At 42.8% G+C, this 240996-nt stretch overlaps 1 protein-coding gene across 2 annotated transcripts; it reads left to right on the top strand.

The window, feature by feature from the left end:
* Window positions 1–106203: 106203 nt before the first annotated feature.
* Window positions 106204–238079, top strand: sema6cb (semaphorin 6Cb). Of its 2 annotated transcripts, XM_064948306.1 has the most exons (21): window positions 106204–106399; window positions 130817–130921; window positions 172829–173030; window positions 196820–197028; window positions 199960–200074; window positions 200453–200510; window positions 202107–202163; window positions 202570–202671; window positions 204768–204858; window positions 205118–205240; window positions 205537–205625; window positions 206365–206582; window positions 209128–209259; window positions 209454–209609; window positions 210437–210610; window positions 210949–211086; window positions 213343–213420; window positions 216107–216165; window positions 216549–216599; window positions 219353–219517; window positions 234297–238079. In XM_064948306.1, exons 4-21 carry the CDS (start codon window positions 196881–196883, stop codon window positions 235661–235663), a joined length of 3321 nt encoding a protein of 1106 aa, XP_064804378.1. In that variant the 5' UTR covers window positions 106204–106399; window positions 130817–130921; window positions 172829–173030; window positions 196820–196880; the 3' UTR covers window positions 235664–238079. The 2 variants fall into 2 exon arrangements, with proteins under 2 accessions (XP_064804378.1, XP_064804379.1); XM_064948307.1 differs by lacking the exon at window positions 219353–219517.
* Window positions 238080–240996: the final 2917 nt, after the last annotated feature.

The raw sequence follows: 240996 nt of genomic DNA, 5'->3' as shown, positions 1-240996 counted from the left end.
TATTCACAAAATTTGTCCAAGGCCGACTGATCTCCCCACCACCCTTCCTTGCATCCCGCGCGCAGAAGCTAACTATTTATACAAATACTGTATAAACACTTAATTTACGAAGCTTTAGTTCTGTTGCAAAGCAGTGTGACGGTGCCCCTTTGCGAATATTTAGAGAAAAGTAGATGAGCGCACTAACTCACTCACTTGTCGGTCGAGCCTATTCTGTCTGTGTAACACGTATTCTGTGTGTTGTGTTGTACAGACAGAATGTGCTTGACCGACAACTGATTATGTTTTCATGCGCTCATCTACTTTTCTCTAAATATTCGCTAGGGGGCACGGTTACAACGCTCTCCATTCAAATGAAAACATCAATGGACATCAACAGAGAGAGAAACTACACTACCACTAGTGATGGGCATTCCGAGTATTTTCGGTGAGCAGGCTCATTGGCTCCGTTCACGTAAAAGAGCCGGCTCATTTGGTTCCCAAACGCCTCTTCGTTTAAAATGCTTAACATTACGTAGAACCATGAAACAAATAGCAAATATCCAATACAAAGCACAAAAGGTAGGCTACCATTATGTCAGATCGTGAAATGCGCGTTCAAATACATTTTTACTTGGCCAAATTATTATGTAGCCTGCAAAAAAATGAAGCGTGGACCAGATTGACGCACTCTCCCCACTATGTGTTTCTGCCGTCTGGAGTCACCCTCGTTAGAGAATCAAAAAGCAGTGCGGTATGCAAATCAGGGAGCCAAACGAAAGGCTCTTTCTCCGAAGCGATTCGAGTCGGCTCCCGACGTTCACAAAAAAAATCTGTTCAAAAAGAGCCGTTCGCGAAAGACCCATCAGTAACTACCACCGCTGTAAGTGAAGCTCCAGTCGGCATTGCTTGCACACTTTTTCATAGTAGCTGCACCTAATTACTTCAAACCCTTAATGCACCTGTGACTGCCTATAATAATCTTAGAACAACTTGTTTGACCACAGAAGTTATGTCTGCTCTGTCAACCATTCTCATAATAAACTACAGCTCTTCAAGGCCTACCTGTTGTTACAAAGAGGAAACTCAAAGACAAACGCGTTTTAATTAGGGATCTTGTGTATTATTCATGCACTGTAACCAAGTGTAGGCTAACATTGTTTACTGAATCGATGACTGAAATTAGCCGTTAGCCAGCCAGGTCCTCCAGTACATGGTGAAACTTCTTCTTCAACAAGGTTACTTCACCTATTCCAACCACAAATGGCCCCTCCTCCCCCACTCTCTACAACAATATGACAGGTGTGTGGTGAACCAGAGGTAGTTATTTTATTTTGTGTGATATTAAGCATCCTCTACCACATTTCCTGCCAGTGCTGGATTTCCTCCCTTTCTCTCTCGCCGCCTCTCCCTTTATTTCAGGTGTTACTGTCTTATTTAATGGCCTCTCTACAACTGTGCAGGAGCGACCCAGGATGTCTGTTGCTTCTTCTAACCTGGGAAATGGAGGAAGATAACAATGTGCTGTTGGTGCCAAGAAGTATCTCTCCACACAGATGTCTAAGGCAATTATTTTAAAGGGGAAATGACTCGTGATTTTGCTTTGATTTCAGCTATATTACATCATGTAGTACCTGTGTAAAGGGACTGTCGTTTCTGAAAGCAGCCAAGTCCATTCAAATGATATCTGAAATGGTAGTGTGCAGCACCACACGTTGATCCTGTCATCTGCACTCAGTGCTACTTTTCACAGCGCCCCCCATTCCTTGCTTGTTATCTTAGGAGTTATCAGCCTCAACCAGCTTAACTGGTGGATGATTTGATCACAAGGGTGCCAGGTGGAAGAGACCATGCATAGTGCATACCTGATTCAGCACACCCAAGTTGGCTGCATAAATGGTCTGCTCCATTGAAATAGTGACCGTATAAATAGTGACCGTATATCAACATTCGATGCCATTATTGTAATTTCATGCAGATGGAAACACAAATGCTATAGGTGGGGGTCTTATTGAAACATTTCCACTGTGTTAAACCTGAACTTATCAGATGCCGTATCATGACAGTAACAGTACAGCCTAACATTCTGTTCCATACGGCCACTGCCTCTGGCCCCTGATAAAATTGCAAATCCTGTAGTATAACTGGGCCGTGACTGCGCAAAAGCTGTATGGATGATTCACAGGGTGGGGTAAATGGAAATCTCAGCTACGGTGCTGTATGTGCTGTAACTTTTGTGCCCTGTAGTTGAATACTTAATAGGATTCTATCCGGCTCCTATCTCTCAATCTCCTCCCTCATCGCTTTCCCAGCACAACAATGTGCCATATTTCTCTCCCTCAATCCCATGATACCAGCCTCTTATTGGTTTTACTGTATACACAGCGGCAGAGGTAGCAGCTACTCTAACTGAATGTTAACAACAATGTCGATGGGGTGACTTGTGTGGCTTTATCCTCCTAGGGCCTCCCATTCTCCCTTCCTCTCACTCTATCACTCTCTCCCCTTCCCTCCACCCTCCTTTAAGTTCTGAGTTTTCGCTATCTTCTTTCTTACTGTCTGTCTGTCTGTCTGTCTGTCTGTCTGTCTGTCTGTCTGTCTGTCTGTCTCTCCCTCTTTCGCTCTTCTCTCTCCTTGTCCCCACTTTCTACACTCTTTTTTTCACTCACTCATCTGTCATACATTCACCTCTCTCTATCTCTCTCTCTCTCGCTCTCTATCGCTCTTGCTCGCTCTCTCTCTCTTTCTCTCACTCTCTCGCTCTCTTTTTCTCTCGCTTAATCGCTCCCCCTCTCTCGCTCGCACTCTCGCTCTCTCTCTCTCTCTCTCTCCCTCTCCTCCCCCATCCCTGCAGAGATGCTGTACTGTAGCTAGCTATATTGTTATGGGTCGCACTAATACCTAATACTCTTATCTTCCCTCCTTCTCTGCATTAGTTTATTGAATCTTCCAGGGCAGTTTAGAAAGCATGGTGTGGGGCGGTCCGTTATTCCTTTGCATTGATTTCTATGTGAGTCGGTGTGGTGAGAAGCTAATAGTCCCTGACAAATCACAGCTCCCATTCCCTCGCTCTCTACAAGGCCTTTTCAACAGCCGCCAATGGAACCACAGTCCTCTTGGAGGTGCAGAATTGGTGTCAAAGCCTAACAAAGGCAGTTGTAAAACGAAGGAGAAAACTGACTGCTGAGAAAAAGAAAGAAATATTCTGGAGTCTGCATATAAATATTCCATTAACTTTACCCGGCTCTATAACAGTGTGTTTATGCGTTCAGTGCCCTGAATTTGAAATTAAATTATTGCAAGGGGGAGAAAAAAAGTAGCCGTTTCCTTCTTCCAATTTTTCCCTCTTCCTTTTTTTGCCCTTCTCCTTATCAAGGGTGACACTAATCCAATTTCGACTTGGCTTGTGACAGCTCTACCATGGTTTTGTATACTGATTCCTCCTCCCTGTTCATTCTGTTCATTCACACACACACACAGGCACACAGGCACACACACACACACACACACACACACACACACACACACACACACACACACACACACACACACACACACACACACACACACACACACACACACACACACACACACACACACAGCATTGTTAGCATTACGATTTCCCCATCGCCCTATCTGAATGCCTGAATTAATAAATTACATTTTATTTTCATTTATATATAGTATACAGTTTTGACATATCTACTCAATCCAGGTTTTTTTCATTTTCTATTTTCTACATTGTAGCTATGTAGCTATGAAATAACACATATGGAATCATATAACCATGAAAAGTGTTTGAGATTTGAGATTCAATGAAATACCACATGGAGACATGTAGTAAGCAAAAAAGTGTTCAACAAATTAAAATATATTTTATATTTGAGATTCTTCAAAGTAGTCACCCTTTGCCTTGATGACAGCTTTGCACACTCTTGGCATTCTCTCAACCAGCTTCATGAGTTAGTCACCTGGAATGCATTTCAATTAACAGGTATGCCTTGTTAAAAGTTAATTTGTGGAATTTATTTCCTTCTTAACGCATTTGAGCCAATCAGTTGTGTTGTGTTATGGTATACAGAAGATAGCCCTATTTGGTAAAAGACCAAGTCCATATTATAGCAAGAACAGTTCAAATAAGACAGTTCATCATTACTTTAAGACATGAATGTCAGTCAATTTGGAAAATTTCAAGAACTTTGAAAATTACTTCAAGTGCAGTCGCAAAAACCACCAAGTGCTGTGATGAAACTGGCTCTCATGAGGACCGCCACAGAAAACGAAGACCCAGAGTTACCTCTGCTGCAGAGGATAAGTTCAGTTAAGTAACCAACCTCAGAAATTGAAGCCCAAATAAATGCAGACACATCTCAACATCAACTGTTCAGAGGAGACTGCGTGAATCAGGCCTTCATGGTTGAATTGCTGCATAGAATCCACTACTAAAGTACACCAATAAGAAGAAGGGATTTGCTGGGGCCAAGAAACACGATCAATGGACATTAGACTGGTGGAAATCTGTCTTTTGGTCTGATGAGTACAAATTTGAGACTTTTGGTTCCAACCGTCGTGTCTTTGTGAGATGCGGAGTAGGTGAATGGATGATCTCCGCATGTGTGGTTCCCATCCATGGAGGATGAGGTGTGGGGGTGCTTTACTGGTGACACTGTCAATGATTTATTTAGAATTCAAGGCACACTTAACCAGCTTGGCTACCACAGCATTCTACAGTGATACGCCATCCCATCTGGTTTGCACTTAGTGGGACTATCATTTGTTTTTCAACAGGACAATGACCCAACACACCTCCATGCTGTGTAAGGGCTATTTGACCAAGAAGGAGATATATGGAGTGCTGCATCAGATTACCTGGCCTCCACAATCACCCGACCTCAACCAAATTGAGATGGTTTGGGATGAGTTGTGGACTGCAGAGTGAAGGAAACACAGCCAACAAGTGCTCAGCATTCCAGGTGAAGCTGGTTGAAAGAATGCCAAGAGTGCGAAGCTGTCATCAAGGCGAAGGGTGGTTACTTTGAAGAAACTAAAATATAAAATATATTTTGATTTGTTTAACACTTTTTTGGTTACTACATGATTCCATATGTGTTATTTCATAGTGTTGATGTCTTCACTATTTTCTACAATGTAGAAAAAATTACAAATAAAGAAAAACCCTGGAATGATGTGTCAACCCTGTGTCAACTTTGGACTGGTACTGTATATACAGTCATAAAAATATAGAACAATGTAATGGAAGGCATTTGAACCCAGTCTGGCACAAATAAAATATTCTATCAATATAATTTCATAAAAAGACCTGAAGATAGGCGACTTTCAAAGTGTTGTGGAATCATTTTCAAAAGACAACATTTCTTGCACAAGTAGTAATCTTTTTGCCAGTCTTACTTCAGCAAATGCTGAACTGGGCAGTTTTTATGCTATCACATCTAGAACTTTTAATGATTTATCCATAATACAAAGACTGGAAAACAGTCCAAACTGTGCAAAGCTAATAATGCCTCTTCCTCACTCACACCACTTTCCACAGCAGTGAACCATAATCTCCAATTTGTATTCCTTTACATCCGATGGGAATAAATTCCCCATGTTCCAATCCATTCCCTGTCGGGGAACGCCTGTGGGTTAGTATCAAAGAGTGGAAGCAGCTAAATAGAGACAAGGTCAGCTAGTATTTGTTAGGATTCTCCTGAGAATAGGGTGCACAGAGAGGACACATTAGAATGATGGCAGACACAGATCACTGGGAAACAAAAGTGAACACATAATCCCCTCTGTACGGGAGATAATTGCATCAGAAAGCAGTCATCTGAGAGTAGGTCTGGGCAAAGCGACAGGCAGGGTGTGTGTGTGAGTTGGTGAGGTGTTTGATCAGCTCAGTCTTTCTCACTTGAGAGGCTTATCTCTGTGTGAAGGCATGCAAAGGAATGGTGTCGCTGTGTGTGTGTGTTTGATTGAGTATGTGAGGTAAAAGCCCACTACTGCTGAATCTGCTTTATCAGCATTGAGTGTGTGTAAAAGAGAATGTGTCTGCTGCATGCCTGTCGCTTTGCATGCAGCATGTGTGTTGTGTCTGTCATAAATCATTCACACAACAACACCATTGCCATGTCTTTAAGATAAAGTGTGACACGTGATTTGTGCACTGTGTGTGGTTGTTTTCAGTTTATAGTGACTCAATCGTATGACACCACCTTTTTGCTCCTACTCATGTTCAACACGCCGCCCCTTGTAAAACAGTCCCAGAATTCATTGTTCACCATGTTTCATTGAATCCAAAGGAAGCTATTATGTCATTACCATTTTCACATTTGATCTAATATAGATAGTATAGATTTCTTATAGCTATAGATTTTTTTTTCTCAGTGATCGACAGTAGTATTGAACTTTGGCACCAGTTAATCCACTGCAACTCTTCTACTCCCTCTCAGCTGTCAGCCTCAGCCCAGCAGCACTTCTGTCTGTGGTGAGTTAATGATGCCCCTCTGCTGGAGACTACTGCACCATTCTGTCCTTCTGGTGGGTCTGGAACAGCCCAATGTCCCTCTAATCCCACTCAAAGTCCTTCCTCTCGGTTGGAGCCTCAGCCTTGCACTTGACAGAGCTTCAAAATTCTTATACTGTCTTGACTCTGGCAGTCATTTTGAAAATAATTAATTAATCAGCTTAGAAGTATTTATAAAAGGTTCTGTTATGTTGTCTATGAGCTTGCAGGAGACTCGTAGAGGGTTTATTTCATGGCTGTAAATATCTATTGTTCCTGCGTACACTAGCCTTATGTCTGTGTCGCAATATAAGTAATAGTTTGAATCAGTGGAATAAAAATGTATTCTGTATCACCTCTTTTTAGATGACTTTGTCTGGCTGTGTGTGTGCCACTGCTTGCATGTGTGTATGTTTTAATTGTGGATCCTGAGACATGTCTCAATGTGGTTAAGCTTTGGCTGCTTTTTTGGAAAATCTGTGCAAAATTTTGGGACTTTGCAGGATCTCCACACAATATGGGGAAACGGAAACCAGACTGTTGGCCCCTTATGTAGAACCGACCAATGAGGGGTCTGCCAAAATGGCTGCCTATATGATTGATTGGTCCAGCACTAATCCTCTCCCTTCTGTTTGGCCTGCCGGAATCTTTATGGGCTCAATACTAAAGCACTCTTGTAATGAAGCCACCAAATCCTCTTTTCATTCAATTGTTCACACTTTAAAAATTAAAAAAATTAAAAAGAAGAACTTCAGGGTAGTTATAGTATACACGAAAACGTCACGAGAAAAGTAAACATTAACATTGCAGAATAGTTTAATACACACACTATTTGGTAATTGTTGGTAGGTGGGATACATTGTGAGTGGTACACAGTGGTGTGTAGACAGTGAGCCCCAGTAATGAGCTGTGTTGCGGTAGGAACAACACAGACCCAGGGGAGGATGAGGGGGCTCTGTGTGTGGAACAGGAACACACACAGGCTGCAGGACATTTACAAGAGAATCTAGAGCTGTGACTCACACTGATACCATCCTATTCTCTGTTGCTTTTCTATTCTGGTAGATATGTTGTGCTATAAAATCTGTGGTTGTTCTAAAGATTTAGCATGGCCCAGTTAAGGATAGCTGTCAATTGTCTGGGAACAGTGGTTATCTCTTCATTCTGGATTGGATTTGGTTGTCTATTTCTACATTCAGCCTTTTTGCTTAAAAGAAAATAAACAGTCATTAACTTTATGGTTTATAAACATCTTGCCGATACCGACAACTACTCAAAAGGAAAGAGAGCGATAGAAAAGCTCAATAAGTTGAATATCACATAACATGGTTTATTTTCCATCATTTCCATCATGTAATCTAAAACCTATTCTTGAGTTTGCTATTATCCTTGGTTCTGGGCTTCAGGCTGCATCCAGGCTTCTCTCCTCCATCATCCTCTAGGCAGCCATGTTATTTGTCTGTTACATAATCACCATTATTATTCCTGAGATGAACACTAAGCTTAAGACCAATTGCATAATCACACAGAGATTGCAGTCTTCCAACTATATTTGGGAAGGGATTGTTAGCCAGAGAAGGTGGGAACTCAATCGATTCATTCAAGTGTGTTTAGTTTAGTGAGAGCTGTGCTGCCACAGGAAATGGCCTCTCATTTAGTCAGTAAAACCTCTCATTTGTTTAGTGAAAGACGCTCTCTTCTCTTCCCAGCGACCACCCAGCCCAGAGCAATTCTGTCACCCACAGAATGAGATTACCATAAAACCCTGACCCTCCCTCCCAATGCACGGCCCAAACCAACACCCCAGCAGGGGAGGGCGGGGAGGCGGAAACTGCATTTCCACAGCTATTGTCTTCCTGAATGCTGGGTGGTGAGATAAACCAACTCTGGCGGGGTGTGCTTTCCTCCGTGCCACCCTGCCAGATGCTGCTGGTCTGCCAAGGCATCCACGTGCCACCCGTGCCAGATGCTGCTGCGTGCCAAGGCATCCACGTGCCACCCTGCCAGTGCCAGCTTGACACAACCATCTGTGTGTGGACTCAGCAGTCTCTTTTTCCAGTCCATTTACATTCATACCTACCCCTATTCCACCCTCAGGGAGAGAGTCAATGTGTTTAGGGTCCAAGAGCCTGCCTAAGGAATGCTGTAAAGGAGATTGCTGCTCAGCATTTTGTAATTCCCACTCTTCTCCACCCATCGCTCTGTATTCTGTTGACATTGCTTAAGCATCTCATCAGCCTGGGAGGAAATTGCCAGAAAGGAGGTGGGCAAATCTCCCTGGCTGCATTGTATTCGCCACACAGAGACAGCAGAAAGGACAGAGTTGGGAGGGAACACTGTTCAGGATGCTCAGCAGAACGTCTAGGGCTGTACCTGTTATCAGTCTGCTATCAGAATCATCTGAAGCCAAGGCAGGCTACATTTATCCACCGCCAAGCTAGATTACTTTTTTTTAAACACTATAAATGAACCTATTGCATTCTGACCATAGAGAAAATGTATCCGTATAACAGCAGGCTTTTCTTATTTTCTCTCTCTTTCTGTCTCATTCTCTAGAGAGAGGTACATTTGAACAAGCCTGGTGACAAAAGACGATAAAAAATTGAACGAGTTTGGGTCAGAAGACTGTCTCTGAGATAGATGGCTGCATCGGTAAAGGATAGTCTAGACTGGGGATTCTTCAGAACCTGGACAGTCTGGAAGTAAACCCCAATACTCATAAATGGTAGGCCTACATAACAGAAAGTTCGATGTCTTTCATTTCAGATGAGGGTCAAATTAAGAATCGATGAAGGGTTTATGAACGGTTTATGTAGCCTTTATAAAATATACTATGCTTAAAGTGTGATGGAAATAGGCAGTCCACTCTGTTTTAAAGGTCGTAGGTGTCTATATTAGCCATTGTCTTTTGAATGTATCTATGGTTAGGCCCATTCAAAATAGCTAATGCAACACTTGCGTTCATTCCAATGCATCAGGAATACAGTCCAATACACATAATGCAAACCTATGCACCAAATTGCAATCCAATTATTTCCCTCTCTCCCGCTTTCTTAAAGCAATTAACTCAACTTAAAATGTTTATATATTTATTATTGAGAATCACATGGCTAGTGTGCCCCAGAGGCCTCTGTTTAATATTTCATTCACAGCTGGGAAAGTCATTAGATGAGATTTCTCTCATATTATTTCAAGCTTTTATCTGACCCTGAATGGAATAACTTATCGAAAATTAATCTTTATGGTGACATTTCTATACCATATTGATATTTCAGATACATTCAAAGTTATTTCCCCTCGACTCTCACACAAAAACTGACAAGTGAAATTATGAACTAAGATGGTTTGCTGTATCAACTGTGCAGATATTTGAATAACCCAGGAGTAATACACTGTGATTGATATATAATGCAATAGAAATACGGTATGGTGAATAAATCCTTTATTTCATTCTCCTTCTTTCTCCTTTGTCTTGTTTTCCACCTCTTGTATGTTATAAGTGATCCTAAATCAAATCACAGAGAGTTTAAGCGGTAACCTTGTGAAATGTTCCAACATCCCCCCCCATCTCGCTCTCTCTCTTTCTCTCTCTCATGTTTCTCACCATTCAGAGTTGTATTATCGATTCCCATATAAACAGAACGAGGCCCTTTTTCCCATGGTGCAGTTTCAACTTAACTCATAAATCAATAAATCAATACACTCCGATGAGGCTGTTCGTAGAAACACCCCCCAAATTGATATCCAATGTAGGCTAAATGAATAGGCATTAACCCTACATTTCTCTCTCTCTCTCACTCTCCTGAGATGAATCTCTTATACTAAGAAACAGACTTCAGTGAATGCATGGGTATCCTCCTTTTTCTTTAAATTCTTGTTCTTTATAAACTTTCAGTTCAAAGTCTTCCTTTAAGCTTTCAGTATATTGTCACTATTTGTCCTGGAGATATTTTCAGCCCAGATATACCATAGAAGTCATCTGGTGCATATTTGACGCAAGTGAATCACATTATATAACCAGTGAGCTTCGGGCTATTGCTCTGCAATTCTGATGCTTATCTAGATTAGGTTTTAGGCCCAGTCTCATTCTGCATTAAATAGATGGATTGTATGCATTATTCAAAGTCTGATATCTATTGTCTCCTTACTTATGGAGTTCTCTTCCCTGAAAATATGTGCATAATGTATTGTTTTGAACAATGGCAATACAAGCTTTATACAGACAAGCTAAGAAGAAAGTGTACAATACATCCTCACTGACCTTTGTCAGTTTTGGAAAAATATTATTTCATTTACTTAGGGCTCCCGAGTGGCGCAGCGGTCTAAGGCACTGCATCTCAGTGCTTGAGGCGTCACTACAGACACCCTGGTTTGAATCCAGGCTGTATCACAATCAGCCGGGATTGGGAGTCCCATAGGGCGGTGCACAATTGTCCCAGCATCGTCCGGGTTTGACCGGTGTACGCTGTCATTGTAAATAAGAATTTGTTCTTAACTGACTTGCCTAGTTAAAGGTTAAATAAATCAATACTTTGAAAGGATATCTAGTGCAGAAAGTTACCATCAAAGCTCTGTTTTACCACCATGGAGCACAGTGCCGCAGTAAAGAAAAGGGAAGTTGCTGCTGACGACCTCTTTGAGGTATCCAGGTCCAGTGGCCTTGTTGCTCCGTAAAGGGAGAGGAAACTCGCTGGCCTGACCACCATCTATTGTTAACCACAAGATTAAGGCTGAGGAGGGTAGGGGTCTGAGGGGGGTAGCAGTCTGAGGGGCTTTGCAGAGCCTTAGGGGGATGCACAGTTCACTGAACTGTGTTGGAGGTATACCATATAGTGGGAAGGAAGGAATAATTGTACTTTCGTATCCTACAAGGTTGTGTGACTCACATGATCTTTGGAATGTGTGGAAGTTTGTAGCAGCGAGACTACTTTCTACTTTGTGACCTCTTAGCTAGGTCAAAGAGCAGCAGACAGAGGCCGTTTTTTAAGCCGTGGAGGTGTGTTGGCAGCAACAATATACCTTTATTCTCTGTGCCTTAAGCTAAGAGGAAGATAACATTCTCTTATTTTGTGCATTGATTTGTTTGCTCCTTAAAAGAGGACCTGAACATTTAAGCAGGAGATTTGTGCTTCACAATAGTTGAAATTCAGATTTTAGTAAAGCCCTTACACCCACCTTAAGAAGCCAGGGCTATGTGCTATATAGAAGGCCGGGGTCTTGAACTGTATAGTATTAAGTTGTTGCATAAATGCAACAACAAAGAAAGACAACCACTCTTCTCTTGAGGGTAAAGCATTGGCTGAGAGAGCACTGCAAACTACCCTATTTAAAAAGCCACAGGCAACAGCTTGAGGTTTGGCTTATTTGCATTCCATTTTGAATACCAGATTTGTGGTCTAATCCACACTTGTGGCACGGAAACAGCAGGTCATTGTATGGAAATAATTCCAGGGATGAGACTTAACAGTAAGTCTAGAGCAGTAGCAACCAAAATGTTTATGTTGAAAATGAATAATTATCACTTTCTCTAACAGTTCATTATGTAAACGCTTGGCAATGCGTAATGTGGCAACGTTTTACATGCAAATGAACATCTGGCCGACATCTGTCATTGCCTTTGTCTTAAACAAATGCCTGTTGTCTGTGACTCGCCAGCAAAAAGATGAATTCACATTTTGATATTTTATTCGCAATTGTTTATACCACCCTTTTAACAGGCAATATTTCCATTTTAGGAGGAGTTTGAGCAATGCACCTTTTAAAAATATTACCCCTAGGAAGACTACCAAATCCTGATATAGGACACGGCCTTGTGTTAAGCAGCATTTTCAACAGCAAAATATTTGTTTTGGCTGCCAAGAAAACCAGTCATTATATTATCCTTGACCTAGACATACAGCTATTGAGGTAACCAAAAGATGGCCTGCTTGACTATAACCTTTAAGCTCTACTTGATGTCGTCACTGGATCGATAAAGTAATGGAAACCACTAGAAACACAAGGGAGTCATCGACTACCTGACTGTGTGCCCTTTCGAAGAAATCCTGAAGAATGTCTGGGTTTGAAAAGACGACATATTCACGTATGTACAATGGTATACTTTAGCATTCACTTTTTCCTACACTAAACAGAGAACACTATAAAGACATTTGGCTTGAAGTACATTGACACAAACTACTCTATAATAGTCCTCTATGGCATCTTATGACACCTCCTTTTCTAAATGGTCTTGTTTACCTGCAGGGGGTCTTGCTAGGTAGTCTGGTGTTATTAATATTGGATGGAGCATGATGGCAGTAACCTTTAAGACATCCCACAGCTATAATACCCCTTGGTGACCTTTCTACAGACACCTGGACACACTCACCGCTTCACTGGCTTATCTTACCTCCTGCTCAACAAAGTAGTAGCCTGTAGAAACAGATTCGTAAGAAGGAAATACATATGCAGTCATTCCCTCCCTTGATCAAACTTTCTTCCACAAGCATGATATTTCTCATTTCTCAGTACATTTATGAACGAAAAACATGATTTGTAATTGGGATCGTCCTCTGCCAAACCCTTGCATTTCCTACATCTATGCAGTATTGGGAGAAAAACAAGAATACAGGCCCCGGATAGCCATGGAGGAGGGTGGTTAATGATTTTATATCATTGTTCACCCTTGCTGCCGATATCCTGGGGATTGGCGGGATTGTTCATTGGGGGGTTAGAGAACGGATGTGTTTGTGGTCACTGGCTACTCTGCCATCGATCTTGGGCATCAGATAAGGAAGCCCAATGACAAGCTGTTAACCTCAAACTGTTGGAGAATGAATCCCTTTCATCTCATCCCATTCCCTCCGCTGCTCTGCTCCCTCCCAGGCAGCCTAACCAACCCCTACAAGGACGAGGGAGGTTTGATACAGCTAGATGCACATTCATCCTTCCTACCCTGTGCCCCATCTCATGATTTGTAACAGCGAGAGGTGTGTGGTAGCTTAAGTTGATGCCGATACCCATCATGCTGTTTCAAATTTTCCCTGTTGTGATGATAAACTATATCTCTATAGTCGGATAATGCATTCGAGGTTGGGGGAGTGCACCCAAGGTGTCAAACGATAATGGAGAGTACGCTTCTGGATACTGATGTATTTTTGTTGTTGGGCTGAATTGTTATGGAAATACTTTAAATAACGATTTCTTTGTAACTTTTTAATGAAATTGTAATTATTTGAAATGATAAATCCTCCAAGGAGACTAACAACTGTATTGCAGCTTGATTGGCTACATCATGGGATCTCAATGTCTATTCTGCTACTGCCGCTGTCTATTCTGCTCTCAGATGGCTTTGCAAGACTTCCAAGACCGATAACTAACCACCGCAGTAAGCAAAACCTGCTCAAATTGAAGTCGCCCAAGAATATGGATTTTGATTTGCATTCAACTTTTAAACATTGTTGTATGTGAAAGGAAATGCATAACTTATAGATTCCAAAACTGCATAACTTATAGATTCAGTAATTGTACCATTATCTCTGCAAGGTTTAATGGGTAGGATTGGAAAATGCTTTCCCACCCTTGGAGAAATTATTGAATTATGGGTAAAAACTGTGCATCAATAAAGTCTGGGAAATTACATTTTCAATTGTGCATGCACACTGTGACAAATAATGCATTGTATTTATCATATTTTCCTGCACTGCATGGAATTATGTTGTCCTTTGTATTTTTCAGTAAGACGTATGACAGCGCGAGGAACCAATCAGAACATTCAAATGAGAAGGTTTACTGTTCATGGTTAATGGCTTAAGACAGCTTACAAAAAGGCTGTTTTTAACTCCGTACTCTATGCTCTTAGTCAGAAGTGAAGTCTTGACAGCCACACTACAATTATCTACACTAAAGCATAAATGTAGCTACATTCTCCATAATCATCTTGGATCAAAGGATATTTTTGACCTGAATAAACCAGTCTTTGCAAAACATATAGAGTATATACAGTATTGTGTAAACAGTTGGAAACTCCCCATAGTTAGGCTATAGAAGCAACAGTCTTTTCATCTGATGGAGGCTGGGCACGCGGCCAAACATGATATTTAATTCAACCAAGCATCATGTTTTCATTTTCATTATGAGCTCGTATTGCTCTTCCTCGCCTTCAAACCTGATTCAAGGAAGAAAGTTTACAGTGTTACTTATTATTTTCTGGGCAGAAAGGCTGGGATAGCGTGGCTGGGATAACATAGCTGGGATAGCATGGCTGTTTGAGTTGTATCCATTTTGACCTGCTCTGACATGTAGCTGCACCAGTGTGCTCACCAACACAGCAAAATGACCAGTGTTGATTTTTCAGTGTAACATTTCTCATCTTGATTCAGGAGTTAAATACGCACTGTAAGAGTGAAATTAACAGTTAGTGTTGTAAAAGAACTGCCCGTGTTGGTGTTAATAACCAGAGTTATTGTTTTACGCTGTGGAGAGTGAAACAGTCCCATTAAAATCACTTCTACTCATATTTCCCAGCATGCTCTAATGCAGGTAGATTTTTTTAGGATTGTTCTTAATATCTGTGTATTTGCATTTACATTGATTTGTTGATTAATGTTATGCTATATAAAGATAAAGTACATATATAAATACAAAAAAATTGAATTGGTTAGTTTGATTTTTTGCATCTATTGAGATGGTTTTTAGGTAGTCTTTGTTATCACGTTTCCTAACCCTGGATATAATTTTGAATGCGGGTGCATACACATTTCAACTGTTGAAACTCTCGGTCTAACTCTGGCTATATTCCAATATGAGTGACACATCACTTTGCAAACCATCATAATGTGACTTGCGGGCCTGATGTGGCCTGTAAATCAGGAGTTTCCTAACATCACTGTGGGTAAAACTAAGCCCTCAAAGTAAGGCCTCATGATATACACTGAGTGTACAAAACATTAGGAACACTTTCTCTTTCTGTGACAGACAAACCAGGTGACTCCAGGGGGAAGCTATGATTCCTTATTGATGTCACTTGTTAAATCCACTTCAATCGGTGTAGATGAAGGGGAGGAGACAGGTTAAAGAAGAATTGTTATGCCTTGAGACAATTGAGACATGGATTGTATATGTGTACCATTCAGAGGGTGAATGGGCAAGACAAAATATTTAAGTGCCTTTGAACGGGGTATGGTAGTAGGTGCCAGGCATGCGCACCAGTTTGACTGTGTCATGAATTGTAACGCTGCAGAGTTTTTCACGCTCAACAGTTTCCCGTGTGGGAAGCATTGGAGTCAACAAGGCCAGCATCCGTGTGGGACGTTTTTGACACCTTGTAGAGTCCATGCCCCGACGTTTGAGACTGTTCTGACGACAAATGGGGTGCAACTCAATATTTTTGTTCCTAATGTTTTGTACACTCAGTGTATGTAATGTGTTGTCATTAGTGACGGGTCGTTCTGAAACAAACCCGCTCTTTTGAACAGATCTTTTTGGTGAACTCCGGGAGCCGAATCGCAAGATCCGTACATTAGGCTCCCTGATTTGCATACTGCTACTACTGCATTTTGAGCAGATAAGTTACAAAATAATTCTGTAACGAGGGTGAATCTTCACTGCAGAAACAATAAATAGTGAGGCGAGTGCATCAGTCTGGTCCACACAGATATTTTCAGGCCATCTAATAATTGGCCAAGTAAAAATGTATTTGAACGTGCACTTCACGATCTGACACAATGCTATCCTTTCTTTTGGGCTTTACATTGGAGATGAGCACTTTTGTCATGGTACTAGGTTGGAAGAGCCGTTTGGGAGCTTGCTCTTTTACGTGAACGGAGCCAAATGAGTCGGCTCACTAAAAAGACTCGAACTGCCCATCACTAATTGTCATAAAGTTACATTGAATGATAACACACACCGAGCTACTCATTTGGTGAAATCCACAGTTCTTTAAAAGCAAATAATTCAATAACCATGTCACTGTTACTAAGAAATACGATCATAGGTGGTAACTCTACAATTCACTTAAAGAAAAGGCACCAAGGGAAATATGCAAATTAGGCTTTACACCATACAGTCCTAAAAGGTAGACTCAGCAATATGGCCTAGATGCCATATCGCACAGCACACTAGGTCGATTTCAATTTCTGCAACTAAGATCGTTGAAGCAAGAGGCTCATCTTCTCTGCTGTTTTGGTGCCCTGGTGAAGTCCTGCATCTCGTTCGTCTCAATATCTGCGGTGCCGCTCGTGGCAACGTCATTTTGTTGAGTCTACCTTTAAAGCAACACCCAAAACACCCTTATTGTAACAGTGTTTTTGTTTAAAACTAATATGAGTTAACTCTATCAACACTAGTGTTGAATAAAAATATCACTGTGAGTGTAATTCAATAGTAATTTTTTACCGTATGGAGTGTTACATTAACACTCAAATGTAACTCTATAATCAGAGTATTTTTTTGCACTCTGTAGAGTGGGACCATATGTACTCTGATATAGTGTTAAAATTTACTATTTATGTGTTGATTAACAGTGCAAAATGTACTGTGCACCGAGCCATGACGGTATGGGTGTTGGAGCCTAATGCAGTTTGACCCATGGCTAATGATGCCCTGACTCTTGTTGTGCTTAGTTCAGTCTGGTAGCTCCGTGGCTGGATGGCTGGGCATTTAATTGAGAGTGACGGCCATCTACAGGTGTTGTCCTGGGGTTGTTATGGGCCCAGGGTTTAATAGGGGATTAAATGAAATGAAACCTCCATCCCACTGTCATTAACCTGGCTGCTACAGGTCATATTGGGAGGTTGCAGAGTGTGAATGTCTGATTTAAATAATGTTATTTTTGCTACACCATCTGGAAATATGATTTGGTTTGCTTAATTTTGTGTTTTTGTTTTCCCTGTGACAAGTGGTCAGGTAGTCACATCTGTCTAACCCCAGGGAGCAGAGAATGTGGAACAAAATATTCCCTTCCTCACCCCGTCAGCTAGCTGACAAAATAAACCGTGTTATCTTTAAACATCATATCTCTTCATAATAAAAACATATTGATGCTCTGTTTGAAGCTTAATTGCAGGATCGCATCCAAAGCACAAGCTCTAAAAAATATAATATTATGCTGAAGAAATGTATCAAGATTTCGGAATTAGATTTTGAGGCAAATCATTTTTATTTTTATTTTGAAACATGTAAACATTTTATGATAGAGGATGCCCCCTGTCCAATGTCAGTTTTAATTTGCATGGGAAGTGTGGTGATTTAGCACAGGGGAGTTGGGGAAAGGGGGCCATGGAGTTGAGAACAAAAGTGGATGAAGACAGAGTGGACAGAGAGAGGAGAGGTTGATGAAAGACCAAATCTGTATGAGGAAATTAAGTAGCTAGCTAGATTAAGTAGCTAGCTAGACACGTAAAATTGGAAATGGGCGAGAAAGAAAGTTTCCTCAGTCAGATAAGAGGAATGAAACGACAGAGGGCTGAAACACATTTGTCGTTAGAGGATGATGTTAGCACATCTATTCCTCTCTATTTCTGGAGTCTTCCCTCATCTCTCCGGAGCTTGAGCTAGTGCCACTTCCATAAAGAATTCAATTTCTTCCCCTTTATCGTGCCTGGCCAGGCTTCTCAGGAGCTGAAGGGGGGGGGGGAGTCCCATCTTTTTTCTTAGCCTCATTAAGAGCGAGCAAAGATCCTCTTTCTTGGCCCTCCTGCCTCCCTTTGTCTATGAAATATGTGCCTTACCGAGCAGCGAGCACACAGGGCCGTGATGGAGCTCCTGCCATGTGCTATGTGGTCTTCACCAGAGATATTGATGCTCTGCAAAAGGTGCTATAGCAGGAGCAGTGAGGTGGGAAATGACATATTTTCTTGCTCGCGGGTATATTGTATGATTTCTTGATATTTATAGTAGAAGCCATCTTGGTTGGGTCTGAACTGCCATTGTGCATCTAAAGCGTACAGTAGGAAGTATCTTTAGGACATGATGCTTACCGCTTTGAATTCATCCCAACATTTGTCGTTTTTTTTTTGGTATAAGAAGTGTGGATGATTATGAAATTAATCTCATGAGACATTTCATTGAATGGTTGCTATTCAGCTTGGGGACATGTGATTGGCTCGATGCACCACAACTGATATGCCCCAAGGCAGAGCGTTAGTTATAATTTGCCTGCAAGGACAGAAGCATAACATGAACTGTCGAAGTCAATGTTGTAGATTAGTCTATGGAGATAATTGTATTTAACAATGCAGACAGGGTGTGTCTGTGTGTATGCTTGTGCGTGTGTGGTGTGGTGTGTGTGTGTGTGTGTTTTTTACGTGCATGCAAGTGTATCCTTCATTGCAGACCATGGTGTGTATATGGTGCCCATCCATCCTTTCAAGAAAGCAGAATAACTAAGAGTGACATTCAATTACTGTATGCAAATTTTTTTATTTTTTGGGGGGGGGTTTCACCATTCATTTAGTTAATTAACTGTTTGGACGCACACTATCATAAGCAGATTGCAATTCTATTTAATAATGGGCATAATGAAATATATTATTGGTAATAAAGTTAATGGAATAAGTGAAGCGAGACTCCTCATCAAAATGTGATGGACGGTAGATTAAGGAGAAAATACAACAATAAGGGACATGAGCTCAACAAAATGGCGGCTGTAAATGATTGTTTAGAGGTTTCTTTATGATGGACCTTTTCATTGTTGATCTTAATTCATTATCGACCTTATGTCATCCGCCTGTCATTGGCTGAGCCTTTTGCCCTTGCTGTTGTTGCAAATGGCACCTTGTTCCCAATTAAAATGCAATTAAGGGTTTAATTAACGCTGGCTAGACGTTAGCGAGAACAAAAGAACACACCACCAATAAAGGTAATTGAAAATATTTTGGCTGGACTGTAGAGTACCATGTCATTGGCAGTCGTTGTGGTAGGACTTCCGGACCCCTTAAGTTCAGGTCTGTGATTGTACTCTCGTACAGCAACAACACAAGCTCCAGTATCTCTCTGATTAGAGTGTGCTGTTCTGGAGTGTTTCACAAGTTGCAATGCCATCGTGATCAGTAGAAGGCTGAGTAGCCTACCGGCAGTACACTCTGTCCTCCGCTGGCTTCGCAAGGTTGTAAAACTCCTCTCCTGTTCTACCAATTGGATTGAAAAATACCGTACAGCAGGGATGACAGGGCTTGTGACCTCTGTTGCTAAATTGATCAGAAAGAGAAAAGTTCCTTGATGCCAAGTTCCTGCATAGCCGTGTATACCACACAGCCATGTCAACCTGGTAGCATTGTTACAAAAACGGAGCGAGTTAGAAGTAACACCTGGGTCCAGTTTTTTTCTATCTATCTGGTCCAGTTTTTTTTAAATCTACCTGGATTTCTGGAACAAGAGTCCCCAGACAAGTCAAAGATTTGTCTGTTCTATCATTCTATTTCTGTGCATTTAATCCTATCCAGATAGGTAACTTTTGAAAAACTGACCCTGAGCTCCAAGCCTAAGGTCACAGCCCATTATTGAATTGGTGTGTTATTAAGACCAAGATGGAGTAACAATATGCTCTTCTGCAAGGTGGATGTTTTAATTTATTTGTGTTGCTAAATTGTAAATGACTGTTTTATATCTTTACTGTTTTATATCATTATATCCTCTAAATATGAATATATTGTTTTTATATCCTTAAAGATTGAATGTAGTGTTAGGTTCAAGCTCTTTCTGTATGAGAAGAGTGTAATTATATAGTGGACTGTAATTATCTGTAGAAATGTATACTTCCAATAACTCAATGATGTGACTATAGGTTGCATGATGTGACTATAGGCTGCATGTTGTGACTATAGGCTGCATGATGTGACTATAGGCTGCATGTTGTGACTATAGGCTGCATGATGTGACTATAGGCTGCATGATGTGACTATAGGCTGCATGATGTGACTATAGGCTGCATGATGTGACTATAGGCTGCATGTTGTGACTATAGGCTGCATGATGTGACTATAGGCTGCATGATGTGACTATAGGCTGCATGATGTGACTATAGGCTGCATGTTGTGACTATAGGCTGCATGATGTGACTATAGGCTATTGGTGATTTGAGAAAGTCACAAAAAAAGCTTGCCCTCTGTTCTTTGCATCAGGCTGCACATGCTTTTCTCTCATCAAGTGATCATATTTTCACTATTCAGAATATTCTCAATTTAATCTGGTCTTTACTAATATGTCAAAATAGTTTAGATTTAGAATGGTCCATTATCAAATGGGTAGTTATAGGGGCAGGGGAAAAATACAGCACCAGTCAAAAGTTTGGACACATAATCAAGGATTTTTCTTTATTTTTTTACTATTTTCTACATTGTAGAATGAATGAATTAACACATGGAATCAAGTAGTAACCGAAGAAGTGTTAAACAAGTCAAAGTAGCCTCCATTTGCCTTGATGACAGCATTGCACACTCTTGGCATGCTCTCAACCAGCTTCATGAGGTAGTCACCTGGAATGCATTTCAATTAACAGGTGTGCCTTGTTGAAAGTTCATTTGTGGAATTTTCTTCCTTAATTCATATGAGCCAATCAGTTATGTTGTGACAAGGTAGGGGTGGTATACAGAAGATAGCCCTATTTGGTAAAATACCAAGTCTATATTATGGCAAGAACAGTTCAAATAGCAAAGAGAAACGGCAGTCCATCATTACTGTAAGACATGAAGGTCAGTCAATACGGAACATTTCAAGAACTTTGAAAGTTACTTAAAGTGCAGTCTCAAAAACCATAAAGCGCTATGATGAACCTGGCTCTCATGAGGACCATCAACAGGAATGCAAGTTACTTCTGCTGCAGAGTTCATTATAGTTAACTGCACGTCATATATTGAAGCCCAAATAAATGCTTCACAGAGTTCAAGTAACAGACACATCTCAACATCAACGGTTCAGAAGATACTGCGTGAATCAGGCCTTCATGGTCGAATTTCTGAAAAGAAACCACTACTAAAGGACATTGATAATAAGAAGAGACTTGCTTTGGCCAAGAAACACAAGCAATGGACATTAGACCGGTGGAAATCAGTCCTTTGGTCTGATGAGTCCAATTTTTAGATTTTTGGTTCCAACCGTTGTGTCTTTGAGAGAAGCAGAGTAGGTTAACGAATGATCTCCGCATGTGTAGTTCCCACCGTGAGGCATGGAGGAGGAGGTGTGATGGTGAGGGGATGCTTTGCTGGTGACTCTGTCTGTAATTTATTTAGAATCCAAGGCACACTTAACCAGCATGGCTACCACAGCATTCTGCAACGATACACCTTCCCATCTGGGTTGTGCTTAGTGGGACTATAATTTGTTTTTCAACAAGACAAATTAGCTAAAACCCACCTCCAGGCTGGGTAAGGGCTAGTTAACCAACAAGGAGAGTGATGGAGTGCTGCATCAAATGATCTGGCCTCCACAATCTCCCGACCACAAACACCCAATTGGGATGGTTTGGGATGAGTTGGCTGCAGAGTGATCAAGGCAAAGGGTGTCATCAAGGCAAAGGGTGGCTACTTTGAAGATCTAAAATATAAAATAGATTTAGATTCGTTTAACACTTTTTTGGCTACTACATGATTCCATATGTGTTATTTCATAGTTTTGATGTCTTCACTATTATTCTACAATGTAGAAAATAGTTTTAAAAAAATAAAGAAAAACCCTTGAAGGTGTAGGCGTTTGACTGTTAGTGTACATGTCATCCGTATGCACTCAAATAGCGAGACCACTTTCCTGCCATTTGTTATTAACTCATGCAGGTAGGCTTCTCCGGTTATTTCACACCACACATCAATCACTGTTTGAAGAGCATGCAGCCTCTTGCAGCACATCGGGTGATATTCCACCCAAATTCAGAGTGCCATGGGCTCTCCAACCCAGTTTCTGCAGTTTTCCAGTGCTTAATTTGGGAAACCAAGTTAAATATGTTTAGGGGGGGGGGGGGGGGTATACAGTTGAAGTGGTAAGTTTACATACACCTTAGCCAATTACATTTAAACTCAGTTTTTCACAATTGCTGACATTTAATCCAAAACAAATTCCCTGTCTTAGGTCAGTTAGGATCACCACTTTATTTTAAGAATGTGAAATGCCAGAATAATAGTAGAGAGAAAGATTTATTTAAACTTTTATTTCTTTCATCACATTCCCAGTGGGTCAGAATTTTACGTACACTCAATTAGTATTTGGTAGCATTGCCTTTAAATGGTTTAACTTGGGTCAAATGTTTTGGGTAGCCTCTCACAAGCTTCCCACAATAAGTTTGGTGATTTTTGGCCCATTCCTCCTGAGCTGGTGTAACTGAGTCAGGTTTGTAGGCCTCCTTATTCGCACACAATTTTTCAGTTTTGCCCACAAACTTTGTATGGGATTGAGGTCAAGGCTTTGTGATGGCCACTCCAAAACCTTTACTTTTTTGTACTTAAGCCATTTAGCCAAAGCTTTGGAAGTATGCTTGGGGTCATTGTCCATTTGGAAGACCCATTTGCGACCAAGCTTTAACTTCCTGACTGATGTCTTGAGATGTTGCTTCAACATTTTCCTGCCTCATGAAGCCATCTATTTTGTGAAGTGCACCAGTCCCTCCTGCAGCAAAGCACCCCCATAACAATTAGCCTATCAGAAGCTTCTCAAGCCATGAAACCATGAAATTTTCCAAGCTGTTTAAAGGCACAGTCAACTTAGTGTACGTTAACTTCTGACCCACTGGAATTGTGATACAGTAAATTATAAGTGAAATCATCTGCCAGTAAACAATTGATGGAAAAAATGACTTGTGTCATGCACAAAGTAGATGTCCTATCCGACTTGCCAAAAGTGTAGTTTGTTAACAAGAAATGTGTGGAGTGGTTGAAAAATTATTTTTAATTACTCCAACCTAAGTGTATGTAAACATCCGACAACTGTATATATTGTTTTATCTCGTCAGATAAACACTCCAAACAGCCTACTTGACCGCTCTGAGGCATCTGCATGGTCCTAAAGCTCGTGTTGTATCACATTCCAATGATAAAACTGGAGGGGACAAAAATGCTATTTCAGAATGTGTGTGTGCGGGGGGGGGGCATGTCCTCCCCATCCCCAGTGAAAGTTGTGCCCCTGCAATAAACAGCCGGAGATGGAGATGCATGGTGGTGAGATATTCTGTAGCTAAAATTAAAAGTGTCAGTCTATTAGTTCTGAAAATATAAAACAATTCCCTATCACTAGGCTATTCAAAATCAAATACAATTCACGATAACTGTAGGCTAACTCTGAATTTGTTATTTTTTTTGAATAGGCAAGACCAATTATGTACCAAAAACATCCTAAATTGTTTGTTTTTTTCCCACACATAATATTCGGTAGGCTATGTATTGTATAATGGCACAATCATTATTTGAATTCAGTTTTTTGGGGGGGTGGGGCGTGGGGCTTAGGCTCATAATAGGCCTATGCATATGCATAAGCTCTAATATGAATATGGGTATTTTGAATGAATCATCATCTTAGAAAGCGCTGTCCATTTCATTGTGTTTGGCTTTGAAACAACATCCACAGCGACCATGTTTTCCATTCAACCTGTTGTTGAACTTCTTACTTTAAATAGATCAATCACAGTAAGGCGAGTTTTGAAAGCACCATACTGTTTTGATGAAAAGTGTTTGATGTGATTTTAGATTGCATTTATGTCAGCGGTTAGAGGGACAACAGAGCCCTGAGTACCAGACCATTAGAACCTGATGATCGTTTGCAAGTTGGGTACTACCAAAGCATGTCCAGAGTGCATAACCGGAGATTACCTTAACTCAACGTCACATGGAAATTTACAGTGGTCATGACTCAAGACTGCCGGTGTGGCGGTAATACTGCAACAGCCCTCACTGCAACAGCCCTCACTGCAACAGCCCTCACTGCAACAGCCCTACTCCTGACAATAAGAAGTCCTGTGACATGTAAGGAGCAGCATGGAGATATCCTGGGTGATGGAAAAGTCCTGAAGGACATATTTGTGAAAGGGAGGGGTCGAGAGCTAAGGGTATAAGTGGACACGGCACTGTATTGAATGGATATATTCAGATGGACATCTTCGCTGAGTGAACATTTGAAACTTCACTCGGAGTTTGGGCTCTTTTGTATGATAAACATGTTTATTGTATATTGAGATATTGGTCTTCTTATCAATGTAATACATGGGCTTATTATATGCAGATACTGTTTTACTGAGTGCTGCTTGGTTTGACGTGATGAGCACACTAGCCACTTTGCAGTTGTCTGTGGGCTGTGCCTCTACATTTGAGAGATGATCTAAAAAGAAAAGTCCTCCCTGACTTTGGACCACCTGGCTCCCAGCACATGGAGAACTGCATTAGAGCCTGAGAGGGAGGCTTCTTCTGTTAAAAATCCCATTAAACGACAGGAGAAGGTGACTTTCCCTTTCAGCCTGGTGACACATGCAGACACACGAAGAGCCTCCCCTGTCAGGTCAGGAGAGACGGGGGGGGGGGGGGGGGGGGGGGGGGTTAGTTGGAGAGAAAAGAAGCTATTGATTGACTGATCCAGCACCGCACCGCCCTCTCTCCTCCCTCCATCGGTCAATCACCTCCATTCCTTCCCCTCCACATTCTTTTCTTCTGCCCAGCGGTGATCCCCCCTCTCTACGGAGCTGCTGCCCTCATTTAACTTCATTACCGCCGGCTGACAGCCAGCAAGGGAACAAACAACGCCCCGACCTCGGACCATCTCCTGCAGATACCTCCTCCCCTCCATCCATCCTTACCTTCAGCCCTCCCTCCCTTTCCCTCTGATTCCAGTTACTCTGTCAATGTCTTTCCTTTCCCTGCTCACCCCCCTCCTACCGTCAGAGCTCAATCGTATTGATAACAGTCTGACAGACCACAGCGGGCCAAGACCTGGCATCAATCCCCCCATGCACCCCCAAACTCCCTGTTCCCTTCTCATCAAGGTCACCTCTTCACCACTGACACACAGCTTCTCCCTCCCACTGGCACAGGAGAGACACAAAACGTTGGGATGCAACAGGGTTTCTTCACACTGTTTGCTTGTCCCTTTTCTTTTCAGACGTTTGTTCGTCTGACCAAGAGGGTGGTTCTGGATGTACGGTTCAAAGGTTAGGGAGCAAGAATGTATGCTTCCCAGCCCCTAAACACCCAACATAGAACATCAGATGTCACAACCAAAATGTCACAACCTATTCTAGCATAATAAAGGCTTGATTACAATTGCTGTTCTCCACAGGGATATCCAATCATCATGACCAAAATTGACGTCGTTTTTAGAATGTTGTGATTTGATTTGGGGTTTGATTGATTTGGGTACATTCAGTTAGGTTTTGTTGTGCATACACAGAGATAATGTGTAAAGTGAGGGTTTGATATTACCCCTGCCCCCATGAACTTTGACATGTCTGTTGTTGTTAATGTTGTTTTCTTATTTTCGTCTTGCAGCTCTCTTGTAGAGTATCAGCACTATCGACATAGTTAGCAGCAAACCACACCGTCTGGCACCTTAGCTGTAAATGGAATGCCAACGCAGCACTTTGCAAACGTGCAAATGTCGTCTTCACCACATCTGTGCACGGCACTGATCAATGAGCAACTCCACACAACGTCCTCTCTGAAGTAACTCTGGCTGCCAGGAGAATATAGTCAATTAGTGACAAATCAGCACACATACTGTAACAGTAGCACAAACACTTGTTTTAGAAAACTGAAATTGAGGTAAATCACAAATTCAAGGTAATGATTATAATTGGCATTGCTAAAATGTATATGCTTTCTACTAATAGCCGTTGATTGACTGCATATGACCAGTGCTAATGGGCTGAAATTATACTGGAATGGGTGACAGTGACTGAGGTGAAAATTAAATATTTTTTGGGATGACCTCAATATCATGTTGAGGGATTCTCCTCTCACCCTCATTTTTTGATCTCCTAGTCATTACTCTTTTTTCTTTCTCTCATAACCACCCCTCCCCCTCTGTCTCCCTCCCTCTGACTCGTTAGCATGTGATAGTTACAGTTTTCATAACAGCACCTTTGTTGAGACATGGTGTCGAGTAGGGATGTCAAACATATGCTAAGGGGTCCGATCACTCCCAGGGGTGATTTGAGTAAAATAAATTATACAAATAAAAAGAAATTGGGGGGGAGGAATGAACTCAGTATACTTTAAAAATGACTAAAACCAAATTGAAACTGTGTAAAAATTATAATGGGTGGGGGATCACGTGACCCTTGAACGAGATGGCCGCTTGAACTAAGAGCTCCGCACAAGTAGTTTCTAATTCCTAAACTTACCTCCACTTCAAGTTTAAACTCCTTCAGCTTTAGTAAAAAAGTAATGGTGGCTACAGGTGACATTTTTACCCGGACTCGAGCATTAACGACGGAGAAAGCCTCCAAGAAGAAGCTCGCTTCAGAAAAAGCTAGCACCATTAGCCAGGAGCAAGAGGACCCGTTCCCCCCCGAGGCCCAACCTCGCACTCTGTCAAAGACATCCTTTCTGAGTTGAGATCCCAACATACAGAACTCAACATTAAACTAGATGCCATTAACTCTCAGCTCAGTGCGATAGGGGGCAAAGTGACAATCCTGGAAAACGCTTTGCCTGACATCAACAACAAGATAACCATAAACGCGGGGCGCCTGGACGAGGCAGAGGGGCGAATCCTGTCCATGGAATCTTATTGACAGATGCCATGGAAACAATAGCATATGCTAAAAAGAAAATAGGACATCTGGATGAGAAAACAGAGGACCTGGAAAACAGGGGGCGAAGGAATAATTCTGTTCTATTCAATCTGGGCGAAAAAGAAGAGGGTAACATGCCACTGATCTGCTACCTGCAAGACAAACTTCCCGAGTGGCTCCACCTGTCCACCGACAGGCCCACAGAGAGAGCTCACCGAGCACTGAGGCCCCCACCAGCAGCCAGACAACCACCGTGCCCAATCACCATACGTTTCCTGAGATTAACCGACAAGGAACGAGTCCTACAGGCGGCGAAAATCAACACCATCACAGTGGGAAACGCCAAACTCACTTTACACCAGGACCTGTCAGCTGGAATACGCGGGAAAGCGCCGAGAGTTTGACGAGGTGAAGAAATACTCCATTGTCCGAGGCATCTTCAGGGGATTCAAATACCCAAACGAGCTCAGGATTCTTCACCAAGGAGCCCTGCGACACTTCAAAACTCCTGAAGAGGCAAAAAAAAATGAGAAATGAGAAATGGGTGATGGAAATGAGAAATGGACCAATGACTAAATGCGATTAATGCTATTACTAAAGGAGGTAAGACAACATATAGCCGATATCCAAAGACCCACCCGCCCTGCTAAATGTCATTATAGCTGTCCAATCTATATTTATTTTCCTTTAGCCTAACCTCGGCCTACTAATGTTTCAGCCTACTTTTATTTCCATCTCTTTGTTGCTATTATTACTCGTGATTCCCTATGTCCCTTGGGGGAGGTATATGTATGCTGGGCTATTGATTTTTTTTTCTCACACTTTTAATGTGGTCTGGATGGGGGCTACGTTGTCATTTACTCAATGCGGAGCAGGAGAGGATGAGGCATTTCTTTGGTGGGGAGACGCTGTGCATAACTGTTCCCGTTTGTTTTGTTTTTTCGGAACACAGAATTGAGACTGAGCGGGGGGGGGTGAACGCAAATCATCACAAGTCCCCACCACAAATCCTAGATCTGCAAAGGTGTTGAACTCTCTTACTAAAGAGACTAAAGAGGACTGATAGATATCTGGAGAGAGACTAATAGCTCATCTATGGACTATACATACTACTCTAATGTCCATAACACCTACTCCCGTATAGATTACATTTTTATCCCAAAGAGTTTCATAAATTTAGCCAGGTGTACAATCAGACCCATAGCACTTTCAGATCACGCCTTTGTCCACCTCCGCTTTGACCTCTTCAAAATCATGCCAAGGTCAAAGAGCTGGAAATTCAACACCTCCATGTTATCAAACGAAGTGTTCCATACATTGCTAACTACATGGATAGACAACGACACACAAGACTACAAAGATTCTCCTGCTTCTCCGGCCACAATGTGTGACGCTGCTAAAGCCACACTAAGAGGTCATCTAATTGCATATGCTTCCTCTAAGAAAAAAGCAATGGAAGCACACAGGCTAGTTCTTGAGAGGGAGCTGGAATGCTGTGAAAAGTACATAAACAATCCCCAGACAGCACCTCCTGGAGTCAACTTAAACCAGCCAAAGCCAAACTGAATTTGGACTACACCCGGGAGATAAAAAACAGTTTTCTTTACTAAAAAGAAATACCATGAGTATAGCAATAGGCCGAGTAGATTGCTTACCAATTTAAAAACGAGCAGTCAGAGCGTACAATCATGGCTATCCGAACAGCAGAGGACGAGGTCACATATGACCCAAAAAAGATCAATTGAACTTTTCATGATTTTTACTGCAAACTATATACCTCTGAGAGAAAACACACAGAGGCAGAACTCCACTCTTTCCTAGAGGGAATCTCGCTACCTAAACTATCAGAGACCGACCAAGAAGATCTCAACTCCCCCTTCACTCCTGATGAGATCCTGGAGGCAATTGCCTCCATGCCACCTAATAAGTCCCCAGGCCCAGATGGATTCCCCAGAGAGTTCTACAAAGCTTTTGGGCCCCAGCTCAGCCCTATCTTCATGCCAATGCTGGATGATTTTTGCAAAACGGAGTTCTCCCAGACTCAATGGACACAGCTCGCATTACAGTGTTGCTCAAAAAAGACAAGGACCCTCTATCCTGCTCGTCCCTCCGGCCCATAAGCTTGTTGGATTTCGACTACAAAATAATTACCAAATTGCTCGCCAAAAGACTAAGCACTCTTCTTCCCAAAATAATAAAAGCGGACCAAACTGGATTCATTAGAGACAGATACTCTTCTGATAACTTTCGCCAACTTTTTGATACTATTGATCAAGTAAACGCACAGAAGACCCCTGTCCGGCTGTCTTCACTGGATGCTGAGAAGGCATTTGACAGAATGGAGTGGAGCTTTCTGTTTTCAGTCTTAGAAAAGTTCAATATGGGCCCAAATTTTATTAAATGGATCAAATCACTATACTCTCATCCAAATGCCATGGTGACTACTAATGGACTGAACTCTGACAGATTTCCTCTGGAACAGGGCACAAGACAAGGGTGCTTGCTGTCCCCCCTGCTTTACTTGTTGGGGGCGGAGCTTCTGGCAGAGTTGATAAGGAGCAATCCAAGTACTATTGGTGTTTCTGCAGGTGGCCTGCAGCACAAGATTTTGCTTTACGCTGATAATGTCTTGCTCTACATATCCAACCCTGAGAAATCCCTCCCATTTTAGACACAATTGCTCAGTATGGCAAGTTTTCAGGTTATAAGATCAAGTTGAACAAATCCACTGTCTGCCCTCTCAATATTACGCTCACCAACTCTGTGAAGACACTATGCCCATTCCAATGGAAAACACAGGGGTTTCTGGATGATCCAGAAGAGGAATGGAAGAAGGTTATGTGGTCTGATGAGGCAAAAATAGAGCTTTTTGGTCTAAACTCCACTCGCCGTGTTTGGAGGAAGAAGAAGGATGAGTACAACCCCAAGAACACCATCCCAACCGTGAAGCATGGAGGTGGAAACATCATTCTTTGGGGATGCTTTTCTGCAAAGGGGACAGGATGACTGCACCGTATTGAGGGGAGGATGGATGGGGCCATGTATCGCAAGATCTTGGCCAACAACCTCCTTCCCTCAGTAAAAGCATTGAAGATGGGTCGTGGCTGGGTCTTCTAGCATGACAACGACCCGAAACACACAGCCAGGGCAACTAAGGAGTTGCTCCGTAAGAAGCATTTCAAGGTCCTGGAGTGGCCTAGCCAGTCTTCAGACCTGAACCCAATAGAAAATCTTTGGAGGGAGCTGAAAGTCCGTATCGCCCAGCAACAGCCCCGAAACCTGAAGGACCTGGAGAAGGTCTGTATGGAGGAGTGGGCCAAAATCCCTGCTGCAGTGTGTGCAAACCTGGTCAAGAACTACAGGAAACGTATGATCTCTGTAATTGCAAACAAAGGTTTCTGTACCAAATATTAAGTTCTGCTTTTCTGATGTATCAAATACTTATGTCATGCAATAAAATGCAAATGAATTACTTAAAAATCATACAATGTGATTTTCTGGATTTTTGTTTTAGATTCCGTCTCTCACAGTTGAAGTGTACCTATGATGAAAATTACAGACCTCTACATGCTTTGTAAGTAGGGAAAACCTGCAAAATCGGCAGTGTATCAAATACTTGTTATCCCCACTGTATCTATACCTGTCCTGAAAGGCCCCAGAGTCTGCAACGCCACTAAGCAAGGGGCATCATGAAGACCAGGGAGCTCTCCAAACCGGTCAAGGACAAAGTTGTGGAGAAGTACAGATCAGGGTTAGGTTATAAAATAATATCAGAAACTTTGAACATCCCACAGAGCACCATTAAATCCATTATTAAAAAATGGAAAGAATATGGCACCACAACAAACCTGTCAAGAGAGGGCCGCCCACCAAAACTCACAGACCAGGCAAGGAGGGCATTAATCAGAGAGGCAACAAAGAGACCAAAGATAACCCTGAAGGAACTGCAAGGCTCCACAGCGGAGATTGGAGTATCTGTCCATAGGACCAATTTAAGCAGTACACTCCACAGAGCTGGGCTTTACGGAAGAGTGGCCAGAAAAAAATCCATTGCTTAAAGAAAAAAATAAGCAAAAGGCATGTGGGAGACATATGGAAGAAGGTAATCTGGTCAGATGAGACTCAAATTTAGCTTTTTGGTTATCAAGGAAAATGCTGTCTGGTGCAAACCCAACTCCTCTCATCACCCCGAGAACACCATCTCCACAGTGAAGCATGGTGGTGGCACCATCATGCTGTGGGGATTTTTTTCATCAGCAGGGACTGGGAAACTGGTCAGAATTGAAGGAATGATGAATGGCGCTAAATACAGGGAAATTGTTGAGGGAAACCTGTTCCAGTCTTCCGGAAAATTGAGACTGTGTAAAGATCGTCGTAGGTGGAAGAAGGAGAGGACCAAGGTGCAGCGTGGTAGGTGTTCATGATCTTTTAATCATACTGAACATTCGAACAAAAATAACAAAACGGAACAAATGAAACAGTCCTGTCTGGTACAGAGACAGAGACTGAAAACAACTACCCATAACTCAAGGGCGAAACCAGGCTGCCTAAGTATGGTTCTCAATCAGAGACAACGATTGACAGCTGCCTCTGATTGGGAACCATACCAGGCCAAACACATAGAAATACAAACATAGAACAAAACATAGAATGCCCACCCCAACTCACGCCCTGACCAACCTAAAATAGAGACATAAAAAAGGAACTAAGGTCAGGACGTGACAGACTGGGACGGAGGTTCACCTTCCAGCAGGACAATGACCTTAAACATACTGCTAAAGCAACACTCGAGTGGGAAACATTTAAATGTCTTGGAATGGCCTAGTCAAAGCCCAGACCTCAATCCAATTGAGAATATGTGGTATGACTTAAAGATTGCTTTAAAACAAAAATGGGCAAAATTAATAATTATGCACACTCAAGTTTTCAGGTTTTTTTTGTCTTATTTCTTGCTTGTTTCACAATAAAAAATATTTTTGCATCTTCAAAGTAGTAGGCATGTTGTGTAAATCAAATGTTACCCCAAATCCCCCCCAAAATCCATTTGAATTCCAGGTTGTAAGGCAACAAAATAGGAAAAATGCCAAGGGGGGTGAATGCATTCACAAGCAACTGTAGGATATATTTCCAATGCCAATGTGATGGATAATCTAAGCACTGTTGCTAATCAAGTGCTGCTTGCTTATTGCCCTGCTCGCCATTTATTTTGACTGTGTGGTGTAGAAAAATAAAATGTTTTTTCACTCTTTTCATATAGGCACAGATTACGGTAAGTGACAAATGTATTTGTATTTTTCATCCTTTAAGATATATTATCAGCAATCGAGTGAGGGTGTGTGACGGGGGGAGGGGGGGGGGGGTAAGTAGAACACAATTATTCTAGAGGGTTTTGAGTTGATATTTAAATAGGACATTTCACTTGTCTGAGCATTATGGAAATTAAATCAAATGAAATTAAATGGTTGACAGATTTTCAAATGCCAATTGCCTAAGCATATAACCTTAGCAAAGTCCCCGGTTTACCCCTGTCAGAATATACAGAGCCGGAATCTTACCCAGATCTGCTTTCTGTCATTTTTAAGAGAGATTGTTATCAGCATTGTCTATCTCTGTGCTTGAATAAGCATACACATTTTAATTGGAATGACTTGCCTGAAAATACTAAGCCTAGTCATTATTTACAAACATTTACAATTGCCATGAAGAGAGTTGTCATATCCCTGCATCGGTCTATCCAAGCACACAAATTAAACTACATCTAAATTACTGTACCGAACAGATGTTGATTTGAATTCTTAATGAAGATGCATGCATGGCCGGTCAAACTGAATGCTGTTTAGACTAAATAATAATTTAATTTCAAATATGCAATTGTTTTACTTTTGCTGTCTATTTCTTCTAAACAGCAGTGAACTTCTGAATTAGCACCAGAGTGTTTATAGGACTATATATTGCTGCACTGGATGTGGGTCCATTTCCCGCTACCATCTAAAGTAAGACACAGCTAGGGGTCGAACTGGACTGGAGGTCAAACGGACTCCATCCCAGAGAGGCTCAGTCGGACCGAGCGAAGAGCTGCCCTGTGGTTTGTCATCAGAGACGGCTCTACCTACCCAACCCATCCTATGAGGGGTTTAACTCCACCGGTGGTGTGGAGGGAAAAAACACGGCTCCCTGAAAAACCACTATCATCCAGCAGCAACAATGAATATCATCAGAGAGCAGAGAAGGAGAAAAACAGAGAGAGAGAGAAAAAGAGAGAGCGACTGAATATACTTCCCATGTGAGAGACCTGAAGCTAGAGCCTCAATTGAACTGGAAATGGGCAAAGAAAAACATAAAAATAATTGTGGGTTTTAAGCTACATGAAGATAGATTACTCAGTGCTTTATCATGCTGGGCTCTTTCACAGTTGTAGTAAAATACACTAGGCTATCATCACAATACCCAGTGCTTTGTCAATACTTTAGTTTATGGGGTTGACATGCTGGTTTTGGCACACCAAGAGCATACTGTACATAGCTAAAAACAAAAAGAAAGTTTTGTTATAACATGATGTCAGAGCCCAAATAGATATCAAAGTTTTCCCCACAACAATTTGGTGACCCCGATGTGATAACAAAATCATCATTAGCCCTATAAGGGTCATCATTATAAATGAGATAAGTGGGACCTCTAGTCCTTATTAGGACAATCAAAGCTAATATGAATCCACAATCTAGAGCTGGACCAATATGTTGATAGCATATGGAGTCTTTCAATTTGTCTTCCACATTAGTTATTTAATAGAACAATTGTTTTGAGTGAGGGTACAAAATTGTGTGAAGTGGCTTCTGAAACAGCGCCAGGGGCAATATTGATATCACCTACCTCTCAATCTGTTTTTACCGGTCAGAGTTTGCACTGCGGGGGGATCGATGTCAGACGGGGGCTGCAGGTAGATAGATTAAACCATAGACTGACTTGCATCTAATTGAAGGCTCAGTGATGGCAAATACACTGCAAATAAATGTTACCTCTTATCTAGGGAAATCATGTCCTTCCATATCGCTCTACTATACCTGAGGTTTATTACACAGAACCATACTCCCCCAGAAACCTCCAGTCCTCACCACCCCCTGAATGTCCTCTCTAAATATTCATCAGATTTACACTGTGTTGTCAGGGTCCCTAGGGGTTTTCTGCTTGTGTGCTCATGTTGTGGCTGCAGTGACTTTAGAATTATAGCGCAGGAGCTTCAGTCTTTAAGGCCTACAGTGTCTGCTGGTTTTCAGTTGACATTTTGGACTGATTTTAAGGATTTTGTGTGTTTTGGATAGTCTCTGGCGTTGACTAGACTATTGATTGCATCAATTTATGAATAAGTACTCTTGGACATACTGTTCTCCATCTGTTACAATTTTGTTTGTCACAAGTACCACGACTATTAGTAAGCTATAGTTTCCAAAGCGAGTCCATGATGTATGGCTTTTGTTTACTTGTGTGACAAAGAACCTATATAGATAGTCCTCTTACAAAGCTACCCCACTTGGTTGTGTTCTATGATGAAGTATTCCATTCTTGAATGCTACCCAGCTTCTAAATGGCCAGCCTGGTCGAGTGCATCATGGCCGTGTCAGGGAACAAACAAATAAGATGAAGTGCTCTCTCAAAGTCAGGGGAAAGGACACCACACTGGCTCCCAACAAACAATGATAGATGAGCAATACATGATGGTGTGGAGGGAGCGGGGGGAGTATTCAATTAGTACAAGGAGCAATGGCACTTTACCACAGGGAGAGAGAACCTGGCAGCCACTAAGAGATGCCAAATTGAAAAGGCATTCATCTCAGGTCCCTGACATACTCATACCCTTGTCCAAATTGCTCAAACATTTATAGTTTTCCATAATTGTTCACATTCTGACATGAATGAGAAAAAAATACATGAGGTTGTTTGTGGAATGCTAAAGAATTGGGTCAGGTGCCTAACATGTTCTTTTTGCATTATTTCTCATGTCAAAAACATTCATGCAATTATTTCTTCACCACCGAACAACTTGCTGACTTCTGGCCAGGATTTGTGTCAGGTCTGAGGTCTGTTCCATTGTGAAGAGTTACACCTCCAGAAGCACTTGGAGCATGACTCATGCATATTTATACACTGATTACGAGCTCTGATTTATCAGCGACAAAAGAGAATGATGGGCCTTTAGGAGCTGAGTCACGCTAGAAGTATGGCTCCCTTGAAATGTGGTGCAGACCTGATATATACTGTATAATGGGCCATTCATTTGGATATGTAAGGACTATAATATGCATTGCATACTGTGCCTGATCATTTGAATGTGTATTTTTAATGTACAACGTCTGTAGTTCATACTTATCCATACCTATCCATGTTTGCACTGTAGTGTTGTTGTTTTTGTTGTTGTTGATAAGACTTACATTTTATCAGACCATTCAAGAGTATAGTAGCTTAGACCACCACTGAAGTAGTGAAAAAATGTTGGTCCTGCAAGACTGCAGTGAATCCACAAACGGTCTTTTAAGATGTTTCATTAAAAAGCACTCTTGCTAGTTCAGCAGACAGTGTCCACACCCGGCCACCATTTTGCGCTCCATTCTTGTCAGTCTTCCTGCCAAGTCTCTTGAGTGGCAGGTGAGATTAAGCACCTTTTGAACTCCATCTCGTTATTGGATGAGCGGTCTAAATTGAAACAGTGTTATTTCATACGGCCTTGCCGAGTCAGGGGAAAGTCAGAGCATGGGGCTGGCTCTGGACTGAATGAATAAAGAGCTTTTCAGAGGCAGGAAGTGTTGAGACAGATCTCAAATGTGTTAGACAACAATATTGAGAACTGTAAAGGAAGAGAGAGAAAAAAGTGATTAAATATGCTTTGACCAGAGCTGTGATTTTCATATAATCATAGTCATTTACAACATTAACAATGTCTACACTGTATTTCTGATGAATTTGATGTTATTTTAATGGACAAAAAATGTGCTTTTCTTTATTAAAAAACAAGGACATTTCTAAGTGACCCCGAACTTTTGAACTGTAGTGTATTGGCCTAAGGCCGAGACAATAAGAAGATACAGTGGCTGAATAAATTCAACCGCACCTTTGTTTTATTACAAAACCGTAGAGAAACATCTGTTCGGTGAAGTCCACAAAACATATTGCATGTAACAAACAGTTACATGACCTACATACATGGTCAAGCAAGGTAATGTTTCTGACATTTTTCGCACTACTAAACAACTATTGATTTAGAACCACTGAGAGTTACCTCAAGTTGCAAAGAAAACAGGAGCTACCTTCACTATTCCAGCCCCATTTCAACTTCAATGTTTCAACATCATCTAGTCACCTATGCTTAGTCAAATACAGTGACAACTAAAACATACCAAAAATGATCTAATCAACGTAAGTCCAATCAACGATCCAGTCAACGTAGTCCAATCAACGTAAGCTAAATATGATGGGGCTGACCATGGTTCTGATTTCTGTGTGTGTGTGCGTGCATTTCTGTAGAAAAAAAAACATGTTGACTCACCGTACTTGTAGAGAAACGCCAATGCCATCGTCCTCATTCATGTTGTCGAAACGGTCTATGACTCTGCCGTACAGTACACACTTTGGGTTTTTGTTGTCCTAGCCTAAGTTCCTTTCATGGGCAATGATGCGCTAGGCCAGCTAGTTAACATTAGCATACTACATCTAGCTACATGTTGAACTTCCATCCTCTCAGGCCAGGGGCACAATGTCTGAATTTATGGTTGGATCATAAACGCCGTTATAATCATTGGCCAGTATGGAGAATTAAGTAAAACCATAAGTCCAAATCCCTTTCTCCATCCATGGCTAATTTAGGAAATTGACAATTTTAGATAGCTGGCTAGCCACTGAAGGGCAACAACACAACAAAATGCACCAATTCAAGTTTTTATTGATGTTTGTGATGTGATTGGTCTGAAGACAAATCCAAACTGGCGTCCCCTGACAATTTCTTTTGGTGTGCCAGGACTATTCACAGCTTAGCTCACTCAGTTTAGCTGAACGCTGATTGGCTATTTTTATTTAATTATCAAGGGAGACCAAATGCTCGCTGGCTTCTCTTGCATTCAATGCTACAGGTGGCAACAATGTCATACTCTTTCTGACCAGACAGGGTCAGGTAGATAATCTACACACACTGAGACAGAGAGGTGCTGTTTCGTTCGCTCTGATACTTCCCCGGTGAGATACATTCAGCCTCTTGTGAATTGAAGGAAATGTATAACACACAGAGAGACGAAAGATAAATATTTATTTTTTATTTTTATTGAGCTACAAGGCCAAATGTCTACCCAGTTTGATTAAATAATGCTCTTTAATCATCACAGTAACTAATTACAACTTTTACTTGTCCATACTGTAGATGTATTGTGTCTGTTGTTCATATGTCCATTTACAATATCATTGAGCAACTTTTTTTTCTCATTCTTTAATTTACAGTTGGGCATAGGAGAGTAGAAATCGCACAAGCACGGTATTGACACGTGTGTGTCAGAGTGTTTTAGGCTGATTCTCAGGGAACGCAGATGTTATTAGAAATAGATTCCTGTATAAATTGGTTAAGGCTGCAACAATCTGCTGACTTCCATCCATCACTGGCCTATGGAGATGGGCTACGGATGGATGGGCTGTATGTGGCAGTGTGCTTGGGCTCATTCCTCCATACGTATGGATAGATAGATGCACAGAGGGATGTAAGCCTGGTGTGAGGTGACAGGGGCTGATAGTGAGGGAGCCTTGGTGAGAAATTATACTAATACTAATGAATTCGAACTAGCTACTCTCAGTAGGTTTCAAAGCATTTCATGTTGTTTGGCTGTCACTAACCAATCAGAGTAAGAGTTACAATGATTACCTTCCTTATTGTTGCTTCCCTCTAAGTCAAACCTCATTAGATGATGTGGTCAAAGGCTCAGAAAAGCGTTAAATTACTATATACTGTTGAGTAAGTACAATTGAAGTCGGAAGTTTACATACACCTGAGCCAAATACATTTAAACTCAGTTTTTCACAATTCCTGACATTTAATCCTAGTAAAAATTCCCTGTCTTAGGTCAGTTAGGATCAATAATTTATTTTAAGAATGTGAAATGTCAGAATAATAGTAGACAGGATGATTTATTTCAGCTGTTATTTCTTTAATCACATTCTCAGTGGGTCAGAAGTTTACATACACTCAATTAGTATTTGGTAGCATTGCCTTTAAAATTGTCAAACATTTCGGGTAGCCTTCCACAAGCTTCCCACAATAAGATGGGTGAATTTTGGCCCCTTCCTCCTGACAGAGCTGGTGTAACTGAGTCAGGTTTGTAGGCCTCCTTGGTCGCACAGGCTTTTTCAGTTCTGCCCACAAATTTTCTATTGTATTGAAGTATGCTTGGGGTCATTGTCCATTTGGAGGATCTATTTGTGACCAAGCTTTAACTTCCTGACTAATGTCTTGAGATGTTGCTTCAATATACCCACATCATTTTCCTTCCTCATGATGCCATCTATTTTGTGAAGTGCACCAGTCCCTCCTGCAGCAAAGCACCATCACAACATGATGCTGCCACCCGCATGCTTCACAGTTGGGATGGTGTTCTTCGGCTTGCAAGCCTCCCCCTTTTTCCTCCAAACATAACAATGGTCATTATGGCCAAACAGTTCTATTTTTGTTTCATCAGACCAGAGGACCTTTCTCCAAAAAGTACGATCTTTGTCCCCATGTGCAGTTGTAAAACGTAGTCTGGCATTTTAATGGCGGTTTTGGAGCAGTGGCTTCTTCTTTGCTGAGCGGCCTTTCAGGTTATGTCGATATAGGAGTCGTTTTACTGTGGATATAGATACTTTTGTACCTGTTCCCTCCAGCATCTTCACAAGGTCCTTAGCTGTTGTTCTGGGATTGATTTGCACTTTTCGCACCAAAGTCAGTTCATCTCCAGGAGACAGAATGCGTCTCTTTCCTGAGCGGTATGATGGCTGTTTGGTCCCATGGTGTTTATACTTGCGTACTATTGTTTGTACAGATGAACGTGGTACCTTCAAGCATTTTGGAAATTGCTCCCAAGGATGAACCAGACGTGTGGCAGAGGTTTTGGCTAATTTATTTTGATTTTCCCATGATGTCAAGCAAAGAGGCACTGAGTTTGAAGGTAGGCCTTGAAATACATCCACAGGTACACCTCCAATTGACTCAAATGATGTCAATTAGCCTATCAGAAGCTTCTAAAGCCATTACATCATTTTCTGGAATTTTCCAAGCTGTTTAAAGGCACAGTCAACTTAATATATGCAAACTTCTGACCCACTGGAATTGTGATACAGTGAATTATAAGTGAAATAATCTGTCTGTGAACAATCGTTGGAAAAATGACTTGTGTCATACACACAGTAGATGTCCTAACCGACTTACCAAAACTATAGTTTGTTAACAAGAAATTTGGGGAGTGGTTGAATAACTATTTTTAATGACTCCAACCTAAGTGTATGTAAACTTTCGACTTCAACTGTACATAGACACCTTTTTCATCGCAATAGAGGAGTACAGGAATGTTGTTTCCTCAATTCCCAGCCTCCCCTCTGAGTCCATAAAGATCTGTTGCTCCCCGAAGTCCAATTGACCCTAGTGATAGAAGACAAATAACATGGTGGACTTGGCTTGTTTGGAACTAACTGCAGAGCACCACAGCATCCACTGAAAGGGGTGATTGGTTCCTCGATGGATGGTAAAAGACAGGCTCACTCTAACCATTATTCTCCTGAGTCCTCCTCTGAAACATCAACACCATCTAATGAATCAGTGAACTTCCCACCAAGGAACGTCCTTGAAAATGTGTAGTATTTCTACTTCAAAGAACATACACTACTTAAATACCAGTTTCCAGTTATAGTCTTTGAACTGACCTGTGTGTCAAAAAAGGCACAACACATGTTCTTTAGTTATAAAAACATTGGCAGGGGATAACGTTATTCCACTGTTAGCCAGAATGATGCCTATCTTAGCAGGGTGATCCTAGTGAATGAGTGCAGCAGCCTTTGGCCTGAGGGCGTTGCTGTCCAGGGATAATTAAAAAACAAATGAGAGCAGTGAGTGTGATTCCAAAGCCATCTGGATGTTGAATGAGACTTCCTCTCAACCCCTGTGTTTTTAACAGGATGACATTTTGACAACGCAGCCCTGTTATCAAAATAAGCCACGTCTCTTCAAATAGCCGGACCAGCATTTATTCTCGGTTTTGTGGTTGTATTGTGTTCATTCATTTTCACCGGCCAATTAGGGATTTAGGAGTATTATGGTATCTTGGACATAGTGACACTTTTTTGTGTTGTTAAATTGGGGCACTTAGACCTTCGCCTTAGTCTATTTTCGGAAAAAGTCACTGTGTCCTGGCAGTAATTGAGCAATTGAAAATAAATATATTTCTCTGATTGTTTTGAGAACCATTAGGCCTGTGTCATATATGCTGCCCAGAAATAACTGACTGGACAGCAACGCCAAAAGCTTCATAGGATACAATCTTTGTGGCGGAAGGGTAGCCTAGTGGTTAGAGTGTTGGACTAGTAACCGAAAGGTTGCAAGATTGAATCCCTGAGCTGACAAGGTACAAATCTGTTTGTTGTTCTGCCCCTGAACAAGAACGTTAACCTACTGTTCCTAGGCCGTCATTGAAAATAAGAATTTGTTCTTGACAGACTTGCCTTGTTAAATATAGTTTACATTTTTTTTTTTATCTTACAACATCAGAATGGAAAAGTTTTTTGGGCAATGAAGCCTCGCACGGTTGGCTCAGACCAGTGACCTTTGTATTTATTTCTCTCAGAAAATACCAGCTGCGACCATATTATTAGCTGGTTCCTTAGTAGAGAGCTTGGTGACGCCCCTTTCCATTTTCCTATTCTGTCTTGTGCAATAACAGTAACCTTTTCCTCAAATATCATCATGGCAAGATAGCATTTGTTTCTCTGCACTTCTCTCCTGAGAGCCCTGGTGGAAATGGCAGCATCTAATCATTATTAATGTGCTGGTGTTAGTGAATGGAGCAGATCTAGGTGAAAGGGGTTCATCTGGCCCAAACTGGGGAATTAATAGTGTAAAATGTGCAGTGAAATGAAATGACTGGGTTTGCTAATTGTCTGATTGAGGCGTTTTCATGTTTTGTCATTTGTGTTCTTGGTAAGCCTGTGGGTTGTAGGGCCAATCCAATACAGTATCTTAGCAGAGGACCAAAGAATCAATGTCCTTTAGCAGTGTTAATATTAATGCCCACCTATCAGAAACTGGAGAATATTCCCTGGAGCTGAAATGCAACCATTATTACTGCTAATGAGAGAAAAAGAAGATAAGAAGAACCATGTCATGAACATGAGTCTACTCAAATGAATTCACCGAAGAACATAAAAAGCTCTAAAAACAGAGAAGTAAACAAGCTTTTTCTAAAAACAAAAAAATACATATGTCGATGTTTTGTGTTGTTCGACCAAGGTTGGGCCTGGATGCAAATAACTTTCTGTGTGTTTGGCTGAGGAGAAGATCTAGACTTATTTTCATCATAACACTGTTACTGTTGTTTCCCCATGAGGAGATGTCCGACCTTGAGAAAGATACAAGATCAAAAAACAGAGGAAACAGCTTTTATGTTGCAAACAATGAGCACACTGACAGTCAGCATTGTAAGTATTCTCATCCTTTTGGAATTTGTGGAGGCGTACCTAGTGCCTCAGGTATTTTGTCCTTTTATGGATTATAGACTGTAGTATACATAATCCCTTCTAGTTGATATCAGACTCTGAGCATGTGCTTTACCTTTGACCGGGGGCGAATTCAAACAATAAAGTCAAAATTCACAACTGTGCCTGCATTCACCACCATCTTGCTCTGATCACTGCTACAGCACAAATCCCAACATATCACAGGACATCACCACTGAACTGTCGATCACTCCCTTTTCCTAGAGTGTCTTATTTCTATTCTGCTGTGTCTAGGGATCTTTGTGCAATATATGGGCTGGCTTGTACTGTGTGTATGCCCTTGACACATGACCCCTAAGAAAGAGAGGTAGAGAGAGAATGTACCCTGGAAAGGTTATTTATCTCCTCTGGAGCAGGGTGATGCAGAGTAGGCTTGGGCGGTATCCAGATTGTCATACCTTCATATAGACCTTGTGCCATACCGGGATATTTGGAAATACCAAATCAAATCAAATTTTATTTGTCACATACACATGGTTAGCAGAAGTTAATGCGAGTGTAGCGCAATGCTTGTGCTTCTAGTTCCGACAATGCAGTAATAACCAATGAGTAATCTAACCTAACAATTCCACAACGACTACCTTATACACACAAGTGTAAAGGGATAAAGAATATGTACATAAAGATATATGAATGAGTGATGGTACAGAACGGCATAGGCAAGATGCAGTAGATGGTATAAAGTACAGTATATACATATGAGATGAGTAATGTAGGGTATATAAACATAAAGTGGCATAGTTTAAAGTGGCTAGTGATACATATATTACATAAAGATGGCAAGATGCAGTAGATGATATAGAGTACAGTATATACATATACATATACATATGAGATGAGTAATGTAGGGTATGTAAACATTATATTAAGTGGCATTGTTTAAAGTGGCTGGAGTTGAGTCAGTATGTTGGCAGCAGCCACTCAATGTTAGTGGTGGCTGTTTAACAGTCTCATGGCCTTGAGATAGAAGCTGTTTTTCAGTCTCTCGGTCCCTGCTTTGATGCACCTGTACTGACCTCGCCTTCTGGATGATAGCGGGGGTGAACAGGCAGTAGCTCGGGTGGTTGTTGTCCTTGATGATCTTTATGGCCTTCCTGTGACATCGGGTGGTGTAGGTGTCCTGGAGGTCAGGTATTATGCCCCCGGTGATGCGTTGTGCAGACCTCACTACCCTCTGGAGAGCCTTACGGTTGTGGGCGGAGCAGTTGCCGTGCAAGGCGGTGATACAGCCCGACAGGATGCTCTCGATTGTGCATCTGTAGAAGTTTGTGAGTGCTTTTGGTGACAAGCCGAATTTCTTCAGCCTCCTGAGGTTTAAGAGGCGCTGCTGCGCCTTCTTCACAACGCTGTCTGTGTGTGTGGACCAATTCAGTTTGTCCGTGATGTGTACGCCGAGGAACTTAAAACATACTACCCTCTCCACTACTGTCCCATCGATGTGGATAAGGGGGTGCTCCCTCTGCTGTTTCCTGAAGTCCACAATCATCTCCTTTGTTTTGTAGACATTGAGTGTGAGGTTAGTTTCCTGACACCCCACTCCGAGGCCCTCACCTCCTCCCTGTAGGCCGTCTCGTCGTTATTGGTAATCAAGCCTACCACTGTAGTTTTGTCCGCAAACTTGATGATTGAGTTGGAGGCGTGCATGGCCATGCAGTCGTGGGTGAACAGGGAGTACAGGAGAGGGCTCAGAATGCACCCTTGTGGGGCCCCAGTGTTGAGGGTCAGCGGGGTGGAGATGTTGTTACCTACCCTCACTACCTGGGGTCGGCCCGTCAGGAAGTCCAGCACCCAGTTACACAGGAAGTCTGTATTTCAGACATAAGGAAGTGGATGGAGGCAAATGTTTTACTTCTAAACTCGGACAAAACAGAGATGCTAGTTCTAGGTTTCATGAAACAAAAAGATCTGCTGTTGGATCTGACAATTAATCTTGATGGTTGTAGGGTTGTCTCAAATAAACCTATGAAGGACTTCTGGACTCTGATCTTTCTTTTGACGAACATATCAAGAATTTTTCTACTCTCCGGCTACCCGGATAAAGGACTAAATAAACTTCAGTTAGTGCTTAACACGGCTGCTATTGTATCATATTACTGTATCATATTACTGCTAGCCTCTCTACACTGGTTTCCTGTTAAGGCTAGGGCTAACCTACAAAGCATTACATGGGCTTGCTCCTAACTATCTTTCCGATTTGGTCCTGCCGTACATACCTACACGTACGCCACGGTCACATGATGCAGGCCTCTTTATTGTCCCTAAAATTTATAAGCAAACAGCTGGAATGTTTTGCCTACCAGCAAACAGCTGGAATGGTCTGCCTAATGGTCTGCCAAACAGAATGGTCTGCCTATCCATGTGAGAGATGCAGACTTGGTCTCAACCTTTAAGGCTTTACTGAAAACTCATCTCTTCAGTAGGTCCTTTGATTGAGTGTAGTCTGGCCCAGGGGTGCAAAAGTGAAAGGCAAGGAACTGGAGCGATGAACCGCCCTTGCTGTCTCTGCCTGACTGGCTCCCCTCTCTCCACTGGTATTTTATGCCTCTGACCCTATTACGGGGGCTGAGTCAGTGGCTTACTAGTGCTCTTCCATGCCGTCCCTAGGAAGGGTGCGTCACTTGAGGGGGTTGAGTCAGAAGTGATCTTCCTATATGATTTTGCACCCCCTCGGGTTTGTGCAGTGGAGGAGATCTTTGTGGGCTATACTATGTACTAAGTTGGTGGTTTGTTGATATCACTCTAGTGGTGTGCGGGCTGTACTTTGGCAAAGTGGGTAGGGTTATATTCTGCCTGGTTGGCCCCTGTCTGGGGGTATCGTTGGATGTGGCTACAGGGTCCCCCCCTGTCTCAGCCTACAGTATCTATGCTGCAATAGTCTATGTGCCGGGGGGCTAGGGTCAGTCTGTTATATCTAGTGCAATTCTCCTGTCTTATCTAATGTCCTGTGTGAATTTAAGTATGCTCCCTCTAATTCTCTCTCTCCCTCTCTCCTTCCCCTCCCGGAGGACCTGAGCCCTAGGACCATGCCTCAGGACTACCTGGCCTGATGACTCCTGGCTGTCTACAGTCCACCTGGTCATGCTGCTGCTCCAGTTTCAACTGTTCTGCCTGCGGCTATGGAACCCTGACCTGTTCACCGGACGTGCTACCTTGTCCTGGACCTGCTGTTTTCGACTCTCTCTCTTTGTACCGAACCTGCTGTCACGACCTCTGAATGCTCGGCTATGAAAAGCCAACTGACATTTACTCCCGAGGATCAAGAGCCTTGCTGTCTAATATTTGTTTTGTGCGTGCAGCAAACTGTGTGTATCATTTTTGAGTTACTTGTTTATTCATAAATGTATACATAAAGCCCTTTCTACATCGGCAGATGTCACAAAGTGCTGTACAGAAACACATCCTACAACCTCAAACAGCAAGCAAAGCAGATGTAGAAGCACTGTGGCTAGAAAAAACTCCCTAGAAAGGCAGGATATTAGGAAAACATAGAGAATAACCAGGCTCTGATGGGTGGCCAATCCTCTTCTGGCTGTGCCAGGTGGAGGTTATAAGAGTACATGGCCATTAAGAGCAGATTATTTTTCAAGATTTTCAAACAGTCATAGATGACCAGCAGGGTTGTAGAGGGTGCAACAGATCAGTGGCAATTCAAGAGGACGCAATGAAATGTATGTCCAAACGTAGTTCTCTTTGCCCCATGTCATTGTAAATGACATAGAATTAATCATTAGATTGTCCTATACAATATTATAACCTTAAGAAAGTTAATTTGCTGTGACCGTTGGTAGTTTAGACTACGCCGTTCTCGGATAAGCCCTGCAGCTAAGTTTGAATTTCTTATAGCCTCATTTTGTAGACATCAATGTACAGCAACGTTTTTAGACCTCACTGCAGAACATCCGCCATATGCACACATACTTCGCTTTGGGGCTCGCAAGACCCACATTTCCTATCATTTTCAAGACATCAATGTGGCAGTAGAACAAATAACACAATATCGGAATATAACACACGCATGAGAATATGTAGGTCTTCTGCCTATGTGATAATATGAAGCACATATTCAGATTAGCTTCACAGTACAGAACTAGTTTGTACAGGAAAACGTTTTCCTACATTAGTTTTTAAAACCTCCCGCAATGACTCTCCCCATGTCAAGTCCATATAACTCCTGACAGTCAATTTATTGTTCAAAGCCATGAGAGGACCTGTGGCTGCAATGTTTAGCCTCCTTCTAAGGCTGTTCTGAAGACTAGCTGTAGTGTTTATGTTTTCATTTTGAGTGTTAAATATACTCAACAAAAATATAAATGCATGATGTCAACGTTATGAACAGACAACGAATGCACAGAAATATCTTGACGAGATCCTGAGGCCCATTGTGAGGCCCATTTTTTTTAAATGTATCTGTGACCAACAGATGCATATCTGTATTCCCAGTCATGTGAAATCCATAGACTAGGGCCAACGTCTGAGGCAGAGGATGTTAACTTACTGTACATTCCACCCACTCGTTTGCTAGTTTAGTCCCTCCAGTTGTTTCTAGACCCAAGTTCCCTACCTTTTTGTGTGTTGTACAGCCCAACTTTGAATTCTGCATAACAAGCCAGGGCTTATATGTTTGCCTGTTCTTGAACTGCAAATTGTACCTGCTCTGAGCACTTTTGCCAGCTTCCTGTCACCCTCTCCTACTGAGTCTGACTCGATAGAAGGCCTACTAGCTAGTGAAGATGTCGGTGGTGATGCTGAACTGGCGGGATTAGCAGCGCTGTTAGCGAAGTTATTTCCATCAGGAACAGTTTGCCTCTCACTCCTCTCTTCCGGCACTGACAGTTCTCTGGCTCATTCTGGGTTTGATTCACCATCTTTATCAGGATTTTAGGAAAAGATTTATCAAAACTCGATTGCCTTTTCCTATCAATTTTCTGTTTGACTTTCCCACGTTTCAAATTCAGTAGGGAGATTACTAGGCTAGGCTAAGTGATGTGAATATGTGGGGACCTCTTCACTAGCTGACCACCACTACCAAGACCTGTGTCAAGATCAGTTACTTACACTACTGGCCCTCCCCATAACCTATATGTACAAATAAGAGAGCAGGCCTGGAATCAGTGAGGCAGGATAGGATGATTATATAGAAGGATCACCGAGCTTTTACATGATGGTGGTTCTGGGGGGGCGGGAGAAATAACGAGGATGCAACTAGATTTAACGCTGATCGTTTTTATTAGAATGTTTACAGTTCGAACAGTGTGAAATGCCATGAAAGGTACCGGATCCGGGCAAATAGGTGGCGGGACTAACAAAGTCAAATCTGAGAGGTGCTTTCGTCATTTATACCTCCAGATCCTTGCTAGTTTTCATTGCCTACTGCTAGGCTTTCATTGCCTACTGTATATTGGCGATCAATATACGTTGAGAAGGGCAATTTCTATGGCGATTTAAAGGGAAAGACTCAGAAATACACAACAGATTGTCTTTGCGGGGGGTGGATATTGAAATTCAGTCTGTTAGCTTTGTAAATAAATACATATTTAGTCCCTATTTTGTTTTGTATTCAACGGATTTCACTCATGAACCTGCAACCACTAGTTAGCTTGCCAGTTGAAGTTGGAAGTTGGCGCCATTCTGCCACGGAGCAGTGGCAGTGCCACAGAGTTCTATTGAATAGTGACCACTTTTTGATCATGCCTGTGATGACATTCCATTCACTTTAAACATGCTAAATTCTCAGAGTAAATCGTCTAACTTTTGAACCATGGTAGAGACTTGTTTTTCTGACTGGATTTTCTATTGAATGGACATATTTGTATATACCTTGAATGAATGAATCCTTTTATGGGTGAACACCCTACAGGAGGGAATTCTCTGCTGTTACAAAGCTTGATTTTGAAAGAAGCTAACCACTTAGCTAGACACCGTAACTAGCTATTAAACCTTTATTTAACTAGGCAAATCAGTTAAGAACAAATTATTATTTACAATGACGGCCTACCCAGACAATGCTGGGCCAATTGTGTGCTGCCCTATGGGACTCCCAATCACGTCCGGATGTAATTCATCCTGGATTCGAACCAAGAACTATAGTGATGCCTCTTGCACTGAGGTGCAATGCCTTAGACCGCTCGGGGAGCCCAATGCCCAACGACAGGGTATCTAGCACATTTTAGACAGTTAACTTAATAACTACAAAATATCTACATGGCAAACATTTAGCTGTGAATTCCATACTGTAACTAGATCACTTGGCACGTGCTGCGCAACGGTGAGTGACTCACAAGGCTCTGGTCTCTCGTCGCTGTGTGCTTGTAAACAAACACCACGTGACTGGGGACTACCGGTAAACTTCATAATGAACTCTTTATGTGACAGGTGAAATGAAGAACCTAAGGTAGTGCACAAGTTGACTGCATGTATTTTCTTAAAAAGTAGCTACAAATATTCACATTTACTAAAAAACGATCAGGTAAATAGTTTAAACTCTATTGACAGTATTGAAAAACCATCCCGTGGCTAATACTAAATACCCCGGTATACGGTATTTATGATTTACCCCTCACACCTAATGCAGTGTGTGTTAGAAAGGATTTGGGGAGGGAAGTGTCGACCTTCTGGGGGACAGGGCTGGGTATTACCTCTGTGTTAGCAGCTCAGAGGGACTCACTGACTGGGAAACAGCACAGGTAGACATGGGCTCTCATTCCTCCTCTCATTTATTTGCTTATTAATGTTGATTAATGTTGATTGAATGTGATTGAATGTGATCACATTCTTGCTGTTGATACACAATGACTGTGCAGATATACTACACTCTTAGTCAACTGTATATCCAAACACCCTAAGTAGAGGAGCAACAATACATGTTGTGTACTGTACATCTTTATCATATAATGTTCATGCACATTTCTAGGAATATATGGATGATTGTGTACTTCTGCCGGCTGTATCCCAGATTACCTCTACCCGTGTAAACATGCTTTATTCTTTAAAAAGGCTCAGTTGGAAAATGAAACCAAGCTACCCTAGTACTGTAATATCTACCTCTAATATTGTCCTCGACAGATGCAGAGCTGATATTTGTGATACGTCTATATCAAAAGTGGGCAGCATAGTTATTGTATCAGCCTCAAGGTCTGGTGTTAGGGAGGGGAGGAGAACAGCTCTATGGCAAAGGGAAGGCAGCTGTCAGCAGTATTGTAGAGGACAGGTGATCTCTTTACTTTACCTTATCTCTCTCTCTGGGAGCCAAGAGAGCCAATCAGTATGCAGCACTGTGGTGGGAAACAACAAAAATGTGCTGTGAGAGATGACACAATGACAGTAGCCAAGCCTAACAGGCCACATTAATCTATCAGTGTGAGTTGTCTCTTCCATGCCCCCCTCTTCCACCTCGTCCTTGGTCTTCAAACCCAGGTCACATTTCGACACGGCAGAGACGCGTCATTTAATTGTGCCTCCCTATGCAAAACAGGACACACACAGCTGCTATGGCAGTATCTTTCAATTAATTTCACATTCACAAATAATTAATGAAACCCAATTCTTTCACATCGCTGTAAAAGCAAATAAATGGCAAATCATTATAATGCTAATTGAACATTGCAGTAATAAGGGAATAGTGCTCATGTTTTATGTATGCATGAAATTCTGTTCTCGAGACGCACTGATATCTGTTCTAATGTGAGACAGAAGGCGAGCGAGATTGTGACTGTGTGTTTGTTGCAGTTCCAAGTGTGTGGCGCGTGCTGACGTTACAGTGATTCAGTATGGACATTGTAATGTCTGCGTCCAACTCACACCCTCAATCACGTAGATCCCTTTCCAGCCCACTTTCCAGCTCACACTCTCAAACACCTAGATCCCCTGAACGCAGCTCACTCTCCAGATCCCAATCACCTGAATTCTGATCACCTGTTCACACACCTGTATGTCATTACCACACACTATTTAGTTCCGTTCTTTGCACCCCATCACTGTGAGGTATTGTTTGTTTTGTGACACGTCTTTCAGAGCACTGGGTTGCCTGTGATTTACGCCGCCTGTCTATGATAGTTTTTGCCTGCCTCACTAACGACGCCTTTCTGCCTATTCCCTGCCTGTACTTTTCTGTTTTCTACCTATTGCCTGATCTCCCGGGCTACGTTACTAGCCTTTTCCCTGTATGTGTCACACATGGTCAGACTGACATTGGATTGCATTATATAGTCTCCAAGAGTAACATGAGAATACAAAGATGCTTATCGTTATTTCCAATATGTTCACTCTATAATAATACACAACAAAACAGGTATATCAGAACAATAAAGGTTTGCGTTAATTTATATACTAGTGGGGAGTAACAAGAGCATATCAATGTTGTTTAGCAACCTAATAGCCAGAGAAATGGTTACAGCCCCTGTCTGTTCGTCTGGGATTGTTGCCACGTGTCATCAGTGAAGCTTGATTGAGAGCAGCAGAGAGGGGACTCAACTGTCTCCCATCGCAATCTCTCCCTAATTCCCAATGTATATTTACAGACATGTTCAGTCAGGACTATCTCAGCTTCCAGCGTGTGTGTGTTTGCGTTCTAGGTACACGGTAGGGGCAGTACATCCAATGTTGACCCTCAGATTAGCAAGATGGAGACGGGGGTTGTGTGGTGTGTGTTGGGGAGGAGGGATGGACACATGGAACATCTGACCTTCAGGAAGAGAGTGTGGAAGACAACGATAAGGTGGCGGGAGGGATGGAAATATAGCACACAAAATATGTCCAAACCCAGCATAATTTACACTGATGGTTTTGTTTGATCATTTTTCCTGTCTACAGTAGAAGTGCACAATAAATGAACTTGTCATTTATTTCAGCTCTTATTCATTTGTGACTGACCTCAATGGTCTCAATGGATTTATCTTCGGGGTACCTTTTCCGTAGACAATTTTCCTGGAGCAACTGAAGTGTATCCTTTACTGCCGTACACAGTCACAGCCATGTGTTAACGCATAAGGAATTGTACTCTCACTGATCAATCACATCCCCTGTTGTCATTGGTCTCCTTCCTATCTTAAAGGGGATGTCAGACAAAAGCTTTAAATATGGCTACAAATAACCATTCATTGCCTGCTGTCAGACATGGAGTGATGTATGACCTGTGGCTTCGCTTGATTCATCAAAAACACAAAACAACGCACAACAACGGACACTGAATAAAGGACAGGAAAGGGCTTTTGGGAATATGCTGAATGGATCCTTGTTGCCTCATTTGCATAATGTGTTGTTTCTCTGAAAATGATGAATAAACCAAAACACATGCATGAGAAACAACTAGCTTTAAGTGTGGTGCAATTCGCCACCGATGGAGCATGAAGGTAATGTCCGCTTCTTACTGAGACCCTAATGAGATTGCAATGTGAAGCAGAATGCATGCATACAACTTCATGATAATGCATTTGGGTACGTTGCGGGGCATGTGACACATAACAGATTACTTAAAATACTCAATCGTGTACCTCCCTAACTTTACCAACTTTGGCCCACGTTGTTATATAGTTGTTTTCATATACTTTCCTCAATACATATATACATATAGTTCGATGAGACCTGTGAAACTGAATTACCTGCTTGTACAGCTTTAATTAATTCCTGAATGCAGCTGCCACAATGCCGCTGAAGCCTTTGGGCAAAGTTTATCACGGCACTGTGCTTTATTATGGGCAATAGGCTCAGTGCGCATCCCTGCATTCTGTACCGAGAGTATGCTGGCCCTCTTTGAAATATCGTAAATCGATGCATTGCACTCTTTTGTTAAGCCCTCCTGCATAAACTTCCTCTGTACCTTACTTCACTGTTAACTTATAGACAGATGTACAACATTGCAGAGCCGGTCTCAGGGATGGCTAAATCTGGAGATCACTTCAATCTCCACTGATTTAAGTGAATCTGATTCAAGTTTTTTTCCGCCGTACTTGTGGAATCATTTCCAAGGTTCTCTAAAATTGGATTTATTGGTTGGCTGATTGAAGAGCTTTTCATTGAAGAATGTATTTGTTTTCTATGATTGTGTTTTACATTCACATTGACATTTTAGTAATTTAGCGGACACTCTTATCCAGAGCGACTGGGACCGAATGCCAAGAGTGTTCAAAGCTGTCATCAAGGCAAAGGGTGGCTACTTTGAAGAATCTCAAATATAAAATATATTTTGAATTGTTTAACACTTCACTATTATTCTACAATGTAGAAAATAGTTTAAAAAAATAAAAACCCTGGAATGAGTAGGTGTGTCCAAACTTTTGACTGGTACCTTATATGTATTTTTAAATAACATGTAAAGAACTTCATAAAATACCTATAACACCGTATGCTAATACAAGCTAGTGGGGGAAAGCATATAAAAAGGGTTAAGAAAGAGTTAACATATAATTGGACTTGCTTGAGCACAAAGGGAGAGCTGACAAAGTCCGATTCAGCACTTTCCATCTCAGTAAGATGTGTCACAAAGGCAATGACGTTGTTTGTCACTGTGTTGTGCCGTTGTCTCTCTTCCTGACACCTACTCATCAATTCAAATAAAACATTGAAGCCTGGAAGAGGTTTGATATGCTCCCTATCATTATGATTTAGTTGTCATTCATAGATCCTTTGATGACAAACTGGACGTGGTCACCGATTACCGGTTACATTATGAAGGCACTTTCATGATATAAAGACAGAGACAGAGTGGATTACAAGGGCAAAGGCAACATTTCAGAAAGTATAATTAACACGTTTACCTCTTTTATGCTACCGCTAAGTCTATTCTTCTTTTTATCCAATCAGAACCATAATCAGTTGGAGTGTAGGCCCAATCACAACCATCAGCATGATTGAGTAAATTAATGGCTCCGATCGGATTAGCATATCTCAAACAGTTACCAATATTGTCTTGAAGCAGCACCAACACTACAGCTATTTGGAGGTGAAATTAGGAATGCTTTATTATTAATGCTACTGTGCCAGGCTAGTTGGTATGCTGTTGTTTTGAAAGCAGTAAGTTGAAACGCCAAGAAGAGGATGACAATGTCAAAATATTCTGAGCTTTTCCATCAATTGTGAGAACTTTTTGGGGAACTTTATTTTGTGCAATAGGAGTATCTGGCTTTCCTTTCCGTCACTATCCAGCAAAACCACGAGCCTTTGTAAAAATAGTAATTTACCACAGATGTTAGGGGTAGAGACATGGACATCCATCAAGCTCATTGTCACAGAGCTTCTCATCCCCTTTTATGACAAAACATCCCCAAAACGAACCTGGGAACAATAGCTCTGGTTTTCAGTGACCAACTCTAGCAGGTCAATGGCTTGTAACTTAGCCTCCGGCCACCACAAAATGACTCATCCCTCTGCTCCCAACCCACATGAGTGCTTTGTCTCCTTTTGCTGCCACATTGGAGCAGTCCGGTCCATTCAGGTAGGTTCAGGTGGGTGTTAATGAAGTGATGTTGTCTCTGTCCTAGGGAGCAGGGATGTTTTGGGCAACGCACAATTTCATATGCTATGTCTCTCACAGACGTTCATGTGGCTGACATGTGCAAACACATTCACACACGACCAGTCATCTGTCATGGCAGACCACCAGGGGGACATGTTATGAGAACAGAGAGTCTGCTTGACATGATTTTACAGGATTGCAGTGTATCAAGGTGAAACGATGAGCATTGTGGTGGAAGGCACCATTTTACAGAAATCACTGACTCACTGAAATCACTTACTCGTCACTGTAATGTAGACAGTGGGACACAGATGAAAGGTCCAATATTGTATAAGTAATTCTAAGTAATGTACAGTGGGGTCTGAAAATATTGTCAGCCCTGATAAAGATGAGCAAAAATTACTGTATAAAAAATTTACTGTATAAAATTACTGTATATAATAAATAATTAATATATTGTATAATCAGATTGTTATATTTTTTCTTCTTATGCATCCTTATTTCGACACTAAACCCACCACTTGTGTGTGTGGCCAAAGAGCTCTATTTTCATGTAATCTATCTGACCATAGCACCGGTTTCAATCCAAGCGCCAATTCCGTTTAGCAAACTCCAGGCGTTTACATTTCTTGGATGACATCAAAATAGAACTCAGTGGTGGTTTTGGCGTTGAATTTAGAATGCATAAGCAGATAAAAAACCTGTAACTACAGTAAAATAGCGGTGGATCATTGATGATATGGGGCTGTTTTGCTTCCACTGGTCCTAGGGCCCTTGTTAAGGTCAATGGAATCATTAACTTTGCCCAGTACCAGGACATTTTAGCCAAAAACCTGGTTGCCTCTGGCAGGGGGCTGGAACTTGGCCGCAAGGGGATCTTCCAGCAAGACATTAACCCACAGTAAAATAGTTAATTTACCAAAAAATCTACATTTGCAATGGCAATCTCAGACTCCGGACTTGAATCCCATTGACATCCTGTGGTTTGAATTGAAGAGAGCAGTCCATAAGCGCAGGCGAAGGATATTAAGGACCTGGAAAGATTCTGTACTGAGGAGAGGTCTAAGATCCCTCCCAATGTGTTCGCCAATCTCATATAGCATTTTCTGTGCCATTATCCTCACAAAGTGAGGTATTGAAAGGTATTGAAAACATACAATATAGCTTAGTATTGGAATTATTTAATTTATACAGTCATTTTTGCTCATTTTTATCAAGGGTGCCAATATTTTCAGAGCCCACTGTATATTCCTCCTCATTATCCTTCATTCACATAATGATTAGTAATAAACAAACACACACACACTCACAAACACACACACAAATCCTTGAGGGTCACTGTAGAGTCTTTGGGAGTAGCAATTTTCCCTTTAATGATTAGTTTAGTGGTGGTATCATCTGTAGAATAAACTGGCAGAGATTGCATTGAATGCCAACAATGGGGGTAATAAACATTATTTCTTTCTTAATGGTTACGAAATACAGAGCAACTATGCCTGAAGGAGCACGCAGTTTTGAGTCCTCAGATGTTATCGCCATTAGATTTCTATGGTGGTTTGTTGCCTGAAGCCCTGTAGACTCCACTAGAGTACTGGGGGATTTGTTTAGGATTTAGAAGATAAGACAAATAGTCTCTTGTATTTAAAAGGTCTCCTTCTGACTTTGATGCTGGTTAACTTAAAGAATGATCAAGTGTGATGTTGTGACTTATGTAATAATCACTACTTACTAGTTCTTCACAAACGTCTGAGGCCGGGGCCAAAAACTGAGGACGATATCAGTAATTTGTGAGTTGCTATTCCAAGCCTGTGCAAGAGCTCTCTTTCTTCACAGCATCGAGCCTGACATCCAATTATAATAAATAGCCCGATTTAGGATAGAAGTGGCCAAAACAGAACAAAGGAAAGCAGGAGACCACCATTAAACCACCTGAATCCATCACTTCCTGAACAAGGGTCACATGGGATTCAGAGGTATTCGAAGCTCCATTAGCAAGCCATACGGCGTTGGGAAATTAATGTGTTGCACTTAAATGCTTCCCTCATTTTTCCCTTGATTCAGCGACTGATGAAATAACCCCTGCCAGCATTGCCTGATTGACTTTGCCTGTGAAGAGCAATTGATTGGTGGGGATTATCCAGCCAGGCCAGCGACTGATGAAGGAACACGACTGAGGCAGAATAGAGTTGGCGTTGAAGCCCCCCCCCCCCCCAATAAGGTAACACTCCTATTAAGTTCCATCAGTTGCATGTTGCTGCTCTGAAAACATTACCTTATAACAGCTCTAAAACCTACATTGAGGAAGTTTCCTTTATCTTACTTAAAACCGAAAACCTTTTCAAATGCCTCTGGGAATGTTCTGAGGCCCTTAAATCAATATTGAGTTGGGCACCCTTTACACCAGCTCCCTGAGTGCAGTAGCTGGGCTGTAGCTTCTATTCCCACTGGTGGCACATCAGCATCCCTCCCTGCCTGCTTGGCTTCATCATTGGACAACCTACAGCTACATAACCCTTCCGACGGGATTTGTAACACCTTTGCCGCCACCATTAGGCAATTAAGCACCATCCCACTTCATTTTGTCCTCCACTTCAATCAGATGGAACTTTCTCTCTCCTCAGAAAGCAGCATGTTTTTTTCGCCAAGCCTGGGGCCTCCAGCTGGACTGTGTAGGTAGCTGCTGAGGCGAACTGGGATAAACATTTAGTGTATCCGAGCAACCAGATTGTTTTTTAACGTGGTAGACTGCAGAGACTCAGACAGGCAGTGGGGTTAACTCGTCAATAGGGAGCCATGATCACATTTCCTTCCCAATTCAAGACCCAGTAAAAGTGTAAATATATTTCAACATCTCCAAATATTATATCACGCCCCCACACCACTAAAAATTGTCCCTCTGAGGAAGACATAATGATTGTTGTGCAGAAAAGGAAAGCATCCAGTATACAGTACAAGTCAAGTTTGGACACACCTACTCATTCAAGGGTTTTTCTTTATTTTTTACTATTTTCTACATTGTAGAATAATAGTGAAGACATCAAAACTATGAAATAACACATGGAATCATATAGTAGCCATGAAAAGTGTTTGAGATTTGAGATTCTTCAAAATAGCCACCATTTGCCTTGATGACAGCTTTGCACACGCTTCTCATTCTCTCAACCAGCTTCATGAGGTAGTCACCTGGAATGCATTTCAATTAACAGGTGAGCCTTGTTAAAAGTTAATTTGTGGAATTTCTTTCCTTCTTGATGCGATTGAGCTAATCAGTTGTGTTGTGACAAAGTAGGGGTGGTATGCAAAAGTTAGCTCTATTTGGTTGAATACCAAGTCCATATTATGGCAAGAACAGTTATAAATAAGCAAAGAGAAATGACAGTCCATCATTACTTTAAGACATAAGGGTCAGTCATTGCAAAACATTTCAAGAATATTTGGTTCCAACCGCCATGTCTTTGTGAGATGCAGAGTAGGTTAACGGATGATCTCCGCATGTGTGGTTCCCACCAAGAAGCACGGAGGTGGAGGCGTGATGGTGTGGGGGTGCTTTGCTGGTGACACTGTCAGTGATTTATTTAGAATTCAAGGCACACTTAACTACCATGGCTACCACAGCATTCTACAGCGATTCGCCACCCCATCTGGTTTGTGCTTAGTGGGACTATCATTTATTTTTCAACAGGATAATGACCCAAACACACCTGCAGTGCTGCATCAGATGACCTTGCCTCCACAATCACCCGACTTCAACCCAATTGAGATGGGATAAATTGGATTAGAGTGAAAGAAAGGCAGCCAACAAGTGCTCAGCATATGTGGGAACTCCTTCAAGACTGTTGGAAAAGCATTATAAAGCTGATTGAGAGAGTTTGCCAAGAGTTTGCAAAGCTGCCATCAAAGCAAAGGGCGGCTACTTTGAAAACTCTTAGATATAAAATATTTTGCTTACTACATGATTCCATATGTGTTATTTTATAGTTTTGATGTCTTCACTATTATACTACAATGTAGAAAATAGTAAAAATATAGAAAAACCCTTGAATGAGTAGGTATGTCCAAACCCAGAGTCTCTGGTGGCGCAGCTGGCACTGCAATACAGCGCCCTTAACCACTGCGCCACCCGGGAGGCCCTGTACTGTATTTTAAACAGCAGAGATACCGTAGTTGTTCAAATCTGACCCCATTGTGAAATCTTGACTCCTTGTACGGTAACTTAAAGGCTGCCTTAAATGTAAACTATAAAGAGGTTGGCAATGCTATTGTGATAGTCTACTGTCTCCTGCCTCCAGACATGTCCCTGCACTTCTCCTCTGAATCCCTTCCCAGTTATTGGATTGTCAACCTCCTTGGAACACAGAATTAGATCAAGATCCCATGTAGATGATACATAGAAAATCCTCTTACATGTAATGGTTTGGTCCCGCTGTTCTGTAATTTATTCAATCCAACAGGGCTATTCTGCCACAGAGGATTTGGTTTATCCTGTTCTGATGCACTGTCATCGCTAGCTACTGAGACCTCGTCTCATTCATGCTCTGTTTACTGCTGAAAGATTATGACAGATTTTGTGAAGGCGCTAACTCAGGCTTCTTGCTGTCATAAAAGTAGTGAATTCTGGGAAACCGAATGAGGGGCTGATATGGATAGAACTTCTTCCAGTAAGTTCCTTGTCGTGTTTTGTGGACATTGGGCGGGATGCCAGATTTTGTGAATCATTTTCAAACTGTTCCTTAATCAAAGGGATTCATTGGAGATATTATTAAGTTACATGAAACAGTTTCAGGCTGGTGCTGGACTGGAGTCTGATCAAAATAGACGATGAAAAGGTATCTTTTGTGTGTGAATTATTTGTGATTTGGCTTAGTGGCTATTACATATTTACCAGCTGGCATTTCTGTGACATTTCATTTGTCAGCGTTTCATAATTTGATTGATTGTGTAATGCCTCATTTCTTGTTTAATATCTAAATGTTAGATGTTGAGAACAATCTATTAATTAACACTCCATAAAGTTACCATCACCCACCACCAGATAAACAACTATTTTCTTATGACGGTCATATATCAGAGAAGATCATATCCAAAAGCAATTTGCGGGGCCTAATATGATTAAAGATGAGAAAAGAGAGCATTTAGAGAAATGTAATAACAGACTATTCCCTTACACAAGAAAGGCATGTAAAATATTTTGCTTTTGGTCTGCCCTTCCAAGAAAAAGAGAAAAATGTTGCAAATCCCAAAAACATGAATGTAGACATAATTACTATAGATGTACCCTGAAACAAAGTCAAAATATTTGAATAAGTGGTAACTATAACAGATAAAAATCTTGTGAAATCTTTCTAATCCTTCTAATTTGCTATACAGCATTGTTTGTTTGATGTTCACCAGAGAAGCACAATGGTCTAGTAAGAAAATAACAATCACTGTCCTTCGTTTCATTGACTCTACTTTGATTGGAAAATGACAGACAGCAGATGTGCCTTATGGGTCATCAATGACATCATAGTTGTGTAAGGAGCTCTTGTTAAGGCACAGGCTAAGTGATCGGATTCACAAATCACGCAGACCAAAGCAAAACAGGCCGCAAAATGAGCCTGACTATTCTCCCAAGTTCTCTGAAGGAACTGTAATGACGTTATCTTTACAGCAGACTTGTCTGATCGGTAACAATGAACCTGGCACTTGAAGTTTTGTGACTCATTCCTGACGTTGGCACCGTTAGCTTGAGCTCTACAACTGTCAACAAACAAAGCACATCTGTCAAACCACTCCCTGAAGGGACACATTTGTACATTTTCCAGTATGGTCACAGTTGCCTGGCACCCACCTCCATGGTGACTAATATGGTGGGGTGATTTATTGAGAAAACAGCCTCTGTGCTTAACGACAACACTGCTCAAAAACAAATACGCTTTTATCTGCAGATGCTACGTGAGTAGGCTCCACATCGCCCAGCTCCGTATACATTATTAACTCAAATTAAGATGTGCTCGCCAGACTTGCGGTAAGTGCTTGACCCTGTCTTACTGGAGGCGGCCATCTCGTTGTGCTGCATTAGGGAGCCCAATTGATCCTGTCTGCTACTTAAATAAGGCCATCTCTGGACTAATGCACAGCCGCAATGTTAACATGGTGGAGTTCAGTCTCTTCGCTGTGACCCTCATTAACGCTCCCCTAACACCCCTAACACTGATGAGCTTCTCTCTCTTTCTTTCTCCCTCTCACTCTATACCCCGTGGACACTTTTAAAGCTAACTTTCTGTCTCACCCTCTGTCTCTCTATTTATCTCTTGTTCTCGTTCTTCTTCTTGTTCCCCACTCTCTCTCATAGTCAGTGGGGCTGCTGTTGGTGAGACCACTAAAGTATTTCAGAGCGTAGTCAGTGCCATTAGAACCATTGAAACCCTTAATGAGCCTTTTCTACTCTAACAATTAGTTTGACCAGTCTCCTTCGTATGGAGGTGTCTATACGGCTCATGGGTGGTTTGTGCTTGTTGCTATAGGCAGTTATTTAAAAGAGTCTCTCCATGCTAATCACAGGCCAAATGCATATTATGGCCAAATTCATCAACATTATTTATTTACTTCCAACTGTAACGGCAACTATATACCCATAACCATAAAATGGTGGCGGAGGAGATGGCCGCCGTTTTACGTTCTCCTAACCAATTGTGCTATTATGTGGGGGTTTTTCGCGATATTTGTAAATTATTTTGTACATAATGTTTCTGCAACCATATCTTACGGAAGAAAAGAGCTTCTGGATATCAGGACAGCGATCACTCACCTCGGATTAGAAGAAGGCTTCTTCAACAACAACAACAACAACCAGCAGGACTCAAACGATATTCTCCAAACACCCCACAGGGCAGACATCCCAATTATTCGCAAAAGGAAGCGGTGCAGAGGACCGAAGAGCCGGATGCCTCGTCCGGACCTGCAGAAGGCAACTAGGAAAGCTGCCGTTACCGTCAATATTACTCGCCAGCATGCAATCATTGGACAATAAGCTAAGATCACAAATATCCTATCAATGGGACATCAGAAACTGTAATATCCTATGCTTCACGGAATTGTGGCTGAATGACGACATGGACATTCAGCTTGCGGGATACACGCTGCACCGCCAGGATAGAACAGCACACTCCGGTAAGACGAGGTGAGGCGGTTTGTGCATATTTGTAAACAACAGCTGGTGCACAAAATCTAAGGAAATCTCTAGATTTTGCTCGCCTGAAGTAGAGTATATTGTGATTACAGGCAACATTCGCACTGAGCTAAAGGGTAGAGCTGCCGCTTCTCGGGACTCTATAACCCGGAAGCTTACAAGAAATCCCGCTATGCCCTGCGACGATCCATCAAACAGGCAAAGCGTCAATACAGGGCTAAGATTGAATCATACTACACCGGCTATGATGCTCGTCAGATGTGGCATGGGTGGCAAACTTTTACAGACTACAAAGGGAAGCACAGCCGCGAACTGCCCAGTGACACGACCCTGCCAGACGAGCTAAATCACTTCTATGCTCGCTTCGAGGCAAGCAACACTGAGGCATGAATGAGAGCATCAGCTGTTCCGGACAACTGTGAGATCACGCTCTCCGTAGCCGATGTGAACAAGACCTTTAAACAGGTCAACATACACAAGGCTGCGGGGGCCAGATGGATTACCAGGACGTGTGCTCCGGGCATGTGCTGACCAACTGGCAGGTGTCTTCACTGACATTTTCAACATGTCCCTGATTGAGTCTGTAATACCAACATGCTTCAAGCAGACCACCATAGTCACTGTGCCCAAGAACACAAAGGCAACCTGCCTAAATGACTACAGACCCGTAGCACTCACGTCCGTAGCCATGTAGTGCTTTGAAAGGCTGGTAATGGCTCACATCAACACCATTATCCCAGAAACCGTAGACCCACTCCAATTTGCATACCGCCCAAAAAGATCCACAGATGATGCAGTCTCTATTGCACTCCACACTGCCCTTTCCCACCTGGACAAAAATAACACCTATGTGATAATGCTGTTCATTGACTACAGCTCAGCATTCAATACCATAGTACCCTCAAAGCTCATCACCAAGCTAAGGATCCTGGGACTAAACACCTCCCTCTGCAACTGGATCCTGGACTTCCTGACAGGCCGCCCCCAGGTGGTGAGGGTAGGTTGCAACACATCTGCCACGCTGATCCTCAACACTGGAACTCCCCAGGGGTGCATGCTCAGTCCCCTCCTGTACTCCCTGTTCACCCACAACTGCATGGCCAGGCACAACTCCAACACAATCATTAAGTTTGCAAATGACACAACAGTGGTAGGCCTGATCACCGACAACGACGAGACTATAGAGAGGAGGTCAGAGACCTGGCCGGGTGGTGCCAGAATAACAACCTATCCCTCAACGTAACCAAGACTAAGGAGATGATTGTGGACTACAGGAAAAGGAGCACCGAGCACGTCCCCATTCTCATTGACGGGGCTGTAGTGGAGCAGGTTGAGAGCTTCAAATTCCTTGGTGTCCACATCAACAAAAAACTAGATTGGTCCAAACACACCAAGACAGTCGTGAAGAGTGCACTTACAAAGCCTATTCCCCCTCAGGAAACGAAAAGATTTGGCATGGGTCCTGAGATCCTCAAAAGGTTCTACAGCTGCAACATCGAGAGCATCCTGACCGGTTGCATCACTGCCTAGTATGGCATTTGCTCGGCCTCCGATCGCAAGGCACTTCAGTGGGTAGGGCGTACGGCCAGTACATCACTGGGGCAAAGCTGCCTGCCATCCAGGACCTCTACACCAGGCGGTGTCAGAGGAAGGCCCAAAAAATTGTCAAAGACCCCAGCCACCCCAGTCATAGACTGTTCTCTCTACTACCGCATGGCAAACGGTACCGGAGTGCCAAGTCTAGGGCAAAAAGGCTTCTCAACAGTTTTTACCCCCAAGCCATAAGACTCCTGAACAGGTAACCAAATGGTTAACCGGACTATTTGCATTGTGTGTTCCCCCCCAACCCCTCTTTTACGCTGCTGCTACTCTCTCTTTATCTTATATGCATAGTCACTTTAACTATACATTCATGTACATACTACCTCAATTGGCCCGACCAACCAGTGCTCCCGCACATTGGCTAACCGGGCTATCTGCATTGTGTCCCACCACCCGCAAACCCCTCTTTTTACGCTTCTGCTACTCCCTGTTCATCGTATATGCATAGTCACCTTAACGATACCTACATGTACATACTACCTCGATAAGCCTGACTAACAGGTGTCTGTATATAGCCTTGCTACTCTTTTTTCAAATCTCTTTTTACTGTTGTTATATTTCTTTACTTACCTACACACACACACACACACACACACATACACCTTTTTTCCACACCATTGGTTAGAGCCTGTAAGTAAGCATTTCACTGTAAGGTCTACACCTGTTGTATTCGGCGCACGTGACAAATAAACTTTGATTTGAAGTAGACCTTAACAAACCTCTGCTAGCTGTTGGATCAGGTGTTGGGGATAGTGTTCCTAACTAGCTCCAGTAGTTAGGCTATGATCATACTTCTGGAAGAGAATATTGTACACCAACACACTCATATAACTCCTAGTCAAGAAGATCGATCTTCTGTTCGGCATATCTACAATACATCTTGCATTGGGCATGTGTTTGTCAGCAGCCTTGTTTTCTTACATATTCAGGCCGTGGCATCTATCGCTAGCATCAGCAATTGCTGTCTTGAGCCAATGACTGGATTGATTGTTTGAGGCACAGCATAACCTTCCGTAAACAGTGTGCAGTCAGTGTGGGAAAAGACAATTGTGTAATGATTCAACCTGGTATTGTAGGGTAACTTAAAAGTACATGATATATTTTAGCATGTATATCAAAACATGCTAATTATTTGCTCTATCCATTGGTCTGTACTGGACGCTTTTGGTAGCAAACGAATTGGAATAAGTCGGAATGGTGCCAGACATCTAAAGATTACCTAGCAAGCAATAAACCTTATCTATTCAATGCAAACTGGATTACAAAGCCCAGAAAATACCTCAGTGTAGCTTATCATGCAAACATTGTGCAGATCTCAGCAATTGATTTGAATAGCGTGTCGCCCATCCAGACTGAGGCAGACGTCAATAGCTGAGAGGGGGGAAGTAATTAAAATGGGTAATCCCTGATGAGACGGCATAATGATTTCTGCCCACCGCCTGTTTCAAGACTCCACTACAGAGTGCTGTATGATTACACTAGTCAAAGGCAAAACCTTATTATATACAAGGGGTGCGGAGAGCAAGATATTGCTTGAAATGTTCTTTGGTAATGTTTTTATGCGCTCCTCTATCATTTCACCACGCATGCACATACCTCTCCATCTTGCATTGGGACTTCTTTGTATTGATTCATCGTCTGGGAGAAGAACCACTGTGGCAGGATTGTCAGGAGAGTTTCAGTTTTGATTTGGGGTTGATATCAATGTTCAGCACAGTAATAGGTCTGTAGTCTGGCGCTGTGGTTTCCATGGTGAGATGGTGGTTTCCATGGTGAGACTAGTTTATTAAATGGAGGCGATACAGCAGGTCTTGTAAGTGCTCTCACAGCTTAGCATGAGCCCCTTAACAGTAGTCTCGAGACTACTTTCCTTGTTGATATTCAAAAGCGGCAAAGTTAAATACTAGACCTATCTGGGTCATGTTAATGAGAAAAGAGATTGACCGAGAGAATTGGCTGCCACAAAGTTACCACAGATGGTAAGCACTATTGAATCACTGCAGAACAGGTGACAAACTGGCTGTCTGCAAGTACATCTGATAAAGATCTTGCAATATTGACAATAAAACATACTGTACCTTAAGCAGCAAGGCTATATGAACAATTTCATTATTCCTAATGTACATGCAACTTATTAGCATATTTGTGTAATAATTCAGTACTTCCCGATAACTGTGGCAATTCTAAAAGTAAGAATGCCATTAGCATTCATTGGCATGTCAACAAATGTAATTGTCCAGGTTATGATCAGTAACTGATCAACTTGAGTTGCTGTTACCGGACATACTCTTCTGTCCTTCTGGAGGGAGAACATTTTCAACGCTAATTGTGTCATTGGAGGATTTCTACAATTTCGTATTCCCTACAGCCATTACCTAGCTGGTGATGTGTAGGAGGAAAAGCTGAGGTACATTAAACCAGCAATGAGGTATGCAATGCATTGTGGTTAATGAAATCAAACATTCAAGTGTGACTTCAAGTGTGATTGTTTTGGTGTGAAGCAATGACCTTCTTAAGAGCCGTTAGGTTTTGGAAGGATGCCTTATTTCCATGTCAACTCTGCCAGTCACAAGCCATTGACCGTTAGTACTGGAGATAAAACTCTGCTCCTGATCGATTTGACCTCTGTTGAGGTCACAGGATTTACACTACTGTTCAAAAGTTTTGGGTCACTTAGAAATGTCTTTCTTTTTGAAAAAAAAGCTTATTTTTTTGTCCATTAAAATAACATCAAATTGATCAGAAATACAGTGTAGACATTGTTAATGTTGTACGTGACTATTGCAGCTGGAAACGGCAGATTTTTTTTATAGAATATCTACATAGGCGTACAGAGGCCCATTATCAGCAAACATCACTCCTGTGTTCCAATGGCACGTTGTGTTAGCAAATCCAAGTTTATAATTTTAAAGTCTAATTGATCATTAGAAAACCATTTTGCAATTATGTTAGCACAGCTGAAAACTGTTGTTCTGATTAAAGAAGCAATAAAACTGGCCTTCTTTAGGCTAGTTGAGTATCTGGAGCATCAGCATTTGTGGGTTCGATTACAGACTCAAAATGGCCAGAATCAAAGAACTTTCTTCTGAAACTCGTCAGTCTATTCTGGTCCTGAGAAATGAAGGCTATTCCATGCCAGAAATTGCCAAGAAACTGAAGATCTCGTACAACATTGTGTACTACTCCTTTCACAGAACAGCGCAAACTGGCTCCAACCAGAATAAAAAGAGGAGTGGGATGCGCCAGTGCACAACTGAGCAGGAGAACAAGTACTTTAGAGTGTCTAGTTTGAGAAACAGACGCCTCACAAGTCCTCAACTGGCAGCTTCATTAAATAGTACCCGCAAAACACCAGTCTCAACGTCAACAGTGAAGAGGAGACTCCGGGATGCTGGCCTTCTAGGCAGTGTCTGTGTTCTTTTGCCCATCTTAATCTTTTATTTATATTGGCCAGTCTGAGATATGGCTTTTTCTTTGCAACTCTGCCTAGAAGGCCAGCGTCCCGGAGTCGCCTCTTCGCTGTTGACGTTGAGACTGGTGTTTTACGGGTACTATTTAACGAAGCTGCCATTTCCAAACTTTTGAACAGTAGTGTATGTCACAGTATTTATGTTGAAAGTCTGCTTTCAAATATCCACAGAATAGTATTCACAATATGGCACATAAACTGGCATTTCTATCATGTGATAAATTGCATCATAATATTGTGACAGGTGCAGTGGTGAGAAAGCTAAACCATGGATATTCTGATGGCAAATTAACTTAGTGGGCTACTGTATGTTATAATATATGACAAAATGAAGATCTTGTGCCAAGTGTTGGATGAGTTTATTCTTAGTTTTTGTTGAGTTAAAAATCAGGGTGAGTTATCAGGCAGACAATTCATTTGAGTTGAGCACGGTGTAATGTTGAAGCAGAGAGAGAGAGAGAGAGAGAGAGAGAGAGAGAGAGAGAGAGAGAGAGAGAGAGAGAGAGAGAGAGAGAGAGAGAGAGAGAGAGAGAGAGAGAGACCCATAGGGGATTCAAAGACCTTATTATAACTTATCATTTATTAGTTCCAATCCCTGGACTGGATATGCTCCGGAACTTTAAAATCCCTCTCCTTTATATGATCCGTCAGCTTATTTTTTTATATGGAGGGATACGGTTGCAGGATGTAAGCCAAACTTCACTTACACATTGCACCTCACTTGTGCGACAGTCATTTCTGTCCCCAATCCAAAAATAACTTTGATGTGGGATATTCTCATTAATATGAAATGCTTAATATCCAAAGAAAGCTCTAAGAATTTAAAAATATATATTTTAGATTTAATAAGCTCACAGAGCCAGAGACTTATCAGCACATTTTGTAATGGTAACATAGGAAGAATAGTAAGAAAAGGACTTGAACACAAAACATCAAAGAAACCCAAGTCTAAATTACTCCAAATACTTTTGTCCGTGTAGGGTAGAATTCTAAATGTTATTTCTTTTTAGCTCATATTCATTCAAATTTAGCACTTCATATTTGAGTAAAAAAATATATAAACTGTTTATTCAGTTTAAATACTCCTCTCTTATTGGTATGAAACCCTTTTAACATCACTTCAAAGATGTTGTCAGGAAAGTGGTTCGCAATTACAAATTTGAGTTTTAATGTCACGTTAGTATGAAGGAACTGAACAAGGTATTAGGGCTCTCGTGTGTGTGTGTATGTGCGTGCATCAGTGTGCACATGACTGAAGTTACTCTCTTAGTAAACCCTTCATCAAAAGTCCTGTATCGGTTACAGGAATGTAATTAAATTGTGAGCATAAAAAATGATAATCCAGGCACCGCACCTATGGCGTGCTGGGCTAAACACCCATAATTCACCTGTGCACCTTGTCGTCATAATAAAGTAGTCATTTCTCAGCTGCGTAGCATTGCTAAGTGGTCCCATATTTGTCAATGTATTATAGACACATACAGTGTTGATCCTCCAATCTCTACCAGGCTCTATCAGGTACCTCTGGCGCAGATGGCCAATGACTTTTCCTTCATTATCTCTCACAGGAGAAAAAAAAAGTAACACAATTACAGAAAAAGCAATTAGTGCCACGCTGTCAATGTTACGGAACTGAGGGGTGTAATTACCAAGATGAGGTTTCTGACGGCTCTGACTGTGTTGCGCTCGGAAGCGACGCCACCCTCCATACCTGTTTTTTTAATTAGTGTCTCTCGGCTTGTGTGAGGTGGTAAGGGGTGGTGATGATGTTCACGGGGTGCACAGGGGAGAGAAGGGTTCCATTATGCAACAGGATAGATGCGAGACTGACAAATTGCCTACATAAACTTGAACTGAATAAGTAATTCTCCAATATTAAGGTTATTACCCTATCTCAGAAACATACTGTGTCTAAACTATGAATTCCATTTGTCCAACATTTCTTTAGTAAACATCACATAAAGCTAGGTTGTATCTGATAGCATCACCTTTCTCCCCTGTCATGTCTATGTGCTACATGAAGAGTCTACATCACACATGAGATCTGGAGAGATCCTGACCTTTCACAGGGAAACAGTTCCCTGCAGCCATCTGTCAAAAGCCCTGTGAGATGAAACCCTGGCTTACAGGGAACAAGATGGATGACTACACTTCATGTCCTCTGCACTTCAGTGGCAGCAGGTTGACTTCTAAATCAAGTATTCTTCTGTCATGGCGCACCTTTGTAATGAGCCACCCTTTAGCAGTATGGAGTACTGATATCATTTGTGCGTGATTATTCACAAGAATACACATCTGTTTATTCAACAATAGCAAAGCAAAAGCCTGACTGCATAGTATAGGGTAGATGTGTATATTGTGACTGTGAGTGCACTGTAGTAACGTAACATAGTATCTTTAGGTGCTTTTTATTTGAAAAACACAGCCAGATTTATACTCTTACAAAGTATTGTAAGTACTACGACTCCATAACAGTGATAGACAAGTCTTCCTCAGATTAAGTAGTGTATAGCTTTAGTCCGGTACGTTAAGTCGGTGATCCAGGTTTATGGCTCCATTCCTCTGTATCATGGCCCAAAACGTCTCTGTTGAATGCACCACAGCCCCATTATATCATTATGGCGCCTCAGCACCAGCTTGGAGTGATTTCCTGACTTTACACACTGATCCAGTCAACCACAACTGGGCTTCAAAACTCCAATGTGTCACCATAAGCCTGGTGATACTTGCTTTTTATGGGTGGTTTGATGGCCACCTTTAATGGCTTCAGACTGGAGTCTGATACTGGTTGTATACTGCCTCAGCTCAGTGGGGAAAGCAGGCCAGTGTTGATGGAATTGCGGATTCAGCTTAGATCGCTGTCAGTTTCACATGCATGCATTGTTTGTTAATGTTGGTTTTGAATGGCATTCCAGTGTTTTGAGCACAACATTCCCAGTAATTTGTCTTGACTGTAGCCTATACCGTATGAGGGAATATCAGAGCTGAAAAGAAACCAATACCCAACATGTATTTTACATTACTGGGTCGTTCCATGAAATGAGTGCCCCTTTAATATTTTAAGTAGAAATTGTGCACCAATACTGCATTTAAAAGCCTGTTATAGTCAATTAAGTAAAATAGACCACATGGAGAAATGTGTTTTTTTATGTGAATAAAGACTTGCTAAACGGCCAAAATTCAGTTGAACATGTGCTCTTTATGACAGAATGTAGTGAAATCAGATGGGGGTTTTTCTCACCAAATTACACATCAAATTACACATCTCAGAAGGCACCGAATTGGTGGAATGACCCTAGTATGTTTAAAGTTAAGTGTTTGCAGGTCTTTAGGCAACGTTATTTTCCAAAACACCCACATTCATTTTCCACATGTTCTTCTTAATGTGATACGTATCCAGATCACAGTTGTTCAATTATTTTACAAGAATATGTGTGCCAAACCTCTCTCCTTATTGCTCTTATTTTCGGCTTCTTTATTGCTCTCATTTACGCCTTCATTTTCCCTCACTCACTCACTCCCCCCCACACACACACAATCAACTTTTCACCCTTCGACTTGGGTTAAGTGTCTACAGTGAGAAAATGGCCCATGTTGTGACTGCTTCTCTGTCTGCAGCCGGAACCCTAAGAGAGCTCTCAAAGACTGTCTGTCCTTTGGCTGTCTCATACCGCTGGAACACATTCAGAAAACAGGGCCAGTCATAAGGACAATTAATGGAGATTGACAAGACAGACATGGAAATGACCAGATGGTTATAATTTCTACCCTGACTATCTGGGTGCTTATTAGAATATGCTTATATCTCTGAGGCCTTGAGGATGTCTTAGGCATTAGACATGGTCATTTATTTACCCTTTAAATAACACTGATGGATTGTGAACGTGGCAGTGTTTGGCTGAATGTTTCAGAGACCGTTTATTAGTGTGGTGACAACAAATAGTGCATCTGTCTTAGAACTGGCCAACCCTACTGGGATTCATTTAGACAGGATCACAGAGCAATAGGCATTTTAACATTTCCCCCATGTTAAGGCGTGGTCCCATATTTATTTGACGTAGTCCTCTGAAATATATTCAAGATCACCTGAGTGTGCAATCTTCAGTATCATCATGGATTAGCAACCACTGAGACACAAATAGGGGATTCTGATCAGCAGACCCATTTTGATTTTTGCAGTCCAAAAAAGACACAATCTCCTCGTGAATAATAGCCCAAATCCTCTTATCTCAGGCATAATCGCGTCTTGTGGGGCTTGTGGATTGCTTGACGAGAGAGGAGATTGGAGACGATTTTTTTTGCATCACTTGTTCTTTTTGGGTGGAAAATATGAATCGATTTATTTAAAGTCATCGTCTCTCCCATCCTAATCCTCTGGTTGGTATTCCCGAGATGCTACAGTGATTTCAAGTGACATAGTGTGTCGCTTCGGGAGTCCAGAATTATCATACAGATAATACAAGTTCCTGTTATAGTCTGTGGGTTTAGTTCAGCTTTAATGGAGCGATTTTAAAGTGCTTTTACAGTTGAGTAAAACAGAGAAACAGCTGAGCAAAGGAGCAATAACATCCCATAATGTTACATTGGGACAACGATGTGCACGGGCCAGGGCTAAAAACTTCTGCTGTTACTGGGGCAACATCTAATCTAACGCTTTATACACACCTCTATCTCTCTCACACACACACACACACACACACACACACACACACACACACACACACACACACACACACACACACACACACACACACACACACACACACACACACACACACACACACACACACACACACAGGAAACTCTTGTTTTCCAAAAATGCTAATCCAATTTCAACCAGACAGGAGAAAATACACACCTAGCGTTGCCAGGCACAGGGATTCATATCCTGCCATCTAATCGATTGGTATTGTTCGATGAAGCCAACAGCTGTTCATTTGTCAACACCCATCCACTGGGGCACATTTAGCTTCCTGCTTTGTGTCACATTCTGCATGGTTTTTAATGAACAGCTTCCTGCCTGCAAGCCAGAGCATCTCTCCCATTCTGACAAGGCAGCTACACTCCTTTATGTAGACACAGACTGCCCAAGCCTTTATCAGCTGTGGAGAGAATGAGAGTGCTGCAATTGTGTTATCTAGCCTCGGGCCAGCTATTTCCCTGATACGTCTGCTCTCTCAGTATCCACTCTTCTCATAACATCATAGCTCCACCCATTTCAAGGCATCCAACGATTAATTGGGACCCCAAGTGTTTCAAAGCCAAAGGGCAGAAGAACCCGAAGAGTCTTATAGATTACAGCATTTTGTTTAAATACCTCTAATCGCTACTTATGTCTCCTAACTCAAACGCTCATGGTAACAACAGCCACGTTTACGAACATTACTTTGCAGTAAGCGGTAAGTTGCGGTTCAAGAGCATATTGATTTTATACAGCTAAATGTTCAGAGATATTAGAGTGGAACACCACTGAATTACCTGAAGCATATCCTGTGTCAACCTGGACTAGGGGTAGACGTAACATAGTAAACTCAAATTAGTATGATATGTTCCGTTTGGTATGGTATGTGTTAATTTGTGGACGTCCATCATCCATTTCGTATGATATGTTACGAATTAAAATTTGTACAGTATGATACAAATTTAGAATACGTATAATATGTTACAAATTCCAATTTGTTGTGGCTAACGTTAGCTAGGTGGGGTTAGGGGTTAAGGTTAGGATTAAAGTTAGGGTTAGGAGTTAGGCTAAAATGTTAGGGTTAGCATTAGGGGAAGGGTTAGCTGAAATGCTAAGTAGCTGCAAAATAGCTCACAGGTAGTAAGTAGTTGCAAATTTGCTAAATTGATAAAGTTGTCCGTAATGAGATTTGAACAAACAACCTTTGATTGCTAGACGTTCATGTTATACATCTACCCATCCACCCCAACCAACCAACCAACCAACCAACCACCCACCCACCCTTCCTTTTGTTTTTACCTTGAGTAACCTTCTGTCTTATGTGACTTTGATGTGGGTATATGTCATACTAATTTGAGTGTACCGTATTTATATTCACTATGGTAAGTCTAGTCTATGATACCAGGCTGCTTGTGTTTACACTATGGCTGACATTTTATCAATGTAACATGCAAACTAATAAAGATGTGAAAGCGTGCAATAAAATCTATCATGACATTAACTCAATTCTCCAGATCACAATAGTCTGATACATTTTCTCTGTGCTTACTCTCCCATACTGTATGTAAGGCTGGTGCTGCATGTCATCAGGGAGGCTCTGAGACAAAGTTTAGTGAGGTGTTGTATGTCTGTATCATCAGACAGACTTTGAAGGGCGTTTTACTTACACACTCTCCCTCTAGCTCGTGCTCTGTCCCTTGGAAGTGCCACGCAGGCTGGTGACAGTCTGGGGCATGCCCCTGTCACTGGCATCACCCAGCCCAGCCACACTGTCTGACACGCCATGCCCTGCCAACTATACGACTCAGGGGAGAAATGAGCTCAGTAGTTAGTGGAGAGTTATTGTGCTATGTCAGTGAGTAAGTGATGGATTGTGTGAGTTAGCAATGGATTGACTGACTTACTGACATGTTTTTTTTTCTCGCTTTAATGTTTACAGTGCCTTGCAAAAGTATTCGGCCCCCTTGAACTTTGCGACCTTTTGCCACATTTCAGGCTTCAAACATAAAGATATAAAACTGTATTTTTTTGTGAAGAATCAACAACAAGTGGGACACAATCATGAAGTGGAATGACATTTATTGGATATTTCAAGTTTTTTTAACAAATCAAAAACTGAAAAATTGGGCGTGCAAAATTATTCAGCCCCCTTAAGTTAATACTTTGTAGCGCCACCTTTTGCTGCGATTACAGCTGTAAGTCGCTTGGGTATGTCTCTATCAGTTTTGCACATCGAGAGACTGACATTTTTTCCCATTCCTCCTTGCAAAACAGCTCGAGCTCAGTGAGGTTGGATGGAGAGCATTTGTGAACAGCAGTTTTCAGTTCTTTCCACAGATTCTCGATTGGATTCAGGTCTGGACTTTGACTTGGCCATTCTAACACCTGGGTATGTTTTATTTTTGAACCATTCCATTGTAGATTTTGCTTTATGTTTTGGATCATTGTCTTGTTGGAAGACAAATCTCCGTCCCAGTCTCAGGTCTTTTGCAGACTCCATCAGGTTTTCTTCCAGAATGGTCCTGTATTTGGCTCCATCCATCTTCCCATCAATTTTAACCATCTTCCCTGTCCCTGCTGAAGAAAAGCAGGCCCAAACCATGATGCTGCCACCACCATGTTTGACAGTGGGGATGGTGTGTTCATGGTGATGAGCTGTGTTGCTTTTACGCCAAACATAGCGTTTTGCATTGTTGCCAAAAAGTTCAATTTTGGTTTCATCTGACCAGAGCACCTTCTTCCACATGTTTGGTGTGTCTCCCAGGTGGCTTGTGGCAAACTTTAAACGACACTTTTTATGGATATCTTTAAGAAATGGCTTTCTTCTTGCCACTCTTCCATAAAGGCCAGATTTGTGCAATATACGACTGATTGTTGTCCTATGGACAGAGTCTCCCACCTCAGCTGTAGATCTCTGCAGTTCATCCAGAGTGATCATGGGCCTCTTGGCTGCATCTCTGATCAGTCTTCTCCTTGTATGAGCTGAAAGTTTAGAGGGACGGCCAGGTCTTGGTAGATTTGCAGTGGTCTGATACTCCTTCCACTTCAATATTATCGCTTGCACAGTGCTCATTGGGATGTTTAAAGCTTGGGAAATCTTTTTGTATCCAAATCCGCTTTAAACTTCTTCACAACAGTATCTCGGACCTGCCTGGTGTGTTCCTTGTTCTTCATGATGCTCTCTGCGCTTTTAACAGACCTCTGAGACTATCACAGTGCAGGTGCATTTATACTGAGACTTGATTACACACAGGTGGATTGTATTTATCATCATTAGTCATTTAGGTCAACATTGGATCATTCAGAGATCCTCACTGAACTTCTGGAGAGAGTTTGCTGCACTGAAAGTAAAGGGGCTGAATAATTGTGCACGCCCAATTTTTTGGTTTTTGATTTGTTAAAAAAGTTTGAAATATCCAATAAATGCCGTTCCACTTCATGATTGTGTTCCACTTGTTGTTGATTCTTCACAAAAAATACAGTTTTATATCTTTATGTTTGAAGCCTGAAATGTGGCAAAAGGTCGCAAAGTTCAAGGGGGCCGAATACTTTCGCAAGGCACTGTATAATATGGAAAAGCACAGTTGACTGTAGTTGTATTTCAGACGCTTGAAGTCCATGCAATTGCAATTTAATAATGTGACTTATTCACAGTCAAATGCAGGGACTGCTTGACTAACATGAATACAATACAATCATTTGCTTCTAAGGTTTCCAGGACACAGATTAAGCCTTGTCCTGCACTAAAATGCATGTTTAATAGAGATTCTCCATTGAATGTGCTCCTGTGTCCAGGAAACCATTGGGAATTGTGGTAGCCTAGCACTATGATTTAGGTACATACTATTTTCACTGTATTGCAAAGTTACTCTGCTCTAATCCTTCCTTCTCAATGTAGGGATGGAGCTTCCATGGAAAAGTCAAAAGTGTATTCATAATCTTAAAAGGTTTTGAGGTTCCATGACATATTTCACAGCTAAGTAATCATAATGGACTGCAATTTCATGAATAGGACAATTATTATACTGTAAGCTACATTAGCCTTAAATTACAGTCCTTAGAAAGGCTGTACATTTTTCCTCACAGTAAGCAGAGGATTATGACTTGACATACATTTTTAACAACTGTTCTAGGTTTCCCCATCGTCAAAGCGGATATTGTCTGCATTCCCATGCGCACAGCTACAGTGTACTCCTTACTCTTCAGGTCCTTTGTCAGTTTCAAGAATTCCTCATATCGTCTTTTCTTTGATAAGGGGCTAGCTCTGCTGGGTCATATGTCAGGCTTTTCAAATGGAAAAGTCACTGACTTCGTCTCCCAACCCGTTTCTAAGGCCTCCTGTCAGATAGTGGTAGAGTAATACAATGTGTTGTGGGGCTATACTGAAGAGGTTGATGTGATTGTGAAGGTGGTTAGAGGGCCATGTGCAGCCAACAAATCAATATCATCTCTGTATTAATTTTTCAATTTGTTGTGTAGTTAGTCTCTTTTTTGATACAGCATTTCAGTGAAAGGGTCTTCACAGTCTTTAAATTATATTTATGTCACGACTCCTACCAAAGGTGGCTCCCCTTCCTGTTTGGGTGGCGCTCGGCGGTTGTCGTCTCCGGCCTACTAGCTGCCACTGATCCTTTTTCCCCCTTGTCTGTTTATTAGTTACACCTGTGTTTAGTTAGGTTAATTGGTTGGGTTTTATTATCCAGCCGGCCCGCCTGCTGGATGTGCGGGATTATTTTCAGTGTACGATTGTGCACGACTGTAAGTCACGGTTGTCCGTGTACGTGTGTTTTGCTGAACTGTTTAGTTCCCCGTGTTTTGGGGCATTTGTTTGGGTTGGTGTCGTTTTCACCGGTCCGGTGAATTAAAAGTATCGTTACCCTGAACTCTCTGTTTCCTGCGCCTGACTTCTTCCTCCACTACACCCCGGGCATTACAATTTAAGTGATTTGTAATTAAATGATTTAATGTCTGTTGTTTCTGATACAGTTTCCTTCCAGAATTCCATATAGGAGACGTGGCGGAAAATTTCTCAATTGTCATACTTGAGTAAAAGTAAAGATACCTTAATAGAAAATGACTCAAGTAAAAGGGAAAGTCACCCAGTAAAAGTCTACTTGTGTAAAAGTCTAAAAGTATTAGGATTTAATATACTTAAGTATCAAAAGTAAATGTAGTTGCTAAAATATGCTAACATATCAAAAGTAAAAGTAGGAATAATTTAAAAGTCCTTATATTATCAAGCAAACCAGACGGCACAATTTTCATGTTTTTTTTTTTAAATGTACAGATAGACAGGGTCACACTCCAACACTCAGACATAATTTAAAAACAAAGCATTTGTGTTTAGTGAGCCCGCCAGATCAGAGGCAGTAGGGATGATCAGAGATATTCTCTTGATAAGTGTGCGAATTGGACTATTTCCTGTCCTGCTAAGCATTCTGTATGTAACGAGTACTTTTGGGTGTCAGGGAAAATGTATGGAGTAAATGTAAAAGTTGTCAAAAATATAAATAGTAAAGTGAAGTACAGATACCACCAACAACTACTTAAGTGGTTCAGTACATAGGAGTACTGTTGAAATTCACTGTTTTATCCACACCACTTTTCTCTGTTTAGTCTGTAGGCATTTCCTTCATTTTTAGGCATTTCCTTTCAATCTACCCAATGGCCTATATATAACCCAAAAAGCACAGAGATAACTGTGGACAAAGTTTGGAACACCTGTTAAGGCTCGATTGACACAGCATTGGGATTTCTTCTGAAACATTAGTATTCTCACCCTCTCAGCAGGCACTATAATTAATCCATCTTCCCTAATTACTAAATGATTAGCTACGTATCATAATTTTGTTGTTCTGAAGGTTTCTTTGTCTATTCATTTGGGGGCAAAACTGATATGAGTTTTGGATGCAATTAGTCATCATTAAAGATGTGGTTGTTGTTGTTGACAGTTCTAAAGGTTTGCTCAGGAGACAACCGGGAATGTGTTTTGTAGAAAACCAAGACGATGCCTCTGATATTGGAATAGGGAGGGGGCGGAATGTTAATGACCTATACTGTATTTAGCACCACCGTCCCTTAGGAATAGTACAACCTGGGTTACCTTCTGGGGTTTTAAATGGAATTTTAGGTAGAGTGTGCATGTGAGTGTGCATATATTAGGCATGTGTGTATAAATGCACGTATATCTAGATTATTGTTCCTGCTTCTGCTGATAATGAGTCAATTATCTCGATCATTTAGAGCTCAAAACAACTCAGCATTTATTTTTCTTAATCTTTCATTTTAATTGTATTTTTATTTTTTCAAATGTACTATTATATTTTTTGACTTTTTATTTTTATTTTTTTAAGCCTGTCACATCTGTGAATGTGGAATGTGTTTTGTTGGTTGATTGAAAGACAAGAAAACTTAATAAAACTTTAAATTGAAAAAAAAAAACAACTCAGCAGTTTGAAATGATGTGCAACTTTACAAATGCAGCCAGATCATTTGGTAATGCCCTATAGACATTGTGTTGTGTAGTAATTCTTCTCTCTGTTATGTCAGTAACAAAGTTATTTTGTTCTCTGTGGGATATCTAAATAGCTCGCCTGGCCTTGATTCTCTGCCAACATAAAAGCAGCTCAAAAATATATGTACATTAGGAGGATGTTGAGCACAGATATTACTGCTAACACTAACCTGTGATCACATTATTTATGACCAAATATATGGAGATATTTGAGGACCCAACCATGAGAAGGAGATATTGCCCATGTTCCAGAGTCAATCAATCAAATGTATTTGTAAAGCCCTTTTTACATCAGCAGATGTCACAAAGTGCTTATACAGAAAACCATCCTACAACCCCCAATGAGCAAGCAATGCAGATTTGTACAAATTTGCTCTTCAATGTCTCTGAGAGTTTCGGCAAGAAATCCTTTGCTTTGTAGATGTGACCCCAGTGAAATCATGGCTTGAAATGCTTACTGGGAGAAAAACATGTCACGGATAACAAATATTGATTGAGCAGCCAAACAATCAATAAACCGAGATTAGGAAATTAAATAGTCAGGTGAAACACAGACAGGCTTGTCCACTAATTTCCCAGCGACATGCCGCAAACATACATATTTATCAACGTACGCGCGCACACACACTCGCACATGGACAAACACTCCCCCTTGTCCCATACAAACAGAACTTCACAAACACTGCTGTGTTCAATCCTTCACACTGGTAAGATTACCTTTCTGGTAAATTCCAAATAAATGTATAAAACAATTAAACAAATAAATTGTCCAGGCTGAGGATGAAGAAGGATTATGCTTTCATTGACATTAATAAAATGAAATAACTGAACAATTGTATTAGCCAGGACAAATAATTGAATTAGGACAGTTGAAGGACATTTGCCACTGAAACGATTCACATTCAATGTTTTCTATCATTGTCCACAATAATACGTTGTCCAAGGCCTGAGCTGGCCAACTGTATTGGGTGTGAGAAAGTGACTGCTATTGTAAATGAGATGTTTTGTGGAGTGCAATTGTGATGCTGAAAACTTGCCATATAGTATGTTCCCTAGCACAGATTGATTGGTATATTTTTGTTTTTAAAGTGGTGTTGAGAAGTGCTTGATGCATTGCATGCACACCCCATCTTTAGAGCATGACTAAATAACTGGTACTGGACACTGGTCTCGACTACCTCCAGCAACAACCTGGTGCCAGTCATTTCAATTCAAGCCGACCACAGCCAGAAACACAAATACTGCATACAGTTGTGGCCAAAAGATTTGAGAATGACACAAATATACATTTTCACAAAGTCTGCTGCCTCAGTTTGTATGATGGCAATTTGCATATACTCCAGAATGTTATGAAGAGGGATCAGATGAATTGCAATTAATTGTAAAGTCCCTCTTTGCCATGCAAATGAACTGAATCCCCCAAAAAACATTTCCACTGCATTTCAGCTCTGGCACAAAAGGACCAGCGGACATCATGTCAGTGATTCTCTCATTAACACAAGTGTGAGTGTTGACGAGGACAAGGCTGGAGATCACTCTGTCATGCTGATTGAGTTTGAATAACAGACTGGAAGCTTGAAAATGAGGGTGGTGCTTGGAATCATTGTTCTTCCTCTGTCAAACATGGTTACCTGCAAGGAAACACGTTCCGTCATCATTGCTTTGCACAAAAAGGGCTTTACAGGCAAGGATATTGCTGCCAGTAAGATTGCACCTAAATCAACCATTTATCAGATCATTAAGAACTTCAAGGAGAGCGGTTCAATTGTTGTGAAGAAGGCTTCAGGGCGCCCAAGAAAGTCCAGCAAGCGCCAGGACCGTCTCCTAAAGTTGATTCAGCTATGGGATCGGGGCACCACCAGTACAGAGCTTGCTCAGGAATGGCAGCAGGCAGGTGTGAGTGCATCTGCACGCACAGTGAGGCGAAGACTTTTGTAGGATGGCCTGGTGTCAAGAAGGGCAGCAAAGAAGGGACAGACTGATATTCTGACTGATATTCTGCAAAAGGTACAGGGATTGGACTGCTGAGGATTGGGGTAAAGTCATTTTCTCTGACGAATTCCCTTTCCGATTGTTTGGGGCATCCCGAAATAAGCTTGTCCGGAGAAGACAAGGTGAGCGCTACCATCAGTCCTGTGTCATGCCAACAGCAAAGCATCCTGAGACCATTCATGTGTGGGGTTGCTTCTCAGCCAAGGAAGTGGACTCACTCACAATTTTGCCTAAGAACACAGCCATGAATATAGAGTGGTACCAACACATCCCCGAGAGCAACTTCTCCCAACCATCCAGGAACAGTTTGGTGACAAACAATGCCTTTTCCAGCATGATGGAGCACCTTGCCGTAAGGCAAAAGTGATAACTAAGTGGCTCGGGGAACAAATCATTGATATTTTGGGTCCATGGCCAGGAAACTCCCCAGACCTTAATCCCATTGAGAACTTGTGGTCAATCCTCAAGAGGCGGGTGGACAAACAAAACCCCACAAATTCTGGCAAACTCCAAACATTGATTATGCAAGAATGGGCTGCCATCAGTCAGGATGTGGCCCAGAAGTTAATTGACAGCATGCCAGGGCGGATTGCACAGGTCTTGAAAAAGAAGGGTCAACTTCATGTAATTGTCAATAAAAGGTTTTGGCACTTATGAAATGTTTGTAATTATACTTCAGTATTCCATAGTAACCTCTGACAAAAAAATAACGACACTGAGGCAGCAGACTTTGTAAAAATTAATATTTGTGTCATTCTCAAAACTTTTGGCCACGACTGTAGTAAAGGAAATAACCCTGCTACTTGTCAAGCCACCACAGGCTGTAATTAGTATAATTTTAGACCCTGTTTACTGTTCAAATGATATTCTTTGAGTTGCATCATAGTATCATTATTGTGTTGGTGAAATTGCTGTAATTAGTACCCTGGTCACTATGCATTTGACACAACCTACAGTATTTGCATATTATGGATATGGTTTCTAAAAACACACTGGCAACAACAACATTTCCCCCACTAGGTAGGTTTAAAAAAATAAGTCACCCACCCACCCACACACACACAGCACTCAAGCCATTAGATGTTGACTGGCATTTGTGATTGCCAGTTGTTGGAATTGCAGCATTTGTAGCAGCTCTTTAAGGTTGGGAAATGGGCGAGAAAGTATCGCATTTAGGTTCATCCATTTCCCCTTGTAATGAGCCGACCTAGCGGGAATCTATCTAATAGCCAATTACATATGTCCTCCCACTCCCTGTCCAAGTATGGGGAGCTTGGAGTGAGTGGGTTTTTACATGGTTGAGTAGCAATGTGAGGGAAATGTTCCTAGACACCATTTTAGGTGGGGAGATGAGTGTCACTCTTTATTTGTTCAATGTAACAAAGATGTTATTTAAAAAGATATATATTTTTTTTAAATTGAATTTTAAAACAATCTCCCTGCAGTGAAGCTCAACATTTACGTTACATTGAGTCATCTAGCAGACACTCCCATCCAAGCGACCCACAGGAGCAACCAGGGTCAAGCATCCTGCCCAAGGGCACATCGACAGATCTCACACCAAGTCAAACCAGCGAGTTGGTTACACCCAAGCTCCCAACCATCCAAGATTCCCCCCCCCCCCCACAGTTCCCCCAAGACCTGCCCCTGAACCATCCGAGATGCCCCCACAGTTTCCCCCTCCACATTAAATGCACTATGAATTATGTTGGTTGAATGCTGTAACAACACAGAATAAAACAGTCCCATGATGGTAGTGACTGCCCATTACTCCTTATCACTTCTTATCCCTAATTTATTCACATGACTTTACTTTAAGAAAATATTCCTTTGTTGTGTATATTGTTTGGTTACTATATTATTTAATTCCATGTCATCATCTCATCTCTATAGAGCTGCTGTCTGACAAAATGGAAAATGTTTTTATAGTTCTTCAAAGTAAATAAGGCACACTATTATGCAGGTTGACGTTTATTACCATGAGCCTTGTCCTGGAGGCAAAAGTCAGCAATTTCCCCTGTCATTTTTTATCAACAATCTAAAGAAAATACTCTAATGTCAGAGGAATAATTGTTTTGGGGTAAACATTTATTTTATGAAAAATTAAACATAATTATTCGATAATTATTTAACTCCCTGAGTCAATAAATGTTTGAATCACCTTTGGCAGTGATTACAGCTGTGAGTCTTTCTGGGTAAGTCTCTGAGAGCTTTGCACACCGGGATTGTACAATATTTGCACCTTGTTCTTTTTCAAATTTTTCAACCTTTGTCAAGTTGGTTGTTGATCATTTCTAGGCAGCCATTTTCAAGTCTTGCCAAAGATTTTCAAGCCGATTTAAGTGAAAACTGTAACTAGTCCATTCATGAACATTCAATGTTGTCTTAGTAAGCAACACCAGTGTATATTTGGCCTTGTGTTTTAGGTTATTGTCCTGCTGAAAGGTGAATGTGTCTCCCAGTGTCTGTTGGAAAACTAACTAACCAGTTTTTCCTCTAGGATTTTGCCTGTATAGACCAGTTGTATTGCTTCTTTAACCAGGACAACAGCTTATTTATCTGATAAAATAAAAAATTGAAAAACATAATTCCACTTACACGTTATGTCACAAAATCTCAACAAAATGTTGAAAGAGTCAAGGGGTGTGAATACTCTCTGAAGGAAATGTATTTTCAGGTAGAGATATGAAGCATCTGTTCTCTATTTCTCTCCATCGCACGTTTTTCTCACCCCACACAGATCGGATAAATAAGCTGTTGTCCTGATTAAAGAAGCAATAAAACTGGTCTATTTGTGGGTTCGATTACAGGCTCAAAATTGCCAGAAACAAAGAACTTTCTTCTGAAACTCGTCAGTCTATTCTGGTCCTGAGAAATGAAGGCTATTCCATGCCAGAAATTGCCAAGAAACTGAGGATCTCGTACAACGCTGTGTACTACTCCCTTCACAGAACAGCGCAAACTGGCTCTAATCAGAACAGAAAGAGGAGTGGGAGGCCCCGGTGCACAACTGAGCAAGAGGACAAGTACATTAGAGTGTCTAGTTTGAGAAACAGACACTTCACAAGTCCTCAATTGGAAGATTCATTAAATAATACCCACAAAACACCAGTCTCAACGTCAACAGTGAAGAGGAGACTCCGGGATGCTGGCCTTCAAGGCAGAGTTGCAAAGAAAAAGACATATCTCAGACTGGCCAATAAAAATAACAGATTAAGATGGGGAAAATAACACAGACACTGGACAGAGGACGATAGGGAAAAAGTGTTATGGACAGATTAATCTAATTTTCAGGTGTTCGGATCACAAAAAAATAACATTCGTGAGACGCAGAAAAAATGAGAAAAGATGCTGGAGGAGTGCTTGACAACATCTCTCAAGCATGGTGGAGGCAATGTGGTGGTATGGGGATGCTTTGGTGGTGGTAAAGTGGAGATCTGTACAGGGTAAAAGGGATCTTGAAGAAGGAAGGCTATCACTCCATTTTGCAACGCCATGCCATACATACCCTGTGGACGACGCTTAATTGGAGCCAATTTCCTCCTACAACATGACAACGACCCAAATCACAGCTCCAAACTACGCAATAACTATTTAGGGAAGAAGCAGTCAGTTGGTATTCTGTCTATAATGGAGTGGCCAGCACATTCACCGAATCTCAACCCTATTGAGTTGTTGTGGGAGCAGCTTGACCGTATGGTACGTAAGAAGTGCTCATCAAGCCAATCCAACTTGTGGGAGGTGCTTCAGGAAGCATGGGGTGAAATCTCTTCAGATTACCTCAACAAATTGACAACTAGAATGCCAAAGGTCTGCAAAGCTGTAATTGTTGCAAATGGAGGATTCTCTGACGAATGCAATACAATTATTATTTCAATTAAAAATCATTATTTATAACCTTGTCAACGTCTTGACTATATTTCCTATTCCTTTTGCAACTCAGTTCATGTATGCTTTCATGTAATACAAGGACATTTCTAAGTGACCCCGAACTTTTGAACGGTAGTGTACATGTAATCTGTTTGGCTCTATGACGCTCACAAGCCACACGAGTAGTTAGAAGGTAAGGAGTTCTTAGAACCTCATAGGACATCCCAGGACATAATGTCTATAACACTGTAATAAGCTCACGTAGTTGCGGTCACAAACTCCAAACTCACTGGAAAAACTGCGGATAAACAACTATTATATATAACAATAGATTACTATCCAGGCATTCCACAAAATGGAACAATTACATTTTAAAAAGTATAACGCCCAAGACAGTCAGTAATGACAAAGAGTTTAAATTGGAAGAGATGAACAGTAATGCTCGTTAACGTCGGTCCTTATTTTTATAAACGTTTTATTTGTCAATAAAACTCATTAATAAAACTGTTTATGTCATATTGTCACATTGTTTTGTGTTTTACTTGTAGCTCTGGCTGTCCTGAAAAGACCATTATAAAACACTTAATTGTGATGCTAAATATAAGTCCTGGACATGCAAATAAATTAAAATAGTGAAAAAAACACAGAATTTTGCTGGGGTCCTCGGACCTGATGAGGTTAATGGTTGGGTGTAGATAAAAGGTCACCCCCATTTTGTTACTAATGCCCGTGTTTCTCTTCCTGGTTTCTTCCTTCCTCTCTTTATTTCTAAGTCATCATCACTCCTGAAGTCTGCCTCCATTTTTGGTCCTTCCCCCTCTGTCATCCTCATCTTCAATCTTTCCTTTCTTCTCCTGTCAGCCTCTGTTCTTCCTCCCTTACTTCTCTCTTTCTCCTGCTGTCTCTCTTTCTTCCTCATCCCCTTAATCTCTCTCTCTTTCTCTTTATCCGTCTCTTTGTTCCTGTCACCCTCTCTATGTTAGTAATGACCTCTGTCATTGAAGGGGATGTGGTAGGATAGGGAGGGTGGTGTTTTGGCTTTCTATAAATATGTTAAAGTTGTCTCACACACACATTCGCGCGCACTAGCACACAATTATTCACACACTCGCACACACTCACGCAAATATACTATCCACCCACAACCACATACTTTGACATTGACACTGTACATTTACACCATTGACATGTTCACTTCCTCAGATCTCCTTTAGATTATCAAGAGTGATGAAGATGGTTCCTACCTGCCCTGCAATCATATCTTCTCTTGAGCATTATAGTGAGTATAATCAAAGCCATTTCAAAGGCTGAAGGACACGATTGAAAGAGTCAAGGACCCTTATTTAGGAAAGATTTCTGACAGATAGAAACTTGCCACTTCATCTTGTGTGTGTTGTGAAGAGAGGGAGCATAGAAAGGAGAAAGAGAACGACGAGTAGAGGAAGGACAACCTTGGGGAAGGACAACCTAGACAGACCAATGTCCACATGAATTTCTCTTTTCAGAGCAATATGAAAAATATCCACCTTTATCCAGGAATGAAATGGAATCTCTCAGTACAGAAATTTCGGAAGCAGGATTTAATAATTACTGTAAATCGGTCACAACGTTTTAAAGGCAAAAACACCTAGCTTTATAAAAGCTTGGAAATTATGAGTCTCCAGGAAATGATAAAGAACAGGTAGGAATATCGAAAGCTTCCAGCAGGTCATGAAAGGGAAACACTGTAGATAATTGTGACATTTAATGGATGGCTGTAATGAGATGTGTATGAAATAGTCTCTTGATGGTTTCCACAATACAGAATGAATGACTGACCAGATTAACCTTTGTCACTGAAATGTTTGGCTGTTCAGTTACACGTAACAGGATTCTCAACTAAAGTCTAACTTAGTGTTTGTAACGGCGTTCTTCATTTGTCGAAAGAGAGTTGGACCGAAATGCAGCGTGTTGGTTACTCATGTTATTTAATGAAACAAATGATGAATACATGAAAATACTGAGACAAATACAAAACAACAAACGGAACGTGAAATCTAATTACAGCCTATCTGGTGAAACTACACAGAGACAGGAACAATCACCCACGAAATACAAAGTGAAACCCAGGCTACATAAATACGGTTCCCAATCAGAGACAACGAGAATCACCTGACTCTGATTGAGAACCGCCTCAGGCAGCCAAACCTATGCAACACCCCTACTCAGCCGCAATCCCAATAACTAAAAAACCCCACTACGAAATACAACAACATAAACCCATGTCACACCCTGGCCTGACCAACTAATTAACGAAAACACAAAATACTAAGACCAAGGCGTGACAGTGTTAGAGTACAGAAGTTGAGAATTATGATGCCTGTCACGTGACCTTGGAGGTGTAGTAACGTGGACACCTGAGAATACAGTCATGCTTTGTTGTAATGTGAGCTGACCCTATTCTTGAGTTTTAGTTTTATTTGCTTGATGTTTCATCGCCTGAACCCAGGCAACGGCCGTTGTTTCATTCATAATTCACAAGTTTGGATATTTTGCTCAAGCTTGGATTCCTTTTGAATGAGAAAGTTAATCTTCAATTGCAGTGCATTCAGCTCATGGCTCGATGTGTTACCACATGAGACTCTCCCTCCCTATGCTGCTGCTGCTGTCATGCAGGCTAAGTAGCCAACAGAGGGTTAGACTGTTTACGTTCTGCCACAGACTCCTGCGTTTCGCTAGGACACTAATCCTGTCATGTTCCCTCAGTGACGCAAATACAAAACCACACACAGCCTCTGCAAGGTCAGGACAACCTCATTGAGTTCCCTCCGAATCACGCCGCCAGCCACTCGCCATTAAATTGCACCGCCTTGGGTTCGGTGACAACCATGGTTTGAAAATGTGTCATGACAGGTAGGTGTCACTTCCTTCCTGGTGTGATTTTTTTTTAGCAGCAAAATCTGATTATATACCAGTGGACCAATTGACAGCCTGGCATGGTCGCCACCCACAACCATCTATTGTCTCCCTATCTATCCCAGGGTGCGCTCTGATTCATGCACTCTTTCTCTTTCTGAGGCAGCCTCTCCCTCAGCTCAGCTAATCACCCCTATACATTGCTCTCTCTCCCCAGAAGCTCTGAGAAGACTCTTTATCGCTCCCATATACTTATCTATACTTGTGGTTTCTTGTACATCTCCTTAGAACTTTAGACCAATAGCAGAGCTACTAAAATTGGGAACCTGTCAGCTTGGTCGCTTTTCAAAGAACTTGATGAACTTGCCTGGTATATAATGGTCCATTGATTCATTTGCATTCAAGTCTATGTAAAGTCAGTCATTAGAGCTATCGTTGCCATAATGTTCAAGATAACCCCTGAAACAGTATTGTATTGCTGAATAACATCAAATAAAATACTGAGCTGGATAGTCGGGGTTGATAAACTTGTAGGCTGGTGTCAGGCTCAGTCCCTTGTAACAGTCACATCCCCAGTCCCAAACTGAGTAGAGAAGTCATCACAGTTTAAATTTCATGCAGAGATGGAGCCCTTCGTAGAGATACATCCCCTCTGGCATGAAGATATTAGCAGTGAGTTGTGGTGTGACTGACAAAGCGAGCATTACTCTATTCCTATTTAAACTCTTTGTCATTACTGACTGTTGTAATGAACATTATGGTAGACAGAGAGCTGGTTTCAAGCGCAGGGTGCAGCAGGTGTTTATTGTAAAGGACCACAGGTGGAGGCAGGTAGCTGGGTCCAGGTGCAGGCAGAAGGTCATACACAGGGAGTCCAAAAGGGCAACAGTACAGGCAGGGAAAAGACTAGTAACATCGTCTGGTAGATCAGGCAATATGTTGAGAACAGGAAATCCGGCTAAAGTACAGGCAGGGGATAGGCAAAAGGCATCATTAGTGAGGCAGGCAACACTATCATACACGGGAGGATTAAATTACGGTGATGACAGCGCTCCAAATAGAAGTGTGTCACAAAACAAACAATAGCTCACAATGATGGGGTGCAAAGAACGGAACTAAATAGTGTGTGATAATGACAGTGTGAACAGGTGATCAGAATTCAGGTGCCTGGGATCTGGAGAGTGAGCTGCATTCAGGGGATCTAGGTGTTTGAGAGTGTGAGCTGGAAAGTGGGCTGGAAAGTGAGCTGCGTTCAGGGGATCTACGTGTTTGAGAGTGTGAGTTGGATGCAGACGTTACAACTGTCTTAGGCGTTATACTTTTTAACATGTACTTGTTCCTTTTTGTGGAATGTCTGGATATGAATGTATTATTATATATAATAGTTGTTTTTCTGCACAGTTTTTCTAGTAAAAATGTCTTCACAGAAGTTCTTTATGTAATATCAAATTAGGATGAATTATGATGCCAATATACATACGGTATATTATTGTGGTGCGGTAAATGTTTCAAGATCCTTCCTTTTTCCTTTAATATAGCAGGCGACTTTCGATTCAATAAATGTGGGACCACATTGAATTTCTACACTACATTGCAAACTGCATGCAGTGAAGTTTCCCATCTTACTGTAAAGGTTTTCAGGGAACTACCTCCAGCTACAGTTTTACAGGGGAAACATACATTTAGATAAAGTATCATGTGTTTTGAATAAATGTGTAGAATACATGAATGTAGTGTACAGTAGACTATTGATAGATATTCATAGCAACATACACAGCTTCTCGTATAATTAGCACGTACGTATGTTGAACAAGAGACACATTTTTCTCTCCCCATGACCCGTCTCTCAGTGTGTCAACACTTAGGAGGTATACTTCCTCACCCCGCACTCCCACGATATTCCCAAATCTATAGAATCACCCCCTGGGTCTCCCCACCTCCCCTAACCCTCACACCCAGCTTATTTCCCCAAATGAACTACCAAGGCCCACTCTTTCCGTGCCGTCCCCCTCCTCCCCCCTAAACCAACATTTGGTCTTCATTTAGAAATAATTTACTGGTGGGCCTGGGGCTGTACAGACACGCTAGCCCCACTGCTAATGGGACTTGACTGTGGGAGAGTAAGGCAGGAAAAGTGTGTGGTAGGGTTATAGGAGGGGGTTGTGGAGAGAAATTCCCTGCTTCTATAAATCAAAACCAGTTTTGGGAAGAGGGGCACCAGAGAGGGGTTTAGAGGGAGTTAAAGCTTCCATAGTTTACAGCCAATGGCAGCAGTCGCCTGTTAAAACCAAGCACCACTGGCTTTTATTTATTTACTTGAGCAATTTAACCTTTATTTCACCAGGAAGTCTCTGGTGGCAGGGGTCAGAGTAAGTGGGCTGTCAACTTTTATGCTTGATCACCCTCATGTTCATGCACATAGCCCAGAAGTTGCAAGACCAGCTCAAATTCTTGATTAAAGACATGTCATCTTCAAAGTGTTGACTCTCATCAATAATGATCAACATTAGCAGCCGCAGTAGAAGTGACAGCATTAGTATTACTTATCCTAGCAATTTACTTGGAGGATTCAAGTTAGTTCTATAGGTTATGTGATGAAGAGACTGGTTCATTGCTTTGCTATGGTCTGCTGACCTTTCAACACCACATTACTTTTCTTTCTGACCCAGTCTTGCAAAACTTTCAGGTCCTGTTCCCAGCCTTGACCAGACTTGTTGCACATACGATATGCTATAGTCCTAGTAAAAACGAGGAGGGTGCATTTTCAGAAAGAAAAGTAATGTGGTGTTGAAAGGTCAGCAGACCATACCAAAGCAAAGAACCAGTCTCTTCATCACGTAACCTATAGAACTAACTTGAATGTGCAACAAGTCTTCAAGGCTGGGATCAGGACCTGAAAGTTCTTTGCAGGACAGGGTCCTCATCACTGCCCTGTGTGATTCGGGGTTTCCTTCAGACCAGATGGATGAGTAACCTCTACTGACCCTCCAACACCATTTTCAGCAGCAACCTCATTTTCCCAGATGGTCTGCCATCCAAATGTTGGCTTGGTCTAACCTTGCTTAGCTTCAGATGAAATCCACCGGAGGGATACAGGGTGGTGTGGCCAGTAGCAGAAAAAATTGATGTTAATATCTGCATGCAGACATTTTGACTTTTAATCTCAGACTCTTACAATTCTAATAATTTTCTTTACTCATGAATGTTGTCTCATTCACACACAGCTGTTTCTACAGGTTTGTGTTATTGAGTGTATGAGTGATGCCCAGGTATTGAAAGGTGGACAGAGTCTTGTGACAATCCAACATTACACCATAATGCCAGCAGTGGTTTCCTAGTTTTGGTCATGTCAGGGAATAGACTAAGAGCATCATTCCAGCCTAGCTGTCTCCAGACAGGAACCCTCTAGGACAGCTTGTATGGTGACAGTAATGAGCACAGGGTGTGGGTGCCATTGCCACGTGAGCCTGGCACCATGCCCGCAGGGGCTCCGTACCACGCCATGCAGCACCAGCCTGATTTATGTTCTCTCTAATAGGAACCAGCGGCGTCTCCGGGAAAGATTTAAGCTGATGCCACCTTCAGCTCATTCACATGCAACGGTGGTCAACCATGAGAGAGAGACAGAGAGGAGTGAGAGAGAGAGATGAAGACAGATAGAGATATGGAGGGAGAAAGAGATAATGGGAGTTGAACTGGGGCTTGTGTATAAGAATCAGTGTGTATAATAGGTAGATTCTAGTGGCTTTTTGGGGGCATTGAAACAATCACTTCCTCCACTTCTATTTGACAAAGTAATAGCATTCATTCTATATCAACATTTGACCATAAAATGAAATGTGACCTCGCAAAATCAAATAAAACAGTCCATGTATAATAAATGACGGCTTCACTCCTCAAACCTCAAACTCATTCAATGGATACAAGATGGATCCAAGATGGCGTAGCAGTGGGATGTTTTTATTGTCTTGTCCTGTCCCTTTTATATATCGTTTCTTTCTTTGTATATATTTTTATCTCATTTTTACATCTACGGACTGAACATACTCTCCTGCAAACCCCAATGCAGCATGGATCTCCTATTTTTTTACATTTTAGAACCGTAACTCCCTTCAAAAGCTATCCTGCTAACTAGCTACTAGCTAGTAGTCAGTTAACCATCACCGTTAACATCTGCCAGCTTCAGCCCGGTCAACTCCTGCCAGCCTGCACAGCACAATTTTAACCCAGAGCATATCGGACTGCTTTTCTCCACCATATCTCCAGATTCCTATCGCAAACTCTGAACCTTTACTCCGGATCATCGCAGTTAGCTAGCTGCTATCCGAGTGGCTACTCCTGCCTAACGTCTCTGTCCCGAAGAAAGCACCAGTTAGCCTGGAGCTAGCCTCGAATCTAGGCCCATCTCCCGGCTAGCCGAAGAGATCTATATCAAGCAATTCCTGGGCTTCAATTACCTCTTTTGCCAATAGGCCTGGACCCTTTGCTGCCGACACGGAGCCCCGCCAATCCATCACGACTGGTCTACCGACGTAACCATCTGAGGAGATTTCTGTCCCGAAGCAAGCACCAGTTAGCCTGGAGTTAGCCTTGAGCTAGGCCCATCTCCCGGCTAGCCGAAGAAATCCATCAGATAATCCCTGGGCTTCAATTCTTCTTTTGCCAATTGGCCTGGACCCTTTGCTGCTGACACGGTGCCAGACCGATCCATCACGACTGGTCTGCCGACGTAACCGCCCGAGGGGGTTTCAACAGGCTCCCCCGTTGCGATGTCCCCCTGAGGCCCATCTGCTAGCCTGATGCTCTCCCTGACCTGCTAGCTGTCTGAATCTCCGTGCCTCCAGCTCGCCTAGCTACTCACTCGACCCTATGATTACTCAGCTACACCTGCCTCTCCCTAATGTCAATATGCCTTGTCTATTGCTGTTTTGGTTAGTCATGTTTGTCTTATTTCACTGTAGAGCCTCCAGCCTGCTCTATATACCTTAGCTAGCCCTGTTGTTCCACCCCCCACCCCCCCCCCACACACATGAAGTGACCACACCTGGCTTAAATGGTGCTTCTAGAGACAAAACCTCTCTCATCGTCACTCAATGCCTAGGCTTACCTCTACTGTACTCACATCCTACCATACTCTTCTCTGTACATTATGCCTTGAATCTATCCTTCCGTGACCAGAAACCTGCGCCCTTTACTCTCTGTTCCAAACGCACAAGACGACCAGTTATTTTAGCCATTAGCCATACTCTTATCCTACTCTGTTCCTCTGGTAATATAGAGGTTAAGCCAGGCCCTGCAGCCCCAAGCATCACTCCCATTCCCCAGGCGCTCTCATTTGTTGACTTCTGTAACCGTAAAAGCATTAGTTTCATGAAGCCTCCTCCCTAAGTTTGTTTTATTCGCTGCTTTAGCACACTCCGCCAACCCGGATGTCCTAGCCGTGTCTGAATCCTGGCTAAGGAAGGCCACCAAAAATCCTGAAATGTAACCCTACCCCTGCCGACACCTCAGCACCCCCTGGCAGCCTCTATAGGGGTGCCACAGGGCTCAATTCTCGGGCCGACTCTTTTCTCTGTATATATCAATGATGTCGCTCTTGCGGCTGGTGATTCTCTGATCCACCTCTACGCAGACGACACCATTCTGTATACATCTGGCCCTTCTTTGGATACTGTGCTAACAAACCTCCAAACGAGCTTCAACACCATACAACACTCCTTCCGTGTCCTACAATTACTTTTAAGTGCTAGTAGAACTAAGTGCATGCTCTTCAACTGATTGCTGCCCACACCCTCCCACCCAACTAGCATCACTACTTTGGAAAGTTCTGACCTAGAATATGTGGACAACTACAAATACCTAGGTGTCTGGTTAGACTGTAAACTCTCCTTCCAGACTAACATTAAGCATCTCCAAAACAAAATGAAATCTAGAATCGGCTTCCTATTTTGCAACACAGCCCCCTTCGCTCATGCCGCCAAACATACCCTCGTAAAACTGACTATCCTACCGATCTTTGACTTCGGCGATATCATTGGCATAATAGCCTCCAACACTCTACTCAGCAAACTGGATGCAGTCTATCACAGTGCCAACCGTTTTATCACCAAAGCCCCATATACTACCCACCACTGTGACCTCTATTCTCTCATTGGCTGGCCCTCACTACATATTCGTCGCCAAACCCACTGGCTCCAGGTCATCTATGTCTTTGCTAGGTAAAGCCCCGCCTTATCTCAGCTCACTGTTCACCATAGCAACAACCACCCGTTGCACACACTCCAGCAGGTATATTGCACTAGTCATCCCAAAAGCCAACACTTACTTTGGCTGCCTTTCCTTCCAGTTCTCTGCTGCCAATGACTGAAACAATTGCAAAAATGTCTGAAGCTGGAGTCTTATATCTCCCTCTCTAACTTTAAGCATCAGCTGTCATAGCAGCTTACCGATCACTATACCTGTACACAGCCAATCTGTAAATAGCACACCCGACTACTTCATCCCCATTTTATTACTTACCCTCTTGCTCATTTGCACCCCAGAATCTCTACTTGCACATCATCATCTGCACATACATCACTCCAGTATTAATGCTAAATTCTTATTATTTTCGCCTCTTTGGACTATTTCTCGTTGGCCTACCTCCCTACTCTTCTACATTTGCACACACTGTGCATAGATCTTTCTATTTTTATTTTATTTCATGTTATTTACTGTACGTTTGTTTATGTGTAACTGTGTTGTTGTTTGTGTCGCACTGCTTTGCTTTATCTTGGCCAGGTCGCAGTTGTAAATGAGAACTTGTTCTCAACTGGCCTACTGGTTAAATAAAGGTGAAATAAAAAAAGAAAAGAAAAATTCAAAGGTTCAATAAAAAATACTGTTTCCTCTTTCTCTCTCCATCTCTCTCTCTCTTTCCTTTTCACTCTCTCTCTCTCTCTCTCTCTCTCTCAATGGATTTGGCACACTCGTACATTCATGTCATTAGATCCCGTGTCTATTTCTGAATATGAAAGGCTGTATCCTGCCATTTAAAAGAATGTCACTTATTCTTTAGAAATGGAGACCATTTAATATAGAGATGAGAACCTGCAGGTTAGAAACATAAACAGCGACACTCACTAAGCACATTAGCTGGGAGAAACAGCCTTTGCGTGGGCGGAAAAGGTTAGCGCATCCATACGGCATAAACAGAAACAGCATTACCATATTTCACCGCCTCACCAACATAGAATATCTCTTGTTTTTCAAGTGTTGCTTTTATGCCTACAGTGCCATTGAAAGGGAAAGAATAAGGTTGAACCATTAGATTATCCATCACAAAAAGTCCCAATATGACCATGAGACACAGTGGTTTATGTAGGTAACTTTTTATTTGCTTTTTATTAGCTCAGTATGGCTCCTGAGTCGTGTAGCGGTCTAAGGCACTGCCTCTCAGTGCTAGAGGCGTCACTACAGACCCTGGTTCGATTCCATGCTGTATCACAACCGGCCGTGATAGGGCCCATAGGGCGGTGCACAATTGACCCAGTGTTGTTAGGGTTTGGCCGGAGTAGACCGTCATTGTAAATAAGAATTTGTTCTTAGCTTACATGCCTAGTTAAATAAAGGTTACATTTTTTTGTTGCAACTCTGATATTCTCCAAACAGTGATGTATTGATGAAACAGAGAAGATATTCACATAATGGTAAAGCTCTCTCAAGGCAAGATAGTTTTTTAACTTCAAAGTCGATCTCACGTCTCCAAATCATCAGTCTCGACACCTACAGTACGAGCATGTGGAATACAACAAGGAGTACCAAGCAAGCCCAATATTTGATTTTTAATGTCTTTCAAGTACTTTGAAAGTATCAAAGTTCACTGTACCTATGTATATGTAGTATTCCAACTCTCTAGATAGTTTTTTAATGATTCCACCCCTATAACCTCTGTTGGAGTGGGTGATATGAATTCATTATTCTGAGCAAAACACATGCGAGGCTCTTGTTAACCTCACACCCGGAGTGTGTTTCTGGGTTTGTGATTCTCTCCCTGTTGGAGGAGTCCTCTTCTCTTCTCATGTCTTCAGTTCACATCCTCTTTGAAGCCAGTCATATTTGAGAGGGTCTAGTTGGGGTTAGCAGATTCACATATGATGTTGTCTGATCACTTCCACATTTGAGTTGAAAAGCTTCAGATTCTGATGGAAGGTTAAATTAGGGAATTTTTTCCATAATTGGTGCCCAAGGCCAGTGCACCCTTTAAAATGCTATTTGACCTTCCGGTGTATCCTTGAAGTTGGGGAGAGCTTTTTTACCCACTCTCATTGATGTGTCTGTCAGAAAATGGTCCTCAGGCTGAAGTTAAGTAACCGTAAAGTGTCACTAAGTTGACCATGACTCAGACTCAGTCACAGCCTGATGCATAAATACTTAAAGGGACAATCTGCACTTGCTACATCCATTTTTGGACATATAAGTTAACGATATGTACCCCTTAATTCTTGAAGAAATGTATAAATTCCTCATAAGCTTAGTTCAACTGTCATACCCCATCAGAACCCAAAATACAAATGGTTTTACTCAAGTGTTTTAAACAATGCAAATGTAAACAAACAACGTATAGACCAAAAAAATTATACCCATGTAAATTTTGATATCATGTAAATGGTGGCATTTCTCCAGCCTTATCTCTCAGCTTTTTAGCAAAACAGTAGCAGAGATATGCTTTTGTTATTGTTTCAACAGCTGATTACCCCCTTTAAAGCCAATCAAGAAGGGACGCTATCCTATTCCACTGCCTTCCTCTTACAATATATTCTTCTTAATTAAGACCAAATACATGAGGCCCTGTTGGTAATTGCTAATCAGACTTTTATCACAGTTAAGGTGAACTGGGTGTGTAGATGTTGAAAGATGGGATGGGGGCGGGGTGGTGGTTAGTCACATGCTCAAATTTAAGAGCCAAAGGCACTGTTGGTTGAAAATGAGAGGAGACAAATTTCAGGTCAATCAACCCATTCCCATTTACTACCTTTCAGGATGACTAATTACAGGAAGGTGAGTAGTCAACAGCTTCACTGTGGCTTACTATCCTAGCCACAGAGGATCACTGGGTTGCGTGTGAATATTCATCTAAACACACACCAATACAATACAGCCATTCAAATGAGCACTTCAATGAATGTTCTAGTGGAGACATTGTTGAGTGATCACTGACAGCCAGATGAGTGGCCCAGACAGACACTAACTTTGAGTTTTGCTCTCTACCCACTGCGCCGCCTCAGGGCAGTTCAGTGTCGTTTGAAGACTAAACGTATCCTCATACATCTGTCAGCTTCCCACATACAAATGTAGATCAATGGAAAACAGGTGACAGCTGAACGCCTTTATGAATTTGGATATTATTAATGTGTTGAACATTGCCAGTCTGGCTACAGTCTCCTACTCTGCTCTGGAGAGAGATCCTCATTGCTCTACACAGGGGCAGTAGGCCGAAAGGTTAGACAAAAGCCCATAATCCTTTGCACCAGCATTGTTTCCTTCTGTTAGATTTCCTACATGACTAGATAGTTAAATAGGAGCTGACTTCTGTAACCAAACATTTCAGGAATGTTAGCTGTTTGCGGTCATGGAACTGTCCAGAGCCCGTTTCCCAATAGCACCGAAACTTAGGCTTACGTGTGTTTTAATGATGCATCTTTCCTACAGCAGCCGAAGATGTAACACGCATTTTATAAAACACCACGCAGAGAGAATGTTTGATAAGTGCATCGTTGAGGCATACTGATAGGATCAAAAGAAAGGAAGCACGGCTTTTGGATCAGGGTTCTCCCTTTCCAATCTTACTTTAACATTAGAATTATTCCATAATACTGACAACGCATCAGCTCCTAGAGAGATATCACCTATGGCTACAAATATTAGCGTGTCTTATTCTAATGCGTACACCATAATAATGCACTAAATCAAAATTTGCCACAAAAGTTTGCACTTGTTCCACATCATGAAATATATTGAGGCAAAAATGAGGGACAGTAACGTACAAATACTGTAGCGAAATAAAACAATTTATTGAACATGACATTGATTTTAATATGATTGAAATACATACAGTGAGAGTCAAAAGTTTGGGCACGCCTACTCATTCAAGGGTTTTTCTTTACTTTTACTATTTTCTACGCTGTAGAATAATAATGAAGACATCAAAACTATGAAATAACACATATGGAATCATGTAGTAACAGAAAAGTGTTAAATAAATCTAAATGTATTTTAAATTTGAGATTCTTCAAAGTAGCCACCCTTTGCCTTGATGACAGCTTTGCATACTTGGAATTCTCTCAATCAGCTTCATGAGGTAGTCACCGGAATGCATTTCAATTAACAGGTGTGCCTTGCTAAAAGTTAATTTCTGGAATGTCTTTCCTTCTTAATGCATTTGAGCCAATCAGTTGTGTTGTGACAAGGTAGGGGTGGTACACAGAAGATAGCCCGATTTGGTAAAAGACAAAGTCCATGTTATGGAAAGAACACCTTAAATAGGCAAAGAGTCCATTGTTACTTTAGTCCATCATTACTTTAAGAATTGAAGGTCAGTCAATACGGAACATTTCAAGAACTGTGAAAGTTTCTTCAGGTGCAGTTGCATAAACCATCAAGCGCTACGATGAAATTGGCTCTCATGAGGACCGCCACAGGAAAGGAAGACCCAGAGTTCCCTCTGCTGCACAGGATAAGTTCATTAGAGTTACTTGTCTCAGAAATTGCAGGCCAAATAAATGTTTCGCGGAGTTTAAATAACAGACACATCTCAACATCAACTGTTCAGAGGAGACTGTGTGAATCAGGCCTTCATGGTCGAATTACTGCAAAGAAACCACTACTAAAGGACAGCAATAAGAAGAAGAGACTTGCTTGGTCCAAGAAACACAAGCAATGGATTTTAGACCGTTGAAAATCTGTCCTTTGGTCTGATGAGTCCAAATTTTAGATTTTTTGTTCCAACCATGTGTTTTTATGATGCAGAGTAGGTGAATGGATGATCGCTGCATGTGTGCTTCCCACCATGAAGCATGGAGGAGGAGGTGTGATGGTGTGGGGGTGCTTTGCTGGTGACACTGTCAGAGATTTATTTAGAATTCAAGGCACACTTAACCAGAATTCTGCAGTGATACACCATCCCCTCTGGTTTGTGCTTAGTGGGACTATCATTTGTTTTTCAACAGGATAATGGCCCAACACACCTCCAAGGTGTGTAAGGACTATTTGACCAAGGAGAGTGATGGAGTGCTGCATCAGACCTGGCCTCCATAATCCCCCAACCTCAACCCAATTGAGTTGGTTTAGGATGAGTTAGACCGTGGAGTGAAGGAAAAGCAGCCAACAAGTGCTCAGCATATGTGGGAACTCCTTCAAGACTGTTGGAAAAGCATTCTCTGGTTTAGGGAATGCCAAGATTGTGCAAAGCTGTCATCAAATCAAAGGGTGGCTCATTTGAAGAATCTAAAATCTAAAATATATATTGATTTGTTTAACACTTTCTTTAACACTTTCTTAACACATATGGAATCACAACATGATTCCATATGTGTTATTTCATAGTTTTGATGTCTTCACTATTATTCTACAATTTCAGAAAATAATAAAAATGAAGAAAAACCAATGAATGAGTAGGTGTGTCAAAACTTTTGACCGGTACTGTAGGTCTATGTAGATAATACTGTATTTATATTTTAATACAGTCATCTCATTTTTTAAACATTCGAAGTGTCTTGATATCATTCGCTTATTATGCAAAGAAATTGGCAGCTTTGTATTTATTGTCACTGTCACTATCAGGTTTCAGGTATGACCCAGATGCAGACAGTGTCGAAGATTCAAAAGTTTATTTCGAGTACTGGGGCAGTAAAACGACAGGTCAAAGGCAGGCAGAGGTCAGTAATCCTGAGAGGATGAAAAAGGTCCAGAACGGCAGGCAGTCTCAAGGTCAGGGCAGGCAGGAGTCAATAATCCAGAGAGGTGGGGCAAGTTATAGAACGGCAGGCAGGCTCAGGGTCAGGGCAGGCAGAACGGTCAAAACCGGGAATGACTGGAAAACAGGAGCAAGAACAGACAGGAGCAGTGGAACAAACACTGGTAGGTTTCACAAAACAACATGAACTGGCAACAAACAAACAGAGGACACAGGTATAAATACACAGGGGATAATGGGGAAGATGGGCGACACCTGGAGGGGGTGGAAACAAGCACAAAGACAGGTGAAACAGACCAGGGTGTGACAGTGACATGTGTAATCTGCGGTCACAGAAAGACAGATAAACATCTTCATATTGTGTTTAGCGGAAATCTTCTGTGTATAAAGTGATGGGGAAGGGCAAAAAAGCATCTAATGATGTACTTAGCTGTTCTACAAGTGGTCTGAGGCAGTCATTAATTAAGTAACGAGTGTGTTCAAGATAAACTTTAATAACAATGGTTTTGGAAAACAGTTCCAGATCTAACGATGCTCCTACGAAGATTTGAATGACGAACTTAAGATGCTTTTGGGAAACCGGGCCCAGGAACGTTAGCCGTTTGTTATCACAGAACCTTCCAGCCACGTTAGCTGTTTGCCTACACGAAACCTTTAATAGAAAGCTGAATATGACAATATAGGGCTTTATCTTAGGTTTTCCTATGCAGACGGGTCTAAGTCCTGTCTTTAAATCTCACTGCAGAATCTCCCCTTATTGTTTAGGATAAGACTAGCAGGTCATTATCTCTCCCCCTGTGTGCCTTTAGAGGCCCCTGGATAAAATGGACAATCCTGCTCTCTGCCTCTATCCATATTTCTGCATACACCTAGGAGGTCATTACCTGATCTGGGTCTTACTGGCCAAAACCGGGTACTAGAGGGAGGCGGAGGTGAGGGGATCATGGCTCAACTTGCCGTCTTCCTGGATCTAGGAAGTTGGTGGAGGTGTAAGGAGTGTTATGGCTAAACCTGCTTTACCTGACCTGATTTCTGCTCTGGTGGATGACGTATCTCCTACCTTCCCCAACTCATTCCCTCAGGAAAGTTGAAAGGAAAGCTGTGAGCAGAGGGATGTCACCTACACTAGTGAAATGTCCCCATTTTGACACTCCTCTTCCCTTTCCTCCTCATCATGTCTGAAATATTCAAATGCCAGTGGCGTGGGGATATTGCGAGAGTCTGATTTGATCAAACGCAGACATCTGGCTGGCCCGCTGTAATTCTCCAGAGAGCGAAACTGGAAGTGACAGAGTGCAATCACCGTCTCTCATCTCCCAATGAGGAGAATGGGCAGCAGGCTATTGAGTGGCCGACCGGCCGTAGCATGTTGCTGTGTCGATATTATTGAATTATGCCTCGACAAGAAGCTACATGCTCTCAGCCATGAAGTGCTGTAGATGGTGTGAATGCTGGGTGAGGTCTTGCTGTTGTTTGGCTTTGAAACCTTGCAGTAAGTACATCTTAGGATGTACTATAACAGTTAAAGGACGTGATAGGAATACATTGGTTATCACACAATGATGGAACCTGCTGAGATGAACAGTAGGCCTGCCTTGTTTCTTTCTCCATCCCTCCTCTCTCCCTCTGCTCCTCTCTAACCTTTATTTTATCTACATGTGTTAGCTCACGCAACGGCCCCTCTTTCACCCAAGGTAATTGTTACAAGGACGACAATTATGGAAAAGCAGAGGACCCGCTAGATGAATCAGGTCAGGGATCTGACGGAAATTACACAGCAATATAACAGGCCCCATATTGTTATGCAGATAAATACAATACACGGGGCACCAGCAGTAGTACAGTCACTGAGGTATTATACGAGACGATAGGTACAACAGGGTGGAAAGGTACGTGCGGTGCCTCTCAATGGAGCACTGAGGAGAGGAGATCAGTAGCAGAGGGCAACAGTCAAGATACTGTGGACACTTGTGCATGTGAGAGACAGTTTCATCTGCCTACCTTTTTCAGATGATGAGATTGCATTTATATTTCAGTATGTTATAATTAGAATCCAATTATTTCAGTTTGTCTGAATATGCTGCCATTAGACTATTTGTCAGATTTTATGATAGCTGGTTTAACAGTGTGGATTTATGTTAGATTTACTGTATGGTCATTCATAATCATTTGGCAGGCTACACTAATTTCAGACCATTTGTCAGATTGCACAGATTCTCTGTCTGTGGGGTGTTTGAATTCCATTACGGTGAACTCATTCAGTATACCATATTTACAGCAGTGGAATATGTGGCACCTAGAACGCCTCATTCCTCGTCTCTCTTTCCTGTTTATTGTTGTTGTTGTTATTGTTGTTTTCCACTACGGGCGACAGAATAGAGTTTGGGTACTGTGAGGTGTCAGTGTGCCTGTCACCCCCAGGAGGGGGGCTGCCATCACAGCCACATTCAGCACGGAATTAATTGCTGTCACTTCACTGGGGGAGGGGGATGGGGTACAGCCCCCCTCATGTCCCTCTGACAGTCTAATTAGTCTTATTTAGTACAGGCTCTGAGCAGTAAAGTGTGTGTGTGTGTGTGTGTGTGTGTGTGTGTGTGTGTGTGTGTGTGTGTGTGTGTGTGTGTGTGTGTGTGTGTGTGTGTGTGTGTGTGTGTGTGTGTGTGTGTGTGTAAACACATATACAGTGTTAGAATGAGGTGGGGAGTGGGAAATGCCCTCCTGAGTTATGGGTCATCAACGCCCTGACTCTTACTAATCACCCCTCTCTCCCTACCGCTCCCCCTCTTTCCCCTTGCTCCCATACTGCCACCTTGTCTTGATTAACACCATGCCACCAACTGCTCCCAACCCAGGCCACTGTTGTTCTAACGATGCCATCTACAGCCCTCTCTTTCCTTCCACACCAACTGCTGTTTGTTTCCTGCTGTCTGCTCCATGTAAACAAGCCTACTGTTTAGCTGCTGGTAGAGAAAAGTGTCATGTTGCGGTGTAGTAGGGTATGAGGCATTTATCTTTGTAAAATCACATGGTCCTCTAAATGATTAAACAATGTTCTCTTGACATAAAAAAAGCAATTTTCCCTGCTCATCTTCAAGGACTTCTCTTAGTTCTACACAAATAGGAGCTTTAGCTAACCTTTCCGAGACAGACAATGAAGGTTGGTGGAATTAGGCTTTAATATCATGGCCAATAACGGACTCAGGACATCTCAGGAGGACATTTACAGAGCAAAAAGCCATCAACATTGTAAGCCATTAAACAATGCTGAGTAAAACCAGGATTTTATTTAATTTTTCTGGATTATACCAGTCCCTATCCGGAGTCGCAACAGACGGACCCAGTAAAACATTTTATCGGTGCTCTTTAAAAGGCCCAGATTTATTCACCGAACACCACGAGGGCCGCGATGGTGTGATCTGATCTGTTTAAAATACCGCCCTATGTCCACCCAGGGCCAAGGGGTTTCAGGCTTGTTTTGTAATATGAGTCAGCATTTAACTGCCCACCAGTGAAAGAGCAGAGGAGCCAGCAGGCAGAGGTCAGCCCAAAGTTAGCATCGGAGCCTGGCCAGTAGTACCCCAGGGCAGGGCATCCAGGCTGCTCACACAACCACGACCCTCACCCACGGGGCACAGCTCAGCAGCCCAACTGATCTAACCTAACATCCATACCAACCTCCCAAAAAATCTTCCCTAATTGTTATTCACATGCCCGACGGAGACGGCTCCAACGTCCTCTGTGTCAGGCCAGCCTCTGTCTCTGAGCCAGCTACCATCATGGTGGTGAGCAGAGCGGATGGGTAGTTTAACGAATATGAATAAGTCATTTTCTTTAAAGTCTTCAACAACTTTTGCCCACTTTTGATTTTAACTTTCGAAATGGCCCCAAAATAAATGGCAGTTGAGTGAAATCACATTCATCTGAACTATTAGAGACAAAATAATAGACAGGTCCTTACTAAGCTGGTTCCTCATTCTCCCCTCCTCCCTCCTCTCCTCTCTCCTCAGTGACCTGACTCCTCCTTCATCGCCAGGTAATTGTGCTGTGTGGAGCGTGGTCTTGACTACTCTGCCACAAAAAGGCTTGATGCTGGGTTTATAATCCCTGTTCTACCTCAAGCCATAAATTGGCTCATGGCTGCAAAGTGGATGCTTTTCTGAAGAATTGACGTTTCAGAGATCAGCCCATATCCTCAGTTTGTATCCATCTATTCTATTCTGTCATTAATGCCATAATTGGCATTATACTTTTCACCAAGATTATTGCCAAATTCTCTCATTGTGCCTTTCTCCCCAAAATACAATTTTCGGTTGCTTTCCCCTTGTAAAAGGAAACTTTTTCAGCAAATTAATTGGACATTAGGATGGGACCACAGTTTTCTAGAGATGTTTACTCTACGAAATAATGAACGAGAAAGCATGTGATTGTGGGTGTAACAAGACAATTGATGTGCTTCCAATCCAAATATTGTTTCTATTGTTGTCCCATGCTGGATCATTTTGATTGTTCACAGCTATCACATTGTTTTCTGAGGAGGCAAAATGATATCTAAAGACTTCAATAGTTATGTCATTCTGTCAGTGGTGGAAAAAGTACCCAATGGTCATACTTGAGTTAAAGTAAAGATACTTTAATAGAAAATGACTAGTAAAAGTTAGTCACCAAGTAAAATATTACTTAAGTAAAAGTCTAAAGTATCTGGTTTTAAATATAGAGTACCAGTCAAAAGTTTTGACACACCTATTCATTCCAGGGTTTTTCTTTATTTGACAATTTTCTACATTGTAGAATGAAGATATCAAAATGATGAAAAAACACACATGGAATCATGTAGAAAGGTTTGGTGTGTCCAAACTTTTGACTGATACTCTACTTAAGTATCAAATGTGAAGTATATTTGAGCAATTACATTAAGTATCAAAAGTAAAAGTATACATTATTTCAAATTCCTTATATTAAATGTGAAATGTGAGTTATAGGTGTTTCATTCTCACAAAAGCAAGTCTAGGAAGCGGTAGATCTGTTCTATGTAAGCTATTTCTATGCTTACCATATCGTTCATAAGTTTCCTTTTTGCATCTTTTACTTTCAGTTTTTTGTACACCAGCTTCAAACAGCTGAAAATACCATATTTTTGGTAAAGGAAAATGCATTTCACAGTGGTTTAAATTGTACAATGATTCTCTACAGTCTATGGTGACTGCTTGTTTTGTCACATAAACTGAAATTATAAAAACTATTACAATTTTAGCAGGCCGTCAAATCAAAGGCCTTCCCTCGATATGAAGTTTGTTTTGACCTGTCAGTTTGTCACTTTCGCGAGGTTGAAGTAAAAGCATGTTCAACTACTTAAGACAATCTAGGTTCTGCCTTTAGATTTCGAGATAATTAATAGCCAACAAAGAATTTTTCACTTCTCTCACTGACTTCTCAAAACCCCAAACCCCAGCCTGGTCTGCATGGTCTGCTTCGCAAGCATTCCCGGAAGTCTTGTCATGTTGGGGCGGCAGGGTAGCCTAGTGGTTAGAGCGTTGGACTAGTAACTGAAAGGTTTCATGTTCAAATCCCTGAGCTGACAAGGTACAAATCTGTTGTTCTACCCCTGAACAGGCAGTTAACCCACTGTTCCTAGGCTGTTATTGAAAATAGGAATTTGTTCTTAACTGACTTGCCAAGTTAAATAAAGGTAAAACAAATGTTGTGTTTCTGGGTTTAGAAACTCTGTGGTCCATCTTTACGCAAACCAGACAGCACACTTTTCTTGTTTTCTTATCTATTTCCAACACTCAGATGTCATTCACAATTGAAGCATTTGTGTTTAGTGAGTCCGCCAGATCAGAGGCAGTAGGGATGACCAGGGATGTTCTCTTGATAAGTGCTTGAATTGTATCATTTTACTGTCCTGTACTGTTAAGCACTATAGTATAAATTTTGTCTCTATTCTGGTGATTGGATACAAACGAGAAAAGATAAGCCTGACAGATAGTCTTTTCCCCTTGTTTTCACTCCCTACTCTGACAACAATGTCACTTGCTGTTCACTGCAACCAGGCTCCTGGAAGGGTGAGCACATGATGGATCCACAGAAGGATTGATTGGAGTGTGCGTGCATGTGTATGTTCCTGTCATGTGTTAACACAGGATATACCCTGTTTGTTACAGGACAAATTATATATACTCTGTATGTGTGTGGCGGCATGCATGAGCATATTTTCCTATGTATAAATTAAAAACATACATGTTCACGTGTAGTAGTTCATGTGTCTATGTGTTTTAGTGTGTGTAAACAGCGTGGAGATGATGTCTTGTGGCAGACCCAGACCAGCAGTAAGCTGTTTGAGCCCAGGCACTAGAGGTGTTGACAGGAAGCGAGAGAGAGAGGGAGAAGAATCCCGGTCCATTCGGACTGCTCTCAAATACTCTGGACAGTATAAACTAGCTGGCATTGCACCCATTTGCTGTTAATGACAGAGTTGACACTCAAATGCCGTTGTTCCTTGGCAGATTTGAAGAACCTTAGGTGTTCAGTCCTGACAGCATGCAAACACAGTGTCATTTTGATGTCTCACTATCAGTATTATTCGAGATGCTTTACCTTTTACTTTTACTTTCAATGCCATTCGCTTTCTCAACCCTCTGAAAGGGCCTCATGGTAACATTGATACATCGCATGGGGACAAGAGCCCTCTAGTCATTCCCATGGACTCACAAGCCTATATGAATTAAGCTATTGTGCTGATGGACTCACATGCTTTCTCCTCACTTAGCACCCATTGGCTCACTGCAATTAAATTGAGGGAAAAAATAGTCAATATGTTGCTGGGTCAGTTTAAGAATGCTTGTCTTTTTGATAACAGCCAGTGCTCCTTGGCATTTAGTTTATTTTATTTTGCCTGCTGGCATAGGAAAAATACAGTGTGTCTGTTTTCTGCAAGCCCGTGGTGTGGCAAGATAGCATGATATTATTGATTGGATATCTTTAACCTAGTTCTCTAATAACTTTACCCAGAATGTGTTGCCTACTTCCGCAAGAAAGTGAGTTGGTTTGGGTTGAGAACTGTGCCAGTGAGGAGGTAATCATTTTTTATTTGTCATGTACATTTTGTCCTGCTCTGAAGATATTTGGGATGTGTGTATTACAGATTATTATGAAACTCAGCTGGTGCTCTATTGAACTTAAAAATGAGAAAACGAAGTGGAACAGCTATTTTATTTCAGACTGCCAAAACCAGCAAACCCCTACTGGCAAAGTTGACACTGAACACATGCCTACTGAGATTTAGGGTGTCCACTCAGATCGTGGACTTGGGAGCTTGTCCTCTCCTTACTCCTGAAGGCACCTTACCACAATGGCCGGGCTCACAGACTATTTCACTGCCAAGAGAAATGACTGGAGTAAATCTATCAGCATTGACCCTAACCTCACCAAAAATAACCAGCCATTTGTCTGTGGTTCCATCCGTCCTGAACCCAACGGAATGTTCATGACTAAGCATGTTAAGAGTGAATACAAAACATAAAAATAAAAATAAAGTTAATATTCTTTGCTTCTAACCAAGAAGCTATAAAAAATACAATCTCATTAACAGCTGACATCATTAACAGCTCATTAACAGCTGACATTAACAACTAACATCTGTGGTAGATAAAAATATACATTTTTATTTAAAAGACAGGATGTGACCGGAATATTTCTGCCAGAAAAAAATGATTGAAAATGACAGATAACTAGCTATTTAATCATGTCTATCTACATGATTACTATCTCCACTAGACAATGATTTGCAGTTGGATCATTTATAATGATCAGCAAGGCTCTCCTATGCAGATATCTCATTAGAATCCCCCAGTATGGGAGCAATAGCTTCATACAGTATAACTACTGTTCCTTCACCAATTAACCCTACTGGTTCCCTCATTATGCTCTCTGTCTTCATCCTGCCTAATTCTCTGCCTGTCAACATAGACAGGACCTATCTATTTAGCACCTTGACATACTGTATGCTAGGCTGCATACATTTTGAACCTAAAAGGCCTACTGAAAACAGAAATGAAATGCATAGACTATTGGCTCTGTGCAGCCTGTACTAAGTCGGCCGCTTTTTTTCTTTGATAATTTGAAGAACAGTTTTATTGTTGAACCATTATTACAATACAAAGGACACTATTTTATGTGAAAACTGAAAATGCTATTATAATGGCATGATGTATGTAATTACAGGGAGGTACAAGCAAAACATGGGGTAAGTTAGGTCCATGCAATTTAATATTAATAATTGAAGACAACAGAGAAACTTGTTGACAGAATTAAAGTATTTTGTTCAGTTATCTTATATGTGGAGCAAGGTAACCAGCCTCAGAAAGAAGGTGAATGATATATCAATTGAAATGCCCTTGTCTGAAATCTCATTGGCGGAGAGACTGGCTGCAGGCTCGGGTTGCAAGGATCCAGATGTGTAGGCATCCAACAACTGGACAAAAGTGAGATGTTGAGGGAGGAGTCTAATGAAAAGGTTTGAACAAAACACGTCTCAAACAAGTTTTTTTTTTAAAGAATTAAAAAAAAACGTCTCAAACGAGGTCTGGTACTATTCCTACCCCTGTCATTGGACCGACTGCCTGTCAATTCAACACACTAGGGCGTGTATTATCCTATGCTGCTCTTCGCTGGGTGAGGTATGTTGTGATTGCAGTCCAGCTCGAGCGTGCGTGGGTCTCTGTCATGACAAGGGGCGCTCTTTCGCGCTCTGGGAATACAAGCCTTTTTGGAAAAAATAACTAATCCCGGCTTTACGCTTCTGTAACACTGGTCTCTGTCCTGCTAGAATCGAAGTATTGTCAACGAAACAAGAAAGAAAACGAAAGAAAAAGGTAAGAATTATACTACGGCACTTTCTCTTTATCAAGCGTTGATTATTTGATTCCGCTTGTGCTAGGGCAAAAACCAAAACGGGTAGGTGGTATAAACTGGCCAAACATGTTATGAATGGTAGGACTTCCTATAAGTACCTAATTAGAACTAGAATACGACAACGTTTTGTTTTAAATAGCCCAATGTCCTCTATGTAGACACTGGGGCAAACTTGTGGCAACACAAAATACTCCGAATGCGCAAGTCAAATGTAGGTGCAGCCACGGAGACAGTCGGCTACTGAAGGAGTTAGTTATTTGAATCAGCTGTTTCGTGCTAGGGCAAAACCAAAACGTGCACTCAGGAAGGGTCCCAAGACCGAGATTGGGAAACCATTGTCTTCAGCTTGATCATCTTTTCAGCTAAATGCATGCGAAAAGAGCATTTGTCATCAAATAAATATGCCAAAAATAGTATACTAGGAATACTCTATCCGTTTTTGGATAGGCTATATGACTGTGTTTTTGTCATTGTGCAGACATACGTCTGTTTGTATTTATGTAGGCTATAGTTTACAGAAATTAAAACGAGACTTTAATGGTCTATATAATAGACCTGCAACCATACATGTCTTTCAAACACTGTTATATAATCTCACTGGGTCATTTGAACAAGGTGAATACAAGATCGTTTTTGTAGAAAATTGTTGCCAGTCTTAAAGAGTAAGTTGAAATGCATAGCTGCGTGCGCCAAGATGTATCGAGTTGGGTGATTTCACAGATTTCGCAGTCCTTTCTGTGGCGTGACAAACTTGTTGTTGTAGGCCTAGATTGACCTTACTTGCTTCACCAGCTTTATATTATAGAGCAATGTCTTGTCATTTTGACAGCTGCTTAATTAAAATGCGCATTGGGTGATTTTAGTTGTGGATGACTTTGAATTTTCCACAACAACTGCAGTCTGTGACCTGCTGGTTATCTGTCATAATGCAATGAAACAAATGATGATGCCTTTGATTGTATGTTTAGGCTGATTCTTAAATTGTTTTATGTTTTTTGAGTTTGTGCACATATTTATAGCCTGAAAATACAGCTAGAGGCTATCAATAACAGTGATTCGAATTACATGTTGATATTAGTTTTTTAATGCCTTTTGGTAAACACTAGCCAAAATATAATAGCCAATATTGTGTCGAATTAGCGAGAATAATGTCCAATAGTTCCAGATGGGAGGACATTGAAGGTGACAGTCTGTGTGTAGTCTACAGACCTGGATTGAGACAAAAATAGGCTATATTTTTATGCTCTTTAGAACCACTCTCAGCTATGCCCAACAGAGAAGCTTTTAGTAGGCTTATATCTGCAAGTCAAATATCTTGACCAAAGTATGGCATGAAGTACGTGTGTGTGGGGGGTGGGTTTTGCTCAAATCTGGTTAAAGGATTGAAAGGAATGTCTTATTTAGTACATTTAGTAATTGCCTGCTTTTCTCAAGTCTAGTAACCTGGCCAGCAGATAGGTTAGACAAGCTAATTCAACTTGATTGATAGCCTGAAATGGCGAGATTGGGAGTCTATGTAGCTGGCTAACTAAAGCCAACATCATACAGTTGCAAGGTTAGTACTATCAATCAAATCTATTTATAAAGCCCTTTTTACATCAGCAGATGTCACAAAGTGCAATACAGAAACCCAGCCTAAAACCCCAAACAGCAAGCAATGCAGATGTAGAAGCAGACAATGACATGACATGAAGAAGAAATCAATAGGCTACATAGCTTGATAACGTTAATTTATAAACATACCTCCTGTCCAACACCATCAGCTAAAATCAAATAAAACGCTGTGTGTCACTCTACACTCTCCTCCTCCACTGACGATACTCCACGCGCTAGAGTATAGTGGCCTGCCTTTCTTTTCTCTGTGCACTTGGGAAGGGACCACTTACTAGGGAGAATTGTGGGGGGCGGGGGGGTACTCTTTGCCTAGTCCAGTCAGTGTGTCCCCTCTGCAGAATGCTGCTGACAGATCTTTTTATAAATTATTTGGATGAAACATGGGCTTAAAAAATAAGATTACTAATTAATTTAACATCTGAAACATCTCACAACACGACATCTGAGGGGGCACTTGCCTTTGTGCCCCCTATGGACATGCCGCCACTGGCAGCATGCACAACTAACGTTTTCCATCCATAAAGTTTTGGTGATGTGGATGTGTGATAACTGCGTCTATATTCCAATGTTTTAGAAGAAATGTAAATATTCATGTTAATTTGGTGCAAAACTCACTGACTCTAGGGTATCATTATCTTACAGTACAAACAAGGTTATTTTTCTCCTTTTTAAATGTTTCTTGCTGCAGATATTTTATTAAAAACAATATTCACCCCCATCTTTTACATGTTAAAAAGGAAACCAAAGTTGCAGTTGGTATCATAGTTTTTTACTGGTGCTTGTCATCGGGGCTAGGCTGCTCAGTCAGAGAAAATGACAATACTGTTATACATTAGGTGTTTTAGATGTCATAGCCTAATCAACAAGTGGTGATATTGCTTCCCTTCAACAGAGTTGGAATATCCTACTGGTTTGTTGCGTTTTCTGGATTTATCATTTTTGAATAATATGTTTATATTATTTGTAACTCCTACCCAGCCATTATGCCCTCTCGGAACTCTTTGTACCTTGCTCACTCTCTTTTGCTCTCTCTCTCTTTCTCATTTCCTACCTCCAGAAACACACATCTCCGCTTTCTTATTACCCAACCCCATTCAATAAGTAACTCAGGTCTTGCATGCTGGTGGGTGAGGGCTGTAAATGACTGGAGCTGAGAGAGGCGAGTGTCGGCAGCTCGCTCCCTCTCCGTCGGCTCCCAAATTGCATGTTGTCCTGCTCTCATTTCAGCCCTGAAAGAGCCGGCGCTCGGTTAGCATGGCTAATGGTGCATTCAGACCACGGTGTAATTTTATTTCCTATTTCCGATGGTGCTGTAGTTTTTGTATTAAATGACAGGAGGTCTGCTGCAGGGCTGAGCTGGGCTGTGATGTGTGGATGGCTGTGTCTCCTTAATGGTCCGCGGGGTAATGAGGGCAGAAATAGGCTCTATCCCAGGGGCCCAGGACTATGGTTCTGTGGGACGTACAGTACAGCCTATACCTCCCAGTCCACGTTCACCCCTGTGATGCAGATATTCCCTCATCCAACTCTGCTGCCTCTCCAACTGTTCCAACAGTTGGATAACTGGCCCAGACTCAAGTTACTGTACTGTTTAGAGAAGCAACTGTCTTTTGAGTCAACTGTCTTCCGCAGAAGACTGTGGTACCATTATACTATCCATAATATTATATTGAATGGTTTCGATTAGAATCCTGATAGAGCCCAGACGCCCTGGCACATATCAATTGCAGTGGTTGAATTACTGCAATCTGCCCCTTCTGTGTTGATAACTTCCATTTTGAGATCAATATGACTTTTATAGTATCTTTCTTTAAAAGCATTGTAAGTGTGGAGTATTGACAGTAACCATCTGTCTGAGGTGACTCTGAATTACTGCCTACGGCACTGGAGGGCTGCTGGAGTTTAAAAAAGGGGCAGTGTGACTGTGTTTGGCTTGAAGGAGCAACAGTTAATCTTCGGCTCCCACCCTCAGCATATGGGACTTTGTTTGGCCCTGCACCGGAGTGAAGCACTGGACTGTGGCACCTCATATTTCATATTGATGGTAGTTTGTTACCCATGGCAACTCGGCGGCCAATGGGGACCCCATATCTGGCTTAGTGAGGAAAGTAAGGAAAGGAGGGTTTTGCGAGGCCGTGCCGTCTTCCACCCTCCCTGTCTGCCTGCCTCGGTTCAGCGACAGGTTCCTGAACCCTGGGGAGTGAATTATTACCTGTCAGCCCCAGAGCCTCCCCATCATCCATAACCCAAGGCTGACACGGGACAGGCCTGTCCCAGCTATCTGCTGAGACCACCAGGCCTTGGCCTTCAGTCTTGGCCCCTCCAATGGACATTGGGGGAAAATCACATGAACATATTGCATTAAAAAGGGTGGGTTGGGGAAAGCCTCGTGGCATTGCCATGGCAGCTGAAGGGGGTCTTCAATCATTGTCCGGGACCAGTAGGGGAAATGTACTTTACTGTATTTTAGCTTGTTTGCTCTTCACAATGCAGAAACTTGTTTTACTGAGTCTTCATTACAATGCTAAGCTTCACTGTATTTGGTAATCATAGATTTTTCATGATTTACTGGATTTTCTAGTATTGGTTTGAATATTACCTCTTTTAATTTATTTTTCTGTATATCTGTGTTCATTTCAGCACACCAGGACCTTGGTGCCCAAAATAAATGTCTGATTTAATTGACTGTGTTCAATATTGACACTGTTTTATCCTATTAGCCCCATCAGTAGCAGTCATTTAAATAGAGTCCTTGACAGGGCAGTAATTAGCTCTGATTCTAAAAACAGGCGAGTGATGGCTGCCCTCCTGTCACACCGCTGCAGTTAGCACAGTATGGGTGATTATCCCAGAGCTGATGAGTGTGTGAATTTGGGAGGAAAAAGAGCAGAGTTCAACCAAAGGGTAGGATGGAAAAAAAGAAAAAAGGTTGCAGACCACACTCTGGACAAGTGACAGGCCTCAGTCCTTCTTTCCAGACTGGCTGTCTTCCTGTGGTTTTATAAAGCCCTTTTCAGCAGTGTTAACCCCTTGTCAAACATGGTCTTAGGCTGCTCAGCTAACCCGCAGCAGCCACGGGCCGAGAATGCTGGGTAACTGTCTGGTTAAGCTCCATGAACTGAAGTGGAAGGGTTCCAGCAATTACAGAGGGCAGTATAACCTGTGTCAGCAGATAGTATCATATTTATGTATTCAGGTCAGTAAAGGTTTCCCAACCCTTAGTCTTTGTATGTGAACATGTTTTCATCCTACTTTATTTGTGTTATATTAGTATGTAAATCCTGCTGTCTGAGTGGCTTGTCTATGTTTGTAATTGGATGATTTGGGAAGGTGCTTCAATCTGCATTTTGAGTAATCCTTTTAGATTCCATTATCTTTTTGTCTTCTTCAAAAGAGATTGGCCACACACACAGCTGTTTGATTAGTGTGATGGGAAGTTTTTGCCCAGTACCCTCAGGGCTGGTAAGGGAGAAGAGTTTTGGGCAAGAAATACATCCTGTTGAGATTAAACTTATTTCCCTTTCATGCATATTTCATCTGAGGAGGTAGCTACTTCATTTGCACATTGAGTCTCATCACTGAGGATTACTGAGCGATGACTAAGATGGTTGCCTTTTTTTATACTCACATTTAACTACAACACCCACAATCCCCCAGAGCCCCCAATGAACCATAACAAACACAAGGGCCTATATGCAATATTCAGGCATTGAGATACTATTATATACATACAGTACCAATAGGTATCAGTAAACTTGAATCAAAACATTTTCCCATTGGCTACTTAATGCAGGAAGCAATATACACTGCTCAAAAAAATAAAGGGAACACTAAAATAACACATCCTAGATCTGAATGAATGACATTTTCTTATTAAATACTTTTTTCTTTACATAGTTGAATGTGCTGACAATAAAATCACAAAAATATTATCAATGTAAATCAAATTTATCAACCCATTGAGGTCTGGATTTGGAGTCACACTCAAAATTAAAGTGGAAAACCACACTACAGGCTGATCCAACTTTGATGTAATGTCCTTAAAACAAGTCAAAATGAGGCTCAGTAGTGTGTGTGTGGCCTCCACGTGCCTGTATGACCTCCCTACAACACCTGGGCATGCTCCTGATGAGGTGGCTGTCCATGGTCTCCTGGGTGGCCCCAGGGATCTCCTGCCCCGAGACCTGGACTAAAGCATCCGCCAACTCCTGGACAGTCTGTGGTGCAACGTGGCATTGGTGGATGGAGCGAGACATGATGTCCCAGATGTGCTCAATTGGATTCAGGTCTGGGGAACGGGCGGGCCAGTCCATATCATCAATGCCTTCCTCTTGCAGGAACTGCTGACACTCCAGCCACATGAGGTCTAGCATTGTCTTGCATTAGGAGGAACCTAGGGCCAACCGCACCAGCAAATGGTCTCACAAGGGGTCTGAGGATCTCATCTCGTTACCTAATGGCAGTCAGGCTACCTCTGGCGAGCACATGGAGGGCTGTGCGGCCCCCCAAAGAAATGCCACCCCACCCCACACCATGACTGACCCATCGCCAAACCGGTCATGCTGGAGGATGTTGCAGGCAGCAGAACGTTCTCCACGGCGTCACGTCTGTCACATGTGCTCAGTGTGAACCTGCTTTCATCTGTGAAGAGCACAGGGCGCCAGTGGTGAATTTGCCAGTTTCGGTGTTCTCTGGCAAATGCCAAACGTCCTGCACGGTGTTGGGCTGTAAGCACAACCCCCACCTGTGGATGTCGGGCCCTCATACCACCCTCATGGAGTCTGTTTCTGACCGTTTGAGCAGACACATGCACATTTGTGGCCTGCTGGAGGTCATTTTGCAGGGCTCTGGCAGTGCTCCTCCTGCTCCTCCTTGCACAAAGGCGGAGGTAGCGGTCCTGCTGCTGGGTTGTTGCCCTCCTACGGCCTCCTCCACGTCTCCTAATGTACTGGCCTGTCTCCTAGTAGCTCCTCCATGCTCTGGACACTACGCTGACAGACACAGCAAACCTTCTTGCCACAGCTCGCATTGATGTGCCATCCTGGATGAGCTGCACTACCTGAGCCACTTGTGTGGGTTGTAGACTCTCATGCTACCACTAGAGTGAAAGCACCGCCAGCATTCAAAAGTGACCAAAACCTCAGCCAGGAAGCATAGGAACTGAGAAGTGTCTGTGCTTATCACCTGCAGAACCACTCCTTTATTTGGGGTGCCTTGCTAATTGCCTATAATTTCCACCTGTTGTCTATTCCATTTGCACAACAGCATGTGAAATTTATTGTCAATCAGTGTTGCTTCCTAAGTGGACAGTTTGATTTCACAGAAGTGTGATTGACTTGGAGTTACATTGTGTTGTTTAAGTGTTCCCTTTATTTTTTTGAGCAGTGTATATTTTGCAGCTATCTTTTTACTCTACTGCTCATCTTCTCATAGAATGCAGGTTAACGAATCAAGCCCTCATGTGAATTGCTGCTGGCCGCACACACATTATTGATTGGCGCAGTCCTAGAGGGGCTAAAGGTGCAGTGGTTTTTGTTCCAAATGATCTCTTAATCACTTCATAATGAGGGTAGCCTCCCGCCATCCTGCCTCATTGATTAGCTGCCCATGTTGAAACTGAAGCAATCCGTCCCTTCACTTCACTGAATGTTTACTTTGGATACACTGGTGTTTTGGCTTAGCTGTATCCAAAATCCTTATAATGGGTTTATTAAGTTGATTTTGTTTCTGGTGGCGCATTCATACAGTTTTTGTATAGTCTATTTTTGTCATCATGCAATGGATTTCACTGTAGCTGAAAAACATCTAGTTCCTGCATGATTTCAAAATATATGTTTTTATTTTTAGGCTAGAATTAAAGTGCAAAACTGAATCTCCTAACCACATCCCAGGAATTGAAATGTGGGTGCATGCTGGAGCTTGTTCTTGGAAATCGACCCACAATTTCTTAGCATGCAGGAAAGATCTGTTCTTCAGAGAGAAAATGTGTGAGAGGAGGACATTAGTAAAAGAGGGAGAGAGTTTTGGAAATAGGCAGGGTAAGTAGGAGAATAACATCAACAAAAATGTAATTTGATCATCTTAAAATCCATCCTTCATGCCATATAATACATGTAATCCTTATGCATTTAGGGCCCGATTCAGACTTAGGGAATGTACGCCTTTCTTACGCACGCCTTTACTAGGCACTTCTCAGTAGTTGGTATTCAGACTTATCTTATGCAGGTGCATAACGGGCTTATCAGGTGTGATTCCCTTGCGGACGCTGAAATACATTTATTCAATCTCTGGAAACCCTCCCACTTGCTGGCCAACAACAAATACTTTAACTTTTTAATTATAATTTTCTTGACAGACTCACTAGAATATACACTGAGTGTACAAAACATTGTACATGTGTACATGCTCTTTCCGTGGCATAGACTGACCAGTGAATCCAGTTGAAAGCTATGATTATTTATTGATGTCATCTGTTAAATCTACTTCAACAAAGGAGGCTGACACAAAATGTGCAGAGCAACAGATGGGCTACAGCTAGTCAACTAACAGTCCAGTACCACATTGTGTGCCCAAAGACCAATAAAAGAATGCACAACTCATTGTACCTTGACACGAATGGGGTATGGAGGTCGATGACCTTACGGAGTTCCATTTCTTTCAGCAAAAAACAAAGTGTGCTAAATGGAGAAAACACTGGAGAATCAGAAAAACATTGCCTGGTCTGATGAATCCCGGTTCCTGCTGTTTCACTCTGACAGGAGGACTAGGGTATGGAGAACCACATGAGTACATGCATCCATAATGCAGTGCGTCAACATTGCAGGTTGGTGGTGTGATGTGAGGTGTATTTTCATGGCATGTATTGGGCCTCTTGATAAAAGTGGAGCCACAGGATTTCTGAACGTCATTGCCACCCTGTCACCAGATCTCAATCCAATAGAGCATCTGTGGGATGAGATGGAATGATCTATTCAGAGTAGAGATCCACTACCAGCCAACTTGACACAACGGTGGAAAGCATTGTAGTCAACAGCGGTTTGATTCATCATGAATGTTTCCATGTTCAATTCATGAAATATTGGAAGGTGAGAAAAGGGTACAATAAGGGTTGAACAGCAGTCTTATCAATATACCTTAATTATCCTCACTAATTCCGGAACTGTGATGACAACGATCCCGTCGTCATGAACCATGCTCCAGGTTTAAACTGCTATTGTCGTGACTTTGCTTTCATTAATCGAATGACTGTTATTTATTTAATCAACTAACTATGTTTAATTGTTACTCGATTTTTTAATTAATCATGCAACAATGAACTCATTAGGATTTGGGGCACCACAGAAGAGGTTCTTTAAAGAGTTACCATCTCCCGAATTAAACTCTATAAGGCTCCCGAGTGGCGCAGCGGTCTAAAGCACTGCATCTGTGTTAGATGCGTTACTACAGTCCCTGGTTCGAATCCAGATTGTATCACATCCGGCTGTGATTGGGAGTCCCATAGAGCTGCGCGCAATTGACCCAGCGTCGTTCGGGGTAGGCCATCATTTTAAATAAGAATTTGTTCTTAACTGACTTGCCTAGTTAAATAAAGGTTAAATAAAAAAATATATATATTTCATGGATAAACAGTCATCTTATTAATCATTACCTCTTATCATATCATCATTCTGACCAAATTGATTTTATTGATGTATTATGTTACGTTAAAATAAGTGTTAATTCAGTATTGTTGTAATTGTCATTATTACAAATAAATAAAGACATTTGTCCGATTAATCTGTATCGGCTTTTTTTGGTCCTCCAATAATCTGTATCGGCGTTGAAAAATCTTAATCGGTCGACCTCTATTGTCAACCATTGCCAAGCTGATCTGAACCATCTGACCCTCACAGGACACTCTGTATGGTCTGTGCTCCATGAATGATTCAAATAGGCTACATGTCCCAAATTATGGAACAACTTATGTTAATATGTTAGCCTAATGTAAAACACTATTGACCCTCAGGAACAACCTCACGGACTTGACAGACAAAAGAAAGGTAAACTAACAATGTAAGGAAACGATGCAAAATGTGTCATATTTGTATAAAATGTATCAAAAATAAAACACAATCTTGATTAGAGAAGTATTCAACCCTCTGAGTCAATACATGTTAGAATCACCTTTCGCAGGTCAGTCTCTAAGAGCTTTGTACACCTGGATTTGTTCATGATCGTTGTTTGACAGCAATTTTCACGACTTGCCATAGATTTTTCAATACATTTTTAAGTTAACAGTAACTAGGCCACAGAGGAGCATTCAATGTCGCCTTGGAAAGCAACTCCAGTGTATATTTGTCAATGTGGTTTATGTTTGTTGGAAAGCAGACTGAACCAGGTTTTCCTCTAGGAAATGGACTGTTTTGGCTCTATTCTGTTTCTTTTAATCCTAGAAAAAACTCCTTAGTCCTTGTCAATGACAAGCATACCCATAACACAATGCAGCCACCACCATGCTTAAATATATTCACAGACGTGTTGTGTTGGATTTGTCCCAAACATAATGCATTGTATTCAGGACATTTTCTGCAGTTCTACTTTAGTGCTTTATTGCAAACAGGATACATGTTATGGAATGTTTGTTCTATACAGGCTTCCTTCTTTTCACTTTGTCATTTAGGTTAGTATTGTGGAGCAACTAAGTTTTTGATCCATCCTTAGAGTTTAATGGCTGTGACTGGGGAAAACTAACTGTTTTAATGTCAGCATTGGCCTCATGGTGAAATCCCTGAGCGCTCTCCTTCCTCTCCAGAAACTGAGTTAGGAAGGACACCTGTATCTTTTTAGTGACTGGGTGTATTGATACACCATCCAAAGTGTAATTAATTACTTAAACATGATCAAAGGTGATATTCAGTGTCTGCATTTTTATTTTTACCCATCTACCAATAGGTCCCTTATTTGCGAAGCATTGGAAAACCTCCCTGGTCTTTGTGGTTGAATCTGTTTTTGAAATTCACTGCTCGACTGAGGGACCTTACAATTATCTGTATGTGTGTGGGGGTACAGAGATGAGGTAGCCATTCAAAAATCATGTTAAACACTATTATTATTGTCCATGCAACTTATGTGACTTGTTAAGAAACTCTTTTTCTCCTCAACTTATTTAGGCTTGCCATAAGAAAGGGGTTGAATACTTATTGACTCAAGACATTTACATTTGACATTTTTAATACATTTCTGAAAGCATAATTCCACGTTGACGTTCTGGGGTGTTGTGTGACGCAATCTCAATTTAATGCATTTAAAATTCAGGCTGTAACACAACAACATTTAGAAAAAGTCAAGGGGTGGTGTCAATACTTTCTGAAGGCACATGTCAGCCTATTTCTCTGGGTATTACTGATGGTGGCTACTGATAGTGGCTAATATTTAATATGATTGAAATTGTAAAAAAAATAAAAATAAAATGTCAGGCCATATAATTTTAGAGTGCATACATCAACTCGGTAGGTTCGCCGCTACTGTCAGTGTGTACTGGTTTTCACAGGCTACAGCCTCGGCTTGGGTCTCCAAATTTCAGAAGCACAAATTATAAAGCCTTAGGCCTACAATTAGAATTCTGAATAACGGCAGAGCTATTTTATACTTCACTGTGGAAAAGAGTACGAAATACCTGTCATGTTGACATGCTTTTTAGTTTGCAGAAATGACTGATTTTACATTAGTCACCAGCGATCATAAGGTAAAATAGATTTTAAACAATTGCCATTTATATGTACAATTACCTTATCCAAATGGATTACCCAAATAGCTCTGTAAATTAGTGCATGGAGAATAGTGTTTATTTATATTAAAAAAAAGAAAGTTGTTGTTGCACTTGGAACCGACAGGTTGCTTGACCTTATTCATCATTTCATTTTGCATGGTGTTGAAGTCAATGAAACAAAGTCAATGCCAGAATACACCTCTGCCACTACCTTCCTTTCTTTGATCCCTACCCCAAATGTATAGTGGCTGAATAGCATGCTATTCTCATGCGTAACATCAGAATACGTATATAGAGAAAAGCGTATAAAAAGGAAATTACGTTCCCTTTTATGCACGCTTAACTTTGGTCGAAATTCCCCCTATTAGTCTTTGTTTGTGTTCTTAAAATCTGTGGCACAGTTATTGTGTCTGTTCTCACAGATATAGCCTGTACCGCAAAGCAATAACCTCATGGGGGGGGGAAAATCTATTTAGAGTTTTGCTACTGGAGAACTTATTCTGAGTCATGATCATGTCTCAAAGTAGCTTATTGCAGTTTTTGGAAATTAGGATTTTTATGGGCCCGACACGTGAAATGAAGCAGGAAATTAAAAACCTAAGATTGTTTTTCCCGCTTAAAGCCGCTGCTTCATGCAGTAATGCCTCATCATACCCGATTCAGGCCCTGCATGCATTCAAAAGGTGACTGGTATTCATTTACACAGAGTGTTTTGATTAAACTTCTTCTTTTTTTTTAATGGTATCATGCAGCTATAGAAAAATACATATATTCATCTGTCACACTTTGGTGTTAAATGACATGCATACTACCAATTGGGTTTTTATTAGCTTGTTCAAAACCCTACATTGAATTTCCCAACTATCCATAAATAGCTGTCTTGTTCGACCTTGTTACTGGAAACTTGTCCGGGGTCTATCAAGTCTTAGCATGTACTGTACTATATGCACTTCGGGAATGGATGACAATGGATCGCATTCAAGTGTCTGCTAGTCCTCGCTTTGTTTAATTAACGTCTGTGTGTGTATTTATGCATGTGTGAGGGTTGGTGTATGTGCTGGTTTTTACAGTATAAGTCTACATCTCTGGGTGGTGATAATGCTATCAGTCGTTCGGTTTGGACGAGGTGCAAGATTAGTTCAGTAACAGACTCCTATCGCAGTCATTTTCCTGGGTTTCTCAGAACTCCAGCCCCTTTCGCCTGAATCAGGGTTATTTTTAAACCGGTCTGTGGGGGTAGAGGCCCAGGGAGTAAGTGTCATATAATTCTACCAGGATGCGTACAATTGCCCCCCTGACCCCCCCCCCCCTTCTCACTTCAATCGTCCCATTCCGCGGGTACGCCAGTTAACCATGTGGTGACTCATCCACGCAGCTGTGTGTGTGTGTGTGTGTGTGTGTGTGTGTGTGTGGTGGGTATTTGTGTGTTATTAACGGCTGTTACAATGTTTACCATGTGTTTCGTCTTTTACACAGATACAGTAAACATATTTGTGTTTACGCATACAAACGCACTCCTACAGGTTCTCTTTCTCCTGCCCAGTGCCTCCAAGGCGGCTTCATTTGATCCTCCTTTATTGCTTTCCCATATTATCTCTCTGCCTCGACAGTCTCTCCCTGAGGGGTGATCACTGGTGACTGACGGTATGAAAGACAACTCAAGGTAAACAAGTCTCCAACTGCAGAGCGTGATACTGCTTTAATGCCTCGTCTCAGAGAGAGGAGTGGGAGAGGAGTGAGTGATGGAGAGAGGTACAGTAAACCGGGTATGTCTTTAGTCACCTAATTTGAAGGGACCCAAATAGCCAACACAGCGGAAATGACCCCTACCTCCCACTCACACTCTAAGACATGGTTCCATTACCTACTATTATAATCACAGTCTGTGTCCGTGACCATTAGATGGTCACAAAAAAAAAGGTTCCAACAAACAGTATCTCAAGACGCTTGTCTGATTTGGAAAAAGTACTAAGAAATGTCTGGTTAGATGTCTAATGGAGTCGGTAATGGAGAGAGACTGACTGCGCTCTGAGGGACATATATCGGATACTCAGGTCAGTGATTGCATTGAGACGACCATTCACACACAAGACCTTTTTAATTATGTTATTTTAATTAACCAGCTAGCATTATGTCTATGTCCATTTGTCTACCCGCTCGCCTTGGCAGACGAGGCTGAAATTCGCAGGCATTGTGTTCACTTGGCTTCCGAGGTCCCTGCCTACTCCTATATTTTCCTTTCAAATATATTTTTTCTCTTTTAGGCTAGCATGATAATACCCCACTGGTGGAGGGTGGTGAGGTGTCAGCACAGGGTTGCTAATCACATTAACCCTGTGCTCCGCCTGGTTATTATTATACTAAATCCACCATTGGTTAAACTAACAGTCTGAATTCCGGCATTATTCTCCAATATCAATGGGGTAAGAAAGGGGGAAGGAGCACAATGGCAAATTGTGGGCTATGTCTTGCTCCCTGGTGTCCCACACTATTGTTCCATGGATCTTTCCCCAGTGTAATTATGCTATGCTAATACCCTCCCCTTGGTCCCCAGTTATACCAGCAGCAGGGTTGTTCAGCCTTCATGTTTAGACTGTGCTGTGTCACGTTGTTCTAGATAGAGTGAAACTAGAGCGAAGTTAATTTTAAAAAATTATAGTAATTGTCCTCCAGTGCCAGCCCTGAAACATGAGCATACCCTGGACTGTTTCTCAGACACTCTCTGTGGGGTTTGATGGGAAAATCATTGGCTGAGCTTGTCGCCATGGTTTCAGCATCAGGGTTAGGTGTGGGTCAGACCACCTTGAACTCCTCTGCTGGATTGATTGTGTTGGCCTTGACAGGGTTAGACCACTGATTCCCCCCCCTGACACGAGGACTTTGTTAAAACCTGCACAGACAAACCCTTGTCATGGTCTAAGGAGAGCCGGGTGAGGTCAGGGGTCAGGAGTTAAGGTGGAGTTGTGGCTTGACCTGAATACTGATTGAATTTCTTTGGGGCTATCTGGGGAAGGAGGTCAAGTCATTTACCTTACTCTGTCTTAACAGTGGGTATGGGAATTTGGTGAAGGAATGGTGAGAGACGAGTAGTCATAACATGCCTCTCCCTTCTGCTGGACTGTGCGTGTGCTCCTTGTGATTTCACTCTCACTGACCCACAATACTACACTGACCCACAATAATAGACAGCTGAGAGGAGGAAGGACCTTTACAGGGTACTCTATGTGCCCGATGAACATGTTCTTGGTATTCCGTAGGAATGCTCATCTCTGTGGTCAGTTCTTTTAACATTTGATGTAGAGCTGAAAAGTCTTGCATTTTCTCCTAGTGTTTTGACAATGGGATGACATGCACAAGAGTGCTCTAGGGTTTAGCTTGAACTCAACTGATGATATTTGGATGATCTTTGAGTGGCAATTTGTTGCTCACATATGGATGGTTCTTGATGCATTTCTAGAGGAAGGGCTCAATTATCTGCCCAAAGTCTACATTTTAATTGACTGTTTTAAATGTCTCTCCTCTTCTCAAGTAATCAGATATATCATCAACATTGTCAGAACAAAGATTCTGGCACTCTCACTTTAAGTAGTTTGAGGTGGTCCGTGACATTGAACTGCAAACCGTTGTTACTACATATTTGCTAATATTGACTGTAACAGAAATTAGGGCGCTTGAAACATATGCTTGATCAACGACCATTCTGGAGCCCCTGTGTTAAATCTTCACGGGCAGGGGTTGGACAATGGGCACCACCCGCGGTGACATGGTGGTCCACAGCTGTAGATGATCCCAATATCTTAATTCCGAGCCCTGGTCCTGATCCGGGATAATGAGCAGCTAAGTCTTCCCGCTTTCATCTCTGTGATTAATCAAACTGCTCCCAGGTCAGTGGGGGGGACACAGTGTTTGTGAGATATCTGTCCTCTCCTAACCGCCATCCCTATCCTTCATCTCTTCCTCCACTTGGCGAGATCTGTGGTTGTTGTCATTTGTGTTATTTTGCTGGTTAATGAAGCTTTTCTGGTTCCTTTGGAGATGTGGTTGTGGAATCTCCTCTTTCACTGTTGAAGGTCCATATTCAGAATCGATGCAGAATCGCACATGCTCATGTTAACACATGTTAACATGCAGGTGTGTGAGCTGCTTATTTGTCCTTCCAACCATATATGGAAGCACCTAAAAAGAGTAGAATAAAGTTGCAAATAAAACAAACATCCTGTAAAATGTTTCAGCTGCCAGAGTTGTACATGATTACGTACCAAGTTGTGATTACGAGCAGTGGATTGTGTAATGGTGTTTACATGTTAACTCAGATTTGAGAGGAAGCCCAGGCTGGCCAGTTTTGTTACCTTAGCTCTGGTGGTGGAATCGTTCCTCTACTCATGTTACCCAATCAGAAGAGATTATGCTAGCACCGTTGTCTCAAAGCCTTCTCAGATCTTTTTTTCTCTCCAATTTACATTTACATGTTTCCCTTTTTTTTAGGTGTTTAGCTTATGCTACTCTTATGCTGGCTTGCGTATCGTACTTTTAAATTGAGACCTTTTTTTTAACGGAAAATAAGATTGAGCTCCACGTACAATATGTTAAGAGCCTTGAAAGTTTACTGAACCCGACAGATGCTTGCTTTTTCCCTTACTCCAGGAAAATATATTTAGAAATTTTATTGACGAGTTGATCGCAGTGCACCAATCAGATAGTACGAGCATCCTAACAGGTGGCTTATTGATCTGTGGTGTTGATTAAACTGTGCAACCTTCCCCTCCTTTCCGAAGGAAAATAAAACGCATAGCCCTACCCTCTAAAATAAATCTACTGGGCATTTGGGAGCAATTTGAAGTCTGGGACCTTTTAGTGCTTTGGAGTTAATCATGTTTTGCTGTTGAACTTGAAATGGAATTTGGTTTCCACTGCACACAAGTGTTGAATATGTTATTATTTTGTGTTGTTCTTTCCCAGGCTGTGCTTTGAATTCTGAACTGATCCATTACAGCTCTTACAGATGGCAAGTACCAGCATTCATCGATCAACATTTTGCTACAGACCAAAAAAGAGCAAAACAATAGTCTATTGGCCAGAAGCCCACGCATATCACGCAACCCACAAATAGGCGGTTATTGATACACTACAGTTTCTCTCTTTATGCTCTTGGCCTTTTTCTCTCATACTGGGGGCATAGAGAAAATAGAACAAGTACAAATGAACAGAGCTATTATAGAATTTGAGACAATAGAGGAACCAGCGTTAGCATGTGGCTGCCAGCTGGTCTGTTTTTTTTTTAGTCCAGTGGCTTCTTTTTTTAAAAATAAGTCTTTACAGGTTGAAATACCTGCTGTGTTTTTGGGTAACTAGGTCACATACCCAACCTTCACCATTTGTCACAATTAGCTTTGTCTGGAATAGATAAGGTCGTACTGTTGGATTTAGGCCAATGGCCTCTAATCATGGCCCCAAGAATGTTCAATCGCAGATGATTTTGACCGACCAAGTTCAGTCTAACTATAAATAGCCACTGCAATGGGAGGGAAAATGAACTTTCTTGAGGCTCTGCTGAATTGACTGGCAGGAGGAATTTTCCAGAACAATGACCAGGTTAATGTGTTTCCAAAATGTTAATTGTGATTGATGGCCCTCATGTTAAGCAAGACTTTGTCCCGATTTGGGATTTCTTTAGTGTATATTTTTGTGGCCAAGGACTTGGATAACCCTCATAATATGCTATAATTCACAACATGAACCGTGCACTGCAAGAGCATGGAAATGCTCTGGCATCATTTAAAAATTGGACCTAAATCTAGGTGTCAGCCTATCCAGAGGAACAAAATCACTTACAAAACCAACAGATTGTTCTTTTTCACTGTTTGAAAGATCTCTTTGCCATATTGTCAGAGAGTGGAGAATTCAAAGAAAGAAATCCAAAGATTTCTCAAACCACTCTGTGCTGAAAGGGGAACTGGCAAAGTGAAGTCTAATTCTCTTTAAGCAGATTGCCAGAACAGATTGTGTTCTGAGATGCCCTGTGATTTGGCCATCTCCAACTCTCTCTAGGATTTGTCAACAGATTTTATTCATAATCTGCCCATTTATCAATGTAAACTAAGTGCACTTTTGTTAAATTCCCTTTCTCTGAATAGAGAAGAACCAGTCAAGAAACTTGTCTTCTTCTGCTTTGTTAGTTAATGTTATTTCTCTTCTGACATCTGAAGCATGTTTTTTGCTGCAGCTCTTGTTATTTCCAGAGTACTTTACAGTTGCATTGGTTGTTCGGGTCTTTCCTTTACTTCAATAATCAATGTTTGCCTTCCACGATAAACCTGGCTATAGTATTGAGTTTTATTTATTTATTTATTTATATATATATATATATATATATATATATATAGAGAGAGATCATGGAACGGGCAGTCCTTCCCCGGGAGGAAGAGCAGTTCCGTCTTGCCGAGGTTCAGCTTGAGGTGGTGATCCGTCATCCACACTGATATGTCTGCCAGACATGCAGAGATGCGATTCGCCACCTGGTCATCAGAAGGGGGAAAGGAGAAGATTAATTGTGTGTTGTCTGCATAGCAATGATAGGAGAGACCATGTGAGGTTATGACAGAGCCAAGTGACTTGGTGTATAGCGAGAATAGGAGAGGGCCTAGAACAGAGCCCTGGGGGACACCAGTGGTGAGAGCGCGTGGCGAGGAGACAGATTCTCGCCACGCCACCTGGTAGGAGCGACCTGTCAGGTAGGACGCAATCCAAGCGTGGGCCGCGCCGGAGATGCCCAACTCGGAGAGGGTGGAGAGGAGGATCTGATGGTTCACAGTATCGAAGGCAGCCGATAGGTCTAGAAGGATGAGAGCAGAGGAGAGAGAGTTAGCTTTAGCAGTGCGGAGCGCCTCCGTGATACAGAGAAGAGCAGTCTCAGTTGAATGACTAGTCTTGAAACCTGACTGATTTGGATCAAGGTCATTCTGAGAGAGATAGCGGGAGAGCTGGCCAAGGACGGCACGTTCAAGAGTTTTGGAGAGAAAAGAAAGAAGGGATACTGGTCTGTAGTTGTTGACATCGGAGGGATCGAGTGTAGGTTTTTTCAGAAGGGGTGCAACTCTCGCTCTCTTGAAGACGGAAGGGACGTAGCCAGCGGTCAGGGATGAGTTGATGAGCGAGATGAGGTAAGGGAGAAGGTCTCCGGAAATGGTCTGGAGAATAGAGGAGGGGATAGGGTCAAGCGGGCAGGTTGTTGGGCGGCCGGCCATCACAAGAAGCGAGATTTCATCTCGAGAGAGAGGGGAGAAAGAGGTCAGAGCACAGGGTAGGGCAGTGTGAGCAGAACCAGCGGTGTCGTTTGACTTAGCAAACGAGGATCGGATGTCGTCGACCTTCTTTTCAAAATGGTTGACGAAGTCATCTGCAGAGAGGGAGGAGGGGGGAGAGGGAGGAGGATTCAGGGGGAGGAGAAGGTGGCAAAGAGCTTCCTAGGGTTAGAGGCAGATGCTTGGAATTTAGAGTGGTAGAAAGTGGCTTTAGCAGCAGAGACAGAGGAGGAAAATGTAGAGAGGAGGGAGTGAAAGGATGCCAGGTCCGCAGGGAGGCGAGTTTTCCTCCATTTCCGCTCGGCTGCCCGGAGCCCTGTTCTGTGAGCTTGCAGTGAGTCGTCGAGCCACGGAGCGGGAGGGGAGGACCGAGCCGGCCTGGAGGATAGGGGACATAGAGAGTCAAAGGATGCAGAAAGGGAAGAGAGGAGGGTTGAGGAGGCAGAATCAGGAGATAGGTTGGAGAAGGTTTGAGCAGAGGGAAGAGATGATAGGATGGAAGAGGAGAGAGTAGCGGGGGAGAGAGAGCGAAGGTTGGGACGGCGCGATACCATCCGAGTAGGGGCAGTGTGGGAAGTGTTGGATGAGAGCGAGAGGGAAAAGGATACAAGGTAGTGGTCGGAGACTTGGAGGGGAGTTGCAATGAGGTTAGTGGAAGAACAGCATCTATTAAAGATGAGGTCGAGCGTATTGCCTGCCTTGTGAGTAGGGGGAAGGTGAGAGGGTGAGGTCAAAAGAGGAGAGGAGTGGAAAGAAGGAGGCAGAGAGGAATGAGTCAAAGGTAGACGTGGGGAGGTTAAAGTCGCCCAGGACTGTGAGAGGTGAGCCGTCCTCAGGAAAGGAGCTTATCAAGGCATCAAGCTCATTGATGAACTCTCCGAGGGAACCTGGAGGGCGATAAATGATAAGGATGTTATGCTTGAAAGGGCTGGTAACTGTGACAGCATGGAATTCAAAGGAGGCGATAGACAGATGGGTAAGGGGAGAAAGAGAGAATGACCACTTGGGAGAGATGAGGATCCCGGTGCCACCACCCCGCTGACCAGAAGCTCTCGGGGTGTGCGAGAACACGTGGGTGGACGAAGAGAGAGTAGCAGTGTTATCTGTGGTGATCCATGTTTCAGTCAGTGCCAAGAAGTCGAGGGACTGGAGGGAGGCATAGGCTGAGATGAACTCTGCCTTGTTGGCCGCAGATCGGCAGTTCCAGAGGCTACCGGAGACCTGGAACTCCACGTGGGTCGTGCGTGCTGGGACCACCAGATTAGGGTGGCCGCGGCCACGCGGTGTGGAGCGTTTGTATGGTCTGTGCAGCGAGGAGAGAACAGGGATAGATAGACACATAGTTGACAGGCTACAGAAGAGGCTACGCTAATGCAAAGAAGATTGGAATGACAAGTGGACTACACGTCTCGAATGTTCAGAAAGTTAAGCTTACGTAGCAAGAATCTTATTGACTAAAATGATTGAAATGATACAGTACTGCTGGAGTAGGCTAGCTGGTAGTGGCTGCGTTGTTGATTTTGTAGGCTAGCTGGCAGTGGCTGCGTTGTTGACACTACACTAATCAAGTCGTTCCGTCGAGTGTAATAGTTTCTACAGTGCTGCTATTCGGGGGCTAGCTGGCTAGCTAGCAGTGTTGATTACGTTACGTTACGTTAAAAGAACGACAATAGCTGGCTAGCTAACCTAGAAAATCGCTCTAGACTACACAATTGTCTTAGATACAAAGACGGCTATGTAGCTAGCTAGCTACGATCAAACAAATCAAACCGTTGTACTGTAATGAAGTGAAATGAAAATGTGATACTACCTGTGGAGCGAAGCGGAATGTTGACCGGGTTGTTGAAGTTCTATTCGGTAGACGTTGGCTAGCTGTTGGCTAGCTAGCTAGCAGTATCTCCTACGTTAAGGACGACAAATAGCTGGCTAGCTAACCTCGGTAAATTAAGATAATCACTCTAAGTCTACACACTCTAAACTACACAATTATCTTGGATACGAAGACAGCAAAGACAACTATGTAGCTAGCTAACACTACACTAATCGAGTCGTTCAGTTGAGTGAATAGTTTCTACAGTGCTGGTATTCGTTTGCTAGCTGCTGGGCAGATAGCAGTGTAGACTACGTTAGGACGACGAAATACGATAATTACGCAATTATCTTTATACAAAGACGGCTATGTAGCTAGCTAAGAAGAAATTGCTAAGATTAGACAAATCAAACCGTTGTACTATAATGAAATGTAATGAAAATGTAATGAAAAGTTATACTACCTGCGGACCGAAGTGTAGATGCGACCGCTCGCTCCAACCCGGAACCGGAAGATGTGGAAGACATACATACATACATACATATATTTACATATACATATACACATACACACACACACACACACACACACACACACACACACACACACACACACACACACACACACACACAAGTCGGAAGTTTACGTACACCTTAGCCAAATACATTTAAACTCAGTTTTTCACAATTCCTGACATTTAATCCTAGTAAAAATTCTGTTTTAGGCAAGTTCGGATCAGCACTTTATTTTAAGAATGTGATATGTTGGAATAATAGTAGAGAGAACTATTTATTTCAGCTTTTATTTATTTCATCACATTCCCAGTGGGTCAGAAGTTTACATGCACTCAATTAGTACTTGGTAGCATTGCCTTTTAAAGTGTTTAACTTGGGTCAAACGTTTCGGGTAGCCTTCTACAAGCTTCCCACAATAAGTTGGGTGAAATTTGGTCCATTCCTCCTGACATAGCTGGTGTAACCGAGTCAGGTTTGCAGGCCTCCTTGCTCGCACACGTTTTTTCAGTTCTGCCCACAAATTTTCTATAGGATTGAGGTCAGGGCTTTGTGATGGCCAATCCAATACCTTGACTTTATTGCCCTTAACTTCTTGATGCACCCATCCCGTTAGCGGGATCATTTTCGTCAACATCCGCTGAATTGCAGAGCGCCAAATTCAAATTAAATTACTAAAAATATTTAATTTTCATGAAATCACAAGTGCAATATAGCAAAATACAGCTTAGCTTGTAGTTAATCCACCTGGCGTAAGCTTACCAAGTGTTTATGTAAGGATATCTCTCTCAGCAGACAACATTACAAGCAGCTAGCAGCCAAGTAGATTGGTCACGAAAGTCAGAAAATCAATAAAATGAATCGCTTACCTTTGATGATCTTCGGATGTTTGCACTCACGAGACTCCTAGGTACACAATAAATGTTCCTTTTATTCCATAAAGATTATTTTTTATCCAAAATACCTCCATTTGGTTGGCGCGTTATGTTCAGAAATCCACAGGCTCGAGCGGTCATGACCGGGCAGACAAATTGCAAATATTATCCGTAAAGTCCATAGAAACATGTTAAATGTTTTTCATAATCAATCCTCAGGTTGTTTTTACAATATATAATCGATAATATTTCAACCCGGACTGTACCTTCAATAGGAGAGGGGGAGAGAAAATGTCTGCTCCAAGCTGTTGCGCAGTCAAAACGCTGCTGGCACCCAGCCATACAATGACGCGATGTGATCTTTCTCGCTCATTTTACAAAATAAAAGCCTGAAATTGTCTAAAGACTGTTCACAATATGTGGAAGCCATAGGAAAAGGAATCTGGTGGATATCCCTTTAAATGGAAGGCAGGCAATGGAACAGAGAGCTTTCAGGAAAAACAGCACTTCCGGGTTGGATTTTCCTCAGGTTTTCGCTTGCAATATCAGTTCTGTTATACTCACAGACAATATTTTGATAGTTTTAGAAACTTTAGAGTGTTTTCTACCCTAATCTGACAATTATATGCATATTCTAGATTCTGGGCCTGAGGAATAGGCAGTTTCATTTGGGTATGTTTTTCATCCAAACATCAAAATATTGCCCCCTACACTCAACAGGTTAAGCCATTTTGCCACAACTTTGGAAGTATGCTTGGGGTCATTGTCCATTTGGAAGACCCATTTGCGACCAAGCTTTAACATCCTGACTGATGTCTTAGGATGTTGCTTCAATATATCCACATAATATTCCTTTCTCATGATGCCATCTATTTTGTGAAGTGCGCCAGTCCCTCCTGCAGCAAAGCACCCCCACAACATGATGCTGCCACCCCCGTGCTTCATGGTTGGGATGGTGTTCTTCAGCTTGCAAGTCTCCCCCTTTTTCCTCCAAACATAACGATGGTCATTATGGCCAAACAACAGTTCTATTTTTGTTTCATCAGACCAGATGACATTTCTCCAAAAAGTACAATCTTTGTCCCCATGTGCAGTTGTAAATCGTAGTCTGGCTTTTTTATGGCGGTTTTGGAGCAGCGGCTTCTTCCTTGCTGATCAGCCTTTCAGGTAATGTCGATATAGGACTCGTTTTACTGTGAATATAGATACTTTTGTACCAGTTTCCTCCAGCATCTTCACAAGGTCCTTTGCTGCTGTTCTGGGATTGATTTGCACTTTTCGCACCAAAGTATGTTCATCTCTAGAAGACAGAACCTGTCTCCTTCCTGAACTGTATGATGGCTGCGTGGTTCCATGGTGTTTATACTTGCGTACTATTGTTTGTACAGATGAATGTGGTACCTTCAGGTGTTTGGACATTTCTCCCAAGGCTTGTGAAGGTCTACAATTTGTTTTTCTGAGGTCTTGAATGATTTCTTTTGATTTTCCTATGATGCCAAGCAAAGAGGTACTGAGTTTGAAGGTAGGCCACGAAATACATCCACAGGTACACCTCCATCATTTGAGTCAATCAGAAGCTTCTAAAGCCATGACATAATTTTCTGGAATTTTCCAAGCTGTTTAAAGGCACAGTCAACTTAGTGTATGTAAACTTCTGACCCACTGGAATTGTGATACAGTGAAATAATCTGTCTGTAAACAATTGTTGGAAAAATTATTTGTGTCATGCACAAAGTAGATGTCCTAACCGACTTGCCAAAACTATAGTTGTCTACACTGTATTTCTGATCAATTTGATATTTTAATGTACAGAAAATGAGCATTTATTCAAAAACAAGGGCATTTATTCAAAAACAAGGACATTTCTAAGTGACCCCAAACTTTTGAGCGGTAGTGTATCTATCTCTCTATCGTTCACTCGCTCCAAGAGATCTCTATCTATATATACTTTTCTAAATTACTTAAACCAACTGCTTCGAAATTATAATAGCCCTTCATTCATACAGTTTCTTGGCTGTCCAGTTCGCTAATAACCACTGAAAAAAATGTAGTCAGTCAGGGAGCACAGAAAAATTCAAAAACTATTTATAGAGGACAATTATTTGCACATTTTGACGGCGAGGAAATAGGTTGACCGATACATAATTATTATGCAGGGTTGGCACATATCACCTTCTAATATTATTGATCTGCTGCATCTTGTTTTTAGGAAATAGTCCACTCGTTAATATAATTGTGTCGGTGTTCTAAAGGAACTTTATGTACCAGATAGGAACCCTGCTTCATAATATATTAATTGATGCATGACGGCGGCAGAGGGATTTGATTGATGTGACAAGCAGGACCTCCGAGGTGTGAAGATCTTCATTTGCTCGAAAAGCCGTTTTTTAATTAAAATTACCAAACAGAGCAGATGTTCTATTTCTTGCCTAGACCATTACATATGGTGAATGTCTAACTGTAAGTCACTCTTGAATTTGCTCGTTTTAAATCATTCCTATTCTTGTTTTTGTTTAGATTGTGGATGTCTTCACTCGGGGTGACGATCCTAACCAGCTAGTGCCAATCAACTATCCAGGTCAGCTGGCTGAATCTCTGCAGTCAAATTTATCGAAAGTTAAGGTAAGAATGCCGTGAATTTTATTTGCGGTGAGATGTATGTTGATTGGGAGTTGTAGCTCTGGCTAGGAACTTTCTTCTTACTGTTTGATCTTTAATAATTCTGGATAAGAGTGGTTTGATAGGATAGGGGCAAGGTCTGCTGGCTGGAGGAACCCAGTGACAGATTGATAAATGGAAGCAGTGTGAAAGGTTATTAAGACACTGTAATGACCTATATTATTCATTAGATTTTATAAAATATTTTAATCAATCTACAAAGCTGAGTAATTTTCATGAGCAAATATAGGGGGTAACTCCTGTTTATAACTTTGAAATATCCTTGCTTTTTGTTTTTGTAGAAGTAGATTAGATGTATATTATCATGTTATGTGTTCATTAGCATGACAGTAGCAGATTGAGGTCTAGGCCGTGATGGAAAGTGGCTTAAATTGCATGATGGCCAACCCGCCAGTCATGCAGGTATTAAAAAAACAACTGCATGGATTCCCCCATCCTGTCTGGTCTGACAGTCCCTGGTGACCATGACCACGGACAGTAGAGGACAGGGCCAAGGTGTGCTGGTGACAGGCCATCTCACGGGACGGGTCTGAACAGATGGTTGGCCAGATGCAATCTAGCTGTGACCTTGGACCAATCTAAGGGTAGAACCTGTGCAAATGTCTAAAAAAATATGTCCATAATATTAGTCTAAGACCCATTTTACAGTACTTTGTTATTGTTTGGTGTCTGTTAGTGAGTGATTTTACATTTATTTTACATTTTGAGGACATACAGGCATAATTATAGCAATTTCTGCACCCTCTATCGCTTAAACAGCAGCTTCTCTCTTCTCAATAATTCCCATCTCACCTGCCACTTGACCATCCAGGGCGCTCAGAGGAGATGCCCCAACCCTGGCCCAATTCAAACAGCGAGAAACAGAGTGAGAGGAGCCTGGGGAATGACTGCCACCATCAGCCCGACACTTGCCAGCCCTGCTGAGTGATTTAAGAGCGGTGAAGGGAGGGGCAGGACAAGCGCTGGATGTGGGATTGGGGACCGGGGGTGAGGTTAGAGGTGTCAGGCATGTAATTGGGGTGAGGAGATCTCGGGGTAGATGGAGAGAAGCTTTATTAAGTCAGTTGAACTCCGATGTGGCCGTCCACCTCGCTTTCCCACACACCCACACATACAGGCCAATCTTCCATTTCCACAAGAGACTCTGTTCAACAAAGACATAGAGGGAAAACTCCTCAGGCTCCTTTCAATCAGAGATAAGACAAAGACCTCATTAATCTACAAACGCTAGTGGGAAAGCTATCTATGGTCATCTGTCCCAAATGGTTGTCTTCTCCTCTGACACAGTTCCAGTTGAAAACATATGCTTCTGTCAGATCTATTTAACAACCTATTAGTTAATATGCAAGTGTGTTCAGTAGTTTCAGGGCTTTTTTATTTATTTCAAAGCCAGTTTGACATGACACCTTTTGAGTGATGTTGTCAGTTGGATGAATGTGTTTTTATTTTCTTCACACAATAAATGCTAAATTGTTAATGCTTGGTCATTGAAGTCCCCCCTTCGCTCAGGCTCTTATTCTGCCGTGCACTGTAGAGGCTTGTTTTCAAAGCCACTGGGACATTGACAGCCTGGACACAGCTCTCTTTTCCTGAGAAAATAGTTTTCGACTCTGAGCAGCAAAACAAGAGAAAGTTGATGCAGAGAGGTCACGGGCAGAATTAGCTGGCTCTCTTAGTTTCTCCCACTACAAATTGGTTTCCGAGGAACTCAAGAAAGAGGCTGGCTCCTTGTTCTCTGCTTCCTTAGTAGCTTGTTAATCCCCAGCTCTGTCCGGAGGGGAAATGCTTGTGCGCACACTACCCCCAAAAACGACCCCCTGTCCTCCTACCCAATCCTACAGGGACTTGCTAATCCTGTGCCTGGTCATGGTGGGGAGATTGCTGGCTTTTCAAAGCCCGTCTCTGGCCACACTTCAAAGTCACAGCGATACAAGGCTTGAGAGAGTGGGCTCGGTGAATGAGGTCTGCTGCGAGCAAACCTGCTCCGAGGGTCACCTCAAACGTTACCTATGCACTTTCCCCAAGGCAACACAGAGAAGTTCATTCTCGAGGTGATGGCTTTGTTAATTGGGGTACTGGGTGGGGGATAGCTGGCTTGTCAGATGTGTATGTGGAAGCCCTCTCTGGCCATAACATGTGGAACCTGACAGAAGGATGGCAGGCCAGTGACGCTATTTTTCGCAATTTGAAGAGCTGCTGCCATATTGAGGGGGAAATTATTAATGGAAAACCCAGCTCTCCTTTGAAGTATTTTTCAATCTTGAACTGACAAACTCCTAATTCTGAATATTGGAATTTTGATTAATCCTCATCATTTATAGTTATGATGATACCTTTGCCTTGTGCCAATCTTGTCAGATTATGTTCATTGAAGTGTCCGTAACAAGCCTATCTATTTGTAGGATGTATCGTGAGTCAGGATTTAGGCTCTGGATGTATTAATTGTGAGACATCTCACTGTTTATAATTCTACAGAATACTGCTGCTCCTTTGCCAAGAATCACTCCAATTACTACCATGTACATTCTTTTTGGGTCTTCTTACCCAGTTAGATTCTCAGATAACAATTTGCTTGATTGGAGCAGCAAGGATTCATGCCAGTTTTGTAGGACTTTCAGGGTCATTGCACTTACTATTTTTTTGTGATCAACAATAGTTTAGCTTACTGTCTTAACAAGCCTGTGATCATATTTTTGCATGAATTTTTCAGAGTTTTCTATTCATCATCTGTCGCCCTTTCTTAGAAATAATTTAACAATACCATACTGGTTATTTCAATTGGCATGACTAATCTTGTGGGCTTCAAATTCAAAACATTTAAGTACAAATGTTTGTGCCCATGTGCTTGTTAGTCCGACTAAGTGGAAATCCAGTTTTCTAAAATAATTGCCCTCCTCTTGTCTTCCTCTTGAGTTATTTGTCTCGTTACTTGAATGTAATCAGTCTTTGTCTTTGTTGCTTGGACAGTTGAGAGGACTTTGCTCAATTTAAACCTTTTGATGAGAATAAAGGAATGATTACAGTGAAGGGACTCCTTACTCCTGATGTTAACTTGGCTGCTCGCTTGTTTAACGAATGCAGCGTGCCCGTGCAACCTGGTAATTAGCTTAAATGGACTCCCCAGGTTCCGGATGAAGCTTTTTGCCTTCCCGACCAGGAATGTGCTGAGATGTGTGGCGAGAGGGATTCAGCCCTAATGCTCTGAGACAGCTTTGCCCTGGGCTAACCCTGTGTTAGAGGTCAGCAAGGTTCAGTAGAATAATGAGGAGGTTCTGTTAACTACGGATTCATAAGTACTGTAGATGTGATTTTGCAATTCATTCAGCTTATTCAATTAGCAAACCCTAACCTATTATTTAGTTCAGATCTTTCTCTACAGATTGATTTACATACCTTTTACCTCTTTTTTTGTGATAAAAATACTTGATTCCTAGGTCAGTTTTGAAATTTCAGAAACATAACTTGAAACCTCTCAATCAAATCAAAATGTATTTGTCATATGTGCTGAATACAACCTTACCCTTGACATGTTTACTTGAGAGCCCTTAACCAACAATGCAGAGGTAGTTTTTTAAGTAAGAAAATATTTGTTAAAAAAAATAATATAACAATAACGAGGCTATATACAGGGGGGACGGGTACCGAGTCAATGTGCGGGGGTACAGGTTTGTCGAGTTAATTGAGGTAATATGTACATGTAGGTAGGGGTAAAGTGACTTTCCATTGCTGATAATATACAGTGGGGCAAAAAAGTATTTAGTCAGCCACCAATTGTGCAAGTTCTCCCACTTAAAAAGATGAGAGGCCTGTAATTTTCATCATAGGTACATAGGTAGAAAACAAAAATCCAGAAAATCACACAACACAATGAATTTATTTGCAAATGATGGTGGAAAATAAGTATTTGGTCAATAACAAAAGTTTATCTCAATACTTTGTTATATACCCTTTGTTGGCAATGACAACGTTTTCTGTAAGTCTTCAAGGTTTTCACACACTGTTGCTGATATTTTGGCCCATTCCTCCATGCAGATCTCCTCTAGAGCAGTGATGTTTTGGGGCTGTTGCTGGGCAACACTGACTTTCAACTCCCTCCAAAGATTTTCTATGGGTTGAGATCTGGAGACTGGCGAGGCCCTTGAAATGCTTCTTACGAAGCCACTCCTTCGTTGCCCGGGCGGTGTGTTTGGGATCATTGTCATGCTGAAAGACCCAGCCACGTTTCATCTTCAATGCCCTTGCAGATGGAAGGAGGTTTTCACTCAAAATCTCACGATACATCGTCCTGGTCCCTTTGCAGGAAAACAGCCCCAAAGCATGAAGTTTCCACCCCCATGCTTCACAGTAGGTATGGTGTTCTTTGGATGCAACTCAGCATTCTTTGTCCTCCAAACACGACGAGTTGAGTTTTTACCAAAAAGTTATATTTTGGTTTCATCTGACCATATGACATTCTCCCAATCTTCTTCTGGATCATCTAGATGCTCTCTAGCAAACTTCAGACGGGCCTGGACATGTACTGGCTTAAGCAGGGGGACACGTCTGGCACTGCAGGATTTGAGTCCCTGGCGGCGTAGTGTGTTACTGATGGTAGGCTTTGTTACTTTGGTCCCAGCTCTCTGCAGGTCATTCACTAGCCCCCCCCCCCCGTGTGGTTCTGGGATTTTTGCTCACCGTTCTTGTGATCATTTTGACCCCACAGGGTGAGATCTTGCGTGGAGCCCCAGATCGAGGGAGATTATCAGTGGTCTTGTATGTCTTCCATTTCCTAATAATTGCTCCCACAGTTGATTTCTTCAAACCAAGCTGCTTACTTATTGCAGATTCAGTCTTCCTAGCCTGGTGCAGGTCTACATTTTTGTTTCTGGTGTCCTTTGACAGCTCTTTGGTCTTGGCCATAGTGGAGTTTGGAGTGTGACTGTTTGAGGTTGTGGACAGGTGTCTTTTATACTGATAACAAGTTCAAACAGGTGCCATTAATACAAGTAACGAGTGGAGGACAGAGGAGCCTCTTAAAGTTGAAGTTACAGGACTGTGAGAGCCAGAAATCTTGTTTGTTTGTAGGTGACCAAATACTTATTTTCCACCATAATTTGCAAATAAATTCATTAAAAATCCTACAATGTGATTTTCTGGATTTTTTCCCCATTTTGTCTGTCGTAGTTGAAGTGTACCTATGGTGAAAATTACAGGCCTCTCATCTTTTTAAGTGGGAGAACTTACGCAATTGGTGGCTGACTAAATACTTTTCTGCCCCACTGTACAGCGACTAGAGTTACTGTGCTGTATTGTGTTTCAGGGCTCTTCCCTTACCTTTTTAACAAGGAGCACGTGTCCACCTAAGTTGAAAAATATAGGAGCTCACAAATACATTTAGGAGCACAATGAAAAATATTTGAAGTAACAAAATTATTTCTTTGTAGTAATGGTGCAAGCAAGACGGTCATGAATCTGCACTGTGTATTCTCAGGGACACTCGGGGTGTGGTATAGTGAAGTAATCATTGCAACAAATATCATCTGGCTGATTTTAATATTTTTAAATTCTAGATGTACTGGTGCTCCTAAATATAAATTCCAGGTCACACAGCAAATGATTTATGCACATATGCGAGTAAAATGGTGGCACTGTAGAGCCCTGTATTTCTGAGTGTATTCTGTCCAGCGTCCACTAAAACAGTGCCTACCCTTTGCAGGGTGCTGGAGAGACAGCTTGTATTGATCGGGTCCATGAGACGGATGGTTTATGTGAAAGACTGATACTGTAAGCAGCAATGGACTTGGAGATGTCTGCATCATGTGGAAGAACCAGTCTGATCAGCGATATTGACAGGGGAGCAGGGCTTGGAGATTTACAGTGGCAGGTGGTTTTCCACTGAGCCGGGTTGTTTTTCCTCCTCCTTCATCCCTTCTTTATCTGTCAAGGGACTTCTGGGTTATTACAATGTGAAGACTGTTGGTATTTGTAGTAGATCACCAAACCCCCAATCAGAATTTCTCTTGGAAAAATACGTGGTGGAGTTGGATAGTTTTGTCCAGTGAAGCATTTGTTAGCGTTGAGGGGGATGTTTACTGGTAATGGTGTCATGCTGTGACTGCTGCAGCAGGCTACAAGTTCTATCCCATTGACTCTTCTATTTAATATAATTGATGTTTATAAATTCCCTAGGTGCAGCATTACAGGGATTGCTGTATTAATTACCAACGTATGTCTTCTAAATAGGTCATTGCAAGCAGTTTGCTGGAATATAAATGCACTCTGCTTCTGTTTTAATGGAGTTTATTTATATGGAAGTACTTCCGGTCCATTTCATTAATAAATAGACAATAAAAGAGTTGCTTTCCCTTACTTGACCTCTCTCCACATTTCTTTGACTCCTCCCATTCAGTTCCATTAGGACTTGGCTGTACATTTCAATGGCATTTCCCACAACATTTCCCAATTCCGTGTTTTATAATGCTTTTCATTATCTTGTTACCTTTTCTACTGAACCACGAGCTTGCATATTAGCAGCCAGTTTGTAGTGCAATCCAGAACTTCCCATTCTTATCGCAAACCTGCCCTCCCCCACTTCCATTTGTCTGTCCCATGATGAATGACCTCTCTATGGATACCGACACCGGTGGATTGGACATGGTCACTAAACCTTTTGGTCTGGAGTCCCCTCCCCATACTCAATATTATCGACTTGCTCATTCATAGCCCTTGCTCCCTGTGTGGGTGGGTGAAATGAGTTCATCTTCATTCATCTTCCACCAGGGCCCTCGTCCCTTCCTGCATTCAATATCCAATTTCTTCCAGATCATGTACAGTGCCTATAGAAAGTCCACACCCCCTTGAAATTTTTTTCACTTTTTGTTGCATTACAAAGTGCGATTCTTTTTGTTTGTCATTGATCTACACAATACGCCATAATGTCTAATTAATAACAATTCAATCACGATAAAATTGTCATTGCATAAGTATTCATCCCTGAGCAAGGCAGTTAACTCACTGTTCCGCAGGTGCTGAAGACCTGGATGTCGATTTAAGGCAGCCCCCCGCACCTCTCTGATTCAGAGGGGTTGGGTTAAATGCAGAAGACACATTTCAGTTGAATGCATGCAGTTGGACAACTGACTAGGTATCCCCCTTTCCCTTTCCTTTCCCTTCTCTTTGTTTAGGCAAGCCTAAAATGAGTTCCGAAGTCAAATTTGGCTTAACAAATCATATAAGTTATGTGTTGAATAATAGGGATTGGCATGATTTCTGAATTACTATCCCCTTCCTCGGTCCTCCATACATGCAACATCTAAAGTTCCACAGTCAGGTATTGAGTTTCAAGCACAGATTCAAGTACAAAGACCACAGAGCTTTTGAAATGCTCAAAGAGAAGTGCAGTGATTGTTACAGTAACTAATAAATCAGACATGAAATATATATTTTAAGCGTGGTGAAGTTAATAATTATGCTGTGGGTGATGTAATAAACCACCCAGACACATCAAACATGTAGTTGTCCTTCCGAACTGAGCTGCAGGACAGGAAGGAAACTGTTTGGGGATGTCACCATGAGGACGTCGGTGATTTTAAAACTGCAACAGAGTTCAATGGTTGTGATTGGAGAACTGAGACTGAGACTGGATCAACAACATTGAAGTAACTTGCAAAGTAATGTACTTTTTGGCCTAAATGCAAAGCCTTATGTTTAGGGCAAATTAAACACAACACATCACTAAAGCCTCCTTATTTTTGAGCATGGTGGTGGCTGCATCATGGTCTGTATGCTTGACATCGACACAGACTGGGGTGTTTTTCAGGATGAAAAGAAAGAGGATGGAGCTAAGCAAAGGCAAAATCATAGAGGAAAACCTGGTTGTTGGCTTTCCACCAGACACTGGGAGAGGAATTCAGTAGGACAATAACCTAAACACAAATACAAATCTACACTGGAGTTGCTTACCTACCAAGAAGACAGTGAATGTTCCGGAGTTGCCAAGTTACAGTTTTGACTTAAATCTGCTTGAAAATCTATGGCAAGACATACATTGATATCTAGCCATGATCCCAAACACCTTGACAGAGCTTGAAGAATTTAGAAAATAGTAATGGGAAAATATTGCACAATACAGGTGTGCAAAGCTCTTTGAGATTTACTCAAGAAGACTCACCGCTGCAAAAGGTTTCTAACATGTATTGACTTGGGGTGAATACTTATTTAATCAAGGTATATTAGTGTTTTTCATCAATCTCAAAAAATAATAATATATATCTCAGAAAAAAAAAGAAACATCCCTTTTTCAGGACCCTGTCTTTCAAAGATAATTAGTAAAAATCCAAATAACTTCACAGATCTTCATTGTAAAGGGTTTAAACACTGCTTCCCATGCTTGTTCAATGAACCATAAATAATTAATGAACATGCACCTGTGGGATGGTCGTTAAGACACTAACAGCTTACAATTAAGGTCACAGTTATGTAGGCAATTAAGGTCACAGTTATGAAAATGTAGGCCACTAAAGAGGCCTTTCTACTGACTTTGAAAAACACCAAAAGAAAGATGCCCAGGGTCCCTGCTCATCTGTGTGAACGTGCCTTAGGCATGCTGCAAGGAGGCATGAGGACTGCAGATGTGGCCTGGGCAATAAATTGCAATGTCCGTACTGTGAGACGCCTAAGACATCACTACAGGAAGACAGGACGGACAGCTGATCATCCTCGCAGTGGCAGACCACGTGTAACAACACCTGCACAGGATCGATACATCCGAACATTACACCTACGGGACAGGTACAGGATGGCAACAACAACTGTCCGAGTTACATCAGGAACACACAATCCCTCAATCAGTGCTCAGACTGTCCGCAATAGGCTGGGAGAGGCTGGACTGAGGGCTTGTAGGTCTGTTGTAAGGCAGGTCCTCACCAGACATCACCGGCAACAACGCCGCCTATGGACACTTCGCTGCACCAGACAGGACTGGCAAAAAGTGCTCTTCACTGACGAGTCACGGTTTTGTCTCACCAGGGGTGATGGTCGGATTCGCGGTTATTGTTGAAGGAATGAGCATTACACCGAGGCCTGTACTCTGGAATGGGATCGATTTTGGAGGTGGAGGGTCCGTCGTGGTCTGGGGCGGTGTGTCACAGCATCATCGGACCGAGCTTGTTGTCATTGCAGGCAATCTCAACTCTGTGCATTACAGGAAAGACCACCTCCTCCCTCATGTGGTACCCTTCCTGCAGGCTCATCCTGACATGACCCTCCAGCATGACAATGCCACCAGCCAGCCAACTTGCAGGTGCCTTGGTGGAAGAGTGGGGTAACATCTCACAGCAAGAACTGGCAAATCTGGTGCAGTCCATGAAGAGGAGATGCACTGCAGTACTTAATGCAGCTGGTGGCCACACCAGATACTAACTGTTACTTTTGATTTTGACCCCCCCCCTTTGTTCAGGGACACATTATTCCATTTGTTAGTCACATGTTGTTCAGTTTGTCTCAGTTGTTGAATCTTATGTTCATACAAATATTTCCACACGTTAAGTTTGCTGAAAATAAATATATATATATCTATATATCTATATATATATATATCTCCACTTTGACGTTTTGAGTAGATCGTTGACAGAAAAATTACATTTACAATTACTATTTTAATCCCACTTTGTAACATAAAATGTGAAGAAATCCAAGGGGGGTGTAGACTCTATAGGCACTGTACACTGTGTACCTACCGCTGCTACCATGCTCCACCAGCACCCTCCTTCCATATCTGCCAGGTCAAGCCTGAGAGAGGGGTTAAGCGCCCTCCTTACAAGCACCTGTATGACACAGAGAGAGGAGGATGAGTGCAGACTGATGAGACGAGGGCAGATGAAGAGGTGGAGGGGAAAAGGAGATTACTTAGGGCAGACCAGGGGGGTGAGGGAGGTGATAGATTCCATGTACATTGTGATGGGTATTAGGATGGAGCAACCTGCAACCCCTTACACACACACACACACACACACACACACACACACACACACACACACACACACACACACACACAACCTTGCTCTCTGTCAGCATATCTCTGTCAATCTGTTCATCCTGTTGGTGGTTATTTTCAATCACCTGCTCCTATGACTATGCTAGCCCTCTCATCCACTCCATTATTTATTCCCATCTTCTCTCCCTTTCTTTTTCTCCTTCCTTATCTCCACTCTCTCCAGATTTTTCAATATGCCTGTGATTGGTTCACTGATGCGGTGTGCTCTCCAATCTCATCCCTATTCATAGTCTTCTGAACACATCTCTTTCCCCTGCCTCCCACCCTCTGCATCCCTCCAACACTTATGTCTTTGTTTAAGACATTTTGTTTGGCTTTATAGTCACTTTTACTTATTCGATTGACTTCCCTCCAGTAGCTCGTTGACATTGCATCACAAGCAAAAGGCTTTGTAAAGCTCTTTAGCACCAGCCACAGTATACCGTTCCCTCTCCATAATTACTGCTGAAACAAGCAGCTCGGCAGTTATCCTGCCTACTGACAATCTCCCAGCCTTTATCACCCACCGCTAAGGCTTTCTTTCACTGTGTGGCTGCCATGATTACCTTGCAGATCAGAGTATGTAAGTGAGGTGCAGAATGTAACCAGGGTTTTACACACTTCTGAAGGAAATTACTTCCAAAATGGCACCACACCTAATGTCCTCCAAACAAAAGGGTTTCAATTGCTGCAAGCTCAAAACTGGAAAGCCACCATCTGGTTTTCCATGGAGATTCTCCACTCTCTGTGCTCTAAGTGGAGAACTTCAATTCCGTTACTCTCAGATTGCCCTGTTAAGCACACTTTTGCAGAGGTTTTGTTCGGTCTTTGACTCCTGGCCTCCTCCAGCGCATGAGGCTATAGAACATGGGATCAAGCTGTCAAGAGTTGGCCATTGGGCAGAGCAGGTAGACGGGGGACACTTTCCCCAAGGTTATCTGATTCCCAGTAACGATCGCCTTTTTTTCTGAGAAATGTCGCTTGTGCTTATTCCATAGAATGGGTATTGGCATTTTATTTACTGTATGTTAGAAACGTCACCTTTTTCCATTGCAGCCGTACCCAAAACTGCATCCCAAGGGATTAAGGGGAAAAAACAAGCAAAGTTCTTTAGCTTAGACCAGTGAAACAATTAGCCACAGCCATTCCTCAGTCTTTATGGATAGCGTTTGTGCTTCAGTGTGTCGTGAAATAGCTGTTCTCGATCTGTCAATGAGTGTGTATGTGTGGGTGCCTGCATCCAGCTGTTGAATGGGTGGAACTCATTGAACAACTAAAAAGAAAAGAAGGTGGAACTGCTGGTGGAGAACGCCCAATAATAGCAAGTGGAAACAGGTGTCACTACCTGCTTGCAGGCACCTGTCCTGGGGTGGAGGAGACCAACCAGTTCTCAGAAAAACTAGCTAAATGATGGCACCAACACACAGATGTGTGTGACTCATTGAGAGGAGTTCCCGACACTCAATGTTTTGTCCTTCCCAGTGTCTCTTAGAGAGTGTGAAGAGGTTGAGAAATCGATAACACTGGTCTACTGCGGATGCAGGACTCTTCACACCATCTCAAAACACTTCCCACCAGTCCTGGCTACAATGCAGTGGTGAACGGTGTATAGATTGGATCGGAAGAACAGAGCTCAGCTAACAGTGCCATTTTCAACCTGGCAAGGAAAGTTTGAGAGACCGTTTAAGTGGTTCTGCTACAGATCTCAGAATTTTTTTCCTCCATTTCCAGTCAAATGTTTGAATGCACCTTTCACGTGGGAGTTCCAAATATCTCTAACGGTTGCCCCAAATATCTCTAACGGTTGCCTCAGTGTGAGCTTTTCTTTTTATGCGGGTGATGTCAGAATGCACAAACTGTTCCAAAATGTGATTGTTATGCTGCAGGACAGTTTACCTGCACTGCCATCAAACCAAGGCACACTGCCTGCTAATTATCTATGGGCTATGTTTCAACTTGTCAATTTCAAATTATTTTCTAAAAGCTTTTCTTTTCTAACAGTTTGAATTGAGGTGTGTTCCGCCTCATTATCGTACAGGTGGGTCTAATGCTGATTGGTTAAAAGTGCATTCCAGCTGGTGTCTATTTCACAAGTTACCACCTACTAAATCTATGGCGTTAGAATGCCTGTTTACTCTGTTCCATCTGACTGCGCAATCCACTGTTTGTCAGCACAGGCAGGGAAGTTATAAACTTGATCTTCACTATAAAAAGCATCTGGACATTCTCACATTTCTTTTAGACCACCATTTAGTTTTCCATAGTGTAGATTTGTATAAACCTTGCTGTCTGTCTCTCTGACATTTGCAACATTGTTTCAATATTCAAATTTGATCTCCAGCTGTCCCATAGTAATGAAAGTGTAGGGGTCGGGATGAGAAAGGGACAGGCATCTTTCACAGCCAGTTGAAATCGTGAATCAGTTGGTGTCATTTTTATGGATATATGTATATATACAAAGAAATGTAAATTGAAAAAAAGTTAAACGAAACAAAGTGCAGCTTGTTTGCTGTCTTTCCAGCTTCAGTTTAAAGTGATTGTGTTAGCTGTGTTGTTGGCTAGCTCCTCTGAACAGCAGTGTTCTAACGAGAGAGCACATTTTCTATGCCAGGCGAAATCGTGCCTCATTAGCTCATTTGTTATGGATGTATCCAAATAAATGTCACTAGAAAAAAAGCTTAAACAAATGCAGCTACTGTTATTCTGGCTGCACTGTTTGACGTGACTAAGTTAGCCGTAGTTGGCTAGCTAGCAAGCAAGGCATAAGAATGTTGCCAGCCAGTATAGCAATGGACCATTTAGAATGAACGACTGGGTTGCTTCCATACATACAGAACAAAAAGACTAAACGACTGGGTCACGTCTCTGGCAACCAAACCTATAGAACGAACGACCAGCCGGCTTGGGTAGCAACCCAAGTTTTGTTTCAGAACTATATCTTGTGCAAGGATGAAATAGTATGAATAAATTCATCAAAATAACGTTTTTAATGAAAATATGTTAATCATTATTTTAATGTGTTCGTAACCCGTTGTATAACAGTGATAATGCCCTTGGATATATTTGTTCGGTTTGCCGGCCCTCAACATTATTTCGGGCCTAACAACACCAGTGCCAATATATCCTCCAAACACCGGTTTCTTTGGCATTATCACTTAATTAATTCACATCGAAGTAGCCCATTTCACTGTTGTGTACAATTGAGACATTACTGAGCCGGACAAACTTCTCTCTTCAAGAGCCCAAACACATCCTAGTGTTTACCCAGATCAAGTATGCAGACATTTGCGCATTTTTAGTCAGAACAGAACGTTTTTCCCCCTGGTACCCACATGGCCTTCATTGATGTTTTCCTTACTAATGATAGCTTTGGACATGTGTGCGTTCCTATCAAAGTAAGTGCCTTATTACATTATCATTATAGTTTATGTATATCATGTTGTTGTTTATACTGTAGCACACTGTTTATGTATGGAGCATAATGCATTTACTGTTGTATTCACATGTTTTCAAGTACTGGTGGCAAATCATGCATTTTGGTTCTTGCATTCTTGTACACTTTTTTGAAGGTTGTACTGATTTATGATGAGCTAATGCTAAGCTATTTGCCAGCTATGTGTGGCACCATGTTTGTTGACATCAAACAATGCATTTTGGTTGTCACGTAAACGTCTGTCAGACTAAAGATGTTATAACAAAATGAGGCGAAGGGATAGTTCACTCGTCTTTCAAGTAAACTTCCCTAAGGGACTAAGTTATCACACCCACTTCAACATGCATACTGCAAACAGACCCAACTCATATTGCCACCTCTTATCTTTGGTTGACGGGGGGGAGGGAAAACATGGCGGCGCGCACAAACTACCCATTGTCAGATTACTTTCGACTTTTAGAAAGTGTTTTACTCAATTATTTTGATCACTAGTAAGCTCACCCGTGTTGTGATGAATTGTAAATAGTAATTGCTATTAACTAATTCATATTATGGTTTCTGTCAGGCGAGAGTTAGCTAAATATAACCGCTTGTGTTAGGTATTTCTTTCCTCAGCACTAGGACTAATGTGGCCTACATCTTCCGGTTTGGATGAGAATTGTGTTATGCCGTCACTACTTCTGTGAATGTCTGAACATTGCATCCCAAAATAAACTGCTCACATTGAGGACATAACATTGTAAAGACTGTGTTTGTGCAAAAATGTTTCTGTGAAAAAAGTGTGGTCAGCTCAAAGTCTGTCTGTTGCGTCAATCGAAACTGGACGTTCTAAAGAGATGTTCTAATCACATTGGTTTGAGCGTACGCTGCAGGGATCACTGTAGAATGATCACACCTGCGTGTTCGTACATATCAAAGAGGTAAAACAGGAACTTTGAAACGCACACAAGATACAGTAAAAAATTGTTGGATTGGACTGGGCCTGTATTCTATAGGTTCCCAGAAGTCAGTGGAATGAAAAACACAGTTTCACCCCCCCCCCCCCACCTTTTCTCTTTCTCTCGTGTCATTTTCTTTCTCTCCTGGTGTGTTCCTCCTCCCTTTTTTAAAATGGTAATGCTGCGGGAACATGTTAGAGCACCCTGGCCGAGAGTCGGCTCTACTCCTAAAAGCTTTCCTTTATGGACGCTCACGCAGGGTTTCCAAGGCATTGACCGCCATTTGCCGGGAATCTGGTCTCTGCTAAATCATTTTAGCGATGGCTCCAGGTTTTCACCACAACACTCAGGGTCTATGATTATTGTTATTGCAGTAATGAGGTGAAGGCTGAATAAAAACATGTGCACTGTGTTGTCCTCTCTGTGCACTCACCCCCATTTAGGAGATTCCAGATAAGCCATGAACATTATTCAGCTGATGCCTATGCAGCTTTCTGCTGGTATTGCCTTGACTAATGCCCAAACCATGACGAATGAAGCTGATGCAATTTTCTGTGGAGTAATATAAACAGCTTGAATCCTTGGATGACTCTTCCTTGTGGGTTCTGGATGGACTTTGCCAAAAGCCAACCATTTCGTGCTCTATCAAGTCTGGTCCCCTGAGGTAATTGGGTGGTGGCTTAACATTTGCACACACACAAAAACAGAGTGGAGGGAATAACTAATTTGCATGTAAATACACTCACATGTCTTATACACCCACACGCCATCTAAAACATACCAAGAGAAGCAAAGAATAATCCCAGCATTACAAGAAAACAATCACACACTAATGTGGAGGGAGGCACACACTAATGTGGAGGGAGGACAGCTTTTGAGGCTTGCTCTATTTGTGATTCATGTCCATTGAGTGTGTTTCATTCTCTATTACACACACACACACACACACACACACACACACACACACACACACACACACACACACACACACACACACACACACACACACACACACACACACAGATGAGGCAATGGCCATTGGCGCTGCTGGCGAGAGTACAGTTGAAACTGCTGACTGTCATGACCATGCACTGTCAGTGACCCTAATTGATATCCTAGACTTTTTCTTCAGATAACACTGTTCTGAATTTCCAGACCTTTCCAGGCCTCAGATCTTGAGAAAAATGCTCAGAGTAAACATTTCACCCTGTGGTTGTTTTCACTGGGTGACGATTGAGTGAGTGTGTGTGCCGGAGTACTGCTGGGGGTGCGTGCGTCAGTTGATTGCCCTGTGTGGACTTTGTGTGTGTGTGTGTATGCATGCATGCTTGTATGTGTGTATGACATCTTGGATTCTGCCAAATATCTTGAGTAACAAGCAAATGTAATGTGTCTAAAGACCAGGCCCTTACTTTCTCTTGCTATTCTACCTGTGGTGCTTTTCTCAGCTTTCCTGAAATATTCCTCCACTCCATGAACTGTTTAAAAGGCAGCCAAACACTTCAAAAGATATCCACTTGAAGCATGTCAGCCCCAGGTTGGCAGCTCTCTGAAATTATCTCCTCTTGTCCTAACCCTCTCATTACCCTCTTAAAAAAACTCAGCACAAGAGCTTTGTGTGTATCACTAATTTCAGCCATATTTCAATAATTAATGCGAAGGGTTAAGCAGCACTACTGCCGCATATTCATTTCTATGTATTTATTTTCCGGTAGGGCAGTCCATGGGGACGCAGGCTGGTTTGTCATGAAAGGGGCTCTATGTGACGGCTGATTTGTGCCACATATGCTGTTAAACCTCAGTCTGCTCTCCCATGGCGACAGGGCTCCTGCGCCGGTGTGTCACCACTACTGTATTTAAACACCGCTCCCCTGCGGGCTCCAGACTTGTGATCAAGAAGCCCAGCATGGCACCAAGCCTGAGCTTTCCCCCCTCCCTCCCTCTCTCCATCTTTTTTTTTATATTCAACAGTCATTACGGGTGCATAAATAAGTAATGCAGGATCAATCAGAAAGAACCTGGCCTGGAGGGAAGCTCAGGGACTGTATAATGGAGTTATTTGAATAAAGGGCCTTTGTTTTTTGGGGGCCTCATCAGAAAAGGCCCCCGCTTGTCCCACAATGGATCGGGCTCTTAATTGAACGCCTCCTGATGCAAATTGGTCATAATTTATGGATGGTTTGTGAAGGGACTGACAGAAATCCTTTTCTACTGTAAATTGTGCTCGCAAGTCTGACTCCAGAATTCAAGAGGCTGTGTTTATCGGACTCATTCACTGCTGCTCTCTGTCGCTCCCTCAGCAACTGTATCGGTCTCTTGGTTTTTCTTCTCTCCGACTCACTCCTCCAGCCCTTTCTCTATCTCTCTCATTTCTTTTCACTTCTCCCTCTATCCTCACATTGGCAACTGCCCGTTCCCAGCCTCTAAAGCGCTAATTGACTTTTCATCGGTGTATGCTATAATTGAGTTTTAATCACCGTTTTACATCATGTTTTGATATTTAAATCAGCCATGTCAGCCAAGAGATGGGGCTTTTAACCACGTTGCCATTCACTGAATTTGATGCTTAAAACACATTGAAGTTTGATTGCATGTTCAACATTAGCGCCTGGTTCTTGAGTGAGCCAAAACACCTGCAGACACTGTTTTTACAGGACCAGCTGAATGCCACCAAGAGCTGATTGATATTTATCTGAGATAGGGATAACTTTAACAGTCATTGGTTCTTGCTCATGGCCCTTTATACCAGTGTGGGCTAGGCAATGAAAAATGTATGTAAGCCAATTCGATTCAAAATTAGTAAAATTGTGACTACCAAGGGAAGAGAACAACCCTCAAAACAGAAAATGTGTGGACTCTCAGATACAGAAGAACATTGTCTTGCATATAGAGTGGTTTTCAGCGCCTGTGGGATCCGTTTGGGTAGAGCGAAAGACGAGACCAACTTGTAGAGTCAAATGATTCTGCTTCTGAGCAGTTAGCTGGCATGTCGATGCGAGGTTGAAGCACCGGTTGATCATTCCGGATCGTTCTACCACCCCTACTGAATGAATGGAAAGTTCCCACGTTCCTCACTGCTGGTGGAAGTGAGATGGAGATAAGCAGGGCTTTAGACTGAATCAAACTAAAGAAACCAAACCAAGCCTCCGCAACACCACAAACCCCTCATCAACTACAACAGCTAAATTAACTTTTGGAGACTTCTATAAACACTTGTCTTCTGTTTTCTTGTTATTTTTGTGTGCCTGGCTGGAATGGAAAACAGGTCCAATCCCTCGACATCTCCCAGCTTTGAAACCTGAACTCTACAGTCTTTTCTCAGATTATACCGCAAGCACCACATGAGGCACGGATTAGGATGCATGAGGCTCGCTCGCTCTCTCTGTCTCTGTCTCTCTGTCTCTTGTTCTCTCCCTTTCTCCCTCTCTGTTGGCTGAAAGATTGTGAGTGATGTTTAGCAAGTCTGCAGCCTTTGGGAAGGCTTTCGGAGTGGGCCCTCTCTTTTTAGCTTGTCCGTGACGGTCTCTAAACAAATTGTAACACTAAGACAAAACGCGAGCTGGCAGCCAGCGTGTAAACCATTGAAGCTCTGAGGAGTTGGACATTTTTTTTGTTCTTCCTTATAAGACTCATTCCCTATCTTTTCAGATGCTCCCCGTGACATTTTGTTGAGAATGTTAAAGCATTTTGTCGGTGTGTGTGTGAATTGCTGAGCTCCCTCTGTTGGGAGGGTTGGGAACATACCCCTGAGTCATTGCTTTGACAGGCTTTATACCTTTTACTCCACTCCTGTATTCACTTCATGAAAAGCCATTGCATACAATCTGGAAACTCACCTTTTTGGGATGAATTTGCTCCTTCAAAGTTTGTAAAAAATAAATGGTTTCCCCACCCAAGCATTAACCATCATGACAGCTAAATTGCCCTGCATCATTGCTATGAGTCAGTCAGTCTTTTCACCTCTGGTAAGGAATGGTTCATTTTTCAATCTTTTTGGTGCCTGTTTGATTAATTTGGTGGGAATTTAGAGGGAGGCAATTATTATTTCAAGTAATTTTTTGCATTGCTTAATTATTCAATGAGTACCCCAAGCTACTCTTGGGATACTGTGTCACTAGACATAACTCAGGAAAAGTAGCTCTATTACAAAGCAATGTCAAGGACAAAACCAGGAAATGAACGCAAATAGCCTACATATCCATGGACTGTGGTATTTTGTCGTGTATCCTCCGCGACATTGGCGTGTTTGGCTAGTTCATTCGCTGCATGTCAGCCCTTAGTGTTCCCCATCCATTAACGATGCTCCCTTTATCTTTGTCTCTGCCCTTCTGACGGTATGAAACCAGCTCGGTAACGAGGCCTGCCATTTAAAAGGCCGCTGCCGGCTGCATTCTTCAAGTGTCACCTCTCATTACAAACCCCTCTGATATGTGTTTCGTCTCTCCTCCCACCTTCTTCCATGGTCTCAGTTTTAAGCACTGTCTGGTCTGCAGGACACCTAATCGGAACCTCCACTTTTAAGTTCAATGCAACAGGACATGTTTTGGTAAGGAGAGAATACGGTACATCAGAAAGGGAAGGATTTCTAAAAGTGCTACTGCTGTCCATTCTTTCCCTTTTTTCCTCCTTTTTTTGGCTAGATCTGTCTCGTTTCCGCACAATTGCACAGATTGTAATCTCATTCTGGCAAAAAAGCCCAACTTGAAATGAAGCCATACATCAGAGTAAACAGCAGAACGGAGAGTGAGAGAAGCAGCGAGAGAGAGTGAGCTGAAAGAGCAAGCTGAAAGAGCGATTCGGAGGGAAAGGCGGGGATGGGGAGCATGAATTGCCAAGGGAAAGGTAAATAAACACTGGCATCAATCAGTTCACAGAAGTCAATCTAACTCGCCGCCATCCCCATTCTCCTCACAAGGATGTGACATTTAAGAGAGCTATGTCCTGTTTTTCAAGGCCTAATTAAACATTCCACGTTGTGCCAAGAGACAGAGGCACCCAGCCTGCAAGTCCTTCCCCTGTAGTTGTCCATTTCCCCTAAAAGAGCATTCGGGCAACTTCCTGAAAGTACTAACCTTAACTGGCATTCCCTGAATGGCATTAGAAGGGCGATTCTGGTGCCCTCTAGCTTTTTGTGTGTGAAGACCCTTAGCGTGTTTGGCAGTGCCCTCCCATGTGCCCCATTGTGGTCAGTCTATTTGCCAGCAGCGTCAAGCAGTAGTAACTATGGTGACTGTGCTCTGAATAGCTAGAGGTTTCAGAGCCCCCAGGGAGTACCACTGAGCTATCTGAATCTGGGCGCGTAGCAGCCCTTGTTTCCTTGCAAGGACTTTTTTAAAGGGTCATAGAGATGTAAGAAAAATGTCAATAGAAAATACATTTTCATCTCATATTTGCTAGTCTGGACAAAGATTGAGGTAACGGAACACTGTCTGCACTGACAAAAGCACACAATACAGGGAAGATTAGCGGTGTGGTAGCACGTTTATCCTTCTGTGCTATGCTAATTGTGTCTGCATGTGCTTTCAACAGTGACAGAAGTGAGAGTGCCTGCATATCTGACCTGCTCACTGTCCAAGGGACACTAATTATACCTACAATGAGATTACCAATAGGTTAAACAAAATGAACATTTTCAGATGCTCTACTCTCTCCCAACTGTCCTTATATCCCCTTCGCATGATTTTTGCAATAACACGGGAAGCTTTAGCCTGAGAGGTCACTCAAGCAGGCTTGAAATTCTGGGCTGCTACAAAGAAAAGCCATATTCCCTGTCCTCAGGGCTTGAATCAAAATGCTCGGCTTGGGTTATATGGAACAAATAGGCGCCCTCCCTGTGACTGCATGTGCTGTATTCTGCCTCGACTAGCACCTGTCTGCTTATCAGTGCGGCAGGCAGGTATTGAGCTTTTGCAGATGACAGAATTGCCGGGTTCCATCTCTGAGCCTTGAACAAAAGAATGAGACTGGAGGGGAGGGAGGGGGGATGTAATTTCTGTGAAAGATGGATGTCACACAGAGGCTGAAAGTAGGACAGCTCTCAGAAGGACAGTGGAGTGACAGCGCCAGGGCAGGAATGATACCTAATGGCAGACAGCTCTTTCTTAAGTCGTGGGGAATCCTGACCTGAGCACACCTGCACAGACATGTTTATTCATCAGTCTCCTGCACTCTGGGGTGTTGCGTCTGCAATGTTTTTCTGTTTTGATAAAGAATTATTGGAAGTGTTTCTGATGCGGTGCACCTTGAGTAAAAATCTCATCCCTCAAGTTCAGCTGTGCATTCGCTTCAAATACAACCTTTACTGTTGATTAGCAGATCCTGAAACCATTGTTTTTGTTTCTATAACCGTGGATGCACACATATAGATAGATGGATATACACTGCTCAAAAAAATAAAGGGAACACTTAAACAACACAATGTAACTCCAAGTCAATCACACTTCTGTGAAATCAAACTGTCCACTTAGGAAGCAACACTGATTGACAATACATTTCACATGCTGTTGTGCAAATGGAATAGACAACAGGTGGAAATTATAGGCAATTAGCAAGACACCCCCAATAAAGGAGTGGTTCTGCAGGTGGTGACCACAGACCACTTCTCAGTTCCTATGCTTCCTGGCTGATGTTTTGGTCACTTTTGAATGCTGGCAGTGGTTTCACTCTAGTGGTAGCATGAGACGGAGTCTACAACCCACACAAGTAGCTCAAGTAGTGCAGCTCATCCAGGATGGCACATCAATGCGAGCTGTGGCAAGAAGGTTTGCTGTGTCTGTCAGCGTAGTGTCCAGAGCATGGAGGCGCTACCAGGAGACAGGCCAGTACATCAGGAGACGTGGAGGAGGGCGTAGGAGATCAGCAACCCAGCAGCAGGACCGCTACTTCCGCCTTTGTGCAAGGAGGAGCAGGAGGAGCACTGCCAGAGCCCTGCAAAATGACCTCCAGCAGGCCACAAATGTGCATGTGTCTGCTCAAACTGCCTGACTGCCATTAGGTAACGAGATGAGATCCTCAGACCCCATGTGAGAGCATATGCTGGTGCGGTTGGCCCTGGGTTCCTCCTAATGCAAGACAATGCTAGACCTCATGTGGCTGGAGTGTGTCAACAGTTCCTGCAAGAGGAAGGCATTGATGCTATGGACTGGCCCGCCCGTTCCCCAGACCTGAATCCAATTGAGCACATCTGGGACATCATGTCTCGCTCCATCCACCAATGCCACGTTGCACCACAGACTGTCCAGGAGTTGGTGGATGCTTTAGTCCAGGTCTGGGAGGAGATCCCTCAGGAGACCATCCGCCACCTCATCAGGAGCATGCCCAGGCATTGTAGGGAGGTCATACAGGCACGTGGAGGCCACACACACTACTGAGCCTCATTTTGACTTGTTTTAAGGACATTACATCAAAGTTGGATCAGCCTGTAGTGTGGTTTTCCACTTTTAATTTTGAGTGTGACTCCAAATCCAGACCTCCATGGGTTGATAAATTTGATTTACATTGATAATATTTGTGTGATTCTGTTGTCAGCACATTCAACTATGTAAAGAAAATAGTATTTAATAAGAATATTTCATTCATTCAGATCCTGGATGTGTTATTTTAGTGTTCCCTTTATTATTTTGAGCAGTGTGTATATATATATATCTATGTATGTATATAAATATATCTATCTCTCTATCTCTCTCGATCTCTATCTCTCTCTCTATCTATGTATCGTCTGTCAGCTCAGGTCTCTACTGTCTCGACTGATCAATTCCTCAGCCCATCTGTCGGCCAAGCTTACTCACAGGGCAGCGCAGTCGCAGCCCTCCACCTCATCCTCCCACACTCCCCAGGCCTGGCCAAAGTTAATGAGAAGATATGATCCCCTTGAAACCCTCCCCCTCATCCCCAGCACCTTATCACCACCAATGTTTTTCTCTCACGGCTGCTTGAATCATGGCTGTAGGGGTAGTGGCTGGTTAGCCACCGCCCAGCCTTCTTTAGCTTTGTCTCATTCCTGCTGTTTACTCTGAAGGAGTGGTAAGGAGTGGAAACTGGCTGCAGGGGGTTGTGTGGGGAGAGAACGGTGTGGATCGGTTGTTTTCCCAGCGAAATGGATTTGCAGTGATGGATTGCATCAGTTGAGCCCTACAGGACGCTGCCTGTAGCTGAATCATAGCTTTAAACAAATTACGTGGGCATAGCTGAGCCGTTGTGCTCCTTGCTCAAACTCAAGACCTGGCTCGTCGAGTGCACTGCCAGGGCATGCATGCCAATTACCCCTGCTGACTTGCCAAGAACAATGAAAGAGAGAAAAAAATAGAGCTATTTGCTCACTTGCTGAGGCAAACACATTTCTAAAGCACCATTTCTATTCACTAAATGAGTCAAAAGAAACAGTCACGCAATGTAATGACCATGTTTTTTCGTGGCAGGTTATGGACTGCATCCATAGGCCAAGCCACATGTGAAAGAAACAAAGCCTAACTGCGTAAGGCTGGCAGTTTATGTTCTGTGCTCTCTGGGATCCTTGGAATGTCACTACCCCCCATTGAAGTGAAAATTGTTTAGGGTAGGGGTGATGGTTAGGATTTAGGGTAAGGACAACCCAAATATATCCCAGACTGCACTGACCAGCAGTTTACCCTCAGAGTTAGAGAGCTGAGACTTCCTCTTTTTGGGCTGGTAGGGTTTTTCTTACCTCACCCTGGATAGCAGGATTCACTGTAGTGTGTAGTCACACCATATTACCCTCTATCTGCCGGTGAGTATTTGGATCAGGATTCACTTGCAATTGTGGAAGTCTATTTGGGGAGGTTGACAGTTCTGTGTATAGTGTGGCGGTGGTAAAAAGTAGAGTTATTGGCAGATGTTGGATGGGAAAGTTCCTTGCAGTCTGGGTGGTCCTGAGGGATGAATAGGTCTCTATTGCAATGACCCCTCATCACTACCCTCGGGCGGTGTAGGCCTGTCTTCATATAGATTGGAGGGACTGCCATAGGAATATGTAGAGAGCACAGGATCTGAGTATTCATTTTGTTGTTTGTATTGTCTCCATCTTTTTCTTGACCCAGAAAAATGCATACACACTTTGAGCTGTCTTAAGACCGCTCAGAGTGGCAGTACATAACAAGGTTAAACTCCTTTTAATAGCCCCGCCAACCCCTCCCCAACCCGAGCAGGGAGGTTGAGGCAGGGCTGCATGACCTGGGCCCTTGCTTTTGGGTCTGGCGTGAATTAAGACGAATGGAGCCATCCGACTGCCAGATGATGAATTGCAGTCTGTGGGAGAGCCTCTCCTTTTATGTAAAAGAGGCACTCGCAGACATGGCACTTTCATCAATCAGACGGGGCCCACTGTAATTTCATTACAACGGCAGAAAGAGGAGCCAGTGTGCCGATGCAGCAGACAGACTCCTTGACAGACCGCTGTTTTCCTTTTGCTGTTTGGAGACTTAACCCTCTCTGGGTCTATGGCTGTGACTGGGGATGAGACACTTTCAGTTTATTTGGAAGCAAAAGCTATTCGCCCCACTATCTTAGTAAGGTTAAACATTGTTGCAAAGTTAAAATGTCCACCCACAATTCAGTTGTATTGCTCCTACAGCAATGTCTCAGTCTCAATTAAAGTGACACCTGGGCCTCACATTCACACCTTCCACAAAGTCCAGGACAGCTTCCCGACAGCGGCCCCCCATGCTTAGTCAACACTCCACAGGCTCCGGAGATGAGTTTGGCACAGAGCGCTGTCCCAAATGGAATTCCCGAGCGTTCCGGATGTGTTACATTGGAACTATATTGAAATGGCAGCAGAGGAGGTGGAACGAGCCATGAGTGAACAGCGGAACGAGGCTAGTGTAATCTCCAGGTGAGGGAGCGCAAAAAGTAGAGCAAAAGTGTGATTCCTCCCACCTAGTTTTCCAATTTCCTCTTTTTTTATACTACTTTCTCCTCCTTTCTCCCCCCCCCCCCTGTCTGTCTCTCTGTGTGGGGTCGTTCAGTCGCGGCGGTGCTCACAGCTGGGGATACGGAGCACTCCAGCTGTTTTGGCAGATAAGCCGCTGCCTGCCCGCCCGGCTTCCTGCCGCTCGTCAGTCGAACGGGACTCGCACTGTCACCGTTATTCACCTGGGACGGGCAGGTTTCTACTGCGATGGAGCCCCCATCGCCTAATCCCCTGTCCCAGAGAGTGAGATGGTGAGAGTCCAAATCAACAGAGCAGCTCCTTCTCCTACTACACAGATGGTGACGCTAATGGAAATAATGAACTGAAAATAGAAAACCCTTGTCCACATGGCTGAAGATCCTATGCATCACAGCGATGGTATGTTCGAAGTAGCTTGTGTTGCTAAGATAGTCTTTAAACAATAGGACAAACTTTTTGAATTATAATATTTCAGTCATTTATTTGGACGCGCTCGTACAAGTGTTGCTGTCAACTGTCAAACCAAAAACTTGTTGCCATAACTTTGCCTAAAAGTTGACGCTGAGAATGGGTGATGCTGAAACGCTGTAGTTCTAAAATTTGGAAAGTTCTATCCTATTGTTATTTTTTAATTATTGTTATTTATTATAAAAGATTCAGTATCCCATAGACCAGGAAGTAGATTGCAATTTCACAACGTCATAATATGCAATGTTGACATTCAACCCATAAATGAATGATGTGTGTTCCTATGGCAATCAAAGGGACATGATATGAGTACTCAAACAGTGTGCGCTGCATTCAGACATTGTCTCTCAGACCCCCTTGTGTATGGAGCCTTTCAGCTCCATTATTACACTTAATTGATTTGTTATTCCACTAATTATTGCGATATGATATCTCATTGTCACCCATGATGGTGTGACAGCTGGCAGTACTGAGACGTACAGTCCCGTAGGTGCTCGCAGCCCAACATCCCTGACGTACCCTGATGTGAATGGAGAATCAGGGTTAGCAGCTCCATCCAACTGGAAGGTGGCGAGTTTACAGCCGAGGGCAGAGGCCTTAGATTATATTTCTGTACCTGGAGCAGGGAACTGATTGCCTGATGAAAGCCCATGCAAAAGGTCAATAAACAGCGGCCCAGTTATTGTGTGGCAGATTGAGAAGGAAATAGTTTTGCTGTGCTGGGAGGTGTGGTCTGTGTGTGCAGCCTTGTGCCTGGATCTTTCCGCTGTGGGTTTCTCTTGGCAGCGAGTCTTCCAGCTGACCTGTCCATGTTAGTCAGTCTGTGGGACTGTGAAATGGCCCACCACGGGGCACACTCGGGGCCCCACAACCTCTCTAGCTCTCTCCTTTTATTTCTCCTTAGCTTGCTCCCTCTCTTGCACTCATGTTTCTCCGTCCCCCTTTCTCTTCACGAGAGGTTTCGTGCTTCCTGTTGGGATCCCGTTTGCCTGGCTTGAATACAGATCAGTCGAAAGAGACCAATTTTTCATAATGCGCAGGGAGCATAGCCTGTTCCGATTCTTGCCATCTCAACAGACCATCTTGTTTCCAGTTTTTGGGGCAGTGTCTGCTGTTGAAGTATCAGGTACGCGGTGAGTTTGTCAAGTTACTTTTCTCTTTGTATGTGGTTTACTTTGTGTTAGAACAGATTCTGCTGCAAGTCTCTTCCTCCATGTGCAATACATCCACACAAACTTTTGTGGACAGTATACTATTTCTATGCCCGTGTGTTTGTATTTTTGATCATTATGAGTGGGTGTGTGTTTGTGCAGTGCTGGCCAGCGGGACTGCAGTATTTTTCCTCTGGTGGAGCGATGGAAAGAGGCTGGTCCTTCTGGCACTCACATCAGTAGGGCCGACATTGGCAGCCCCAAACCCTGAGGACCATTAGCAGACCAGAGTACTCCTGTAGCGGGCCTGCCTGGCGGCCCGTGTCCCACTGGTTTCCATGAGTCTCCTTCCAGAACACAGGCTTGTGCCAGGCCACGACATGTCAGTGTGTATGGGCACCCCTTGCCCCCTGGCCCTCACTGCATCCATTCATCCAAACAGGATGTTGACATAGAGTAGTGTAGTCATTATGTGCACCCTCCAATGGTTCAAGAACAGGAGGGCCAGTTTATTTTATTTTTTGTAGTATTGTATTTTCTGAAACATTTCACGAGTAATGGTTTATAGTGGCTGTCAAAAAATAATTTATTATTTTGTTTAAAAAAATGTCATCTATATTTTTTGGGCTCCTGAGTGGCGCAACGGTCTAAATCACTACATCTCAGTGCTGGAGGCGTCACTACAGACCCTGGTTCGGTTCCAGGCTATATCACAACTGGCCGTGATTGGTCCCATAGGGTGGCGCACAAATGGCCCAGCATCGTCCGGGTTAGGGTTTGGCGGGGGTATGCTGTCATTGTAAATAAGAATTTGTTCTTAACTGACTTGCCTCGTAAAATAAACTACAACAGCTATTGAAACACGAGGCATCTCCATATCCAAGGCTGGGGAAATGTAATTTCTGAGAAATCTCAGAGCATTTTAGTGTCATCATGTCCTACATTGGAAACATGCTCCTTTTCCAACTGGATGTGTGACAATTTGTGTTGATTTGATTTTGAGTAAGAATTTCACTGCTCAGCAAGTCCTCTTTCTTTTTAACTCTTTCTCTACTGGGTGAGAGGTTAGCTTGCCTGTGTTAATTAACCAAGTTCGGTAAAGAAACATTGTGTTGTTCTGAATGTCAGCATGTGTTTTTCCTCTTTGTTTGAGCAGCTGCTTTTGTTGAGGAACAGATCCCTATTTTTTTTGTTCAAATATAACTAATGAGTCAGTTATGGGGAGAGAAACATGAGCTAATCCAACCCTGCTGCCAGAAATAGAAGTCTGTCTCTGCTACAGTAACTGTTAAATTAGCAGTGCATTAACCCCCAATGGATGTTTTGAAGGGATGAAGTGTATGAAGTGGCCTAATGACTTTTTGGGACTGTAGATGAAGTTACACACACCCTTGGGTTTAGTAGAACTTCCCTTTGTAAAAGTTTTTTAAACTCAACATAGGTTGAGTAAATATTGAGAAAGTCCATACTAGTTATTCCTGTTTGACCTTTTTTTTAAAGTCATGTTTAATTCACAAGGTGAAGGCAGTTAGAAGTAATAATCACTTAAGCAATGAATATACGAAAAGCTAGTCTGAAAAATGCTCTGTCATGCATATGAAGGCTTAAGAGAAGCTGAGTTAAAAAGTAGAGCATTAGCCTGAGTCATGAGGACGTTTTGTGTTACCTAGAGGTTGAAAATGCTGAAAAGCTCAACCTGTAAATGTTTCTCTGAACCGTAATACCAACACATCACACGCATTTCATTCTACATACATTTAAAGACATTTTGTTAGTCACGGCACACCGCCTACATCACGAGGAAACACAACTTTTCAGTTTGTCTGAATTAAAAGTTTTTGTTTTGGAGTGTGGTTGACACCATGTTGTTACGTGGGCATGGAGCAGAATGCTCCCCCACAGGAAATGTCATGCTATACTGTGTCTTCTCAAGTGGAGTGATGAACCTAAGAGGGCTTGAAGCAAAACCAGAAAGTCAACCACTTCTTCTAACCAGAAACCAACCTCCATAATTACAAGCCAATGTGCTCTTCCCTTTGATGTATGACTTTAGGGAAGTTGGTTGGATACCGCCCTATAGCGATAATTGTGTGGTGAGCTTACTGGTGTAAACTGGCTGTAGTGAGTCACCCAATTGAGGACGAGAGAATTTTTGTTGCTCGGGTTCGATCCACCCAATATAAAGGGCTGTTAAATACTCCGATATAAAACACCCCATCCATTGTCATTGTTATTGCCAGGTTTGATGGCTTTGAGATCTGAGATCTTTTTTTCTCCTCTCGAGGAGCATTTTACATTATCCCCTTATAATCATCATCTGCGTGGAAGTAATCAAATCAAATTGAATTTGTCACATGCGCCGAATACAACAGGTTCACCTTACAGTAAAATGTTTACTAACAAGCCCTTAACCAACAATGCTTTAAGAAGTTTTAAGAAAAATACGTGTTAAATAGAAAATGAAAGTAACAAATATTTAAACAGCAGCAGTAAAATAACAGTAGCGAGGCTAAATACAGGGGGTACCTGTACAGAGTCCGTGTGCGGGGCCACAGGTTAGTCGAGGTAATTGAGGTAACATGTACATGTGGGTAGAGTTAAAGTGACTGCATAGATAATAAACAGAGAGTAGCAGCAGCGTAGAAGAGGGGTCTGGGTAGCCCTTTGATTAGCTGTTCAGTCTTATGGCTTGGGATAGAAGCTGTTAAAAAGCCAATCTACACACGTACTTATGCAGCCAGGGTATGCATGCTCCATTCCTGGTTTCCAATCAGAGATTGAGGGATTTCAGACAATATGAAATCTCATCTGCCTCCTGGATCCCCATGATTACAAAAGAGCCTGGTGTGGAGGGAATGGCCAAATGGGAGCTTAGAGCACGGTGGTAGAAAGGATAGCGTTGACAAGGCAACTAGAGCTCATTATTCCTCCATCTATGCAGGGGCACGGCGCTCCGTTGATGGGCACCAGAGGAGAGGATGGAAGGATGGATGAGGTTACGCCCACGTCTAAAGGGCATCCAGGATATGACACGTCTGGACTGTAATCCAGGATTACCTGTCCGATTCTGTCGTCTGTGTCAACGATCCACGTCAGCAGAGATAACGACACCGGCCAAGACTTTGACTCACTGTGTGAGTGTTTTTCTCTGTGATATGGCTCTGCAACATCTGCACAGCAGCAGCAGTTGGTTGTGAGTTGCCCAGCAAGCCCAGACTGCACAGTGCCCAGGTTTCCACGGTGGGTCTGGGAGGATGTGTGGTATTGACACAGGTGAGGAGGCTGCTGTCTGGGTATCTGCTGGCAGAGAGACTGAGGGTGTCTGGTTCTGAAGCATAGCAGGGTGTAATAAAGATCTACACTGTAGCTCTGTGTGTGAGAGAGGTCCTCTGAGACTTGTCTCTTGTGGTTTAGAACTACAGGTCATATTACAGTGAAATGGATTACAGAAAAACCCAAGAACACCTCTGACTCTTGTCTTTGTTGTCTTCTTGTCTTTGTCTTTGGGGGGGGGGGGGTAGGAATTTGGGAGGTTTCTCCTTTCGGGAATTTGCACTATTTTGGTTGAGTACTGAGACAGGCAGTGAAAGCTGCATTTTTCATTTTGTTGGTTCATACATCACTCGGTGATCTTAAGCAGTTTTAGCTTTCTCAACCAAAGTTGGTTCAACTCTGTGAGGGTTGGTAAAGGTACAATAAGCTCGATTTTCCCCATTGAGCGATGGATCTAGTGTCTTGACAAAGATTCAGTGAGTCATTCCTGTGAACTTTGAAGAGAAAGCTTTCGTAGATAGAAAGAGCACAGAATAGCTGTGCATTTGTTACCAAAATCATTGTCGTCTCCTCAAAATGTTAATGTTTTTAAAATAGGCCTGCTGGTCCTTCAGGTTCAATAAGCTAGACCTGTGGGTTGGCTTATAATTGCCTGTTCATTTAGTTTTATTACGTCAATGTTCTCTCTCCATTTTGGATGTGCTATGTTGTAATTTCTCTGTGTGACAGTGCTATAATTATATTTAAGAAGGAAAGGAGAGAGCCTAAGATGGCTATCTTAGACCCTGCATTGCTACTGTTTGTCAGAATCCATGTTTACATTGGCATTTTCCAATGAAGTTGTCAAAATGACTGAAAGGAAACGAATGCATGCATGGACCCACACAGGCAGCCAGGCAAAAACCTACTGTGTGCATTTCTGAACATACAAACACGCACGCATGCACTGAAATGTGCTTCTTGACTACAGCCATCACTCTAGAATTCATCACCCTCCCCTCTCAGTTCGCAGGTCATACATTTACACGGCATGTATGGCATCTCTGTGTGTTTGTGTGTGTTAACGTTCTTGTGTGTGTGTACAGGATGTATGCTTTTCCAATGGAGGATAGTTGGAGGAAAGGGGGGGCTCTCCCCCGTATAATGTGGTCTTTAATAAAGACACAGGTTGCCAGATTGGAAGTGTCAGTGTGTTGCAGCATGCAGTCTCTCAGGGTGATTTATGACAGTGCTGCGAGGCTATTAGATTATGGGTTCCAGCTCTGCTCCGTGTGGGTGATAAGAACAGCCTACAGCCATGGGAAAACTCCCCGTTCACGCGCCTCATTTCAGGGGGACATTGCAGTTTTTTTCACAAGGTGCCGTCTGAAGGAAATTGTATCCAAGCACATTTGCCTGTCTTGTGGGTATATCAGCGTTCCCATTTAATGTTTTATCCTTTATCCTTTCGGGAGTCTTGCTAACAAAGGGGAAGTAGTGAATTATTATCATCAGAACTCAAAGTATTTTAACATCACTGTCTCATTTTCACCTCTTGGGCTGCTGGCTCCAATAAATGGACCATAATCAAAATAACTTAATCCACTTACATGTGATTCTGTCTAATTTTGACAAACCGTTCTTACCTTAGAAGCAGAACAACAACCAAATCTGCAACTCTGCAGTTTCTCCATTTCATCACCATGGGCCTGAAAAGGGGCTGTGGGGAGAGAGAGGGGTTAGGTCGCGAGGACAGAGCTCTGCGCTCAGAGTTTGCGCTGCAGCGCGCCATGGCTAAAAGGACAGTTGTCAACTGCTGGTGAAAGAAAACAATGGGGCATCGGCTGGAGCGCCTGGGGGGGAAAAGGACGAGTCAGGGTCGCTTTCAATTAGCGCAGCGGGCCATCTCTGCTAGCCACAGGGGCCGGGAGGAGGTGGCGGTGAGGGGTGGGTGAAGGGGATAGGGGAGCAGGTGCAGCACAGCGCGAAAGAGAGAGACAGAGAGCGAGAGAGTCGTGCTTGTCCCTGACTGCCCAAGGAATAACGCTTTTGCCTGGAAGGAAGCAAAGGGTGTGTGTGTGTGTGTGTGTGTGTGTGTGTGTGTGTGTGTGTGTGTGTGTGTGTGTGTGTGTGTGCGCGCTTCGGGAGTGAAATGTAGAGATAGGCTTACTGTTTGAAACCATGACGGAATCCTGACAACACCTCGTTGGGAAGAAAGCGTAATGACATCTCATACTGTCAAAAATCCTGATGAGGGTCTTCTAAGGATTCATAAGACTTGAGAGTAGAAGAGCAAGGATCAGACAAAGGACCTCTTCTGTAAATCCCATTATAGTAGTCTATCACTCTGACATACTATACTGGGGATTTTTGTTTCGTTTTTTACTTAACCTTTACTTAACTAGGCAAGTCAGTTAAGAACAAATTCTTATTTACAATGACGGCCTACCCCAGCCAAACCCAGACGACCAATTGTGCGCTGCCCTATGGGACTCCCAATCACGGCCGGATGTGATACAGCCTGGGAAAGGAAGAGGCAGTCCGGCTGTACAGTATTCAGGAATAATGAGTTGCCTTTGTGATTTCTGGATTGGCCAATAAATCGTATTTTCCCTTCAAAATAACCTGATGAGTTTGGAAGTAGGACACTACAGTATGTTGTTTCACACACTGTACACACACTCCTGAGGTTTCTGTGCTCCAGCTGGCAGGATATGACTTGCTATGCTTTCATGTGGATGCTCGCATACACACACCCACAATGATATGTTTCGGACCATGCATAAGTGGATTCGTTTCTATTGTGGGTATTGGCGTGTGGTAAAAACATACAGTATACACACACAAACTCCCAGCGTGTGCACACATGAGTTTTTCCAACCATGATCTATGCCTGACCACCAGTTACCAAGGGCAACACGTAAGGCGGACACTTACAAACACATAAGCACAGCATTGGACGCATTAATATGCACATACATGCAAACATTGCACCGTAGGGCTCTCCAGAGGGTGGTACGGTCAGCCCAATGCATCATCAGGGGAAACTCTGCCTCCCCTCCAGGACATCTACAGCAACCGGTGTCACAGGAAGGCCAAGAAGATCATCAAGGTCCTTAGCCGCCTAAACCTCGCCCTGTTCACCCCGCTACCATCGAGAACCCGGAGACAGTACAGGTGCATCAAAGCTGGGACCAAGAGACTGATAAGAAGCTGTTTATCTCCAGGCCATCAGACTGTTAAACAGTCACCACTAGCTGGCCTCTGCCCATTACCATGCCCTGATTCTTAGATACTGTCACAAGCCGGCTACCACCCGGTAGTCTACCCTGCAACTTAGAGACTGCTGCTGTACGTAGTCATTGAACACTGGTCACTTTAATAATATTTACATATTGTTTAACCCACTTTAAATGTACAGTATATACTGTATTTTAGTCATGGCTCATCCTATATAACTAATTTTCTATTCACATACTGTCCCAACTGTCTATACACACCATTTACATACGTACACTCTCTTGATAGTTTATTAGATAAACCCACCTGATTCCAGATAGCAAGTCACATGGCCATGGCTTGCTATATAAAGCAGGCAGACAGGCATTGAGGCATTCAGTTACTGTTCGATTAAATGTTAGAATGGGCAAAACTAGTGACCTAAGTGACTGAGCGTGGTATGATCGTCCTTGCCAGGTGTGCCGGTTTCAGTATCTCAGAATCGGACGGCGCCCTGGGATCTTCATGCACGACAGTGTCTAGGGTTTACCGAGAATGGTGCGACAAACAAAAAGCATCCAGTCAGCGGCAGTCCTGTGGGCAACAACAGCTCGTTGATGAGGTCGAAGGAGAATGGCAAGAATGGTGCAAGCAAACAGGCGGTTCACAAACAGACAAGTAACAGTGCAGAACGGCATCTTGGGATGCACAATTCGTCAGTCCTTGTCACTGATGGGCTATTGCAGCAGATGACTACACTGGGTTCCACTCCTATCAGCTAAAAACAAGAGAGGCTCCAGTAGGCACGCAATCACTGACACTGGACAATTGAGGAGTGGAAAAGCATTGCTTGGTCCGACGAATCCCAGTTCCTGTTGCGTCATGCTGTGTCAGGATTTGCCGTAAGCAGCATGAGTCCATGGGCCCCATCCTTTCTGGTGTCAATGGTACAGGCTGTTCGCGGAGGTGTAATGGTTGTCCTGGCACACATTAGGTCCCTTGATACCAATTGAGTAACGTTAAGGGGGGTCCAACCCAGTACTAGTGTGTGTGTGTGTGTGTGTGTGTGTGTGTGTGTGTGTGTGTGTGTGTGTGTGTATTTACGGAATTTAATATATCCACTGCTGTACATATCATTCTTAGTATATACAGTTGAAGTCTGAAGTTTACATACACCTTAGCCAAGTACATTTAAACTCAGTTTTTCACAATTCCTGACATTTAATCCTTGTAATAATTCCCTGTTTTAGGTCAGTTAGGATCACCACTTCATTTTAAGAATGTTAAATGTCAGAATAATAGTAGAGAATCTTTTATTTCTTTCATCACATTCCAAGTCCGTCAGAAGTTTACATACACTAAATTAGTATCTGGTTGCATTGCCTTTTACATTTTTTAACTTGGGTCAAACATTTCGGGTAGCCTTCCACAAGCTTTCCACAATAATTTGGCTGCATTTTGGCCCATTCCTCCTGACAGAGCTGGTGTAACTGAGCCAGGTTTGTAGGCCTCCTTGCTCGCACACGCTTTTTCAGTTCTGTCCACATATATTCTATGGGATTGATGTCAGGGCTTTGTGATTGCCACTCCAATACCTTGACTTTGTTTTCCTTAAGCTATTTTGTCACAACTTTATGAAGTATGTTTGGGGTCATTGTCCATTTGGAAGACACATTTGAGACCAAACTTTAACTTCCTGGCTGTTTCTTAAGATGTTGTTTCAATATAGCCACATAATTTTCCTTCCTCATGAAGCCATCTATTTTGTGAAGTGCAGCAGTCCCTCCTGCAGCATAATTCTGCCATGCTTCACGGTTGGGATGGTGTTCTTCGGCTTGCATGCCCTTTTTCCTCAAAACATAATGATGGTCATTATGGCCAAACAGTTCCATTTTTGTTTCATCAGACCAGAGGACTTTTCTCCAAAAAGTATGACCTTTGTCTCCATGTGCAGTTGCAAACCGTAGTCTGGCTTTTTAATGGCGGTTTTGGAGCAGTGGCATCTTCCTTGCTGAGCAGCCTTCCAGGTTATGTGGATATAGGACTCATTTTACTGTGGATATAGATACTTTTGTACTGGTTTCCTCCAGCATCTTCACAAGGGCCTTTGCTGCTCTTCTGGGGTTGATTTGCACTTTTCGCACCAGAGTACGTTCATCTCTAGGAGACGGAATGCGTCTCCTTCCTGAGCGGTATGACAGCTGCACGGTCCCATGGTGTTTATACTTACATACTATTGTTTATACAGATGAACGTGGGATCTTCAGGCATTTGGAGATTGCTCCCAAGGATGAACTAGACTTTTTGAGGTCTACAATTGTTTTTTCTGAGGTCTTGGCTGATTTCTTTTGATTTTCCCATGATGTCAAGCAAAGAGGCACTGAGTTTGAAGGTAGGCCTTGAAATACATTCACAGGTACACCTCCAATTGACTCAAATGATGTCAATTAGCCTATCAGAAGCTTCTAAAGCCAGGACATTTCTGGAATTGTCCAATTTGTTTACATAGACTAAGTTGACTGTGCCTTTAAACTTCTGACCCACTAAATTGTGATACAGTGAATTATAAGTGAAATAATCTGTCTGTAAGTAATTGTTGGAACAATTACTTGTCATGCACAAACTAGATGTCCTAACCGACTTGCCAAAACTATAGTTTGTTAACAAGACATTTGTGGAGTGGTTGAAAAACTATTTTTAATGACTCCAGCCTAAGTGTATGTAGTCTTTCGACTTCAACTGTATTGTGTAAATTCATCGGGTATACACTGAGCATACCAAAATTCACACCTTCCTAATATTGAGTTGCACCCCACCCCTTTTCCCCCCTGAACTGCCTCAATTCATCAGGTCATGAACTCTACAAGGTGTCGAAAGCGTTCACCATGTTGACTTCCCACAGTTGTCAAGTTGGCTGGATGTCCTTTGGGTGGTGGACCATTCTTGATACACACAGGAAACTATTGCGTGTGAAAAACCCAGTAGAGTTGCAGTTCTTGACACAAACTGGTGCACCTGGTACCTACTATCATACCCCATACAAATATTTTGTCTTGCCCATTCACCCTCTGAATGGCACATACACAATCCATGTCTCAATTGTCTCACGACTAGAAAATTATTTTTAACCTGTTTTCCTCCCCTCCATCTACACTGATTTGAAGTGGATTTAACAAGTTACATCAATGAGGGATCATAGCATTCACCTAGATTCACCTATTCAGTCTGTGTCATGGAAAGAACAGGTGCTCTTAATGTTTTGTACACTCAGTGTATCTACGTATGGATTACATTTGACGTACTGTTACAGGCTATTTGTGTTGTTAATTGGATTTGGACATTTTGGACATTTCTTATTTGTTTGATTATATGTGTATTTTTTGACATTTCACTGCATTGTTAGGCACTAGTAAATTAAGCATTTTGTTTCACCCGCTATAACATCTGCTAAACTGAATGCGACCAATAAACTTTGATTTGCACATGTCTGCGATCAGTGCGATGGATAGGTCAACAATTAGACTCCTATACGGAAAGGCATTGACATGACTGCATGTTTTAGGCTTTTCCAAAGTGTTGAATGGGCCCTTCTGGAGAATACAGATCTCAGTGTGCCATGGCTGTAATGAGGTTTATTAACTTTATCTCAAAGGAAGGTTAGAAGATTACAGAAAGTGTTGTCCATCAGAAACAATCATTGCACATTTACCTAATCTACATCTCTGTCTTATCAAAGTGTGTAGCTAGATGTCGATGGCTAAGAAGATACCTCCAAAGGAAATGGGAGGAAAGACCTAGTAAATGATAGTAACGATATCATCAGGATGGGTGATTTGGTGTACAGGGCGTTGAGTTAATTTCGTTCAGCAGACACACACTGTGCAATAATGGAAAACACCTCTATTGAGAAGCTGCTTGATCAATTCCTCGTTTCTACCAAGTGCATGTTGCACAAATGTTCCTGTATCTCAAATGACACCCTCTCAACCCTGGCGTCAACCAAAGAAACTGAACAGGCAACCCCAGTCGTCTACCCAACCCCCTCACAGTTTACGCTACCCGTTTCAGCATTCGGTATCCCTATCTCTGAATGCCAGCATATCAAATGCACTCCCCTATCAGTTGCCAGCTAGGTCTCCAGACTACTACATTCTCCTCCCCTAAAAGACTGCAATTAATCCAATTAGTAATCAATCAGCCATCCGGGCCCCATGTCTCCCCCAAGCTAATGGAGGATATGACAGCTGGGCCCTGCATTATTAATACCTGCATTTCAGGAGCCCAGGGGCCCCGAGGCGCCAGGGGCCATTGATCACCTCTGCAGCAGAGCGAACCAGCGCAATGCCTAGAGGGAGATATCTGGAGGGAAGAATGATCTGAGATATGGAGGGAGGATGTGGAGGAGGGAGGGAGGGTTTGCAAAGACTTTTTTAAGGAGGACACTGAAGAGGTTTTTTGGAAGGCGGGAGGAATTGCACATAAATGGTAGGAGGTGAAGGTTGGAAGTGGTAGAGATAAAGAAAGGAGGCAAGAGGTGAGTAGCCTGCAAGGGAAGGAGGAGGGATTTGAGGGCAGAGATGAACTGGGCATGAGGGGGGTAGTGCCTTTTTTTAAACCTGGTTTGCATTCGCCCTTTTGCAGGTTTTAATATTATAATTTCTTCCATTCTAGCCACATGTCCTCATTCACTTGCATGCGCCTCCCCTACTGGAAGTCAAGGTCTTTTGGTACTTCCCACGTTAACTATACCACATAGGTCAATAGTCTACCAGTCTGTCTATCCTGTAGGTGGATTGTTTGTTAGTTTGCATATTGCAGATCTGGACAATCATACTACATGTAAAATCATTCAAAGCTGCACCAATTTTCAATATAAGTGGAAAGAACAGTGATGACATGAGACACACAGCTCCCTTATTGCTCTTTAGGAACAGTACAAGTATCCTGCCTAGATTAACCTACAACACAACATTACAATGAATAATTTCAATATTGTTTTCAAGTGAGTACAACATTCTACTCTAGGCTGTAAACTGCAGTGCAAATATCATTTGAATAACAGTGCCCTGTGATTTGAATATTTCATTCCATTTGGATTAGGGGGTCTACTGAACAGTGTATAAGGCATTGAAAGGCACAGTAGCAAGCCAGTCTGGCTGTATTTTAAGTTGTGATACTGAGATGCGCTGTCTGCTGTGGATCATCATTCTCTCAAGTCATCCTATGAAAATGTGGCCACATATGCTCCCAGCAGGCCCAGTTATTCAGGAAAGCTTAACGTGTGGTCTGCCTCCTCTCTGATATTCCTTACGCACGTAGAACCAATAAAGCTTTAATATACCCTAAATATTTGTCATTTAACTTTTAAAATGTATTACCTTTCATGTGTGGCATAAACACAACCATTCACAATTAGGGGACTGGACTATACCAGTATCGCGATACTCGTTATTATCGTGGCAAGGAGACAAAACACAAAGTGGATTTAACTTCTTTATGAAATCTGCCCTAATGTTGGAAACAAATATCGCACTGGGGAAAAAACGGGTGGAATCAACATTGTTTCCATTAGGGATGGGAATGAGTATTCGAATGGACGTCAAAGCTCCATCTTGAACCAGAGATTATTTGGTGGAATGTGCTTTGTGGATGCCCAAAATGGCAAGTGAAATTCTTCACAAAGTTCTTGTGCATTTGCGGGGCACAACCAAGAAGAAACCAAGTCAAGCATCACACAGTCCTTCTCCCTAAATTCCCTTTCCCCTCCCGGTCTCATTCGCTCAGTTGTGTTCTGACCGCTCCCTAAACACATGCATGCTGATTGCACACACATGCTCCTGTTAGGTTTACAAAAATAAATGCCTATAATAACGGATCTAATTCATGGAATACACAAGCTACATTCCTTGCCAAATGACAAAAGTTTTATCACAAATTCAAAATGGACTGGTTGATTGAAGTAGGAAAATACACTGAGTGTACCAAACATTTCCATGACGTAGACTGATCAGGTGAAAGCCATGATCCATTTTAGAATTGGTTAGCCTAAACATAGACGGGTTTCACACTGAAAATACACAAACCTGCTCACCAAACAGATGCCATGGCCATACGTTATCACCATGCAGTATTCAATGTGGAATTGTTAATCCATTGAGGAAAATCCAAAGAACAGGTTGAATATTCTAAATGGAACGTCTGTATATTGAAAGATAGATCTCGGTTTGTAACCCTGAAAAAAAATATTTCAACTCCCCGTATCGAGCCCCGTTTCAAATGATCACTCTTTGAGAATAGCTGTTCCAGACCTGAGATGCACATCACTTCGCACTGGCATTATGTTCTATTTTATGCTGTTATTTTACATGTTTTTAAAAGAACGTATTACTATGAGATAGGTGTCTTGACTGTGATAAGGGCTCAGGAGATAAGGCCTGCTATATTAACAAAGCAAAGCTATGCCATTGCCGCCATAGGCTTCTACAAGCAAGCCCCACTGCTGAGGTTACTACTTTTTTGAAGATTGTGTTCCACAATATAATATCACCAGTTGACGTACACCAAAAAAAATGATGCGAGTACTTGAACAGTAATAAAATGTTAAATGCCCATCCCTAGTGTCCATATCATTTCAACCAAGAACATCAATGTGATCAAATAAAATGAATTTGTCACATGCTTAGTAAACAACCGTTGTAGACTAACAGTGAAATGCTTACTTACGGGTCATTTTACAACAATGCAGTTAAAAGGGATGACGTTGAATCAATGTGGAAAACTGATTGGATTTGCAAAAAGTAATCAATCTAAGAGCATTTTGTCTTATTGTTTTACCTGACTTTTAACCTAAAACCATATTTGTTGTTGAATTCATGTTAACTCAACCAAATGTAAATCAAAACTACATTTTGAACTGACATCTGTGCCCAGTGGGATCATTATGATGTCATCCAGAGTCACGTTTTATTTATTTTTCAAGATATAGCACACAATAGTTTACATACAGTAGGTGTTTTAAGGACCAAAGAGTTTGGGCTGCTTTATGTTTTCATTTTTGCCATGGAAGAAATATTGCGATACTGGTATTGTCACAGCCCTAGTCGCAATGTTTTCATCTGATTAGACTACTTCAGAAATCTCCTGTTGGTTACCTGTGCACATTTGTCCAAAATATAATTCCAGTCTCCAAACTGTGCAGATTGTGGTGTTGAAATCGCAAACCGTGACATTAACGCGGCGAAAGTCGGTATGCTTTGCTTATTGGTTGTGATGTGTTGGCACAGAAACCTGTTGGTGGAACATTTGTTGCATATATTTTATATGATTATAAATATAGCATCAAAATGTTGAAAATCTGATTTCCACTTAGCTGATCATTATCTGCAGCCAGCTATGATTGTAGTGTAGGTGTAATGAGAATGGCAGGGGGAGTGGCTCGTCCATTGTGGTCGGCGAACCCTTAACCTTCTGGCCCGTAGCCTGATTGCATCGACTGAGTCACAAAAGCATGCTGATGTGACAAAGTCAATATCCACATTAATAAATATTGTTTTACAGTTCAAAGGGAGGTTCATGTGAAAATATTTGTAATTTTCTTTTGGGGGGTGACACCAAGTTGGACTAGCTGTCCTTAAGGCAGGGGAAACGGAGGCTCAGTGCAGCCAATCCAATAAGATTAGAAATTATTGGACAAAATCTGAATACTAAAAACATGATGAATGATTTATATTCTCCATATTTATGTGTGCACCAAAACCAATTCTCTCAACTTCGGTTTCAGGGCATGGTATGGTTTGTTTTAAGAAAAAAAAAGTAAAGACCACGTCTAGAAGTTTTCATTTCGTGAAATCTATACTGCAAGTCAATCCATGTTGGGCTGGGGAAAACAAACAAACAAGCAAGCACAAACAACAAAACGCCTTGCTCATACCTTCTCTTGGTCTCTACTCTGAAAAGACACATTGTGTGCCAACGAAATCAGCTGACCATATTTTGAGCTATCCTATGTGCCAGAGGCTGCTAAATTAGCTATTCCACAGATGTTGACAGGGCCTCTGATGGTTTAGTGTCACTCCAAAATGGCTGCTCTGTGCCAAATGTGACCACTGTGGTCTTAACTATATGAAAAGGGAAATCAGTTGTAGAGGGTATTTGTAGTTGAGCACTGACATCAATCCTGTACAGCAAACTTCTATTTCCCATGATTGGGAACCTATGTCATTTGGCATGTAGACCAACACGCATCCACTTACCAACCTACACCGTGTGAGGGAAGGTTCGCGTACCCCTCTTCACCACATAGGTTTAGTCACTGTGGGTCGTTATGCCAAGGAACCCACGCTAGCCTAGTTAATGTGGAGAATGCTGGGGTGGTTCTGGGTTTATAGCCTTATTCATGGGGGCATTAGACCACTGTTGGTTAGGCTCCTGAGTCACTCTGCAGTCTATAGCAGCTGCAGTCAGCTGGGTTAATATCCAGGGGGGTCAGAGAGATTGATGTCCTCCATCCGCTGGGCTGTGTGAGTCAGTTCAGTGAGTGGACATACTTTAGTAATCACAGGATATAAGGGAGAGCTCCAGGGTCACGACCTGCAATCCGCAGCCATTTGTGTGCGATCCTGTGCGCATGAATGGATGTGTGGCGGGGGCGTATTTGTGGGCGCAAGACGCATCGACCACATGACATTAGTCAGCGCTGGTTGTTAGCGATGGGTGCAAGAGTCATCGACCACATGCCATTCGTCTGGAATGGATTGAAGGGAAATTCATCTGTCACGGGTTCCCATCACTGCAAGGGGGTTTCTTTAGGAGAGATGGTAAAACCATGATGATACAGTTAGCTGACAAGGCCGGTTATAATTCAATCTCCCAGATGGTTCTGAAGCTCATAAACAAGCTTCAGTGGAATAGCCATTTGTAACACAGAGTTGTTAGCAGCAACTTTATATGAAGTACCAGTAGGTTGTTAGTGTTACTACGTAACAAACAACCTTAGATGATTGACAGCTCTTTTTTCCATTAGTGTCTATATTCCACATACATTGTAGGCTGTTTGAATAATCTAAACAATTTGAGACTATGGGGAAATGGATAAGTATAGAGAAGTTCTCACACTATACTGTAGCTCTGCAGCTTCTCTGTCGCCTCACCGCCTCAACCCCTGTGGAGCCCCACGCATCTGGTTCTATTTAGAGCTCATCTGCTTGTGTTATGCTGCTATGTTATGACAGTAAAGCGACTGAGGAGATTATGCTAAGAGGATGTTTGCCCCCCTCCGCACGTCTTCCTCAGTCATGGGTCAGCGGCCCGTTGCAGTATCCTGCCGAGGCTGTTCGTTGAAAAGGCAGAGGTTATTAGCCTGTGTGTTTGCAGCTCAGCTGTGCTCTCCCTCCCGTTGTTTACATACTGGACCATCACTGCTGCAGCGCACCGCTCATGTTGTTCGTCTCTTGTTTTTTTTTCTCTCACAGGAAGTTTGCTGAGGATTGCAAAACTAATTGTGAAAATATCTGAGGGGGGTTTCAACCCCCTGACCCTCCCCCAACTGCACAACCCCTCCGTACTTATCGGATCGGACCCTCTGAATTCTTCACCTCTGTTGGGAGGAACCAAAGATCGACTGGGCCATTTGACGGTGTAACCAATAACCATCCATCTGTACTGATACAGAAAGTGAGTACTATCACCATTATTCTTCCCTCTTCATGTCTACATTTCAGACATAGAATCTTGGCTTGGAAACAGGATCCAACGTAGTCTAACCCATGGGTTTAGATGGAGTATGACGTCAAACATGCTGGCTGTAATAAAGGCTGACTCGTATCTAATTGGTGTTCTATAGCTCAAGGGTCACCGGGTGTGCTATGATGCCTGCAGTTGATGTTTCAATGTCCTTCCGGATAACACCAGTAGCTGACTACGTGAGCCCTCACATCATGAAGTGATAGTTGTCCACAGTGGAAATGAGCCCTTCAGGACTTTCATTTGAAACCTTATCTGTATAGGCCCGGCTTTGATGGATAACCGCCCTCAATGCTTTATATAACAACACAGCTGCAATTCTGTCTCTGTCACCCTTTTCACTCCCTGTTGCCCGTATTTTCAGCCTTTTGACGGGATGAGGGTTCACATTGGACACCTGCGTTCATACCCCTTGATGTGCATTGGCTTCGTACTGATAGCCCTCTTTTGGCCGGCTATGTATACAAACACCACGGGCCATTGTGTAGCGTTGTGCATCAATCAAAGTTAGTGCATGCCAGCCACTTCCATTGTTGTCAAATATGTTAGCGGGCAAACAATGCATTAGGGTTTGGTGTGCAGGCCATGTAGAAAGAGGATATAGGTGTTGTGCTCAATTGGTCACTGGCAGAGTAGTTGGGTGTCTACAGCTGGCTCTGATATGGTTGGCCATTTTCTGCTTTTCATTATGGCTGCCACAAACGGTAAAATGGGAAGGAACACCAGTCAGTGGGAGCATAGGCATGTAATGTGATCAGACTGGCGGGACTTGTCACAGCAAACTGTGTGTGTGTGTATATGAGAGGACTGTGTCTCACATTGCTTTCATACCTTGTCACCCACTCATTTCGCAATAAAGCACTGTCCCCGTCCCACTGGCCTCACACACTGGCACAAATGTGTGATATTCTATTCATATCTTCCATGCATCGCTGCAAAGGTTGTTTCACTGCTTTTTCTAGTGAAAGATGGTAAGAAATAAGCTCTGATTTCTAGTGTACACTCCTTTAATGCCTTGGTTGGCACCAGTTTATTGCCCTGTCCCAAACCTCACTACTCTCTAACAGCTCATATAAGACATTCAGCCAACCTTTTCCATTGCCACTGGAGGGTCTTCACTGATCTGTCTGATAACTTGAGAACACTAATTTCATCCTCAAACTGAACCCCCTTTCATCCTTAAGGCTCAGTTAATCTTACCAATCTTACCAAACACTATAAACCCGTAGCTGATATTGATGTTTTTTTCATGAAAGTCTTTACCTAATTCTACATAAAGCTAAAGGTGTTTTGTGGTTGTAGAATCAGTATGAAAATCGAAAATGTGCACAAAAATTTGCTAGCTAACTAGCGACCTGCTTTCTGGCTGAAATCAAATTGTATTGGTCACATACACATTTAGCAGATGTTATTGCAGGTGTAGGAAAATGCTTCTGTTACTAGCTTCAACAGTGCATAAATATTTGTAACAATTCACAACAACACACACAAATCTTAAAGTAAAATAATGGAATAATTAATGGAATTAAGAAATATCTAAATATTAGGACGAGCAATGTCAGTGGCATTAAATAGAATAGGGCAAATACATATGAGATGAGTTGGGCCGACTCTTTTCTCTGTATACGTCAATGATGTCGCTCTTGAGGCTGGTGATTCTCTGATCCACCTCTACGCAGAAGACACCATTCTGTATACTTCTAGCCCTTCTTTGGACACTGTGTTAATTAACCTCCAGACGAGCTTCAATGCCATACAACTGCTCTTAAATGCAAGTAAAACTAAATGCATGCTCTTCAACCGATTGCTGCCCGCACCTGCCCGCCCGCCTAGCATCACTACCCAGGACGGGTCTGACTTAGAATATGTGGACAACTACCTATGTGTCTGGTTCGACTGCAAACTCTCCTTCCAGACTCATATTAAGAATCCAAAATGAAATCTAGAATCAGCTTCCTATTTCGCAACAAAGCATCCTTCACTCATGCTGACAAACAAACTCTTGTAAAACTGACTATCCTACCGATCCCTGACTTCGGCAATGTCATTTACAAAATAGCCTCCAACACTCTACTCAGCAAATGGGGTGCAGTCTATGTCAGTGCCATCCGTTTTGTCACCAAAGCCCCATATACTACCAACCACTGCGACCTGTATGCTCTCGTTGGCTGGCCCTCACTACATATTCGTTGCCAAACCCACTGGCTCCAGGTAATCTTCAAGTCTCTGCTAGGTAAAGCCCCGCCTTATCTCAGCTCACTGGTCACCATAGCAGCACCCACACGTAGCAAGCGCTCCAGCAGTTGTACATATCCCATCTGTAAATAGTCCATCCAACTACCACATCCCCATATTGTTATTTATTTTATTTATATATTTTTGCTACTTGCACATTCATCTTCTGCACATCCATCACTCCTGTGTTTATTTGCTGAAATGTTATTATTTCGCCACTACGGCCTATTTATTGCCTTACCTCCCTACTCTTACGTCATTTGCACACACTATATGGACGTTTCTATTGTATTATTGACTGTATGTACGTTTGTTTATTCCATGCGTAACTCTGTGTTGGTTTTTGTCGCACTGCTTTGCTTTATCTTGGCCAGGTTGCAGTTGTAAATGAGAACTTGTTCTCAACTGGACTACCTGGTTAAATAAAGGTGAAATAAAAATCTATTTATAAAAGCAGTATGTAAACATTATTAAAGTGACCAGTGATTCCATGTCTAGGGTTGAGTAACTGGGGGTAGCAGGCTAGTGATGGCTATCTAACAGTCTGATGGCCTTGAGATTGAAGTTGTTTTTCAGTCTCTTGGTCCCAGCTTTGGTGCACCTGTACTGACCATGCCTTCTGGAGGATAGCGGGGTGAACAGGCCGTGACTCGGTGGTTGATGATCTTTTTGCCTTCCTGTGACATCACTCTAGGTGTCTTGGAGGGCAGGCAGTGGGCCCCTGGTGATGCGTTGGGCAGACCGCACCACCCTCTGGAGAGCTCTGTTGTTGCAGGCGATGCAGTTGCCGTAACAGGCGGTGATACAGCCCGACAGAATGCTCTCAATTGCGCATCTGTAAAAGTTTGTGAAGTTCATAGGGGCCAAGCCAAATTCCTTCAGCCTCCTGAGGTTGAAGTGGTGCTGTTGCGCCTTCTTCACCACGCTGTCTGTGTTGGGTGCACAATTTCAGATCCTCAATAACGTGTACGACGAGGAACTTGAAGCTTTCCACCTTCTCCACTGCGGTCCCTTTGATGTGGATAGGGGGGGCTCCCTTCGCTTTTTCCTGAAGTCCACGATCAGCTCCTTCGTTTTGTTGACGTTCTGATGATGATGAGCTTGGAGTGTACTATGGTGTTGAAGGCTGAGCTATAGTTAATGAACAGCATTCTTGCATAGGTATTCCTCTTGTCCAGAGGTGATAGGTCAGTGTGCAGTGCAATGGCGATTGCATCGTCTGTGGATCTATTGGGGCGGTAAGCAAATTGAAGTGGGTCTAGGATGTCATATTATAATAACAATATAAGAAATAACACACAGAAAATACAAAATACTGTGAAGTTCCTTAGGAGATAGAAGCAGAGCTGCCGTGTCTGTCGGCGCCATCTTTCCAGTCTCAAAATCAATCTACATGAAGTTAAAGAGCTTCCAACAAGTTCACACACTCAGTGCTGAATACTCCCGTTAGATAGTGTAGTGAAATTCTAGCTAATAGCACTAGTGAGTTTTCATGATAAGGCAGTTTCTGTTCTGCCGTGACTAGTGGGCTGAGTTCTGCAGCACAGCTGACCACTATTTCGCAGCGTTATGGCATTGGCCAAATGTTACAAAGTAGCAAGGCACAGTGCCAGCTGTCAGTCAGACACATGCTGATTTCTTAAAACAGTCCCATAACTTTGGTGCCGTACAACTTCATCAGCAAGCTGGCAAACTACCTACTCTAATGGCCATTCACTGGTTGGCTCAGCTGATCGAGCATTGTTTGCCGTAGTAGCCAGTGCATCATAGCTACGGAGAGTGGAGAATTAGGAACTAGTGTTAGGCCATCATGTTCACCTCAATTAGGTCATTCTAATTCAGTTGGGTGCGAACTAAGTTCTGACACCAATCCAAACCAGTAGTACCTCATTAAGTGTGCTGCCAGTGCTATTTTCCCCTTCCTCCTTTCTTTACTTCCTTCCTTCCTTTCTTCTTTTCCCCACAGCCATCTTCCTCAATGTTAAAGGAGGGCATCACCACACATGTGCTGTGACAAATTGGCTTGGGGACAAGGCAGATGGTGACTGGGAGGGGACTGGTTGTCATGCCGTTTGGTGACATAAATTGATCTCGCGGAGCGGAACTCATGCTCCGCTTGTGTAATCCTGACTTGCTAACCCCCCTGCATACACACTTTCTCACACACACCCTCCCTGCCTACTTCACCCCCCCCCCCATTACTATCAATGATATGTGCAGTGGATGCGCGCGTAACCTGCGCTCCGCTCCGCTACCCTGGAGAAGAAGGGACACGGAGGGATTTGACATAGACGAGTCAGACTAATGGTAGGTCTAGGAGACTCAGGGTTTACAGCAATATGGGCACTGTACATGTCAGAATGTCAACAACGAGATGTTCTGTTTACACAGTTGCCGTTGTCGACATTTGAGCAACGAGTTTGTGTCTGAATGTCCGAAGTCCCTGTGGACATTTCAAATAAATCCAGTTCCTTTGTTTCAACGCACGTTGATGCATGTTGCTTACTTTTGAGTCATGCGTCAATATTTTGCTTACAGATGCAGCTTTCGTATTTTGTAATTCGACAGACTCCTGCCTCAAAGTAGTTTTTCCTCTGTTCATTGGTACGATTTGCATTTATCATCTCAAACCGTAGCGTGGTGGGTGGGTGGCTGGCTGGCTTAGGATAATTGTGGGCTTTGGCTCTTTTCACCTGGAGCGTGATGGGATAACTTTCCCACGATGACTTAATATTCTGTGAACACAATGCGTTAAGCTCCGGATATTGATCCACCGATCATTGCATCCTGTGGGACTTTCCCCTGAGCATCTGTGGGATCTTCTGTGTGGGAATGCTAATGCACCCCAACCTCGGCTGGTCCTTAGAGACCATGGGAGGCAATACAGTGGAGGTGAGTGAGAAAGAAACGAGCTAGGCTGGAGAAGCGTTCACAATATCTCCTCTGTGTGTTCTTCCTCTCAAGGAATTAAATAGTGACGAAGCGAAAACTTTCAACTATTGTTTTCATTTTGATTGCATTTTAATGTAGGCCTATAGGGAAGATAGGCCATGTGGAGATGTTCATATTGCAACATATCCTCTTTTTATGTTCCTAACTTGTTTGATAAGATTAGTACAGATTTTCTCATGGGACCCCTCATGGGACCCCACATGGGACCCTGACCCCAAGTTTGGGAACAAATCCAATACAACTTATTACTGAGTACCACTCTCCATATTTTCAAACATAGTGATGGCTGCATCATGTTATTGTTATGCTTGTAATCGTTAAGGACTGGGGAGTTTTTCATGATAAAATAGAAATGGAATGCAGCTAAGCACAGGCAGGATCCTAGAGGAAAACCTGGTTCAGTCTGCTTTCCACCAGACAGGTGGAGTTGAATTCACCTTTCAGCAGGACAATAAACTAAAAGGCCAAATTTTCACTGGAGTTGCTTACCAAAAAGACAATGAGTGTTCCTGAATGGCAGAGTTAAAGTTTTGACTAAATCTGCTTGAAAATCCATGGCAAGACCTTAGTGGTTGTCTAGCTCTTAGAGACCTACCCAGAAAGACTTAGAGCCTTAATCGCTGCCAACGGTGCTTCTACAAAGTATTTACTTAGGGGTGTGAATACTTGTGTAAATGAGGTAATTGTCTTTCATTTTCAATAAATTGGTTAAAATTTGAAAAAATGTCACTTTCATTATGGGTTATTGTGTGTAAGTTTTGAATTCTGGCTGTAACACAACAAAATGTGGAATAAGTAAAATGACTCGGCCCTCGGCCTGTGCCGAAAAGGCAAATCTGGGAGGCAAATCAGGGGGATGCAGGTTATCATAACGAACAAACCACTGTTCACAATTCCACTTGTTCGCAAAGGCAGGCGCGATTAGAATGTTCAAATAAATTATTCTTCTGAATGCTTTGATGAATGCCAGGAACAATATTTAGATGTTGACCCATAATTGATCCATAATTTATTTTCTTTATTGTGTACATTTTTTTTTTTTTTTATTACAAAAAATTGAGGTCCAACCCTTGGTGTCCTCATATATATAGTTACGGACATGCTCTGCTTTTGTACTTTGCTGAGTTCGAAGTAACTTGGCGGCCATTTTCCTTCCACATGGAATGTTAAAGGGGCCAAAACTTCACACAGCATGGAATTTTTTATGAGGTGTCCTCTCAGACACTCCATGCTGTAGGGTTCGATCCAAACCTCTCTCTCTCACACTCACTCACACACACACACGCACACACACACACACACCCTTAAGTACTTAAGCTGTGAAGAGACAAGCAGCACTCCCTCTGTGATAGCAACTCTACTGTCAACAAGACTATCTGCAGACCTTACTCCCCCAAAACCTAGGACTCGCTCACTCCGTAAAATCTTGCCAAATGAAAGCTGCAGGCAGAGACATGTAAATAAATCCTCTCACCAAAGTGGAAGAGAAATGCCTCTACAACCACAGAATGAGTTCTACAATGTCAACAGCAGGGCTGGTTATGTATGGCCTATCTGACCTCCACTACCCTCTGTCCTACTCTCTCTCCTCTTCTCCTTTCCTCCTCTCCCCACGGTCAGGTCTGGATGAAGACATCAGTCAGGTAGGAGATTCAGGTTTCCTGATTGTGTTTTGCTATACCCCACTAAACCACCTCCCAGGGTGATTCTTTGCCAGGTCTAAATAAATACTGAAAGTGCTCTCATTTCAGAAGGTGCTTATTGGCTCTAAAAGTAGGAGTCCTGGTTTTGTTGCAGATTTAGAAAGTCCTAAACTAATGAATGAAAGAAAATTCAGTAGGTTAATGAATGCAGGTTTGCCTTTAACTATGTACTGTAAGGTAATGGGACTTGCTTGTTTTTGCCATTTGACTTAAGACATGTACTGAGCTTTCTTGGAATATATCTTCATGTATGCAAATGTGTTCAGCTATTGAATAATGTTCACTTTGAGGGAAAGCATCTAAATTAATTTAATCATCCTAAAGTTCATATTTGCTTATTAAAATTACATCACTTTCACCCTTTAGATAACTCCTGAACAAATTCAAATTGATTTACTTGGACAGTTGGCTGTCATCCAAAATAGCTACTTTAGTTTTAATAGGAAGTCCTTTTTTAGCTTTTGGCTGTTTGCACTTGTCATCTTGACATTGCCCCTTGTCTGTGCTTTTTCAGTGCAGGGCATCGAGGTGAACCTAGAATGCTTTTAAAATCTACATAATTGGTGGGTGCACATGCATGCACACGTGCGCGCACTGTCCTTAAAGTACAGTACATTCTGAGAGAGTAGGAATTCTGATTTGATGTTGAACATTAGAACATGAGTCTGCCATCTGCATTATCATGTCATTATTGTCAACATTAAATCGCATCAGCCTGTTTCACATCTGACCTTTCTTGATTGACTTGACTACATACACCCTTGGCTTGACTGCCTAAGGGGCTAGAGAATGGTTAAAAAATAAATAATAATAATAATCTTTTGTTGGACATAAGACTAACAACCAGGAAATCAGCTACAAGTGACTTTAATTTTAGAAATCTGTTCCCAAGCATTCCTACGCATAATAGAGAAACACGTGATCATATATAAATGTACGCAAGGTTTGAAATTATTGTTTTAGTCAAACATTATGCATTATATACCCACAACTGTATGTGGACACCCCTTGAAATTAGTGGATTCGGCTATTTCAGCCACACCCGTTGCTGACAGGTGTATAAAATTAAGCAAACAGCCATCTTCAGAGACCAACATTTGGCAGTAGAATGGCCTCACTGAAGAGACTTTCAACATGGCACCGTCATAGGATGCCACCTTTCAAACAAGTCAGTTCATCAAATGTCTGCCCTGCTAGAGTTGCCCGGTCAACTGTAAGTGCTGTTATTGTGAAGTGGAAATATCTAGGAGCAACAACTGCTCAGCCGCAAAATGGTAGGCCACACAAACTCACAATGGGACCGCTGAATGCTGAAGCACATAGCCTGTAAAAATTGTCTGTCCTTAGTTGCAACACTCACTACCGAGTTCCAAACTGCCTCTGGAAGTAACGTCAGCACAAGGACTATTTGTCAGGAGCTTCATTACATGGGTTTCCATGGCCACACAGCCGCACACAAGTCTAAGATCACCATGCACAATGCCAAGCGTTAGCTGGAGTGGTGTAAAACTCGCCGCCATTGGATTCTGGAGCAGTGGAAATGCGTTTTCCGGAGTGATGATTCACACTTCACCATCTGGCAGAACGCTACCTGCCCGACTGTATAGTTCCAACTTTAAAGTTTGGTGAAGGAGGAATAATGGTCTGGGCTGTTTTTCATGTTTCGGTCTAGGTCCCTTAGCTCCACTGAAGGGAAATCTTAATGCTACAGCATACAATGACATTCTAGATGATTCTGTGCTTCCAACTTTGTGGCAACAGTTTGGGAAAGGCCCTCTCCTGTTTCAGCATGACAATGCACCCGTGCGCAAAGCGAGGTCCATAAAGAAATTATTTGTTGAGATCGTTGTGGAAGATCTTGACTGGCCTGCACATAGCCCTGACCTCAACCCCATCGAACATCTTTGGGATGAATTGGAAAGTTGACTGCGAGCCAGGCTTAATTGCCCAACATCCATGCCCGACCTCACAAATGCTCTTGTGGCTGAATGGAAGCAAGTCCCCACAACAATGTTCCAACATCTGGTAGAATACCTTCCCAGAAGAGTGGAGGCTGTTATAGCAGTGAAGGGGAGACCAACTCCATATTAATGTACGTCATTTTGAAATGAGATGTTCGACGAGCAGGTGTCCACATACTTTTGGTCATGTAGTGTATCTGTTTGGGCTTCTTGCGGTCAATTTGCTGTCTACAAATGATTTGTATTTATGTTCCGGCCCCCTGACCATCCGCTAGTTGATGTTCCCTGGGCTATAGGGCTGGAAGACTAAAAGATGTAAATATAATGAGACTCCTATGGGTCACAGTAACTCACAGTTATTAACTTTTTGCTACCCAGGAATGTGTGTGATGAAGCTCAGTACTGGATGCAGGCAGCCAACCGGCTCAGAGCACGGCTGTATCAGTCTAGGACTCAAAGCTTCGGGTCTAAAGGGCACAATGTGGTCCATCACTGAGCTCTGATTTAAAAGTGTGCGTGTCATGGACAGGGCAGTGGTGACATATGGCTGTTGAGCTTTAGCACACCTGCCAATCCCAGGAATGAAGAAAAAATAACAGAGATTAAAGTGTATCTCTACCCAGGAGAGAGACTAAATCCATGAGCATGGCTAATTTTAGATGGCACAGGGATGTAAGGTAATGGAAGGTAGTCGTCACTATTGCTACTTCCAGACTTTAATTGACATGGCATTTCAACACAAAGGAAGCTACTTTTGCCTTTTTACTGTATATTTAGTAATTTAATAGGATAGACTCAAATGTAATTGTTACCTCTCCCAAAATAAATAATATTGCTTTAGTTTCTACTCTGGAAGACACTTTCAACATTGGATAATTTTTATTTGTGCTGTAACTATACCTGGGCCTTGTTAGAGATGTCAGTCTGTTTCGATTGAAAGTGAACTATCGTAGGGTTATGGTGTAAGAGACCCGACTTGCAAAGTCAACCTTCGCTTTACAAGGCATCACTTGCTATTTGGGGATTTTATGAACCCGAACGCCCAGGCGTAGCACTGCATGGAATGTTTTGACGGGTCATTTTAAAAGTGTGTGTGTGTGTGTGTGTGTGTGTGTGTGTGTGTGTGTGTGTGTGTGTGTGCACAGTTTCAAATGGATTTGAATTGGATGAATGTCAGACAACAAATTTGAAATATTTAAGAGGGAAAAAATGGGTGCAGTGATGATATGTACATTTTATTGCGTGTTTACACATTTTGACTTTGCGCTAATGTAGTCTGTGTGGCAGATTTGTGTAAATAAACAATAAAACTATCAGAAGGAGCTGTTTTATAGCATGTAGAGTTGAGTTATTTTCAAAGTGATATTGACCATCCAAATAATTAGTAGCATGTTATCTTGGTAAGTCAATGTAAGACCTGGGTCAGATTGAGAAGTAAACCATGAAAATTATATTTAGAAAGTTATTTCAAGTACACAATCCATTAAAAGCTATTTTGATGTCGCCTTAATGACAACTTCAAAATCTAATATCCTGGCACACCTTATTTGGAACACCTATTTAGGAAAAGTTCATTTGTACCCCAGTACCATATTGGTTCATTTGACTCCTTAGACATCCACAATCACCAAGCAGGGACCTGTTTATAGAGTGTCGTCTTATAGCTTTAAAAATATCTCACTTCATTTAGATTTAGCTAGTTAATTTTCTACCGTGATGATTTGTAGAGCAGATACTGCAAAGGGCATCTATTTTAAAAACTCTTCTCATATCCTTCTTAGTTGTGCGGAATGCGTCGCACCACTTTCTATTGCAGTACAATGCTGTCTCCATTCCGGAGGACTTTTCCTATTCAAAAATAAATTAAATTCAAAACATGATGCAATTCAACATCAAGGTCAAGATAGCAGTATAGCGTTGCCACATTTCACATGAGGGAGGAAAGTCGACCTCTAAGTGAGCAAATGCGGTCGGTGTTGAGGCAGCCCAGGAATAGTTTGACAAACCCTATCACCCGAGACAAATTAAAAGTGTCACTGACCTGTACGTGGCTGTTCTCACATTTCCTGTGATGTTCTATGATAAGCCAGAGCTGATATGAACAACTGCCAACAAAGGGCTGCCTGCCTGTCCGTTGAGCAGGGGGGAGAGGAGGCTTAGGGAGGACAGGGTAACAGGACACCTCCAAGTATTGATTGGAGCAGAGCAGACGTCCAGACGACCCACAGGTCGTTCTGCAGCTGGCTGCTGCTATAGCTGTGGCTGTCTGTACCTTGAAGGGAGCATTTGAGAAACCTGACACAACACACAAAGCAAAAACACACGTTCACTTCCTACATACACTGAGTAAACCAAACATTGAGAACACCTTCCTAATAATGAGTTGCCCCTGCTTTTGCTCTCAGAACAGTCTCAATTCGTTGGGCATGGACTCTAAATGGTGTCGAAAGAGTTCCACAGGGATGTTGGCCCATGTTGACTCCAATACTTTCCATAGTTGTCAATTTGGCTGGATATCCTTTGGGTGGTGGACCATTCTTGATACACATGGGGAAACATCTGAGTGTGAAAAATCCAGCAGCGTTGCAGTTCTTGACACAAACAGGTGCGCATGGCACCTACTACCATACCCCATTGAAAGGCACTTACATTTTTTGTCTTGCCCATTCGCCCTCTGAATGGGACGCGTACACAATCCATGTCTCAACGCTTAAAAATCCTTCCTTAACCTGTCTTCTCCCCTTCTTCTACACTGATTTGAATTGGATTTAACAAGTGACATCAATAAGGGATCATAGCAGTTAGTCTGTCATGGAAAGAGCAGGTGTTCTTGTATACTCACTGTATGTACACACCTACAGAGCATTTCACCATGACACAGAAGGAGATTATTATCAAACTCTTTTACACACCCTCACAGTTGTACATTTGCCACACACGTTCCCTTTGTACACACGTCCAGTACACAACAAAACACAGACAATAGATACAGACACACACTCTGCGCGGTGTCACCACAGCCACAAGAGTAATAGCCTCCGGTTCCCTCCTGCACACAGACTAATGAGAATCTCAAATACGACAAGCAGAGTGCATTTATCACGCACTCACACTTAATGACACCATCGCCCAGGCTTAACGGCACCCATACACCACTATCTAGCCTGTTATAGATGGGCCTGTTGGTCTCTTATCTTTTCCATTACGGCTGCCTGCTCATACCTTCCCACCAGTGGAGGCTACTGAGGGGAGGACGGCGCATAATAATGACTTGAAAGGAGCAAATGGATTGGCATGTATTTAATACCATTCCACTAATTCTGCTCCAGCCATTACCACGAGCTCGTCCTCCCCAATTAAGGGGGGGGGGGGTGTAAGTCGGGGGGACGCTGGAAGCAACAGACAGCTTTTGTTTTTCTCCAACTCTCTCACTCTCTCTGTTTTTCTGTCCATCTTTCATTCTCGCCCTCGCCCTGTGGATTTGTCTTGTCTCTTTGTGCCTGCCGCGTTTCGCTTTTTGACTTCAGGACAACAAATGCAGATGCGTGTTTGTGCCTGGACGGAGGAGCAGCGGGAGGCTCGACAGACAAATACTACATACGGCACTTTGATCCACACTGTGACTGTTGTGGGCAGCGTTCTATACAACGGCTCTCACCTCATCTCGACTCTAACGGAATGTCTGTCAAGAATGACCAGGCTGGTTTATTGTTTTCTATACATTTGAAATAAAGGGTTGCTGCATTGTACAGTATTTAGCGAGTTTGATAACTCATTGAACGTGCTTTGTGAACTGTAGACATATTAGGTTATTTTATGGCTGGTTGTGACATCTACATAAGTGTCAAAACCCACATTTATTCAATAGTTTTTTTCCCTCCCTTTTTTTAAGTCTGTTGTTGGTGTCGTGAATTATTTTGTCCATTTTTTCCGCCATCATATTTTAGACAACTTGTAGAAAATACACTTTATGCCACTGTCAAGAAGCATTATGACCATCATAATCATATGAGCCAGATAGACCTATCACGTACATGCCCTTATGTCAGTCATCAGTCAAAAAGAGGGTGTCTTGTCCTGCTCCTGAAATCTGTTTATGCATTCATCCCAGTCATTAGCAACAGAGCATTGGGCTCGGTGCACGTCGGATTTGTGTGCAATCACAATGATAATTTAATATGGTCAATATCTGAAAATTGTATGTAACATACTGTGGACAAGTAGGCTATGGTGTAATGGAATGTTTTTGCCTTATGTAGGTGTCATAACCAGCCACAAAATAATGCTATATATGTCACAACTGGTCTGAATATGTGTAATGACAGTGTTATGTCCATATTATGACAAGTTATGTCAGCTGTTATGACATGGTTATGGCCGTGTCATTACATGTTATGACGCTAGGTGTCATGTAAAGTGTTACTGAAAATGATTTGAACTCTAATTAGTTGGACTTCTAAGCAACTCCGGAGCCCCTTTAACGACTTTTGGGATTTAGCCCAAAAGATAAGAGCTTATCCTCCCTAAGGGCTGCAGGATCTACAGTATCTGCACTGTGATCAGAGACTCTCTTTAACAGCTCAGAGACACACTTACACACACACACACACACACACACACACTCCAACCCTCAGTCTCCATGCCCATACTTAACCTTAGTCAACAATCTGTAGACTAGAGAAAGCATTGTTGGTACCAACTAGTAGCGCCGGGACGATACCAGCATCGTAATATTTTTTCCATGGCAAAAATGAAAACACCAAGCAGACAAAAACACTTTGATCCTTTAAAATCCTGCTGTATTTAAATCCTGCTGTATGTAAATATTGTGTTGTAGCTTGGGAAATGAATAAATGTGACTCTGGATGACAACAACATAATGTTTGTTTCCAACATTAGGACTGTTTTCCTGAAGAAGTTACATCCTCTTCATGTTTTGTTTCCTTGCCACGATACTGCTCTTCAATGACTCCTTTCTCTTCTAGTGCACCTCTAGCTCTGGTCTGGTGCCCTTCTAGCTCTGGTCTGGGTTCGAGTCATGAGATCCATTGTTTACTGTAATACACTATCCAGAAATAAAATATGTCCTAAAATAAAAATCATGAATAGTGTTATTCTAGTGTGCCTGTTTTGTTAGCTGTTTTTGCACCTTAACCCCTCAATGTTGTGTGGAGCTGTCAGTACATCTGCTGAACTGAGATTGAGTGGGAGGATTGATTGCCTGGCTGATTCAAGATCAGTGCACTGCGAGGTCACAGACATCATCCTCATTTACAGCGACTGGTTCTTTCTCAGCACAACAGGGCTAGACTACATGTCCCCAGGACATAGTCTTGTCAGACAGGCCTGCGCTACCAACCCAAGCATTTTGATAGTACTTCAGACTGACACAATGTAGCCTTCAGCACACCGAGAAGAGCCTCACTTCACATTCTGTGTATGAGCAGCCAATGGTCATGGACTTTCTTGAGCTGAGAAAGAAGTGCCACAGCAATAACATGAGATATATGGAGCAAAAAGCCCCTGGGGTCTCGGGGATGCCTCTCGATGATGTCATCAGTTGTGAGAAGGCGTTAATGATGTCCGGTTCATCCACTGAGGCCATAACCCCGAACGTAGGGACGCCCTGATAACCCTATGCTCTCTCGCTCGCTCGCTCTCGCACTCTCTTTCTCTCCTGACTCTCCCTCAGGCAGTGTGTGATGGTGTTGTTAAGAGTGGCAGCCTGGTGGATCTGAATGGGAAGGGGTTTGATTATGGGATGCATGTTGGGAATGGGGACTGTTTGTAGCCAAGACAATGATAAAGTGTTTAATCTCCACAGGAACAGTGAAGCACGCAGGCATGATAATACCATTACAGTGAGGAGCATTCTCCAGAACCCCTCCGCCGCTCCTCACCTGATTTATATGTCCCTTCATCAGCATCGACTTCTCAGATTGGAAAATCTTTCATTTATTAAAGAGGTCGGCCATTTTGTGCGCCAGCTGCTTAAGAACATACTGTTGTCACCAACCCGTCTTGCGTGCCCACTTCTTTTTTTTAATTGATTATATTTTCGGGTAATGTGACAAGGATGGATCTGGTAGGTGACGGCAGCGTGATTTCGGACGCTGTTTATCTTCCTTTCACAACTACTCTGTCTCTAATGTTACGCCTGAGTCCTTGACTAGGTGCTTTCTACATGTTTTCATACGTATCATTGTGTGCTTGTCCTGTATCCTAAGGGCTCTATCTATGGCTCTGACAAACATGGTACAGGTCCTTCAAACAGAATGAAAGATATATATTAAATTGGCACAATGCGCCTGAGATGAGTAAATTGAGGGGTTTGATTCATCTTTCTTCACTACCTCTAAAGTTCACTCGCAAATTAAACCTCCGGAACACCGTGACACTCAAAATTCACTTCGATAATTCATGTGTCTTCCAACTTTCAGAATTGGAATGCAGAGATTGAAGTGCAAACAGTGCACCCATCTAATTGGTGCCTGGGGAGGATCCATTTGCTGGAGAGCATAGAGAAAGATGGAGATCAAAGAGCTTTCTGTTAATAGAGATGTCGCATTCTCTCATTGTTCCCCACCTTAAATACGGAGACGGATACAAAGGCATCATGAGAGCATCATCACAGCAGTCCTCAGCTCAAGCACCATTCAGTGCCTTAAAGAAAGGTTGCTCTCATACATGTTTTAAAACATTTTATTTACTTAATTGACCCCATTTCTAAGGGGCTCAGTCTCAATACCTCTCCTTGTAATGCCATGGTATAGAAAGGTAGAAAGAAAATAGCAAAGAACACTCTGTCTCCTTCATGAATTGTTACTTTCGTTATGTTAGAACATTAGTTATTAAACCTACTGTAAGATTGCCAATAACCGTAAACTTTGTTTCTTCTATTTCTCATCGCTCTCCAGTGAGCATAATTATTGTTGTCCTTCAGAATCAGCCTGGCACCGATGCGCTGATAGACAGGCTTTATTTCTGCACTGGCAGCAGAACGAGGGCTCGCCAAGCCAGAGAACCACCGCAGTGCCTAATCAGAGCCGTGTGATGAGGGGGATCAGCACCACACACACACACACACACACACACACACACACACACACACACACACACACACACACACACACACACACACACACACTCTCACTCTCAACGAGCCCAAATCTAATCACAGGGAGGCAGACCAGCCGCTTAGCTCGGTCACCCCGCCCATTAGCTTGCACCGCCACTCAAGGGGCCCTGGCACCAGCAGGAAGACACATCTCCACCCTGCTGCTGCTCTGTACTGTACCACCAAGGCTGAACTCAGGGGTCCTAAGTGATAGGAGGGTCCAGGGCTAGACCCCCCTTGGAGGTAATAAAGAACCACTGGAGAACGCTGAGCGATCAGCAACCTGATGAGCACTGACAGCGCTGCTTATTCACCTCATCCTCTCCTCCCGTTCTACTCTCTCTCGCTTATATTGGTGTGGCGCGTTTCATCTTTCCCAACAGGAGTGTTTTTTGAATAGCATCTTCATCTGGCTGCTCTCTCTCCTCCACCCTCCTCTCCCCTCCGGGCGGTCGGCAGTTCTGGTGAAATAATGATAGGCTCCGCTGGTACTATAGTCTACAAAGCGTAGTGGGAGGGAGCACTATCTCTTCCTATTGTTGACCTGTCAGAGGAGAGGACACTGCACGACAGCAGCGTTGAGTTTGCCATATTTGTATATTGTGCATACAAGCGAGGCCTTGAATACCGCTGACGTTGATGTTGAAGATAAGTTTAGTGTCAATACTGACGGTTTTGCTATTGTTTAAACTTAATTTAGCTCTATGACTGTGTCTTTTTTTGTTCTACCACCCGCATCAACACTGAAATATTAAAGCTGTTGACATACTGCATGTTATGATACAATTGTATGTCATACTGGTGAGCCTGTTATTTTTAAGCATGTACTGTGGGAGTTAAACTGTTGCTTTGTGAAATCAAGCTCTCCAGAATTTTAACCTTCTCAAAAGCTGTCACTCCTGCTTGCAATACAACTCTCTTCACCTTTTGACTTCTGCCAAACAACTGCCCTCTCCAGGTTTGAGAAAGTGCACTACTGCAATTGATAAAGAGCTTCACTGCCCTTCCCAATATGACTCATCCACAATCCCTCCACAATCCTTTCTCCACGGTGCTAGATAACCAAACACTTTCCCACCCACCTTTAAAACACCCCTGAGGGGAATGTTTCTGAAGACTGGCCAGGTCACTCTGTGCACGGGATGGCTCCTGCTGTGTGCTGTTGGTTCTGGAGGCGGTTGGTTTGGAGTACTGAAATAAATATGTAAAAATAGAAACAAACACACACACAATGACACCTCAACAAAGAAATGTAAACACAGACTCCTGTTCCCCCGCCTGGGTCTGCTGCAGCAGACTTTGAGGATCCAATTATGATGCCCTTGAGGGAATGACAGTGCTGGAGTTTCTGTCAATAGAGGTTCAGGTAGTGTTTCTCAAGAACACTTTGAATTATTGATGATGGGGAGATTGAGAGGAGGTAGATAACATTCAGTTTTAGTTATGAGGTGGAGACGACGGGAGGAGGGTCGAGGAGGGAGCTTGAACGACATCTGCATTTTCCTGCCAGTAGGTCTGATGAGGTGACCCGGGGTTACACTCATCCGAAGATGTCACACTAGAAACAGTAGAGGAATATTGAGATAGCTAGATAGATGGATACTGTGGCTGGATGGATACTGTAGATGGATGGATACTGTAGATGAATAGATACTGTAGATGGATAGACAGAGAGAGGGGTTTTCCAGTGAATTACAGGGCTTGTCTGAAGATAAAAAAATAAATAATGAATATGAGGCAGACAAATGAAGAGGATAACCTTAGTGTGTGTCTGATCCGTCTCTCGCTGATAGCCTTTGGTGCTTTTTTTCATCTCAAGTAGACAGAAAGACGATGGATGACGCTCTCAGCGGTTCTCCCGGTCGATCGGACGACCGTCTCAGTGTCTGTGTCTCACATAGATCCCTGTCTAAAGTCTGGCCAGCTCAACCCTCTGTGGCGGGATGCCTTACAGGTTTAGGCCCAGACTGGTGGCAGAGGCACTTTTCTCAGAGATTGATACCAGTAAACAGAAAGTAATGGGTGCCAGTTATTTTCTATGTATCACTGCTGTAGTGTGTTTGAGTTGTCAACATCTCTCGGGTCCTTGAACATTGGTGAGATATTTCAAACCAATGTTTAGATGCTCCCTTTCAGTCTCATTTTTAGAGAGCCCTCAGCCCACGGTTACTGAACCTTTGCATGGACTTTGTACAGTATCACTTCTTCCTGTCGTACAACTTCAGTTGACTCTCGCTGTCAACTTGATTCAGCCCAACATCATTCCTAGAGAGAGGAGCTGGTGGGGATGAGTTGGAGGTTTGATGCGCTGCCCGTGGCTGACAAACGGGCTTTAATCTGTGGGGACTCTTCCATGTGGAAGGCGTAGAGCACGCTGACGTAGGGTGACAATAGATGGCCCATCTCACAGGACAACCCGTCACTTTGTCTAAACCCTATGGGTGAGGAGGCCATCACAGCATCCCTTTTGGGCAAGTTGAGTGGCAGTGATGGCAGGGAGGGTCCTGACCTCCACTGACAGACACATCTCACCCTGGATGCCATGGTGCCCCGTATCTCCGCTCCCCTCTCCCAAACTCTTTCCTCCTGCCCATGCAACTGTCAGATAAAGACTATAAGGAGAGATTCCACGACACTGCCACCATCCGTTTGAAATGCAGATTCCAGAACTAAGGGACTATAGGGACCAAAAGGAAAGCAGCCAGCCGTCATTCCCTCTTGACCCAGCATGCTAATAGGGCTTTCAGAATGTTGTCACTGAGGCCTCCCTTGAGCCGCTCTCATGTTGCTACTGCAGGGCCTCTGAAATTCCCCATCAACTTCAACTGACATGTTGTTATTCAACAGCAAGTTAAAGTTTCTGACCCTCATCTAGATCAAGTGTTGACTTCATTCACAGGACTTGGCCTGTCAAAGCCTGCCGATATTGCAACTCTGACACTGACATCCAACATTGTTGCACTCTGCCCCAACTGAAAGTGGAATTCAGAAGTAACTGATAAAGAAGTGTTTAAAACTACTGTGAAAGTAGTTAAACCAGCAGAGGCTATAAACGTCCTGAAGCCTGCTGGCCTTGCTGGATGTGGTTGAACTTGTAGAGGTGCTTTCAAAGACTCCAGTAAGTTAATTTATGAGCAACAGTAGGATGAACTCCAAGCACCACCAGCATGTAGCAGTCATCTGAAAATCACCCATAGAAATCTCCTCTGTATCCTGCGGGAGCTGTTCCCCAATTATTGTCCAATGCTCCTTGATCCCAATTCCAATTTGCCTCGGCGGCGTCTGTGTGGTTAGCCATTGGAAATCTAATTAGCGAAGTTCCTCTTTCTGAGGGGCTCATGTAGAGAGTTGAAAGGGCCCTCGGGCAGAAGAGGGGCTTGTTGAGAAGTAGCATCTAACACAAAGTCTACAGAGAGGCGGAGAGTTGAGAATTCAGAGTGATAGGAGGAGCATCATAGTTCCTGAAAACCGTAGGTGACTCATCAGCTGCATACAGTGCTGCCACACTGAGCACTCTGTAGGGGAGTGGATGTCTTGGGGTAAGAGGAGAGTTGTCTGTGACTAGAAAACGGTCTCTATTCAGCAGCTAATTGTCAGCCTTGTGATGGTGCCTTATGGGACAGTGTTCAGGTATCAACAGTCAGATGAACTCTCAGAGAGTAGGGTAAGGATGATGTTGCCCAGGCTTAACGACGGAATCTTCTGTCGTAAGGTCACTCACAAGATGCATGCCTCGGATGAGTTTTCTTCCAATTAATTTTTTTGCACAACAGAAAATGTATAAGGTGTTGGTCAAACTTTGTCAGAATGAAAAGAAAACTGAGTGCCATTTCCTGAGGTAACCACAGTTTTGAATAAACAATGTGCTTCCTAAGCTATGAGTTGTGAAGTTACCCTGTTGTCATTTCATTAATCACTCTATTGAGTAACTTCTAATGTGAGAAATTATAACAGCATCCTGCTTCTATCAACTTGTAGATTTTCACACAGAACTGCTATTGATCAATGAATGTGCTGTACTATGTACTCCATGCACTTGGATGACTTTCTGGTTCTTTATCAAGCAGAACAATGGCCATTACACAGTCTTAATCATTGGATCACTGAAAGTAAACCGACCAGAGAAAAGTCACGATGGCTAGGGGATACATGGTTAGAGAGCTAAACAGGATTCGCAGTGTTCCCTTTCCCAAATGAGTTAGACACACATCGACAAAGGCCTACACACTCCGACCACACACACATTCTGCGGCAGATCATCTGGCCCCCTGTCCCTGCTCATCGCCATGGTGATGTGATAGTCCCCAGCAGAGCCCTGGGTGGGTAATGGTCCATGAAGAGCAGGGGGTAATGTGCCTAATCGTGTCTGAAATGACAGAGGCCAGGGACATGCACCCTCATTATGTAGGCCCATGTATACTGGGGGTGGACTCATTCAATTCCTACTTCTCTGGGGCCCTGTGGCGTCCTGAGGCGGGGGGTGGATGTTGGCTAGCTATCCCCCTGTTATCCAAAACCGTGAAAGGATTCGCCTCCCCCCCAGTGAAACTGCAGCGGTGTTCAGTTTGTGAGGTCACAGCATATCAGAGGGGGTGGGTCTGCATTAGGATAATGCGCCTCTATTTAGCTTGTACGACAGGTGTTGGCAGAAAATAAACATCCCTGGAGCAGACAGGTGCATAAAGCGGTTGATTGAGGATAAAATTGGCATTTATTCTAATTGCGTCTTTTTATGGAACTGTGGTCCCTGGCCAAACTGAAGCTGGGTCATAAAGATTGACTTGTTAAGGTTTATGTATGAATTAAAATGGATCCTTTTAAAAGATGACACCTTGGCCTCATCCACCCCTCATAAAGTCTCCCATTTTCTCATCATTAAGTTTCATTTTCGCACAGTGCTGTGAAAAAGCCCTCAAACCACCAGACTGAAGACATCTCTTCAAACCACAGAACCATCACTGTGGTCTAATCCAAATGAATGTCAGATAATCAATGTGCGGCATCAGCGGCCCTCAATTCCTTGCCCTACAAAGAGGCCCAACTGCCAGTATCTCCCAGATGGCTTGACAAGTCCAGTTCATTAAAAACAAAACGATCCCATACATCCCATCCAAAACAGAACACAGAGAGAGTGTGGGTCGGGATAAGCAGTGGCTTTATATCCCATCAACAGCTGTCAGCTCATCAGCCTGCCTCTCCATTCACTCTGTAAAAAGCAATTGATTAGATAAAGAAAACGGACAGCAACAAATTCCTAAAGGGTGCTGCATGATTTACATGTTTATGGGGAGGGTGTGGTGTGTTTGTGTTTGTGACATGGCAAGTTTTGGCGGGCGGCATTCGGTGTGGCGGTAGCAGCTGGACCCTGGTATCGGGTTCTAGATCATGCCCCTGTCACTATGGAAATATCCTATTTAGAAGAAGCTGAAGAATTTACTGGTTGAGGCGATAAACAACATGAACACAATAGATGCTCCACAAGCAGGGCAATTTGAAGGCAGACCCCAAATATAGTTGTAAAATCACATCTTAAAAGACTGTTAAATCAAGCCATTGGCTTTATGGGGCTTGGGCATAGTGAGTCTCTTGAGTTTAAGAAGAAGTTGACTTTGTCACGGTGGAATGTCTATGCATGTCTTTTAAAGAGGCGGAAGTCGGCCCCTGCTCTCGCAGTGATGCTTACCATCACATCAGTCACTCACTCAGCATGAAAGACTGGACGTGCCTCACATGCAGTACGTTTCAAGTCTACATGATAGGGTTTTTTCTACCGTGTCACTGTCATCAAGCCCTAGATAAAGGCCTCTTGCCAAATCCCCACCACCAGCACCCATCTGGAAGTGAACCCCAGGACAACAGTGTATGCATCAGATCAAAGGGACTTATGCTGGTTTATATTACATTACTGTAGCTAGGATTTAATTGGATTACGTTGGGCATTTCGTCATAGCATTTTCCACTTGCACAAGCTCCACATCCATCCCCAACTGTGAGGCTCGTCAACGTGTGGAGAACTTCACAAACAGGAACCGCAACTATTCAGGGTGCTGCTGATAAACACGCCAAGAAGCTCATCCACTCAGTGCCTTTTGTGTGGAAATCTGTGGAAGGTCCAGAAGCCTCAGAGGGTCTGTAGGGTCAGTGTATATGTTGGTCTGTCTTGCATAAGCTCCTGCAGGCACTGTGCTTGTCTTGCTGTGAGTCATCTTTGCATTTTCTTGGCTTTATAGCCATTGGATAAATACTTTGCACTTGTCGATATTTGATCTCTGCCCCATCTCCATAACCTTTGATTTTCACACTCTACATGTTTATGATCGTCGGTCTAGTCTATGCATATTAATGGGAGCAGACAGACAGTTATGCAAATAATTTCGTAGTTTTATTGAGTTTATTTAGCATGTTTTAAACTGAGACTTTACCAAGTTTTTTTAACTTCAAGATCCCTCAAGCATTTGCATAATCAGTATAAATGTGAGCATACTCTTTTAACTTGAGGCCATTGCTCAACCTTCAGAGCATTTACAAAGATATTGGATCATCAATGATATATTCAGATTAGATGGGTGACAGTGGTGTTTTGGGGACATGCTGTTTGGCCTGCTCAGGCAGGAAGCCACCGCATCATATCCTGTTTGCTCAAGCTGTCTACCTCCTCTGAGAAGCCGAAAAGCCTGTGAGTTAATCCATTGGGAGTAATGTCCTCATATATCGCCCAGGCAGGACACGCGGGAGGCAGTAATTCATGAAGTAAACAGGAGCAGACACCGCCTCCCCTCGATTTATGACACTGTGATCATCGCTTGACCTCATCGCTAAATGCAACCGTCTCTTCTGAATCAGAATGAGGCAGCCTGTTATCAATATTGATGGGGTTCATATCTCTGTTGACTTTATTTTCAGCTCCCCATTTAAGAGTTGTGTGGCAGGATCGCATTGGTGAACTACATCAATCAGGGCTGTGCTGAGTTGAAACCCTTAGAGGACACGCTGCCCTTATTAAGTTGGTGCCAAAACACAGGTCACAGCATTCTGTAGATTTAGTTGAACAAATCCCTGCGCAATCCGCATCCATCTGTCCCGGTCTCTCATCCCAGAAATCAAGCAGATGTGGAAATTAGCATTTCGAGACAATTCAGATCTGACACATAGCTTACCTGAGTGATTAATAATGCAGAGAGTAAACTTTGCTCAAACTTGAATCGTCTGATTGTCTTACAGGAGCCACTCGTTTTTCCCATCTAGTCAAACAATTTATAGTTTATTTTGTTGTATATTAGGTGAAAGTGGGTACCTGTCACCTCCCCCTTGGGCCTGTTGTCTTGGTGCAGACAGTGGGGGTCGCGTTCCCATATGGGGGCGGTGGTTAATTGTGTGAAGTCACCTGTGAAAGACTGAAGGCTGGGAGTAAATGAGCCAGGTGTCCCAGTAAGGGGCCCTTGTGGCCTCACCTCTCTCTGTTCCTGTCCCTCTCCCTCTCTCTCTGTGTTCAGGCTGCCATCACAGTTCAGCTAACACTCAATCACAATGCCGCACTGGCAGTGAGCATCGCATGCTAATGAGAGCTTAGCATCCAAACTCAAAGTTCCAACAGCTACTGTAGAACTTGATAGCAGAATTATAGTGAGCATTATGAAGCCAGCACTGCTGTTGTAGTCATTCACATTAGCCTGTGACTGTTTTAACAGATTATGGTACAGCTGACTTTGGTTGTAGCTATGTTAACCTGTGTCTCACTCTCTCCTCTTCTAGGTGGTGGTGTGCCCGCTGTTGGCCATGCTGTTCTGGTGAGGTGTGGTAAACCCCTGCCAACATGAGGCTGGTGCCCGGGTCGCCTCGGCCCCTCCCCCTTCTGGCGGTGGTCCTGGCTCTAGCCCTCACAGCACTCTTACCTCACCTGACCATGGGAGTCACACCCTTCCCCCAGGACCTGGAGCCAATCAGCATTGGGGGGAGAGAACGTAAGTGCAAGCCCGTCATGATGCAATGTTGCTCCTTAGTTCAGGGGGGCATGAAGTTCTGATGTACCGTTAAAGGGCAGCATCATGTCTAGTTGTATGTACACATATTTTGTCAGTTGTCTTACAGATCTATGTCAGTAATAGGATGACGACTTCAAATACATACTTGCCACTATCGAAATAAAATTGCTATACATTTTAGCTATATGACATAATACAGTGTCTGATTGGGCCACACGTACAGCCCGTCAGTGGCACGTGTGGTCAGGAGGTCCTGGCCAGCCCCATTTATTTAAGAGGTGACAGAGACTGAGACCTGGCGCTTTAGTTTATCTATCTGGAGGAGTGGAACATTAGCATAAATAGCCACGCTAATAGATCTATATTTGGAGCCCATCTCAGGTGTAATGAGGGCCATTTATCAGCAGGTCTGTAGGTAACTGGGCGTCAGAACCCCTCACAACTCCCCAGGATGTCCATTATGTATGGTAATACATCCAGCACCCAGCTCCACCTCCGGAATCATCTCCCTCACAGAGGCTAATTGGAGGAACTGGGTTATTGGTTTCCATGGCGACGCGGCGGCGGAAACTTTAAAGGAAGTGAATGTGCTGAGGAGTAATTAAAGAACGAGCGAGCGTTCGCCGGGGTGGACTTATCCCACTCCCTTTCTGCCCCACAGTGAATCACTGCTCTGCTTGACCCAATCGCCCCGGAGTTAAAATCTTTAAACATTCGAGCCGGACTTGCTTAGTTGGGGGAAAGATGCTTCCCCTGAGGAGATTTAAAATGGGACACTATCTGAAATTACAAAGGTTAAGTTGGGCGGGAAGGCCTCAGCCAGAGGTGTCGATCTCATTTTTCCCAGGGATCACATTCGGTCTTCATCGAGGTCCGGAGGGCTGCACTGATAATCCTTTCCGTCAAAATGTGCTAGAAATTGCTCCCTGACTATCTAGTGATTTTTAGCGAGCTGGACAATCAAGAAACTGTATGAATATATGTCCATCATTTGTACACCGTTTAGAATTTTTGTTTTGTAATTTCAAAGTATATTGAGTTCATTTCTCAAAGTATATTGAGCGTGGGGCCTAGGATGGAGCCTTGGGGTACTCCCTTGGTGACAGGCATTGGCTGAGACAGCAGATGTTCTGACTTTATACACTGCAATCTTTGAGAGAGGTGGTTAGCAAACCAGTCCAAAGACCTCTCAGACACCAATACTCCTTTGCCGGACTACAAGAACTACAAGAATGGAAGAATAAATAACTACAAGAATAAAAATAGCAGCACACCATTGCTTAGAATCAAGGGCAATGGTGACAACATTGAGGACCTTTGAGGTTGCAGTGACACGTCCATAACCTGAGCGGGAACCAGATTGCGTACTAGAGATAATACTGTAGATATCAAGAAAACCAGTCAGTTGATTATTGACAAAAAATGTTCCAACACTTTTGATGAATAAGGCAAAATAGAAATAGGCCTATAACAGTTAGGATCAGCTTGATCTCCCCTTTTAAATAAAGGACGAACCGTGGCTGCCTTCCAAGCAATGGGAACCTCCCCAGAAAGGAGAGACAGGCTTGGCGATGATAGGAGAAGCAACCTTAAAGACCCAGATGGTTTTTTGGGGTCAAGTTTAAGGAGCTCCTTTAGCACCTCGTGACTGCCTGCAGGGAGAAACTTTGTAGCGGGGCAGGGGAAAAAAAGGGAGGAGTGTCAGGGCTAGTCGCATGAGAAGGGGTGGGAGATGAGGAAATTTTGGACAGGCAAGGAGGCATGGCTGAGTCAAATAGGAATCCTGACTTAATGAAGTGGTGATTTAAAGAGCTCAGCCATGTGCTTCTTGTCAGTAACAACCACATTATCAACATGAAGGGACATGTGCAGCTATGAGGAGGAGGGTTTTTTCTCCAGGTCTTTAACCCTTTTCCAGAACTTTTTTGTGGTTATACCCACAGAGAGAGAACTGCTCCTTAAAGTAACTAACTTTGGCCTTCCGGATAGCCTGAGTGCACTTATTTCTCATTTGCCTGAACGAGAGCCAGTCAGCCTGAGTATGCAATTCTTGAGGTGGAGTAAGATCATGGTCGAACCAGGGGCTGAGCCAGGGGCTGGTTTGTTAATAATACCACTGAAAATATCTTCGACAGAGGGGGCGGGATCAAGCTGATTCTATTCTATATGGCTTACTCATTAACGTTTTTTAGCAAGCGTCTATGACAAATCAGGACAGGTCCGTTTCACTGAGCAGCCATTACGAACACAGGCTGTAAAACAGTGATCACTACGGTCAACACACAAAACACCAGACTCATACCGATCAGGATTATTTGTGAGGATAACATAGAGGAGAGTTGCATTTTCTGGGTGTTTGGAGTCATCCCTTGTGGGATTGGTAATAATCTGAGAAAGATTTAGGGAGTCCCATTTGCTTTAGTACTTGGTCAGGTGGTTTAAGCATGCCCCAGTTGTTGCAGTGTTTTTGTTTTGTCCAGCTCTTGTGATAAACTTAGGGTCTGACGATGCTTCCCACTCCCCCCTCTTATTTTACACAGTTAAGTGTATTATCTCTAGCAGCACAGAATAGAGTCATGGGATAGCCCACAATAACAACCACCTGACAGTTAAAACAAATTGCAATCTGGGCATCTGCAGCAAATGTGGGGCAAAGGAAAAGCATACAAAATAGAAACTGAGAAACACATACTGCAATCAGAGGGTTTTATCAAGTCAACAACCTATTTTCTCTCTCTCTCTCTCTTGTACTCAAACAATCTCTATTTTTGTGCTTGAATTCACCCTATTTTCGGATTCACACACTTGATTTCTTTAGTGCCTGGTTTGTCGTTATGGAGATGTTTTTTTCCCCAGATGAACACTGTCACTGAACTGAGCTTGCTACTCTTTCCCCCCCCCCCCATGCAGACTCCTACCTGTACCCAAGCTTCCAGGGCCTCATGTCAGACAACGATACAGTACGACTGGGCCTGGACTTCCAGAGGATGCTCCGGATCAACCACATGCTCTACATCGCAGCCAGGTCAGTCAACACACCTCTCAGTATTGTTCACCGAACTTTAATGCACTGTACTGCCTTACATTATCCCTGTATTGACAGCTCTTCATTGAATCCCTTTGTATTATTTCTGTCATTGTATCAGTCAACTGTATTAGATAGCTCCCGTTACGTTCATATTGTCATACAGTAGGTTCATTATCTAAAAGGTTCCTCAGGCTCAGCAAGAAGCCATTTTACATCAATAAGCCTGCATTAAAGAGCTTTGTGACTGACCTTAATCAATCTAATTTAGGCTAAGAACAGGCAGCTTGGGTGTGGTGTGGTGTGGTGTGGTGGGATTGGGTTTCAGGGCAGAGAGGAGACGGCTTTAAATGTTTTCTGACCTTTGACCTCTTACAGGGATCATGTGTTTGCTGTCAGTCTCAGCGCCTCCTCTGAGCAGATCGTCCCACAACAGGTAAGCCTTATGTTGTCTTACAAACACATCGTTTACATGAGTTATGACCTCATGGGTCATAGACTAGTGTATCATTGCAGCTGGCTGGACATAAGAGTGGTTCAATGGCTCCTACTTTTCTGCTCATCTTTTAAATATAGTTTATTTGTGTTGTTTTCTTCTTACTCAGCCAATCTCTTCATTCATGCAGATATGAAGCCATTTCACTTCAGACAGATATCCAATAGAAGTCATGTCGTGCTCTCCTGGTTTTGAAGTGCTGTGCTCTCTCTCTCCCATCTGAATCGCATTTGTCAAACATGATTGCACTTAAATAAAAATCACTTTAAGGCTTGTGTTTGCTTGTGCCTATCGTATTTAGATTCATTTACAGCATGAGTCATCCCTATAAGGGACCCACTCAACATCAATGAGATCTAACGTTATTGATGTACATGATTGCAGTGGAAATACATGAGAGGAATGATGTGTAGTGCAGAGAATTGTCGGAAGAGAAAGTATGAATTTTAAAGGAAGTTAGGAGAACTAAGAATATGTACATTGCATAGTACATAGTTCATTGGTCATCAGCCATATTACCAACCTGGCTTTTACACTTTCCCATGCTTCTTATCGGTCTCAGTGAGCTCATTAGTGTGCGGCTGAGTCATAATCAAAAACCTAGGGTCTGCTTCATCATGGATCTATTCCTTTTCTATGGCCCAGTTTCAGTTCTAATCCCCAGTCTCCTCACCAGACCCTTCATGATCCCCCACTTAGAGATACTGTATTTCAAAGGCCTGGATGGGTATAAGCAATAAATAGCTAACTCCACCTCACTCTGCCAGAGGTCTAGGGGGAACTATTAGCATATTGCTGACGTCTATCCTATTTATCCTATCATATTGGATCTTCAATAGGGAAGTGAGAAGAGCCTTGGGGGAAACATTTCACTCCACTTTAAGGCCCAGAAGGGTAGCCGTTGAGTCTTGAGCCAAAAGGGGGATTTCACTTTAGTCTCTGGAGAAATCTTATTTCCCAGCATGCCCCATGGTGATGAGTTTGGCGCTCCTGCAGGGAGGACAGCGGGGTCAGTAAATCACCCTTCCAGTCAGTCGGCAGTGGAATAGTGGATCTGCACTGGTGGGCAGTGCATTAAACCCCCTTCAACCAGGCAACCTTGTTAACAAGTTGATGGATTTCTTCCTATTCACTCCACTAGCGGGGGGTCAATGCTAGGAGATAAGGACATCCAGGAGGACCATAGATAGCTAGTATCAGGGCAATCTGCTTCCAATAGGAATGCATTGCAGATTCCTTTCTGATTCCTTGATCTTCTTGTTGGTCGAATTATCCATATAGATATCTTGTTGTTAAGAAGTACAGGTGGTTTGTGATGGATTGTATGGGAGATGGGTTGTAAGAGGAACAATAGTCTTTAGTTGCACGCTGACAAAGTTAGACACAGCTCCTCAGGTGTTTCAGATGTTTGTCTGTCTGATTGTTTGTTTGTCAGAAGCTTTTTTTCATCACAGCTGTCTCCTAATAGCATTTGAATGGCTGGGTGAAAAAAGGGTCTCTTTCTTGCTCTGACAGTTGGTTGTCTGTGTGTTGCAGAAATTGACTTGGAAGACAAAGGACGTGGATAAATGCACAGTGAGGGGGAAGAACAGCGTGAGTATCTCTCTCCCTTTCTTTCTCCCTTTCTTTCTTTCTTTTTCTCTCTCTGTTTCTCGCTCTCCAACTGTCTGTTATTTGATGTTGGAGGGTAGCACTAACAATAGCATAGATTGCTTATCAAAATCGGCACCACAGGTATCTGTAGTTCCAGAACCAGTCTGTGGCACAAGCAGCGTCAGCCTCCCAGAGCTCTAGTGAAACCATAGAGATCAGCACAGGGATTAAGGGAATGACAAGAATAGGAACAGAAGTATGACTGAGAGGGTGTGCGTGTGTACACTTAGAAATATGCAATTCAGTGCATAATAAGCTGTGCAATGACACTGCATGTGGGGTGATAACACCAGCAGCCAGTAGTCACATTGCCGTCCTCTGAAACCCAGCCGTTTCCCTTTGACAGGATGAGTGCTACAACTACATCAAAGTTCTGGTCCCACGCAATGACGAGACGCTATTTGCCTGCGGTACCAACGCATTTAACCCCACCTGCCGCAACTACAAGGTAGGACACTACACCTCAGTCACCTTTCGATCTAAAGCCCCCAGCTCCATACCCAGCACTGTTCTGAAACCTAACAGATGGGGTAAATAAGCTTAGTTTAAAAAATTGTTGAACCAATGTCAAAGTGATCTTTTCCGTAGCATGGGGTGGTTTAGCGGTTAAGGGCGCTGCATTCAGAGCATATGCCTACAGGTGTTGACATAATGACTTTCTCCTAACTTTTTGGGAGAAAAAAAAAGTGTCCTCCCTATCTACAGTATAAAATCATCAAATCAACGTTGTCGTGCACAGAAAGGGCTCCAGATTGCATAAACACTTCAAAGGAGTGCTGCTATCCTGGATGTTGATGGAGAAACATGTTGACTCAACCAAGGTTGGCAGCGGTCTGTTGACTGAACACAGATCCAGGATGATAATAACAGTCTTTATTTACACATCTGAGGAATAAACTGCAACCGCAGATTTGAGATCATGTCATCCTCCGAGGGACAGAGTGGGGGAAAGAGAGGGAGGGAGAGAGCGAGAGAAGGGAGTGGAGAGAGAAAACAAAACTTGTCTGAAAACTGGAGTCAGAATCCCAGGAGAGCCACTACTTTTGTTCCAAAAGAACTCACGCCACCTAGTCTCTATGGCTATCTGACTGCTCAAATGATTAACAACCCAAAGTGTGCAAGAGCGAGATCTCGGCTAAGTGGAAACATACAAAGGAAAATAGCGATACGTTAATCGTGACCATGGTGCGTAGATGGACTCATACTCCCCAGGATGTCTACCAATACAAAAGAAGTCTGGTTGAGCTGAGATGACTTCACGGTTCTGGGCAATGATTCACGGTGTGTTTTTTGGAAGAGGGGATGTAACGTCTACAGTCTGAGAAGTCCAATGGGGAGCTGGCTAAATCCATACAGACCACTGCAGAGGATTTACCTTTTCCGCCATAGACTCCCAATGGAAGACGTTGATTTACACTTTATCCAGAACAAATTCCTCTCCCTGTCTCCCTCCCGGCTTTGAGAAACCGGGAGCGAGGACGACCCGGAGAACTGGGAATAGTGTGCTGAAGTGGAAATCATATAATACAATCTGTCTGCAGTATTCCTTGGAAAGACTGAGAATTGCAGTGGGGTCAGGAGTGGGTCTGTTAGGGTGAAGGGGATTGGATTGTTGGTGTGGACGGGTGGAAGATGTTTTCTTTTGCACAGAGTGCATTTTCCATGTAAATTGATCGCCACAAAACACTCTGCCCAATGAGCCAGCTGGATCAAAGACAGAGGTTGTGTGACCAGGTGGTAGTTAGACCAGGAAGTGAAAACCTGTAGCCTCTAGTCTAAATCACACTGTATTGAAGCCCCAGAACCATGGTTTAGCAGACATATTAGAGATATAACAGCCACAGTAGCATTGGTGGATTTGTCACTTGGAGAGTGTACCCATAGGGAACACTGAGCAATGACACAGCATTAAATATAAACACACATGTTGACGGCTGTCACTGTGTGTGTTTGTGAAGGCTGGTGTGCTGGAGCTGCCGAGAATGACCTCTCCTCCGGGTCGCATTCTGCCACTCCCTCCCCCCACCGCAGCGGGATTCACACGTACTGTCTGAGCCGAGGTTTACGACCTTGTTAACGGTGGGGCAGGAATAGCTGCTAAAGATCTGTGGTTAGGAGATACTGTCTCCTCACAGTGCTGCCAGAGTAGCAGCCATAGAGCAGGCTGACAGGAGTGTCACTCCTGACCTTTTGACTTTACTGTTGTTACAATGCAGTGTAAAACGTACTAAATAAAAGGCATCTTTATGACACGTGTTCCTATTTATTCATCAGGATTGACTGGAGGCTCATTCTGTCCATGACTTTAAGGGGTCGGCAGTTAGCCGTAAAGCTAACCTGGTATAAAACAGAACAATACTCAAGTTTGGACTGAATCGATTTTTCAGTAAGGGGGAAATATTAAACTTAACAACTGCAAACAATGACCTAGTTATTTTAGTTGAGGTTTTTCAATATAAGCTCCGTGGAGTATTTCTTTTTAGTTACACTCCTATAAATAGCTTTATGAAGTCCCCTCTTCTCTTTCGTCCCTCTCTCTCCCAGATGTCCACACTGGAACAGGACGGTGAGGAAGTGGTGGGTCAGGCCCGCTGTCCCTTTGAGTCTCGCCAATCCAACGTCGGCCTCTTTGCTGGTGAGTTGCTCTGGACAGAGAGACATGGCAGCTGGGGGCAGCAACTTGATCAGTAAACCTGCCCTCAATCTTGCCAATTTGCCAGTGACATTTAGACATAGTTTACACAGTGTTATTGAGAGCAGCATAGCCCCTACATGAAATGTAGCCAAGAGATGAAAATACACATTGGGAGGCATGGGTTTCTAGTATTCACTGCAATTGTGTTCATTTGAAAAAAAGCATGCCTTTCTTAAATTAGTTATTTTGTTCCTCTCAGGTGGCGATTTCTACTCGGCCACCATGACAGACTTCCTGGCGAGTGATGCGGTAATTTACCGTAGTCTGGGAGAGAGCAGCCCGGTGCTTCGTACCGTGAAGTACGACTCCAAATGGCTACGAGGTGAGCATCTGGCTTTGGCCTCAGGTCTTAATTTGAAACAACTTGTGAATTTACCTTCCTCAATCTTCCTGAATCTTCCTTCTGAATTCTTCTCAGTTTTGCATTGCCACGTATCATGAAATATTTGTATGCAGTACATTACATATTAGAGTGGTATTTCATTCTAAATCAATGTGTGGTATCCACTTGAGTGATGTTTCCTACCAAAACACTGACTGCCTAATGCATTATTATTGTGAATACCAAGTAGTACAGTCAGTGCTACTGTTTCATATTTCTCCCGTTTGTCTCCTCAGAGCCTCATTTCCTCCATGCCATTGAGTACGGGAACTATGTGTACTTCTTCTTCAGTGAGATTGCTGTGGAGTACACCACACTTGGCAAGGTACGACAGTTGTAATTCAAGGGTCTGAATATTTATGTAAATAATATATCTTATTTTTTATTTTAAAAAATTGATCCAAATTCAGAAACTGTTTTCGGCTTTTTCATTATGGGGTATTGTGTGTAGATTGATGAGGATTTTTTATTTAACCCATTTTAGAATAAGGCCGTAACGTAACAAAATGTGGAAAAAAGTGAAGTGGTCTGAATAGTTTAGTGCCACAAATAAGGGGTCAAATATATATATTTTTTTAAATATAAAATAGTTTCCTGATGTTTTTTATCCCCCTCAGATATAGGACAGAAAATAAACTTCCTTTTTGATATTTTTGGGGGGACTATCTGTTGTTCCATGTAGAGAATCTGCTATTCAATGCATTTGTATGGGCTAATAGCAGTAAGCCAAATTACATTTTTCACCAAATAATTTTTGTGTATATTTCTTTGATACTTCAAGGTGTCTAGATAAATGATCCTTCGTATGACCTTAAAACAATTCCATATGGCTTAGTAGAATCCCCCCTTGTTTCAACTGTATGTGTGATATGTGCTGTCTGGAGGGGTTGAGAACACAAAACTTCTTCTTTTGTAACATATGGACAATAACGTTGGATTGTATTGGATAGGCTGCAATGTAATGTCAAATGTGACACTGTGTTCTGTTACTGAATGAACACAAAAGGAATTAAAATCTGTGGAAAATCCTATAAAGATATTCTAACCCCCCCCCCCCCAATCAGGTTGTGTTCTCCAGAGTGGCTCGTGTATGTAAGAACGACAACGGAGGTTCTCCCAGGGTTCTAGAGCGTTACTGGACATCGTTCCTCAAAGCGCGGCTCAACTGCTCGGTGCCAGGCGATTCCTTCTTCTACTTTGACGTTCTGCAGTCGCTGACCAACGTGCTACAGATCAATCACAGACCAGCCGTGCTGGGGGTCTTCACTACACAGGCCAACAGGTCAGTCACAGTACCAAGCAGCAACATGACAGACGGCCATACAGATATACAGTACATACTCATACAATGAGTATAATGAGGTTTTACTGTACCTCTTTTTATAGAAAATATAAATTTTTAAAAAGCCAAATGCTTTCACAGAAAATAATGCTCACATTTGCAAAATCCTACCCCTTGATATTGTATATTTTTAAAAGCCTATTTTATAAGATTGTTGTTTAATGTCCTATACAACCTTGGGCAGCAGTCTTGAATGTTTTTATAATTGTACAATCCATTATAACCTGGGTTAATATGTGCCTTTCCCATTTTTTAAAATGTTTTTTTATTTCACCTTTATTTAAACAGGTAGGCAAGTTGAGAACAAGTTCTCATTTACAATTGCGACCTGGCCAAGATGATAAAGCAAAGCAGTTTGACACATACAACAACATAGAGTTACACACATAGAGTAAAACAAACATACAGTCAATAATACAGTAGAAAAATAAGTCTAAATACGATGTGAGCAAATGAGATAAGGGAGGTAAAGGCAAAAAAAGGCCATGGTGGCGAAGTAAATACAATATAGCAAGTAAAACACTGGAATGGTAGATTTGCAGTTGAAGAATGTGCAAAGTAGAAATAAAAATAATGGGGTGCAAAGGAGCAAAATAAATGAATACAGTAGGGGAAGAGGTAGTTGTTTGGGCTAAATTATAGATGGGCTATGTACAGGTGCAGTAATCTGTGAGCTGCTCTGACAGCTGGTGCTTAAAGCTAGCGAGGGAGATAAGTGTTTCCAGTTTCAGAGATTTTTGTAGTTCGTTCCAGTCATTGGCAGCAGAGAACTGGAAGGAGAGGCGGCCAAAGGAAGAATTGGTTTTGGGGGTGACCAGAGAGATATACAGTGCCTTGCGAAAGTATTCATCCCCCTTGAACTTTGCGACCTTTTACCACATTTCAGGCTTCAAACATAAAGATATAAAACTGTATTTTTTTGTGAAGAATCAACAACAAGTGGGACACAATCATGAAGTGGAACGACATTTATTGGATATTTCAAACTTTTTTAACAAATCAAAAACTGAAAAATTGGGCGTGCAAAATACTTTGTAGCGCCACCTTTTGCTGCGATTACAGCTGTAAGTCGCTTGGGGTATGCCTCTATCAGTTTTGCACATCGAGAGACTGAATTTTTTTCCCATTCTTCCTTGCAAAACAGCTCGAGCTCAGTGAGGTTGGATGGAGAGCATTTGTGAACAGCAGTCTTCAGTTCTTTCCACAGATTCTTGATTGGATTCAGGTCTGGACTTTGACTTGGCCATTCTAACACCTGGATATGTTTATTTTTGAACCATTCCATTGTAGATTTTGCTTTATGTTTTGGATCATTGTCTTGTTGGAAGACAAATCTCCGTCCCAGTTTCAGGTCTTTTGCAGACTCCATCAGGTTTTCTTCCAGAATGGTCCTGTATTTGGCTCCATCCATCTTCCCATCAATTTTAACCATCTTCCCTATCCCTGCTGAAGAAAAGCAGGCCCAAACCATGATGCTGCCACCACCATGTTTGACAGTGGGGATGGTGTGTTCATGGTGATGAGCTGTGTTGCTTTTACGCCAAACATAACGTTTTGCATTGTTGCCAAAAAGTTCAATTTTGGTTTCATCTGACCAGAGCACCTTCTTCCACGTGTTTGGTGTGTCTCCCAGGTGGCTTGTGGCAAACTTTAAACAACACTTTTTATGGATATCTTTAAGAAATGGCTTTCTTCTTGCCACTCTTCCATAAAGGCCAGATTTGTGCAATATACGACTGATTGTTGTCCTATGGACAGAGTCTCCCACCTCAGCTGTAGATCTCTGCAGTTCATCCAGAGTGATCATGGGCCTCTTGGCTGCATCTCTGATCAGTCTTCTCCTTGTATGAGCTGAAAGTTTGGAGGGACGGCCAGGTCTTGGTAGATTTGCAGTGTTCTGATACTCCTTCCATTTCAATATTATCGCTTGCACAGTGCTCCTTGGGATGTTTAAAGCTTGGGAAATCTTTTTGTATCCAAATCCGGCTTTAAACTTCTTCACAACAGTATCTCGGACCTGCCTGGTGTGTTCCTTGTTCTTCATGATGCTCTCTGCGCTTTTAACGGACCTCTGAGACTATCACAGTGCAGGTGCATTTATACGGAGACTTGTATTTATCATCATTAGTCATTTAGGTCAACATTGGATCATTCAGAGATCCTCACTGAACTTCTGGAGAGAGTTTGCTGCACTGAAAGTAAAGGGGTTGAATAATTTTGCACGCCCAATTTTTCAGTTTTTGATTTGTTAAAAAAGTTTGAAATATCCAATAAATGTCGTTCCACTTCATGATTGTGTCCCACTTGTTGTTGATTCTTCACAAAAAAATACAGTTTTATATCTTTATGTTTGAAGCCTGAAATGTGGCAAAAGGTTGCAAAGTTCAAGGGGGCCGAATACTTTCGCAAGGCACTGTACCTGCTGGAGCGCGTGCTACAGGTGGGTGCTGTCCATGACAGATGTCTCTGTTGTTTTCCTCATCAGTATCACAGGCTCAGCAGTATGTGCATTCTACATGGACGACATTGAGAAGGCTTTCAACGGGAAGTTCAAGGAGCAGAGGAACAGTGAGTCAGCCTGGACACCCGTGCCTGAGGAGCAGGTACCCAAACCCAGGTAAGACCAACACATGTGAGTGGGAACTTTGACAGCCTCCGTCCAGACATATTTACTTTATTCCAGTGTTAACACTGTCAACAAAAGTTTGCATCTACAATATTATATTCCCTCACTGTGAGTTCTTTGTAAATCTAGCCCACTGACTTTGAAACTCCTCTGACTAACTTCTGCCCCTCCTCTCGGTCTCACAGACCAGGCTGCTGTTCCGGCGACGGCTCTGCCGCTGCCTACAAGTCGTCCACGACCTTCCCCGACGACACCCTGACCTTCATCAAGAACCACCCCCTGATGGACGAGGCTGTTCCCTCCGTCAACCACCGGCCCTACTTCACACGCACAACCAGCAGGTAGCTACAGCAACAGGGTGGATGGAGGGATGAAAAGATGGATAGATAAAAGGGAAAATTGATGGGTAGAAAACTTGGTCTCTTGTCTCAACATGAAAAGCCCATTAAATATAAAAGTTTGACGCAGTCGGGATGAGGCCTTCCATAACACCACATCAAAGATGGACCCAAAAAGGATAGGGCCTCCTATCCTCCTATTATAGATCCAACCGGAAGGGGTCTGTGAAAAGCTGAAAAGCACATCATTGAAAGACACCGTCCGGGTGTGGTCTACCAGACTAACACAGGAAATAGCGCCAGTGGCTCATTAGAAGCCCAGCCATGTAGTGGTGCTGAATGTAGAATGGGTGTCAGAGGGCTGTCAGACAGCCACCTAGCTCGGTCCCCTGCTGTGACTTACATGGTAAAGCCGAGCCAGTCTGACAGACAACCAGGCGTCTTCACACAGCGGAGGGAAGGCACGCTGTCTGTCTCACATCTGCCTCCAAACGTCACATCTGCTTCAGAACTCTCCCGAGACGAGCTGAACAACAGAACTTTAACGATGAATACCTCACGTTGTTGAGTCATTTAGCTAGCGTAGTGCCAGTCAGTGTGATGTTCTGAGTAAACAACATGTCATCAACTTGTGTGGGACTGAAGGAAAGTTGAGAGCAGCTGTACAGTGGTTTTACTTACAATAGTGTCCTGCGTATTCTTACACAGTGTTGTCACTTTGCAGTGCATGCACACACTCCGACAATAATCTTTAAATGCAGATGCTTTGTCTCTTCGGCGGTATCATTATGTTAACCCCGAACCACAACCCTGTTGTTGTGTCCACCCAGGTTCAAGTTGACCCAGCTAGCAGTGGATACTTCAGCTGGGCCCTATAAGAACCACACGGTGCTGTTCCTGGGGAGCGAGGACGGCAGGGTACTAAAGATCCTGGCCAGCACCCAGCTCAACGCCTCCTTCAGCACACAGCTACTGGAGGACATCGATGTGTACAACCCCACCAAGTCAGCCTCCCTTTCTCCGTTCTTCTTCATCTACATGATGCAAACGATCTGTTTTATAATATAGTGCACTCTCATAATGTTCACTTTTATTGGGTCAGCAACAAACAGAAGTCATTTTTTTGCCCTCTGTAAGAGGATAGTTATTGTATGTGATGCTTCCAAGCAGTCCACTGTAATAAGACAGTGATATGCATTGTGGTGCTGTTAGTACGTGTCCTGTACAGCTTTTCAACTCCACTCTCATTTGCATACAGTCTCCCAGGGTGCTGTAGATGTCGCCATCCATCAGCATAAATTTCGGAAATAATGAGACGTGTTTGTCGTTTCCCCTTTCCTAGATGTAAGGTGCGCGGAGAGGACAGACGGGTTCTGGGATTGGAGCTGGACAGGGAACATCACGCCCTGTTTGTGGCCTTCTCCAGCTGTGTGGTCCGAGTACCTCTGAGCCGCTGCAATGACTACGGCTCCTGCAAGAAGTGAGTGATACCCCGTCCATTATATACAGCTAGTACTGCACTGTTAACAGTTGCCAAGTGTGTGTTAATATTGCTGTGGAATTCCAATTTTCATGCGTTTGCCGCTATAGAGGCTTCCTTCCCCCAGTGCTGCTATGGTGATGTGACGTTACATGTGTGACATACAATCAATCATGTCTCTATTGTGTTATTGACTGTATGTTTGTTAATACCATGTGTAAATCTGTGTTGTTTTTGTCACACTGTTTTGCTTTATCTTGGCCAGGTCGCAGTTGTAAATGAGAACTTGTTTTCAACTGACCTACCTGGTTAAATAAAGGTGAAATAGATCTAAATTTAAAAAATGTTGCTGCTATCGTTTATGTCAAATTGTGAATATGCTGTATGCAACAGACTATATTCACATTATGAATCACCAAGAGTTTAGAAGCCGTTGCTATGAGGGCAGTGAAAAGGACTTCCTTGCAGTCAGAGCAACTGCTGGAGGGGATTTGTTTTGTCAGGGATGTTTTGTCCGAGCTAGTATACTCAACAATCTTGTGTCCTATTTTGGGGTTGTGGAGGAATGTTCCCCCCCCCCGCCTCTACCCAACCCCCCAAGAAAAAGATTTGTATTAAATTTGATACAGGGACGTAGCATGCTAAACCCTCATTGTTAGCCTTAGAGAAGTTAGAGAAGTGCTCAACAGCATTTACGCACAAATTGGAACCAGCTGATTGGCTGCAGGCCAACCCACGTCCAGGGTTTCAACGCGACAACGAGGAGAAGGATAGGGCCTGTCTCACTTTAGAGGGCTTGAAGCCCCTCCATCGCTGGATCACTCCGAAACAGCCCAGCGCACCTCAACCAGGGATTAGGGGCCCCTTAAGCCCAATGATGCTTTGCAGGGGTCAGGTGTCAGGCCCATATCCTCCTCTCCACACTCTCCCCATCTGTCTGCCTCCAAATTAGGTTTGGTTGGTTTGGTCTGTCTCTCCATCTTACTATAGCCTCTATCCTGGCACAAAGCAAAACGGTTTTTCTATCTCTCGCTTCTCGCTGCAGCTGCTGTTTCTATTAAATTTCAACAATGGATATGATTCAGACAGCAGAAACACATTGAATGAAATATATAGAGAAAAGAGATTTAGTGAAAAAGATGGCAAAGGGATATCAAAAGTTGTGTGAAAGTCTCAACCCTCTGACCCACACAATGTTCATAACATTTTCATTTCCCCCCTTTTTAGTTATTAAAACACAGTTACCAAAATGTTGTCACATTTGCAACTGTTTTGCCTCAGTGCTAGGTTAATGAGAACCCCCAGAAAAGGTCAGCTGTAACCCCACAGACCCGGGGTGATATTCTCAGTAAAGAACAGTAAGACAGCAAAACTGACAAGCCACAGGTAGGAAGGAGACATCGTGAATTTACACCATTGAGAGAAGAGAGATTAGACATGGTGGACCTTCCTTCCAGATATACATTTTCTAATGAGTGGTTCCCATACAGAGCTATAGATATATACATAGCTCTAGTGATCCATAGGTGAGAGGAACACCTGTGTCTTCATCATGTCCTGACAGGCACAGAGAAAAGGAGCCAGCAGGAATGCTTCAAGTCTCCCTTACAGATAGGGGTCATTACCTTTTAACTCTGACATGTTGTCAATACCGGTCTGGTGGAGACTCCTCCACTCTCCCGCTCTACACGACCCTCTGTGTTGTAAACCATGTTGAGCATGACTGACCTAACTCTCAGTCCTCATCTCTGGCTCCCGACATCTCTTCTACGTACTGGCCTGTTAGTTGGGCTGTGTCACTGAGTCCATGTCCAAGACTGCCTCTGGCTACCAGACACCCAGGGAGCTCCAGACACCCAGGGGGCTCTCACCAAACACTGCTGTCTGCAGCCTCACAGACCAACAGCCAGTCACACTACGTTGACCATCTCTCATATTCATCTCTGCCTCTTTCTGAGCTCCTAGATAGGAGAGTTACAAGCTAGTCTCACTCTGCAGTTAAAAAATTGAAATGGCAGGTTTTTTCTGTGAGGTAAAATGACACCCTTGCCTGATCTGTTTTACTTTGTCTGGTGTGACTGTGGCCTGTGATGTTAATGAGACACTCCAGAATATGGGGGTGTTGTTAGGTGAATAGATATCACATGTCACTTCAGGTCATGCCTCACAAAAGAGTCTTCATTAAAATATGTATTTGGTCTCTTACTTTTTGATAGTGTTCACACACCGAACTCTGACTGTCTGTCTGTCTCATAGGAGCTGTCTGTCCTCGAGGGACCCTTACTGCGTGTGGCAGAGGACTGGGAGCTGTGTCACAGTGGTGCCCAGATTGAGGTGAGTCACAGATGTTGCGTAAGGACCACCTCACCACGCAGCCAATTATATGACAGCAGGTTAATAGGCCAAGTACCAAACCCATCCCTAGCCCCTACTCCTTGTTTTGTTGAGTACTATGTGTCAAATATTAGTGTTGAGTCTTCGATCAGAAAAATGTAGCATTACTGACAATTTATCATCATAAATGGCCATAGACATGACCTTGCATGAAACATACAGTAAATGAAGGAAGTAGCAGTAACTTCATAGTACTCTGCAATCTACTTCCTTGTATGCTTTCAATAATCGATACCTAATCTGGAGTTTGACTTGCCCAGATTGTCAACGTGATGAATACGGCCTCTAAATTCCAGTAAAAACATTGGTCTGTCGGCTCCATTTCACATATAGGACGAGCATCCATCTTGTTTATTTCTATGTGGCGGACATACATCACGTCTGCAATCACTCGGAAATGAAACCCCAGATACCTGCTTGGAGGGGCCGTGCGTCACTTGGGGTGGGACTGAAAGGCATCGATCAAAATGACCTCAATGTAATTTACTGATCCATTCTGATGAACTGGAAGGAAGCCATTTGACACTTAGAGCTATCGACTGGCTCAGCGTCAGCACCAAGCAGGGTGTGTGTGTGCAAACAAAAAGCCAATCAATTCCTCGGTCTGAGACTCCCTCCTGACCCACTGTCTTTTTCTTTCTGCATTGTAGCATGGAATCGAAAGTAATGCTCAGCTGGGTGGATTTCAATCATGTCGTGTGTACCTCACTGTCTTCCGAACGGAGGGAGGGAAGGAGAGAGGTAGAGGAGGAGAGGCAGTAGAACACACTATTTCACCTTCTATGTTGCCTCCTGACACTCAGGGACTGGGCTGTCGCTGTTCCTCTGATTTTCAGTGTGGCCTTAAATCACTTGCTGTAGGTATTCGCCTCTGCAAACATGAGCTGTAAACTTAGTGTGGATGGGTGGACAGGCATCACACTAAAGGCAGCTGCCACTATCCTAATAGTCATATGGACTGCTTCAAATGGATTATTCTGCTGGGGGTCGACTTATTGCATATCCTGTGATTGGCCACCCATGGGTTTTATTTGCCATAGCTTCACAGCCAGACGTTAATGTAATATTCCAAAGGTGTGTATGTGTGTGTACGCGTGCGTGCGGCGGTGTGTACGTGCTGGGCAGGTAATCAGAATTGGACTGAGGCTTGATTTATCAAATTTTTAACCAGCGGGACAGTGCAAGCCAATGGAGTGGAACCAAAGAGATTGGCAAATATTATACATGCAGTCAGTAGAGCTATTATGTTGTGACTGCTCTGTCCACGTCAGAGAGAGAGAGTGATATGGTGTGAAATAGTCAGAACCCGGGCATGGCCATGCCTCCAGAACAGATGCAACAACTCATAAAGGCTGTAATGGGGCTGGACCGGAGAGCAACAGGGGACACATCCCCCTTTACTCTCTCCTCCCTTACTCTCTCGCTCCAGAGGTGGCATAAATTCTGCCGGCTGCTTTTGGGGGGGGGAGAGGTGAATTGTTTCCATGGTTTCCTGTCTCTCACTGTCAGCGCTTGGGGACGGCGTGCCAAAGAGGCCAGTCTAGGACTCTCTCCGTGGCTCTTTCTCTCAAACTCTCAGAATAAATAAATACATGAATAAAACAAACAGAAAGGGAATGGAGGCAAACAGTAATACTAGTTCCTAGTTGTGGTCCACATACACGGACACACAATCACGCAGAATTCCCCCAGGCCGACCTATTCACTCACAAGCAAACCCACTCTGCTGTGGTAATACAACTAATGCTATCGGCTGTCAGTGGGCCCACTGCTGAGCATGGAAAGATAAGTGAAGTTATTATTTCTTAGAGTTTATTATTTCTCCCCTCTGAATTCCCTGTTGTATTTTTTCACTCTTGATTTGCTCACTGGGTCTGTATTGACTCATCTAGGCCTGCTTCTCATTTAGATGTAATTTGTTTTTTTGCCGCGCCTGGAACGTCTGTTTTGTGTAGATGTGTGTTTGATTGCCTGCGCGAGCAAGTGTGTGAGCGCGTGTTTGCGTGTGTGTGACTGTTCATGAGTATTTACATCTGCTCTTTCTTTGATTGCCTGCTCAGTCGATACTGCATCGTAGAACATCCAGTGTCATTGATGTTATGTTCTGCTTGACTAAGGGGCCACTCACTCCACTGTGCATCAACGCAATCACATTACTCACCAGGGGGAATGTATGATTTCTGAATGTGTACAAGCCTTTGATTCATCGAAGAAAGATGTCCAAGAAAGTGTCCAATGCACTGGAGCTCAACCAAATGTAAATACATACTAGAGGTACTAAATGTGTTGCAAGAATGCAATGTTTCTTTTGCTGTATAAGTGGAACCAGAGAACAGAGTATCATCATGGATGCAACTGGTGGGGAAACATTATTCTTGCCAGGTGATAGCACCTCGACACATCCATTTGAATTTGGACATTAACAAAACAGTCAGCCTGACCTTGCAGAGACAAAACCAATGAAATGGTTTTCTTTTGCAGCACCATTTATTTAAGTCTTTGTCTTCATTTTGGAAAGCTTGACAATGTACCCAATTAATGAAAGCGGAGGTTGTGTTTAAATGGTGAAAGAGGAATGACACACACACGCTGACAGGCCGTTTTGTCCTCTTTTGTTTTTCCTCAGGGGCGGATTTGAGCAGGATGTGGAGAACGGCTACCCTCACTACCCCGACAGCTGCCACGGTAAGGTGGACCAATCATCTGTTCTTAATGGCTCTCCACTAGATGCACAGAGCCATCATAAAAGCTCTTTCATAACAAGCGAAGCTTATCAAGTGCATTTAATTGTCCAAAATGATACAGAAAAAGTGAATGCCATACTTGGAGAGTGATAGTACAATGAAATGAATCAGCAACTCGGTACAAGTTGAAGTAGCCTGTCATTTCCTAGCTGAAGAGTACCCCGGTGGGAATTTTGCTCTCAATTGTCCCTTGCAGATGGGCACGTTAAACAAGCAGTCAATTATACATTTAACTAAGCACAGTTTGAGTATTTAACCACTACTCAGACTTACACAATGTACTGTTCTGTCAATATGTCTGTTGCTTTCCCTTCTCTTCTCTAGACGTCCTGGCGACCACACGCAAGCAAAACACTCTTGCTGATTCAGCATATGGTCAGTTGACATTTCTTTATCCTCTATTTTTAAAACTTGTCCGAACTGTCTGAGGTTGTTAGCGAACAGGCTAACGCTAGCAAAGCCTTGTAAGCAACATCTATATTCCCCTTTTTTGGACTTGTTATGCAACACGAGTAGTTCAGGAGAGTTTGTTGCGTAGAACAGCAAAACCACCTCTCTCACCTCAACAGCTATTTTTAACATTGGAGCTATTGTCCAACTCTAGTCGCGGCAGCAGCGCCAGCATGGATGTTTGACAGGCTAGCAGCGCCAGCATGGATGTTTGACAGGCTAGTAGCACTAGCATGGATGTTTGACAGGCTAGCAGCACCAGCATGGATGTTTGACAGGCTAGCAGCACCAGCATGGATGTTTGACAGGCTAGCAGCACCAGTTGCCAAGCTGCCCACTTCCCTTTATCAAGGAGAATCATCATCCCTGTAACGCTCCGATACTCCCCACTGCTTTCCCATAGAGCAGGGTGGCTACAGAGCTCAGCGGCTGGCAGCAAGCACATTGCTAGCTCTCAGCTGAGATGTAGTCTAACGTAGCATTAATAAACAATTACTGTGGAATTATCTTTGAATTATGATAGTGACATCCCTGGGCCATGACTTAATGATGTTAATTAATAATAATGTTTTTTTTTGTCAGAGAGCAGAATTGTTTACTGCTCTTATTTACGTAGCTCTGGTTTTCGGTTAGTGGGTTAATTAGTTAAATAGTCAGGTAGTTAGTGATACAATTGGTGAACTTATTCAGGCTCACTTCTCTCAAACTTACTTGTCAGTCTAATTCAATTGGGAATCCACCATTTTCCCCAAAAGGAGTTTTATATATATATATATATATATATATATATATATCCCTTTGTCAAATTATCCATGGGTACTGATGGTGGCTGCTTTTCCCTAGAAGTGATAAACACAGCATTGAGACCATCTTAGTGAGAGTTACTGGCCATTATATCTCAACAATACCATCCATCCAGGGTCCAGTCCAGCCTCTCTATCTACTTCAGAACACAAGCAATACTTAGCCTCAGACCTCCACATTCCCACAATGCCTTTGTTCTCTGTATCCTCTCTGCTGGAGGAAGTGCCGCTCAGTGGGCATTGGGACTAGATGAGCGACCCCACTGGCTAATTCCGCCAGGCGATTACTCCATCCATGCCTCTGTACTCTGTTTGAAGTACTTCACACACTGCCAGACTTCAGACTCAGACTTGCAGAATGACAAAAGCCTTTGATGAGTCCAAACTGAAGAACAAGGTTTCCCCACAATAGAACACCCCATAATGTTGAACAATGCCATTCTCGCTGGTGTGCATTGGTTCCTAAGTCCTCTTTCTTACTATTCCCCAGAATGGAACAATCCCATCCCATAGAGAAAGCAGCGAGAGACAAACACCCAGCAGTGTGGACAGTCAAATCATTCCCCATTTGCATATTGTGCTTTTCTCCTTTCTTTTCTCTCTGGAAAGGAGAAAGCAATGTACACACACAATGTTGATAAATTGAACTAATAATGCAGCCCTGGAGCTGTTGTCTGGCATCCCAAGGCTTAACTCCCCCGGTGTGCCGTTTTAATTTGCCTGGCGCAGTTGGTACTCTGACAGGGCACCTTATTCAGAGTGAAAACTATCAACTGGCATCGAGAGCGGGCCTTTCACTTTCAATCTGGGCTGGCACCCTCCAGTATGCTAACATTATGGCCGGCTTATTAGCGAAACATCCACATCAATAGCGGCGTGCTGCACACAAGGCCTCAAGGACATCCACTGTCAGAGAATTAGGAAGACACTCATGATGGTTGTTGTGATGATGACAGTGCTTTCTTCTTCCTGGTCTCTCACAAGACAGACCCGTATTGGATCCACAGACTCAGACACTGCATAACCCCACAGTACCAGTACAGATCCTAATTGGATATGTTGACATTGTCACATTTTCCATAAACATTGTCACATTTTCCATAGACGATTCCCTATGTAGGTTAGACGGTAACTACCTGTAAAACAGTTTAGTGAAGCAGAGAACCAAAAGTTGCTGTAAGTCATTATCTACCATTACCTCAGCTACTAGTATCTATTTCAACTCATCTGTCAAACTACTTAGTAAAGAAAATCGGACGTGAAAGGTAACTGTATATCAAAGTTTGTATGTGCTGGAAGAGTCCATGCACCAGCTGGTAGCATCCACAACAACAGGGTTTTGCTGTGTAGAATGTGCTGCAGTGCCAGGTGCAAGAGATTCCTCACTGGTTCAGTAACAAAGGTAGCCGGTTTGGAAATCTTAAGGCCGGCACTGCTGCCAACTCATGACCATATTGGCCCTGAGTGTTTTTCTCCAATGTCTCGTAATTTCTGCAACGCCTGAATGTTTTATCTATTAAGGGCATTAAACAGTGGGAAAAATGTTGGTTCTAAAGCGCTGAGTCATGTTGCACCTATGGAGGAGTGCTTTACGTGTGATGTATAGGCTACCTACTTCATTTATTGCAGTCATGGATTCAGTTGAATTCTCTTCAAAGCGCTCTTTATGTTAATGTCCTCATTGTCATCATCAGCTTAATAGTAATTATGACAGTAATCTTTTTTTCATGCTGGATTTACATATCTTTTTCTCCAAGGTACAAAGAATCCTTCCTTTGTCATAAAACAACATTATATTTAGGTGTTTTTGTGTGCTGCATTTCCATTTCACTAACGGGTCACTTTGTTACCCCTCCCCCACCTGCACAACAACAGGGAAGACCACACCCACAACAACCGCCAGCACAACCAATCAGGTGGCCCTATTCCCTAAGGTGGCAGGTGACTCTGAAAGAGGTACAGGTCCTGATGGCAGTCCTCCAGTCCCAGTTGGGGACCAGGGGTCACCTGACTCGGAAGCAATCAGTGTGGAGATGGAGGGTAAGGAGGTGGGGTGCCTGTCTGCTGAACTTTGACCTGCACTGGATTGCATTGATGGGCCCTGAAGCTTCACTGCACACTACTAACCAAGATGAGCACTAACACTCTAATATCTGTGTGTAAGACACTAGACATTTAACCATATATCCACTCAATTAATGAAGCAACCATGAGTTAGAGAGGCTTAATCACTTAAATAGATACTGCATTGGATCCAATTAACTCTTCCAAACAATGTCCTAACAAAATGACTCGTGCATGCCTCCTCTCATCTCTTATTTAGTCCATCTACTAGGGTAGCTTACTCTCCGCTCTCCAGCGGGACACACTTTAACAGTCACACACGACCAAGCACTTCTTCTCTTCTCACGCTGTCTATAGCGCTGCTTCCTGAATGTCATTCCCAGATTACTCCCAATAGGAAACCAACGAGAGCTCCTAATATTCAGCAGGATGGGAAGACTGTTCGTTGATGCTATTTCCTTTAGCCCAGGCTCTCCTTGCTGCGCTCCTCTGGCGCCTTGTCAGGAGTCTATAAATCCTTGCTAGTGATGGGTTCCATTCAGACCGACAGAGTCTCCGGCTGCAATGATGAGCCACTCAGGCTCAAATGAGAAAAGCCTGTAACAAATAAATAACCAGCAGCTGGCAAGCGTACAAGGGGAAACCGTAATAGAAACTTGGGCAACGCAATCTATTTCAGCATGGGCTAGTGTCGCCTGGCTGCCGGTTCAATCAAAAGCACGGGGACCTGGCTGATAAGGCGAGAGAGGAACTGTTCTGGAAGTAACAGCTTGGCAGTTCCAAGGAAGGCCTTTCTCTCTCTCTGATGCACCAACACACTGTACTAGCTATAGGACACACATATGTGTATATACAGTGGGGCAAAACGTATTTAGTCAGCCACCAATTGTGCAAGTTCTCCCACTTAAAAAGATGAGAGAGGCCTATAATTTTCATCATAGGTACACTTCAACTATGACAGACAAAATGAAGAAAAATTCCAGAAAATCACATTGTAGGATTTTTAATGAATTTATTTCCAAATTATGGTGGAAAATAAGTATTTGGTCAATAACAAAAGTGTATCTCAATACTTTGTTATATACCCTTTGTTGGCAATGACAGAGGTCAAACGTTTTCTGTAAGTCTTCACAAGGTTTTCACACACTGTTGCTAGTATTTTGGCCCATTCCTCCATGCAGATCTCCTCTAGAGCAGTGATTTTTTTGGGGAGGGGGACTGTTGTTGGGCAACACGGACTTTCAACTCCCTCCAAAGATTTTCTATGGGGTTGAGATCTGGAGACTGGCTAGGCCACTCCAGGACCTTGAAATGCTTCTTACGAAGCCGCTCCTTCGCCACTCCTTCGCCCGGGCGGTGTGTTTGGGATCATTGTCATGCTGAAAGAGCCAGCCACGTTTCATCTTCAATGCCCTTGCTGATGGAAGGAGGTTTTTTACATTACATTTACATTTAAGTCATTTAGCAGACGCTCTTATCCAGAGCGACTTACAAATTGGTGAATTCACCTTCTGACATCCAGTGGAACAGCCACTTTACAATAGTGCATCTAAATCATTTAAGGGGGGGTGAGAAGGATTACTTATCCTATCCTAGGTATTCCTTGAAGAGGTGGGGTTTCAGGTGTCTCCGGAAGGTGGTGATTGACTCTGCTGTCCTGGCGTCGTGAGGGAGTTTGTTCCACCATTGGGGGGCCAGAGCAGCGAACAGTTTTGACTGGGCTGAGCGGGAACTGTACTTCCTCAGTGGTAGGGAGGCGAGCAGGCCAGAGGTGGATGAACGCAGTGCCCTTGTTTGGGTGTAGGGCCTGATCAGAGCCTGGAGGTACTGCGGTGCCGTTCCCCTCACAGCTCCGTAGGCAAGCACCATGGTCTTGTAGCGGATGCGAGCTTCAACTGGAAGCCAGTGGAGAGAGCGGAGGAGCGGGGTGACGTGAGAGAACTTGGGAAGGTTGAACACCAGACGGGCTGCGGCGTTCTGGATGAGTTGTAGGGGTTTAATGGCACAGGCAGGGAGCCCAGCCAACAGCGAGTTGCAGTAATCCAGACGGGAGATGACAAGTGCCTGGATTAGGACCTGCGCTGCTTCCTGTGTGAGGCAGGGTCGTACTCTGCGGATGTTGTAGAGCATGAACCTACAGGAACGGGCCACCGCCATGATGTTGGTTGAGAACGACAGGGTGTTGTCCAGGATCACGCCAAGGTTCTTAGTGCTCTGGGAGGAGGACACAATGGAGTTGTCAACCGTGATGGCGAGATCATGGAACGGGCAGTCCTTCCCCGGGAGGAAGAGCAGCTCCGTCTTGCCGAGGTTCAGCTTGAGGTGGTGATCCGTCATCCACACTGATATGTCTGCCAGACATGCAGAGATGCGATTCGCCACCTGGTCATCAGAAGGGGGAAAGGAGAAGATTAATTGTGTGTCGTCTGCATAGCAATGATAGGAGAGACCATGTGAGGTTATGACAGAGCCAAGTGACTTGGTGTATAGCGAGAATAGGAGAGGGCCTAGAACAGAGCCCTGGGGGACACCAGTGGTGAGAGCGCGTGGTGAGGAGACAGATTCTCGCCACGCCACCTGGTAGGAGCGACCTGTCAGGTAGGACGCAATCCAAGCGTGGGCCGCGCCGGAGATGCCCAACTCGGAGAGGGTGGAGAGGAGGATCTGATGGTTCACAGTATCGAAGGCAGCCAATAGGTCTAGAAGGATGAGAGCAGAGGAGAGAGAGTTAGCTTTAGCAGTGCGGAGCGCCTCCGTGATACAGAGAAGAGCAGTCTCAGTTGAATGACTAGTCTTGAAACCTGACTGATTTGGATCAAGAAGGTCATTCTGAGAGAGATAGCGGGAGAGCTGGCCAAGGACGGCACGTTCAAGAGTTTTGGAGAGAAAAGAAAGAAGGGATACTGGTCTGTAGTTGTTGACATCGGAGGGATCGAGTGTAGGTTTTTTCAGAAGGGGTGCAACTCTCGCTCTCTTGAAGACGGAAGGTTTTCACTCAAAATCTCACGATACATGGCCCCATTCATTCTTTCCTTTACACGGATCAGTCGTCCTGGTCCCTTTGCAGAAAAACAGCCCCAAAGCATGATGTTTCCACCCCCATGCTTCACAGTAGGTATGGTGTTCTTTGGATGCAACTCAGCATTCTTTGTCCTCCAAACACGACAAGTTTTTACCAAAAAGTTCATCTGACCATATGACATTCTCCCAATCTTCTTCTGGATCATCCAAATGCTCTCTAGCAAACTTCAGACGGGCCTGGACATGTACTGGCTTAAGCAGGGGGACACGTCTGGCACTGCAGGATTTGAGTCCCTGGCGGCCTAGGATGTTACTGATGGTAGGCTTTGTTACTTTGGTCCTAGCTCTCTGCAGGTCATTCACTAGGTCCCCCCGTGTGGCTCTGGGATTTTTGCTCACCGTTCTTGTGATCATTTTGACCCCACGGGGTGAGATCTTGCTTGGAGCCCCAGATCGAGGGAGATTATCAGTGGTCTTGTATGTCTTCCATTTCCTAATAATTGCTCCCACAGTTGATTTCTTCAAACCAAGCTGCTTACCTATTGCAGATTCAGTCTTCCCAGCCTGGTGCAGGTCTACAATTTTGTTTCTGGTGTCCTTTGACAGCTCTTTGGTCTTGGCCATAGTGGAGTTTGGAGTGTGACTGTTTGATGTTGTGGACAGGTCTTTTATACTGATAACAAGTTCAAACAGGTGCCATTAATACAGGTAACGAGTGGAGGACAGAGGAGCCTCTTAAAGAAGTTGTTACAGGTCTGTGAGAGCCAGAAATATTGCTTGTTTGTAGGTGACCAAATACTTATTTTCCACCATAATTTGCAAATAAATTCATTAAAAATCCTACAATGTGATTTTCTGGATTTTTTCCCTCATTTTGTCTGTCATAGTTGAAGTGTACCTATGATGAAAATTACAGGCCTCATCTTTTTAAGTGGGAGAACTTGCACAATTGGTGGCTGACTAAATACTTTTTTGCCTCACTGTATGTGTGTGCGTATATATAATGCTATTGGTTTCAGTTAAGGAACATCATGGAAACTTCAGAAGAGATGCAGCATAGGTAGGGGTCAAGAAACTCTGGTCCTGGAGGGCAGCTGTGGGTGCAGGCTTTTGTTCTAGCTCAGCACCAACGTAAACTGAGGTTAATTTGAGGAGAGTCTAGTTAGCTCTGATGTAAGTTTAAGGCTCGCCTTGAAGCAGGTTTGAAACATCTTTGGCACAATAAACAAACTATTTACCTACCACAAGCTACAGTAATAGCAATTCTGAAGCACTCTAGAATTGCATCCCAACTGCTTTTGTTTATATTTTATGTAAGGCCTACACAGACGCAAATACAAGGTGACATGATTCATCCAGCTACGGATAGAAGCAATGTATTATATAAAGACTGACTGACCAAAATTCAAGTACAAGCACCCCTTTTGAGACCTCGCTGTTATGAACATTTCCAGTGATCATCTAGCTGCGGTTCGATCCTATGTTTCCATCAAGGGAGAACGCCTACCTCCCTACAGTGTCAGAATGCTTCAACCTACGCAAACACACATTATTTAGACCCAGCTTTTAGACCTCCATATTGTTTGTTTTCCCAGTGTTACTTCCTGCTTAGCTTATTTTAAACAGACCTTCTCCGGGGTCGTCCGCATATTCAAATTCACCTGTGTGGGTATGGTGAAAAAACCCTTGCTAGCAGCTAATTTAGCCAACAAGTACAGGGAGACAACTCGATAATAGAGGCAAGCAGGCAGGGCTCTGAAACTCATTAAAGCACAAGGAGAAAAGCAGAGAATGAACTCGGGCTGAACTTCTCTTTGCTGATGAAGAAGGGTTGGTGTCAGTTCCTTACTCTTATTTATATCTCAGTGGATCGAGGAATATAGACTTCCCGTCAAGCCATAAATACAACTCAACTCTCATATCACCTCTCTTCTTGATTACGACAACATCAGTCATCCTATGTCGCTAAATTCATTTTAATTTGTGCATTATAAACTCAAAAAACATGGATAGTTTAGGCATATCAACAATCCTATGCAGCATTCTCCTACATTAAGCTATTCATCATAACCAGGAAAATGTTGCCCACCTCACTAAAGTGCCTCAGTCACAGCTGTTGCAGCCAATTTAGCATCACTACTTAGTCATGTGCTAATGACACTAAATACAGGTCACTTTACCTAGATCACTGTTTCCTTTAATTCCTCTGCCTGAATTACTTGCTCTTTATGAAGGCTATAATTGACATCAGGTTTGACTATGAAAACACACACTGTAGAGCTCTGTACTGTACACCTCCCCACTGGTCATATACAGTACATACACAATACTACATCTTTCCATACGCAGCTAAATGAACACCTCAAAACATGCACTATACTGAAGTTATTCACATCATGTTCTTGCCTGTCTGTCAACATTAGGGGCTAGTTTCCCATTCACAGATTAACCCGAGTCCTGGACAAAAAAAGCTGATGGTGATTCTCCATTGAGCATGCTTTTAAATCCAGCACTAGGCTTAATCTGTGTCTGGGGAAACTTCCTATATGTTTACTGTCACCCTCAGGTTCAGAGTGCTTAGTGTCACCATGACATTTTTATTATCATGATAACACAATGGAGACCAGAGTGTTAGTCAATGTTGAGTGTCCCAGTGACATTTGGGCCCACAGTGTACAGATCCACACACGCAGTTGTCCTGACTCCTAACCCTGACCCCTTACCCCTTTCTGTCTCCTCGACCCCTGGGGAATAGTTCTCTATTAACCTGCTTGTTTTTCGGTTGGACTAACCCTTATCTGCCTCCTTTGTTGAATCCTCCTCGCCTTCTCGTCCCCTTTTCCCCATATGACCTCTTTACCCAGTTTCAAAGCCTATGACTGAAACTTGGCTTTGTGTGTTTTTGTTGCCTACAAGCAGTTGTTTCTCTGTGGCTTTAGGCGTGGGTTTCAGGCCACTGTTTGGTAAAGCTATGGTTCTTCCAGAGCTGCTTTTCTATTCAGACAGTTAATTTGTTTGTTATGGGAGTTATGTTAGGGATTGGCTCTGGAATACAGTAGCTTTACCAGGTGCTGAATGGTGAATGCCCTCTTTATCTCTTTATTTAATTCCAGATGCAATTGCATGTAAAAATGTGTCCCACAATGCATGTAGTGCCATGCTTGATTGTGGATGATGTACTTGAACTATGTCTGTTCCAAAGCTGTTTGAAATGGAAAATGTGTCTTTGAACTGTATTATTGCTCATGTTTTGACAGAAATATCTTGGTTTTCAAAGTCAGTGTTGAGTGATGTACTGTACTGAGATATTATGGCAAATTGGTCTCTACTTGCCAGGTTCTAAGTTATTGTACGTTATTTGTAATGCAGGATACCTGGAGAAAATGGATGGCCTTCCCTTCAGTAAAATATATATTTATCCGACCCTCCCTGAATGCTTGGAGAAAAACCAAACAAGAGACCCTCCGCAATACCCCAAATAATAATTAAAATATTAAGTGGATATCAAGAAACATGCCTAGCGTTTACCCTCACTCCAAAGACAGACGAGAGCCTTAGATACTGTATGCAGTTATAGAAACTGTTCTTCATTTCATAAGCATCACAATGCAAAGTAGCCAGAAGGTTGTGGATTTGGGGAGGGGGTGAAAAGATATTCATTATAATAAAAGCACTACATAAATCTATCCTCTTATTTGCGGTCTGCGAAGAAAATTGCCTTTTATAATGCATTTCTATGCAATTCTACGAAAATGACCAGAGACCAGCAGAATATTTTTTTTTATACCACCATTGAGCATGACAACGAATGAGCACATGCTGCAGCACCGGATTTCTATTCAGGCTATTGTTAAAAAATAGGATATATTGGCCTCCCGAGTGGCGCAGTGTCTAAGGCTTGAAGCATCACTACAGCCCCGGGTTCGATCCCAGGCTGTGTCACAGCCGGCTGTGACCAGGAGACCCATGAGGCGGCGCACAATTGGCCCAGCATCGTCCGGGTTATAGGAGGGTTTGGCCAGCTGGGATTCCCTTGGCCCATCACGCACTAGCGACTCCTTGTGGTGGGCCAGGTGCCTGCAAGCTGACTATAGTCTCCAGTTGGATGGTGTTTCCTCCGACGCATTGGTGCGGCTGGCTTCCGGGTTAAGCGAGCCGTGTGTCAAGAAGCATTGCGGCTTGTTTTGTAGGATGCATGGCTTCGCCTCTTCCGAGTCCGTAGGGGAGTTGCAGAGATGGGACAAGACTGTAACTACCAATTTGGATATCATGAAAAACGGGTAAAAGTACCACAAAAAAAGAGGATAGTCTAAGTTTGGAACAATGCTAAAGTATATCAACTCTTCAAATGTATTGCAACAGAACCAGATACAACTGAAGTATCTGATCATTAATGAATAAGAGAAAAAGCCATTCATTGTTTCATTGTTTATACCTGCTACATAACAGGTAGGCCTATATGCACTTGTAAAAATAATAATAATCTTCATTTGGGAAACTATCATTTACTAATTTATTGTATTTTATTCCATGATATTGTTGTTACACTAAACCCTCCTGACTGAAATTGAAAAAGCATGACGCTCCCCCATTTTCTTCCAGGTAACTATTGTGTACATTTCGATCTCTCCATTCGTGCCATTTTTATTTTTTATTTTTACCAGTATTCACCACAAGTCTCCTCAGTGAAACCTATTGATGCTCTACATGCATCAGCACACTTCTAATACAATGCCATGTTCATTAGCACTATTTTTCAATTGGAGTGAACCAGTTACATTACAGCGTATCATATTACCTTGTGTGTGCATAAATCAAGCTGCATCCAATTGGTTGGGCACTGATGTGTAATATTATGCATATTCTTAATAATGAGAATACATGATTGAACTCATTCACACGATCACCCAGACCCCCTCTCGCACACACTCACACACCACACACGAACACAGAGCGTTAACTCTGTTCATCATTACCCAAGCATCAGCTATTTGAACTGTCAAAGTACTCCGAATTTTAGTTAGCAGACTCCTGTTCGTGTCTAATTTTGAAAACGCTCTCAGTGCTTGGAGTGTTGCAGCCGATGATTTGTTGTTGTGTTTTCCATGGCAGAAAATACATCTCTGGCATTAGTTGGGGTTAATGGTTGCCTGCGAAGCCTGGGGCCATTTTGACTCATTGCGGCACTATGGAATGAAGTACCCTTTAATGGAACTATTACATTCTCCCCTCAGCTGTAGAGAAACAGAAACTAATTAGGCTATTTTGAAACATCTTTACTTGACGCAGATATAGAACTCAGGAGTCGTTTTCCATGCTTAGCTACAGTGCCTTCAGAATGTATTCACACCCCTTGACTTTTTCAACATTTTGTTGTGTTACAGCCTGATTTTTCAAATGGATTAAATTTAGACTTTTGGTTCTGTGTCAGTGGAATTGTGTTTTTAGAAATGTTTACAAATTCCTACATTTTAAAGCTTTTCATCTTTAAGAACTGGGGAGTTTTTCAGGATAAAAATGAAACGGAATGGAGCTAAGCAAGGCAAAATTCTAGAGAAAAACCTGGTTCAGTCTGCTTTCCACCAGACACTGGGAGATTAATTCACCTTTCAGCAGGACAATAACCTGAAACATAAGGCCAAATCTACACTGGAGTTGCTTACCAAGAAGACAGTGAATATTCCTGAGTGGTCACGCTACTGTTTTGACTTAAATCTACTTGACAATCTATGGCAAGACCTGACAATTGTTGTCTTGCAACAATCAACATACAATTTGACAGAGCTTGAAGAATTATGAAAACAATTATGGGCAAATGTTGCACAATCTAGGTGTGGAAAGCTCTTAGAGACTTACCCAGAAAGACTCACATCTGTAATCGCTGTCAAAGGTGCTTCTACAAAGTATTGACTCAGGGGTGTGAATACTAAATAAATTAGATATTTCTGTTTTTCATTTTCAATTCATTTTGCACACTTCTAAAAACATGTTTCCACTTTGTCATTTTGGGGTATTGTGTGTAGATGGATAAGAAAAAGAATACGTTTGATCAATTTTGAATTCCGGCTATAACACAACATTCAAAAGGCACTCGCACATCTGAGCAATCTTTTTTGCAGGTGCATGGTAACAGTTGAACAAGATGAAGGAAAAAGGAAATAGCAGAGCTCTGACGAAGACCGTGAGGCAGATACGTAAGATTATTAAAGATCAGTGATACTATCAAGAGCAGTGTGCGGTTTCCTTTTTCCTTCAGGCTATAACACAACAACATGTGGAATAAGTCCATCGGTAGCAGTACTTTCTGAAGGCGCTGTAAGTGTGATCTTGAGCAGTGAACTTTTCCATTGTGTCAGTAATCTTTAACGGGATAGTTCACTCTGAAAACAACATTGGAATTGTCCCAAAGTCGAGCTGTCTATATCCCCACACAATAGTTAGGCATCAGTAATCAGGATTACCATAAACACTTTAGTATCCCAGTTCAATAATCAGTTTATCCAAAATCACTGATGCTCAAGACCATCCATTTGGCCATCAACACTGCAGATGGCTAGCTGATTTTATGGTGCACATGCTGTAGAATAAAAACACAGCTAGACTCTGAAACACTGCTTAGGTATGTACAGTAGTACTTCAGTTGGAGCTAAATGATGATTTAAAAAAAAAATGCTTTTATATAACTATCGGTTTTAAGCATCTCAGAGAAGGGTTAGACTTGAGTCAAAGGTGAAAACTTCTGTTTTCCTTGTTTGTGTTTCACTTCTTTTGTTTTTGTTTGTTTTGGAGCCATTTAATCACCTGCTGAAATAGCACTTCACACTCCAGAATCGACACGTTCTCAACTTTGGCTCCTCGCGCAACCCATACCTAATTAGTGAAACGCAGAACAGACTCCAGGTTGCATATAGCTTTAGCTTGGTTACATAATGCACATCCTTGTCTATTTTTACCATTATGGATATAATCGCTCAGTGTTTCTCTCATGCAGGGCTATGAGAGCGTCAAGCGGGGGCCTTCTACGTACCAAAACACAGCTGCTTCTGAGAGCGAGGCTTCAAAACCCACCAGGCTGACAATCTGTCACTCACTTTGACACATCTCTCTCTCCATCATCATCTCCCAGCCTCCCCCTTACAATCTGCTCCCTGCACATTCTTTCTCACACTCTATTTCTGTCACTTTTTGTCCCCAGCTTTCTGCCACATTCTATATCATTTTATTTTCTCTAGTTCTCTTCCTCATCTTTTTTCTGTCCTGTTCTGCTCTCTCTCTTTTCTGTTGCCTGGCAGTTTCTTACTGAAGTTATATTTTCTCTCCCTACTGTATCTTTCTCTCTCTGTCTCTCGTCCTGTTGAGCATGAATACATCCAGCTGCCCCCTCCTTTTCTGTCACCATTTCTCTCCTCCTTCCCTCCTGTCCACTCTCAACCATATGTGTGTTAACCTTTTAGAAGACCTGAGAGTTCTTAATGTGTGTGTTCCTGTTCTTCACGCATTACACGTACAGTAGGCCTCTGTTCAACAGAGATCATGCTGAACCCACACTTTGGCTAAAGATAGTGTGACAACTGAGAAAAACAAACATGGAAAAACACTCAGTTATTAACATTATATAAACCATTGAGAGGAGGTTGTTATTGTTGCTTTGAGTAGCTTCAATTATCCTGCGGCACCACATATCTTTATATAACACACCTATATTTTACTAAAATTTTTATGCAACCTCTACCACTACACAGGTGCAGGTAACTCCAATTAATGGTCACATGTTACATTAAAGCAAAGCTCTCGAACCTTTTTGACTCACCTCTTTATCAGAGGTGTCATACAATATTGGGTCATAAAATGATTCATTTGACCCTTTTTGAAGGTATTTTCTTTCAACACTGTATTGAGGCAATGCATTATACTGTTTGCCTGCATGATATGCCTCCTGTGTGCCATCTAGCAGCACACCAGTCTCCCACATGCCATGATTCAGTGGGTATTAATTTCACTGTGACCATTCCACCATATGTCACGCAGACGGCCCGATTGAGTCATCCACTCCAGCCCCAAACATGTTGTGACAGGTTGTGCGTGGGGTTGGAGATCTGTGTACCTCCGCTGTGCATTTCCCCACTGTGGCTCTTGACTCATAGCTCCTCGGCCATGTGGAACCCTTCAATAGTCATAGGGTCCTGGTCAGGGGGCCCAGATGAGTCATAGAACTGGGAGCCACAGGGAGGCTGGGGGAATCCACACAGACACATGGGCATCCTGACCTGTATTATTCATAAAACCCCCATACTGCCTCGGCTCACTGACACACTGGCCTAGGACAGATAGGATAAATGAAGCACCGCCATGCCAAATTGGATGCAGCCTATCACAGTGCCATCCGTTTTGTCACCAAAGCCCCATATACTACCCACCATTGCGACCTGTGAACTCTCGTTGACTGGCCCATGCTTCATACTCATCACCAAACCCACTGGCTCCCGGTCATCTATAAGTCCTTGCTAGGTAAAGCCCCGCCTTATCTCAGCTCACTGGTCACCATAGCAGCACCCACCTGTAGCACGCGCTCCAGCAGGTATATCTCACTAGTCACCCCCAAAGCCAATTCCTCCTTTGGCCGCCTTTCCTTCCAGTTCTCTGCAGCCAATGACTGGAACAAACTGCAAAAATCACTGAAGCTGGGGACTCATATCTCCCTCACTAGCTTTAAGCACCAGCTGTCAGAGCAGCTCACAGATCACTGCACCTGTACATAGCCCATCTGTAAATAGCCCATCCAACTACCTCATCCCCATACCCTATTTATTTATTTATCTTGCTCCTTTGCACCCCAGTATCTCAACTTGCACATGCATCTTCTGCACATCAATCACTCCCATGTTTAATTGGTATATTGTAATCACTTCGCCACCATGGCCTATTTATTGCCTTACCTCCCTTACCTCATTTGCACACACTGGCATATAGACTTTTTCTACTGTATTATTGAATGTATGTTTGTTTATTCCATGTGTAACTCTGTGTTGTTGTATGTGTCAAACTGCTTTGCTTTATTCTTGGCCAGGTTGCAGTTGTAAATGAGAACTTGTTCTCAACTAGCCTACCTGGTTAAATAAAGGTGAACATTTAAATAAATAAAAAATAACGCCATAGAAATACAATGGATATAGCACTTGAATGGATAGAACTTACGATTTCAAAGCAGCACATCAAACATATTCTGTGAATTTAACATTATCGCCAGGAGAATGTGATAGTACAGTATATTGCATCTCTTTATAGGGGAATGGCACCCAGTATTCTACTTACTGATGTAGAGCAAATTGCCCAATTGATAGTGAAAGAGAGCTTTGCAGTGCTCGAAAAGCCTTTACTTCCTGATAGCGCTGGGAGAGAGACAGGGAGCAGACACTTTTCCTGTAACTTTGTGACCTACATATAACTTTCCATCAACGCCAGGTAACGAGACACTCGTGTCGGCAGCTACTTCAAGACCGAGGAACGAAGTCTTGTTTGATGCTAATTCTGCCACATATTCTCTCTGTTTGTATTAAGAGGCTGTCAGAGAAAAACGGTAATGGTGACAAGTACCCTTTAGAGTTACGAGCAGAGTGCCAGGAGCTTCAAGGCTGATGCCTGTGCTCCTCTATTGACACATCGAGGTTTTCCCTGTTGTGCTTTTGTTACTTTTATAGATTCATGATGAGTTTGTGCTTGAAGCTGCAGTGGAGCTTTGTTACTCATTTCCTCAGCCTACAATGTGTGCACTGCATACCTGTTCTCCACATACAGTATATACCTAAAGACATACTGTGTGTGCACCTGTTCTCCACATACAGTATATACCTAAAGACATACTATGTGTGAACCTGTTCTCCACATACAGTATATACCTAAAGACATACTGTGTGTGTACCTGTTCTCCACATACAGTATATACCTAAAGATATACTGTGTGTGTACCTGTTCTCCACATACAGTATATACCTAAAGACATACTGTGTGTGTACCTGTTCTCCACATACAGTATATACCTAAAGACATACTGTGTGTGTACCTGTTCTCCACATACAGTATATACCTAAAGACATACTGTGTGTGTACCTGTTCTCCACATACAGTATATACCTAAAGACATACTGTGTGTGTACCTGTTCTCCACATACAGTATATACCTAAAGACATACTGTGTGTGTACCTGTTCTCCACATACAGTATATACCTAAAGATATACTGTGTGTGTACCTGTTCTCCACATACAGTATATACCTAAAGACATACTGTGTGTGTACCTGTTCTCCACATACATTCCTAAAGACAAACGCACACACTTGACCTAAGAGCATTTAAAAAAAAAAATATCCAAGGACATTCCGTTTTGTGTTCTGCGTGTGCTGTAGATTAATGCGAGTTATTATTCACATCTCCCTTTCCCTTATAAATTAATGAATATCTTTCCTTCAAATGGTTTTGGTATGCTGCCTGCATTTACCCTCACAGACTCCAGTTTTCGGCCCAGCAATGTTTTCCTTATTCAGACAGAATCATGTATTGGCAACCTATTTGAACAAAACCCATTTAAAGAAATTATGAAGTGACACTGCTGTCATTGAAATTGTTGTACGAGATGTTTGATTCCACTAAACGCCTAATTGTAAATTCCCTCAGTGAAATTCCCTTCTAATCAAGTGCCCTCACTCTGTTAAAGCTGAAGCATGTGGCAGCTCTTTGTAATTTCATCGAAAGAGAAAAACCCTTGACAAGTCTCTCTTAGGCCCAATCACTTAAATCCTCCTCCTCATCATCATCTTCAACATCCCAGCACCACCATTACGTCTAAAGCTGGTACTATCATTGCCCATTACTGGTTAACCTGAGCTCTCATTACGGGATGAAATTAGCCTGTTTGGAACACCTGTATTTCTGCTCCTGGGTGGCCCAAACCGACTCCCCAGACTCCCCCGACTCCCCAATTTCACAGAGACTATCATTAAGGTTGGAGAAGGGCCTGACACCACAGATGGCAGCAGCCTTTGTAAATTAGCTCTGATTGCGAGAAAGGTGGCTAGTACCACTCCTCCTGTTGAATCTCAGATGACATTAGGCAAATATAGTGGCAGGGTCACACCATCCGAGGGCGTTTTCATAGTGTTGAGATAACCTTGAGATTTTGAGGCGCTTAGTTGGGGCGGTTCAGATGGTTTCCCAGACAACCATTTGAATCAGTCAGACTCTCGTTCAATTAAAGAGCGACTTATTCTATGATTGGTCGAGTGGTTATTCTTATTCTATGGTTGGTCGAGTTGGTTATTTTTGTCAAGTTCATTGCAGATGCAGTCACCCTGATCCATGCATTTGAAAGCACAGCCAGTGTGAATGACATCAGACTCCTGCCAGTGCACCCATCAATATTTAAAACCCAAACTCATTTTGGAGTTGATTTCTCACTGACTGGGGAGCTCTTGCGCTCTGCCACTCTTTGCAGTTGGCGACGAAAGCGGAGGTTTTGGCAAGAAATACTTTATTGATTCATTAACAGAGAGGGAGGCAAGCCAAGAGGCTTGTTCCAACACCTCTGCAATGCTGCTTTCCACATAGTAGAGCTTCTGTAAACACAACCAGTCTTTTCCAGCTGCTGCCTGCTTGACCTTATAGAAATTATAGTCTCTTCTAGGTCTCTGGTTTTATTACACTAAAGACCATTTTGTTCTCGCTCTCTTTTTCTGTGAAGGTGTCCGACGGCCTCCCGAGATGGAGAAGACCAACCACAGTGTCCACTACACCCTGCTGATTGCCTGTGTGCTGGTGGCCTTTGTCCTTGGAGCCTTCCTCTCAGGCTTTCTGGTCTCCTGCTACTGCAACCACACTGGCCACAAGAACAAGAGGCTGGCCAAGGACCCAGAGGCCCCCATTCCTCACGCCCTATCCCTACGCAGCCTGGCTAAGCTCAATGGCCTGCTGGAATGCCAGAACAAGGAGGATAAGATGGAGGTGTCCTCGCCCAAGCTCTACAACTCCTTCTTCCAGAACGGGAAGGAGCATCATCAAGGAGCACCCAGACGGAACGGTGGTCACCACCCAGGAATGTCCATGGGAGACCAGGTCCACCCCCATCACCTACACCACTCTTCGGAGCTCTCGGGTCTGCCCACCCCAGACTCCACCCCTGAACTGCCCATCAAGAACATGAAGGCTTTCAAGAACCAGTGGGAGAAGAACCAGAACTGCAACAATGCCAAGGAGCCCAAGTCCCACAACATGGGACAAGGGACCAGGCCAAGCTCAGGCCAGCTCCACCAGCAGATCTACCCCTACTCTCACAGTTTCTCCAATGGGCAAGCTCTGGCCAATGGGCATGCCTTAGTCGGTGGACCCCAGCACCTGGAGGAACGCAAGATCCACAATACCGAGCGCATGTTGGTCCAGCAGCCTTACCCCTGCTACTCACAGAAGGTGATGGAGGTCACGTCGCTGGATGAGCTGCTCAAACACATCCACGAGGCCAACGCCAGCAAGAACGCCCAGGTCATGACCTCATCCGGCCTGTCAGCCAGCGGCGGGTGCCATGGGGGTCAACTAGCATTTTCCAACCGTGTCCAGCCGCACATCCCCGAGACGGAGTCTGCACCCTACTACAGCTCATCCACCCTGCCCCGAGACAGCCTGTCCCGCCGCATGGACGTACCTCCAGACATGCCCCATCACCACCAGTCCACCCTGGAGCGGAGACACTCTTCCCAGAGACACTCACTGATTACCGCTGCCACTAAGATTGCCAACGGAGGGGGTGGTGGAGGGATGGTCCACCGACAGCAAAGCTTCAGCCAGCGTAACGGCCACCAGCACCAACCGCCCGCTATGCTGGCTCGAATGAACTCCACCGGCAGCGCCTGCGAGATCCACTACCCGCTCATCCCCAACGGGTACCTGACACGCCAGCAGAGCTACAACGGAGAGCAACAGGAGGATACCGGAGGATACCTCCACCGGGGGGCCATAGTCCGCCGGACCACCTCCCTCAAACCCGACGTCCCTCCCAAACCCCTCTTCATCCCTGCCTCCTCTCCCGTCACCCAACAGGGAAACTTCAACTACTGAGGAGAAAGAGGAGAGGAGAACAGGACAAGAGCCTGTGCCTCGTCCTCTCCTCTCAATGGGTGAAAAGTGAAAGACCTTTATGAGAAGACGTGCCCTGGATAATGTGGCAGCCATTCTTGCTGTCGACAAACCTCAAACAAACTTGTTATTTCCCCCTTTTTGTCCAATGAATATCTTTGTACCATATTGGTATTGCTCAGCTACTTGCTTATAGAAGGTGAGGGACTGGGGTTGGTGAAACGCGACCCCCTTACATTATGCTGCCAATGTCCTCAGTGTGGATTTACCATGCAACTTAGTTATGGAAGGGTTTGCCATCAAACATCGGACAGCTTAAGATTCAATCTAGAGCTTCTTGCGATACCTATGAAACTTGCTTTTGCTTAACTTTTCTTATGTAGTGTTGACAAACAGTCCTGATCCCCCTAACGTGTTTCTATATATGCATGTGTGTGTATATATATGTGTGTTTTATATCTACACCGTATATGTATACATATACATATGCAGTATATGTATCCTGTGGAGCGACATCAACAAAACTCCTTTTAAAGGTAGCTCTGTCTTTTTGCCTTACTTTGAAACTGAACCCATTATGTTGAAATTCATTTACTGGTTACTGGTTACTGGTTGCTGTTTGGCATCTCAAATATAAGTTCTCGAAATGAGGCAAGGCCCTGCCTGCCCCTGTTTCAGCATGGTTAGTATGTGGACTAGGGGAATAAGTAATAATTTACCATATTAACAAGTTCATGGTGAATTTGCTACTCACATTCAAAAAGAGAGCCAAGCTGGTGGATACTGACAAGCAAAGGAAACTACTCAAAGCAACTATGCTAGGCATTTCTCTTTTTTGAAAATGGATACCAAGGCCTGCCAAGGCCTGAGAAGCCGATGAAAGGCATTAATACAGCGGGTCTATGAAGTAGGGCCTACTACAATTCCTAAAGAATGTTTTCACACATTGGTGCTTAGTTGATCCTCATGAATTCTAATATAACTATCATGTATCACACCCAAAGAGGACCAGACACTCAACCCCCAATGTATCAGGATCAAGATCAGACCATCCGCCCCCAAGAAACACAACATGGTACAGACTGCAGTTATTATAATTATTCACTTTGTGGCTATTGGTTGTAAATAAAGGAATAATACTAGCCAAATGTTAATTGTATGTGTAAATGTGTGCCTTATTTAATATAGTATGTGGTATGGGGTAGGGGTAAATGCAAGGCGCCAAGATGCTATATAATAGGTGTTAGATTATTATTATTTTTTATGGTTGTCGGAATGTGTCATATCTATTGTAGATTTGTATTTCTAACTAGGGTTTTTGATATCCCTGAACTGTGAGCCTGCCAGCCCTGGCATAGCGACTACCACAGCTTGAGGCTGCATCTTTTTTGTTTGCCTCCTTTTCATGTGTTTTCACTGGGTTGGCTTTTTCTCTGATTGCTAACTTTACCTTTTGATTGTTTGTAGCATAGCAGGCTACTCAATAGATTAAAAGGGGGAGGGATATCAGTCCCTCAGATGTTAAGATTTTTCAGGCTCTCTGACACTCCCTACATATCACTTGGTCTCAACCTCAACACCACAGGAACACCACAGGTAGCGGAAAAAATCTGAAGGGTGGGATTTGGTGTTTTCTTTGTCTGATCAGAAGATGTTGAAATGGTTTTAGGTAGAAATGGAATGGACTCCCTGATCGATGAGCGTAGACCGGAAGGGACCGGAAGCGTCTGCCAGGCGTTCTCCTCAGGGAGAGAGAGGGAAAGCAGTCAGATCGGCCTCAGAAATACCACTCCCACTGGAACTCTGTTGTTGCACTTTCTGGGCTACTTCATGGGTTGCTGGATTCATGATCAATTATTTGAGAGAGAAAAACACTTGTGTCTGAAAAGAGTATTTATGCCCTAGATTCCTGAAGCTGGTCTGACCCCCAGTTCACCCTTCACACTTGAATTCACCTTTGGACTGACCGATATATACATGAGCTAAAACTACAACATTTGTTATAGATGGCTACATTCTTGTGTTTTAGGCAAACTAGTTGTTTGGATGCAACACACGCATAAGTAGAATCCTCACAGACATTATGGATCACTCCCATTACACATGAAACCAGTATTTGATTTGAATGTGACCATATCTCATAACAGGAAAAGGGCAGCTACAGTACTTATTGGTGAGTTGAAGTGAAGTTTATTTGAGTTTGCTTTGAGATTGTATGGGAAAGGGAATGGTCTATTTGACTTTTAATAGCTATCAGTATTGCACAGAGTGTAAATACATTCTCTTGGGGGGAGGGCTCGTTGATTCATGATGTTTTCATTCTTTGGGGCGCTTATGAATTTGGTTTCACAAAATACCATTGTATGTCTCTTATAATAGAAATAAATGAAAATACATTGCAAGTGTGTCACTGACTTTGATATGTGTCACATTATTCTCACATAGAAGTTACCTGTTTTATGACAAAAATATTGAACTTTATAAACCATTGTCAAGAGTAGGGTTGAATTGCGGGAACAGATTTACCGAGACTTCCCGCCCAAACCCACTTCCTTTTCCCCGCGAGAACACAGTAAATTGTAATAAATCATTTCTATCAACAGCATGAAGTGAAATTGAACTGTTACATTATATCTGGCTAAATCTGGCTTCTCACTGGCCTTCTCTCTGCTATCTGTATGATCAAGCATCAATGCTCAGGGTTGGGACCGAGCGCATCTCAGTAGGCTATGGAGCGCAGTCCACGGAGCGCAGTCCACAATGCATTATCTCATCATGGTAACTTATTTTTCTTGTGACAGGTAGGTCTACATTTACTGCAGCATAGCCTATGCCACAGTAGGAAAATATAAGGACTTAATGCACATCTAATTTACACATCTCCATATTTCGGGTTTCACTTTTTAATTGTAACAATACATTTTTATATATTTGAAGCTGCAGTTTTTTAGCAGCCTATCACTCTAATATAATTGCTTTAAATCAGTGTATACTTGAGCACTCGGTTTCCCCCATCTCCATCAATTTAATTCAAATTGCTCATTGTTCAAGACTTATATGTACTGAACAAAAATGTACGCAACATGTAACAATTTCAATGATTTTAATGAGTTCCAAGACATTCAAGTAAATCAGCCTATTGAATTAAATGAATTACCCCCTAATCTATGGATTTCACATGACTGGGAATACAGATATGCATCTGTTGGTCGAAGATACATGTACCTCACAATTGGCCCAGCGTCGTCTGGGTTAGGGAGGGTTTGGCCGGCAGGGATATCCTTGTCTCATCGCGCACTAGCGACTCCTGTGTCGGGCTGGGCGCAGTGCACGCTGATCAGGTCACCATTGTGTCAAGATGCAGTGCGACTACGCTGGGTTGTGTTTCGGAGGATGCGTGGCTCTCGACCTTCGCCTCTCCTGAGTCTGTACGGGAGTTGCAGCGATGAGACAAGACTATAACTACCAATTGGATACCGCAAAAAGGGGTAGAAAAAAAGAAGATCCATGTACCTTTAAAAAAAATGTTTTTAAAGGGATGGGCGTGGATCAGAAAATCTCCTTCGTATATAGAGTTGATCAGGCTGTTGATTGTGGACGGTGGAATGGTGTCCCGCTCCTCTTCAATGGCTATTGCGAAGTTGCTAGATATTGTCTGGAACTGGAACATGCTGTCATACCTGTCGCTCCAAAGCATCCCAAACATACTCAACGGGTGACATGTCTGGAGAGTATGCAGGTCATGGAAGAACTGGGACTTTTTCAGCTTCCAGGAATTGTGTACAGATCCCTGAGACATGGGGCCGTGCATTATCATTCTGAAAAATGAGGTGATGGCGGCGGATGAATGGCACGACAATGGGCCTCAGGATCTCGTCACGGTATCTCTGTGCATTCAAATTGCCATTGATAAAATGCAATTGTGTTCATTGTCCATAGCTTATGCCTGCCCATACAATAACCCCACCACCACCATGGGGCACTCTGTTCACAACGTTGACATCAGCAAACCCCTTGGCAACATGACACCATACACATGGTTTGTGGTTGTGATGCTGGTTGGACGTACTGACAAATTCTCTAAAATAACGTTTGAGGTGGCTTATGGTAGAGAAATGAACATTCAATTATCTGGCAACAGCTCTGGTGGACATTCCGACAGTCAGCATGCCATTTTCACGCTCCCTCAACTTGAGGCATCTGTGGCATTGTGTTGTGTGACACAACTGCACATTTTAGAGTGGCCTTTTATTGCCCCCAGCACAAGGTGCACCTGTGTAATAATCATGATGTTTAATCAGCTTCTTGATATGCCAAACCTGTCAGTTGGATGGATTATCTTGGCAAAGGAGAAATGCTCACTAACAGAGATGTAAACAAATGTGGAAAAGTCAATACTTTCCGAAGGCACTGTATATAGTTAGATTAATAGATGTCCTAGCCTACCTTTTTCAGGTAATAAATTCAGTGTAGAGTAGCCTTTTAGCTAATGAATGAATGATGGATTATGCATAAGTTTCTCATTTATAGCCTCTTGCTCAATACACACCTGCGCTCTGCTGGCCTCTATCCTTAAACACTCCTTAGTTCTTGGAGTCCCAGGAAAAGCTAGACTAGAATTGCTTGAGGGGTTTATTTTTATACTTTTTTTGCATTTCTTATACTACTAGACTATTCGAAGAAGAATGCAAGCTCTTGTTTGTTGAATGTTAAATACAGCAGCCTATAGAAAGAAAATAAGAGATTGTGATGGTGGTTGGCTATAGCAGTTACTTATTCACCATTCATTCTTGAAGTGAATGAAAGCCATCTGCATTTTATTCTAGTCCTATATTATTCAAGCATGTCATAGCAATGTTAAGGACAGCTAAAAGTATGTAACTGTCAAAAGCTAGGAAGCAATGAAGCAATAGAGAAAAAGAGGACATAGGCGAATACACTCCTTGCGTCAGCCTACTATTTAAAAAAAGTCAAATAGACCCTATTCTATTTCAAAATCAAACTCGCTAGCCTATAATTGTAACTTGTAGACTGCATGCACTGCATGTTCTCTCCCATCTTCATGCTTTGAACAAGTGTGTAATTCCAGTCCGTATAATACAATTCAGTACAGTAATACAGTCCACACTCAAAAAGAGTAGCCTTCTGGAGCTTGTTTAATGTATTTACCCAAGACAGAATAGCTACACTGGGGCCCCACAAGGGTGCGTTCTGAGCCCTCTCCTGTACTCCCTGTTCACCCACGACTGCGTGGCCACGCACACCTCCAACTCAATCATCAAGTTTGGGGACGACACAACAGTGGTAGGCTTGAT

Source organism: Oncorhynchus masou, chromosome 30 (assembly GCF_036934945.1).
Source record: "Oncorhynchus masou masou isolate Uvic2021 chromosome 30, UVic_Omas_1.1, whole genome shotgun sequence".
Taxonomy (NCBI): Eukaryota; Metazoa; Chordata; class Actinopteri; order Salmoniformes; family Salmonidae; genus Oncorhynchus; species Oncorhynchus masou.
Note: the sequence above shows the minus strand (reverse complement) of the source record. Positions and strands in the feature narration are given on the sequence as shown.

Bases quoted from the DNA above. Each gene is read 5' to 3' on its own strand.
- sema6cb (XM_064948306.1), top strand. From the start codon at position 196,881: ATGAGGCTGGTGCCCGGGTCGCCTCGGCCCCTCCCCCTTCTGGCGGTG. The intron at 213,421-216,106 runs GTGAGTCACAGA...GTTTTTCCTCAG, and splicing joins ACAGTGGTGCCCAGATTGAG to GGGCGGATTTGAGCAGGATG. The intron at 216,166-216,548 runs GTAAGGTGGACC...TCTCTTCTCTAG, and splicing joins CTACCCCGACAGCTGCCACG to ACGTCCTGGCGACCACACGC.